Source organism: Acanthopagrus latus, chromosome 24 (assembly GCF_904848185.1).
Source record: "Acanthopagrus latus isolate v.2019 chromosome 24, fAcaLat1.1, whole genome shotgun sequence".
Lineage (NCBI taxonomy): Eukaryota > Metazoa > Chordata > Actinopteri > Spariformes > Sparidae > Acanthopagrus > Acanthopagrus latus.
The window spans coordinates 3725386-3948349 of NC_051062.1; the positions used below are offsets into that span (position 1 = coordinate 3725386).

The window sequence follows — 222964 nt, forward strand, 5'->3', positions numbered from 1 at the left end:
TTTCCCTCCTCTGTGAAGAGAATCCTGCATCAAAAAACTCGGAAAACTTCTGCCTTTGTTTTCGCTCCGTGTCTCCCCTCAGGCCGCCACTCTGTAGCGAACAATCGCCTCAAGAAAACGAGCTGGAGGTGGAATCCAGAGGCACGAACTGGTCGAGATGCACACACACACACACACACACACACACACACACACACTTGTGGAGAGGCTGGAACAAGACAAGCACAAGGAAGCAAGTTTCACTGCAGAGAGCTTCTCAATTAGCCACTAATTGCCTCGCCTTAACGAGCAGGACATTTTTTAACACTAATGAAGCTGGTGGCAGGCAGGGAGAGAGAGAGAGTGTGTGTGTGTGTGCATGTGTGTGTGTGTGTTTGAATCCCAGCTACAGTGTGAGGTGTGTGTGTTTGAAAGCGGAGAGACAGAGCGGAGATCTAATGGAGTCGGGGTCCACAGCTCATTTTCAGCGAGCTGTTTGGCATTCTCTGGAAGGAATGCGTGGATGGATTACACTGCTTGGCTGCTACAGTGACTTTCCAATGAGGCTCCACTTTGTCTTCACCCTTATCTAATCCACGCTGGAATGGCCGTCTCTGCAAAATGAAAATGAGGCCGGAAATCAAATGACCCGCCTGTTTGTTGCCGTTACAGGGGCGGACATGTGATTCGAGAAATTAAACTCCACTTGGTCCGAGCAGGAACTTGCCAGAGAGAGCGATTTTCCAGGGTATCCACACAGTGTCCAAATATGTTCATAAAACATATGTTCGACACGAACGGATGCAATGCAACAGAGAACAGAGCGGAGGCAAACATATTGTGCGCATGAATTATGCAGGCACTTCAAATGCATCATCCTCTCAGATTTCATCAAAACAGTGATAAATCAGCAGCAGCGCTGGAGCACACGAGCAGACCCAGAGCCGGCTCCGTCACACGCAGCATTTTTGTAAACATGGAGGACATTAAAGGGCAAATCTGCAGATTTTAGTCGTTAAAGTTGATTAATTTTGGTCACAACAACAGGCAGCAACCGATGCTTTGATACCATCGGTGTAGCCGGAGGATATTCAGATAATGGATATTGGACCTCAGGCTCTCTCCTGCTCATCTGACTTGATTGGTCAGCACCATTTGGACTGTAATCAAGCTCCAAATGGACTACAAATGGACGCCACAGCGTCAACGAAAGATGCCATCACATTGCTTTATAGGACTATACCAGAGACTAAAAGTCTGGCTAGCACCACCTCTGTTCCATGGAATTACACTAATCTGCTTTAGATGTCGTTCACAAGTTCCCCAACTCAGTAGAGGTGAACATTTAAATCACTGGAGGAGCATTTACTGCTGAAATCTTCAAGGAAATGCACGACACTACCTGTAGTCTAAGCTAAGATAACTGTCAAGCTCTTTCTTTTGTAAAGACGAAACAATCAAGACCTAATGTGTTAATAGGTGAGCTTTAGAGTCGGTGGTAGGGTGATCTTGTTACCTTTAGACATAGCCAGGCCAGCTGTTTTGCCATTTTTCTAGTCTTTATACAAATCTAAGCTAAAAGGCTGCCACTAATAGCTTCACATTCATCTTACGGGTGTGTAAGCTGCGTCGATTTCTAGTCTGACTCAAACAAAGTAAACAGGCACGTTCGCAAAATGTTAAAATGAATTCCCGAGCTTAACTAAGCCAAAAACATACATCAACTTCATCGCTAGTGACACATAACGATGCATGCAAACAGGTCAAAAACACCCAAAGAAATCTTGACCTTTGACCTTTTGACCCATGTGGCCATACAGTGCCACTGTGCTGCGATATAAGAGAGGGAAGTTTGTTTGTATTTTGCATCAAGCTTATCTGATTTTTGCTTATTTGTGCATTCTTTGTAGAATATACAGTCTCACATCGACGCTTAATAGATGAATGTTGATGGCTCAGACCTCACGAGTTTCAGCGGTGTCGGGAAAATCCCCCGAAATACCCGCGGACGATATATCAAACGGCATTTCCAAGCTCATGCGGAAACTAAGCGGTCTCTAATTCCTCCTGGGCCCGGCGGCGCTCGATCTTAGCCAAGCGGCCCGGGCTAACCGGGACGCGCGACATATTACCCCATCCTTTCCCTGCCGTTCACAGCAACCCAACACTCCTGACACAGGCTCACCCCCAGCAAGCCCCCCCACCCCGCCCCCCCGACTGCCAAGCAAAACACCTGGCATCTGCATGAGAAGGGCGCCAATTTCACAGCGGCTGCCAGGCGGTCAGCTGAGCCACTCCGCCACACACATATTGAACATGTGTGTGAGGGGGCAGAGCGTCGCGGTGTGTGTCTGTGAAGACAGCTCGTGTGAGTCTGAGCGGTGGGCAGGTGTGTGAGAGACGGCAGCGGAATTAAACGAAAAGCATGTTAGAATTAGTGTGCGCGCATGACGGACAGCTCAGTCTGGACGCACACACACATAAAAAACCTGGGTTTGGCAGCGAAACGTTCATGACTATCTGTCCGCACGCACAAGAGCACCGATGTGTGTCGGCTCACATTTGCGCCGCGTGCATGTCAAGTGTTGGACAAAGTGCTTCGCGTATAATTTTATATGGTTCTAGTGTCTGTCTGACATTGATGCATTTCCCTGTTGCGTGCCTCCATTCCTTGGCTGGAGTCTTGTGTGTGTCAGAGGCCAGGGCTGGTGCTGAAAGCCTGATGGATGGGGTCCAGGGGTCACGGACTTCAGCTGTTGTTGGCCACATCGCAGCCCGGCGAAACCGCACTCGCTCGCCTTGGGTTTGCACCAGAGTGCACGGTGCTTTTTGTTGTGTTTCTTTCTTTTTTTTTTTTTTATTGTCGGAGCGATAGGAAAGCAGAGAGGGCCGGGGGGAGATATATAAAGAGGAGACTCGGGAGGGTTGGGATGCCCGGGCTGGTGGGGGTGTGAGAGGGTGCAGAGGCAGGGGGTCTGAGCCTCCTTCACACAGGAAGCAAATAAACAATGCGATCCCGTCATGCTGGGAGTATCGTGTTGCTGTCCCATTCAGGTTTGGAGCCTCCGAACAGTTCGGTGGTCTCACGCTGGTGCTGCGTTCACTGGTCTGAAGGGGAAATTTGTAAGATACGACCAGGACTGACCACCAAGAATGAACGAACCCTATGAAGAGAACGTGAAGGAACCAAAGGTGTGATGTTGTAAAGATGTCTACTGAAGCAAGCATGCTAAAGTGCATCATCAGGCGATAGCGCTGGAGCTGCAATCAGTTTATGTCCATTTCAGACAAATTACGCCTTTAAAAAAAAAAGACAGCATCTCAAAAAAGCTCCGCAAATTCTTCGGGAGAAAACGCTCCCCAGCTCATTGAATGAATGTTTGTGTTCCTGCCGAGTGGAGCTTTCACCTTCATTCTCCCGACATATTACTTAGCACCAGTGTTGGAGCAAAGCATGATGGGATTGTAGCTGCATCTGACGAAGGATTTCACAGCGTACGAGGGGCACACACACACTGGGGCACACGGACCTTTCATTGTTGCCACGACGATGTCATCAGCTCCGAAAAAAGGGGGCTGCTCTGCCAGGTGCGGCGGCCCCGTTGCCATGGCGACAGCTGGTGTAAAACATGGTGGTTGGTGGCTCGCCTCTGGTGTGTGTGTGTGTGTGTGTGTGTGTGTGTGTGTGTGTGTGTGTGTGTGTGGGCAAAAACGAGAGGCACCCAGCGAGCCAGCATTGCTTTTAGGTTAAATACGATCTAAATGAACGCCGCAACTGCCGCATCGACTCGGCGAAAGGAGAGGAAGGGGAAGAGAGAGAGACAGAGAGAGAAAAAAAAGACATTAAGTAAAAATGGATGTCTTAAACACAGCACAAGGTGAAACCAAGCAAGAATATTGCACAGGATATGAAATTATTTCCAATATCAGCCCAACTGTGGAAATTCAATTTCACAGCTCATGAACAATATCAAACAAACATGCTGGCTGAAAGAGCACACTCCAACTTGAGTGATACTGTATCAAAAGGCTACACGGCAGACATAAAAGCAAATGGGGTGGGTGAAGGGCAGGCTAACGGCTAACGGTAATCCATAACTGGACCAATTTCCATATTCAGGCCGTTTAAACTGCACATTAGCCACCAGCTATTCCCATGGCCGGCCGCAGACCCGGGAGGAGGGGGCGGGCCGGCTTTCTAATGAACTGCATAATTAAATGAGATGCTCCGCTCTGACCGCTCTCGATTCCGAGACCAACGATGCCTTAACGAGGGCTGGATTGAAATGAATGGCAGCAGGTGAAGGACAGAGGGACGGCGGGCTAATGCGGTAGAATGTGCCTTTAATGAAGAGGATGTAAAGGTGGGGTGCTGGGGGGGCGAGAGCAGGCCGAGGTCACAGCGGGCGCTCACCCGTACCTCCGCTCAGCAGTGCGAGGGCGCACAGTCCTCATACACACACTCTATCTACCGTATACACCCACCTCCATCTCTTCCCGTCTATCTCTCCCCGCTCTGTCTTTTTTGGAAGCTGTGTGGGAGAGAGATAACTGCTTCAGCTCTCCACTTTGCCCTCCCCAGAGCAGGCCTTTTGATTGACACATGCTAACAAGCCAAGGTGTTCGACAGGGGCGCCGGCAGAATAGGTAATGCTAAGAGAACATAACCAGGGAATTCTCCCGCAACCCGCGGTTCATGACAATCGGCTGGGGAACAGCGTGCGCTCCCGCATCCTTTTCTTTTCTCTTTTTTTTCGGGGAACGGCAACGAGAACGTGGGCTTCTGAGGCGTCAAATTAATTTGCGCGAAAAAATGTAAGCGACTTTTTTTTTAAACGCCCCCCCCAAAAAAAAGAGCCTCGAAGAATCGTCAAGGAAGTTCCAAAGGAAAAAGGAGAGCGGGTGGGAGAGAATAGACAAACAGATTTAAGGAAGGGGAACGGCCTTCCTTGAAATCAGAGGTCATGCTTTTCGGGGAAAAGAGTGTGTGAGCTGATACGAGGCGTGAAAACGCGTCTGTCGGTGCATCAGCGGCCGTGACCGCGTCCAGCCTGAGAGTGCGTGTGTCATTCCTCCGGTGTCATGTGAGTAAACTTAAGAATCCATGAACCGAGACACACACACACACACCGTAAACTCTTTACATGAGAAGCGGATTAAAGATCAATTTCAGTCGGATGTGTGTTACGGCCCGACGCTCCCGACAGCGATTTCAAAGCTTTTGTTTAATGGATGTAATTAATTCTCAGATGTTCGCTTGCTTTTGTTTATCGTCGCTGGCAGCAGGCTGACCACAAGGCACTTGAAGGAGGCCGTTTACTGCGCAGTCACTCTTTAAAGTACAGTGAACAGCTGGCTGTAAGTGCTGTCTGATATTTTCCCCTCAGCGAGAACGACGGACCTACACATAGAATCTTTTATTGGTGGAAATTAAAGATATAAGATGCAAAGTTTCCTGCATTGAAATGACAAGATCTTTGGCTGCACGTCGCTTTGACTCCCGGAAGAAAATCTTGAATACGTTTCCTCCGTGAACATCTTCATCTGCAGTTGGGGGTGTTTAACGGGGAAGACAACAACTCCCATGATCCCACACTACTTCACAAGTTGCTCAGTTGTCACGGTGAAAGCACTTTTTGTGATTGTGTGACCGTAAGCGCCGTGGAAAAAAGGCAGTAAGTGAACCTTTAGTTAAGCTTTTTTTTTTTTTGTTGCTGTTGTGAGGAGGACAAACACCTTCCTGTTGTTGAGTTCAAGTGACCTCTTGTCTTCTCGATTTTATTGTCTTACAAAACAGCCCGTAAATGCAACCTTTTCATCAGCTGACACTCAAGAGTCAGGATGCTGAAGCGTCTTTGTGTCCAGACACACTAAACTGACAAGAAAAAAGACAGACTGTTGAGTCGCCTTCACGTCACCTGTGTCTCAGCCAAAAAGCTGCACTTGAACACACCGCTATGACTACAGCCAAGGCCCAAAACAGCTTGTATGTTTCCCTACTTGTGCACTGATTCGCTGATTCAGCTGACCAGCCAATCAGAGGGATTTCTCTGTCCGACAGGCTCCCCTGCAGATTCAACATCCACACCACATGGGTTACAGGTAACCATCAGCCCGGCACACCAGAAGGAGCTTATACTAAACTGTCCAACTGCATTACCATCACACAGCACTGTTACCACACCATTATCATGACGGCGAGTTTAATAAAATAGTGGGTGCAAAACATCTTTAAATAAGCGTGAAACACGACAGAAATGTTTGCGTCTATAGGCAACAGATGCAAAACCACAGAATTTATAGTGCGGTGGCCTATTTTTGCAGAGAAATAGAAAAAAAAATGAATATCTTTTTGTCGTGTTTTCATTCAGTATCTGATTCTTTGCATGTGCTTCAGTTATAAGCGAGATATTTTCCACTTATTTATTTATCTATCTTTTTTTTTTTTTTTTATCACAGGATGGTCAGCAGACGGCCGCTGTGCCTCTTCCCGTTATTATTTTTCCGGCTTTCATCTATTCTGGTTTGCGATGCATTGTAATGCTATTTTGAAAAGCACACGGTGAATAGAAACACGTTATAATAATCCTTTGTGCCATACTGCCACTCGCTCGGGTAGCTTTTGCTTCATCTGCTGTGGCTTAGGGATCAGCGATATGTGCCCTGATTATCTGGGAAAGAGTTAACTTGTTAAAAACTGGTTAAACACTGAATGAATCGAATGATTATCCTCCATGTATCAGCCTGTGGCATCTAGTTTTAAAGGTCTATTCCAGCTCAGACAGAGAGGGTCAAAGCAGTGCCGAGACGAGACAGATCAGCAGAGGCCCGGTCCCTGTTGGCCTTGATGCTAATTAAACACTAACTGATAGAAAAAGCCTTCTCCACACTCTAATTATTCCCCATTTCAAGTCTAATTTCACCAATCAGTGCCATCTTTATTTCTGAGAGCAAATTGGGCAGTAATCATTTTCTAGTGGAGATTTCCCTGCCTCTAATTGTTGAAGATGATTTAGTCATTATCAGAACGCCGGCTACTCTTATCAGTCATCTCACAGGGCAAATTTATCTGGAGATTGTGCTCCGAGAAATTAAGCTGAACACTGTAATGAATTTTTTAAAGTGATGATTCATCCCGTTGTCATAGTTTGACTGAATAATTTAAGTACGGAGGGTCCGAAAATGAGTTTTGTGCCGCAGAGAGAGAGAGAGGTTCAAAATATTTAATGCAAAATATTTGCATTTTTAAAAAAAACATTTAATTTGACAGCACACATTTCAGTTTTCAGTGCAGTGAAGTTCAGCAAGATGTTTAATCAGGGTTTCTTTAATTCACTGCACATGGCTAACTTCTCTAGTCTGTTGCTCGTGTGTGGATCAAGACGTATACATTTTATTAGAAAAGCGCAAAAATGTCAGAAATAAATCACTCATTTCATTTATACGTTTAACCAATGTACAATAAATCTGACAGACGTGTCCACATTCAAATCACCGAAGACAAAAACACGATTAAAAAAACAAAACAAAAGGCGTTAGCAGGATGTAGAGGAAGTCAGGCCGACAAGACATCAAGGACAAGAAGATACTTTGAAGGGGTTACTTCCTTCTTCCTGTTTGTCGACTGCAGCTTCCTGTGTGTCGTCTGATACAGCGGTTTGGCTGGTCAAGGTGATCCCTCTTTATTTCCCTTCAGCTCGTGCAAAAAAAACAAGTCAGCACTGAGTTCATTTCCTAATAAGAGTTGATTCTATAGAAACACCGAGTTTACTCTCTATATACCTATGTACTTAATTTAATTGTCCTCAATTTCAATTCTACATCATAAAACATCTATGTCAAAATTATATTCTGGTTTTATAAACATTGGCACACTGCAGATATCTATGTATACTGTATGTACACACACACACACACACACACACACACGCACACACACACGCACACATATATAGAGTCCTCAAAGCTTGTTAAATCTGTCTTGGCCTGTGCAGACAGTTATGACCAGATGGTTCTGAAAATAAGCCTTATTTTAGCCTCTCAGCTTGTCACTTATTGCTTTCAGGTTTCCTGATCAGATAAATTAATAGAGTAAAATCTCACTCATCCACACCGGCAGCCTGGGAGACTGCTGATATTATGTTTCACAAATCTGGAAACACATGCACTTAAAGTTATTTATATCCTTTGGACGACTGACTCAACTTCACCACACTTTCAGGGGTCAGGTGAGAGGAGTCTGTTACTTGAGAAAGCCGCTTTACACCGCACCTATCATGGGGTTCTTCCGTCTTGGGTCAGGCTGTCTTTCATCTCCGTAGTCGTAGCGCTCGGGGCTGGCGTAGCGCTCCCTGGTGGCCGGGCGCCTCTCTGGGCTGGTGTAGCGGCCGGGGCTGGCCTGCCGATAGGCGTCCACCCGCCCCCCAGCGGCTTCATAGTACTGCCGCCCTCTGCGACCTGCCGTGGGCGAGGGGGGAACGTCCTGCCTCATCGGTGCACGGTGCTGCTGTCCTACATGGGGAGAAGATGGGTGGTAGCGCTGGTTGCTGGGCGCCTGATGGGACTGTGCACCTGCCTGAGGGAGCGGCATGCGGCTGGAGACTGGAGGGTCATAGTAGTGGCCTGGGTGGGGGGCTGGCTCTCTCAGCACATGTCTGGATTGGGTGGGGTAATCATAAGGATCCCTCCTGAAAGAGAAACAGTGTTGCTTGTAAGAAATTAGAGACTAGTGGCTGACACCCTTAGAATAGATCCACATGCACACAATCACATGCATGAATACAGCATGTACACTTGAGGGTGCAAAGGAAGACACTATCCAAAGGTCCAGCAAGTAGATTTCCATGTCTTGCCTGTATTATAACGCCACTCTAAGAGCTATTAAGTACTATCAAAGCTCAATCCACACAGCACCTCTTTAGAAACTGTGTCTTTAAACGAACATTCAGGATATCTGTAAGGTTGTGATGTCACAGCTTTACAGTCACCACCCTTGGCAAGGCCCCCAGCAGAGCTGTGGCTGCAGAAACAGCAGCAGATCTCATGCAAAAACACGGCTGGTATGCTCATGCCTTTGAGAGCTGACCAATCAGAGACGTGACACAGGCACAAAAACAGACTGAAGGTATACAGAAGTGCTGCAAAAAAGTTTTTTTTTTTTTTAACATTTAAGCATGTTTACATTTTCCAGTTGACACCCAAAAAGAAAGTTGAGCATGATCTGGGACCTTTGATACCAGTTTAAACTGGCTTGGAGCAGAGGACTTGCCAGAGATTTGGCCCTTCCTTGCGGTAAGCCTCCTCCTGTTATTCAGTTTACGTGGCGAGGCAGTGGCCTTGGCAGGATCGAGTTGTGGGGGAGACGTGGATGGAGAGATGCCAAGAGATAACAGCAAATGCCTTGGTAAGCATATATGAGGTTGTGTGTGTGTGTGTGTTTAGCTTGTGTGTGTAGGAATGTGTGTGTGTGTGTGTGTGTGTGTCCCAGGGGTCTGCAGTAACGAGGCAGCCAGCTGGAAGTCTCCGGTTCCCTCCCACTAGCTGTGGGTGATTAGAGGCTAAACCCCTGGGTAAGGCGACACGCGGGCCTCGGGGAGACGGAAGGGGAGAGAGAGGCTGAGGAAGAGAGGGGACTGGAGAGAAAGTGAGATAAAGAGAGAGGGGAGAAAATAAAAGGGAGGGCTGCTCACCTTTCACAGGCCCATTCAAATGTTTTCCATCTTATGTGCTGTTTCCAGTGCTGAGTGACACACATGTCTAGCTGGAGCGAGTATGCAAATCTAAAAGTCAGGCCTTCACTGGCCTAGCTGTGAGGGAAACTCTCCTATTTTTAAAAGTAGTTATCTGCAACTGCCCTGTAAACATCATTTATAACTTCTGGAATTACATGTGTATCTTCATAGAGTTGTTTAATGTCTCTTAGTAGTTGTTTTGCATCTTCATATAGTTGTTTAACGACTCTTAGTAGCTGTTTTGCATCTTCATAGAGTTGTCTAATGTCTCTTAGTAGCTGTTTTGCATCTTCATAGAGTTGTCTAATGTCTCTTAGTAGTTGTTTTGCATCTTCATATAGTTGTTTAACGACTCTTAGTAGTTGTTTTGCATCTTCATACAGTTGTTTAATGTCTCTTAGTAGTTGTTTTGTGTCTTCATACAGTTGTTTAATGTCTCTTTGTAGTTGTTTTGTATCTTCATACAGTTGTTTAATGTCTCTTAGTAGTTGTTTTGTATCTTTATACAGTTGTTTAATGTCTCTTTGTAGTTGTTTTGTATTTTTTTATAGTTGCTTTGTCTGTTGTTGCTTTGTATCTTCATTGTTTGATGTCTCTCTGTAGTTGTTTTGTGTTTTATTTCACAGTTCTTTTATGACTGTGGCAGTTTTGTTTCTCTATGCGTTTGGTCTCTTTCCATCTCTTTGATGTAGTTGCAGGGCCTGTGCCCAGTAGGTCCATTCAGTAATCCATCCATGCTTATAAAGGCTACTTGGTGTCAGTTTCAGTTCAAGTCAGACGATCACATATGTACATGTGAATAGTAGCTTTGGTACATGTATACATGGCCAAAAAACTTTTGCAGTTTTTTTTTCTTTTCCCTGGGATACATCTGGCTGGGCAAAAGTTGGGTATCTCTAATCCTCTTACCCCATTACAGAAACCATTTCCGTGTATACATAATGCTGACGAAATTGATTTACTGCAGAGCCGACAGTAAGTAAGTGCATGTAAAGGCACATTTTTGATAAAGTGCTATTGTTGGTCTGGACATTGCCCCGATAGCAAATGTTAAAGCTTTCATTAGCTGGCTACAGCTCAAATCGCTATCATACTTTATCAATCGGCAACACAGCAGCAAAACAGATTTAGACATTTACTTCCCACCCTTCAACAATGGCTCCCACTGTAGTTATTATACAGAAGCCTTGAGCTTAGCCTCTCCCTTGTTCTGCAATCGTATCCCTGCATCTCCTCTGTCCAGTCCCTGGAGTCGAGCTCAGCACCTGTTGACTGGCCAATTAGAATGACTCACTCACCACAGATTAGGTCGCACACAGCTTGGTTGTGTGTGTGTGTGTGTCCGTGCTTGTGCATAAGCAGACTTCCCTTGAGGATATTCACAAACTGTGTAGAGGTGGATTTCAATGAGTGTGTGTGTGTGTGTGTGTGTGTGTGTGTGTGTGTGTGTATCCTGGATTTCTGTGTTTTCTGTGGACTGGGAGGCCTGACCACCCAAACAGAGTGGTGGGACAGGATACACAGGTGGTCCAGAGAATGAACAGCACTGCCTTGTCAGTCAGCAGAGCAGGAAAGACGCTGCCGCACATGCACACAGATAGACATACGACACATGCATTGCCAAGGCTTGAGATACGACAGGAAAGAGAAATGGGGGGAGGAAGCATAGCACACCAAAAAGGAAGGAATCTGATAGGCAAAGAGAGAACAGAGAAAGAGAGATTTCATCTGAAATGAAGATGTGAGGAGACGTGTGTGGGGGGAAAAACGATGCATTTCTCCATGAAATGCTCGGCGAGGGGGCCGTGAGGCAGGACTGGAAAGAGCTCGGGAGAGAAAGAGAGGCGAAGGTCAACCTCCTCATTAATCCAGATTAAATGGTGAAGGCCACCAGGGGAGGCAAAGAGAAGGGAAGAAAGAAGGATGGAGTGATATGGGGATGGAGGGAACACCTGGGTTCTCAGCCCGTCTCAGGGCCACCCAAACAGACAGGAACCACGGCCGGATTCCCCTTTTCCCTTTCTCATCATTCTCCTTATTCCCCCCCCGCCGGTCCTTAATTTCCACATCGTTTCCACTTGAATATTCATTTTCCCTACTTCTCCGTCCCCTCTGCACCCGCTCCCCTTCGTACCTGTTCATCGCCTCCTTAAGCACTCTGTTATTAAAATGCCTCTGTCGTCTTTCCACCTCTTCTTTTCCTTCTCTCGTCCACAGTACACGGCTATTTTCAGCTCCTCCGAGCTATTAGTCAGACCGAAGCAGTCATATGAGCAAGAGTAAATTAATGTGTTGAGTAGGTCTGGGTAATGTATTGGTATCATATTGTTTTTCCAATATATGCCATTAAATTGTGGCGTAAGTGTCTACTGTACTTGTTATAAAAATATCACCCAGCTTGTTGTTGAATAATCATTTGAAAATATATTATCCCGTGCAGAAAAATGAAGACTTATGGATCCTAATTGTTAATCATTTAGGGTTGAAAGCACCCTTGAATGCCTTCTTTGTCCACTTTTCTAGGTGACAAAGTAATAAATGAATTCCTACAATGCTGTGATACATAGGTCTGATGACATTTGACCCTGGAATGACATAGCGTAGTAGCCGAGCATGGGTTTGCCTTTTGTCTGCTCACATGGGAGTATTTATGTCCCTTCAGGGAGGTGGGCGTCTGACAGATTAAACGGATGTGCAGCGGGAGCTGAGGGGAAGTGAGTATGGTCACCAGCATCGAGTTTTTGCATCTGCTAGTGTTACTTGTGGTAATTTTGTGTCTTTTTGTGATTGCATCATGTCCCTTTCTGGTATTTTTGTGTCTCCTTGTGGTAGTTTTGCTTCTCTTTTTGGTAGTTTTACTTCTCTTTGTGGTAGCCCCTGGGCGTGTGCCCAGCAGGCCTGTTCAGTAATCCATCCATGCTTATAGGGGCTACTAGAAGTCAGGTTCAGTTTCAGTAGAGTTGTCTTTTGTCAGTTCATATTGGAATATTTATGTTCTTTCAGACGGGTGGGTGGGTGTCTGACTGATTAAATGTGTGCGCAGGAGGAGGTGTCTGATTTAAACTAATTTAAAAATGTATAATATCTGATATTGTAAAAACATTATATGAAAGCAAACATAGGGAGAGTTCTGAGATATTGTAGTTGATAGCATGAGAGTATGCATTTGTATGTGTGTGTGTGTGTGTGTGTGTGTGTCCGCCCAAGCAGCTGGGGGATTAGGGGGTCCACGGGCCCCAGTGACCCACGGGGAGTTCCTCATCCCGGGGTCACACAGCTGGCTTCAGCCTGGCTGGGAGATGGGGGCATGTGAATGTGTTTTGGTGTTTGTGTTCCTGCAGACCTGAAATGCCCTGACACCATGTTTGAATTCTACATAAATTTTGATTTAATTTACTAAAACATTCCCAGCAAGTGCGGCCTCTGCGAGTAAGAGCGCGAGCCAGGGAGAGAGTGCTTTGTTGCGTTTGTATATTCTAAGTGTCAGAATGAGATCTCCTGTTTACTTGTTAGCTTACGTAACTTCATCAGTAAGTTTATGTGCGGCGTCCAACAGAGAAGAGGGAGCTGGAGATGGAAACACAAGCACGTAGACGGAACAAAATGTCTACAAACGGGTAACTTAATCAAGGTAAAACGGAAAGACCAACCAGAGGCCATAGAAGAAACATGCACTGTAGTTCCCTCTGACGATAAACATGCATGTAAACGATTAAGTTGTGTACCGATTTATCCACCTGCCACTGAAAACAAAAGTGAGTAGGGGACAGGGATGAAATTTCTTCTAAAGCTGTTGCTTTTGACTAACAAAAAAACGTGCCAAACGTGGCAGATCCCTGCCGGAATAAAACTGTTGGTATGACAATTAAAGCGGCTCTGCCAGCGCCGCTAATCTAGCTTGAAAAGAGCTTAATGACAACAAGACACATGCAGACAGTAGGTGTGTATTCAATCAGCTGTCGAGTGAGTTTTAAGCACACGCTTGAAACATCAAAATGAAAAAAATATATATATATAAATAAATAAAAAAACTCTCATGCAAATGAGATGTTTCCACGAGGGACGTTGGAATAAATAAATAGGTTTGAATTAATGCCAAAAAGGAAAATGAAAAGACTTTGAAGAATTAATTTGCACTCCATAAATTATTTTTTTCCCCTCTCTGTTATTATTCGAGGTATGAGTGATACTGTAACACATCTTTTATTGTTGAAGCTACTATTTACTGTGATGTCGACACAGACACGAGAGTGGCAGTATGACATTATAGGAGGTAATATACAGATAACGTCTCACCGAGCACAAAGCCAGTTCTGATGTGTTTTGCATTGAAACTGAACCATTCCCCCACATCATTATTCACAGGAAACGCATTTCCATCCCTATTTATCATGACATTTCCTTCCATTTTTCCCCATTTGAGCAAATGTAAAAGTCCTTTTTAGACATACTGGTAACCGTGATTGAATTTTCCTGTTTTCCACTTGCTCTTTAAACCAGATGCATTTTTTGATTTGCAATAAAAAAAAAAGAAAAGAAAAGAAAATGGAGACAGTGTTAAGACAGAAAGAGCCAGACAGAAAAAAAAACAGGAGCTCCTGTGCTGAAGAAGATAAGCCAGGCTGAGCAGCAGACAGGCAGAGAGACAGATGCAGACACTCGTCTGTCCCCTCTGAGGTCTATATAGAGCAGCAGCGCAGGGTGTGATGTGAACCACAGGGACCAACTAGAGTGGAAAGCTGTAATGACACGCCGTGTAATACATCTGACTCACACTTCCAGAACATCAGCACCATATACCACACTCCCAACCACCCTGTGAGAGAGAGAGAGTGTGTGTGTGTGGTGGGACCAAATGACAGACTGAATATTACATCCATATTTATATGCATGTGAATGTGTGCTGGGAGTGTATATGATTACATACTCGCCAGTGAAAGAAAAAAATGTGTGTGTGCAGGACCATCTGGGAGTGTGAGTGTGTGTGCTGCCATTTAGGCACACAGCTCCCTCCCTATGACAGTGAAGAATTTGTGTGTGCGGTGGTAGCATGGGGACGGTGGGGGTGAGGGTTATTCTGCACCTGCCCCTAGGAAACGGAAGGAGGAAATTAGTAACCCCCCACCCGCCCCTCTCTAAACTCCCAGTTACTTATTAGACCCCCGCACTCACCAGCTTGGTCCCCCATATACCCCCGGTCCTAAACAGCTGGAAAACAACCATGTGTCTTTGTCAGACTTGCGCACGAACACACATGCGACCAAACATGATTAAACTTGGACAAACAGTTCCCTTGTCTCGGCTGTGACATTCAGACTTTAGATTTCAAACCTTTTAACTTTGTTAGATAAAGGTAAATTCAATATTTTGCCTATAGTTTTGAATACATTTGGTATAAGGTACAGACAAACAGGCCTGACTTCAGGATAGCTTTACATCATTTAAATTAAAGATGTAATGTGATATTTCCATGTGTAAAAAGGACGACATTGTTATATTTTTGGTTGTACTGACATTCTCCCAGATCTTTCTAACACTGCTCAAACACTGCTTAGATAAATCCATATTTTTCATTCAACATCTACTACATACTACTACTACATCTTTGTTTCCATTCTTTTGACTGGGTGACCCCTAAGTTTTGAACAGCATGCGTTGGAGTATAAAGCAATTAATACATTTTTCTAGTCACTTATATCATCCTATTTTAGTCTGTGGGGATGTGATGCAACTCATATATGCGATACATCTTTGAAAGTGTTCTTCATTCCTGTTCCTGTGGGCCCCCTGCTCTGCATCTTTGACACGTCCCCCTGCCCCAACACAGGGAAACGCTTCACACTGCACGCTCACAATCACACACTGCATGTTTATACTTCTTGAAGATCAAATATGCTACGGTGCTGTATATTTGTACTTTTATCTTATTGTTTTTATTGTTTCTTCCAACATTCCTTTATACTTTCCTTGTATTTTTAACGTATACCTTGTGCTTTGTATTACAACAGCAGTCAGAGTGGAAGGCAAAGGAAGAAATTTCATTGTGTAGGCAAACCTTAACTGTGCATATGACAATAAACGCTCTGACTTGACTTGATCAAGCTCTATAAAGACCCATTCACTTGAATCAGGTGTGTTGGGGCAGGGGAATATCTACAACACGCAGGGCAATACATATTACAAAGAAGAGCGAGAAGAACTTAACAGAAAGTGGATTCAAGGAAACTGTTGATAAATTCAAGGTACAGTTGTGTTTACTTGATGAAAAGAGACAGAAACAGATGGATGGATATCTGCAGTGATGGTTGAGTTATGATTGTGTTTAAAGTAAGTTAATTTGAGCACCCATGCACTATGTTAAAGTTTTGTTCAAGTTATAACTTTTCTATAATGCTTTTTTTCTTTTTGCAGGAGGAGTTTTTCAAAACTCTTCGATGGAGAAAAAATAAACACGCACCAGTTTGGAGCTTTGGATGCAGCTAATTACATCCTGCCATATATATTATTCTCTGCTTACTACTTATCTGCTGTGCCTTCTGCTTAAAGTCTAAGTATGAGCAAACGTTCATCTTCTTTTGTTCACTCACATACACGCATGCATAAATAATAAGCTCAGACATTCAACTGCACTCACCGTAATTACATTTGCACATTTAACTTGTTAATTTTTCCGATTGCAAAGATGAAGAGGAACATACAGATGCATATGTAAGCACATCTGCCAGCGATGTGCTCACCTGTTAGTCAACTGACGGGGAGCAGACTTGTGTTGCATGCAAAATGCATTAATTGCTCGGCGGAAAAAAAAACAAAAAAAACAAAAAAAAACAGCTGCCGCACCTCACTGCCAAACACTCCCACGCACAGACATTCATATGCATGCTCACACTTTTCTGGGTAAAACATTTTTGTGTCATAATTTGCAGAGGAATCGGTGGTAGAGAAAAAGGAGCTTGAAATGAAGACATTCACCCTATTAAATCTGCGGTTAAAGGAAGTGTAACGCTGTCCGTGGGTTTCTAGATGATAAGTTATAGCTTAAGCCAAAGAAAATCCTCTGGTTGGAGGAGAGTGTGGCCATCAATTACTGTAAAAATTGTTTATTTAAAAGATGTAATACAGTATATTTAGCAATTTGACATGCTCATTAGTGTTTGATACATTCTCCAGATTCTCCAAATTCATCCTTGTCCAAACCCTGCACACACACGCAAGCGCGCACACACGGGCACGCACACACTAAGTCACGGCATTAATGGCACTGTGCTAGCTGAGTGCTACAGACACAGAGCAGACCTGGCTGGCTCCACAGCAGAGGAAACCATTAGCCACTCTCGCCCTGGCTGTCCAGGCAGCTCCGCTAATCAACCCAGGCTATGACAACAACAGCGGTGGAAATTGGCTCTCACCTAGACGCACGTGCCTCATCTAAATGGGCTCGTGTTTACACTCTCTGCTACTATATACTGAGCAATGACAAGGAGTGTGCACAGTATCAGTGGCAGGTAGCAGTCGGCCTGTGGTAGAGCGCTCAGTCAGAAATGAGAAGGTGAGGAGAGATGGGAGGCACCAGGGCGAACGGCCCGCGTCTCTCACGGAGCTCATTTAATGACTCATACATCATTTTAGTGATGTCACGCCTAAGACGACTATCAATAACCATTCATTTTTACAAAAATTCTGTTTCATTTCATTGCGATGATTTGCAGCACATTTGAAGCATTAAAAGCTGGGGCTGGTGAGAGTGCAGAAACCAGCAAGAGTAAGATAAATATTTTGAAAGTATCCAACTGAACAAATCCCAGCCCCTCTCTTCTTGCCTCCCATCAGAGCCACTTCTCCAAAACACAAGAAGGTGCTCTGCCTGACTACACTGACTGCGCCGTAGTGCTTGCTGGCCAGCGGTGACGTGTTTTACCAGCTAGTTTGCTATGATCCACAGGTTCTCCTGACATTTTTGGTCTAATAAACACTACATTTAATAGCCATCAGAAGGTACCTCTGTCTGAAAAGGTTACCCGGCTCTACAGTTACTCCTTACTACTCACGGTGTGTCCTTTGCTTTTGCAGCAGCTCATTCTTTGGTTCAGGGGCTGTGTGCTTTGTGCTAAAGAGTTAGCTGCTGAACAGTGGGCCCAGGGACTGTTACCATATTGCGCTACCTCATGTTTTATTCACAGTAGAGGTCGACCGATAGTGGATTTTTAAATCCAGGGCGAATGAAATGATTAGCTTTTTACCGGCCTGTGACCAGCCCCAAGAGAGCGTTTGATTTACTGAAGGTTGTAAAGATGTGATGTGATTTTCAAATATATATACAAATATATCAGGGTCTATTCAGGGTAGGTAACGATGACTGCAGAGTAAAGGAAGAAAATGACCTCCCTGGGCAGCCAGAAATACATGCAGCCATGACAAAGGAGGTTAAAGGTCCAATACTCCATGAGGGACAGCAGTCATGTAATAGAGACGTGCTGGGCAAAAGCAGTAAAGTAGCAGTTAATGACAGAAACAGATGCGATTTCTTTTTCACTAAATGAGGGAACTTTTTAGGCTGACCGCGACTCGTATTTGATTTCAGATTCTTCTCAGTTCAAACTAGGTTCACTGCATGCCTATTCTGCTGCGCTCTGTTCTATTCTGTGCAAAGAAGAGGACATTTGGATTCAGGGTGACTCCTGCATCTCCTCCACAGTGCCACCCGTCCATCCGTATTTGTGGGCCGAATGTCATGCCGACTTGTACATGACAGTCTTTGTATTTCTCACCAAGCTCATGGGGAGCGCCAAGGCCTCGGAGTGTGTACCTCTTGTTTTATTTATAACGCCATGATTTTCGTTTTCCCATCCGCAGACCTGAGGAGGCTGTGGGAGGGAGGGAGGGAGGGAGGGATGGAGGGATGGAGGCGAGGGGCAAGACAGCGAAGGAGACGAGACACAAAGAGACGTGTGAGAGATGTAAACAGAAGCTGCACAAAAAAAAAAAAAAAAAAGCAGACAAAGGGATTGATGGAATCAAGGAAAGGCGCAGAGAAGGGAAAAAGAATAGTTATTGTAAACAGGTAGAGCCACTGGCACCCCCAGCTGTGTGTGCGACAGAGCTGGCTAAAGCCCCTTCCATTTCCTACCGCTGATTCCATTACATTTCCCAAACACTGTTAGCTGGACAAACACTGCTGCCTCTGTGAACCAACGGGGCCCTTTCCTTCATAAAGGGCCCGCAAATAAGAGAAGGGTCAGGACACCTCTCGGGAAATCAAACAAAATAATCCGCACAGTGCTTCAGATGCTCTACGGTTGCTTACCTAACAGTAAAAGAGGGGGTCACATCACCTTTTAAACCAATCAGGCAGGGCCCCGGAAAGACATCAGCAGCTGTTCTGGGGCAAATGTAGAAAAACTGCCGTGAGGAAAGACACGCTCCGAGCTCTCCAGGAACCGAGAAATTAAATGAGTTACGGAGACAATAACTCTAACCGAGTTGGGTGAGTTTAAAGTGAGTCATTCGACAGCTGGACGGCAGCGGGTGGGGAAAACAGTTGATCACTTATGAAACTGTGAGAAGCGGGATTGGGTTTTAATAAAGACGGGGCGAGTGCAGCGAAAATATGATTTCTCAGCTGACCTTGAAAAAGCCATTCGAATTCACAGAGAGCTCTAGACTACTACAGGCCACAACAATATCACTGTGCTAAAATAATAACAGACCTGTCCCATACAACCACCCAACCGTGCAAGGTAGGAGTGAAAATTAGGGAACCTTTTTCCATTTCCAGTTGTAATATTCCTCTTATCTTTTCTTATTTATTCATCCTGTTCTAGTCAGATTGCATTTATTTTTTTCTATTCTGTGTTGCTAGGTGTGTCCAGGCTGGACGTGGCTCATTAGGGCCCGAGCTGACACAGGCAGGGTGAAAAGGTTCATGTGCTGGGACATGGTGGAGAAAACCAAGTGGCTTCAAGTCTGGGAAGTGCATGCGAGCGTGGGCACTTTTCAAGAAGGTCAGACGAGAGTCCTTAAGGGACACTTTCCCACATGCCAGAGGATACTCAACATGCTGAGGACAATCAAGATGTTGCCCTCTGTTTTTTAAGGAGGGGCAGAGGGCACTTAGTGTGAGCGCTGAGCATTCAGCCTCTCCTCAAAACGCTGAACCTGAGAGGCTCCTCGGAATGACTGACTGCAAACGCATGTGCAAAAAGATGTGTCCCTCAGACGTCTTTTCCTAAAGACCACAATTTTGCGTGATATCAAATACGATTTGTGAAAAAAGAAACCGAAAATGGTTATATTCTGAAGAAGGGCCCAAACAAAAAAACCGACAACATAAATTAGCTGTGATTAAGGCAGACTGTTACATTGTCTCATGTTGCCTGAGTCTCAGAGAAAGAGCTGCAACACATGAATATATTTCACTGTGAGTAGAAATAACTCACTGTACCACCAGGTAGCGGTAGGCTGTATTAGTCATTCAATAGAGGAAAACAGAACATTGCAGATATGCAAACTGTTCTTATGATAAAGGAGCATTTTCCTCCACCTCTCCTGCTAATACTGCCATCTCTAATAAGGATGATGGGAATGTTTTTAATCTTGTAGGGATGGACAAATTAGTATTTTGACATGATTAATGATATAAGAAGAAGAATTACAAGAATAACATTACAAGAAATGTACTGTACCAAATTTCATGTGAAACCATTAATAGTTTTTGAGAATGTTCCTGGAAAAACTACAAAGATCAACCTCATAACCTAACCTCAAGAGCACTTTGCTTGAAGTGGTCTTGAACCATGGATATTAAAATCTCAAGAGAGTCATGCAAAAATGAGAATCATCCAATGTACAATGTTTTTAGGGAGCAGCAGTGAGTTTCTAAGGAACGCTGTCACTGCCAGTCACTGTTAACAGTCACCATCATCATTAATAATGATGATGTAATGTTGACCAGGACTGTGATCAGACTTGTATAATGGTTTGATGATGATGTCATTCATAATCACCAACATATACTAATCCAGTCATATCAATGTTTACACAATGTATTCATTATGGTGCTGTGTTCTTTCCATATTCTGTAGTGCCTTGAGATGTGTATGACTATTTGTATTGTCTCACATGATGTCTGTCTTTTGTGTACAGTCGCACCCAGTTTCCCCCCTGGGTGCTTAATAATGTATTTCACTTGCGCCAACACTTGCAGAACTGCACGGTATAACAAGAAGTTTTTCTCGAGCTTCACAGTTCATGCTCTCCATCTTGTATCAGAAAACACAAGTAACCACATCAACTTAAGTGATCCGCTGTCCAACAGTAGACATGTTGGACTGAATATAATTTGGAACTGATTGGAATTGCAAAGACCTCTACCAGTCAAGCGCACACGCACACACACACACACACACACACACACACACACACACACACACACACACACACACACACACCTTGTGTCCGTCTCTGTGGACCAGCTCTATTGTCCAGATGTGACCGGAGCTTCATGAGGCCGGTATGGTCCCTCGGTTGGAACTCTGCGCTCTTTGACTCACTGGCCATCGGCTGCACATTAATCAGCCAATTATCATCCGTGGCCAGCAACGTTGCCGCGCCAATCCGGCCCCCTAATCCAATCACGTTGGGGGAGTGGGTCAGGGGGTGCTCTGATTGGATAACCTGGGGCTGGGTCGCCGCGCCCATGACCTGCTGCTTTGAATTGGTAATGATGTTAATATTCTCCATATGGCTGTGTGTGTGCTTGTAATTGTGTGTATCCCCCATCACTGAGCCTATCCGCAGGCTGAGCTGCACCCCAGCGTTAATGGCCAACGGAGAGGGAGGTAAGAGCCAAAGTAGCACTATCACCCCCCCTGGGGCAAACCTCTCGACGCTGCCACTTCCAGCCCTCCATCCAAATCCTCTTTTCCCAGACTTCAGCCTCTCTTGTTGGCTGCAATGCAGCAGCCCTCAGCGCTCAGTCCCAGGCTGAGGTCCACTTCCTTTCCATCAGCCCTGCAACTTTGGCATTCAGTCTTCTTCAGGTCCGAAGAAAAATGATTTGAGAGGTGGGCAGGTAGCCAGACAGATCTCAGTATAATGAAACCACAGTTTGGGCTGCGGGACTGTGATGAGAAATGCTTTGCGATGCGATGAAGAAAGAAAGTAGGTGGGTAGGGTAAACTCTGACTTGCTCCCATGTGTTTTGTTTGACTGTGAGAGAAGTGGAATATGCTGTATTTCTTAAAGCTATAAAAAGTGAAAAAGACTTGAACCTATGGTAGAAAAAAAAGCAGGATGAAACAGAAACACCTCCAATATTTCGAAAATCCCACATTTAAAAGATCATACCAAGGTTCTTTCATTGGGAGAACTATAATATGCAGACAACTAGATGCCAAATTTAAGCAACACAACAGTGAAAGTAAAATATTTAAATATCTCCCTGAACAGCTTGATTCTACCTCCATTTCATCCCTGTCAGTCTGACTCTTACCTCTCCTTCTACTCTCTCCCCATATGCTCCCATCTGTGAGCTGCTTTGCTACATCTCCCGTACTATCCAAACACACACACACACACACACACACACACACAAACACACACAAACACACACACACAAACACACACATGCCGCACACACACACACACTCTCAATCATGCACACTCACCTCCTTCACTCCCACCCCTCCAGCTGCAGCCCCAGCCGGCTCCACACAAAGGCAGGCCAAATGTATGCTAATGAGAGCCAGGCCAATGGTGGAGCCGCACTCATTTTGAGAGGAAATGGCTTTCAATAATGGCGGCCCCCGGGGGGATTTTGCACAAAGTTCAGCTCCACTTTGAAAAATGCATTCAATTCACTGCTGTGTCTGCTCTCTCTTTCTCTCCTATTTTTTTTTTTCCCCCTCAATGAAAAAAAAGAAAAAAGAAAAAGGAAAAAACATTCCCGGGATATATTTGCGTCTCCTCCTCCTCTCGCCTCTGTATTTATGTTGAGAGGAGTTTGGGGGAGTTTGGGGGACTGAGGAGTCATGATTTATCTTTACAGAAACATCAGAAAAAAAAGAACACAACCGTGTGCGTTTGAATAGTGTTCATACTCTACTGCACTTTCCCTTAGCCTTTTGTTGCTCTTCGCTTTATGCTCTTCTGCTGAGGAAGATGTCCCCAGCAGCATGTTAACTGTACCATATGCATTTCAAACGGATGGTATCCTTTGGGTCTTGGGTCTAAAAATACTTCAAAGAGGAGATGAACAATAGTTAAATAACAATGAGAATATTTCTTGAGGTAATGAACATATTTTGAACCTGACTTATCTTTATGCCTAATTATATGAGCCGGAGAACACGATGACTGCGACCGCTTTATCACTTCAATATAAAACATTTGAGGGGTCATTGGATATAATATAGTCCGACATTTCGGCTGACATTCTGCGCAGTTTGCAGATTCATGTTTCTCATTTGAAATCCTGTTTGTTTATCTGACTGGACAGCCGTGATAATGACACCACAGAATGTCTGGCACTTTTGCTTGATGAGTTAATTAAATGATAACTCAATTAATCGTTTTGACAGTAATGTGCAGAAAAAAGAAGGCAAAAGGAAAAAATAATGGCCATCACAACAGTATTAATCAGCAAACCCTCCCATTTCGTTTCAAGGCCTGGTCCACACATACATGGGTATTTTTGAAAATGGGGTTTCGGAATAAGAACAATCTATTTTTTCAATGTTAAAATGTTTAAATATAGACGATACAGTGTATGGACACAAATGCTCCAAGTTCTTATTTGCCAATGAGGGCAATGTTAGAAGAGGATGTGGGTGCCTGCGTCATCTTTACAGAAATCTGTTTCTGCCTGTCCAGAATTAAGAACTTAAAATAATTCATAAACACATAAAAGGCTGTTTATGTGTGTACCAAAGACCAAAATGCAAAGAGGGTTAAAAACTTTAAGAAATACCGGTGTAGACATGGAAAGAGCCCAAGATTCAAATGAAAGACTGGAACAGAGAATGTTTGGCAATTCTGCTTAAAAAAAAATTAACAAAATGATTAATGGTTGATCGGAATTGTTGCCAACTGGACAGGAAGCTAGACCCCGTATCTGTGATGAGGACTGGCATGATATCACGTAAAGCAAAGAAAAGTATCTCGCTTAAATGGAACCAGTAAAGATAGCCAACATTTAATTTGTTCAAATAAATTGTGAAAACAGGAACAGGACACTGACATTTAAAAAAAAAAAAACAGGGCTGTATCTTTCTGAGAACGCAGAAACCTCTTAAAGATTTCAGACCATCCGCCCAGCACGGCAAGATGTGCTTTGATTTAATGTCAAAAAAAAAGCGACAATTTTTTTTCCGAATTATTTTGTATTTTACTTCACTTTAGTCGCTTTTACAATCATTTTATCCTCCATTATTTTCTTTGTACGCAGTACTGTAAAAATTCTAAAGAAATAATTGAAAGAATTCATTTCGGCAATAAAATGTAGAATTCAGCTTTCATTTCTGCCCGTCTGAATGGCTGGGAAGGTTTTCAATTTTCCAGACTGGCTTCAATTTACAGAGAAAGTTTCAATAAGTGGATGTCTTGAACTCTAGTCTTCTCTCTTCTGTGTTACTGTACATAAGTATAGTTTGGACTGAGCTGTCAAAGCTCCTCCAGGTCTCCCTCAGCCTGTCTGTCTCCATTTGGGTCGTCTCCACAGTTACAGTTGGTCAATCTTTCTGTCCCTTCTGCTGGTGGCTCATGTCCCTCCTTCTCTTTCCAAGATTCTCAGTGTGTCTCGTCCCCTCTGAGCCAGCGCTGATGTCTGCGCTCCCTGGTGCCTGTCATATCAGGAGGGGCAATAACCCGTGAAATGACTGTTCTCTTTTTCTCACTCTCCTCCTCTCTATCCCGGTGTCCCCTCTATTTCCTCATTCTCCTCCTCTAACTTTCCCTCGCTCCGCACCACTCCACACTCCACTTAGCCGTTGGGCCGCGAATATCACAATGATGGCGTTTGCTCAGCATGTGCATATATACACACACACACACACAGACACTTATGAGTTGGGCTATAATTCCAGTGTGGTTGGACTTATGCGTGTGTGCAGGGAAACACTTAATATGGAGAACGGACGAGGTGTGTGTGCCTAATTCGACAAGAGGACGTTTAAAGAAACGGGAGGAACATGTGCAGTTCCATTAGACCCACACTAGAGGTTATACATTCTTCATAAGAGCAAACCATCCTCTGTGCGTGCGTGTGTGTGATCCTCCTGCCTGTTCCCTGCTCTCTGGAGAGCTGAACACTCCTATTCCTGGGATGAGTAGACACTCCCAAGGCAAACACTCCAGATTTAATTATAAGCTCCAAAGAGGATTAGTCTGTGCCGTGTGCGTGCGTGCGTGCGTGTGTGTGTGTGTGTGTGTGTGTGTGACTGGGGGAGACACAAAGGGAGGGAGGGGCGAGACGTTATCCCTTAATTTCCCACAACGAGGAAAGGAAGAGTGGTCTCACCTGGGCTGTGTGGGGTACTGTCGCTCCTTGTCTTCGTAGCGGGGCACGGGTCGCGAGTCTCTGGGCGTCATCTGAGGGGAGACACGGGACAAGAATTTAAGTACGTAAGACTTAAAAAGTTCCAAAGTTCAGTCTCTCAAAAGTCAAAATATCCTTGAGCAACACATTGAAGTCAAACCTGCCTTATAGGAAGTCACTCAGGTGGTGATTTGATGAAAAAACAGTTATTAGCTATTCTAGCACCAGTAAAGCAGCCATGTGGTAGAACCCATATGTGCCCTCAGGCTACATGTTTAACCTCAGTAATATTTAATTTAATTTGCTACTGAAATTTAACTCTCTTCATGTACATAAAATATGCAAAGCATGTATGTGTTCCTGTGCAGCCTTGTGGTTTTCAGAGGAAACAAAAAACACGAGAGGAAGAAATCATGGACTGCCACACATGTGGTACCATAAACACATGGAACCACATGGAAGCGCCGTGCCCCTCCGATGAACATGTGTGTGTAGGGTTCATGCAAACACACCAGTCATGAAACAAACAAAAAAAAAAAAAAAAAAAGAAAATACATTGGCCCAGTCAGTTGTTCAGGCACACCAGGAAGTGATTTATTAAAGTGCATGCTCAGGCAGATAAATCTGGACGTGCTGTTTATTCAATAGCATTTTCAGGTCCTTCTCCAGCCGCAGCTGCATCTCTTCTTCATTCTCTTTCCGCCGGCGAGCAACTGTGGATTAAAGGCATCATGTGGTAGTGGAGTAGTACAAAAAACTCTTCTGTCACCTCCTGCTCTATATGATCACTTACAGACAGGGGGACAAATTAAAAGGAACAAACTTGATGAATGAGTGGAGGGACATAACAAACGTGGATGTTTCCATACAGGCACGAGGGCTCCCTGAAAGGTGTAATGAGCATGAAAACGGTATGGAGAAACTTGCTAGCGCTCTTCATCCGCATCATCAAAACACCTAACGAGGGATTTTGTTTGCATACCTGCCAATATTAATGCAGGTATGCTATCAACCTATTTGCTGTGAAAACCATCGACTTAGTATGGATCAAAAGCTAACAGTGAGCGAAAAAAAAAAAGATGTGGTGGCGGACTGGGTTGCGCAAGTGTGGACACGTAGTGAGGCTGCAACAATAGAAGGGGGGTTTGAACAAGCCAGCCCTGAAGGCAGAGCAGACAGAGAGCATACAGTTTCAATTATGTGTAATCTAGGTTCTGGGCTCTGAGTTTTTCACGTACAAACACAGGCTGTTTATTCAAAGGACATTTCATCGGTCAAACACACCATAACACGCACGCGCTGGCATGTCGGTCGAACACACAATAGCAGCCATCATACAGTAAATGACATGCACATGTGTACACAGCCGGGCGATCGCAGCTTTGGCAGACGCACACATGGAAACCTAAAGAGGCAAACAGTGATGCGTTTGATCCCGGCTATCAAAGTGATACAACGGCACACACGCAGAATGCATTATCACCAACATGCACTATAAAGATTCTAAATGACTCCGCGGAGGACGAGTCTATTGCTGCCTTTTGCATGTACGCATCAGTTCAAACTCATTCTGCATGTCAATGCAGCGGCGGCGCATTACCAGATATCATTAGCATGTCTCTGTATTATAGGGAGCTCTAATGTCTCTGAATGGGATCCAGGAAGTGAAAGCACATCAGAGCCAATGCTGGAGCAAGGCTCTATAAACTGAAGTGGCTTTGTGTCTGCATGTGTGTATATGTGTATGTTAATATTGTGGTGGGAGGTGGGGGGGGCATGTGCATCTTTGTGTGCGGGTTTAATATGATGTCGGGAAAGTGAACGCTCCATCTTTGGATGGCAGTGTGTGTGTGTGTGTGTGTGTGTATTCGGTTGGGGGCATTATGCAAAGAGATGCATAATATGAGGTAAAGGGAGCATTAGTCTCAGCAAGAAGCTGGGACTCAGGTGGACAACCTTCTGTGTGTGTGTGGCGATGTGTGTGTGCTGAACAAGGCCCAATACATCTTCTGAGTGAAAAGAAGAGAAGGTAACAGGAAGAGGAAGAGAACGATGGGGACGGAAGGAAATGCAGATAAAATTAGTGAAATTCTTTGCCCATTGATTGTATTAACATAATAGCCTGCAGCCAAAGGTCTGGAGGACTAACACACACACACACACACACATATTATGGATGTCTGTCATATGGATTGCTCATGTGGAAGCCCATTTCCCCAAATTAGACAGCGTGCTTTAGTGCCAGATGATGTTCCTTGAAATACTGGTGTTGTACTCACACACACACATGCGCGCACACACACACACACACACACACGCACGCACAAGTAAACAAACACACAAAACAAGTCTCAGTCTCACCATGGCAACTGGTAAAATGGCAAAATGAAATTCATCCAGGTTTGTGTGAAAATGTAGCAGGCAGACTTCTGAGACGGCGGTCGGTGAGCAAAGACCCGCGTCTCCGGAGATGGTGAACGATAATTATTCCCCGCAAGTTCACGTCCTCGCCCTGAACCTGGTGACATCATACTGTATATAGTACTGCGCGTATCCGCGGTGAATGCAAGTGTGCTGCTTCTAAGTGGATATCAGTGGAAAAAGTTGACGTCTTGTGCAGACGGTAGCTGACAGGAAGCCAGATTCTCTCTGAGCTCTATGCCAGACCACAATACATGCACACACATACACACACACACACACACGTCCATATTTCTCACGAGTGTCATGTGGTAAAACTGTAAAGCTAGAAGACTTTGTTAATCTTGGAGTTCACTGTTTTGTGTGTGTGTGTGTAAACCCAAACCAAATCCAATCAGCAGATCTTCAGACTGCTTTTAATACTTTCTCATCAGGGAGAGCAAATGGGCTTAAACGTATCGGAACAATCTTTCTTATAAAGTGCATAATTGTGTCGAGTCATCGCGCCCCGCCGCAATTCACCAGCTGACAAACGCTCTGACAGAATGGTTGGCGCGTGTGCGAGTGTGAATGAGCGGAAAGTCACTTTTCCATTTTTCCAAATTAGAAAGCCATGCCTTGACAGTGCCAGATGATACACATTGGAACACACACACACACACACACACACACACACACACACACACACACACACACACACACACACACACACACCAATCAACTCTAGCAGCACAGCTGTCGCATTCATCTGAAAGTATTGCCGGAGCTCAGGAAATGAATTTCTTGGAGCACTTTTGGCTTTGCTGTAAATTTCTGATGCTCATATATACAATAAGCCTCAAATGAGAGTCCAAGTGCTTTGTCACAATGCCTGAGCAGCGCTTTCATCCTGGGACTGAGATGCTCAGATTTTTTTCTTTTTTCCAAACCGCTTTCCTCCGCCATCTCTTTTCAAACGGCATAATTAGCCTCCTGTACTGCCATCTATTCCTCCTTCCATCCATCCATCCCTTTCTTCCTCCTCCATCCATCGTGGATGCTAATTAAGCATGTGTCTCAGCGCAGAGTCTCCGCCTGGCACCCCATGCCCACCTCCTGTTGGCAATCTCACCCCCACGCCCTCCATCCGACTGGCACAACTGACGCGGAACCCACCCGCTATTCATCGCCCAATCCCCCCCCCGCCCCACCAAAAAAAACAAAACAAAATCACTGTGATGACATTCTGCTGACTCCCCATGGGAGGATGGAGAGGGAAAAGAAAAACAGGGAGGGAGAGAACTGAGCCAGCACGGGAGGGAAAACTGGAGAAGATGTTAAAGATGTGTGCGGAGGTGGACACAGAACAAAACAGAGTCCAACTACTGCAGCCACAAGTTGTTAACAATTAAGTGTGAACTTAACCACATACATAAGAAATGCACTTACATATACACAGACACTCATTCCCATACATGTCTGTTAATACACATACTGTAACATGATATATAAGCACCCCCAGAATTACTACAGCTCTGTGGGAGGCTTTTAATTTAATCTCTTTGAAAGTTTGTTTGGAGGGAAACAGTTGATTTACACCACTGCCCAATTGCTGTAATGCATTCAAGGACAAAATATAGCGTATACAGAGGATGACGAGAGCGCAGGTCACGCTGGAACACAGCTGTTGCTTGCAAAGATGAAGCCTGCAACACTGCGACGCATCCAAACAGCGTTCAGTGGTTTTCATAAAAAAACAACGGCGAGTTGGAGTGTATCATCATGAGGATGGCTAAATTTGAAAATGCACTTTTTTTTCGCTCTGAGTTTGCATACCCAAGGGGAGCTGGATAGTTCTGAAAATGCTAAAAGTAAAGGCAACTCTTTTCTGAGTCTCTTTCGGTGGATATTCATTATAAATGGCAATTTCGCACTGAGTTTTGTAATTACATGTACATTTTGCATTTAATTCTATTATTTAAGTTCATTCCAAAGTGACACAATCAACACAAACTAACTGATAACTAATCACCAGTGGGTGATTGGTGAGTCTCATAACCAGGTTGTCAAACATCAGATAATTGTACGGAACAGTACAAAGCATCCTGATAAAGTTAGGACACCGTTATCACATTTAACCTGCACCTTCAGATTGAACAGGTGGATGTCTAACAGCAGCACAAAAACAGGATTTTAGTAACTACATGTTTTCTTATTTTTCATTCCTTTGTGTTCGTCAGGGGGCCACTGGCCAGACCGAGTGTCTTCTCTAATTAAATAATAAATGTGTAATATTGTTGTGAAATGGCTCGTTGGCATAGTTACCAACTAATAACCGGCTAAAACTCAAAAAAGGTCAAAGCACCTCTTTCATGCAAGTTAAGTCTTGCCCGTTGGCACACGCAATTATGCTGTATTAAACGGCTATGTGTGGGTGTGCGTGTGTGTGTGTGTTTGCGTATCTCAAACAGGAGACTCACTTGCCCCCCAGTGTACGCTAAACACTCCCACACCTGGACCCTGCTCACTCTGAGCTCGTTAGCAGCAGATGGTACACACACACACGCACACACCCACACACACAGGGACCAAAGGTTACACACACTCAGACTGGAATGCAGTCTATTTTGGTAATAGGCCAATCTGCTGGTAATTGTCTTCATTGTTAGTGTTTGTTTAGGCCTCAACTCTTGACCTTAGAATGGCTTTTTACATTTACATACAGTTGGGTTCAGACTCGGACTGGACGTATGTGTGTGTGTGTGTGTCTGTGTTTTAATCTTCCCATATGAGGATGTAACAGGTAGTGTGAAAACAATGTCAGTTCATTAGCTGCATTACAAATAGAAGAATTCACTGTGCTTTTTTTACTTCCATCTTTTTTTAAGAACGGCTCCATGAAGAATACATTATTTGTTCGGATCAAGTTCCTCTGATTTAAAGTTTTAAACGGTTTACACAAACTCTAAATACATTCCGTGTGTGTTTACTGGCAACTGAGCACGCACACATTCAAAAGGACGTTTGACAGTCTCCGGGAAATGTACTGATGTCACCGGCTCCAAGTGGACAAACATACTGAGGAACATACTGCAACCCAAGAGAGTATTTGATTGGTTGAAGTGGCTATAAGTCACAAACATTTTGTAACTGGACTCTTCAGCAAGACACAACATGGGCTGGGCTGGGCTGGTCAATTTCATCTGGTTATGTAAAGCACTCGTATTGCTGTTGGGTTATGCTGAGTGCAAATAGAATGTAAAGTTGAAAGTTAATTAAACTGATAATCAAGGGCCACCGAACCAAATCTTTGACTGTTTAAACTTTTTAAATTGCCTTTGTCGTTAGAGGGGGAGCCTACACGTGTGTCCACTTTGTTACCACATGAAGCTGCAATCAACATGTAAACCTGTTCCATGTGTGTGTCAGGGTGAGTGTGTGTGGCCATGGCAGTGGCCATGGGGTGTTGTTTATTTACAGGGACTGTGTCCCTGTTCCTCTCCCCATCTGTGGGCTTGTTTGCTTCCCCACTGTTCACTGAAATAACATCCAAATACCCCTGTGAGCGTGTGTGGATGTATGTGTGTGTGTGTGTGTGTGTGTGTGTGTGGTTAGTTTGATTTTTTTCTCTCCAGGTTATACCCTGGAAGGTATGTCATAGGGCGTGTGACGAAGAGAGAGACAGTTTTTGGGTTTACTTTTTACTCGGCTGCGACAGAACAGCGCAACACAGAGTGTGTTTATGTGCATACACCTGGGCATGGCACTGATGTCTGAACTATTGTCTTGCACATACACACACACTGCACACACGCGCTGCAAAAATCAGTAACATATCTTCAAACAGCTCCCCCTCCGGTTCTGTCAAGTCATGTGTCTGTGTTCTGTGACGGCACCATCTCCACAGCACAGGTTTCAACAGTCTTCTGCCTCCTTACAGTCACAGATTTGTGGATGTGGGGGTTGACACCACCACCAGTGACGGAGGCTTTGATGAGTGAATCCGGCTCCTCATGGCCTCCAATGGCCTGCTGCAAATGTCGTGAGGTTGATGCGTCTGACCTTCAGATACTTTGATGCAACTCCTGCCAACTCCCAAACCACTGACAGAGCGTCATCGGTTTTAAGAGTCAGTTTGCCCAAACTTCATTCTGCTGTGGTGCGCTTATCTGAAGCACAGAGTACAGCTTATGTTTACAGAATGGTTTAGTACAGAATGGTCTTTATTTTTCACCTTTTATTACGTGTTGGTGAAACTGTTACAATGCAACAATGGCGCCTGTGTGGGCAAGGTCCAATGTCTGGGCCACTGATGAGCGTCTGGGCCTTAGTTCTGGTGGTAAGTCCAGCACCGTTGGCAGTGGTTGGTCGTTGTCAGTGTCTTTTTGGACGACTAAGCGTTTTAAATCTGCAGCAGAGCCCTTTAGTCACTTGGGCTGGCTGTTCAGCTAAATGAGTCATGCAAAGGAACAGAAACCGCAAATAAGATGAAAGCCCCTCTGACCAGTTGAGTATCCATGAATTAGCCCATTTAGCATGGTTTCTCCTGATTTTTCATCTCAGCCTCTTCAGCAGTGCAATTATCATAACAACGGTTTGTATATCCGCAGCCCTGAGTCCTCTGGTTTTGATTTTTGAATGAACAATACAGACTTCTGCTGCCTGGAGGTATGGAAAGCTATTTCCTCTCACACAGGCGTAGAACTGTCGTCCCTCCAGTGTTTTCAAGAGCAGCTTTTTGGCCTAGACAAAGGCGACATGTGCCAACACAACGGTTGTCCTTTGTTGCTGCTAATTCTTTGATGTCAGTTTAGGGTGCCCGGGCCCTAAGACTGCTCAGTCCTGTGACTGCGCTGATAGCGTTCCAAAGTCCTCTTGCAGTGCAGCAATCGTACTTCAGCAAAGAGACACACACACACTCATAGGCGACCCCAGTGAACCTCCGCTTCTTAAATTCAAACACAGAGTGGTGACGAGCTTTGAAGTGAGAGCGGGCGCAAGTGAGGAGGAGAATGGGAGATTTCTATCAACTTGCAGACAGATCACACTCTGCAGTTTGCCTGTAGGCCAGAGACAAGCTGTAGGGATAAAGACAGGCACCAAATAAGTCCCTGTAGGCCTTTGTTGGCCCTGATGGGGAGGGGGGAGAGGAGTTGGCAAAAAAAAAATAAAAAAAATCCTCACCAGGCTGCTGTGCAGCATTGGAATGAAGTGACTTAAAACAAAAACGAAAAGAGGGGGAGAGAAGTGTGTTGAGCCTCAGGGATGAGACAAGGACAGAGAGGAGGTGTCCGTGGACGGAATCACTCATTGTGACTTTGTAAAGAAGAGAGGGAGAAAGGTGCAATACGTGTGTGTGAAATCTCCCGATAGGAGTGGGTGGAAACATAATGCTTGAATGAGAATGTTCACTCTTGTCTTTGTGTCCCATGAGTGTGAGCAAGAGTTCAGCCTGTGCCTGAGTCTATGTATGTATGTGTTTGAGAAAATACTCCTGTGTGCACAAATCAAACCACGATACGAAAGCCAACAGATGATAAAAAAAAAACAATTAAAAGTGATTAAAAAGTGTGAAATTATGTAAGAATCATGAAAATAAATGAACATGCCCTGTCTTTGTCTTTCTCTCTCTAAAAGCTTTTGTGGTACAGTATCAAAGTTAGAACCAGCGTTATCAGTGACTCTTTTGAAAGGAACCATTGATCTTTGAATGTTATTCTGTAATGCAGAAGTTCAGAAAAGTGTTCTGTGTGTCACAAGGGGGGACTGACAGCTGACTGACAGGCATGACTAGTGGTTAGGAGGCTGTGGCTCAGGGGTAAAGCCATGTTGTTATCGGAAGGTTCAATTCTTCTGGTCTGCCTGTTGTAGTGTCCTTGGGCAAGTTACTGAACGCTGAACTGCTCCTGATGTGCTGGTTGGCACCTTGCATGGCAGACACCACCACCAGTGTGAATGTATGTATGAATTACTGTATATTGATTTGGACAAAAGCATCTGCTAAATGCCCCTAAAATGTAAATGAAAACAAAAGCTCTGCAATACCACACATGATCCATTTCAAGTAGCAAACACTCATGAAGGCTTGAAAGGACAAGGCTAGGGTTTAGCAATGTCTACCAAATGCCCACACTGAAATATGGAAACCAATGACTACTTGTTGATGGAGATCAGTGGTTATGGTCAGATTTGGTTAGCTCAAGACAATTCTACCCAGAAATACAAGGTATCGACCAACTGTGCAAACACTTAGAAAAAGCAATGGCAACAATGTCAATGTCTTTTTTGGAGGGTTTTAATGTACTGGCGCAATAAAGCACTAAATATGTATTCGAAAACATGGAGTCATCTCAGCTCACCTACAACGATCTTACAGACTGAATACTGGACTAAATGGCTTGTTAAAAAGAACTATCTTTGCAGCACTACTTTCGTTTCATAATTATCACCTCAGCCCCAACATCAACAGAGAACTGGCTCCTGTAAGCTCCTTCCTCATTTCTCCTCTATGATTTTCAATCGGTTCGGCTGCTTTTCCAGTAGCTCGTCACAGTAGCTTGTTCATAGTAATTCTGGGGTGTATGATCCAAACACTAACTTGTGGTGGGGCATGTGCAATTACACGGGCCAGAATAGCACAGAACCCGGTCCAGAGAGTCAGGACCAACGCACAGCCTTTAATCAGCGCAAGCCTCGGCTGCTGCATGAGGCATGATGGGCAAATGAGTGTGTTTGACAGAAAGTCTAGGGTGTGTGTTTTGCTTTCGAGTGGTGAGCAAGGGTGATCTCAGAGGGGGTCATGAGGTAACCAGGATCAAGAGACTGCATTTCGTGTAATTACTGAATTATGGGATTTTCCTTAAAAAAAAAGTTTTGAGCGTGTGTGAGCTGCCAGGATGGAGTTGGCTGGCACCGCCTACAGAGAAATGAACTCTGAAAACAGCTTCAGTTTGGCCAAATCTGAGGTTTGCAGCCCTTTGATGGTGACGGAGCGTGTGCGCGCGCCTGTGTGTATGCTGCCTTTCCACGGAGTGTATGTGTTTTTTATGTGTTTGCGGTGTGTTACCTCTTAAAAGTCTGTTATAAAGTATGTGAGCTGGTATTTATGCACACGAATGTCAGTTGGTGCGCTTGCGTTCGCGCTCATTTACATGCACTGTGTGTGCATGTGTGGTAAATGAGTGTGTGTGTGTGTGTTAAATCGATCCAGAATAGACTACGCTTCTAAACTCGCGAGCATGTTTGTGAAAAATAGAAAGCAGGACTTGATCCAACTTACTCGGTGCTCTCCAAGTGCGTCAAATGCGGCTTTTCCCATGGGAATTGGGAGTGTGTAAAAGTGTGTGTGCACACGTGTGGGAGTGCCTAAGACGGAGAGAAAGTGAGACGGGCAGAAAGAGAGAGATGTTGAGTGACGGTGTGTGTTATAGCCCTCTCCGTTTCTTCATTAATATAAAGCAGGTGCCTCAGTAAAAACCTCAACCATCAACACACACACACATACACACACACAGGGCATATGCTAACCTGATTAACACTAACATTAGACCAACATTAGTGTAGCCTCCTTCAGAGAAACACCCCCGGACCAGCTGCTCCCTCTCTCTTCCCTCCATATGCACAAACAACTAGCATCTCGGCCTCCCACACTCTCGCTCCAATTTGTCTTCTTTTATGAATCTAGGGTTTTTAACAAATTATTTGAAAAAGTTTTTAATTAATTGGACAGCACAGAGTGGGGTTGTGGTTGGGGGTACGCGAGATGGAAAGCCTGTCAAAGGGAAATAATTCCAACAGCCTCATCTGTTACATAGTCAGTCCCTCGCTCTGTCGAGTACCGAAGACTTGCCTCGCCATGAATTCATTACTCTTTCTCAGTTTTTTCTTTTTTTCAGTTCATCTTTGATTTCCAATGAGCGTTATCAACGGGCGCAGACGAAAGTGTCTCTGAACGCAATTGGATAGGCCTGCGACAAACTGCAGCAACAAAATGTATGATGTAGCATTTAACGCCAATGCAAGTTGGTGCTGGGTATGTTTCAAAAATGGTCTGAATGGTCCAGCTGCTGAAAACATCCAGAGTAAATCCAGTTATAGAACCTTGAGCAGCACTGCCTAAGATCCACAGTCTGATCTGACTTTTGAGAACCTGGATGAACCTGCAGACTGGACGCTATTGGACAGGCTTTCAACCAGTCACAACAGAGAACCGTGTGACACGTGTCAAATCTGGACCGGTTATATTCGTCTGTTAATTACAGTATCAAAAATGCTACAATGCTATCAGATAAATGGCCTTTACTGGCCCATCACAAACCAGGACAGCGGAAAATGTGTCTGAATTACCAAACGTGTCTGCCGGAGGAAATCAAACATGAGCCGGCAGATTCATCTGGCTCCCTGGAAATCAATAGAGCCATCCCCCTTTTACAGTAAAAATAATGTCCAACTGGTTGTTTAATCGATTAATATTTCAGTTCTTAGCCAGGGTCACCATCAGCAAATGACAGGACAGTGATAGTAACAGCTTCATCCCGAATGACATGTTGCAATTGATTAAAAGACGAAAAAAAAGTGGATTTATTGTCATTCCCGCTTCTCAACCTAATAGAGGCAGTGACTTGATCAACCTAACATTACAGAGAGGGTAAAAGGAGAGAGAGAGCCACGAGTCTCTGGTGAGTGCTGAGGTCAGTGAGAATACATAAGAATGGTCGAGTCGGCTTTAGACATTTTCGATACATAAATCTTACATGTTGTATCTTTAAGATCACGTTTGAGGACATCCCAGCAGGGTGAATGCTTGCTTCAGTCTCGCCACCTGAGCTGCTTTCTTCCACCTGGAGCCAAACCCGATCTTTCTCTCCCGCCCCCGCTCCATTCCTTCAGTCGTTTATGTCAGTGCCTCCATGTGTCTGTCAGTTCATCCGTCCCATCTGTCTCATCCGTGTGCCAATCCAGCTCCCCCTGTTAGACGTGCTATTTCTCATCCCACCCATCTTCCCCCTAAGGCGTCTCTCAAAGCCTTATTTGCTCCGACTCCGCTCTGTTGCTTAGTCATGTTCTCTCTCCTTGTCCTCCCTTTCTCACAAACAGACTTCTCTCTTTCCCCTCTCGCGTTCTGTTCTTCCTGACTGGCTGCGTCGATTGCCACTCCCCTATGCTGTTTCCCCATTCCCCTCGCATTCTCTCCCTGGTTTGCTCCCTCATCCCTCTCCCTTGGATCCCCCTCCTCCCCACTTGTCTTTATAAGCAGCTTTCTGCTGGGCTACACCATTTTTGTGGCGGCTTCCCTCAGCAGCGTGAGCGCAGCGGGACGAGCCTGCCAGCACATCCATTACACCTGCGCTCTGCTGCGAGTGTGTGTCTTCAGCGAGTGAGACGGAGTCAGCCTGAATTGTTCACAGCGGAAGGTGTGTGGTAAGAGGAGGCACGTGTCAGGTGAAAGCAGTGATGGCCAGTCACTGGGGCACAGCGGGAGCCAACCAATCTCACCAGTAAGCAAAACTCAATATCAATATCCAACCACGTCTGGCCCGCAGGCACATTTCTGAAGTGTGTTACCTCCACATTTGGAAATCTGCTGCTGATAATAACTTTCTGACTTTCTCACACTTTTTTTTTTTTGTTGTTGTTTTTCCAAGTGAGCTTTTAGATCAGCGCAAGTTCACAGATGAATATGTGCACATTCATTAGGACTGTGGGCGCAAAACCCGTCGGGGGGTTTTTGCCTGTGGGCACGAAGCACCCCGCACAGATCACCCGTGCCTGTATGTGTGTGTGTGTGTGTGTGTGTGTGCGCGTCTATGAGTGTGTGTAGGCCATCTATCACCGTGACAGGCTGGTGCGTGTTTACTTAATGATGTGGGGGTTTATTTATGAAGTGATGGCCGACGTGTGGGAGGGAGAGGAAAAAAAGTGAGAGAGAGTGGGGGAGAGATTGAGACAGCCCGAGGATGTGACATTAAAATATCATCAAGGTGATGGATGTCCGCACGCACAACATTAGAGAGAAGTACAAAAAACAGCTGCGCAACGGATGACAAGTCGTATCTGGACTTGTGTGAGCGTTTCTCTGTGTGTGTTGTATAATGACTCCGAGTGTGCGGTTGCGCGTGTGGTTTTTTTCCAGGGACTTCTGTGTTCATTAAGGTGTCACATGTGCCGCCACTGTTGTTTATGACTCGCGGGGTAATGAGTTGAAGATAAGATGCATGGCTTCATGTGCGTGCGTGTGTGTGTTCCTCCTGTGCTGTGGGCTGTGTGTCTTTACTACAGAGGGCGAACAAGACTCTGGATCACTGAGGCATCACTCATTTTAGCTGGCCATGTTATGATTGGTCAGCTGAAACACAAATATATTACATTTACATCCTAATAAACATGCAATGAGGACTGAAGTAAACGCAGTGTGCTTGATGTGAAGCTTCCTGGATGTGCAGCTGAGGTACAGTGGAGGGAAACTAGTGAGTCTGGGCAGGGACGTCAGCTGCAGACATGATTGGATGTCCAATAATGACCACTAGGGGGCGTATAGGCCAACAGTGAAATATCAGTTGGATAATTTCTCTAAAATGAAGTAGTTCCCTTTAGGATTAAAAATAAATAAATAACCACTCTTAAGAAACTATCAGAAACACATAATAGAAAAATCTAAATGAAATGGGTGAACTACTTTTGAGACATTCATGTACATATCTTTCTAAGAGGCCTGAGAAAGTAAGAAATGTCATTCTATTAGGCAGATAATGTACATTTTGAACTGAAAATAATTTCAAAAGGGAGCTCCAATTTTCCACATGAAGATCAGTCACGAGGAGTAGCACTCAGCCTGTGAAATTAGTTACACAATGGCTTCTGTTGCTAATGGAGGGGCTCTGTAGAGGAGGATCTGGACATGACCCATAGAAGACTACAAGGGACCAGAAGACTAACAGATCCGCTTTAAATTCACCACAGAACACCAATCCAAAATTGCTGTCGACCTGATCAGATACTAACTGACAGAGAGAGAGAGACATGAACACCAACAAATTAACAAACAGCCACTGTCAAACAGAGAAGTGATGCATATCATTTTTCAAAAAAACACATTTTGCTCATGTGATGTTTCATCTCACCACATGATCAGAGCTGAGGGTCAATCTGCTGGATATTCTCAGCAGATTTACACATAAACCCAAGACCCCATTCCAATAGAACCCTACCCGACCTGTTTAGCCTGAATGTAGTTTGGATTTAGCCTGATTCATGGCCAGGTCGGTTTCTCAGGTAATAGGAAATAAGTAGACATCTCCTTTTGTCTGATTTGGGGTAACACATGTATTCCATAATGGTTATAAACTAGGGTATGCAGTTAAAAACACATGGGCAGGGAGGATCTGCTGGACTGATGCTATTGGTTGCACTATGGGAAATGTAGGATCAAGCATTTATAGAGCTTTGCCAATACTAGGGATTAGGACACAACAATTGTTGCCTCTTTTGCAATGTGATGATGCTTGCTAGTTAAGGATGTCAGCGTGTGAATAGTTTTTGATCCATCTCCTCAAGCAGCAACCAAACATCGTTCAGTAGGCGTTGAGTTTGAAAGGAGGAATGAAAGAAGAGATGTAGAAAAGTAACTGCAGCTACATTATCACCGGCCTCTGTGTTACTTGTTTTTTTTGGCATATTTGTAATTTCGAATATGACATACTGTATTTACAAAAAAATGTTAGAAATTTGGAAAGGAGTCAATTACCTATTTATGTGGGTTTACCCATGTTTCCAAAACCTGCACTAATGTTGGTGTAAAAATGGTACAAAATAATGCCAACCTCATGGAAGTATGTGTCCCTTCAAAAAGGTGTCTCTGAATAATTCAGCCATGCAGCCAGTTAGAAACTACATCAACATCAGTCTCTGTGACAACAACTTGGTGTCATCCTGACAGATCTTATAGAACAAAGAAGTCTATAAAAAGAAACCGCTCATGTACTTTTGTGGCTTAATTGGCCATCAAGACATTAGAGAGAGCCTGTCATTAGCATATAGAGAAAATAGAAGGAGAGAGGGGGACAGTGTGATTGTCATAATTACAAGTGTGACCTATCCACAGACGGGGGAACATGGGAGGAGGGTCAAATTAGAGACAGACAGACAGACAGACAGACAGCGACACAGATGGAGAGAGAGGGGTCGGAGGAGAGAAATGAGGATGGGACATCAAGTCCTGTCTGAAGACCAGATTCATCTGCATGCACTCACACACACACACACACAGTGACACAGACACTCACTTAAAGCAGTGACACACACACACACACACACACACACACACACACACACACACACACACACACACACACACAACTCCACCTTTAGATCATGTAGACAGACGACCACTGAAAGAATAAACAGAGACATGAATAGGTATCGTAACCACAGCCTTTTATCCCGGCTTTTGTTTATGTCAGCTTAGGTTAGTGTGTTACCCAGGATCCTCTAGCCCGAGAGAGCAAATGGAGACACACACACACACATACACAAACACTCATCTTTTAAAATCACACATAAACCACTCAGAGAGGGAGAAAGGTGCTCCTGGCCTTGTGTGGAGAGCTGGAAAAAAAAAAAAGCTTTTTAACCATTCATGGCTACGGAAAAATGGCTGAGCATAAAAGAGCAGCGTGGCTTGCTGCTGCTGCTGCTGGTGATGGAGGTGGCAGCTAAAAGGCTGATCACACAAGGCCAAAGCTGGTGAGCGAGCGCTGTGCTCAAGTGGTCTACATTTATGCTCTTCTCAAACCATACAGAGGGAGAAAATAGGTAAATGTGAAGGTGAAACTCCGCTGTCAGCACCTGACTGCGAGAACCAATGAACATGAACACAACTGCACTCAATAACTGTGTCACACAAATGTTTTTTGTTTTTATCTTAATTAGACTAAACTTACAAATTAAAAGGTGATTCTTTACGAGGTAGTTCATGGAGGTTTGCCTTCCACTATGATGTATATGTGAAACTAAGAGGCATGAATGTGTGTTATGTGTCCATCTCGTCTGTAGAAAACGAGCAGTCTGGGTAACACACCAACCTGAACTGACACAAACAAAGACGGCGACCAAAGCTCAGACTGCGGTAAGAAAATCTATTCGCGTCTCTGCTTATTCTTTTGGCGGTCATCTCTCTTATAGTGTCTGGAAGTGTGTGTATGTGTGTGTAGACGTCATCCATTGCTTAAGAAGCGCCGATAACATCTTCAGCTTGTGTTTTGGGGAAAGGGGATAAAGTATTTTGATTCGCTGTTGTAAATGTCATTTTATGACCACAACTTTTTTCAGCTTTGATCAAAGATAAGATAAGACAGTGAAAGGACAAAAAGGTAAAAAAGTAAAGATGCTTCAAGTCTGCCTCAGTAAACCAAATGTGGGTTTAATGTTTCGATTAGAGCTTGACTGATTTTTTTTGGGCTGATGCCAATACAGTTTTCTGACATAACTACAATTCTCCTTTATTTTCAGTGGTTCTATTCAAATTTTCTTTCACTGTCATTTTTCAGCCACCCTGTTGCGCTCCAATACAACATGCCATTATCATCTTTTCTCTCTCATTGTACCCTACATAACTTCCCAGATTTTCTACTGTTTTAGTGTTTCTATTCTCACTATGTATGTGCTTGAGTGTGTGATTGTGTGGGGTGTTTCATTATCGGGCTCCTCAGGGGATGGGCCCACTGCTGGTTTTTCGCTGTGGACATCGCTGTCAATTTTAGGGTGAAAAACAACAACCGGATCGGAGGTTGCGCCTCATGCTCGCTGCGCTTTAATTGCATCAGAGTTGTCGGCGCCGACTGAGTCACGGCGAACCAAGACACAAACACATGCCGCACTGGGATGTGTAATGAGTGACGAAGCCCGTTGGGCCACGAAGGCAGCAGCCGCGGTGTGTGCCTGAGAGCGCCTAATGAAGACTGGTTCGCAGGGCTTCATTGCTCAATAAACAGAGACTACAATGAGCGAGGAAGCGGACACAGCAGGAGGCAGGTTGTGTCAGGCGATTGGGGTATCGGTGATGCTGCCAGTAAATCCATATTTCCCAGATGCCTCTGCTCCTCTCTGTGCTCAGTTGTTGTCATTTAATGACAAAGAAATCTAGCTCTGAGGAAATGCCTTCACAAATTGCTGCGGCCAGATTCAGTGATTCGGATTCGGATCAAAGTGTGATTTTCTGCATCCTTGGGCTCGCTATTAAAAAAATCCTATTTCAAAATGGTTGATAAATGGCTATTGATTTCCATGGCGAGTATGCTGACTTCAGGAGTGTACGGAGGTAAATGAAATGATTCCTCAGGCTGGATCGATGCAGGTTCAGGGACATTTAGCGATGCAGCTTGGTTAGGGGAGGCAACTACAGTGAGAGATTTCGGGTCATTGTGTTTCTGCCAAAAATAAGAAAGCAAACGAAGAGAGAAGGAGGTAGAGGGGATGGCAATATCAGAGAGGGAAGAGGAAAAAGTAATAGGGTACGAGGGAAAGAAAGCGAGAAGGTGGTGGTGTGGAGCTAAAAGAAAGGGTGGATGGAAATGTCACTGGTCTAATAGATCTCTCCATAAACTAAATGAGGAGAGGAGCGGGCGCCGCCTCGGTGCCACACAGCGCCTCAAAATGTTAACAAGAGAGCTGAAAATAGCCCGAGAATGGCACAGGGGAGAACAGGCTGAGCTCACAGGAACACTGGAGAGCTCCAGAGACACGTACGCAACATATTTCCTTCGTTTAACACTTTTAAACTTGTGTCCACTGTGTTCCTGCTGTCATTTCATAGCGGTCTGCATGGATTTTTAGGGCAAGAAACAAGCAAACTCTCGCTGTGGACTTATTTCCCTAGCTGCCATTTCTAGGCCGCACACTCACCCGGTTTGGGTCGTGCTCCAGGACTCTTCGTCGTGCGGTGTCGAGTTCCTCGTAGACCGGAGCGACTCGGGCCTGCTGGTGCTCCCTGCGCAACCCCTGGAGACGCTGATCACTGCAGAGAGACACAGAGGGAGGCGTAAATAATGCTGGAGAGAAGCTGCTATCCAACGATTTAGGCGGGTCGGCTTCCCATCGTGGCCTCGAATCTTAATTACATAACTATTCCATGATCTAAAGAAGCTGCTTGTTCGTATTAAGAGGGGCTCTCTGGAACTTCTGTGCTGTGATAGAAGTGGATACCATTTGTCCACAGGCTTGCAGAGGCAAACAGAGGGTCTCATTTATCATGTCACCTTACAATCCACTTTAAAAAAGTGATTAATAAATGTAAATTACTACAAATAGTTACATACAGCACCTTTAAGTGATACACAGTCTACTTTTTACCACAGCTAGGAAATAAAAAAAATGAAGAAAAAGTGAAGTAAAAAACACTGTGCATTCAGTTTCACCCTTTGTTAAATCCACTGATATTCTTTTGCTTTGCAGCGACAACCCCTGACAGGGCAGGGAGACTGACAGGCAGGCGGATAATATCCACAAAGTACTGCCTCTGAGAAGACATCAGTGTCTGAACTGAACTTTCTACATCTGTCAGAGAAAAAGGTGGGGGGAAAAAAAAAATCCGAACAACAACCTGTACAAAAAAAAACATTTGACGGATGTTCCTTTTCATTTCACACGGACCATAACAGCGCCCCCCCCCCCCCAATTCAAACTACACGCGGATGCACTGGCGAGGCAACACCCAAATGATCCTGCTGAAGCTGACCTTTTCAGAAAAACTGACCCCAAAAAGGTGAGAAGAGAATACCTCAGCGGCAAAAATATGAAGAAGAAAAGGAAAAAAAAAAAAGTGGCTGCGACTGTCAGTGAAGAGATAAGAACTCAGGACAGAATGGGGACAAAACTTAAAGAGAAACATCATCATGCTCACTGGACCTTAATGTTAGATAAGCTACACACACCTGAGAGTACAGAGCTGAGCACACATAAACAAGGCTGCAGGTAACACATGTGCACACACACACACACACACAGCGGCAACAGGCAAAAATGGCGCGTCTGAGTGAGCATAATCCTTCAGGATGTGCTACCGGAGTACGACACAGTGCTGCTGTTTATCTGTGTTTACTGGCTGCAATGGAAAGGGGTATCTAATATTGACACTGATATGCTGTTCGTTTGCCATTTCGTCTTTTGGTAGATACACGCTATATAAAAATATTCAAACAGAGGGCGGGGGGGGGGGGGGAGAGAAGTAATACAAGGAGGAATAAAAAAAAAAAAAAGCAAACTTTCCACCCTTCCTCTAACTCAAATGCACCCGAATGACTACACACAAGGAAGGCCTTTGTCCCACCGCATAAACACCCACGCGCAGCCTTCATCAAACAGGCGTTGTGCCTCACATTCTAATGGGCTGACCTCCGGGCAGATATTGACCCGAACCGAGCGGAGCAGGGAGAGAGAGCGGCCGAGAGGCGGCGAGCAGATAGAGAGGTTCATTAGTGGAGTACATAGCTTACATGTTTAAGTCTCTCCTGCGACCCTGCCTTTAATTAGAAAATCTGGCTGAGGCTCCGAGTGTGTGTTGGCGTGTGCAGACAACGCCAGGAATGCATGAAAAGTGTGCGTTTCCGTGTGCGGATAGTTAATCCTTGTAATTTGCTATGTGGGACACACTGTGTAGATACGTATTCTGATTTAATGCAGCCTGCCTTTTATCCAAGTCAGCGGGGACAGAAGGCTGAGTCATACACACTTAAGCGCCATTATGTTCATAAACCAACTGTCGCTATTATTCTACAGAAATGTGTGTGTGCACTTCACTGCGGAATCCCTGTTGATGTTCAGATGCTGCCATGAGGACGGAACTTTGCAAAGGTTTCTGTTCTGCTGTGAGTCTCCAGTGTAGATGCCTCTGTTTTATATAGATAGATATCTGAGGCGGCCTCGTGCCCAGTACGGCGCTAATTGTTGCTTCTTGAGATCGGTTTAATGGCTAATCAATACTAATCTGTCCCCCCATCACGCAGACAACCTTGCGGTGAAGTTATTCACACTTAATCTCTTGTATTATTTATTTATTCACTTATTACTTGGTTTTTTATTACTCTAACTTACCCTCTGCCGCCCAGCAGTCCCACTACTCGCTCACACATACACACAAACAAACAAACAAACAAACAAACAAACAGACCCTCAGAGAACGGATGCACGGAGCCAAGTTGAGTTTTTTTTTTGTTTTGTTTTTTTCACGCCACCCCTCTTCTACCGAAGCCATTAGCCAATCCCTGGGCCCGTAATTAGGGCTGCCATTTTGATTGAGCGTGCGTGTCGCTCTCCAAATGAAACAACACTGTAATTATCTCATTATGCCGCGGCCTCCATCACTGACAACGCCAAATATTATCATATTAATGGCTGAAGACTGAGGCTGATTCTGGATAAAACACGGGCTGGGGGGCTGGGGGGGGGGGCTGTTGAGTAGCTGTTTGATGGGTTGACAATTCAGCAGGCTGCTTTCCAAACTGTGACAGAGGAGGGAGGGAGGGAGGAGGGAGGGGGGGATACATGGGTGTGTGTTCTGCATGTCCTATCCTATATACACATATGTGTGTATGTGTTTGTGTGTCTAGAGGGAGACAGGTAGGCTCCCCTGTTGTCATCAGCTGCTAATAACTACTGTCTGCAGGCCCGAGGCCAGCTGTGTAGACATATGACATGTAAGCTTTAGCGATGTACATTTTTCTCACTAGAGCAGTGTGATGTAAATAAAGTCTGACACTTGATGATTGTGTGTTATATTCAGGAAATAACTTTTCTAAAACACACTTTAAGTCGTTTTAAATCAGCATCCTCGTGACACGTAACCTGGGAGGAGCATCGTACACCTCACAGAGTCATCAGTTAATAAGCATCAGGGAGCAATTTCAATTTGGATCACATGACGGAAAGTGAACGGTTTTATTTTACAGGTCAACGTATTGTGATCTGACTCAAAATATCTCTTTTAACAGACTTTCAGATCTAGATTCCAAAAGCCCTTTTTTTTGGCTCTGACACAATGAGAACTTGGAACACGATGACATCAACACAGGAAGGCAGATGGGGCGAGTGAGAAATCATGAGACAATCAGACATGGTGTGAACAAAACCCACGGCTTCACGTGTTTTGGAAGAGAAAACCGAGACAATACGGTAAAATTATTACCCAAACGTTCCAAGCCTACAGACCGACTACCTGCAACCAACTTTGACCGTGCCCCCCAAAGTATGTTGGTGTGTAATGAGGATGTTCGCTTACCCCCACCACACCACAGACAGGAGGAAATTATATGATTCTGCCAGAAATCTGGACAAAAAAATGTATAAGCAACAAAAGGATTATTTGCGGTAGCCATCTCAAACTGCCGCAGTCTGTATATACTGCATTTTATTCTCTCTCCCTGTCCCCTCCCTTCAAACAATTATGTTCGGATCTCGCCCGTCCTCATCCACTTTCAACATGCATCACTACATATAATCTCCGGGGATTTTCTGTATTTTTCAATACGCCAATGTCCCTACACGAGACGCATGGAGGTCTTGTGAGTGTCTGACATGTAAATAGACTGCAACTAATCAATACATCAATAAATTCTTATTTTGCAAGGTCAGCTAAACTACCGCAACAGATACCACTTAAGTCTAATGCGTTTTACCTTCAACTAGCATGTCTCATGCATATGTCAGTGTATCTGACTATGCAGGCTGATTTGAAGGTGCACTGAGAGAAGGAAAAAAAAAAAAAAAAAAAAACCCGGAGGAGGACAGAGACTGACGGAAGACAGGAGAAAGATGAGACACCGGAGCAGGAAATGAAAGACGCATCAGAAGACAGAATGAGAGCAAAAACCAAACAGCAACAAAAAGACAGAGATGGGACCTTGGAAAAGAGTGAAAGAACGAGCGAGGGGATTGGAGCGAGAACAAAACCGTCTGCTATATAAAAAGCGAGCTGGAGAGAGTGTGCGAGGAAAGCAACTATCCCGTGGCGTTAGCCAGTGTGGGGGCAGACTAATTAGGAAGTGTGCGCCGCCGCCGGCTGGTTTGGCGACTTCTTCTTGCTGTGGCCAGCTGATTTAAACACAACACACTGGGGGGAAAAAGCTCAGGCAGGCAGTTTTTTTTCTATGCTGCCTGCGTGCTGGAGGTAAGCACACATCAAAGTGCACGGTCAATGTTCGGTCTCCTGGTGGAGAATTGGGAATAGAGTCAGACAGAATGTTGGTGGAGCTCTGAACTGGAACGGATGGTAAAACAAAGAGGTTTTTACTGTCCCCAACAACAAAAAATATATAAGGAGATGCACCGCTTTAAACTCAGTGTGAGCTCTAGTCTGTTATCAGTTAATTTGAGTCTTACTGAAGCCTATAACTCTTGGTCTCGCATGACTATAGGAGGGGCTTGTAGTTCTTCTAAGAAATGACAATGGCAAAGTAGCCTGAAGCTGTTATGAGGAAATGATACCAGAGGAGGACTGAAGACGGATTATTCTGATTTAAAGAGGGAGTTCAGCAAGTTGGTTTTACATTTCAATCATAGTGTACTAACAGAAGATGGATAAATAAAAACAGTCTAAAGCAAAGACACAGGATACTACACTTCCCATAATGCAACTCCACATCTTTCAAACTAAAAAAGCTTTGAAACATCCTCACAACTCTTGCCCATGACTAGCAAACTGATCTCCGTGCATAAAACTGGTGTAATGCCCTCGCAAAGCAGCCACGGCTGTGCTTCAATTTATAGCTGGTGTATCACGGTTGCATGGAATAAAAGGAATTTGGTTTGCAAGCAGACAACTGAGTCACACATTAGTTACAAACAACACAAAATCATTTTTCTGTTTTTGGAAATAGTTTACGCTTTTGCTCATAAAATTCAGACACTCGAGAGGCTGGGAAGCATTGCCTCACTGATCACAGTGCCCCCCAGCATCTGTATAGCAGAAACAATACTCACCACATATCTGTTTTCTGTTAGGAGGCAAGACATAAAAAACAAACTTGATTAACTCACAATCTAACTCTAGCTTCCAGTTACAGTCTGCTTTCTTTGTGAAAGTGACCATGAACAAAAGGAAAACTGGAAGCTGCTCAAATGCAAAAGGAAACATTTTAATTGCTCAGAGCACCGAGAGAAAAAAAATTGCTTTAAGGGCACAGAAGACAAAAAATGACTTAATGTGCAGTCTCCACTAATGATGTGTTGCTTTCAAGAGAAGAACATATCTTTTTTTCTCTTTGAGCTCTTCCTCAGGCAGGTGCTGCCTGACAACTAAACCCACAACAGAAAACAAGAGGGTGTATTTTTGCTGTTTGCATACACAATACAGAAGAAGCAGATTTCTGCATCTGCCTTAATGGGAAGCCTCCTTATATAATGTCAGCTTTTGCACATCTTTCATGCTGTTTGCTTCCAGATTCTTTTTTTTTTTTTTTTTTTTGTCTATAGGGGAATAAAACTGTGTCGCACCGAAATGGTGGAGATAAGAAGGAATCAGGGAGAAAACCAGCACCACTCCGGGCTTATACAGGGAAACAGCAAATCTACATCCAAAAGACCTTGTAGCCTCTTTTTAAAACTGTTTCAACAATTAGTCAAGCTTGTCTGGAGTGATTTGAGAGTTGGACTTTGTCACTGTGTCGGGCAAACTCAGAGGCACATATTCTTCGTGCCACAGCTTGAACCGTGGTAGAAACGCGGGAGCACGCTCACTGATGTGTCATTTACTTGTCTTAGCTTACAAGCTCACCTTCATCTTCCTTTTTCTTAGCACAATGGCGTGTTTTTACAACACACCTCTCTCGACTCTTCACATCTCTCTGCTCCGGCCTCTCTCGTTCTCTCACTCCTCTTTCATCTCATCTCCCCCGTTTCTTGCTCCAGCTACAAAGACTGCCTCCTGGCTAATAAAATTTGACAAGCATAACTAACCTTTTTTCTCCACAGGTCAGCCTCTAGCATAGCTCTAATCAAATGTGACGCCCATCACGGCACACACCTGCCATTGAAGGCGTAATGAAAATGTCCGACAGTAAATTAGGGAGACAGTGCCGGGAGTCCACTATTGAAGGCCTTGACAGGAAGAGATGGGGAAGGGGGGTGGTGGTGCAGTGGCATGTCTCAGTTGGTAGAACTATGCAAACACACACGGATCATGCATGGACGCAGAGGCATGCACACTTACTTTAAAAAAAACAACAACATTTGGATGAAGCTTGATTAGCATTAGGAATTCAAACACACAACATCCCCCGTGTATAATGAGCACATTTCTTCCTCAGCATTATTAAAACCATGTGATCTGAAAGATGAAAGAAAACAGATATGTTGTTCCCTTGGAAACAATAAAAAATCCACATCCTACAGCTCTCAAGAGCTGCTTCATAGGCACATAAGGTACTCTGAAACTGCAGAAGTGAACAGTAGGCTTATTTGCACTTCAACTTTATATATAGACACTGTATACACACACACACACACACACACACACACACACACACACACACACAGTATGTATGCTAACGCCTATGATTTTTGTGTGGTGCTACGAAACTCGCCGGACCACACACACAGCATTGTTGCTAGGTTACGTGGGGCTTCCTCGCAGAAATATTACACGTGTGTGGCTGCGTGTGTCTATTTCGGACCATGTGTGTATATATCTGTGTGAATGAAAGGCGCGGGGGTCCCGACCTAATGGCTGGCAGCGCGTGTTTTAACAGATGCACCGACTTTGTGAATGAGTGCCCCTCGTCCAAGCCGCAGGTGGTGAATGGAAACGCCCGGCGACCAGGGAGCATGTGTGAGCGTGCACGCGTGAGGTGAATGGGTGCGACTATGGAATATATTTGAGGGCCTTCAAGCAGCAAAAACAATATATTACGCACTGTAAAAACTGTAAAACTTTCATTTGGTTCTTATTTTCATGGTCTTAGGTTCATTTGATTTAATTATGATAAAATTGTACAAATCAAAGTAATTGCTGACATCTAATAGCCATGGCAAATTCACTATAAAGAGCAGTCAGAGAAAAAAATGGGCTGTAAAGACGCCAACAGTTTAGCCTGGTTATCTTGACGTCTTCATTTAGAAGTAAGACTGAAAATGAGGGCAGCTGAGAAGTCATTAAACAAATCTTATTGCACAGGAAAACCACAGCAAGCATGGTAAATCAAAGTTGTGCCTGGAAAGTCTGTCTGTGAACTGTGATTGGAGTTAACAAAAGACACTTCTGGTAAAAATTTGACTTGTTCACCTTTGTTTTCTCATTTAAATATATTTTTCTATGGAGAGTTTAACCAAAACTCGAATGGAATACACTAGCAGAGCATCACAGTACATAAAATAAAGCAGCAGAAACATCAGCAAGGTCAAACCACCATGTCTAACTATGTAACTTCTAGCGTCACAGCTGATGACAGAAATAAAGTTTCTCCGCGATGCAGCTCAGTGGCTCGTTGTCTGCCCAGAAGTTAGTGTGACATCACGGTGATCCGGTCAGTAGTTTAACTTTAACATCTGGGCACTCTAGTTTTAACCAAACATTACTCAAACAGGCGTAAATACTGCATTGCATTTGTCAGGGTTCTCATCTGCGGATCAATATGCATATAGTGCGTTTGTGACTATTTCCATCAGGGTGGCAAGTGTGTGATCCTACAGGCCCAAGGGTCTGAGGCACCGACTATGTTGCAGCATTACAAGTAGAGCATCCTCGGTTCAACTCCAGTCGGGAAACCTTTGTTGCACGTAGTACCCCCCCCCGTTCTTCTCCCTTTACTTCCTGTCACTTTCACTATCTGTCACCATCTGTCAGATAAATGCCTGGAATAAAGAAAACAATGGCGCTCTGTTGCAAAGAAAAATAAGCTATCTCTGGCTCTGGCTCCACAGTCAGTACTTATTATGAGAATATGTTCATTGTTGGGTTTTCGTCTTTTGATGGGATTTTTAGACAATAACAAAAAACAAAACAAAACTGAGCTTTGTCCTTTAATATCTACTAAGAGGTTATGCCAATTAATAGCTCAGTGTGGTAGGTTAACAGCGAAAATAATGAAGGCACCGTTTTTGATGGCCACTGTTAATTACTTGAGTTTTAAAAAAAAAACCAACATGTGCAGTACGACCGTCGTACAACAACATTATTAGACATTTATTTCTGTCGTGCTTCGTCCCCGGAGACTCCCTCACATGAGTTAACAAGCCAGGGAGGGCTCCTCATCCATCATGCTAATGCTAAAGACTATCTAATATACATTATGAGCAAAACAGGGTACGGAGAATGGACAAGTGACACACCGAGAGAGTTGGAGAGGCAGAGACGGAGAGAAAGCGAGGGAGGAAGGGAGAAGAGGGAGAAAACAGGCTGGTAATGAAGTACCCACCACTAGTGGATGAGAGCTAAAGTGGTCTAACAGATCTGTCAGGCTGCTAGACTGTGGCTAATTATCCCTCCTCCTCTTTTGTCTGAATTTTCTCCTCTGTCACTTCTTCCCTCTTGAATTTACTTTGCCTATCTAATGCGCTTTCTCTCCCTCCATTTTGGCTCCCTCTTTCTCTGCACTCCTTTCCTGCTTTCTCTTTTTTCTCTCTGTAAACCCCCCCCTCCACGTCTGTCACTCCCTTCCATTCCCATCTGTCTCCCTTCCATGTCCAACCACTCCCTCTGTCTCTCCGTATCCTCTCTTTCTCCGGATGAGATTGGGTGTCTGGGGCTTAGGTTTTTGATTTGCAAGTCAATAGTAATTTCTGTCAGACAGTTTAAGTTGAGGGAAGTTTTAATGTGCCCTGTATTATTTCATACGGGAAATGATAAATTTGCATTAGAATCCTCTCTAGATGTTCTTCCATTTTCCTCTCTCACATACAAAACTGTCTGAAAGTTAAACTCAGAAAACGTCGGCAGAAATAATATATGATGTCGAAGGACTGACAGCATTGATAAGCAAGCAGTAACCCCCTCTCCTACCCTCAGATATTAAGTTTTACTCAAGCATATTTTGTTATTGTATTCCCTTAAAGGGACAGGTCACCTCAAAACTGAAAATTCATAGTTTTCCTCTTACCCATCTATATTGTTTTGGTGTGAACTAAGTTTTGGAAGCATGAGCTGTAGACATGTCTGCCTTCTCTCAAACTCAACACCAATGTCTCTTTCAAGAAGTCTTGATCCGGTTACTCGAGATTATCCAAGAATAAATAAAAATGTTCAAATCAATGGGCTCTCAGGGCTGCTGGAGACTTCTAACGTGCTGGAAAAACTTGATGGGGCTATTTTATTTTCAGCTATCCCCATCTACTTCAGCTGTGAAGCTCCAGAAATAACACCTACATTTCCTTGGGGCGAGCAGATAATGACGGACTTTCAGTTTTGAGTTTAAAGCCTCTAAATTAAAGCCAAGCTAGAACTTCCAAACCTTATAGTCCTTTCTTTCATTTTAAAACTAATGTGTACAGAGCAAACACCTAAAATATGTCACGGCACAAGCTCCTTTAAACTTCACTGTGTAGCATTCATATGTTTTATTCATTGCGTGGTCTCCACAGACACCCCGGATCGTGTTGAGTATTTCCAGCCGAATTTATTTCGTGTTTATATCCGTATCAGGAACAAGGCCACCGATGGTTGCATCTGCTTAGAGCACCTTATAGTGCCAGGTGTGAACAGACAAGGATACAGCTGGTGGCCTAAGAAGTATTGTGTCTTGAAATTTAAACAGCATTAAATAGGAGGGAGCGCTGAGCAGAGGAAACCTTGTGCTTGATGGGATGTGTTCTGCTGCACCTGGACCCTGTATATATTTGTGTGTGCATGTAAGCAGGGGTGTGGGAAAGAGAATGAGATGCAGGAAAAGAGGATGAGGAACATCCAATAATCCTATAGTTGGAGTGGGACTCCTAACTGAGTTCTCTTCTTAAAAGGAAGAAAAAACATGAAAAAAGTATTTTTCCATATTTAACGCTTGGTGGTGAGCATAACCCCAAACATTTTTTGTGCATTTCACTTCCTAGCTATGAACAGTGTTAAAAAATATAATTATCAAATTAAGACGATCACTGTGTTTTGAGAGATTTTTAAAGATTTACAAAGGTCAAAATGATTGCAAACACAACAGAAGAGTTACATAAATCATTCATGACATTACTGTATAAGTGTGTGTGTGTGGGGGTGTGTGTGTGTGTGTGCATATATGAGTGTGTAACTACAGTGTAAGTATGCACTCATGTTTTATGCATTTTCCCTGGCTTGGCAGACCATGAATGTAGATATGTGCAAATACTCCCTCACTCATGCCGGTCAAGCCACGGCCCGTGACCTTGTGCGTGCACACCTACACACAGTTGTGTGTACCTGAACAGAACTTCAGATGCAAATGCTGCACACGCATTTGAAAAAAAAAAAAATGATGCATATGCATGACAATACAATACAAAATCAAGAAAGAACCAGTTAATGTTGGTGCCTCGTCTGAGTTTTAAAGCGATGAAACGCCTCCCTCGCCTCGCTCACCTGTCTGCCTGTATCTGATGCTGGGTCTGTAGAGCAGGCGGGGGTCTGGACTTGTTGACCTTGGCATAGAGCCCGTCCAGCTCATCCGAGTAGGTCTGCGGCTGGTTGGACCCTGCTGCAGGGGCTGCAGGGGAGGGCGTGCGACTGATGAACGTCTGGGGCGAAGGTGGCTGGCGGAAGTTGTTGATGCGGGCGTAGTTGGGGTCGTTATCGTCGTCTTCCACGTCGGGGAGGGAGGCCTGGTCAGGGGTGGCGTGGCCCGAGTTGATTTCGGCATAATATGGATCGTGTCTGTCACACAGGAGGGGAGGAGGTGTTACACACAGAGACATTACAAATACACGGGTCATTCACCTCGGTCCTCACCATGTCACTGAATCATCATTTCTTCTAAATTCATCGGACCTTGCAAAATCCCACAAGTGTCCTCCGAATGCTTTTTTGCATATTTTGCATATTTTTTTTGATTCCTTGTATTGTATCTTAAGCTTCAACAATTGCTTATTCTTCACTGTACATAATGTGCAAAATATATTCATTTCAGTGCTGTTGCAGAACATTTAAAGTAATTGAATTAATAACAATTAAACAATTTGTTCCTTAACAAAGAATGGCTAGCAAATTCTGAATAGTTTTATCACATCTAGATATTTGGTCCTGCAAAAACAATAAGTGCCACAGATCTTGCTAAATATAAGTGAAAAGCTACTTTTTTGCACCATTTGATGGATGAATTTCAGTGAATTGAGCTTTGTCGAACAAATGTACTACTTACAAACAAGCAAAGCAGGTTTAAAACGATGGAAAACATGGTTTGAATTAAATCAACTTCATTATTAGAATCCAACTAATACTGTTCTGGATGGATTATTGCGAAATGGATCGTCGCAAGTCTTTCGCTTTAGCTAATCATCCTGAAGAATAACTGGTGGAATAACTGTGGAAACACTGCAAAAGAAAAAGAACATCGGCGATGGAGGAGGCATGGGAGGCAAGGAGGAAACAGTAGCTGGACTGTTAGCGGTAGCCACGTTGCCAACACTGCCTTTGCAACAGCGGTGCCAACAGAGACACTACAGTGAAACGCTCCAGGGGGGGTGAAAGCTGTAAAGTTGTCTTTTTCAGCTTTAAAGAAATAAGATAATGAAAGCAGTTTAATGTGATAGTTAGATAATCTAATGTGGCCTAGGGTGGAAAAAAGGCCTCGGAGAACTAGTGTCACAAGACACATGCATTCCTCACTCGTGGGTCTGGCAGTACGATGGAGAGCTCTGCTACACATCTAACTGAGCAGTTGTTTTGGAGGAGGATGTGGGTGCTTACTGATGCATCTGGATGATTCACAATTTAAGTAAGCTGTCAATTAAAGCACTTTACTACACTGACAAAATGCTCTTCTAATGATTGTGGGAACTTCCTGGCTCCTTCAGCACTTCTCCGTGTTGTAAATCCCTCTCTTTTGACACTCTAAACTGTGAAAAAAAAAAAAAAAAAAACAGCACAAAGAGACGTATTCCGCCCACGTCTGATTCATACCCGTCTCTGTTGTCAGGGATCCTGTCCAGCTCCTCTTCACTTAAGGCCTCCAGTTTGCTTTTGGAGGCTTTGGCAGCCTCTTTACTCTTGTCATCTTTCTTTTTACCAAACCTGGCAACACAAGAAAAGGGACACAGATGCAACAAGGTGAGATTCAAACGCACTAGAGCTCGCTTAATCAAAACAATGGAAACAAAAGAGACGAGTTTGAGGACGCCGTGAAGTGGCGTGGGATCACTGCAGTTGTTGTCTCCATTGTTTAACAACCGCCGTTGCCAGTGAAACTGTGTCTGAAACAATCTGACGTTACGCAGGCAAAAAAATGTTAGTATTACAGTTTTATGTTACTTTTAATTGCATTTCCCTGGAAGTTATATCAACATGTTACCAAATGAAACAACATCAACCCGATAGTTTAAGTAAAATTTCAAATTTCTCTATGGCTGAACATTACTGGAAACATTTGACAACACAATAAAATACAGGGCAAAAGTTTTGTTGTTTTTTGGCATTTAATGTAGAAATGTTAGACATTATATCTTTAACTGACCTGAAGTTATCCCTGCAACTACCTGTTTATCTTATAATCCTGAAACTTTAGATATAACTGCATGCAGCCATATACACTTTTATTTTGAAGGGCAGGGTTAATAGGATCTTTCTGGAGACTTTTATGATGAAACAGTAAAGTTCACTCGGGCAATATTACTCGCACGAGTTGATGAATGAGGCTCTTTAACTCACACAACACGTAAATGCAACACACACACTCCACCTTGCGTCACATTCTCGAAATGTTGATGCACACATGCACACTTCTCCCACCGCTAGACAAACTCATTCTCTCTCCTGTGCGTTCATTAGCGGCTTTGGCTGGAAAAAGACTGCTTAATGATAGATATGGTTATAATGTCACAGCAGGCACTGGCAATCTACAGCGTGAGTATATCGGCGCGCGCGTGTGTGTAGGCACATGAAAAAGGGTTACAGTCGTCACGCAGCATATGGAGCATGAATATTTCAACATTTGGTCCAATAAAATAGCTGTTACGCCACACTGTGTGATGTTTTTCTTATCAACTTTGCCATTACGACCATCATGATCATTATCGCTCTGCGGCGCTCGTTCTCTCGTTTTACGGGCAAAATACACTTGTCACCTCTGCACGAGTTGTAATGAAGCTCCACTTCACACTCTCAAGGAACTAACCAAGCCTTTTCCCGTAAATATTTCATATTCCTCCAATCTCTTCATCACATCATCTTTCTCACCATGCCCACCACCCTCACTCATCTCCTTTCTCTCTCTTTCTCTCTCTCTCTCGCCTCCCCCGTCTCACCCGCCAACCAGCATTCTCTTTTTCCTCTCGCCCTCGTCGCTCCTCCGAGCTCCTGCTGAGCCAATCTAATGTCTGTGTTTATCTCATTAACGCCGAGGCACTTCTCATTACTGCTACAGGCGGATACGTGGCCTGAATGGTAACCCGCCGGCCTGGCCAAGAGAGGCGCGCTGCATCAGAGCCGCGGTGGAACCTGGACAGGGATGCGGCGGTGGCCTGGCACCTCCCCGCAAAGCAATTAGTGTTGTTTTTAGCTAATCTACCCACTTCACTTACACCTGTGTGTGTTAGCTGTGCCAACAGTACGGCTATGGCTTATGTTTTGCTGTGAACAAGGCACAGAAAGAAAATATTTTGAAGTATTTTTAAAGTAATATTTTTGTCCAGTTACTTTATGTTTGTATGTGTTCAGGAGTTTCTCTCGCCCCATGGAAGCAGACTACATACTAAGAAATAATTATGTTCCACCCACACAATATTTCACCTAATATTGGCTGATTAGACCTCCTCTCATGTGTAGACTGTGCTTTGAGTGACATCTCTGTCATGTTCCTGCTCCAGTTTTGTTGCACCTGTTAAGGTGACCCAACATCTGCATGACATTCAACAAAACACCCACCGGAGCACATTCTGCCTACACCATAATTGCTTCTTGAATCTGTATGATGCCTCCAGGTTGACCTACAGGTGTCATTTAATGTGTGTTAAATGAAGCTGCAGGTGTCTGTTGCACTTGATATGTATGTTGACTTGACATCATTTTCAATTTCTAACACCCTGTACGCCACAGGTGCTTTTAGTTATCTCAACTGATTACACAATTGCAGTATTCGATTTGGCAACAACATGTAAAGGAGTACGACATGGAATTAGCATTGCTTTTCCATGAATTTAGGTTAAAAAAATAAAAACAACTTTTGTACTACTGCAAAGGACAAGATATCCCAATTTTAACTTACTAGTATGGATCCTGCTCTAAAAATTAGACACTACAAGTCCGTAAATGCAATTGTGTATTTTTGACGGATCCCTCCAGTTTGTAGACCTGATTTTCCTGCTCTCCCATAGTAGAACTTCCCAAGGAACCAGATGAATCAGGCAGATGTGTCTGGCCCTCTCTTGTTCAAACAAACCGGTTTGTAAAAATTCACCTAATCCATTTTAGCAGTCCACCAAAATCGGTTTATAAACAAATCTGAGGCACGAAAAAGGCAAAACCAGTTGCTGAATATTCACTCATATTAGATCTACAATGCCTAATTAAATGGTTTGTTCTGACTTTCCTTAGGCAACTGAACTGCCTGTAGCTAGCTTGCTACTGTTAATTTGAAGAAAATATAACCGCACCAATACAAACAAAGCAGAAAGGTAAGGATAAAGGAACTACCTCTTACTTTATTAAGATCGTGAGATAGATGTTTTATGACATTTTTGTTAATTTCTCAGGGAATAATGTATGGTATATTAGACAATATACTGGGCCTTGAGCCTTGGCAGAGGTATGCGCTCTACTGGCTGCCATTCTAGTTATTGTTATTAGTACAAGGATTCAGGTGCCCTTACATAACTCCAGCTCAGCTCTATTCATTGTCTACCTGAGCTGGAATAGCTGAAAAAAACCACTTCACATAGTTCCTCTAGACCTACAGGAGGCATTATCACAGGCTGAGCAACACTAACAACACCATCACTTGTGAACTGGTCCTGATATGTAGAATTAGTGAAGTGCCCCTTTGAGCAATAGTGGAATCCATTAGTTTCATCCTGATCCTGGTCTAAATCTGTCATCTGCAACATTCCCGTTTCATCTTTATTTCTCCTTCAGGTGATGTCACTGGTACTAAGCCACTGATGCTGTAATGTCTCTTCACCTCGCTTCCGAGAGATTCCTTGCCACGGAAACAGTGTGGGCGCCGCCGCAGTGTCGTTTTTTTTTTTTTTCCTTGGAACTATTTTGATTTCTTATGTACTCCCACATTATGCCGGAGCCAAAAGCAGACTACCAATTACCTCAGTGATAACCATATAGAATCCAGTATTGTAAGAAGAGGGGCTATCAGAGCTGTTAATCTTAGTATGCATCAGTAGACATATAATTATATTACACATAAATATACGATTATCCAAAATCCCAGGTTTATATGCCTGAGCTGCCTGGCAAGATAAGCCCCGCCATCACACTCACACATCCGGAGACACACACACCCAGAGTGCCTTAATCAACATTCTGAGGGGGCAGAGGTCCACAGTTGGACCGATCATTATATCTGCATTAATTAGGAAAGCCTCTTTTTCTCACTGCATTGTCTGAGAAGAGATGGAAGGGAAAGGAAGCGGGGGGAGATGCAGAAAGGGAGTGGGAATCCCAATTAGAGACATGTACCTGCCATGAGGGAGGTGGATGCTTATCCCCCCCTCTCCCATTATCTTATCCCTTCTTCCTCGCCGAAAGTCCCATCTTCTCCCACTGCGGTGAGCAGACTGTTAACGACGTCTCATTGCTTTCCTTTGTCTGCCTACTTTTTTTTTTTATTACTCTCTGTTCTTTGTTTCGTTTATTAATTCCGTCTTTTCTAAGGACGGTTTCTGCTCCGTCACTCTCTCAAAATCTGACAGTTAATTTCCTGTTGAATGCTACGCGGCTTGCTGGATGAAAAAATAAACGGCTATACTGAGCCATACTGTAGGCGCAAACAGAGGTAAGTACATGCACGGACACACACACACACACACACACACACTCACACACACACAAAAACAAAACAACTCTATAAAGTAAGAAACTCAGATGCACAAAGAGTAATCTAGAAACCAATATATTTCAGGTGAGCAGCCACACACATACACACACACACACTCAAGGAGACAGCTATATACATCAACACTGGCGACGCACACACAGCAACTCCGTGGGGAACTGCAAACAGTCTCATGGAATAGGACATCTCATTAACTTAGCATTATCTACCTACACAACCACTCCATCAAACTCTCATTAGGGGGAAGTAGGGGGTCCGGGTGAGTTGGGCTGCTATGGTGTCCCATTTAACACACTCCCCACTGTCACAGGAGCTACTGGGAACCATTATTAGCGTGTCCCTGTCATCATTAACCCTGCACTCCTGCCGTCGCCTTGGCGTCACCTGTGCAGGCCTTGGATCCTGAGAGGAGATGCCATTGGACCGCTGAAGTCTTGGTATAAAAGTTCTTGCTAATATATTTCACTATGTCACTATGCATTAACAGTGATATGGCTTTCTTAAGGCCTTTTCTCTTTTGGTTAACTTGAAGAATACTTAAAATCCACAAGGATTTTTTAAGAAAGACGTTTGAACCGAACGTTTTCATCTACTTCTTTGAGAGCCAACGGCCTCTCATTCTCTTCTTTTCCTACTTTCCGTTAGTCTGGATCTCCTGATGCAAATCCAGTCGGCCATCACAGACAATGAGTACTCCACTTTGCAAAATCAACACACTGATTTGGACAAACTCAGCCAGTCGCTCTGGAAATTCACTTGGGCTGCTTAAAAACTGGACTGACTATAATTACTCTGGCTACTGTCATTCTCATTACTGTAGGGGAAGGGAGGGATGAGGGGGGGAGGCGTGCATGCGCTCGGTTAGCCGTGCTCTAATGAGGCTCTATATGTAACATGGAGATCACAGCTAGCCAGCGTGGTGATGTCACCAACCTGACCTGTGCAATTAGCCCTCCAGGGAGGGAGGGGAGAGGGCCGGGGAGGTAAAAGAGCTCACTCTATTAGACTAACTTCACTTTCAAGCATTATCTCTGAACAAACTGCATCTCAGCACTCGACACGTCATTCTGTCAGGGGTTACAGCAGCATTCTCTCCGGAAATCTTCCCAGAAGTCATTTCTTCGCTTCCGCTCTCGGCATTAGGGGTGCTTTGTTTTCTGCAATTGTGACAACAACTCTGACGGTGTGTGGTGTGAGTTGAGTGAGTGTAGTCTTAATAAGCTTTCCTATTTGGTGCAGTGGGGAGTCAGTGGGTGGCTGGTTATCGCCAGCCATAACGAGGGATGTGAGAACGCTGTCTAGCACTGAGGATGTATTTGTGTGTGTGTGTGTGTGTGTGTGTGTGTGTGTGTGTGTGTGTGTGTGTGTGTGTGGCTGTTTTCAGGACAAGGATTTAATTGACGTGTGTGTACGTGTACATTATGTGTGTGAGCTCACACTCGCGCAGACTTGATGAAACTTGCGAACACCTTGCCATACAGTGTTTGAGATGAGGTGTACGCACGCACGCACACACACACACACACACACACACACACACACACACACACACACACACATACAGATAAGGCTCCACACAAACTGAAAGACACAACGGCACAGCGGCTCATATCAGGTTTAGCATCCTGTCTACTTTGAAAAGAGAGGAGAGGAGAAATGGAGCAAGGATGACGGCAGACTAATAAGAGGATGTGGAAATGAAGGAAGGATGCGTATAATAAAGTGCTTTAAAAAAAGAAAATGAAAAAGCATGAGGAATCAAAAAACATGTTGATTAACGGGAATAGAATGTTTTGGCAGCTGGATATGCAGGATCACGTGATCTTGACAAATCCATCTCTCCTTGCCGTGTGCTTGTGGCGGGACATCGCACCGATCTATGAGGAACTAGTGGCAGCTAGAGATGGAAGCTACAAGTGTGGTTTATGTTTGATGACCAGCGAGAGAAGCAACAGTGAGACATTAGCGTAGATGCTCCATAGCATCAGTTATATTAGAACCGGGAGTCTATCTCATTAAAAGAAGAGCGAAGAACGTCACTCAAAGCTTTCCTCCATGATGGGAAAAAGATGTTTTCGTTCTCACATCGACTGGCATCGGCAAAAATCTGATTTACCTTACGGGCTCCGCCGGTGCTCCACTTGATTTGATTTGGTTTTAGTTAGCCCATGATAGACAGCGATGGTTCACCCAGTCACCTGCCAAGTGTCCTTTTGAACGTGCCAGCCCTTTTTCCAAACAGTTTGGCTCCTTTCCTGATGGTTCTGTTTAACAAACCATCTGGCATATCAGTGTGCATCTGAAGGAAAAAACGAATGCTACCTCTCTGCAAGACGCAGTATGCGAAGCAAAGTCAGCAGCAGGCTTTGAGCAAACGACGACAACAATGGCAGGAAGTTTTGAAGAGAAGCATAACTTTTTCCACCAATGATCAAAATCAGAAGTTCTTCAAATATACCGGTGTTAAGCAGGGATGTTTCAGCCCTGAGCTGCTGCCTCGTTGCTATATTTCAGTCTTCCAAGAACACAGGGTAGTATTTGAAAAGATAAAGTTTAAAATCTTGTATTTTTCGAAACATTCGATGGTGATAAAACCATGATTCGACAAGTCTCACGGTATGATGCTCAAAACTTAAGTTACTAGAAAACACAGGGATTACGTGCCCGGCTCGATTTGTTCTACGGAAGAAGAAGAAGGCGGCAAATAGCTCAGAGCGAGTGAGAGAACTGGCAAAATATCCTGTTTGCCTTGGAGAATGAATGAGAGCGAGATAGAGAGCTGAAAAAAAGGAGAGTGGGAGCAGGAGGAAAAAAAAAACAGAAAAAAAACAAGAGAAAGGCAGAATAAAGAATGAGTAAGTAAGAAGAAAAGAATTAAATGAGCCAGCCAGAAAAAGTAAGAGCTGGCTAAATAGCCTATCGGCCTTGGAGAATAAAGGAGAGACACTCAGAATAAGAAACAGCCGGAGAAGAAAGAGAGAAAGGGGGGAAAAAAGTGAGAGAAAAGAAGAGCGATGGATGGGTGAGCCAAAGCTCCCGTGAAAGTGCGGCTCGGCTGGGGAGGAATAAGGAGCTTAGGAATATATAGAAGCAATGCTGCTGCGTTCAGAGGCACAGGGAGAACAGTTAATCAGCCAAGCAGAAATGTTATCGCAGTAATTAGATTGCTCTGTATGTATTTGGAGAGGGGCGCACACATCCCGGTGGAGTCTGCAAGTAAAGAGAGAAAAGAGGGAGACAGATAGAGGGAGCCGTGAAAGGGGAACAAACGGAGTAGAAGACCGAGAGAGTAATGGGAGGCACGGAGAGAGAGATTAACACTGCAGAGAGTTGTGATGTAACACGGCGCCTCCTTCTCCTGTTCTGGCAACGCGGCGCTGCTTCGCGGTGAGACAAGTCGGAAAATATTCCAGGCTTGAAATAGACAGAATAACATTCGCGGCAGAAAATAGACAACAAGCGCTCTTTAAAATTGGTGCGGTTTCCTGGTGGAACTGAGGATCAGGCTACAAGTGGACTGTCACCCAACAACAAGGTCAAGCCAGGCCACTGATATCCCTTTGCCGTGATCGACGGCGCCACCAGCCAATCCGGGGCCTCTCTGCAGGAATCCCCGCCTCCGTTCGATAATGAAAACAGCCAGCAGGTCCCGAGTTTTCCCCACTGGGCATAATTAAATCTATTTATCTGACTTCCTCTCCATATGCCCTGTGCCGCATACCAGCAATTTGGCCCAAATCGGCTTCCATTAATGGCTGATATTAGCAGTGATAGGGCTGGAAAAAAAAGCAGGGGAGAGTGTGAGAGATAAAAGCGCCGCTGAGGAAGAACCACCCGATGCTAATCAGAGTTAAAACAGCTTCACTTAGAGCATATTAATAATGTAGGGAGGACGATGCGGGCGGACGATTCATCTGTTGGTTCTTATTTTGATATGTAATTCTTGAGACTACATTAAGTCAGTTTCACGGGGGGGATGAAAAAAAAAAAAAAGGATAGAAGGAGACGGCAAAAGATACGAAGTCAACAGATGTTATTACTAGCATTTGCAAACCAATTCCGGAGAAGATGGAGTGACTTCTGCATGAGAAAACAGGCTCGTTGCCTGTCTAGTAAACAACCTTGCTGCGAATACTTAATGGTCAAATTGGGAAAGAATCAGTTTAATTTCCTTTTTAAATGACTCTAATTTAACACCTGGCGGAGGCAAGATGGAGGCAGACAGACAGGTATGAATGCACAGCAGGTTGTTCTCAGGGGAACGGAGAGCGGATATGGAAAGCTTTCCTTAATCAACGCCTGGCCAGTCCCCCCCGAGTACTGATGCTTCAGTCAGACAAAAGAAAGAGCGACAGAGGGAAGGGAGGAAAAAGGGGAGGGGAGGAGGAAAGAAGGGACCACGGAAGGATACAGGAAAAGGTAGGAAAAAAGAAGAGGAGACAAAGAGAGGAAGGAGGAAAGAGGAGTGTTGTGGGGCTTCATGACAGACAGCAAGGGAAGTTAAGGGGGGTAATGGAAGAAGATGAAAGGATGAGGGGATGGAGGGAGGAAAGATCAAGATCAAGGGATGGAAAGCAATACGTGACGAAGAAGAAGGTACGGAAAAAGGAAAAAAAAGAGTAAGGGAAGTAAAAAGAAACAAAGTGCCAGGAAAAGGACAACATGGAGAGAGGGAAGAAAACAGGGAGTGATGAAGGGAGGCAAGAAAAGTAAAGGAGGCGGATAAACGTGGAAGAAGAGGTTTTTCCGACAGTGGGGAGTGCTGCGCTGTCCGGGGGCCGCCTGCTGAAATATGGGCTTCCCTTTAATTGTTTTGCATCCTGATATGGGGCATATTTTAGCAATTCCACAGAAAATCTGTCGCCCCCGGCAATTTGTCTTGTCTTTTCTCTTCCTGTTCCCCCCACACTTCTGTCAGGGAAACCATTAATATTAAACGAGACCAGTGGGCTACACGCCTCAGTCTCACACGCTGCCGCTGTGGAGGGCTGTTTGTATGTTGTATCTTTGTTTGTGTGTGTGTGTGTATTAAGTACACAACTCTTCCATCCTACTGTCCTACATGTTCATAGATTCAAAGTCATTTTGGGAGAAGTATGCAGATCTCACACTATGGAAAAACTTCAAGTCTTGAATTCAAAAATGTACCAAAAAGAAGTCATTTACTTACTCCAGTTTACACGATATGGCGCTTAGAATTACCATGACTGAGAACCTTCATCAACACAAATGGGGACTTGTGTTTTGTTAACAAACAAACTAAACATAAAATGGCTCCATACATCCAGTCCGGAAATATTCCAAGTCTCTGAAAGTTCTCAGATCCTAAATTGATTTGAAAAGCAGTTGTGTACAGCCTTCTGAAATGGGAAATCTTCAAGTGTTAGCACTCACTCCACATCTGAGGTGGGTGTAGAAACAGACTGCGTGTCAAGAGTGTAAATAATGTATTTTCAAAGGGCTTTCAGAGATCTGTGTTACACCAGGAAATCTGTCAATAGATTATTTTTTCAATGTCTTGCTGTAATTTTTGACAGGGAAGTTAATTGTCAAACTGTGAGACACCCTAACTTATTTACATAGAGTATCTTTGAGGTCGACATTGATGTTTAAAGCATATTGGCCGATATGTCAATATTGGAATTTGGAAGATTACTCCCTCATAGGGATCAGGCACAAAAATAAGTCGGCCTCTAAACACAACCACCCTATCTGCATGGCACTAATGAAAAGCTATCCTTGCTCAAAATGTACAGCCTCTTCTCTTTAAAACACAGTGCATGTTAATGCTTCAAAAATATATGTGCATACATGCATTTTAATGCATGGTTGATAATTTCGGATCCTGTGACATTAGAGGATTTAATGCGAGTGAAAAAGTGATGTTTTGATACCCTGAGCCGCCATCATGTTTACTGCTGAAAACCATCTGTGATTGCGTCTTCTTAACATTTTCTCAGCTGCAGGCCGGGGAAAAGTTTAGGTCACCATGGCTGCAGATGAGAGCCACTGGCAGACTGGGAAAGGTTAAACTCTTGGCTCCTGCGGCCCTCCACACATCCTCAGACAAGAAACAATTAACCTTCTCCGTCTGGAAAGCAGAGGTCACATACCGCGTGTGTTTTAGCGGGAGATGCATGAGGGCGCGAGGAAAGACCCAAGTAGGGATGCATTCTTGCATGTGGGCGACATTAGTGGACCTTAAATGACACAGGAAGTCCATCCATCACTCACGGCATGAAGACGACTGGATGGGACACGACTGACATTGGAGGTGTAATCGCTTCCTGGCGCCCGGGTGCTTTGGGTGTATGTGCGTGCACGGGTACGTAAGATCAAATGCTAATAGGTCGTGACTGTTTCCTGTGGCCACATGAATACCTTTAATTGGCCGGTGAGTGATGTGCAGTCGGCTGCCGAAATGCCGCTGAGCTGTCTGGCCATTACGAATGTGTCTGCACTTCAAACCGTCCGTCCCTCGGGGTCAATCCGAATGTCATAACTCGATAGGAATTGATGGATCGTGAAACTGATCAACACAAATGGAAGTCTCGGCTCACTGTCTCATTTGATAATTACCTTATGGGCAATAACTCCTTGTACAAATGTGGGTATCATGTTCCTTGGTTGGATGAGTCACAGACGTTACCGGTAGAAATAAAAATAAAGAGTTTCATGGCTTAATGAGATCTGTGCCATTTGAAATAACTTGCAAAACTCTAGAGAGCATTATCAAGTGATTTCGCTTCCTGATGATTGCTCCTTACATAACAGTGGATGTAAATCAGCACTGAACATTAAGCCGGATAAAAAATAATAATTACTCGATCATCTGGCTGACTCAAGAGGAGTGTGTAGCTTTAAAGTATGGCCCATGTAACCCCAACACCTCCGTGGGAACTCGAGGAAAAGAAGGGTAAACAAGCCCATGAATAAAGCAATTAATTCTTCAACTGCTCCGGTGGAGTTACTTCACGGTGAAACTGCGGCAGGAGGAGTGAGTCGGCATCTGCGCCTCACCCCTCCCCTCCCTGCTGAACGTGGAGCTGCAAATAAGGCAGAGCTGGAAGCCAAACGGCGTGGTTGAAGAAGAGGACGTGAGGCAGGTGTCGCCACGGCATGAAAGACAAGGAACATAAAAGCCTTTCGTGTGAGAAGAGAGGGGGGATTTCAAGGCGGAGGCACGTGCAATGTAGAGAGTGAGAGCGACAGAATAGGAGAGGGAGGGAAGGGCGGGGAGGGAAGGCGGAGGCCTGTTGTGACTGCCCCTTTATCAGCTGATATATATGCATGAGGATTTCCTCATCATCTCCACTGTCAATTCCCCGTCCCTCTGATATTTGACTGACAGCTCACATCAACACCAATAAACCCGCACATCATTTCAGGAAAGCTGCCCATCGCGCTGGATGGAGGGTAGAAATGGAGGGAAAAAAGTTAATTTGTTTTTCCGGCGGCTGCCGTCGGTGATAGCGCCCGTGTCTGTTTGCCTCCATGGCAAAGTTGCAAATTAGAATTGTGCCTCAATAGCGGGTACAGGGAGCGAAAGCTCATTTTCAACGACTAGAAAAATACTTGGCAGCTTCTTATATTTAGAATGGCGGGAGTCTTGCGGGGTGCAAATTGCACACAAATCGGAATTATGACAAGGAAAAAGAAATAGCTGTCATTTTAAGACTACTTTTCCTCTCTGAGAGGTGATTCACTGTTTGCTGTTAACAGTATTTTCATTGTTACGCCACATTTCGGGGTTTGAGGGGTTTGAGGGGTTTGGTGGGAAAACAACATTCGGCACTGTAATGGCAGATAGGCTTGAGAGTCATAATGGCTTCAAAAGACAAGGACTGACTTGAACTGAGAAAATGTACGTAGAACATACAGTACGCAGACATTCATTCACACTGTGATTCACAGTGACATCGACCAGCCGCAACATTAGGGGGTGTACTTGGTCTGTAACGGTGTTTAGGTGGGTGGTGTGTGTCAAGTGGCATTCATGTGAATGCCAGAACCCGAGGTTTCCTCGCAGAAGAACTGCATTGTAACAAGATGATGAGTGTTAATCACTTCATCTGCCAGTTCTTTTAATGGTGCGGTGTATGTTCACACACGTGCACACAAATAACAAGACTATGCTCCTCTAACTGAGGGTTAACACCAACAGCAGATGAGAGACAGTAGTGTGATATTAACCCTCGGCGGGATTTGCATGATTGCCGTCTCCACTTCAATCATTCCAACCTTTGGCCAACAGGAACACTTGCAGACTGCGAATACAGTTTGCAAGGCTATACGATCCCCGGGCACATGTATTTGAGGCAGCCGTGATTAGTAAGCCGCAGCGGTGTGTTCCATACATGTCAAGTGTTGCAAAGAAAGTGATTTGCGGTTGCATATATTATTTATGGAAAGATAAAGAGATGAATCGAGATGAAGAGAGAGCGTGATAATGCTTATCCGCAAGAGATAGCTTGGTCCCATGTGCAAAATATACGGCCTTATGCATATTTTACAAAAGAGAATACTAACATTATTAAATACTCTCTTGGAGGCTCTGCTCCATAGCAGTGCGGCTAATAGCCCTTAAATGCCAGATGAGATGGTGGATCAAAGAAATCCACCTGCAGTGCATTAACCAACGGTGGGATTAGGTAATACACCTCCAATGTACCGCTGTCACAGCTTAGAGTCACCGCTGAGACACCCACACAAACATGTCAGAGGGATTCTGGCATGCCTACCAACACTTGTGACAACCAGGGCCCATTCAAATAGCTGTGTGCACCTATCCTTCCTTCCTTCATTTCCTTTACTTCCTGTTTTTGCTGGTCTTATGCGTTTATAGTCCCAATCCATGACACTGTTGGGGTCTGTTTTGGCACCTCATATTGACAACAAGAAGGTTTTCATTGTTACAGGCAGCTAAAGCTTCTATATTTGCTGTTCATCTTCCCCTGGGTTATTCTCTAACGCACAGGAAATGATTTAATGGGTGGTTGCTGTATCGCAAGCAGCTGTGCAAACTGAGAAAAGAGCAATAATAACAGAAATGTCACAGAGACAAAATCTAAGCTCGAGCAGCAGGTCTGTGGGAGCTCATATTAGCACACTTGATTGCAGAAAATTACGAACTTGTGTGAATTCAAGCGGGACATTTTGCTTGAAGTGGTCTCGTTATATCAACAGTTCATTCAAGGAGGTGGACAGATGAACTGGGAAAGGAGCGCCTAAGTCTATATAGAGGGCTGAGTGGAGAGCTGACAAGGCAGCAGCAGGAACCTGCGTGGGACAAAAACGAAGGGGCGCAATTGAGGTCCTGACGAGAGTAAATAAATACATCTGAGGACAGCCAGAAGAGAGGAGGCTCATCGTGAAACTAAAAAGAGGAAGGGAGCAAGGACTGATTGTAAGGGAGTGAAGAGGCGGCGCGCACAATAACAGCCGTAATCCAACAGAAATCATCTTGCAGCAGGGCCCCTCCAGTTTGACAACAAGGCTTTGGCTCTGTAGAGCACAGCCCACCAGTGACTACCTTTCAACCCTGCACATCCTGCTGCTCCGCGATAGGATGAGAGCGGAACGGACGGCGCTAATTGGCTTGCTTCCCTGTCGGATTTCTTCAGCGCTGCAAACAGAGAAGTGGGGGAGAGGATATATCATGTAGTATGTGGATTTGTAAACAGCGGATCAAAACCCTCGGCTTTCATGTCCCTTACACTGGCGGAGGGGTGTTGGTGCACTGTCACAGCGGGACGCCCGCTGATAGCGGCGGCTAAACGTTGATCCTGACTGACTGAGTGACGGACGGGACGCGGGGACAGACGGGATGTGTCAGTGCCCGGCAGGGCTGTCGGGGCAGTTGAGCAATGATGCACCCAATGATTGGTGACACGCGCTAAAGCACACGGAGCCACACACGAACACACAGCCTCGAAAGTGCACACAGTCAAATGTCACCTGGGAGCAACACTTGCTCGGTGACACAAGCAGAGGATGTTAGTCACAAACTATATCCTTCAAACCCTGACCTCCCAATTAAGTCATGTTGGATCAAACCATAATATGTCTAATCCTTGAACGAAAACAAGTATGAGCTCAAGGATAAGCTGTGCACACTGGAATTAGTGCCAAGATCAACTTCCCAAGGATGGAAAACTTGTAAAAATATCACCTTATAGCACAAGGAACTTTTACTTTTTGGAAAAACACTGTCGTTGGCAAAGCTTTTGTGAAAAATCAGAGTGCAATGTAAATATCCTTGTGTGATGAAGACATCTGAAACCCCTGACCAGGTTATCCTCTTTGTTCTACAGGAGTATGCGGATGTGGCAGCAGTACTGAGAGAAAGCAGCAGAGCAGCCTGACTTCCAGTGTTAGTCTTTCCGCGGTCTGTCAGCGGCGCGGCCCCCGAGGCTACGTTCCGGGCAAAGATTTCACTCCTGTCTGCTGAATACAGACAAGACAGGCAGTCAACCTCTACTGAGTGAAGGTCTGAAGGGCACCGCCATTTGTCTTGGCTTATTTAGCAATCAGGGAGACGGGATGAGAACGGCGCTTTGAGGGCCCGGTGATGAAAAAGAGGAGATGCCACATCTGAGGCCATCACACTCCAGAGTGACAGGAACACGAGCGGAGGGAGAGAACAGCACAGCTAAGCCAACACTTGACTAATCATTCCCAAATGAAATACTCAACATCAGCTCTTACACAATTGCTCACTTGCCGGCAGCTAAAATACTGAAAAAGTTACATCTACATGCACACGTGCATTAGTATCCTGTTTATGTGTATTTGACCATATTTGAGATGTGGTGTGATATCTGCTTCTGACTGTATGCCTGCAGGCGAGTCCTGATCTCTCACAATCTATATCGTCATCATGGTGTGAGACGATATTGTCAAAGGCTTTGAATGTCATTATGTTCTGATAGGGCATAAGTGAAACATTGGAGCTAAAAGGACCCATCAGCTTCTTACAAATCAGCTGGAAAGTTTGGAGCGCGAGTGGTGGATCGAATGAGGACAGTGTGCCGTGTGTGTGCGCTGTCTAACATTTGTATGCGAGTGGAAAACATGTCGAACTTGCCAAAGTACTATATATCAGACAGCATCCTCCAAGTGTGTCAAACAACGGAGGCAATAAAGTCCAACAACTTATCCGCACTGTTGTTAAGCAGCCTTTAGATGTAAAAGCAGACAGGGACAAACCACCAGATAAAAATCACAATGTGGGATATGTACACAAAATTACACTTTGCAAAAAAGTCCTAGTTTATTTTCCATTTATGTTCACTGCAATGCACTCTTATCTACTACCACAATAATAAAATATCATCATATCTTGATACAGTTAATATTGAACAATCCCTCAGCTCTACTTCAAGTCACAGCTGAATTATAATTACTTTTGACTGGGCCAATGACGGATAAGTGAAGCAAGTCTGACACCAACTGGACTGTATGTGTGTGTCTGGTCATTTCATCATTCATAAACATACATCATCCATTAATTCAAATACAGCCAGCAGGTGTAATAATGTACCATACTGAAACAGTCTCCACAATGCTTTGACATCAGACTGGCTGTGCCGAGATAAGACGTCCTGTCTGCAGAGTTAGGAAATGATGGTCTTCATATAAAGAGGATCGCAAATGGATTTAGCGAAGAACAAATGTTCCCACAATAAATATGTGATCTCCAGAGGTCACCTTATACCCAGCTGTTCGCCACATACTGCTGCCAAAACCAACTTGTTCTTCAAATACTGGCGCAGCTAAACTAAATATTTATGGCCGCTGAAAGGACAGGGCTGACTTCCAACATTTGTTGTGCTAGCTGCTGTTGCGCACACTTTCATTGCAGAGGTAAATTGAGGTCATATGTTTATAATTTGCCCTTTTCCTAATGCTGCCATTGGAGTAAAATAACATTTGAGAGCTGCAATTAGATTGAGCAGCGCAATACTCCAGCTAATTAAGTCATATTTCAAGTTCAATAACGATCAAGCCGGCTAGATAAAGGCCAGAGAGAGAAAGGCGAGTGTGTGGAGCAACAATCTGGAAGCCTTTTACAAGGCTTACTTCTATTGTTGAGTTAGAAAAGCACTCAGCATCTGTGCCTGGATGAACAGTGGGCTGGTTTTGAGTGTCTCTGACTATTGTTGCCAATTCAAAAGGTTTGCAGTGAGAAAGACGAGAAGCTGTGTGTCCGTCTGTGGGTAATTACAAGCATGTGCCAACAATCACATTTATGTCCAAAAGCTCACAGAGGCAAGCACGGAATAAAGAATCTGATCAGATTTTCCCAGGTCAACGCTGAGCTGTCCGAGCAGGAGGCTTTTTCATTTTAAGCTCCATACAGTGCCAACATAAAAAGTCTCACATTTTACCAGCAGGACTCATACTTGACTGTCATCTAACATAATCACATGTGATGTGAAAACTTTAGATTTCCACTTAGTCGAAGAATTGTACATGTGCATTTCATGAACAAACCCTTAAGAGACTGTAGAGAGTCTCCTCTACGTGGCCCTCTTTTCCCATTTCCATCAAAGTTAAGTTTACAATGAGGTCATTTTCATGAAATGGCACTTCAGCAATTCATTGATGTACTGTTCAGTTTTCAACTATTAAATTAACAATTTTGATAATTGTTAAATTGTGTTGATATCCTCTGATTTCAGCTTCTTAATACTCCCCAGTTTCTTTAATATCCCCTGTGACAGGGAAACACTGATCACCATTTTTCACAATTTCTCTAAGATGTTATGGACCACAACCTGATAGATTAATCAAGAAAATAATCATTAGATTAATTGACAAAGACAAAACACCAGTGCCGGTAATCACAAGCTTGCTGCATATCGGCCCCGATAATTTGTCAGGTTGATTATCGGTCAGTCGCCAGGCAAGAGAGGATAAAAAGAAGGACAACTTCAACTTAAACACATAGAAATGCAAACTCTATGCTTGTGGACTACAGATGCAGATATTTCTTCCCAAACATATAAACACAATCTGTCACACAGCTGGCAGTGTCAGCTTCTACATATTTGCCTCTTTCGGCTGCAGAGACACAGCAGAAGCGTGATGTGTGCGGTAAATGGAACTCTATAGGATGCCACAGGGCTGAAAGCAAGTACATTTTATTGGAGAATTCAACTAAACAACCACCTTTCTGATTGCTGGGTGGAACTCCGCTTCTCTGTGCATGTCCTTCATCTTGCCCTTCTCGTCCCTGCCCTACTCTCTCCACCGCCGGCCTAACCATGTGAACATCTCTTCCATTACTGCCCTTGACACTGTGGCCGATTGGATTCTTATCTGCCATCTGTAGGCCAACGCTCAGCCTGCGCTATCTCTCGCCACAGCCTAATTGAATCTCAAGTGTTGGAAGTGCAGTGATACACTGGCCACACCGTGTCACCGCCAATAGATAAGGATTGCTGTTGGAGGATTGGACCACCACAATCACGATGGGGACACGTTGATAAAGGGGTGACAAGCGGTTTGGGTTGGTACTGTGTCGCTGGGACTTTACTTGGATTGAGAGATAATGGATACCCTCCATTACTGAGAAGGTTGTGTTCATATCCAATAATCCTATAGCCTATAATCCTGCTGTGCTCAGTGGGTGATTTGTTGAAACCTAACCAAGGAAAAAGTAGGGCAGGGTGCTGCTGTTTTCCATCAATTTCTACATAAAACCCACATTTTCCTGTTTGCAGAGGGGATGTATCTCATGTTACAAAACTGCTTGTGTGGTTTTAAATGTGATCTTAAACCACCTCAATCTGCAGAGAAGACAGACATAATAAAAGTTAGATGACCAATAGTACCAGTCCTCCTCTGGATATCAGTTCAGTGTGATCACAGTAATCACAGTTTTGCTGATGCTCCAGAGAGACCTTGGGGGTTTTGGAGTCATGATGAACCTCAAGCCTCATTACCTCCTTTGTTTTAGCTCACATTTGTCTCGTTAGGCAGGTGACCTTTTCAATTTAGAGAATCAAGGCAGTGGCGTGGCAGTCTTTGAAGCTGCTTTGCCTAATTTATCCTCGGCTAATCAATCACACAGAGACACCTTGATGCAAGAAAGTTTGAACAAAAGAAAACCCACAAGCATCATAAGGGTGTCTGAAGTTAAAAAACAACTGCGGACTCATGACTGATGACTTTTTAGGGAAGTTAAAGTGCTGAAGGACTTCATGTTTCCTACCTTAAGAGGCCAAATCCTTTCTTTTTGGTCTTCTTCTCCGGATCCTCCACAGAATCATCTGCTTTCTTCTTCCCTTTGGTCTTTTTCTCTTTCTTCTTCCCTTTGTTTTTCTTCTTCTTCTTCCCGTCCTCTGCGTCCAGGCCCTGGCGCGAGGAGCTGCTGACGGGCGTTTCGTGGCCGGAGCTCTGCTCTGACATGTCGTCGTCTGAGGAGGATGAACAGTTCACGCGGTTAGACGCGGAGGTGTGGGTGGGCAGGGGTTGTAGTCGATGCAGAGACACAGCTGGGATACGTACTCATAAATGCAGCTGCGTGTGTTACATTATCACTTCATTCAATATGCATTTCACTGTGCTGTTGAGACATCTGCTCAGTAAGCTAGTTAGACTCCTATTAAGCAGCCTTTCTCCCAGTGCACGTGGCTGGCCAGAGGCAAGTCTCTACACCTGAATAACTTCTACCAGCAGTCATATCCTCTATCCTAAGTTGAACTGACTCTTACATGCAAAAAAAAAAAAAAAAACAGCCCAAGAGAAAGCAGGGTCTAACAGCTGTTAAAATTATTCTAATTTTTGGAATGATAACTGTATCATTTGTGATGACATGAAAACTGGAGCATCACACTGTAGAAACAGTGATACTCCAGCTGTATTGGCAAAATGGATATTGGTGGCCTGTTACTGTTCTATGTTCAGCAGAGAAATCAAATCAAATCAATTGTATTTGTATAGCCCGATATACATTGTCTACAGATATCCACAGACATCCTCTGTCCTTGGCCCTTGATTAGAGTAGGAAAACCTTCTCAGAATATGGATATGGAAATGGGTTCATGAAATTCTGAAAAGATGAGAGGAGCGACAAGTATCCATTAAGCATCATTGTCTTTCAAAGACTAATTTTATTAATACTTTTATATTGGTAAAAATAAATGATTCTGGCGATTGATGGAAATGTATATCAGTCTCCACCAGCAACTGAAGATACAATTTGATAGATTTTTGTTGCCTGTCAATATTTCTACTATCAGTTATCATTCCTATTGTGAAAGGCCCTCACATGCACATTTTTGTCACTGGTAACATAATCGATTGTATTATCAAAAAGTGATGAATCTAATTTCAATACTTGTGTATTACTTCTGTACAACTGTATTATTTCAAACGTTGACAATATTGCACCCGGAAAAAAAAATCGTTGGGTTGTGGACAACACAAGACATCTGAGGATGTCATCTCTGGGCTTTGGCAAAGACTAATTGATAAATTATAGGAGAAAAATCAACAGATTAATTGACAATGAAAATAATTGTCGGTCGCAACCCTACTTGTATGACTGTCATTCAGCTGCGAACGCTGACAAAGTCTGACTCCTCATCTAATAGAACTGCAGATGGGTGATTTTTCACACTCCAGATTTTCTGTAAACATCGTTACCGAACTCACTCATTTCAGCAAACATGGAGGATCATTTCCTCGGTAATCACACACTCAACACTCAACATGTCTGTGGGTTCGCTAGGTAGAGCAATAAAAATATGCTGCTGTAAGATATAAAGTTGCTCCACAGAAATTGCTGAGTGGATAAAATCATGTAGCATTTCATTAAGGTACTTAGGCTAAGCGCTGTCCCTTGGCAGGCCTCCGGCTCTTCTTGAGTGCCAGTGTGTTATAAAGCCTAAGGGATGTGCATTGGCAGTGTGGTGGCTCATTTAAAATGGATACAATGTCGAGGAACGAATCCTATATTACAGCAGCAGTGACAGTTGTACATTAAAAGGAACATTCTTTAAAGTGGACTCTTTTGGCAGAGCAGTTCTACAGCGTACGTCTCTTCTAAAACTGTCTGAAAATGCCAATGAGAAGTCTTACCATCCTCAGAGGGTCCGTCGTAGGACTTGTCGATTGCGATGCGGAAACTCTGGTTGCATCCCCGCCCCCGGACCATGTGCGGTCGCGGGCGGTGAAAGGGCACTTGGGCTTTTACGCGGCTCTGCTTGGCCTCAGACACGGCCGTCTGGAGGCTCTCCAGGGAGCTGGACTTCCAGAGGCCCAGGGTCGGGCCAAGAGCTCCGCCGGCCGAAGGCTCTGAGAGATAAAAGAGACAAGAGAGAGGATGGGAGGGCCTGTGAGCGACGAGGTGGACCCATGTTAAACAGAGGATGAGAGGGAGAAGGGAGGGCAGGGAAGACAAACAAGCCTGGTTGATGGAAGAGGAGGGAATCTCGCTCTAAAATGAGATATGCTGCCTCTGATAAAAACACACAGAAAGAGTTTTAGACCTAAAATGACGCCGGGTATTGAGATCATAAGCTTTTAGCTAAATTTACCCCACAAAACGATACACATCTCCCACAGTCATATTTCCTTATTTAAAGGGCATCTGCATTAAACTTCCTGAAGTATTAATGCTTCCTGAGATTAAGATCAGTTTATAAAAAGAATTGCAGAAAAAGAAGGAGCCTGGACAAAACGTTGCACATGAGTTATGGGAGGGTGCACTGGAATGAGTCCATACTTGGTCCGTTTGCGCCAGATTAGACCTTATCAAGTGTGTAGTGGTGCGATGTGTCCACTGGACCAAATCAAGGCTGTCCAAATTTAACCAAAAAGTAACGCAGAAGAAGATGTTGTATGTTGGAGACAAATTTGTGATATTGGGCTAAACAACTAAAATTGGCTTGACTTGATGCATCAGTCCCTGGGAATTCTTTCACACGTGTCTTCATAACACATATCTCTAGAGAACTATTGGGGTTTTTTTTAAAACACGCTTTATGTATGAGACATAAATTAAGCTCAGTGTTCTCATTGCAAAACTTGGGATTTCCTTGAACATGACTCATTACTTTAAAATTAGATGCTTCAGTTTTTCTGACTTTTCTGCTGGACAGGCATTTGATTGTGATTATGTGTGATCTGTATACAATGTAATTCCCCATAACTGCAAAAACATACTAATAAATAATGCATATTTGTATATGATTATCCCACCTAAAGGGTTTGTCTTTCATTCTATTAGTGGCTAAATTTAACATTCTTTTAATTTGTTAGTCTTCTGTGCCTTGAGCTCCATAAACTTAAGGGGAAAACAGCAATGAATAGTGCAAATTAAAGTTCTGAATTCATAATTGCACATTAAGTGAGCAAGCAAACATACATTTTAAGGCATACAGTCAAACTATGTTTATTAAATCAGGATTAAGGATTAAAGACAGGGTATCAGTTTGTTTCAGGGTTCTACTTGCTTTGTACAACTGCATCATAGCTTCACCAAAACTAAAAACAAGTACTTACAGAAATACAGAAAAATACATAAATTCATAATTTAGTTTACAATGTATCAATAAAGGAAAGCTATTGATATCCAAAGACTTGAAGTTTCGAAAGGCTGGGATTTAGAGTGACTCAGAATTTTATACAGTATAAGATCACCTGATTTTAACATGAGCAATCAGCATCGGCTCACACACTTTCTGCATAATGGATATGACTTTTCGGAGTTAAAGCTATGAAGATGAAATGTTGAGAGAGAGAGAGAGGAAAGCAGAGGAGATCGGATGAAATAACAGGCTTGACAGAAATTGGGAGAAACTCAGAGTCCTATAGGAGCAACATAAAGGAGGGGGGAAAGAAACGATGAATGAGGTGAAGTAGTACAGGGACAGGTGAGGAGCGGCACTATGGGAACTGACAGGCTCATGCATAAGCAAGAGAGAGGGGGAATAAATGAACTGCCATCATACTGTACTCAGGTATGGCCTCCAACTTGAGAGAGGAAGAAAGGGGAGACGGAGGAGCAGGAGAGCGATGAAGGCCACAGCTGATTCAGCAGGGGAGGGTGAGGAGAGGGAGGAGGAGGAGGAGGAGGAGGAGGCGGCGGCGGCGGCACTGGGAGATTCGAGGAAAAGCAGAGCTGTAAGAACGATGGGGGGGAAAAAAATGAGACAAAAGAGAAAAGAGAACAGATACTTGACCTACACGCTGTGAGAAATCGAAGGACGGGTGGCCAAGAGCGGTAAAGGAATAACACACCAACCACCGCCACTTGTGTATCGCAATGAAACAGTGACGCGTGCTCTTCAAAGAAGTTAAAGACAGGTTGCAAGCAGCATTTCTTTTTTTTTTTTCGTTCTGAAACTTTCCTGTAGGGATGACTTTCTCGCATCATGGCACTCACTGCTTAAGACGTTGTTCGTTTTCTTTTTTTTCTTTCTTTTTTTTTTTTTTTGTCATTTCAGAGGCTTCAAAGCTCCGAAGTGGAGCGGGCAAAAAGGGGGAAGTGAAACTGAAGCGGCGATAGAGTCGAAGGAGGGAGGGGGGGGGAAGTAAGCGGAGCGTTGCTGCCTTTTAAGTCCTAAATTGACTTTCTGTGAGGAAGTGGGATTTATGGGGAATAAGGGGTTATAAATAGAGAGGGGGGAGCGCTCAGGAATAAAACGCTCAATTTGAGAGGCAGGATTTGTGTCACAAATGTAATTACGGCTGTCCAGCTCGCAGCCTGATAGAATTAAGCTCCTTGCCAGCGCACTGCTGTACTATACACAGAGACACTGTGTGTGTCTAAGTGCGTGGGCATGTGTGTGCTACAAAATGGGAGAATTTTGGTCCAAAAAGAAAAAAAAAAAAAAGTTTAAGTCATGATACTGCCTGTTTGAGATAGCGGTGTGTGTCCTTGACCGCCTCGGATGAAATAGAGGGGGAAATATGGGCACAATTCACTTTTGCTGGCGTGTGTGTTTGCGGGGCTGCGAGTGCACTCATTCCATGCATGTCAGGCGGTTGAGGCTGGAGGTAAATGAATAATGAGGGTTTAATAGGATGGATGAGCGGGGGAGAGGTGGCTATCATCGCCAGCTCGATCCAATGGAGGGTGAAATCAGCGTTTATCACATATCGCTGCCCGCTGTGCCAGCAGATGCTCTCGCGGATCCGTTCGCATCATGTCTGCCTGATTGCCACTGATTCAAGCTGGTGCACATATTTGACAAACAGCCTAACAGCCAAACAGGCCAGGACGATGGCAAATGCCCTTCACAGCTGTAACACCCCTCCATCCAAGATGAAGCAATAATGTCACGCCTTAACTGTCTGCTTTGCCTCTTCTCATCTTGCGCCAGTCGGGAGTGGCGAAGTGTGAGGAGATACTTTGGGTGTCAAGGTTTCTGAAGTTTCTGCAAAGGCAACGTTAAGTGATGGCAGTTGGCACTCAAGCATGGAGGGAAAAAAAAACTGTACAAGCCAGTGTTTATACAGTTCATACCTCTGACAAAAAAGCAAAATTCACAGTGCAAATATTTTGCCCCTTGGTGTCTACATCAGATCAATGAAAACAAAAAAATTTGATGACATTGTGTAGCGTGGGATCATGGGAGTCATGATACTCAGTTTCTGTTAATATACATCACATTCCAGGACTTAAAGGTCTGTTGGCTGAAGCTAAAGATTATCGATAATACATTCAGCATTTTTGACCCTGTTCAGTTTTGGATTATAAGTGAATATCTGATGCATTCTTCTGCTGCTGTTTGGTGTTTTGTTCCCAACTGCAACAATAAAGTCTCCAGCTCTTTTCCACAGCAACAGCAGCTGACGCCTCCTAATTCGCCTCTTGTAATATACATACTCAGCTCTGCAGCTATTTTCCCTCGTTGCCACTATGCAGGCACATGACAAAGTAGTTATTTCCCCTAGCAATAAGTTTACATGCATCATTTTTTTCTTATTCAAGTCCCAGCAGCTTGTTTGAGCAATACTGCAGAGAACTGGGAAGTCGCTGTCCATGACTATCAGCCTTTCCCACTTTATCTGAAGTTGTTTTAGGTAGTTCAGTGGAGGAGAGAATAATTTTGTACTTTGTTTTTTGCAAAGGAATCAAACAAGAACCACTGGTTGTTGCTAGAGGACATTTGTATCAAATAGAAACTTTCTAAACATCTCCCTTGCTGTGCTGTTGGGAGGTGTTTGAGCCCTTGAGTTGCAGTGGCAGCACTACAGCCTGCTTCTTGGGGTTCATCTCATAGTGAATGGCATCTAGTGCGACGACAGTGTTTGTATGTGTAAAGGGAGCATTTTGCATGGTACTTTGAGCAAGGAAAACTGTGATATGATAAGCACTGAGTTCTCTCCCCAGACAGCTCAACAACCATTCACACCTGGGCTCACCTAGCCTTAACAACCCACATGAATGTCTCAGAGAAACTGAAACACATCCAGTTGCCTATGATCCAGCACGTATATTTACCATGACCTGGATGACTGAGAACCTTCATCAACATTCAGGATATTATTGAAAAAACATACTATAAAACACTAAGTTTTGATAGACAGGTGACTTCTGTGAAATGCAGCGCAAATACATTCTTCATGCCGAACAATGTTGCTGCATTGATTGTATTTCAAACAGGTATATTGTAGATGCATGCACAGCCACGTGCACATGCCTGCACACATGCCTAACCCGCGAAGACTTAAAGTGATATGTATATCGTGACTTTAGTCAAGGTTGACTGCTGTCGTGTCTGTACTGAGCAGACAGCAGTCAAGTCTTTGCCTGGAACGTAGCCTTGGGGTCCTGTGGTGCTGACAGTCCCTGCAAGGAGTACCACCGCGCCATGACGCTGCTTTGTACCTTAAAAGTGTCGACTCAAAAGTGAGTGTTACGCACCTGCCACTTGTAACTGAAGCAAACTCAGGCAAACTGATGCAACTCGCTATGTAGTTTTCTGTCAGGGGGGTTAAAGCATTATCAATAATGACATTTTGGGTGAATAAAAAAAGAAGATTGCAGTCTAACTCTAAAGTGTCCATGTGTTTTTTTTTTTTCTCAGCTGGCACAAATGATCAATTCCGAATAAAAGCTGTTTGCACACAACTCGCTCATTATTTCGCCCAATGAACACAAGAATAAATGAACTAAAAAATGTCCAAATTACAGGCTTTGTCATACAAACTGTGTGTGCAGTAGAAATGTAATACCCCACTCAGAACTGTGCACATAAACACACTGCTAAGCTCTGCTACCCCGTCTCACCAATTACAATATCCTATCAACTGGGGGGGGGGGGGGGTTAACACAAGACTGTTAAACAGAATATTGTCTTATTTATAGAAAATTTGAGATTGTTGTTCCAGTCACAACATACAAGCAAGCGAGCGCATACACGCCAATATCGTGTAAACCCCTGGCACACTGCTGAACCCTCCCACGGAGTCTCAGCACGGTCTTAACACTTACCTATCAACTGGACTACAATGTGCTCCACAGCAAGCAGCTTTGCAGCAGACTGGTTGAAAGGTTGCCACGGTTACAAGAAAGGGCCCCCTCCATCAAAACGGCTGGGGGTGGCGGTGGTGGTACGGATAAGTGTATATGTGTTCGTGTGTGCGAGGGGTGACGCTGAGTTGCCAAGGAGACACTCTGGCCAACAGTGAAAAGGGGCTGGTTGCTCCTGGCCATAGCTCTTTAAATTGGACCGTGCACACACACACACACACACACACACACACACACACACACACACACACACACACACACACACACACACACACACACACACACACACACACACACACACACACACACACACACAAGACTCACAACCCTGATGACATCTATGCTTATAGAAACCCACATGTAAACACAAATCCGCACTCGCACTTTTCCATCTGATATCCAATCTCAGCACCGACCAATAAACCCTGGAGCCGTGTTTTCTGGAGACCAGTAAAACGGGCCCTGACCCGCGCTCCTCTATAAACACACACGACACACACACACACACACACACACACACACACACACCTGTAAAAGACAACCTGCTCTCAGCACCACCCTTCTCAATAAAGGTTATTCAATTTAATCCGACAGAACTATTAAATAAACCATTACACGGGTCAGAATGTCCAGCTCCTGTGTTACACCATTGCAATAAAAGTGATCTAATTCAACAGGGAAAGTCTTGAATTATGATACACGTGAGCAATTTCATCTCAATAAATGTTTATGAATGGATTTAAGTTCTTTAAACTATACAAAGAAATGGACAGAATGTAAAAAGGTCTCTCATGACATGGATCTTAATTGCCTCACCTTAGATTGAAAGGCTTTTAAACCTTTTATTGGAGAAAATCTATGACATCAGTCTATGATGTGTGAGGTCTAATAAGCAAATAGCATGAGTGGCATGAGGCACATGTCTGCCAATATTCTATATCTTTTCTCTTCTTGACAAAAATCCCATGCAAAGACAAAAAACGCGTTGGTCTGAATTATAAGAACGGGCCAGAGATTTATATTCAAATATTATAATAATATAGGAAATTTGATAAAACAGATGGGCAGTGCAGTTCTTAAAAAACACTACAAGGAATATTTTCACATGTAGATTAATACACTATTGAGTATTTACAGCGCAGCAATGGTGAATGTGGGATTGACTATAAAGTTGCTTACACATATTGGCAGTCCCATGTTGTGTTTTTTGGGCTTGTTTCAGTGTGGTTGCTTAGCTGGGCTTGCTCCCTATATGTCTGTTCACTCTCTATAAATGTCTAGGTAAGTTTGTTGAACACATGACAGTCGGTTCTGCTGCAAGATCCGTCCACAACACCATTCCCCCCCGCCCCTCGTCTTTCCCCATGCACGCGGCTGACCACCAGGGAGTGAGACGCTTAAGAGGAAAATCACAAGATTAGTCTCTTCGGCTACTTTGCATCAATGTCAGGGGCTAAAACTGTCATACGCGCCTTGGTAAAAGTTCGAAGCAACACATTAATCGAACACAAGAAATTATAGGCAGATCAACTCGTTCCCTAATGATGGGCCAGTGATATTATAAGCCTATTAATTGAACGCATTAACACAGTCTGGGATTTCTTTCTCAGCTGGCCTTTCTTACATTTGGCAGCTGCGTGTTTTCAGCCTGGATTATGACTTTAACTTTCCTTCTTCTATTTGTCGAATCTCATTTGTTTGCGCTTCTTTATGAAATATGCAACTGCGTATTTGAACAACATTAGCGCTCTTCGGCACAGAGGAAGTAGATACCAGGCTAGTAGGATTACTTCATTGGTTTTGCAGATTTCAAAGCATTTATTGATGATACAGACTATTACCAGCCTCGTCCTTTAAAAAATGAAGAATGTTTCAGGACAGCAGTGGGAGGACAAAATGTCATTAATGTTCTGTACTCATAATGCAACTACTTTTCTTCTCATATGAAAAACCTGACTCTAACACAAATGACTGTCTAGCCAGTAAAAGCAAATCCAATTCGTGTTAAGCCCAATTAAAACTCCATTTCAGTTTAAGACCTGTCCAATCATTAAGCGTCCCTCCGTCACTTTTTGAATGCACGCTGCTTTATCTGAGGCGGAGGATGGAGCTGGACGGAGGCGCTATAGCCTGGCAGTAATTGGGTTTATCTGTTTAGATATATGAGGGAATGGGAACATATGGGCCGTATGTATTTAGCCTCCGACTAGATGAATGGCTTTAATAACCAGAGGGGACTTAAAAGGCCATTTCATAATTACTGCTTACCTCTACTGGATTACAGCAGCGCAGGGGGTTGGCAGAGTATGGATGAGGGTTGGAGAGAACTGTGCGGAGCGGGACATGTGCCATTTGTAAAAGCGCGGCAGATAAAAAGCGCCTGTGCATTCAGGGAGAACTGAAGAGCGCATAAATTCAGACACACACACATACCTGCATAATGTCATGCTGTAACTACACGAATCAGAATGCATGACGTTGACGTTAAGATGGTAACTGCTGTCAATCTACAGGTAGACCCCCGACTAATCTTAGCTTCCAGCGTTTTCACAACCTGCATGACATGCAAAGGGTAGAAAGCGTGTTGTAGGTATCCAGGCAAAAACGCTAGTCGTACCTGTCATTTGACATTTTAAATTCAAGTTTTTATGGGTACATTTATCTAGGGATACAAGGAAATGTATCCAAAATGACCAATCCTTGAAAGACCAGAGGATTTTAAGACAACTTACAGCTCACACCTGGTTGCCCTGACATCTAGTTATCTAATAAATACTAAAATGCACCACAACACACTATGCCATACCATGTGATTGGAGCTGATAATGACTCCATCATATGTTCTGATTCACAGACTGGGGAACAGAGGCAGAATTATTCTTCAAAATCTGAGTTCAGTGGTCACCAGGACACTTTGCGCAGGATGTCAGTCAACTACGGGCTTCTGCTACCATTTTTGCATCTTAGCAATATAATAAGTGTTTGCTTTTGGCTCATGGCCCAACATTTCTTTATTTATCTATTTAATGTTTATTTGTATAGGGACAAGTAAGTATCGTGCCACACACCACCGCATTTACAGCCTCAGCTAATTTAAAAACGCCCATCCCTTGATGGGCTTTTAAAAAAGGCATAAAACTCAGCAACAGATACGCGAGAGACACAACAAACACAAACTCAACAATAAATATATACAAGAAAAAATATAGACAGAACAATGTAAAACACAAACAGAGAGCGCCGTAAAAACAAGAAGCACCAGATTCAGGACTACATGACTGATCTCTCTTCAAAAACGCTCTGATCCTCTGAACAGAGAAAAAGTCATCCAAGTGTGGATTTACGTAAAGGCACCTCACCACCTCTAATTCTCAACTTCTAAATAAAACAGAATGTGAGGTTTTCATCCATCTCTTTATCCATGTACGCAGAATTGGACCTTCTAAGAATAGAGATACAAGAAAAACACACACAGATGGCCCTCACAGAATAATGAATCAATTTAAATTGACGCAACATGGCGACTTTCAACTTAAATCAGCAACGACACGCTGGATGCAAAGAATGGAGGGGGGGGAAGAGAGAGAGAGAGAGAGAGAGAGAGGAATACAGAGTGAGGTACGGAGCAACAGTGAGAGGCAGAGCTACACAGCATCCAAACAAAGAGTGTAAAACAAAGCAGAGGCTTCAGCGCTGGCAGGACGCCGGCTGGATTTAAAGTCTTATTGTGCAGAGGAGAAACAACAGGGCTCTAATGGGGAGACAGAGAGATGGCACCGGTGGCTATGCTGCAGGGTTAGCTGTTAGCTAGGCAGGACAACAACAGATGAGTCCACACTGCTTTTAAATAATCGGCAGAAGACTAACATGGGCACAAGACATGCGAATGACTGAAAACACATACAGCAAAATGAGATAACAACATGGAGAGGTAGACATGTATGAGACGTCGTAATGCAGCAGAACCCTCTGGACAGCCCCGGTGAAGTGTGTGTGTGCATATACTGTGTGAGTGTGTGTGTGTGTGTGTGTGTGTGTGTGTGTGTGTGTGTGTGTGTGTGTGTGTGTGTTTGTGTGCTGGATGAGCTCCCAGGTGTGTTGTAAGAGGGCTGCTTGCTGCCAAGGGAGATGTTAGACTCTAAGGGAGAGGAATGGAGGGATGAATGAAGGGATATCTGTCCATTACTCTGGCTGTCTGCAGGGTGTTCACACACACATGCAAAACACACACACACACACACACACACACACACACACACACACACACACGCACGCACACACACACACACACACACACACACACACACACATACAGGCACTGGGAGATGCTGGGCTGGGTCTGGCTGAGCAGAGGAAGCTCTGAGACTCGAGCATGTTCACCATAATCACATAAGGCTGGAACAGATACAGCTGCAGAGGATAGGGAGGGAAAGAAAGAGGGATGGAGAGAGAGAGAGAGAGAGAAGGAGAGAGAGAGAGAGAGAGAGAGGACGGAAGATAACAGAGAGAGAGAGACCGAACAAAAAAGGATCAGCCCGAGAGAAAGAGAATAAAAGTGATCATAAAGACAGAATTGGATGTAGGGGAGTAGGAGGGAGGGAGAAAAGAGGGGAGAGAGATGAAGGTTTGGGGATTGAGAGGATACTAAAAACGGGTGGATGAGCCTGGCGACAAAGAGAAGGAGACGGAGAATAATCAAGAGAAAAGCGATTGGGAAGGAGCGGGAAAGAACGAGAGTGGTGGCAAAGATGAAAGCGGAAAAAAGAGGGGGGGGGACTAAAAGCTCTATTGAAGATGGAGACTCCTAAGACTGGAGAATCAAGAGAGGAGAAGAGAGAGAGAGCAAGACAGAGAGAAAGAGAGATGGATAGAGAGGAAAAAGAGGGAGAGTTAGAGGAGTGAGGCGCTCCTCACAGCGGCTCTAGCCAGAGAGAAAAAGGGTTTTAGCCAGATTAAAGAAGCCAGGCGGGCCTCTTAAGACCATCCGCCTAATGAAATATGTCAAAGCCCATAAAGAAACACTGAGGCCATTTAGGAGGGAGGCTGGGGCGTGTGTGTGTCGTGGGGGGTATAGCGCAGGAAACTAGGCAAATACACTGTGTCAGCAAAAAAATGAAACACACGCAAAAGCCCTGTCAATACGCATTAGCCTATACGTCAACAGGAGAGCGGATAAAATAAATAAATAAATAAAAACCAACAAGACGAAAGCAGTGCTGCAGCGGAGAAATGGCATCGCTTTATTTATCACGGGCCATAAGGGTTATGGGGGCTGATCAGAAATTCCAGGAAAATCATAGCGAGGGGAGGAGAGGGGAGGAGAGGGGAGGAGAGGGGAGGAATCAGTCAGAGGAGGGCGGAGGCGAAGCCACTTGTGGGAATGCTGAGTGTGGGGGATTTGAGGTCAGCGGCGGTGCTCGGGTCATTTGTATTCATCCGGCAACAGGCTTAGTTGGCTGTTGCAGGTGGATTTAAGAGATCGGTGTACGTGCGCGCGTGTTTGTGTGCGCGCGCAACAGACGCTCGAGCCAGAAAGGGAGCCGGGCCCGCCTCCCCAACATCAGAACTAAAAAAAAAAGCCGGTCTTGATTCTTTCCTTAAACGAGCCTCGTTGCCTTATTAAAATACAGCGGGCGTTTCTAAATGAGATGAAATGTGTCTGCGGTACGCTGCTGAACTCCACTAACAAAATCATGACTTCTGCAGCCTAACTAGAGATGATCAACTGAGCATGCACGCTCCCTGTCAGCAGCACTCTGATTAATATTCATACTGGAGATGCCCAGAACAACCACATACAGTATTCCAGCCAATGCTGGAGCAGCTTTATCTGACTCAGTGGAAATTCACTGCTGCCCTATCACAGCACGAACTGTCCCTGCATTCAGCAGTCAGGCCTGGTGCTGGTGTGTACAAGCCAAGAAACTTTGCAAACAATGTTTTCGGTTTTTATCTTTACTGCTGCCAGCAGTGCTCGGTTACATTTCTGTCTATTTCTTTTCCTCGAAGCCAACCCCTCAACACAGGCTTTGCTGTGGTCCATTACATCTCAAATGTGATGATATATGAATATTATTTCCTTTGGATCAGGTCACACACGATAAAGCTTTCTGAAGTTTGAGTTTAGGAGGGGGGGAGAGACACACTTTAAAGCTTTTTCCAGACACAAAAGTGCTGACGCTGTAATCAATCTGTTTTGGCTTTTCTCTTGTTTAGACATTCGTTACATAACTATTCACTACATCTTTATTTAGAAAAAGATGTTTCCGATTATAACGCGCAATGCCTGCTCTGGTTCCTGGCTCACCTGACGGAGTGCTGTGGGAGAACAGTGATGAGTTAAAACAACACTGTTGTCCACATCAACAGCTTCAACATCGATTCAGTGATACAGTGACTTCTAATAGGGTGAATGGTGTCTCTGCCTCTGCCACACTGGACCCCTATGGCTTGTTTCTGCACTATGTACCTTCAGTGAGCAGGATGGATCAGAGCTCTCAACACTTTGGACAGGATAACCACTATTAGAGGAGTTCCCTCTGATGTCCTCTGGCCGCTCTGCCTTAACTCTGTGATTTACAGAGTTTCTTGAAAGCAACCTCTAGCTGCTGTGTACTGTAGCAGCTAGATAGTTCACCTATTCACACACACATTCATACACTGACAGAGGCTACCATGCAAGGTGCCACCTGCCCATCAGGAGCGATAACCTATTCATACACAAGCAAACATTGATGGAAGAGCCACCTGGAGCACCCGGTGGACCACCAGGAGGAGTTTTTTAGGTGCAGGACGAAAAAGGGTGAGAAATCAGGGCTCAGCAGCCTCTCTGGACGCAAAGAGACTAAAGAGACTGGCTTTTAGTTGTTGATGACAGCTTCAGTAAATAAACAGCTGCACAACAGACGGAGAACTGGACTTGTTGCTGTTGAATATAATTAACATTAGCTGGCTTGCTTAGTTAAATGTCTCGGGTTGTTGCACTTGCTTGATGGTTGGCTGCATCAGCGAATTTGTCAAAAATCGCTAGCTGTGCATCGCTCGTGTGAACTTTGAAAGTATGCACGATTACCTCAAGACATAAGTCTTCGACATTGTTTTTACATGTCAAGTTTTGATTGTAGTTAGCATGAAACATAACTTTACATCACTGAAACTCTAACACATACCTGGGATTTGGATTAACGACAGCTGTGTTACGCCTTAACAACCACCAAATCACGACAAAATGTTTTTTTTAGCAGTACTGACATCATGGAAGAACAGTGTTCACACAGGCTGCTTAATCACTGATCATTGTGCATGTGAAAAAATCTCAGCTCAGTCCCTGTGTTTTGTGGTTTATTGAACTGACTTCATTACGGTGCTCTTCATAAGGCTGGGTCTGAGTTTTACAAAGATGTTACTTGGTCCAATCAAGTCAGACTGCCATCAGGAGTTTTGTGCAGAAGTGACTCGATACATGAGAGCGGCGTGTTAAATAGCTTTTAGATTTGCGTAACGAGGTCTCAAAGTGTCTTTAGTCAGAGACGCCTCCAAATGAACAGCTGCTCCTGCCGACAGAAATGTAAAGTGCTTGCTGCAGTTTGAACCACCACTGTGTGTAACGTCACTCAGTAAAAAAAAGACAAACAGTAAAACTGACTTTATATTCTACCTTTATCCAGACTTTCCTCATATAAAGCAAGGTGGAAGTGAGCGCGGGGAACAGCCGAGGCAGAGGCCATTGTAATGCAATGCGGTGGCTGTCAGCTGAGTGAGGATTGAGCACTGTGGTCCTGTTGACCTGGATGGCTATAAAGCAGCGAGAGCTCAGACACTAAGTGCTTCACAACTCAACTTTGTCAGCCAGCTAGCTGGAGGGAGGGGGAGGCGAAGGAGGGATAACGAAAATGTTTGGGAACGGAGGAGAAAGAAGGAAATGAGACTTCTTCACGCAGAAGTTGAATTTATATTGGTGTGTGTGTGTGTGGGTGGATGGACTTTGTTTAGATGATATCAAGCACTTACCATTCCTCTGCCCGACCAGTGAACCCATGTTGCTCTCATCAGCCACTAAAACACACAAAAAGAAAAGGCTAAATCATGCAGTCAATAGCTTACAGTGTTACATAAAACATGGAGCGGCTTCATAAATGGTTAGAATGGTATCTGCCAGTGGTGACACACGCTGTAAATGACTCCCTGCAGAACTATGAGACGGAGGGGGACGAGGAGTGAGGGACAAAATGAGACAGATCGAGGGAGGAAATGAAAAAGGAGCAGAAATATAAGACAACCAGAGGAAAGAGGGATATTGTGCGAGAAAAGGACAACAGATCGAGGTGAGACAATGAGAGAAATAATAAAGGGAGGAACAAGAAAACAAGAAGAAACACCCCACCCACCCCCCACCTAATCTAACTAAACAGGATTGCGGTCGGCCAGCAGCAGCCGCCACGGGTGGCGCACCATGGGATACAATAATAGGTTTTCATTACGCTGCTACTTCTCTTAAATAATCCTTTTCATTTTTTATGAGGTCAATTTTCCCAGCGGACAGATGGGTTAGGGGGGAAGAGAAAAAGAGAGGAGGCGAGAATATTGAGGGCACCGAGAGTGGACCGAAAAAGTGATAAACAGCAGGGAGAGGGAGCAAGAGGAGACAGATGCAGGGTGATAGGGTGTGTCAGACAAACACGGGTTATAAGAAAACACAATCAATGAGGGCAAAACTAGAAATCAAAAAGGTTGCTTCATAAAACCCGGCAGAGACACATCTGTCGCGACCATGACAAAGAAATAGAAGTACCTGTTCATGAAATGAAAATCCAATAGTTTCATAGTTTCGGGGGAAAAATGAACTTCTCCAAGCGACATGACCCTGCCTGATTATGAAAAGCTTACTTTTCTGTCATAGAAAGATAAAAGTCTGCATGGCCGACAGCCAAATGTGTCTCCTCATGCCACAGTGGAAGGCTGAAAAGTCCCCTTATCTTACAGGTTTATGCATGTGTCCTCTAACTCTGGATATCATCACTACGCAATGTAAGTGCATTTATACAAACCTTCAGAAGCATAATGCTACTGTGTACTGCTTGGAATTTCATGTATTTAGCAGTAGGGCAGGGCAGGACAGAGCAAAAAGGATCTTAACTCACAGGGAGAGAGAGCAGAAGAGACTGAAAGAAGGGGGAGCATGCACGACAAAAACAAGAATAAGTGAAGGGAGGGCAAGGGACGGAGGAAAGATGTAAGGAAGTTGAGGACAATAATAACACAAGAGCTGCACAGACACAGGGTGGATAAAGAGAGGTTAGAGACGTGGCGAGACAGAGTCAGTCGAGCTGTGTGAGGAGCTGTTGGATTTGTTTTCATGAGTTTTACAGATTTGACCTTTTGGCCTGACAGTGTGGACGTCTATGTGCTTCAGAAGCTGTTGGGCTCCGTCTCCATTTGCTCTTTTATGGATCCATACCGCACATCAATATCACACATTACACTTATGACACTGCTGGGTGGATTGTTTCACAACCTGGCGTAATTCTGTTGGCTATGTAAACAGTCCAGTGTGCAGGATTTAGTGGCTTTGAGTGATGTGATGCATATTGCAACCAACTGAATATCCCTCGGCACACCCCCAACCAAAACCATGAAAAACGTACAAGCCCTCTCTAGAGTCATTGTTCAGTTTGTCTGTTCTGGGCAACTGTAGAAACACAGTGGACCCTGTGGAGGAGGACACACTCCCTCTGTAGCTATGAAAGGCTCATTCTGAGGTAACAAAAACACAATGATTCCCGATTGTAACGGATATAGATCACCAATGAGATGTTTCAATCAATTTCTGCAAATAGATTGTCCTAAATCCCCTGAGATCTTACACACCGCACTTATAAACTAGATCTAATTGTTTTAATTTTGCCTTTCATTCCCCTTTTTCATTATTTTTCTTTGTTTTACAGCACTTGGCATTTAAATTCTTATGAAATCAGCCCCCATTATTTGCACTGTTTATTGACAGTTAATTTTCTGAATAGCAAAAAAAGCTATTGATTGTATTTGAATGAAAGTACACCACTCCTGCAGATTTGGATGCCTTCTAAAGCATGAGGGGTGCACAGTATATTTTGTGTTATGTATATGGTATAATGTGTATACATACACCATGTTTATTTTTACCATTTTCTTGTCATCTTACCAGCTACAAGCTAGTTTAAAGGGCATTTCACTGCATATTGTATCATAGGCAGTCAAATTAGCTGCTCATCAGGTGTTGTACTTTGAGCATATTAAATCTAATCTATACAGAACATTTTCCAAAGCACACAATATTTTTTTAGACTGAAAAATGACTTGCTTTCCAGTTTTTGTTCCTTGAGACTTGTTTTATTTTTTGCTTTACCTCTGTCAAAGCTATGTTATGAGTTATGCAAATGAGAGCGACACCTTTGATATCTTTCTTTCAGGGACGAAAAATGATTAATCATTCTGCACAGCATCAACATCAATTCAGCGCAGCTATAGTGTCAGCAACTCGACTATTCAGCTCGGCATTGGCAGGCAGCACGTGTGAGGACTTCTGTGTGTAAGTAAAAGCTCAAAGTCAACAGACTATCTGCTACGGCATCCGGGGTCAATAAAAGAAGCTCACCTCTTCCTGTCAAGTGGTGTTTAATAAAAGCTAACCTGCCCTGCGGAGCGACTAAAGCTCAGATATCTGTGACCGTAAAGACTGACATGTGGGAAACTCTCCAGAGGGGAGAGAAGGAAAGGAAGGAAAGAAAAAAAAAACATTTGGCCCTTTAAATACAAAAACGTGTAAACAGGGTCAGCATCTGAGCTCCTGCCATCTTTTACAAATGTACACACTCGCAGACACACACACGGAGCTCTGCTAACTACCTTGTTCCAGCCCTGAGCACTTTGGAGAGGGAAGGGATGAATAGAAGCAGAGTGATAACACAAAAAAAAAAAAAAAAAAAAAAAGCAGATTGAAATGGAGGATAGCCAGAGATGGAGATAGGAGCCAGAGAGGGGAGACAGATAGCGGTGAGTATTGGAGTGGGTCCTCAACGGGATCGAGCAGAGAGTGTGTGTGTGTGTGTGTCTGAGTGTGTGCGGCCGCGTGCTGCAGACCACCCTTGTCCATAATGAAAGCCAATCAGCTTGGGTGGCAGAGGCGTGTGCTGCAGGAAGAAAGCCAATCCACTGAACCTAATGAACCGCGATTGGAAATCAGAGCGAGGCAGAGGAGAAAGAGAGATAGATAGAAGGGGAGCAAGAGCAATGAACTCATCGGCTTTCGGGCTGAGAAAAGAAGAAATGGAGATAAACAAAGACGGAGGGAACGCTGAGAATTGGAAAGAAGTGTGGGGAAGAAAAAGCAGACTATGTCCCAATGACAAGAAAATTGAAGAAAAGTATCAGAAAGAGAAAAAAAAGAGAGATAAGGAAAGACGAGAAGATTGCAGAGACAGACAGAAAACGAGGAGAGGAGGGAAGGAGGGGTCAGCTAGGGTTAATACGAGGAAATAAGCCCCTTTTTTCTCGACGTCCACAGTCACTCACTCACACACACACACACACACACACACACACACACACACACACACACAGCAAGCCGTGAGATTGGAAACCTCACGCCTTTCATTCACGCACAAATAGAAAGGACACACACTGACGTAAACACACACCACACGGCTTGTTCATCCAGTCCGTTGGAAAGCCCCTGGGTTTATGAGTTCAGGAGGTCAAATCCCCTCAGGCCAGGGATAATAGGGAGAGGGCTACGTATCACAACAAAGAAATGTACTGATAAGAGCATGTGATCGCTGTCGCGGTTGTGTGTGCATAGTCTGGGTTTCATGATTGGACTCCTATGTTTGGCTGGTTTGCAATGGTTGAGACAACATTATGGTTTGTACGTTTTTCGCCCCTGGAAAATGCATCCAATCGTTCAGACAACAACGGCCTCATTCCCCGATGAAGGGATGCGTGTGTGTTTGTGTGTGAGCGTGCACTCACCCAAGTCCATGCTCTTAGATGCTCTGTTGCGAGGTTTGTTGTCCTTGTCATCATAGAACGCTGCAGCCATGTGGGGCAGGCTCTGGAACTCTCTGCAAAAACAACAGTCACAATTACTTTGTGTCAATCAATCCACTGATCGATATTTATTCTTGAACCGGAGCAGCAAGGAGTAAAAAAAAAAAAAGTCTTTCAGTGGTTACATCACCCAAACAAGTATGAGAAAATGAAATTCACAAACCGATCATTCAATTTCCTCTATTCCAGATGGCCTGATTCAGTAAAACAACAGCGTGTACTGTCTCCATTAAACTCAGAGGGAAACTAGTATATTGATGCCAGGTTCAGACTGTGGCCACATGATGTTCTGCTCACTCACAATGCAGATTTTTAAACTATTCTCACGCAGAAAACAGTTTGCAGGGTCTTACGAAACCTTTATGGCCTTCTAATGAACTCATTCACCAGGCCCTAATTGTTTCAGTCAGTAGATTAACTCAATTTGAATAGGATGTTTTAAAAGTTCAGATGATGACTGTTCAGAGCCAACTTCCTACAACACCGGGGCCAGTATACTCCATCTAAACAGCTTGCTGAATGCAATGCATTGTTGTTTGACAGACTTGAGAATGAGACTCAAAAGTCACTGGCCTGCCCAGCTTTTCCGCTTCTCTCTTCCATGTATGTCTGCTCTGTTGACTGTCTTTGTCAGCAACACCACTCATGTTTGGCTGTTTTCACGACGACAGGGGGGGCCGCGTGTGAAGAAAGCTGTTGTTAATCATGTAGCCTATTGGAACCAGCGTGGTGCCAAATGCCATTGCAGCAACCTGGTGCGAAAATGCTTCAATGGGTTGCCAAATATACCACAGCCATTAATAAACCTGAGCCACCTCGCCAAGTAAAGTCTATGTGTGGGAAACACTGATGTCGGATTAGGAGAGCTGTGTCCAACCACATTTTATAAACATAAAACATCAAATCAGCTGTTTCATAGTTACTCCACTAATTCAAGAAGTTAGTGAAGGACCATGTCTGATCATAGCATCCATATTTTCTTAACACACACTCCTAATGAATATGAAATATGAAACTCATGTTTCACACATTGTCTGCTGTGTAAATACAACTGGCTGGCTGTACAGCAGGATATTGACAGTATAAGTATGATAGCTCTTTCTAAGCCTTCAAACTTCAAATCCTCTACAGAACTTGCTCTATTATGCCATCACCATAATTACTTATGCATAATGCAAATAGGCTACTGCAATTAGTGCCGCAAATTCTAAATAATGCACGAGTGTGTTGTAATATTTAGTGTAATGGCTCTTCTTTATCTCATAACACAGCGGCCCATATTAAGAGTGTCATTAGAATATAATAACTCTGGACCTTTGTGTGGTGTAATAGAGTGCTGATGATGCTTGTGTACTGAATGTAATGTGTATATGTGTCTATGTGTGTGTGTGTGTGTGAGGGGGAGGACATCAGCATCCTCAATCTGAGTCCGTCCCACATCCTGGATTACTTGATCATGTCACAGGTGTTTTTGCCTCCCATCAGGTTATCTAATGAAATTTCTCACATCACATACTGAATGTAATGCCACTGGACTCACAGAGGAGAGGAGATACATTGTTTGTTGTATATTTGTGATTGAGAGACTCTGAGGCCTGAGCCTGAGGACTCCATCACTGCCTGGCACCATTTTCATGCGAGTAGATCGGAGATGAGAAGAAAATGAGATGGCTCACTTCTTAGCTACATCAATCATCTGCATCTGCTGTATTTTTTTATTTTACCCTTTGCCCAGTGGGGCAAGTCAGCTGCTTGATACTTGTGCCCAACAGCCTATGATATCCATTGACAATGGGGATGGCTACGAGTGATCCACACACTGCCTCAGGAGATTCTCTGGGCTGACGTGCTGGCTCTGCCTGTCACTGCTCCGCCACCTGTCCTGTTTCCTATGGATACCAGCCTAGAGACACTGCAACTGTGACAGTCAAAGTGCTCGGCGCAAACGCTGCCCGAGTGTTTTTTTACCTTTGGTGCGGGGGGGTTAGTGGCAAGTCTCTATTCATTTCCTCCATGGCGCCAGGGGAAGGCGGCAGGGGAAAGCCTTGCTCCGACTCCTCTTCTTCGTTGCCGTAGCGTCCATAGCCTCCGTTGTCAGGAGGAGCTGAGAAGAAACACAACAACCAGACGACACAGATTTCTTTATCAGGGTGAAATTTAGGTCACTCTTTAGAACAACCATCATTAACAAAAGGTGATTTTACACTTCAGTTAATAGTTTTTTCACTGCAAACAACAAAATGTTTCCAAAACCTTGTATAATTACCTATAAAAACCTCGTAATTGTGGAACTTGGAGAGCCTAATATTTTCTAAGGTGGTACAAGGAAAACTGATTTTAGTGGTTACTTTATCAATAGGAAAGCTAAATAAATACGAAAAGATAAATGTCCCTAAATCTGTGTTCAAAATATTACTTTTTTTTATAAATAAATCAGTTGTGATAAGACACAAAGAGATTTTTAGATACAGACATCTGACCAAATGTAACCCTTATGTCTTTAAGATGAGGATCAGTGATGTCGGTACAGAAAACAAAACATAAGCTTTACAGAAAGAAAAACGGAACACGTTCTGGTAAATAAACACCCCGTACACAATGCACATTCATACAAAAGTAAAACACGTTCATACAAAAGCCTCATTCTAACTTCCTCGCAATTCTTCCAACAACATTTACATAAACTCTAAACCCAGACAACGCCACATTCCCCCACTGTAAAGCCTTTGTGTTAAAATCCCCCCCCTTCATCCCGTCCTGTACAAAAAGACTGTAACTGTACTGCCGCTCCAGTCTGATGGAGAGCTGACAGCATCTCAGCCAGAAGAGCATCTCCAGCTCCCTGCATCCCAGGGGGTGAGGGAGGGGGGAGACGATGGAGAGAGATAAAGAATGAATTTAAAACAGTTTTGTCAGTCTTATTTTTTTTTTTTCTTTCTTAAACTGCACGCACAGCGAACAATACCCTGTATGCAAATCTGGCCCACTTAGAAGCCGTTTCATCAGCGTAATGATTCCAAGGTCAGATCTTTTGCACATGAAAAGCGAGCATCTCATTTGGAAAAAAACATAGTTAACGACTTCCTTCTCTCCCGCTATAAATATGCGGCGAGAGCGAAAAGAGATGTAAAGACGGAGCATGGACAATTTGGTAATGCAGCGCTATAAGATACTCAGGGTGGCTGGTATAGTGACCTCAAAAGGAAAAAAAAAAAGAAAAGAACAATGTCAGGAGCATTGGCTGGGTGTCAAACACACACATGCATGTATAGTATGTAAGCGTGCACACACACACGCAGGCCGACAAACATACTGTGTGTACACACTCAGTCGCAGATTACGGGAGTACACAAACACTCCAAGCCTAATGTTGACTATCTGACAGTTCAAATGGACAAATATTGTGCAGAGTGTGATTTTGTCAAGTGTGTGCTCACCACTTCTAGAGTTGCCAGATGCGTAGCTGTTGGCCGCCGCTGGAGTGTGACTGACACCATTCACGGTGGGCTCCGTGTTCAGAGGTCTTGGAGGTCCTGAAGGCCCCTGGTATGCATTGTGGCCCTGAGGCTCCTGTCAACAAAGACAGAGATGAAGAGAGATGATGGAAATGGTTATTAAGGGCTCATATGCAAAAAATATGTGCCCAATCCGAGCGAGAGATGCCATCTATGAAATATTAATGACGTTGCCACACACATCAGAAGATTACAGCCCTTTCTTTTATTACCCAGTAGGGTTTGGACGAAAGCCTTTTATGTCTTTTGTTTATCGCATTTCAGCCAACGTTGTCCGCTGCTGGTCCACGCAGAATTTGTATAATGTTTGGCATCAAAGACAAGACATCAGTAATTTGTGTTAATCCAATACGGCCATCATATGTCTGATGTCCACACAAGTGCAAATTCACAATAGCTGTGACCAGGTATTCCCAGGCATTCGTGTGGCCATGCAGTGAAATGCACTAAACTTGACAAACTCTGCAAAATTATGTGAAAGTCTTTCGACAAAGTTGGGCCTTTTTGTTACAGGCCTCTGCCACTGCCACACAGCCTTTATGCCATTAGGCTCAAACAGTTAGTCAGCTGTCCTTTGACACATTGCCATGCTTCCTTTGACCAGCTGGAACATATGCAAATATATACCTTTAAACATAGATACATACACGCTTGACCACCATGCTAACTGTCAGCCATCTAGGGGAATTGTTGCATCCAAACTGGCTTTAATACAATACATGGTAGGCGTGTGCATGCAAACACCACTTGAGATTGGCAGGTGCTGCACCAATAAAAAGTGATAACAGCATTTTTAAAAAAGTCTGAACACTGTAGCACCTTTAAATGCAATTTAGTAGCACATGGAACGTGACTTCTTCGTGACTTATAGATACAGACATCTTTAAATTCAAGAGCTCTGGTGAAGATGATCAAACTCGAAACAAACGGAGAGCTGTAAAAAGGAAATCATGTGAATCATTCATCCTGCATCATCAGACCTTCAACCAATAGCCATGTGTGTGGTGGACCTTTAAAACGGACTACAACAGCAAACTGAGTTCCCTGTCCCTCATATCCTGCACAACATGGACCTGGAGGAAAATCATGCTGGACTTTGCTGCACATGAAGAAAGATCAGCGTATAGAGTATAAGCATTAATGATTAGAATGGACAATCAGGATGAAAAAGGAGGACGTGGTTACTGTGTGGTTGATATATTCTTTGTAACTGAGGATTACTTTCTGGATCAGCAGACAAATTAAAAAGTAGTTTAGAATTCATGCTGAAGTTAAATATCTGCTATCACACAATTCTGAGGCGACAGATAGATCACGCTGGAGTCTCCCTGGAAGTGGACCAAAACAAATCCACCTTTAAGGTGTCCTCTGTGCGATTGCTTGGTCTGCACAAGAGATTGACTGACAGCTTTCCCACCCTCATAAATAAATCAAACCAATGAAGCATACGCACAAGAGCCTGTTTAAACAGCGCTAAACAGGCCAGGGGTGAAACAGGCATTTTTCTGTGTGAATGAAACCCTACGAATCTAAACTACTGTGCTAGCCACTGCCAACGATTTTTATCATCTTGCCGGGCTCGATTCTGCATTAGTATTACAGGTAGATTAACTGCTAATGAAAGTTTTAAAAAAATTCATGGGATATAATTATTGCAGTTTAGTCCAACAAGGATTTTACATTAAATTTGTCGTAGTACAGTCACATCTGGCAACCAGGCAATTATGATTCACCTCAGATGGTGATACGGGAACAGAGCTTTGAGGAAATAGGAGCAGATTTAGAACAATCCCCTGAGGATTTCGACGAGATGCGCAGCGTGGGTGACGCTCAAGATGTCACAAAATAGTCGAGTTGATTTTAATTGAGACAGAAACTTGTCATCGATTCAGACAAAAAGGTTCCCTTTGCTTAATGTCGGCTAGACGTTTAGTTGGAGAATGCTCCTACAGAAACAAGTTCACAAGCGAGCTGTCGTTCATACAGCGCCTTAACTTAATATCATTTTGTTACATTTGGAGGGAAAGGGGTTTTCAACCGTTGCTATTTGACAACAATTAAAATATATTCAATCAAAATCTTTTGTAAAGAAAAGGCAAAGTGTTATTTCACAGTGTGAAATGATTACTCCAGGAGCGTAAATAAATAAATATATTAATACGCCTTTGGGAATGCCTTTGAAAACTGGTTTTCCAACACTGTGCATCGTCAAAAGGAATGGTGATTCTCTTCATGCGCACAATTGGAAACACAGTAATTAAGATAATCCTGAGAGCACTGACAGGCATGTTATCGAACAGCCATCCAGCACTACAAAGGACCCCCGTCTCACAGATGGAGATAGGGACTGGAAGTGCTGGTGGTGGAGGATGAAAGGAGTCTTTTCTGGTCAAAGAGATGGGAGCTACAGCTGTCACACACACACACAAACACACACACACACACACACACACCTATACGGTGATAAAAAAAAATAATCCTTTGACACAGTGGACAATAATGAAAGGTGTTCAAATCATATCAAAGCGCTGAGTGGGGTGTATTCGCAATGTCGTGGAGTCCCTGGGGTATCATTAGTGCCGACCACACATGTTAATGTGTCACCAATTCGGAGCTGTCAATCACTTTGGGCTCATATATGTGGCTCGGGTGCATTTTCATGCAAAGCTCTGACAGCTCATGTGCCATTGTCACATAAATCACATCATAGTCCTTTGTCTATGTATGCATCCATCTATCCATCCATCCATCCATCCATCCATCCATGCATCCACCCGTCATCTGTCCTTTAGCCTCTACAAACTGAGGACTTGCCCGAGGCTTTTGAAGCAGCCTGGCAGACAGGCAGTCAGATATCTTAATCCCACAACAATAAGTAAACAGTGGGGGGATCCATCTATCCAGCCGGCCCCAACCTACAGCTGCATACAATAGGCTTCTGAGAGAGAGGCTTAGCCCTGCCTCACCCTACACTGTCACGCAACCCACTCACATATCATTCGGCTCGGGCGAGGAAGGAACTAAAACACAAAATTGTTGTTTTTTTTCTCTTCGTCTTTGATTTTAACACCAATTCTGATATATATTTTCAATCTGTATATTTTTAGTTTTGGTGTCCATTGTTTTTCATTATTTAAGGTATATGAGTTTGTCAGTCATCTGTTCGGAAATTCAACTGCACAAGGTGACTTGACTGATAAACAATGGAACATTTCACTTTAGCTCGATCATGTTTTGTTAGGGATGATGTTGTGGCAGTCGAAGATGTTCCAGTCCGACTACGAGTGAGAACAGAAGGGAGAAAGACAAAAACACACAGGCTGTCATAATTTAAAAGTCTGTGAAAAATGTTTCAAAGGTTTGCCAAAATTAAAGTGTGACTTTCCATCACGTGTGGGAGGAAATAAAAGGCCTTCTTGTCTGTGAAAAGAAAATCAAAGCACATCTATCAAAAAAGGAATCATTCTTTTAAGAATTAATTAATACTGGGAAATTTGTTCATAGTCTTAAATCTTTAGTGTCAGCTAATGATAGCCATATTTTGTGCTCTGTTATGTGGACAGCAGTTTAAAAACCTTTAGCTTGGAATTAGGCCACGATCCCAGGAAATCAACAGTGGCAAATATTCTTCTCGTGTTCACTTCATGCAAGCGAAGGGCCAAAACAATATTCACATCCAGTGGCATGCGGGCCATGATACTGATTGGATCTGACTGAGAACCTGCGGACAAACTGGTATCAACTTGTCAATCACAAGGCAGCCCCTGGCCTAAATAATACACTGCATTAGCATCCATTGTACTCCAAGTGTGACCATAGTGTACAAAATGAACATCATGATGTATGTAAGAAGAATTGAACCTCGCAATTTAGACCATACAATCATTAGGAAACTGTTTGCTGGGGTAATAAATCAAGTAGGAAGTAGGGTCATTTTCTCATAAGCTTATATACAATCAGACTTGTATTTAAAATCAGTGGAGTCGCCGCCTGCTGGCCAGTAGAAAGAAGCTTTAATGTTTTCCATCCTTCAGAAGCCTCATGCACTATTTACACTTTCTACGAGCTCTATGAAGGCACAGCTGCACTTTGAGGCTGAACAGGCTAGCGTGCAGATGTTTTGCATATATAATACTTACTGTCACTTCAGCTAATTTCAGCAAGCACAAGCTGAGGACAAAGGATTATGTCAGATTTTTTTGACATCAACACAAGTATTGGTTGTCTGGTGCAAGATGAAGGAAAAAGTTTTATCACTTTTTCTCCTGAGGGGAGTGAGAAATGTCTGAGGACCATGCACGTCTGTGCCAGATTTCATGGCAATCCACCCGTGACATTTCAGTCAGGGGCAAAGTGGTCTGATGGACTGACACTGCCATCCCTAGGGCCAAAACAAGAGAGGCAATATACTGTGATGCACAGACGTATTTAAAGAAAGAGAACTTTGTTACATGTAGCACAGCAAATTAGCGATTATGATTTAAGATCATTATCACTCAGCTCTAACGTAAAGCTCCAGACAGACAGACAGACGGAGAGGAGGGACGCTGAGGGGCTTCTGCTTTGGGGAGCGTTTGTTTTTATCGCACTGCCCCATGGAGTCACCAGACTGGCTGTTTGGTGATGACAGGAGAAGGACTATGCAGATAAATACTGAACTCTGAACTGGGTTTGATAGCATTTATCCACCGGCTCAAACACGCACATACTAATGGGAGCATGGCGTGGATGAGATGTAAATGCCACAATGGGCGGGTCAACGGCAGTCGACCCATAAACCCTAGCAGAGGCATCTGCTTTAACTGCTGTGAAACATCTTTATTAGCTTTTGAAATAGTCGGTCATGGTTCAATACGGAGCTGAAAAGACGGACTTAACAAAGAAACCGTTTTTTTTTTCACCCTCCGTCATGCCTGATATCTTCATCTGCCCCGTCCCATCCAGGAATTTGTGCTGCTTTTCAAGCGTTTGTTGGACACAGTTTCTTGTGTGATTGATTCTAATGTCGCTCACGCGTTCACCACCAGGGAATAAAGAAACTGCCAAATGTGAGGATTCTTTTTTTTCTTTTTTTAAAGAAGTTCATGTGAACCTTTTCTGTAAAAAACAGCATTTCAGCAGACAAAAGAGAAGTAGGTAAAAATAAGCAAAGGTTAACACGTTCCATGCAGTCTGATTTTTAACACATTTATCACATCTGAAAAGGGAGTGTGTTCACAGCTTTCACGAATACTGACACTACTCTTGTGTCAGCTTTCATTAGATACTCCTGAAATATGCTCATTATAACCTATATGGCTGCGAATGTGTGACTATTGTGTGACTATTTCATTGCAGTTTTGGTACGCTTCGGTTCAAAGACTGAATCATGGCAATGTTTTTCTAGTGGGAGTTTTCTGTTGTTTTACTTTCATAGAGCATAATCCGGTGTCTGCTTGGAAGCGGTACCAAAGGATAAAGGAAAGGCAGGAAAGAAAAGAGACATTTCTGAGGGACAAAACGGAGGGAGAAGGGACCCAAATATTATTAACCCTAAAAAAAAAAGAGAGAGAGGAGCAATGGAGAGGACAGCTGCAGAAAAAACCCCAGCCGAGAAACAAACAGACAGGCATGCAGGAGGCTTCAGATTAGCTTTATTCAGCAGAGGAGAATCAGGCAGGTGAGACAGAAAAGCGTAAATACAGTTAAAAAATAAAAACAAAAACTGAAATTAAAAAGGAAAATTTAATAAAAACATTATACAAATAGACAAAACAGGAAAGGAGCACATAAAGCGTTTACAGTGAGTAGACAACCCAGCGGTTTGAAGAAGAAGAAAAAAAAAAAAGGAAGTGATACAGCTAATTTAAGTGGGTTAAAACCAGTGTGACAGAAAGGAGGCCGTACACAGTGAAGAATTTAGTATTGTGCTGAGTTTATGGGTAATAATTTTAAAAGAGCGCTAAAAGTTAATGCTGCGACAGTTAGTGGCGCTGGCAAAGGGAAAAGCTTTCAGCCGGATTAATGCGCCTCCGCACCATCGATCACTGAACTCTTACTGTATTTACACATGAGAGATTTGGTGCGAAAGAGGAAAAGTGACATCTTCTTATCATCGGAGGAGCCATTGAGGCACTGATGCATTCTCAGTAATTCATTTTTAATTTCATGATTATGGATGTGTTCTTTGAATCACCTGTGAGAGCTCGATTGCACCTTATTTTGTGACTTGGCCTACATATACACAGTCGACACACACACACACACACACACACACACACACACACACACACACACACACACACACATATAGGGTCAGAGTCCACCAGAGAGCCGGAGGTGGTGGTGTCTGGTGAGGGCCCGATTGTGTGCATAGTTGTGCGTGTGCGCGTCCACGTATCTGTCTGCGGATCTGTGCCTGTTTCGGTTCTGCTCTGACCTGATCCCGCCGTGTGGGGGTGGATCTCCGTACATCTGCCCAGCCATCGCTCGGATGTTTTCAGTGTAAGTGTTGCTCTGATGTTTGTCTTGTGTGTGGATGGCGTCCAGTGTGCGGCTGCGCGCGTGCCGGGACCTGTGGCCCTGCGCGCCGCCCTGAGCGTCGCGGAGTGTGTGATTGTAAGTGTTGTTGAGCGTGGTGTGGCCCTGCATGTCTACAGGCGTTCTGCTACGTGCATGTTCATGTGTGTATCCGTAATTGTGGCTTTCCCTGTTTAAATTTCCCTCTGATGGTCTGCTGAGGCTGCTCAGTGTCTGGCTATGACCAACGTAACCAAACTCGTACCTCGAAGCTGGGCTGTACACATTATTTTGCGCTTCATCATCGCTGTACTCTAGATCCTTCTGCGTGAAGCCAAATATGTACCCGCTACGTCTCTCCCTTTGGTTAAAACCGTAGGTGTATCTGGTGTGTGTTTCCCCCGGCCTTTGTGCGTAACGCTGCCTGAGGCTGTGTGGCAGCGGCTCTGACGCTCGCCTCCTCAGCATGGGGAGGAGGGAGGAGGAGCGGCGAGGTGGAGGCGGCTGCTGCTGTTGCTGCTGTTGCTGCTGCTGGTGGCGGAAGGCGTCGCCCACTCGTACCTGATTGCTGGAGCCCGATTGGGCGTTGGGTTGATAGGCGGCGGATCCATTTGTAGCTGCGCTCGGTGCAAGGTCGGGGCTGCTCATCTGCAGGAAAGAAAGATGTTTGGAAGTCATTTGGAGAAAAACATGAAAAACAATTTCTATGCAGACCCTATATATAATCTACATTTTATCTTGGGGGCATTCAAAGTGAATAACAATGCTTGAACAATGACTATCCTCACAAACACTCAAAACTCTTCATGATGCATTATACTAAAAGTCATAAAACACTGTAGACATGACAGTTGAAGTTCAAGGGTCTTATGGATGCTCTTGACAGTACACTCAATAACTTATTTTCTTACTCATAATAAATCATATGTTTCATAGATTAAATGTCATTATCTCTCATCCACACACGGCTGACTTGCTTTAAAAAGTAACATAAAAAAAAGCTCAAAGGAATTAGACAGTCAATCATTTGAACTCCTAATTACTTACAAATCACATCTATACTGTTTTATGACTGTCTACATGGAGCATCAGAAGAAACTGCACATTATAATATGCCAAGCGCACTACAAGTGTGGTCTTCGTAGAGAGTGTTGGAGGACAAGGTAAATAAAGAGCCATTGTTGTGTCAGTTTACAGCCACATGATTTATCAAAGGGCTCCTGAATAAGAAACTGAACCGCCGACTGCTCCCCCCTTGATAAAGTGCCAAGTGAATCTTACAACTGTTAAATCACATCCACTTTGTTTGTCGCGAGAAAAGCTGACAGAGAATACAGATTTGGCAAAAAGCTATAAATTTAACACTCAAGCAAATTACACAGCACGACAGTCACTGTCACAAAGTGAGCTTTTATTTGGACGCTTTCATTATTTTCATCTAACTGTGTTTACATTGTGGCAGCGCTACAACAATCTTCACTGCAATTACTGAGCTGAGGTGTCTTTCAATACTATGAATAGTAAAAGAAGACCATCTGGATCACTCTAAAGTCAGTTAAAATGTGTTTGTGAGGAGATTATGAAGTGCCTGGCGATGATTTCATTTCAGCGAGATGCATGTAGGTCAGCTGCTGACAGTATGTACAGCCTCTTTACTGCCAGCCTCAGACAATCGGAACTGGGAAGAGACACGATCCTAATGGGGACGATGTGTCATTGATTTTGCTGTCAAAACTCTGGCGGCTACTTATGAATAATCATTGAACGTATCAGACTGCGTGGATGGTTTCATAATGCATAAGTGTTCCTAAATGTTTCATGTAACCAAATGCATCCAACCAACCTCTGGCAGTCTGAAATCTTTCTCATGTTGCCCCACATCCACCAAAGCTTCAAGAGGAATTATTGACATGAGTCACTGACTGACTTAATCTTTATGAAAAATAAAAAAACATGAAGACAACAGAGAGCTGCGGTCATGTATACTGGAGTATGAAGTTTAAACATTTCATTATGATAACACCAACAAGATTTTTTAAAATTCTCTCAGTAGACTACTGAAGAACTGTACTGTAAGAAGATTGAGCCACCATCATTCCTGCCAACCCGCTGATGTAAACCTCGCTGCCTTTTTTCCAAGAATTTCCAAAATGAAGCTTGAGCACTTCCCATGACCTCAAAATGTCATTCACTTCTGATAACGTCTTGGTTTTTTTTCCCCCCATCAAGCGAGACTCTGGTTTCCAATCCAGCTGGGTTCAGATCGTGTAACAAAATACATGGCACGTTGTAAAATACACCGTGATCTTCCAGAAATGTTTTTTACTTCCATCTGCTGTACCTGTCTGGGTGCTCGGAGCACGACGAGCTGGATGGTGCCCCTGGAGTTTCCCTCCGACGACATGGAGCGTCTCAGCGTCTCCATGGCAGCGTGGTTGGAGCGTCCTATCAGCGACTCGCCGTTCACTGCTATCAACTGGTCGTTGACACTCAGGCGACCATCCTGTTGGCAGAGGAAGGAACCTAAAGTCAGTTTTAACCAACTGGCATGAAGTGAATAAGCAGTAAAACATTCAGTTTATCTTACTGGGCCATTTCATTTTATCTTAATAAGCTGCAGTAACAGTCACAGGAAATGCAGCAATAACAGGTGGGAGGGTTGACTTCTTACTCGTTCATGTCTCAAAAAATAGTGCTTTATGTTAAAATACTGGGTTTGGGAAAAGGAGCAAAAAAGGCCAAATCTTCCACAAAGTTAGACACACAAGGCTGATCACTAATAAAGTTTTAAGAGAAGAGAATAAAGAAGAAGAGAAATTAGGAGAGTTGTAAAGTGTGTGTGTGTGAGAGGGAGAGTGTGACAGAGAGCGAAAGTCGACTAGAAAATGGTAGAAGGGGGAAGGCAAGAAAATTGTAGAGTTAGCAATCTACTGAGAGTGGGAGAGCCATGATAAATACATAGAGCAGCTAATGGAATAGCCTCCGTGGGCACTAAATCACTTCTAAGTGTTTTAAATAGCAGCCTCTCATAGAGAGGCAACACAGAATAGTGCCCTGGAGGGAGAGAGGGAGTGAGTGAGGGAGGATGAGAGAGCAAGAGAGGGAGAGGAAAGAGAGGATCAAATGAGGAGAGCAATGCAGAGGGCAAAACGAAAAAAAGAGAGGACGATAAAGATGAAGACCATTTGAGAAACACTATAGACTCTCTTTGTGTGTGTGTGTGTGTGTGTGTGTGTGTGTGTGTGTGTGTGTGTGTGTGTGTGTGTGTGTGTGTGGTCATGATCGGTCCATTATGGTCAGCACTGCCCTTTGACCTCATCTCATTAACAAGGCACCGCCTGGGCTGACCCCGAATGCAGACTTGGATAGCACCACACACAAAGAGACACAGACACAGACACAGACACACACACACACACACACACACACACACACACACACACACACACACACACACACACACACACACACACACACACACGCGCGTCTGCGTCAGATCCAAGGATGCCATCAAAAATTGATGCTTATGCCGGAATCGGCGAGTGTCTCTGATATTCCCTATTAATATCTTCATTCTCCATGTAAGCAGCGGCAGCACGCTACATGTAATTTTAATTTGTTTTCTTTGGCACACTCTTTGAAATGATGGTATGACAGGATCGGGGATAAAGTCAAAGAACATTTTTTTTAATGTAATTGAGGCCCCGGGCCCTGACAGCAGCCAAAACTCTTTAATGGAAATAGGTTAGATCTCTCCATGACTCTTCCTCATCTCCTCCCTTTCTTGCCTGCTGCGTGACTGTGTGTGAGTGTGTGTGTGTGTGTGTGTGTGTGTCAGTCAGACTCAGGGGACGACTGGGTTCCCTCCTCTGTACCGGCCTGGCACTGCAATGTCTCATCAGGCCCTCTTAGCTGCTTTTCATTAGCATGCATCAACATCGAGGAGTCTCTCTCTCTCTCTCTCGCTCTCTCTCTCTCTCTCTCTCTCTCTCTCACACACACTCTCTCACACACACACACACACACACACACACTCTAGACATGTTCCTGCTGAGTGTCTCCACTTTTCAATTTTCTTTTTCTCCTCTGATTCTGCCTTTTTCCCATCTCTCTATTGTTCGATATTGCTCATTTCTTCTCTCAGATTCCCTCCCTTCTCGCACTCGTTCACCCGCTGTCATCTTTCAATGGGCCTCCTCCCTCCCCTCGCAACTGTCCGTCTCTCCTCCTCAATGTCTTTCTTCCTCTTATGTGGTATCTTGTCCCAGAAACCTGTTTCGCAGCCAGCCGGAGATCTTACTGGGCCATTCTGTCGGAGCACTATCCACATCGGCAGCTGTCGGGAAACTACTTCTGAAGTCACTTCGGGGAGCCACCGTCTGGCCGCCCCGATCCCAAACCAGCCGTTTATCTACAATGCCACACTCGTCTCTGTGCCTCCTCGCCGTTCGCCGCAGATCTGGGAGCGGCGACGAGGGGTTGCGACATGTGACAGGGGCCAGATATCGAAGCCAAGTGGAGGAATCTCCAAAGTGCTGAAACGGGATGTTGTTTTTTTGTTTTTTTTTTCCTGATGCACTTAGAATTGAAGTGAGGAACTGAGTGATATAGATAAGACTGCCGCACCGCTGATGTGACGAGGCCACTCAGGGTCAATGGGCGTCAAGGGTCGAGGGAAGGCGAGGACAGGAAATGAGACAGAGAGATGAGGGGTGCGAAGGAAGAGGAGGTAAGAGCGTGGACACATTCAACAGGGTGGGAAAAAAAGAGGACAAAAAAAGATCACAGAGGAACAATATCCCCTCTCTTCTGCCAAGACAGCACACAAAAACTGCTCCTGGTTGGAGTTGCTGTACTGGATAAATCAATAATTCAAAGAACACCTGATTAGATTAAGGTACAAGAAAGTCATCTGGATACAGAAAACAGTTCTCAAAATGTTCCTGCGATGCCTCTCATTTCTCATGTTTGATGTAGTTTTTAAGAGCTCTTTAATGGACAAAAGAAGGTTCTATAATGGTAAAAGCCTAATGAGGCATTTAGGGACAGTAAAGTCATCTTCATATTAAAGGTTCAAAGAATCCATCTGCAAGATTCTGTTAATATTTTGTTTTTTGTTTTGTGTCCTCTTCAAGTAAGTTAGCAGAAGAACAGAAAAAACAACTGAAGTGACTGTGAAATGGTGCAAAAGGCCTCCAGAAAGTGGCTTCTAAAGGACCAGCGAGGGTCCTCTACCTTGTACGCGGCCCCTCCGTGGATGATGGACTTGATGAAGATGCCCAGGTCTTCCCCGGTCTCCCTGGACTTGTTGCCCTTCAGGCTGACCCCCAGGCCGGCCGAGCCCGTTTCGTTGAGGGGGATCTCGTACATCAGCTGCTCCCTGCCGTCCTCCAAAAACAGACTGCCAGCCTCTTCACCTTTCTGAAAAAAAAAAACAGAAAAAAAAACAGGGGTGAAGAAAGGCCGAGTGCAGAGGACTTTCACCTGAGTTCAGATTTTTCTTGAAATGTTATGTAAAAAAGCCACTATTCTAGACAGGAAAGCCTTTTCATACACACACCTAATACCTGATTTACATAATAACTGTTGGCTATGATCGCTGACGATTGAGGTAGGAGCACCATGCCTAATGCACCGACTGATAATGCATGCTCCTACACCATACTGATTATACTCAACAGCAAAAACCAGAGGGAGGAAAAGAAATGAGAGGGAAGGAGAACAGAAACGGATTAAAGCGATAGATGGAAGAAGGCTGCGGGGAAGGGACGAGGAAAAAAAAGGACGGTAAGAGAAAGGAGGAGAGGAGGAAGAGAGGAGCAGGTGTTGTGTACCGGAAAGAGAGATGAAGGCGCGGTGAGAAAAAGAAGAAAGCTAGTGTAGAGAGGTTATTCCATTTGGACATGAAAGGCGCAGACGGAGAGCGAGCCATTTCTAAAGGAAACATAATAACCTTTTCATACCTCCTTCTGGAGCACAGTGGGGGAGGAAGGGGGAGGAAAGACGAGGCGGAGGAGGAGGAGGAGGCGGAGGAGGAGAGAAGGGGAGAGAGGCGCAGAGGAGCATTTAAAAGTAATAACCCATCCCTGAGGTACACCGGCACCTCTCGTTCACACTCCCCCCACTCACTCTTTACATTTCACCCTAATCTCTCAATCTTACTGTACATCTCTCCCCTCTCCCCCTCTTTTCTCAATTTCGCTTCCTCCCCTGACTCCCCATCCACCTCCACTTTCTACACGTCTCTCCCGACATCTTCCACCCACCCACCGCACCTCGCCCACTGCCGTTTAATGTGAAGAAAATGACCACGGCGGCAGCGCCGGCAAAAATAAGATGGAGGAGAGAGGGGGGAGACAAAAGGAAAATGTCTGTCATTAGAGGATGGCAAAATGGAGAGCAAGAAAGAGGGAGGGAGGGAGGGAGTGCCAGGTTCAGTCACCCAGGGAAAAGAGGGCCTTGCAGAGGGGAGGTGCCACAACACCACTTCACTCCGGAGCCTTGTTTTCATTCAGAGGGGAGGGATGGAAGGTTAAGCGGAGGTGTGAGTCTGTGTTCACTCATAGTTTTTCCCACTCTTCTTACGTTCAAAGCGCATCAGAGATTCAGTCGGTTCTGGAGATACAATACAGACAACAGCCACAGGAAACTCCATCCTGAGTCAAAGTGAGGAAACGTCAAAGTGAATTCTGCTGGAATATGCTTATATACATTATACAGACATACAGACTGTCACCGCTTTAAAGATCTGAGTCCCCCACACCAGGATTGCTGAGCCTTACATCAGGCTCCTCGCCCGCCCGCCGAATCAGAATCCATGTTCACGTTTCCTCTCTCATCACGCCGCAGTGTTGAAGGGTGTAGGAGTCAAATGTGTCCCCCAGTACAATTTTGTAAAATTCATGACCGCGGGAGCTCACTCTCAACCTTCGCTGTGATGCTGCGGTCCCCGCGTCATGTCTCCCCCCGCCGTCAGCACTACTCGTCTAGGTGCTTAATTAAAACAACAGCCCGCTAAAGCCTGCGGGCCAGGAGGGGCGTGCACGTCAGTGCTCTCAACCCAGTAAAGGTAGAGGAGCTGAAGCTGTAAGGTCGTCTTGTGTCAGAGTTAAGAAGAAGGGGTGCTGTGAAACACTGATCCAACACAGTGCCTTTACTCGCTGCTTTCACTTTGAATCTAAAATAGATGACAGCTCGGCGCCTGCTAATTGGAGCACAACAGAAACTAGTTGCGGGGATCTCAGTAGCAGTGCAAAACACACACACACGCACGCACAACCTTTAAATAAAGCACTCAAATGTTTGTTTCGGATCATTCGCGACTGTGATTAAGGTTTAACAAGTTTTATGGAGAAAATCTGAGTCGTCAAGCTTTTAAAAAAAAAAAAAACAATCAACTTTTTGTTAATTCTAGACAAAAGATTCACCGCTGTGTCTCTCTCTCCCCTCGTTTCCTGCCGTCGCTCTACTGGTAAATGCTCTAACTTGTGTCTGCTATGTTGCTGGCCATAACAAAGTTTCATTTTCTGATCAAAATGTCTTAGAGGGACATCGTCTCCTATGAATATACAAATATCATCCATATGAAAACTCTGTCTGCGGCACTGCAGGTTTCAAGTTTCCACATCAAAGTGTTAAAAAAGCGATAAAATAAGCGATAAAATCATCTGAGCGATAAAATAATATTGTGATATTTTGGTGCTAAAACGTGATAAACGATACGTTTTTTTTTAGGACAATATACAGTCTTGTATCACAATATCATTGCATTACAGATATGCTACCCAGCAGAACATGTAGGTTTTATATTGGAGATGTAAGTGGAGCTAAGAGAATCTGCTCCGCTTCAACAGTTGATGTGAAAACAGGCTGCCAGTGTCAAAGATCCAAGTGAATAAAAACAAGACATTTCTGAATGGGGGTCAAAAATAATAATATAATTATAATAATACACAATATCTGTACATTTGTGATAACCTTATATTGCCTCGACTCATAATCTCCTTTCAGGCTCATTTTCAGTTCCTTGATATGATGGTTACAAGATTAAACAAGCAAAAATGCTGCCTTCAAAAGTCATGAATTCTATTTTCTATTTCAGTATTACACAAGACTTCCAGTCAAGGCTTATTTTTATCAACAAGGCATTTCAGAGCGCTGTTACTCAAAACCAGAGGAATTACAAAGGCAATCCGCCACTTCCTGCTCGAGAGACACTTGAGAAGACTCACATGGCAACCTGGGAGGTTTTAAATACCTCTGTGATCTCGCTGCAATAACGCACGAGGTGAAGGTGGACAAATATCAGAGCGCAGCAGGTTCTGAAGGGGAGAAATCACAGATATCAGAAAGTTATGAAAATGTGAAGTTTGCACAAACGGGACGTGTTTATCTACAGTATCTCGCCGCTGATTTGAATCTATTTACATAACCGACTGAATCTCAGTGGTGGTCCCAGCACAAGGCACACACACTCCAATATCCCCTCTAATGCCCTTTGCTTGGGGGTGAATTGTGTCCCTAGGGTGGCTGAGACCCCTTGGCTAAGCTCTGCGACCCCCCCCCGCTCACTCAATCGGTAGCCCTCAGCAATGGCTCCTTAACAAGCTTTTAGCCAGGAGAGAGACCACCCTCTTCAACACCCAAATGAGGAGACAAAAAGGAGCCTTTTCTTACCCCAGGGTGGGTGGCGAGGAGGGGCCGATACACAGCGATTACACACAGAGCCTTTTGTCGCTGAGGATTTCTAAATGGGGGGTTTCAAAGCGGTGGGATTAGCGGTGAGAGCGACATTCAATTAAGATGAGATCTCGCCGCGCTCGGCGCCGACGATGGAGCTGCCAATTAATCGCCTTAATGTCTGCCTCTTCGCCGCTTTACACCTTTACCTCACAACGGAAGAGAAAGGAAAGTAAAATGACTGATTGAGGGATAATTCTGTGGGGTTGGGGGGGGGTAATGAAAGGGGAAGGAGTGAAAGAGGAGTTTCAGAGTGACAGGACGGGAGAAAAAAGGTGGAGAGGTTTGCGAAACAAATAAAAAGAGGACGGGGGGGAAAATCTGCAAGACAGCAAAGTCACTTTCAGCCTGATGACCCCCTTTTCCTGTCAACTGGCCTAGGCTTTGCTGGCAACTGAGGGTCAACCATGTGCAGAGCGACCCCTCCATCCTGTCCTTGGCAAACTCATAACTCTGCTCCTAACACACACACACACAACAAACACACACATCGCGCTCCCGCCCAAACCCACAAAACGGAGAAAGAAAAAAAAAAAACCCCTCCACATCAAAAAAGCGTCTCTCTAATCTCCGCCCTGAAACAAAACGAGGCCCCGTGAAATAATGAGAGCGCCGAGCGTCGGAGAGGCAGAAATGCTGACAGGAATGAAACTGTGATTAGAAGTTATCACTTTTTAATTACTTAGAGAGTGTGTGAGAGTACAGGAGATGGGGTAGAAAAATCGTCCTCCTTTTGTATCCTAATAATGAGGCTAATTCGCGGGCTTTATTGTTATTCTTCTGACTGAAAGGGACCAGTATGCCTCACAGCGCTGCCGAGTGCTTTCACAGAACTGCACGCTGCTCATGAAACATCAATACCCCCTCTATTGAAACTAATCAATCAGCAGTTCAGCTAGTTCCTCTAAAAGTCTACTTTACTTGTACAAGGGAGATAAAAAATGACTTTATGAGGGCTGAGGCGGAGAATATAAATCTGGCAGATTGGCAGGGTGACGGTGCAGCGGGAACAGAAACCAGCCTTTTAACCAGATGACATGGTTCCAAACTGCTGCATCAGCAAGGGTCCGCTGCAGTCGCAGTGAAACACTGACTCCTGACCAGCTCCTTACAGTAAACCCTGGCTGTTGTTCATCTGAGCTGCCCCTCTAACCTCCCTGCATCCTTCAGTCATCTCTACATGGTATCACTCGGCACATGTAGGTTCCCTCCTCCGTCACCTATTTATAGCCAAGCTAGCTACAGAACTCCGGGGACGGCAGTGCTGGCTCGCCAGCCGTCTCCCCCGCTTTGGTGCAGACCGAAATAGTTAGATCAATTTTGGATGGATGGCTGTGAAGTTTGGGCGCAGACATTCATGTGGGCCCCCTCAGGATGAATCACTTTCTAACTTTTTATAATCCTCAGCAGGTCAGAAATTCGGTTGTCCAGTTTATGGCGAATATCAGGGGTAGGAACTTACCTTAAAATATGTACTTTTACTTGACTTTCGTAGGTACATTTTCTGCTTTTTTTTTTAAATTTCTACTCTATTAACATTCAAAGGCAAATATTTGACTTTTCACTACATTACATTTAACTAACAACTTAAGTCATAATCAAATATCAAGACAAAACGTTATTGATCCCACAAGATGAAATTGGCAAGCTACTCAGCAGATAAACTGTGTAAAGTAGTTAAACGACCTCCAGACTTACATAATGAGATGACTAGTGGCATCAAATCGCTCTTAATTAGCAACTGCTGAGTGTTCAGATCAGAATGTGTTTTGAAGTTGAGTTTTGTGTTTGAAGTTCTTTTACAAAGATTTACCCCCCTATCAACTGCTATGATTTGGATAAGGCATATATTGAGTGATGTAAGATGCTGTAGCCTCCAGAGGTTCTTCCCTTTTTTCCTGCCTGCTGGAGTGAGAGAGCAGGGTCAGTAGAGAGCACACACCTTCCCCTTGCAGTGTAAGTATTTTTGAATTTTACAGATGGATGTATTTGTCTTAGTGTAGTCAGATGGACCTGGTTTCTGGTATTCCCTAATCTGCGTACGAGTTTGCAGATTGCAAATGATAAGAATGAAACTAGTGCATTTAAACACACATTTTGTAGGTGGTCAAACTAATCAGAATTTAGAAAAAAAGCTGGGCGGGTGAGGATTAAACCACGGAGCAGAGGCAAGGGGGTCTTTCCTACTGCACCACCTGCAGGCACAGTCAGGAATAAAGTGAATTCCAACAAGTAAACAAACCACGACTTCACTTCATATCATCAAAATGTGTCAGAACTGGTCTCATATATTTAGCAAAATAAACTCAATCATTTAGTATCATGTGAATGTCTTCAGCTGGACACAACGTTCCTGTAGAACATCAAATTAAACCTTCATATATGCAATAAGCTGATGCTGTACAGTCATTATAGGTTATGGACAGATTGAATTGTACTTCAGCCAATTAATCTCAGCAGCGACGGAATGTGAAACTGCGATAATTAACTGCTGATTTGCATATGATAGTTATTTTTAACAAATATGAAGCTTAAAACTTCTTTTTTTTACAGGATATTACAGCCTCTAAAAACATGAATAAATATTCATGGGCGCCCACGCACACTGACAAGCAGACAGACACCTCCGCACAAACATTTTCATACGCCCCGGCGGAGGCAGATGGCCGCGTCGACTTAATGCGTCTCCATCATCATTACATCTTTTGTGCGACCAAATCGTTGCGAGCCGCTCCTTGCTAGCGCTCCACATAAATTTCCACTACAATTTACTACTTGAGAGCAGCGGGAGAAAGAGTCGGGCAATTAAAACAGGCAAGGGAGGAGAAAATGGGAAGGTGAAGAAAGAGAAAATGATTTCTCGGTGTGTGTTTTGCAGTAGGGTGTAGATTTTTTGGGAAAGAGGTGGGGATGTGTTTGAAGCAGTCGTGCTGCCGTATCTGTCCTGTTAAGGTTTCTTCCTTCAGTTTCGTGCTCGTGTGTGTGTGTGTTTACATGTCCTCATTTGGCTACTTTTAATGATGGACTTTCTCTCTGTGCTGGTTTCTGTGTATTTATGTAATCTTTTCGCTTTTTTTGAGGGTCAAATCATCTAAATTCAATGACGCAGGCCCTCAAGAGTGTCTGCGTGTTGTGCGCGCGTGTGTCTGTAAATATGCCAGCGTGTGTGTGTGTGTGTGTGTGTGTGTGTGTGTGTGTACGCGTGTGCGCTTAGGGGACATCAAACTGACTTTGAGGTGGAGGACTGTGCTGGAGATAAGGGCCAGATCTCACGGGGCACCAACAACTTTCAACAGCCTCGATAGAGACAGGAGTGAAGGCTCTCTCTCACTCTGCCTCACCACTCGCCCCCCGTCCTCACACATCCCCCCCCCTCTCTTTAAGTCTCTAATGCACAAATACAAGCAAGTGTTAGATGAAGACTGTAGAGGCTCTTCAAAGTGCACTTGTTATGCCAAGACTGCTGGGCCATTAATGAGGGCAAACTATTTTCGGAAGCAGTAACTTGGCTGTTTAAAGATTGCGCGATGTGCTCGCCGACCAACGTGTGTGTGTGTGCGTGTGTGCGTGAGACGGAGCAGTGGCATGCAAGTTTCTTCTTTTTTTATCAAGGACTAGGTGTTTAGGAGTTTGTGCGCATAAAGTGTGTGCGCAGACTCTCTAGGTGTGAATATGCATCAGTCACTACAAAGCCCCGCGTGTCTTTCTCGAGAGCTCTTTGAAGTAGCAGAAAAGGAATAATCAGAATAACCACAGAGGACAGAGGGGAGAGAATAGAAGCTCACGGGTAAAAACATCGTTTACAGAGAGCGGGTGACGTTCATGGGGCCACCTGGCTGCGTGTATATGTGTTTAAGAGTGTGTGTTTATTGAAAAAAAAAATGTCCCCCAGCGAGGCGCAGCCAAACCGTGTCAGCTTCACAGCGCCCCGACCGCTGACCTCCGACCCCCGTCGGCCGCTGCAGGTAAATGGTCACTTAACACCCACGGCGGGTTCGACATGCGCGGACACGATCGCACGCTTCCTGCGGGGCCGCTGTGGCTTGTGTGCGACTTCCTGTAGCATCGCTGTGTCAACAAACCCGAGTGGGACAGGAAGGCCGGAGCGTGCCCTGGGTGTGTTTCGTGTGTGTGGTGTTTATAGGCACAAGGGCATCAACGTAAAGAGGTTTGCTCCTCTGGGAGCGAAAAAGGAAAAACTCACACAATGTGGAGGAAACGTATGAAAAAACAAGAGAGCGGGATGAAGAAGAGGAGGCAGAAAATGAGTGAAGACCACCACGCAAAACACAAATGATGAACAGAAGCGGCAGAAATGACTGACAGACCAAAGAAGAAGAGAGACGGGACACTGTGTGAGGACGTGGGATGCTGCAGGTTTGTGTTGTGTGTGTTCACACTCTCTTACCAGTTCCCGAGGCAGGAAGATGTCCTCCTGCCGTGCCACCACCACAGACACACTCTCTCCCTGCCTGGTGCTGCGCAGCATGGCCACGAGTTCCTCCTGGCTACGGCCTGTCATGTCTACTCCGTTCACCTACACACACACGCAATGAAAGAGGAAACACACACATCGGGGTAGATTACAAAGCATATAGATGGTACTGTGTTTTAAGGCACATCCTAACCCTAACCCTGAGAGAGAAAAACATATTTTTCAAACATACCATTACTGATCGATTGATTTTTTTAACAATTTATAATAACTATCATTAATAAACACAACATTTATAGTTAATTAAACTTTTTTTTAAACTAGCTAATAGTTATTTAATTGTTAACAAACAATGAAATGCTTTATGAACCATTTATTAAGCAACTGTTCATTGATAAGTTGCAACTGATGTCGAAATGCTTAAGATCTAAACATCATCAGGATGATTATTATAAAGTTCATTTTAATAATCTGTTTTCAGATTTAATCGCTGAGATTTCTGCCTCCTCCACTACTCTCATTTTTAAAGTGCAACCACTCCGTCCAACCAGCAGGAGTGCCACGGTGCTCAATTTCCTGCTGCTAATGATGATGTTGTTGCTAACAGAGGCTGGTGATCCCCCACAGGGTGGAAAACCAACAGGGCTGAGGTCTGTCATACCTCCAGAATGCAGTCTCCAGGCTGCAGGCGGCCATCTTTGACTGCTGCGCCACGCTGCAGGATATTCTTCACCAGGATTGGCCCTGGCCCGTGGACCGAGGAGTCCCTGGTCACCACAGTGAAGCCCAGGCCCTCTGCGCCTGGGGGAACAAAGCAGCCTGCGTCACGGTGTGCGTTAGGGACATCAGTCCCGCCGAACTTTATGTTTCTAATTTAGTTTTGAATTCAATTTCCCCTCTCATCTCTCCATCGTGTCACTTTTCTCTTTTATTTCTCCTTCGCTCGCCATAAAGTTTTCCCTCCCTCCTCTTCCTCCTCCTCTCCTGCCCTGCTGAACCTGGTCTGCAGTTTTAGCATCTTCCTCCACATTAACTGATGCTTAAGTGCCTGTTTTCCTCTCGGGGTTTGTTGCCTGGCACAGCCTCTGAGCCGCCGGGAGAAGGCTTCTCTCCTTGCCGGATTAGACAGACTCTGCCTTTAATTTCACGTGTGAGCAGGCCGAACGGTGGCTGATGAAGGGAGGTAGAGGGAGAAGATGGGAGGAAGGTGGGGGGCGGATGAGAGAGAGAGACAGAAAGAGAGGGAGAGAGGGAGAAGAACCTGAGACATATTATTCCTGTCTCTAGCTTCCCTCCCTGGGGATGCAACGTGATTTCCACAAAGATTTTCCTTGTGGGTGTGAGCCTACGTTTATCTGTGTGTATACATTTACAAGTGTGTATGTATGTGTGTGTGTGTGTGTGTGTGGCCTCAGACACACACATGCACACACACACACGAGCCATCAACCCCCCAGAGCCTCCACCCTCTCCCTTTTTCACGGCCTCACAAGCCCCAAGCCATGAGTGAAATATGCCATGCTCGGTGTCTGTCTGTGTGTGTGTGTGTGTGTGTGCATGTGTGTGCGCGTGCAGGGAGAGCAAAGCCAGCGTGGCATACTAAAGGCGGTGAGCGATGCTATCTGGTCTCCAAGCTAAGCCTCTGCCTGCCCTACATTAGCGCACCTAAACCTCAGCGCCTGTCAATCACGGAGAGAAAGAGCCTGTTGCCAAGGGAGAGGGTGTTAGAGACCCCATAATATCCTCTGCTCTGATCTTGCATCAAGTAAAAGGGATAGAGGGAGATGGGGGGGGGAGGAAAAAAAAGCATACAAAAGAGGGATGGAGGGGAAAAGGTGGGGAAAATGGGAGGGATGAAAAGGTGTGGGGAAAAGAGAGCAACTAACAATAAAACAGTGGTGAATGGGGCTTTGAGCTGGAGCTGGAGAGTGTGGGGCCCAATTTCTTCTCTCCTTTTATCTAGGTGTCTTCTTGCCTTTCTCTGGGTACCTTTAGCAAGGTGTTTGTGTGCGTGGTTGTGCGCATGTAGCCCAATTACAGCTATCCTTTCAATGCCCTGTAACACTACAGGTTGCTAGAACAGAGCCCATTCACAGTCCTACAAACCTATTTCAGTGCTATCAACACATCAGCGCTCCAGCACTGATGTGTTTTTAGAGGGATAAGAGATAAGGTTGCTGGGAAGCCAGACTGAATCAGTCTGGGGTAAAATCTACAAGCAAAACATCCCGACAGAATGTTAGGTTATCCCCGCAAGATAAGGAAAGAAAAATATCTTCACAGGGGGAAGTTACTTTTTATAAAAATGCTTTCAGTGGTCTAAAGCTTTTATATGGGACTGTTTCTTAGCCTGAAGCTGAAGAAAAAAAAATTCAAATCCTTACATCTAGGACTTCCAAATCAGCTGCTCAACAGCCTCACCTGTTATTACATCAGAAAAACAAACCTGGGGCTAAAGGCTATAAATAAGCATGGATGTGCTCAAAGGGACCGCGTGGATTATCTTGATAACGCTGCTGTAGCGAGCGAGAGGAGGACAAGAAAGGGATGATGTAAGAGCACCTATAGCAGAAATATACCTCTTCCGATATATATTGTTGTTCAGTTGAAACTTTTGAGACTCAAAGTGCATAATTTCTTGTCACATATTTCACAGGTGACAGGAGATAAATTGAGACACACAAATTTGTCCTTGAACTTTTTTTTTTTAAACCAAGATCAGGAATCAGTGATACAGAAAATGACAGGGGTGTTCAGCTGCAGTTACCTTTCTTCAGGTCAATTTTTATCCTCTTGCCGCCCTTCTTGCTGGTAAGGTTGGCCAAGCTGGGCAGCGCAGGGCTCTTGCTGGCCAGGGGGCTCTGGCTGCCGGTCCTCGGTGTCGGGGAGGATCTCGCCGCCCCAGCTGCCGGTGCAGGAGAGACCCTCTCCAGGGAACCATGCCCAGGCTGGAGCTCCGCTGGTGGAGGCGTGTTGGCAACAGATGTCTCTGGGGTCTTGGCACGTGTGTCTGGTCGCTTGGCGTTCAGTTTGGTGTCTTGTTTGGGTTCCGGCTGGAGGTCGGTTTTAGCCCGCACCACCATCGGACTCTTTCCTTTTGCAGGGGACTCTTTGCCATCGCCAGTAAAAAGCTGGCCTATCAGGCTCTTCTCGTAGCGTGGCTTGTTGGCCATGGGGAGGACCTCCAGGCGCACAGAAGAGTTGGTCATGGCATTGCGGAACACTTCCTGTGACCTAAAGAAAGAAAAGGAAAATCAAGTCATTTTGCGACGTTCCATTTTTGCCTTTTTAATTTGTGATTGTATAAAGTGGGAGTTCCTGTTTTTTTCCAGGTGCTATATAAATACTGTGAAAATATCATGATGCAGGCAGAGGTGATTAGGAAACATGGTGATGGGGTGTCTGCTCAGGCATGTGGGACTTGACCAGTGAGACTGAGCTTTTCAGGAGGGGGGCAGAGGGAGGGGGTGCCGCAACATTAGAAAGCATGAGAAACATTGTGTGTATTTTAAATAATAAAGCATGTAAACATATTCTAGTAGAAATACCAAATTACCAAATACCAAAGTGGGCACTGGGAAAAAAAACAGATAATATGGGACCTTTAAGTGGAAATGACATCTGCATCACTCTAACCTCTGAGCCATTTTGCCTTTTTGGAACGCTACAAAGCTGTTAAACAGCAAAAAAGACCAAGAGAGTCAAGCAGAACACAGAAGGAGGACACAAACTGTTGGAAAGCGCAAAATGAGGAGGGGTGAATGCAGCTTGCACGTTGTTAATGGAGCTGTATTTCAATTTGGATCAAGCACGGAGTTACTCTTCCAGCTGGTTTGGGACACCGTGGTCCCTGTCAGATGGGGGGGACCTTACAGCAGGCTTCTATTGCAGATCTAATAGACCACTATCTGCTAAACATTCACACAACACCGAAAACACAGTGGGATGCAGTTAAATGGACCTATTCAGCTCCACCACAGAGAGGGCAGAGGAAACAGAAAGAAAAGGGGATGGGGGGTGTAGGTGTGTGTGGCAGACAGAGGAATACATTTTGGAACGGACAGAGAGGAATAAACACAAATAGTCTTCTGTGAGAGTAGATGTGGTGGTGAGATAGGAAAGGTAGAGAATTAGTGAGATGTGTCTCTGGTTGATAAAGGAAGCAAGATGAGTGACGAGTGAGGTGTCTCTGTAAAGTGAGAGCACACACACACATAAACAAGGGGGATGTTATTCGTCTGCTTTTTGGGGCTGTTTTTAGCTCCTAATCACAGCCCTGACACACAAAAACATACAGGCATTGTCTAGGATTGGTTTCCACAGCCAGCTCCATTATGAGTTGGCAAATCAGAATGGTGCTCGTGTTTTGCAGGCTTCTAATTTTTAACAACTGAACAGCATTGATTAGTGATGTTTTCACCTCATGTCTGTCTGTCAACTGAAGGTGGCCATGGTCCAAGCATTGACCAGGATTAGGGTTGGGGTGGCTCCTCCACACTTTACACCTTCGTTTTGACCAATCACGTCCAAGCAGGCTTTGCTTACATGCACGTAAACAAAAAGGCACATTGTCTTGACAGTGTGACCAAAGTCTCTCGTCTGACCACGATTTACTTTTTTATTGGCATTTTAAAATGTATTCGCAGAGGCAGTAAAAGTCGTCTCTCAACTTCAACATTCTTGTACCCCAGGTTGGTCATGGGACTGTGAACAATGACCGGCACACAGAAGCCCAAAAGCCCCGAAGCGCTTATACCCTCAGAGGCAAAACTGTTACGAGACTGGGGCAATAGTTAGGTTAGGGAATCATTCTTAGTTATCACCACTGAGGTGCCCTTGAGCAAGGCACTCACACTCATTGTCCAGTAGGTTTTACTGGGCTGCTTTCAGGAAACCCCTCATTCAGCAGAAGATGACCAGCTCTCAGCTGAAGCGCTGAGCTTTAGTTATTTACAACTTTAATACCCACAAGTTTTGGAAGATAACTGGACGACATTAGCCCGAGCCCTTTAATGAGGGATTCCAAAGGATTTAGATTTGACAAGCAGATTGGTAAAATGCTATCAAACCCCCATTTGTCTCTGATCAGATGTTTCCTTGTTTTTAATACACACATACAAACAGACACCCTCCAGCTCATCCGCACCCCATCATACTCACTGTGCAAAGGTCTTGTCCTGGAGTGGTGTGTCGTTGATTTGGACGATACACTCGTCCTGCTCAAAGAGATTCTCCCTCTTGGCGCGACTGCTTTCCTCGATGCCTTTAATGTGGAGGCCCAGGGCCCTTGCAACACACACACACACACACGGTGTAGAGTGAAAATCAATTCATGGAGATAAACACATATATGATTACATGCCAGCACTCGAATTCTAGATGCATTTCTATGAGTCAACATAGCCATCTGCCTTTCCATACGAACGTCTGATTGATTACAAGTGGATGCGGTGGGAGGACAGTGTGTGTTTACACAATATCTCTGCATCTAAGTGTGGGTGTGTGCTCACCGTCCGCTGAGAGAGGAGCAGTAGGGGACCACATGGATACCCAGGGGCCCCCAGTCACCTGGAAATTCCACGGTCCTCGTCAGGGTGCTGCCAAGATAATAGACACTGTCGAATTAATACACAGACATCCTTAGAGATAATGAAAATGAGGATGTATGTAACATACTGCACACAATCAGTACAGTTAGACGCTCTCTCACACACACACACACACACACACACATTCCCAGCTTTACTATGTGCAAGCTCTTGAAAATCTATTTGCATTTTCCTCCAGGCTACAAAGACAGGGATACAAATTAGCTTATAGGTAGTCCTGCCAAACATCAGACAAACATGCATGTGTGCGTCTGTGTGTGCGTGCGCGCGTGTGTGTGTGTGTGTGTGTGTGTGCGTGTGTGTGGAACGCAGGTGGCTCCTTCACCCTTTATCTACCTGCTTCTCAAACACCCAATCTAGCCGCTGGACAAAAGACGAGGGCAGGAGATAAAAGCGAAAGACAGATAGAGGCTGATAGAGATGAAACAGAATGAGCTTCTCTAATAATCTCTGTGGAGCCCTGAACTGTGGCTTTTAACAGCAGATAAACAAGGAGAATACTACTGAAGATAAAGAGGAAGAGGAAGAGGGCTGCTTTTGATAGCGGTTGGCTAGGAGAGGGGACCTGCATGATGGAGGCATGGTAGAGGAAGATCACAGGAGTCGCCAATCTCTGCCCGTATACTGACAATCATTTCTTCATCACCGAAGAAGTATTGTATTATATTGATTGCAGGCCATGTTTTAAATTTCAAACTTTTGGTTGAAGAGTTGAGTGAGAAGTCTGACATTACTTTGAATTCAACGTCACGTTAGAAGTTTTTTTTGTTTTTTTTCTTGGCACTGGGTTTTGCAATTTTACAAGTGATATATAACGCAGCAATCATTTTTATCCATCACAAAGCCAGTCAAGTGTGCTTCATCATTTTCCTCGTCTCGTCTGGGGGTAAAGCTGCAACTACTTTAATTAAATTTTTTAAAACAGCTATTCAGCATTTTTCATTATTTCAGGATTGGCCAGGAAATGTGAGGTTGGTGGGTTGATCCCCAGCTGCCTCTGTCTACACATTAGAGTGCCCTTGAGCAAGACAGTGAAACCCTAATTTCGCCTGATGCAAAATGTTAGGCCCCTGTGGTCAAAAGCATCTCCCAGATAGATGTAATCAGATTTTTTTTTTAATACAGGAATAAGCTGCCATTCATAATTGTACATATTTGATTTTTGGCCTAATTTTCAGCAACATGACCAATAAATAGCATTTAATTCAAGGTGACTCTTGCTTTTACTCGTGTCACTACCCATTCTCACTTCACAGGGGTCAAAGGTCAAAGCAGTGGATTATAAATGGTAAACATAATAGAAAGAATGAATTCCATTCAACCTAAAAAGAAACAAGAAACATCAGGACAAATTAGCATCCCTTGCGAACAATCAGGACAGATAAGACCTTTGATCAAGATGAGCTATAACAGGCTATCAGAGTAGGCAAAGGGGATTGTGGGTAGGTCTGCCCTGCGAGTTAGCATCACAGTCTGAAACCAGATGTGAGCTGCAACAGGCAGCCGGGGTAGTGAATGGAGAAGCAGGGTGTGCAAACATGGGCAGAACACCAGACAGGCCGTATTCTGGACTTGATACAGAGGTCTGGTGGCAGCACAGGGGGGTCCTGAGAGATGTGTAGTAGTCCAGGTGGCAGAAGACAAGCCCCTAGGCCAACTCCCTGGGAAACAATGGAAATAGAATGCTTTGCAGTAGCTGAGCAGAATTCCAGTGCTCTAAATCACAACCAGCCTCTTCATCCTGAGACAAGTTGAGAAAAAGTCCTCAGTGTCCTCAGAAGAATAACTCCTTTTCCTGCATTTTCAGATCTCATCCAAGACATTCTCGGCGTCGTCATCTGCTTCTCTCCTTCAGCCTCTGAACTGCATGTGTGCAGGTGATGAATGATAGTCCACGAGGAGCAGTCTCAGGTGGAGGCCAGGAACATGAAGGTACTGCCCGCCCCCCCACAGTTTCCCCTGCATAGCGTTTACAAAGCTGAAAAGACAAGCAAGTCTTAGAACAAAGGCAGAGAAAGTTCAAGCTTTGTGTGCCTCGTACACGTACACAAGCCCAAGGACTAGCTGGGATCATTATAACAAACTCCTCCGTCACTGTCACCCCTCTCTCGTTAACCTCTGCCAGGGTCACACACGTACTGTACACACAAATCCACACGCGCACGCAAACACACATCCAATTTGCATTCTTATTGCCACATCTATTGCATGCTCACAAACACCATCAGTCACATTCCCCTAAATTGAATTCACAGATACACACATGCATCAAATTTACATCCATTAGAGAACACAGTTACATCTAAATTACACACGTGCGCAGGCCATGAATTGCTCACACACACACACACACTCTCGCAGACACACACTCTTTAAATTTACTTTCAGTGATGGTAAACAATGACACTAGGGCGGGATACACACCCTCCTGCGCGCAGGTACAAAGCTGATCCTGAATGATGTATATGTATTCACACAGTGTGTGTGGCACAAACAAACACACAGCTTCAGCCCATTTACATTCATATAAAAAACAAACGGCGGCACAAACAAGCTCATCAGAGGCAGCCGTAGCTTGTTAGCGCTGCACGCTAATATGCAGAATAGCTCCGCTCACCCATTTCAGCGTCCCACTGACACAAACACAAACACAGTCATTCCACTGGGGGGGGAGACAGAGGGAGGGAAAGGGAGGCGAGGGACAGTGGGACGGATGAAAAGAGCAACGAAGAGTGAGACAGATGGAGCTCCCACTCTTGGTTGACTTCCTCTACATCAACGGAGGCTGAGTGCCTAACAAACTTGCGGCCGGGACTTGCTGAAAATGTGCCCTCGCTCGCTCACCGTGGCTTCCTCAACCGCCGACCATCTGTTACCATGGCAAACTATCCGTGAGAGCCGTGCCTCCATTGTATCACAGCGCTGTCAAGACACCACTGCACTGTAAAACGCTGAAAACTCACCATCTGTCACTCCAGCCAAGTCTTTTCCTGAGCACCCGTGATTCTCTCCGGTGCTATTTTTTTGTTTTTTTTTTTCAAATCTGCGAATCGGTCGGCTGCAGAAGAAGTCGCGAAATGATCTTTCACTTTCTGCGTGAGACAGGTGAGAGCTTCTGATGGAGGGGATAATTGTTGCCATAGTTACTGTGCGACTGACAGCCTGGAGGAACGAAGACAGAAGTCCCATCGTGTCAGAGGTCGGTGAGGGATGTGCCCAAAAAGTGAAAATAAAAAATGCGGTTGCCACGGTGACAGGTGCACACCAACGCACAGTACACCTGTACACACACACACACACACACCACACTCTCTCTCTCTGAAGTGATTGAGTTAGTCAATTAAGTAGTTGACTGATAAAAAAAAAAGCATTGATTAAACAGATGCAGCTAGTCTTGCAGTCATTACAAAAACATTGCATTATATATACATTATATTACATATATTTTGTAAATCTCACATCTAACCGCTGTGAAAGTTTATCACTAGTTCCCAACTCACATGCATTGCTCATTTTCTTTTTAGGCTTGACTGGCTAATCTGGGAAATGTTTTGGTTTAAAATTCCATCAACATGATGATGATGAACAGCATTTTATTCTATGGAACTGATTCTTGGGTCAATAGTCATTACAGTGAACGCCAATCAATAACAACTGCAACCAAATGATAGAGACAGGTAGCTACAATAACAATCGAGGATTCTTTACGACCTCTTCCCCGCTACAGAAGAGTGAGACAGAACTAAACTACATGCAGAAGCAGTAGCTGGAGCACTCACTGCCCCAGTGGGACTGAAAGTCTGATTCAAATTAAGATATTAATAAATATTCAATATTCATGTTTTAAGTGCAGCCCAACTACTTCACATGTTAATGTCATTATCCTTGCTTCATCTCCACCAAAATAATAGCTGTACACACCTGCCTTACACTGAATTTTGGGTTGTTTTCAAATACTTCAAAACCCTTTTACTCATCTAAGTAATGGGTTCCAAGAGTTTTCCCTACCACTGAACAGCTAAGGTGCAGTACCCATGCCATTTTGCCCATAATGGCATGGGTGCTTAAATCTGAAATCCAATGAATGTTAAATCAGTGTGGAGAGCATAAAAACTAAATTTCCTCTTCCAGATTTAACTGATAAAGCTAGTCTCCGGCAGCCTTCTTTAGACAGTTTTGGGGCTTTCTGCTTAAGTGCTGGTTAGGGTTAGTGTTTTTTTTTTATCATCTTGCATGCATATCATTACAAAAACGGTCGATAAAGATGAAACTGCATATAATTCTATTGAAAAACGGAACATTTTCTTGACCCACCACCGTAGATGTGCACCTAAGGCTTACATAATCCCAGGGAAAACACTGGATTCTATTGTTTTAGTCTGCAGTTGTTATGGTAAAGCATTTTCAATATTGTGTATAAAATCTGGGTTCTAATAAACTGCCCGAACGTCATGTAAACAGCTTTCACAACAATAAGAATAAACTGCACTCATAATGTCAGAGGAGTGAAAGGAGTGGAGGGACCGCCCTCTGACTCCAGTTCAAACCTCACCTCTGCTCCCGCACAGGCAGACTGTCACACAGACACATGAGACTGTTTAATCCGGTCAGAGTGTCAGGGTGTCAAACAAAAGACTGGAGTGTTAATCCTAGTCTCCAACACTGCTGCTGTACCCAGCGACGGTATGATCTGTCTGCTGCATGAACACACACAAACACACCTGCACACACTCGTACCTGAAGTTAACTCGGCTCATACTGGCAGGGGGGTCGTCTGTGCGCAGTCGGTCCAAAGCTCCTCTCAGTACATTGCTGATTTCCTGTAAAAGAAAAAAACAACAACACACAAACAGTCTTTCAGTCAACATGATGATAATAGCTGCAGTGACAAATTCACAGCGTGTACATCAACAGACACACACAGAACAAAACAGTGGCCACTGCGAACGCGAGGAGGCCTGCCGCCAATTAGCGGAACAATCTAATGCCGCCATCAATCACCTTTGCAGACGGCGAAGAGAGAGCGACCGCCGGACACCGAGTCCCTACCACGCGCCGCCGTCCTTCCTTCACTCTATGTACACATCTAGCCGTCTACCTCTCCCTCCCCCTCCCTCCATCCCTGCCCCGTGTCAAGCAAGGCTCTATTTTTAAGTCGACAAAATCAACAACCCTGGGGGGGGGAGACACGAATAAAAAGGAAGAAGGAGCGAGAAGCGTGGTGAGGGAGGAAGAAAACGACGACGTCAAACTGTTGCGAGGTACTCAAACGCGCTCGAGGAGTAGGAGGGAGAAATTGCCCCAAATCGCTAAAGACAAGAGGGGTGCAATTAGGTCCTTCTGCCTTGTCACTTTCATTGTGTCACCAGCATTAATGGCTAAAAAGCTCCCGCCCACCAGCCCGCTTCTTAGCAACCTCCCCCCCTCCCCTCCACCACACCCAACTCCCCGGCGGACCCTCTGTCAGTAAATATATGCTTTATAACGCGCACACACCCTCATGCATAAATTTCCTGCAAATTTTACCTACACATATCGGCTCCGGCAGAGATGCAAACATAAAAACAGTCTATTTCTGAACACATACACACACGTTTGCTGCCTGTACAAATAGTGACCCACTTATCTGGGCAGTGTGAGATTACCCCACAATAGAGCGCGTGTTTGTGCGGGGGCAGAAAGACGAGCTGGAGGCTCCATTGTTGCTGTGCATCTTCCCGCAACGCCATTAGCCAACACACACACACACACACACACACACACACACACTTCTCCTCCCAGAGTACACACACACAGACATACACACAGTCTCATCACACAGGGTAAGGTACTGACACACAGCCTTCGGGAGTGGAAGGCTGGCAGGAGAGCAGGTGAACACGTGTACACTCATCATAAACACATTTGCACTTGTTGTACATCCAGTTTTACAGGAATTGCACCGTGAAGCTGAAGTACTACTCACACATGCTACAATAACAATAAACCCTTGTGTGTCTGCTTTACTACAAGTCTGCTCCATGTATTATATAAGAATTGGCATGTGAGGGTGAACCACACGTACTCAAACCTGCTTTCCTTTAATGCTCTAAAATTAAGGGATCACGACATAATGCCCAGTGTGAATCTAATCCCTGATTGAGAGCGCTCCCATTTATCTAGACATAAAAACAACAGCTTTCCTCTTTCGGCACCCCGCTGGTGCTCAGCCAATCAGCTCGCCCCGCTTACTGCTCCTATCTCAACACACAAAGAAGAAGCATTAGAGCAATCCCCATCACTCAAAGTATGTCATATTACAGCCCTCATGTCTGTAATGGTGAAATCTTGACTATAAAATGATCACACAGATGTGATTACACAACACAAAACACACTTGTACATGGTTTAATTCAGGTCACTACTAGCAATACATGGCTGCCTGTGTTACTAGTACTACTAGTAGTAGTAGCAGTGTAGCTACCACTACAGATGACCAATTGAAGAGCTATGATGCAATTATCAAATAGTTAGCACTGCAGCTTGATATATATATATATATTTTTTTTAATTTCTAGGACTACCAGATGCTCCGGTTTGTTACTCAAAACCATCTGGGAGGACACTCCTTGAAAATAGCTTGCAAGAAGACAGGCACTTTCAAAAAACACTTGACAAGTGACTGGACAAAGCATCAGTCTTTCACCGCACATCATAGGCTAACTTAAACCAATCAGATCAACAGCGGCAGACGCCAGTTGGTAAATCAGTAGATCATTCCTCAACCACTACTGTTTGGCCACAAGCAAATATTTTGTAGCCTCATAAGTGAAGCTATTATTACTTTAAACTTGTTATTTTCAGGACATAGCATCTGTAATGATCCATTATTTGTTTAGTTCAACACAATAAATGGGTAGAGGGTTCACATGATTTGGTAAGTAAAGAGTTAGAATAGTTTGCAACTAAACTGTTTGACTGAAAACTAATTTAAAAAAATACTGACTGTGAGACAAGGGAACAAGAAGGGAGCCAGAAGTGAAAAAAATACTAACTTCCAGTTTTCGGGACTCATTAAAAACAGCACTCTGGACAGTCCGATGTTGAGTTAAACCCACGCGCTCATGCGAAGGCATTCATCGATCAAGCTAGGATGCAGATTATGTCACAAATCAACTGCAGAGGAAGGCGAGGGAATAAAAGTAAGTCTTGAGGCACTTTTCAGTGGAGAAAAGGGATTCTGCTGTTCTAATGTGAAAAGGAAGGCTATTCCAAAGACTTGGTGAAAAGATTAGATAGTTAATAGGCCTTTATCTGATGATCTGAGGGGCCAAGCTGTGGTGCATGGGAATACAAGTTCTGTAATGTAGCTCGGGGAGAGGCCATGAGGAGCATTTAATACAAACAGAAGAATCTTGCAGTGGGTTCGATATCGAATGGGGAGCCAGTGCAAAGACACTAATAAGGGTGCACAGAGTTCCTTATTCATTATAACATCATACTGTTCTAAGGTTTTTTACATGGGGTCTTATGTGATTGGATAGTTAGTTGAATGGGTGGGCAGTTTAACTGAATTGTGGAAAGTTGTTAGCCATCCACCCCTTGATACCCTCCTGGTGTTTAGCAATTATAGTGGGTCCAGCTTGATCACTGGGTTGACTGGGGAGGTATAGCTGGGTGTTGCCTGCATAACAGTGAAGGTTCTGAATTATTTCACCAAGTGGAAGCATACTGATTGAAAACAGGAGGGGACAGAGGACTGAGCCTTAAGGGACTCCACACGAGAGATATGCAGAAGTAGGGAATGACTTGTTGACCGCGACAGAGAAGGCCCTATGTGTTATGTAAGACTGAAACCAATTGAGGGCTGTTCCAGAGACCCTAACCTCGTGATGCAGATGGTCAATCAGTATCGCATGGTTTACTGTGTCGAAGGCTGCGCTGAGATCAAAGAGGACCCAAACTGAGGATGGGCCACCACTGCATTGGCCTTAGTGTAGTGAAATGCCATTCCAGTACTCAGCTGTACAAGCAAGGCTGCTGATACTGATGCACCTGACACTTGGACTCCCATCTGACACACATCAGTTGACACTTCAACTCACGCTTGAGCTGACACCAGCTTCTTTCAGCACTTACAATTCCACCAACACTTTAATCTCCTGTTAGCACTCCCATTTAATTGACATTTTCAAGAGTGATCCACGCTTACTCTTTGGATTTACACTTTACCTCCCAGCTTCACTTCACATTCAGCTGCAACATTAAAATGATTTCAGTGCTTCAACTTAAACAATGACTCCCATGAAAACTAAACAAGCAGATGAAAAGAATCTAAATTGTGAGCTATTTAAGCAGTTGAAAAGGGAGAAATTTTCTTTAGAAGTAACAGTAATCTGTTTCTTTTGTGGTCCCAGGATTAACACTCACAAAAATCTTTTGAAACAAGTCTGAGAACCTGTCTTAGAACAACTAACAGGTTGCCTGCTCTGTTATTGTGTTGCACACTGCCATCCACATTTTCTTTTTTTCGTGTTTTGGGTGCTGTTTGTAGTCTGAGGTGTGTGTGAGTGACGGGGTGGTGTGCAGACATACGAGAGATGAGGTGTTTGTGTGTGTGTGTGTGTGTATGTGGCTGTTGTCAGACAGATGAGTAATGAGGTGTGTGTTTCTTTGGTGCACTTCCTCTGACTGCTGCAGTCATCTGCTACATGTCAGGCGGTTGAAAAATAGTGTGTGTGTGTGAGAAAGAAAGAGTGTTTGTATGTATATACACTGCAGGATCACAGCTTCGGTGTACTCGCCAGTGCTCCTTGACCCTCATCATATCCATCACATCAACTGACTGCCGTGGCCACATCCTGTCACCTACGTTCCTTAAGAAAAACCCAAACTCGCACACGCAAATGAGGTAAAATCCTCATGGGATGGACATACAGACACACACTGCATCCAGCTGCTAGCATGAGAACCAGACACCTTCAGACAGTCACCGAAAAACAGCAGAATTTAGCCTAGGTGTCAGCTTTTTCCATCGCGGCTGAGGGAGCATCGGACGAAGTGTAACATATTAAAGTCAGACTTTCTGCTGTGTTAACATGAATTGCATCACTGCGCCCCCGAGGTGTTGAAAATCAGCCAAAAATGTGGGAGGCAGAGCGAGGGAGCAGGACAGACAGAGAGGCTGCAGAAACATAACGAGGATTAGGAGGAGGAGGGTGATGGAGGTAAGAAGAGAGAAAGGAAAGGAATTCAGCAGTTACCGCCTGTTAGGGGGTAACATTAAATGTCTCGTTTATTAGCCACGTACATGGCAGGAAGTCCAAATCAATTAAAGGGCCGGCTGCGTGTTTAGCACTACTCAGCCTTTTGCCAGTTTCATTAACTCCTCTGACAAAGAGAGAAAGACTAAAAGGACTCTGTGCAGAGACTACATGTGAATCAAAGACGGAGAGAAGTGGGCCAACCTTGGCCTTCACCAGAGCAGGCAGTAAAATCAATTAAAGGGGCAGGGCGCATATTTATCACTGTATCAGCCTTAATTACACTTTATCTAGCTTTCAATACCTCCTCCAAGACAAAAAGGGACACAAGTGGGTGTGTGTGCGTGGTTCTTGTAAGTGTTTAAGTGCATGTGTATATGAGTGAGTGAGTGTGTAGAGATAAGGGAGCAGAAGAGTGGTACAGTGGATGACTGAGGATGAAGTGATAGTGTATTGATCTATCGAAGTCCATCAGTCCTACGACTCAATATGCCCAACAGCTGTGACGGCCTTCAAGACTTTACACACACACACACACACACACACACACACACACACACACACACACACACACACACACACACACACGCATGAGCGCACAATCACACACTTGGCGGTAACAAATAGTCTTTGTTCTCCTCTGGGTGCCTCAGTCATACATGGATTATACACTCTGAATCCCAAGTCTTGATCAGATTGCTCAATCTGCAGATTACTGTACATGTAAATAAGAGTTCAGGTTCTTAGTGTTATGCTCAAAAGCACTTTGGCATACTGCTGCTGTGTAAACGTCGCCTGCCTGATCGCGGGAGGTAACTCAGCTCCATCGTGGCTCCACAGACATGGACATTAGCAGTAATCAAGATGCCTGTATGCGCATCATCATATTGACTTACTGTGTGTAAAAGTCATCATTTCTGTCTGTGTCAGGGTACCAACACTTTCTTGAATGCCAGGTTAACACAATGCCCTTTCATGCTCCAGATCAAACATCAATCTAGAAAGCTGGAAAAAAAACATTTATGACTGTAAAATCAATGAAAGAGCCTGATGTCCAATTACATGTACTACATACAACTCACTTTATTAAAGTTAACAAGAATACGGCCATGCTAGCAGCTCTGTAAGGCTGCATTTAGGCACAGTCATGATCAGCGCTAAATGCTAATGCCAGCATGCCATTATGCTTACAATGACAATGCTAACATGCATGCAGATGTTTTGGTGTGTGCACCCCATTTACTTTCTTAGTTTAGCATGTTAGCATTTGTTGTTTAACACTTAATACAGAGTAAAGCTGAGGCCGATGGGAATGTCATCAGTTATTTCAGCATTTGGTTAGACAAATACAAAATTTAAACCGATGATGGTGCAACGATCCATCCTGATAGAACCATGAATGTCCTCTACCCATCCGATGGTCCGGGGATTTCGCAGTAAGAGCCGCATTTGTCAACCACTGAAATGAATCAGATCACCAAAGGTAGCAGGATATCCTCTTAGAACCAACTTTTATGTTTATCCATCTTGTATTCACTGAAATATTTCTTTTTAAGTAAAGACTTACGATATTGCCATCCATAGAGCTGTACCAGCAATGTAACTCTATGGCAAAGCAACACAGAGAATCATTTCTAAATATTTAAATGAAAGTCATATGAATATATATATCTTGCAACCTCTCTATCTTTGATGTGAATCAATGTAGCACTAGATCAACAAACCTCATGATGGCAAACCATATGATAAAGCCGATTTGCATTTAAAACATTGCATGCAGACAAAAACAATAAGATACCATCATCTACCAGTGATCTTAAGAGCATCTGTCTGGGTTTAAATGAGGCTGCTGAGGTTTAAAGCAGCCAGCATAGAGATGTAGTCTGTATAGACGGAGAACAGCTGTAAGTTATTTTAAACCATCTATAATGAGCCTGTCCACTGTGGCACGGCCATGCTGTTTGAAAGAGACGAGGCCTGACGTGTTTTGGAGAGCAAATATGGGCTTTGTCATTGTGTTTACTCAACGCCCGCTGATGCCTGAGTTCTGCTTAGTCACTGCTGTGTTGAGCACGGCGGGGGGAAACAACAAGACTCCCCTCTCTCCCCTGCCTCTCTTTACCTGAGTTCCCCTAACACACACACATTAGTGTTGAGTCTGACCTCAAAACAGCCTCTGTCTTGCACACTACAACACACATGCAATCACCCACAGAGGGGACGAGACACGGCAGCAAACAGAGTCCTCCTTGATGGCGGTCCTGTTGGAAAAAGATGGAGCGCACTTGAAAAGCCGACCCTTTCAAAGTACAGCCCGGGGCGCGGAGCTTGACCACGAGAGGAATATTCACTGGGTCCCTCTGTCTGCTATGAGGGACAGGCACACAGCAGACGCGTAATGGGAAATGTAATAGGTCTGTCTCTCCGATATTAATTTAACATTGACATTTTTCATTTTTCCTTTCCATTGTCTCTTGCTTTGGTTAAAACATTTTGCCCCATTTAAAAACGACTAATTTGAACTGTGGGAGGTTCAAAATTGAACGCTTTGTCCAATTTTTGCGGGAACACCATGCCTACTTCTCTGTTCTTCCCCTCTCTGAAAAAAGCAATTAAAGTATGGAGGAAATCAGTTTCTTCAAATAACAGACAGGAATAGAATTCGGCTTCTAGTTTACCTAAAAGCGGCCAATATACGTTCAGTTTTTAAGTTGCTTTTTTCGTACTTCTGCACATGTCAAACGCTGTCATTTTCAGCAGTGCGCTCACCTGTTCAGAAGAAGTGTTGCTGTGGTCATCAGGTGGGGGCGTGGCTGTCGTTGGGTGGGACGGCGCCAAAGCCGAGTCGCTGCTGCTCCTCACCAACAGAGGTGTGTCTGTGTAGAGGAAGAGGGGATGCTGTAGGTCAGTCTGTCTTTCACTTGAATCGTGATACTAGCCCAATGTGGCAGGCCAGGGCCATACTGCTGAAAAGTCTATCACGATAGTCAAGTTTCCTATCATTTTCAATAACCTGTTGTATTTCTATCTATTTTCAGTGTCAGATTTTTACCTCTTTATTTTGAATAAACCTCTTCACCCACGCACATGGGTTAGAATCACAATGAAAAACACAAATAAATAATAATACCGGTGCACCAGCGAGTTGACCTGTCCATTTTTGTTAACAATTTCCTCTCTGTCGGCACTGATTTTTCTCACTCTGTTGGTAATGGGCTGTGCTTGTGTTGTACAACACTTGGCCAGGAGCGGAGCCGGTGCAGCAGATTGTGAGCCATAGTTGCCACGGCGTTCAATGCCAACCCTTCAGGCTGTCGCAGCTGCAGTGTCTCAGCGGCCGGCGAGGCTGCGGTTCGCGGGTCGCGGTATCAGATCGCGAGTCAAGCAGACATTACCAGAGCTATTGTGTGAGTTAACAGTTAACAGGCGGAGCATGGCCATAACTGTGGTGGGATCCACAATATAGCGTCTCAGTCACATGGTGCGTGGTGCAACCAAACTACACACTTGTTATTATCATTAAGGGATATGACAGGCTGTTTATGAGCCTCTTGAGTATTTCATCAAACTACTTTCTTTCTTTACTCTTTTCAAATGTAACATTTCATAACGTCAAACCATTGTCCCATCTCGCTGTAGCACTCTTTCTACACAGATGTTGATTCAGTGCTGTTCTACCTTCTCTGCCAGTGCAACAGTCCATCCCTCTAACAGGTTGTGTAAAATGCGCTATAGTAACCTGCCTTTTGCAGAAATCATATTATTTGTTTTCTCAAAATCCAAAAGCACAGAGGATAATCTGAGGAGTTGGAGAGTCTTTTGGCAACTCTTGCGCTAAGCAGCCGGCCTGCATCTTGTTTAAATGAGCATTAGGGAGGCTCAGAGGGTTAGAAATATCACTCAGGCTCTCTGAGCTTTTCAAATTCATTTGACACCAAAGTACTCCAAAAGAATTTTAATGTAGGGCATCTGTTGTCACATGAAGATGAGGCTAAAAGACAAGTGAATGGAAACTAACTGGGAAAAATTAGGGATATGTAGTGTTTATTCTATGTATTTAATACTAACAAATCAGTCCCTCTGTTTTGAAAAATAATAATTCAATAATTCATTTGAAGATGACTCGCAAATGGTCAAAGAGTGGACTGACAACCACCCAACCATTACGCCAAAGTCTCACACCCACCGTGTGCATTTTCATGTGACCAGCTGTTGCCTCCATGCCCCCTAAACACACACATAATCATATGCACACACACTTACTGCAACCCTTCCCCGCAGCCCAAAGGAGCTGAGAGAGGGAGAGGTAACATGGGCAGGTCTGAATCAACAATAAAACAATTCAAAAGAATCTAATTTGGACCTTTGTGCCGCCTCTCGCTTTTAATATCCAGCCCAAAGAGAGCAGGCTGGTATTTGTGGATGTAAAACCCGTAGCTCGGTGTTTTCAGATTTAACTCGACAGAGGAGAAAATAAAGACAGGGGGGGCGAAAAAAAGGGGAGAGCGTGAGATAAACAAAGGGGAAAGAGAGAGCCAGGGCCGATAGTGACAGCACGGAGGGAGGGAGAAAACCTAGAAAACTGAGAGACAGCGAGCGCGAAGGCAAACAAAATTCTCCTCTTTCCTGTAATCAATCTCTCTTTGGAGGGTCAGTGACAGGGTCCTGGTCTAACGTGGTCAGAATAGAGAGAGCAGCGGACAAGAACAAGCGGGAGGGGAAAAAGAAGTGGCAGGGGTCTCGGTGTGCGTGAGTGTGCGTGGTTTGTGATTGCAGACAGATGAAAAAAATTTCCAGCCACTCCAGGCACACATGCAACGATCATTTACGGCTCAAATAATCTCCACATGTTCGCTCATCTGATGTTGCGTTCAGGTTCATCTAATCATCGGTTAGTCTCGCCCTCCATCTGTCTGTGCTTCACGTCTTTTTCACTTCTACCAACAGTAAAAAGTTTAAAGACAAAGTGCCGACTCACTGTCACTGATGTGAAAGCACAAAAAGCTTTAAAACGTTCTTTTAATTACAGCTGCCTGGCTCCCAGTTTCAGATTCTTTGCTTTCGTGAGGGAAATCAACAGACTTCACGCAGAATCGTGAGGCAGAAACTACACAGAAAACAACATGATTTGAAATAACGAAATGTGCTTTGATTTGATACAGAAACATCTGCGGGAAAAGGGAAAAAAAAAACAACAAAAAAACAGGTATCTTCTCGGAGCTGGCATCAAAAGGCATCAGAAAAAACACATCAGACAGTGCACCAACATATCAGTGGCTTCTGCTCTCTCCATCTGATTATCTATTAATCTTGTGTGCATCTAAAATAGGTCAAACACAGCAGATACTTTTCAATGGTATTAAATGAGTCTTTTGTCAAGGTATTTTCAGAGCGAGCACAAAGTGAATTTTAGACATGGCATGCTTGCATTTTCAGCCCAAAGTCGAAGCTGCAAGCATCCACAGACTCGCTCTAGGTGGCAGAAGTCCAAGAGAAACTCATTTATAATATTTAAATCCGAGGGACAAATGTGTGTTTTTAAGTCCAATTCATGAGTGCACAGAGACCAGAGTAAATCAGAAAGAAATGGGAGTTCACGGTCAGCTCTGAGATCAGTCAGAAGGCCGAGGTTGAGCTGGGAACACAAGCAGATGCGCGCCACCCACACGGGGTCGACGTGTTAACTCGCTTGCAGCTAAAGACGATAGCATTGGTACATACGGAGTTCGAGGCAAATGAAGACGGACCGTACAAACAATTTACAGAAATTACAGAGGGACCTGCTTTGCATTTGCATTGATAATGAGCAGCAAATTCTTTAGACAAGTAACTCTGCTTTGACAACTGCAGGGCGAATGTCAGTAGAGTTTACTTATTTAACTATGTTCTGTGATAAAAAAACAAACTTTGAGAAAAATGTGGATTGTGTTGCTTCTTACTAAAAGGTGCAGTATGAAATGATTTTAGCCCAAAACACAAAATTTGATTAAAAATTATCAACAGAATGTGAAAAAATATTATGTTAAGGAGACAGAAGTGAGCATGATAACCAGCTGAAGGGGGAGATTTTTACACTCGACTATACAAGCAGGATATTAATTTGAGTCAGAGTATAGAGCTGAAGAAATCCAGCTGAGAGTCCGGGCTGCAGCTGAATTAGCAGATACGGTTGGCGAGACAAGACCAAGATCCAGACCTGAAGATGGCAAACAGCAACTGTTGGGGAATTTTCCCCCAGGCTTGCGTGGACATGTGCTAGGGACCTCAGTCAGGATCCCAAAGATAAACCGGAAAAAATAGACCAGCAGGACCGAGAGGAAAGACGGCCACCGAGTGAATATTTTGTCTATCTATGTTAGCTCAACGAGGCATATTCCTGTCTGCTACATTAAAAACAGAAACAACATTTGCAATATTTAATATTTCTTTAGGGCAGAACAATTTTACATATTTAAATGAAGTGTGGGATGAACCGGGACCGTGGTTTCCTTGTTCACCAAAGGTGTTTTTGTCAGTAAAGATCACATTTAAGATATTTGAAACTCCAATCCAATCACCAGAGAACAAAGAGCTGTGTATTAAATATATACTGTAGTCTCAAATTAGCTACTTGTTAGCAATGTCATTTTTCAGATGTATATTTACATTAGTGCTGCCTTCATATTTGATTCATAACATATTCATGCTAAAGATGTTAATGTAATATCTATAGACATGTGAAAACAAAAGCACTAGGGTTCAAATCTATCTTTAATTTGTTTACTGTGTGGGTGCTCTCACTGTAAATCATCATCAAAATACAAGTGTAAGGAGCTGGAGAGGGAGTCTCTAACTATAATTATTTAAAAAAAAAAAAAAAAAGTGTACAAAAAGAACAATTACTAACAAATACCGAAAAGGCAACCAGATGAACTCATTAAGAAAAGATGCACAAGGCTGAACATCTTATTATATCCAGACCATATTATCATATGCACATCATTAACACAATATCAGTGTCAGTTTTTAATATCAGTTATCGAGAAAACTGAGAAACTGTGACACCCCTAAATTGAATCTTTCATATTAACTTATTCACGCTGTCCACCTGAATCTTTACATCCATATTTAAAACACATCCATCCTCTTATCCATTTTTATGACCTGATTATCTGGATTCAGGTTGTGGTGAGCATGTGAGCCATTAAACTGATTTAGAAGACTCCTCATCCAAAATTAAATAACTTAAAACATCACTAAAATGTATCTAATGGCTTCATTATATATATGGAAAACACATCATTTACAGATGCAGTCTTGATGAATTATAAGCGATTAATGGCTGTAAGCATACTTTGTATAGGTGTGACGATTAGAGCTGCATAGACCCGGAGCTAGCAGGCTGTCCTTAGCTTGTGTACACACTTATGTAATTGGAGCAAGTACAAATAATTTGTTACTGTGCATTTTTCAGGTAACTTTATTTCACTGGAGTATTTATTTTTCTGACAACGTTTCACTTTTACTCCATTTTGACACAAATATATATCTAATCTAATCTTTCTCTGCCGTCTTTCCCTCTTCCTCCTGTTACCACCTGTCTTGTATTTAAAGTGTATGCAGATAAAAATACACAGGGCGGCGAGCACATATTAGGATTTTAAAAAGGAAAAACACATACACTCGCATATTTGTTGTGAGCCAAGTCTGCTGTGGAAATATTAAAGAATTCCCCACCATATGGAAAAAAGTTCCACACAGTGATGATCTGCACAACATTAAATGAAACCTCAAGGACACGAGGTACATTAAGTATCAAAATACCTTGAATATTGCAAGGCCAGCTGGACCACATTATAGAACCTGTTAAAACTGGATCCCGTGGATTTTAAAAAAGATACTGAGTGATGAAGTGTAGGAAACAGCTTATTTCCAAAGTGGCTATAATTGATTTTCAAAATGAGCCCCACAAATACAGACTTATACATCACCGCGATGTCGATGATGCGACTTTGTTAAGTGACCAAGGCCACTCCATGGTCACAGTCAGGGTCCATTACCCAGCGGTCAGCCCCATAAATCCTCCTCCATTTATCCATCGGAGTCAAATCTGCCTCCATCAATCCTCCCACCACTTAGAGCCCCGGAGCCCAGCCCAGCCATGTGAAGGAACCTGAGGGTCACTGGCTCTGACCTCTGACCTCCATTGACCTTAGGGGGGTCAAGTGGTGTCACAGGGGGTCAGAGATATTGATGAGAGTGACAGTTTTAACTCTCTTATGGTCAGCCACCGTTTGGACACTGATAAACAAGACTGCCACAGAGTCATTGGTAATCAAAGGTGACTGGGCAGGAGGAAACAGGTTTCAGCATGGGTTAGTACTTTAACGGAATAAACCATTCAGTTGTTTACATGCCTGGATAATTGTACCATGTATCAATAAGCAACTCTGACTAATTGAGCTAGGATCATATGGATGTAGTGACCTGATGAGCGATCCCTGCCACACTTGAAGAATAATCCAACTGTTTTTGTGACAGTGTATAATCAGTTTGCAACAGTTACTTCCGCCAAGGAGGTTACATTTTCACCCCTGTCTGTTTGTTCAGAGGTTGGTTTGTCAGCAGGATTACACAAAAAACTACTGAACGGATTTCCACAAAACTAAGATGGAGGATGGGTCTCGGCCAAAAATAGACCCCTGTAACCTCTGGTGATAAAGGGATGGATCAAAATTTTGCACATTTTTGTTTCTCGGGGAATAACACACGGATCTTGAGGGAAAAAATCAGGGGGATTTACATGGCTGATGATAAGTGAAAATGAAAACGTACGAAGTGAAATAAACCAACAAACGTTTTCTGATGCCATCGTGCTGACCTTTTTTTCAGTATTCAACTTTTATATTAGTTGCTTCCCCTATCATTATTGCTGATTGGAGCCATTTCGCTTTTCAGCCTATAAAAAGGGAGGCTTGACAACTATTGCAATAGAAGAAAAAGGTGTAATGACAGAAATTAGGAGAGCCCAGGTCTGAAGTGTTAGATTGCCACCACCTTTTCGTCTCTTCAGTGGAGGCTTGAATTAATTTGAAATCACATGCTTCATGTATGTAGTGATTCATTTGTGCAAAGTATGGCAATAATTCACCACTCAAGTTTTTTCAATGCACAAATTGAAAACAAAAAAAAAAAGATCACATGGATGTTGTCAAAACTCAAATATAAAACATGTCTAGACATCTACAGTGAAGATATAACTAACTTTAAATGCTAAATTATGGAATCTAAGCACTATTTGAACATGTTTTTATCTGATCTAAAACAGGCCTTGCCATTTGATCGAGAAATAAAACTGAAAAGCTTTTAAGGAAGTTATGAAGAGAGGCTAAAAGTTCATCTTAAAGCAGCAGCGTGGCATCTGTAGCCCTCAGGAGCTGCACATCATGATTGCCCTCTGTGCAAAGTGAGCACAACTTTCATTTATTTTAAGATCACAGGCATTTGCTGACTTTAACAGGCAGTCTCCTGCCAAAAGGGTGGAGAGGAGGTGGAAGTGCTAAATTATGAGATGTATTTTAGGTTGGCTAATTTGACAGAACTGTATAGCCACAACCACAAGGTGCCCTGCGACTTTAAATAGACCTCGCCAACCAAACTCATCTCAGTCGCCACTTCAAGGCCAGAAAAAAACCAAACAACAACGCATTCAAACGCACCCATGTTATGTACCTCCCTTATCTCTCTGTTGAGATTTGCGTAATTGGAGAGACCTGAAGACGCCCTGTGATGCCAGTTTTGTGTTTATCTGCTTCCTATTCTCCATCTGCAGCTCGACGCCAAACTAGGCTGCTTATGCAATCCTGGGAACACAGAGGTTTATTTTAAGAATTTCCTCTTGTTTTCAGCTCCGTGGAAGTTCTGTAAGGCTACAGTGCTAGTTCACTGCCAGGGCAGGATGAAAACAAGGATGCATCATGTTTCTGTCTGGCTGTGTGTGACTGTGTGTGACCGTGTGTGGGTCTGGGTACACACGGTAATCAGTATTTGTGCTTTTGTTTGCCTTTGAGTTTGCATGTGCAAGCATGCGTGTGGTGTGTGTGTGTGAGTACATTTATCGAAAATAGCAACTGTGCCTCTGTATGTATGTATGTGTGTGTGTGTGTGTGTGTGTGTGTGTGTGTGTGTGTGTGTGTGTGTGTGTGTGTGTGTGTGTGTGTGTGTGTTCATGCCACAGGCCAGGGTGGTCTTGTTTCTTTCTCAATCGATAGTGCAACCTGGCTCAGGCTGCACATGGGATGATGCGATAAGGACTCTCTTCCTATGTGTGTGTGTGTGTGTGTGTGTGTCATGGCCATGTAGCAGCAGATCAATGCAGGTCTAATCATCCCACTGGGGCAGTGTGAAGTCCAATCACCTTGTTCAAACAAACAGCCCAACCTGACAGACAAACACTTTGATGGCTGACTGATTACTGAATTGCTCTCCAGCCTGTCCACCACCACTCAGTGCGATTACATGCACACAATAACCAGATTATTGTGAATAATCGGATTAAGGTAACAGTGAGATTCAAGCATTCTCGTGGTTTGGGGTGACCTGATTCGCCCAGTTACCCCAGTTCACATGATCTGTTGATTAATAGGGTTAATGTCTCGATTGAAGGGTGAGTCGTAGCCTGTGTGACACATCTTATTATCCCACAGCTGTTAGCCTCACTGCAGGTAGATAACAATGATGTTTCCTGGAACCTGAGCCGAATAAAGCTATTAAATGTCACAGTTATACAGCCACCAGGTTATATTTACTCCATCGTTGGCTTTAATTCGACTAAGACAACACACATGACATCTGCAGTACAATATTCTGCCAGCCCGTATTGCTATTATCTTGCTTAACCCTTTGAACGGTTTTATTCCCTTTATTTAGAAGCTTATGGAATATTTACTACATGTCATAGCTTGACATGACATATATTCATTCAGTCAAATGCAGGATAAGTAGGGCTCCTTTGAAATGTCATTATTTGGCATGTCAGTGTTTTTGTGGGGGGAAAAAATGTTTTACATAATTTGAAATGTGTGAATGAATCAATCATTTCCTCCCTGTATCACGCCAACCGATCCTCGTCGAATGCCAGATGTGTGATGCACTCGAGTGTGCCAGGGACACTGATGGAACGGTCCAAATCTTACGACAGGAGCCTGTATTGCTCTCAGGTTTTGAGGCCAATGCCAAAGCCGACATTAGGGGGTAAAACAAATTCAGATATCGATATATCAGCCAATGATTGCTCAAATGTGGCCATCCAACACTTGTGACAGAGATATGTCATGTTACGGAGGCAGGATATTTTATATTTTATATTTAAAGACTTTCTTGTTCAAAATGACATCAGTATACTGAAACAAACTACACTGGGAATTTAGTAATTACAGTAACAACTGTTAGGAAAAACAGATATTGAGAGTGTAAAACAAAACAGTAAATATTCATAAATCTCATAATTTCTATTCTTTTTTTTTTGTTGTTTAAATTCCATTTGTGAAGAATGGGTTTAATAGGGATAGCTAATCCAGTTATAGGGGAAACATTAGCATTTGTGATTGCTTATCAGTTAAAGAGAACAGTTTGGCCGTTTGTAAAGAATACTGTTTATAGATACAACTTCAAATTTCTACTCTAAAAAGAAACTTGAAATCTGCCTGACTGTCTGAAATGATGTCATTACAAACAATCCACAGACTAGAAGTGATGTAACACCCATTTTGTTAGAGCAAACGGGAGAACCAACACACACATATACACACTCCCTTAAGACCTTCCCAGCAGTGGATGGGTGACCACTTTTGGGTTGTTTAACTTGCATGCTGGGATTGTTTTGTCGAACTGTGCCTGTGTCTATGTGCGTGCGTGCATGTCTGAGTGACAAAAGCTGCTTTAATGCACGAGCCTGGCTCTGTGTGAGGGGCGTCACGGGGTCAAATCCTAACTAAGTTAGTCAGGGTTCAACAGGGCAGGTTGAGGGGGTAGAGGCAGGAAGGGGTCCCACTGGGTAAAAGACAGGGTGGTGGGGGGATGAAATTAGTCCATTCACGCTCTGCTGGACCCTGGGCATGCTAACTGGCTACAGCGCTAATCTAGTTAGCGCTGGAAGCCATGCAGAGAAGGTATCAGGTGGAGGGGTGATGGGTCGGGGGGTCTAGAGGAGCCGGGTGGTGAGCTGGATGGCAGGTGGTTGAGGCTGAATAGTAGAGTAGGCAAGACATGAGTGGAGAGGGGGCAGATAACAGGGCAGAGGGCAAAAGCGGGCAGAGGGAAAGGGGTGGCAAAGGGCAGGTGTGTGTATATGTGTGTATGGGCGGGGTCACACTGTTTTTCTAAAGCCGACAGATGGAGGGGGAAAAAATAAAAGGGGGTGACGGGGTGGCCCAGTGATTAGACAGACTCTTGTTAAATCACATCCAGGCTCATTTAATCCTTTATCTTTCATGTTGTGTCTGTCATTCAAGACTGGATGAATACAAGACACTGAAAAAACAGAAAGAAGAAAACTGAACAGATAAAAACCATGCTCTAGATTATTTACAGTAAAATGTATCTTTAGCCTGAACAGACTGTGGGCCCAGACGGAGCATATATTTCCCCCGAGGCCCCCCGAGGCGTCTGACTGACTAGTCTTGTGATGTTTTTCCCACTGGAGATGCACCATGACCCAGTAACTTTATTTCCTAACTGCAGGAAAAAAAAAGCCATTCCATGCACATTTGACCTAAAAAAAAAAAAGCAGCATTTTTCTATCATCATCTGCACATATACTTTTTGTGTTTTTTAGTACTGTATCTGCCCTGTGGAGCTGACCTTGATCGAGTCACTGAACTGCTAACAGCCTCAGAAGTGATTTGTTTTTCAGCTGACCCTAACCTCTGACTTCACAAGCAAACACAGAATTTCCCAGCAGGAGCTAAGGCCGAGAAGATAAAAATGTAATTTATCACTGCAACACTTCTCTATAAAAACACGACCAGTTAAAGGAAAGCGAAACATTTGTTATATTTATTCCGTCATTTCGATATGATTCTACACACACACTTAAGGCTGCTTGACTTTGGAGTTTTAAGCTTTTGTGCTGCTGCACTTGCAGATAAAATCACGAAGATAAGAGCAGCAGCTAAATACCAAGAGGGGCAAAGAATCAGAGGATAGCAAACAAAATAGAAAACAAGAGCTGAGAGGGGAGAGATGCAGGGAGCGGGAGAATGATGCAGAGCAGCAGGATAAAGGTGTGTATCCTGGTTAAGATGAGAGGTTTTGGAGTATCCTGGTTGTGTTTTGTGCATATCAGCAGTTGCATGCAGTTTCAGAAACCTGGATAAGACTTTATCCCAGCTTTGGGAAACCCACCAGGAGCACTCAAATAGAAACCGGGATACAGCGGTTAGCCAACATACACCAGGTTTCTGAACTGTCTCATGTTGGCTGAGATGGTGAGAAATCAAGACACACTTGCAGGCAGATGATCAGAATACTTATACTGCTATGATCATATACAGAGGGATATGAATAACCAGGGTTTTTTATGTTCCATGTAAACGCCATATCTGCACTTTAATGCTCAAAAACATAAAGCTGATCCACATATAAACACAACCATTGTTGGATTTCTTGCAGCGTTAACAGACTTTCTTTAGGGCTTGACAATCATAACAATGACTTAAAGTATCTGCCACAGGTCCTTTACTAAATGGAGCGTGCTGTCATCTTTGAGCAAGGTCAACTGTTGTAATTTTTTAACAAGTTCATTCATCATCGCTCACTTCCTCAACCTTTCTGTTTGCTGTCTTACCCCAGGTCTCCATTCGCTCTACATCACAGAGACTGTGATCGGCTGCACAGCGCTACATTAAATCTGGCAAAGAACATGATTGATCAGCAACAACACTAAACAGGTGAAGTGAATATCATTGATCATCTTGTTAAAATGCAATGATCTGCTGGGAGACCTTGGGTGCGGGAATTCACGTGGATGCTCGGTGTCATAAATCACCCACCCAAACACTGATGTAGAGGTCCCCCCCCACCCAGCTTGACAATGCTCCCTATCCATGCTACAAAAAAAATGTTAAGGAATCAAACTGGCCTCCAAATTCCCAATGTAATCAAGCATCTGTTGCCTAAGTCTGATCCACAGAGGCCTCATCTCCCTGCCATTGGGGAATGCTGTCACGAGGAGGTGTAAATGCTCTGCAACTGTGTTTGGGTGAGAGGTGTGTATGAAGTGGCATCCACCTGGAAGCTTCCTTTCAAAACACTGCATTGTAACAAGATGCTCCATGTTATGCACTTCACCATGTGGCTGATCGGCATACATGGTATACAACAGGAGAATACAGAATACTGTAAGTGTGAGTGTAGTTATATGAGAGTCAGCCCTGGGAAGGCAAAGCATTAGTTAGTTAAGCATTAATTCATCAAGATATTTGGTATTTCAGAGGCGGATTTGGAGTATATCCATCACCTTAATGGCGCACAGATGGAAGCTTTTGTCACTAGAAGGATAGATAAAGATGTGACGAAGACAAAATGAAGGAGCAGAATGGCTCTCATTAATATCATGTTCGTCACATTGTACAGTCAAATGCATTAACAGACTTCAATGAGACCAAAATGTAATAGAATATAAAACAGTGGTTGGACAGAGGTGAGAAGCCGTATGTGGTTGAGGTATAAATGATCCGACATCCATAAATAAGTAGGCGGAAGCAAAATTTAGGCGATTTCCTGCTATATTTTAGTGAAAGGCTTTATCTTCAACAGTCAGTATAAAAAGACGTACACAGATTTCGTGGCTCACAGTCAGATGAATGTGTGAAAACAAGAACAAACTCAGTGAAGAGCCTGAAGTGAGGCCAACGCTGCGTCAACACTGCATCTGTTTTCACACGCTATCACGTCACAGTAGCTTCAGCTTACAGCTGTTCCATAAATGTACTCTCTGACTTATTCTCTCACACTCACACACACCTGCCCTTACACACACACACACCTCCCACTGTCTCGCCGCGATACATTTTTTCACATGCACAAAAAAAAAATTATGAAAGTGTTGATTGAGCATTGCTGAGATGTTTTGTGAGACTTTCTCAGAAACTTCTCTTACATTCACAACCGCGCCCAGAATATGAACGACGAATTGTAATCATGCAAAATCTGCTCTGATTGAATGATACAAGCTGCCATCTTTGTCTGAAAATGAAAAAAAAGATTTCAAAAAACGCACAAGAAGTCAAACAGCAGATGTGACATACTTGCTTTGAGGCTGGCCTCGTTGACTTCAATCTCCCCTCTGATTGGCTCAGTGTACTGCAGGTGGGGGAAGTAGTGGAAGGGTTCTGGGCTGGGGGCGGCACTGGAGTAGCCGTTGGACATGGTCTCCCTGGGACTGTCCGTCCTCCCACGCTGGACCTCATCGTACACAGCCACCAGCTGGAAGAGACAAACACACAGAGACTCAAACTGCGCCCTGAATATTCGAAAATATTAAACATCGTTTGCAAGCGATCTAAAATGAACAAGCTTTCCTCAAGATAAGCATGACAGTCTAAACAATGAGGTGCCTGGCATATGAACAAGCCGGAAGCCAGGTTATATATCGTCCCCACTGTGCCATGATCACAGTGAGGCTTTTATGTGATTTATCTTGCCAACAGTGGGGATGCAACGTGCCTCAATCTGCCAAGTGTGCAGATGTGTGAGTGTGCGTGTCAGAGTGTGGGTGTGTGTGTGTCTGGAGGCGAGCAAACTGGATTCACAGCTCATTTGCTCTCAAACCTCTTACACAACTCGCACAACACTCCGGCGAATGCCACTTCAGCAACGCAACTTTCTTTATCTTTGAACAAACGGGGGAGAAAAAAATAAAATAAAAATCTGACCGGTGATTCCGCAGAGGCCGCTTCAGAGGAGTTAACACACGGGCGACGGGGTGAGGTGAGGTGTGTACGTATGAAATTAACAGTGGAATGAGATCTGACATGAGAATGAGAAGCTGTCAAACACAATGACACGGCTGCCACAATGAGACGTCGGGAGGAGATGGGGGCGGCCAAATGAACAGGGGATGGAGGGCAGAGGAACGACAAACAATCCTAATTGAGACAGGGACATGATGGCAGATAGAGCAAAGTGGAATGCGTGTGTGTGTGTTAGTGTGTGTGTGACTTGGCGGGGCTATGCATTGTGGCTACAAGGTTTGATAAATGGGTGCGTGGCGGCGTGACGCTCTCATTAGACGGTGCAGGCGAAGGAAATGACCACTTAATGAAAAGCAATAACCGCAATGGAACGAGGGATGGAAATAAAACAACAGATGAGTGCAGGACGTCAATTAACAACGAAGGAGCACGGAGGCTGTTTGTGTGGTTGTGTGTGTGTGTGTCTGTGTAAGTGTTTACGTGTGTGTAAACAATAAGCGCGGCGGAGGCGGGCGAAATATGCATCATCCATCACGCTGTGATGCCGCCTCTCACCTCAACCTCCCGTGATTCAATATCCTCATGACACCTGGCCGCCGCCTTGCAAAGGAGATTCGTCGACTGCATGCATATGTGTGTGTGTGTGTGAGAGAGAGAGCATTAGAGAGAGTGAGTGAAAGAAAAGATGAGGAATTGAGGGACTGGCAGATGCAGAGAAGAAGAAAAGAAAAGACCGAACGCCAGGAAAACAATCTGATTGCACCGCTTGATGGATGCTTCTTGAGCTCTTTCTCTCACTTCTTTATCTGCTTTCCTCTTTCTCTCCTTATCTCCCTCCCTCCCGAGCCTCCGTCTCTTTCTCCAAACTCGCTGACAGCATCAATCAAAGCAGAAGTCTCGGAGCGTAATGTGATGTGTGCGTGCGCGACACACACACACACACAAACACGAACCGGTAGGCACGTACGGAAACACAGCGACGAGCTCCCCTCAAAAACGATTTATTCGTTTTGAACAACAACGACTTGTTTTAATGCGTGGAGCGGTGATGATGATTTGCTTTCTCCAGAGTTTATTTTTCTATGGCTGACACAGGCAGGGAGTGATGCTGATGAAGGCCGCCCTGCTGCTTCCACTCATCACTCAATCAAACACAAAGCGTCAACAAAATGAATCATGTATTTCTTTATTTGGAACAAGCTGAAGTATGGAGAGCAGGACCTTTTGCGGCGTCAAATTTCAGCCTCAATGAGGACTTTCCATTGATCACATGCTCTGAAACCAATAAGTGTCCAAACATCTTCCAAACCAAAGATGTGATGAATAAAAAAAACACTATTTACTTAACACAACAGATTCTTCAAATGTCAAATTATTTTAATGTTAATTATTGAATGGCCCCAGATCGATGCAGGCTAGCAGGGTGCCAACAAAGCTGACAGCTGATGGGTGCTGAGCAGGGTCAAACTGAGGTGAGAATGAGAGTGTGTCAGAATGTTAAAATGCTGATGGCAAATCTTCACTGATTCCATTATGTGAGCAAACAGTCACTTCTAACAAGATGCAGTTTGAATCCAAAGCAGCTACCACTGAAGAAAAAAAGCAGTGGTTGGGGATAAAAGTTTCTTAAAGCTTAACAAACTAAAACAAAATCTATCTGTAGGTGTTGGGGGCTGGCGATCTGATGAGGTCTACTTTTGAGACAAATTGTTGAGACTCTGGTATCAAATGACCTCCTGCTGTTGCCAAACATCACGTAACCTAATTATCTTGGAGATCTGCGCCACATAAACCCAAGCCTGTCAATACAGTGATGTAAACGAGCCTAGTTGGCTTTTTCTTGGTTGATAAATTAGAGGAAAAAAAATGCAGCATGGGCAATGTGGGGCCTGTGGCAAAAATAAGAATAACCTTTAATTGGATATGGTGATTTAATGGTGAAATTCGACAGGCCAAGGGAGTGGTGAAAATTGCATATAGCATTAAAAGTAAGACATAAACTGCTTTGCTTCTTCCCTAATTTGAGTGAACTTATCCTTTAATATGCCAAGCTTTGTCTGCCGTTGCTGCTTAATAGCTTTACTTATTGTAAAAGTCCTCCCACCAAACAAAGATGTCATTGTCCATTGTGATGTTTCTTATCATACGGCAATTCAGTGGACATCGTCCAACCCTTAGATGTATTACTGGGGAAGCTCTCTCAGGGCGTCTTGTTACAGACTGTATTCAAGCCATCAGTCAGCTGTTCCAGATGGAACTTCAAACATTAATATTACGAAATGCTCCAAGAGGAAACTTGGGAAAAGCTCATTTTTCCAAAAGCACACAGCAGTAGAAAATTCAGTCCTTCAAGTGCAGCACCAACATGCTCTTTCGGAGGGCCCTGTGCCCCAGGATAAAGAACACCACCTTGAATAGTTCACAGCATGTTTACTTAACACACAGGTTCCCTCTCAGTCCCTCCTGACTGCGATTAGTATTCTAGGAAACAAATCGCCTTATTTTTCCTGCTGCGTCTGTGGGGGGATATTGATATGGACCTGGGGAGCCGGCATGTCAACTACTGCTGAATAATGTGACCCCTTTGTCTCATTTCCATAGCACACACAAACACGTGCACACCCACAAACACACACTGATACCCGTGGCAAATACAAATGGCTGAAGCCTTTATATTGTCGTGTTATGATCGTCTGTAAATCAAGCCGCGGCGTGTGTATCCAACGTGACCAGACTGGCTGGGAAGACTGTGTGTGTGTGTGTGTGTGTGTGTGTGTGTGTGTGTGTGTGTGTGTGTGTGTGCGCGCGCTGCAGAGTCAAAGCGATTATCATGACATACATGAAAGCCATATACAATACCATGCGTGAAGCAGAGAGGGAGATAAACACTGTGTGTCTGTGTGGATTCTCACACCGACTGCCCGCGAGCCAGAGTTATAAAATGTTGCAATATACGTGGCCTACGGCTGACAAATACACACTTATTTACTTGATTTCATAGAGAGGCATGCATACACCCACCCACACATAACCCATAATACTTTAACATATTGTTATTTGGCCTTATTTAAAAAAAATAAATAATTAAAAACACTGCTCTTTTTCAGATCAAGTATTAACAATAAAGTTATTTTTGCTTGACCTACTTTCCGTCAAATGACTTTGCCAGAGGACTTTTAAATGACTTCTGCTCTACATTTCCAAGAATGCATCAACAGCCATTTGAGAATGACCGTAAACTTGATGGAGTCAGCGCATGTAGGCTGAGAGATCAATAACAAGTAGAGGAATAAAATCTGGAAAGCAAGACTTTTTGTGGTGAGTTGTGATGCGAACAGAAAAATGCTTGGGGTGTCATGTGGCTGCATCATATTCTGGCCCACTGATGCTGATGTTGGCCTCATACATGATGGATTGTTCCCAGAAGAGTGTCGGGGCCAAATGATGTCACGAAAAAAAAGTGAAGAATACCCACCGACAGAAAAAACACATCTGATGGTGTTTAGCTTAACTTTTTGAGGTTGTTACTTGTCATAGCAGATAAATGCAGGTGTAATCAGTGACAATGATAGCTCGCTTCCATTAAGCATCCCAGTTAGACATGGCAGTTAACCAAAGCCCTGAAACTGGTTAACCTAAACAGCATGCAGCCAACATAAATGGTAGACAAATGAGTTTTGCACCATTAGTCGCACTATGAATGACATTTTAGAGGGTGGGACCACATTTTGTTTGCCTCATTCATGTATCAGTAGAGCAGGAAACACAAAGGTGTAATTGATACCATTACCACCAACTGCATTCCATTAAGGTGAGCTAGCTACAGGCTGCTGGTATTGTGCAAACTATCTCACTGGGACACTTGATGGACAACTCAGAATGTCTGCTGCGAAGAAGGTTGTGTTTATCTTGATGGGGGGAAAAACATGGGGAGACATGAGACGTAGTTCAAACTCCAAAAGCTGGTAAGTGGACCTCTAGTAAAGTTTTTGGTTTTTTTGGTTAATGAACTTTTGTGCTCTCTTTACAACAGCACCAGCGTTTAACAGTGTAGGGTCTATGACTTGACTGAAACCTCAACAGAAATATAATATCAAGTCACTGTTTACGCGTGCACTTTATATCAAAAGCAGATTTTATCCCTATGGTAAAATCAAGCTATTCGAATTATTAAAATGGCTCCTCACAAGCCGCAGGGTGGTGTAAAATCATACAGAAACCCTCAACCCTGCTGAAGTGACCTTGTGCAGGACACCGACTCCCTACCAGCTTCTGACCTTTGACCTCTCTGTCACGAGGGGGTGAGAGAAAACTGGATTTCTTTACTGTCATCAATAAGACTCACGCGTTATAATGATCGCATTTTTCTGAGATTGCATTCTCGCAGGCTGTTGGAGCCAACAGTCAATCAGATGCACAGTTCGCATGCGTTGCGCTCGTCATTATTGAATTCTTAACAGCCGGGATATGAAATTATCTCAGCCGCTGTGAACAGTGGATGGTGTTTACATGTTGCGACTCACAGATGGAGCAGTTCAGTGTTTTTAATAATTGATGTTCTTGCTAAGAATTAATTAGCCAAATGCAGCACGTCCTGTATGAGACACACAGGGGGGGAGAAAATAGTATGTTCAGCATGGACACACACACACACACACACACACACACGCACATAGAGTGTATATGCAATCATAGATGTTCATGCACTGTATAATGCCATCATTTAAAAACATACACCACAAAAGCACAAATGGTTTTCGAAAAATATGTGGATCTCAGGCACACACACACACACACATACACACACACACACACACACACACTTTCCACAGTTAGAGGATGAACAGTGCCACCTTGCTTTAGTCAGACACTACTGCATGCTGGTACCACTCCAGCCTCCAGCCTTTACATAAGCATCAGCAACACACACGCTCGCACACAACCTCACAACCAAACACACACTTCCCTATTTCATTCGTTGGTAGTAATCAACCCATTTCTCTTCTCCTCTCTCATCGCTGTCTGCCACTGCTGTGTGTGTGTGTGTGTGTGTGTGCGGCACAGAGCATTGAGATGCTTTTTTTGCTGTTGTCATTTATCTTTCAACTGCCCCCCTCTTCTACGTTTTCTCCCTCTCACACTATTCTTCATCCATTCTTTGAACGAGAGATGCATAATTCAGAGGGAAAGCTCAGCATCCTGACAGTAGTATGGTAACCCAATCATCTCACACACACACACACACACACACACACACCCAGGCACCCATATATACAGTACACACACATACAAAGCTTCTGACTCACACCGACACACACGCTCTCTTCGCTAAAGCACAGGTTTACAAAGACAATTTTAGACGTCTGCTTTTTCGAGCGCTAAAATGTGAATCACAGGGAATAAACCTCCCACTCACAGTCGCTCGACTTGACTGCAGAAAATGAAGGCCTTCGCTACCTGATGATCTGAACTGGCGCGCATGTTTTTTTTGGCGGCACCATAGCTGCAAGCACTCAAGCTGCAGTTCACAGTCAACTGGCATAAAACCGCGCACGGAAAACAAACACTCTCTCCATTCGGTACGGCTCCTCCTCGCTGTGCATTTCGAGCATCTGGTGTTGTTTTTCATTCTCGGAATTTGCGAGCGGATAAGGTGCGAAGAGAGCCGGGCGCTCGCAGACAGTTGCAAAAACGTCCTATCCGTGTATGAATTAGGCGCTGTTCAACAAAGAGCAGCCACGATGTGTAGAGAATGGGTTTCTCCATGGTTGTAATAAAGCGTGATGAATATTGACAGTGCACAGGTACAGAGGGGTGGAGCGTCTCACCCTGAAATTTAGCCCCTGATATCCATGGCATCATGGGAGAAATGACAGAAAGAAAGGATAACCAATTCGACACAAAGGCATAGACCATTATTTGCCATTTTAAAAATAGAGAGGACATTATCTCAGTCCTTCATTAGTACATGTAGCTACGGCTCTGGCTGGTTTTCCGTCAGGGAACTGACTTTTGTGTCGAGGTGGGACTGACCTGAACCGCTACACGTCTCTTATACTTCTGAACTCATGTATAGAAATCTACCTACTTATTCATTGCTGTGCAACTCAAGTTTGTAAAACACTACGAGATACCATAACATGATGCACTTCACTTACAGCTCAATTAATTGCTTTGGAATACATTTCATTTTAAACACTTTCTTGCATATTAATTGCTGCATGGTTTACTATAGGCTTATGTAGCCATATAATAGCAACAAATCAATAATAAAAATCGTAATAATAATAAAAATGGAGGAAAGGGAAGAGGAAGGAGATGACTCATGAAAACAGAGCTCTGCTATCAGTAGCAGTATTGGCCGCTATCCAATGAGGGATAAGTCTCTGTACTTGCAAGTGCATTCTGGTCCATCGCATGGGGAAAAAAGCTCAGATACTGGTCCTTTAATTGTCTTAGTGAGGACTATTCCTGACATACTCCATTAGAGCTGTTTGGATTCATCTGTCTTGGATTTGTAACAGAATAACAAAACCACACCACCGACCAAATGATGTGTATTTACTATGTAATATATGAACTGCTTGTTTAGTGTTTGGAGTGATTTAGTGTATATTCTCCCTTCAACATTACACAATACACCTACACAGTACACTCGACTGCATGGAAACACCACAAATAAAGATACTTACATGCACTCTAGCAGTTACCAAAAACGAATCCATTTTCAAGGGCACAAACTGTATACTCCACCAACACACACACACACACACACACACACACACACACACACACACACTCACACACACCTTTTCAGGGCACCACAGGGGCCATCAGAGGAATGTTTGGCCTGTGTTATTTAAACAAGTAGAAAATTGGTTGTATTACCGGTGAGAGCAGGGCTAATCCCGCTTCTATTCCAGCCTGAATCTATACAGCACACTACCAGATGTGGGGGGGATTACCTCTCAGGAACACACACACCTGGCTCCGGGCCTGCACACACACACACACACACACATACACATAGTCACCCAAATGACTGCACACACAGGCAGTGTGTAAGATTAAAGAAGCAACCACAAAGACACAAAGACACAAAGATGAGTGAAGAGACGCACAAGGACTCCCACTCGCAAACTGAAGCGCACAATCCGACTTGTCAAGCCTGTGGTAAGGGACTCTCTCAAAATAATGAATCATACGCAGACACATTACTACTTGAACCTCTAAATGTTTCCTTCTTTTTGTTTGAAGACATGCCAGCAGTTCCAGATAGTAGCTGGTGCTTCCACATTGAACACAACGTCTCTTTGATGCCTCTGACACACTGATCTAAACGCTAAATTCCTCAGTCTGTTGGTGCGGCAGTCGGAGCATTTGCATTCATGCAAATTTCGCAAATGATGACCCAGATCTAACACGAGTTCCACAAAAGTAAAAATGGTGACTGGAGGAATCAATGTCGGATAAAATTGAAGCTTTTGCCTCGTGACAGGGAGTCGACTCGACTCTGCCCTCATTTCTGAGGCTGTTGTGTTGGGGTGCGTTATTTTACAAGGTTTCAATATGTAATGGATACCAAATTAAAGTAAAATAATAAGGGAAGAAAACATATTTCAAACTTCCTTTATGACATTATGACGTTGCATAATAGAAATGTGGATCCTGCGACCTCTTGAGATTTCTCACCATAAGAGAAAAATATCTTTTATAAAACCAAGGTTTATAGCATATATGTTAACATCTGTGGGTCCACACGCCGTTTACAATCCAGCTGTGTGGCAAAATACTGCATGCAGGATTTCTACTTCCTCTATACAATATGTGGAATAGACTGCAAATCCAGTTAAGCCAGTTAGGTGGCTTAATAAAGACAATGCAAATCAATAACTGACTGCTTCGGGGGGGTTTTGTTGTTTTTCTGTTTTGTTTTAGACAGTCAGTTCCTTCAGTTGATTTAAGACAGGATAAGTTTTTGCTTCAGCTGCACTAAAGAAGGTGAAAATGACTGAAAAAGAGCAAAAACTGGACCTACTCTATAATGTTTAACTAGTCACAAAGATAGAGCCCAACCAGTATTATGCAATATTATGATATTGGCCCATCACATAATGGTATCTGTGTCTGATTGTCTGATCTGTGCCGATGTTAAAACTTTATCTTTTAGTGATTATAATGCAGTAAAAAAAAAGCTAAAAGAAAGAAGTTTTTTGTTAAACTGTAAAATGATATGCTGTGGCTTCTTTCTTGTGACAAATGTACTTATTGTAAGTCGCTTTGGACCAAAGCGTCTGCTAAATGCCCTAAATGTAAATGTAAGTGTAAATGTAATACACTGGTAATTCTCGCTGAAGCTTCGAAGCCTAAAAGATGGCCTCTGGGACAGCACTGCTATAGACTCTGTTTGAAATCTAACTTTATTTATGGTGAGAAACCACTTTTTTCCCCAGCAAAAGAGATTTACTCAGAGGCCTGGTCCACCTACACATAAATATAACTACACACACAGATAGATAAAACTTAGTCAAAGGTTTTCAAGAAAAGAAAATATCGTCATCCTGCATTACTTACAGCTTATTGTTCAGGCACACAGCCAAAAAGGTAAAAAGTTATCATTCTCTCTGCCTCTCGCTCTCTGTGCATCCACACACTCACATCTGTCGAATGAGTCAGAGTGATGAAGCATGCGTGCACCAACTGAGAGTATACACACACATAAAAACACACACACACACACACATCCACCAACTGAGCCACCAGCTGAGGTACTGCAGTGCCGGCTATGCGCTGTGACAAGTCACATTATTATTTATGCACACTCATAAAGGGAGAGGGTAAACTCTTCATAAATCACACATGCCCGAGAGGCCGAGAGAGGAGGAGGAGGAGGAGGAGGAGGAGGAGGGAGAGATGGGGAGATGAGGGGAGAGAGGGAGTGAAGGAGCGAGGGATGTGGGTGACAGGGGAGCTCCAGGACTCATATTTCTCCGGCCGGCAACACAAATATCAAACCAGCTCGTTCATCATTCCCGCAGTGCAAACACATCAGGGGTGGTTACACTGGTCCTGTTCCACATCTGTGGACATGACACACTGACACACACATTCACACGTCGCCTCGCAAACGATCGCAGGAACGTGCGCTCCCACGGCGCCCGGAGAAGTCATAACCTCCTCCTCATGAATGTGTATCAGCACGCGCAAACGCACACTGAACCCGCGCGTCCCCCGTACACACAGTGTCATCACACACATGTTCCGGCTGGAGTCCTCAGAAGTCGGAGCCGGAGCCTAATAATCAGCTTTCTTTTCCCTGTGGCCGTCGCAAGGCCAGCTGCTCCCCTCCAACCCCTTCCTCCCTCCTCCCTCTTCCCTCCCTCCCCTCCCTTCCTCCCTCCCGGGATCTGACAGAGAAATAGAAGGAGTGATTAACTCGGAGCTGGGAGGCTGGCGCCCTCTCACCTGTGGCTCTCTCCTCCACAGGCAGCCCCTCCCACCTCCTCCTCCTCCGCCTCCTCTTCTCTCCGTCTGCCCTCCCTTGACATTAGACTTTCATACTATACGTCACCTCTTTTTTTTCCAGCCTGTCCTTTTCCTCTTTGTGCGGACAGGGCTTTGAAGTGATGTTATGGATGGTTTAAAGGGGAAATGTGTACTTTTCCTTGTTATTATTCGTTAAATTATTAATAATTTACTGGTTTTCCGCTGTGGCCACAATGTTAATCATTTCTTGCGTTTTAATTTCTGGGTCAGAGTGATTCCACGACCTAAAAGTGCTATTCCTCAATGAATTGTTGTGATTTTCCAGCTCAGATTGCTTCTTCAGGGGTAAACATCCCCGGTTTGCCCCCCACAGTTAGACTCGCTGATCTATACGTGAGCTATACATTACTGACATTCAGTACTCGCTGTTGCCATGGAGAGCCAACATCCCTCACAGCCTGGAGGTGTTTAGGGGAAGGAAAAAAAAAAAAAAAGAGCCTCACCTGCAGATTTTTCTTACACCCATCAACATATGTGTTCCTACAAACACGCCTTATTAGATAGTTATTGACTCGACGTCAAAGCCTGGAGGGGAAATGCGGGATTTGCGCTGCGCTGCAAGACTCATCGGTACAAAACACCACCTGACGGCACCATCTATCCATGTGACGGAGCTCATTTAACGGAAAAAAAGCACCATGTAAGTATATAATGTGTGCAGCAGGACTACTCACACACACACACACACACACACACACTACTGCATAATCTTAGAGTAATTTAATGAAGGACACTCAGCTCATTAACTATATAATACATTAGCTTCTAATTAACAATAAATCCAAACTAGAAACTCATGCAGTGCTGAAACTATTACTATAATAGCTTTTACTACAGATTACAAAGCATAACCTATCATTTAAAACCTTGAAACTACAAATTCTGCAATACAAATACCAACAAAACACAACTAAATTACAAAATAAAAATAGAATACAACCACACTAACTGATTTTTCTTCCCTATGGATGACCGTTTCAATAAAGTAGCCAAAATAACAATGAAAAAATCTTAAAATTATAAATTTATAGCACACAAACATTAAATAATTAACCACACTCCTAATACTGATCCATTATTGCATTAATTTAGCTGCAACGATTAGCTGATTCAGTGTTTAGTCAGTTGAAGGGAAATTAATTGTTAACTATTTTGCATCGATTAATCATATCAGACACTTTTTTCGAGCCACAATGTCAAACATTTGTTTTTTGTTTTTTTGATTTTGGACTGTTGGTTGGACAAAAGCAAAACAGAAGACTTTCATTTGGACTCTGGGGAACTGAGATGAGCATTTTTAACATCTTTTTTACAGTTTAAAGATGAAATGATTCATCGTGAAAATATTCAACAGGTTAAACAATGATGACAATAATCATTTACATCCTGCAATTAACAGGTCACAATCTTCAAGTCCAATCTGATTCCTTTCCACTGTATGATTCACTTTTACCACCTTAAAAAGCATCTACAGCAAACTGATGGTCGGTGGTGCAAAAAACTTCCTATTTCAGCCAAGCAAAGAAATCAAATCATCACAGTTTGGTTATTAAATTCAGAATCAAGATCAGAGCACCTCAGGGGTAGCTCTTCTATTCTGTAGTTTAATATACTGAACAACTGTTTTTTAAAAGCTGTGTTTTGGTTTTCTTGTCTCTGTGTTTCAAAGTACTACCATTCATTTTTGAATACAAACTCTACTTATGTGCGTAAAGCGACCGCTCGACCTTTCCATACGTCCCTCCCACGTCAGACACAGGCTGGCTAATGATTCGAGAGGCCTATTCAGACACATTACCGTCCGCAGAGCTCCATTCATTAGGCCAATCAGTCAGGTGATGAGGACGAGAGGCAGCAAAAATGAATAATAACAATAATAGTGAGTGTGTTTGTGCATGCAAGCAAGCGTGTGTGCACAGCAGTGGTCACAGATGTGGTTTCAGCTGTGTAATTGCAGCACAAATCATTAAATACTCAACCTAAATGAGTTGGATTCAGTATCAGAAGCGTTTATCCTCTAGTTGCTGCGAAAGCACACACTGCCACACATGCACGCGCGCGCACACACACACGCACACACGTTTGGGAGTGTGACTTTCTGCTGATTTGAGTTATTAGCAGTTGGAGTGAGCCGAGACTCTGTGAGCGGAGGGAGAACACACCAGGCTTCCACACACCCTCAGACAACAAACACACATATGCACTAGTCCGGGGCAATGTCATGTAGGAAAAACAGATGGCGTGAGGCTGGTTAGGTCAGAGAGTAGATTTGCTGTAAACAAGTTGATCTATAATAGATCATTAGCTGGATGTGATTAGCTCCTCTGCAGGCTGTTGTGCCAAAATAACTGCGAAAAGCTAATACTGACAACATTCACAACACAAGCTGTGGCTTCACAATAACATTAACAGAGGGAGATTTAAAGTGACTGTTTTTTTTGTTTTTATTTAATTAAATAGTTAAATTTCTTAGCAGTGGGGTGTGGCACTGGACTGCACACGTAATTTGAAACATAGACCATGACACACGCCACAGTGATCACCAGAAAGTCAGTCCACGGAGCGCGGTGCCCCTCTGGCCTCGGCACGGCTCCCCTTCAGGTTCCTCCCGCCAGATCACAGCGGGCGCAGGCGGGTCAGGTTACAGCCTGACCGTCTCACTCCATTAGGAGCTAATGGCTGGTGTGATGGTGACACGGAGGGCAACACGGAGTCATGTGTGATTAACACAAGAGGCACCAAAGGACAAGATCTGAGAGCGTGATGACCTGAGTCGCACACACCTACCTAGAGAAAACAGAAAATGGGCTTTATCCTAGCTGAATCCTGGCCCGTTGCTTCAATGAACTGACAAATCACTTTGGAGAGGTGCCATCATTCAAAGTCGAAAGGTAGAGCGACGAATCTTCTGAAGGAATTAAAATTCCGAAGTGCAACTTTGTGAGAAAAGTCGACGTGCTTGCGGTTAAATGAAAAGCACGCGGGCACAGCAAGAATTTGTTCTCCTTAAGCCTTCCTTGAGTTCTCTCATCGTAATTACAATCAAATGGGGTTTGGTTAGTGTGTGTGTCTATGTGTGTGTGACTGTTTGTGAGTGAGTGGGTGTGTGTATGTGTGTGTGTGTGTGTGTGCGGGGGGTATTGTTAATTGAATATAATCAGATGAAGAGCTGTCGTGGTGCTCAGATGGGTGGATGGAGGGGGGGCTGAAATCAAGGTCGAGCCTGATGAGATATGATCAAATCAGCTCAAGTGACCGAATCCCGCCGGGCATAACGTTCAACCGCTTTGGCCTGATGTGATCTGATCTGCGCTCTAACAGAGATAATCTGACTTCATTCAATACACTGTGTGTTTACCGGAGATTCGAATATACGAACGCGTCGATGAAGTTCAAGAGATTGCACAGGAAATACAAAGTGTGGACAAAGCAACAGACACACCTCCTCCTTCTGTCCAAGAGCCCTGCACTATTTAGCTAAATAAAAGAGGACAGACAGCTGGGTACTGAGAACGCAGCCATCCATCTATCAATTTGACGAAACTCACCTATGAAAGTAATTGATTTGCAAGTCCTGAACTTCACTTTCAAAGTCACAAAGAAGTCATCAAGTCAGAGGGCAGCATCACCAACAAGTTGAAGAAACTTTGTAGTTAGCTTTGTTGCGACTTTCTGGTAAGCACAACCCTGTAAAGTCATCGGTTCATGAGGCTTAGCTCCACAACATTTAAAATACCCATTTTCCATTATGCAATTTGGTTTCAGACAATCAAATCTAGAATGCTCGACATGTTTGGAGCCTCCAGGCCTCGACGGTGATGGCAACCTTTGAGAAACAAATCCTCTTTTTGGGAATGAGGGCACGACTAAAATCAATTATGCAGACAACGGTGGGAAGGTAATGAGTGGCTACAGGTGAACTACAGCCAATTCATTTTATACACACTGGGCATGTTCAGAAGATGCAAGATTTCTAATTAATATTCAAATGTGTCAGAAAGACATGGTGTGGGGCGTACTCCACCACTGCAGGCAAGGATGTATGGATGTTGATGAGAAGGTAAAGATGGTATTCTATAGATGTGATTAGGCTGGCAAGCGTGAGATACATATGGAAATCTCTCTGTGGGCTGCAACTAACATTATTGATTAACCTGGCAATTATTTTCATCATTTCAATAAATGGATGGATCGTTTAGTCTATCAAATTGTAAATTGAAAAGTTGTGAACAAAAAGAAAAGAGCATTGCCATTTTCCTGCGACGTCCTCACATTGCTTCTTTTGTCGAATGAACACCCTAGACGATTTACAATCACAACTGGTTCCAATAAAAACAGATTTCTCACATGGAATGAGCAAATATTTGATGTTTTTGCTTTAAAAATAATTTGACGGACTCAACAACTTTCAAAATAGTAGCTGCTGTGTAGCACAGAACTTGAACAAACTTCCAGATGATAATAACTTGCATCAGCTTTGAATCCAGGTTAAAAACTTGGATGTTCTGCACTCCTTCGAAGGAGCCCTCAATACTCATTATGAACAATCATATGTCTCTGTTCCACTTTTTACATTTCCTTTGTGTTTTCTCTCATGTTTTAATGCATTGCTGTATGTAAAGCACTTTGAGTAGCCGTAGTGTTTGACATGTGCCAAAAAAATAAACCTTTCCATGACATTTCCTAATCAGTGCACTTGAACCTCATGCTCCCACTCATCACCGGCCATTCAGACGGTGTGCCGAGTTATTTGACTATTCAGATGCCAATCAAACGCGACTCGCCGCAGCCGTGAAAGAGGGGAATGGAGGTGAGGGAGCGAGATGTCACGGAGCGTCAAAGGCTAATCAGTACGTCTGCACCTCGCAATCATGTCCCATTCACTAAACTTTTTCTCCAGCGGCTTAGCACGTTTTAAGTAATGCCTTATTGTCGCCTGTCAGAGGGGCTGACACCTGACATGTAATAAACGACTTCAGGCAAATCAGCCGACACAAGTCACGGGAGAGTTATCCTGGAACTGAACGTACAGCAGCATCATTTAATATCAGAGTTTTCAGATGTAACATTGTGGACATCACAATGTTACATTTAATCTGTTAATGGCACTTACGTACAGTTGATTACATTTCCTATAAAATGCTCTTGCAACATAGTATTTGTTTGTCTGTTATTTGCAGTTATGTTCAGATTTTGTGTTTCCTTTCAATATCATCAGCCAATATATACCAATATGACATTTTTAGCAATGATCCCACAAAAGTGGTTATCAAAAATCTTTGACAAAGATGGAGGCAGGAACAACAAACTCTTACATGGTATGATATCAATTCACTGAAACAGTGATCTTCACTGGAGATGTAATAATTGTAAATTACAGCGAGCATTTTTTTCCAGCATTATACTCTGAAAAGTGTTTTCTTATCGCCGCATATCAGACACATTATACGCTGATACCAGTATGTGATTGGACAATATCAAACTCTACTGTGCAGATGCATTTACTTTCTTCTTTAGTATGAATAGTTTTTTTTTCTTTTTGTTTCATTATTCTGAGAGATATTTGAATGTTTTTTAATTCAGTTATCAAAAATACAAAATATCCAATTAAATCTGATGAAAAATAAATAGAAGTGTGTGAGTAATGGCAAGAACTAGAAACGATACAGGCAGCACTATCAAAAACTTTGATTAAGATTTCCAACCCAGACATGAGTTATTCACAGAATATCTCAAAGATTACAGCGTTAATAACCAAATTCAAGGTTTCCCCATTCACAAAAACAAAAAAAAAAAATCAGATTTTTGTAACATTCATATATTGATGTCCTAAGTATTCTGGCCATGCTGTCTAAAGATGTGGTGAGTACTATGAAGGAATACAGCTCATCTAACTGGTGAAAACAATAGGTGTTCATTATTGAACATGTATGTAAGAAAGACAAGACTTCCATGCACATCAGTTTAATTTACAAAGTGAAGAGTAAGTGAAGTGTAAGGTTTCCTTACATTATGATGGCCAGCTACCAAAGGTCATGCTCAAGGAGTTGTCATTCTCTTAACACGATATGAGGGATGCTCCTGACCACAGCCCTACTTTAAATATCATCACACATTTCCAAGTGACCGACTTGTTTTTTCAGCACTGTGTCATCCACTGTGACGTGCAAGCAGAGCAGATGGATGACGGGAGATTGCCTCGCAATCAAGCACTGACATTTCAGAGGGAGATCAGCTGGGATATGCACCCCTTACCATTTACATTCCAGCGACCAAAGACTGCACAGGAGGTTCACGGATGCCTTGTAGGCTCAGTGATTAAAAAGGGCTAATTAAAGAGAGATGGAGGAAATCATTCCATTTTTTTTTCCATTCCCATGGAATTACATTTCTCATTTGGCTGCATGGGATGGAAGGTTGAGGGGTTTTTTTTGATTTTTTTTTTTTCTCCCCTCGAAAAACAAGCAGTGTGTATGTGTGTCTGTGCACACGGAATGAGGAGTGACAGTCCACTTATGAGGCGACGTTATGCTCCCTGAGTTTAATTCCCATTCATGAGGAGATCGGCGTGACAAGAGAGGACACTCACACATGTTGAACATTCAAATTTCAGCTGCCTATGAGTGAAGGGGGGTGGCGGATGAGAAGGCCATCTCATCGAGAAGCATCTACATGGCGTTTCATTTATGTCGCAGCCACGAGCGTTCTGAACCAAGCAATCTCTCCACAGGAACACACGAAACATCAGCAGTCACATACACGGTATATGGGAGGGCTCACTGGCTGAAACCTGGCGTACAGCTTGTACGTTAATGGCATGCTGGCATTGGACAGGCTGCCTGACAGCTCCTGTGTACCGTGTAGTCGCATACGAGTAATGACCGACGCTAATGCAGGACCCCAAAGGACTGTGAATGGGAGAGAATGACAGTTCTGGTAGCAGTAAATTGGCAAATGTGTAGAGGTAAAGCACTATATCTGTTAATAGCAAGGCATGGGTGAAATCAGGAAATAAGGAGGAAAGGAAAGGAGGGTGAAGGTAAAACAAGAGATGGAAATGTCTCATTTTGGCAGAATTTATAGATAAAAAAGCAAAAAAGAAAACCCAAATTCCCAATATTGCCAATGACAGTTGTGTTATCAGGACTGGGCAACATAATCTAAAATAATACTGCAACATTACGTTACACAATATCACAATCAGTATTCTTTTATTGTCCCACAAATGGGCAAATTTGTTTGCCACCGCAGCAAAAGGACACTAGTATTCAAAAAAAACAATGACAATAGTAAAAATGTAACAATATAATTAAAAGGTAAGAAATAGAATAGGATAGAATAAACTCTTATATACATATGAACATAATATCACAATATTTTTGACAAGAGCTGCAACAATAAATCAATTAAATAATAGACTAAATACCCTGATATCAATATTGTATTAATGACTATTGGTACTTTAATAAGATACTATAATCAAATAAATAATCAACATTAAAGTGGATATAATGATTGAGGTGGAGGCATTAGTACAAGTAGAATAGTTGGTTAGTTGAGACACTAAATCACTTTACTGTGATGCAGCCTTTTAAAGAAGGAAATGAAAAACACTTATGTCATATTAAGATATTACCATATCCAAAATCTGAGACAATAAATAGTCTGATGTCAGGACAAGCCCAGCCCTAAGTATTATCTTATCTTACTGATCCTACAGCCATGATGTCCATGATGAGGGTGAGTGAATACATGACTGAATAAGATAAGGCAGAGATGGACTGATAGAGGCGAAAGCTGGTTAACTCGCCCCTAAACTACGGTGATCTGCCCGAAGCAGCGTGACAAAACACGAGGAGATGGAAAAGCTGTTATTGTCGGACCGGCTCTCCTCGACATTAACAAAGTCGTGGGGTATCTGACAGGTCAATGACTCCAACCGCCAGGCCTCCAACTGTCATGAGAGAGCTACAGGGCACACACCCACAGTGAAGGGTCAGCGAAGAGCGGCGCTTCATAGACTATAATTGACTGAACCGTGACCTGCAGTGCTCTCTTTATACTGCGCTCTTTTGTGTCTGTGAGTGTGTACTGTGTATATGCGGTCACACCTCAGCCAACACCCCACGGTCTCCTTCACATTCATCAGATTGGTATTAATATTCATAAGGAGGCTGGTGGCCGGCGTCTCGAGATGGGGTGCTAATGAACGGCGCGTGCATTTGCACCGGTGTGTGCGTGCGTGTGCATGTCGCAGATGCAGGGGGCAGAACTGTAATCAAATCACAGCCGCCCCCTCATCTCCGCCCTCATCAACCACCAGTGGCGCTCCTTTCCGTACACACTAACGCTAACATGCTACACTACACGCCTGCCTGTGGTTCGGCGCAGGCGGCAGGGACAGCAGATGTGTATGTGTGAGTGTTTGCGCGAGCATGTTGAATAATGGTCAGGGCCTGGCCGAGATAAAGAGGTCTGCACTCGCGGCTAGGCTAACCACTAGGCGTACAAATAGCTAACCATTATCTCTCATTAGCATCCGCGGCTAACACGGGGCCCATGCTGTGCGGTGGAGGGCCCTCACAATGGGAGCACTCCTGTATGATTGATGGTGAAACAGCGGCCAGCCACAATAACAGAACAAAAAAAAAAAAAAGAAAAGCACTAAAGATAGAATCTGTCAGCTGCAGCGAGGTAATAAAAACGTAGACAAACAAAAGGAAGTCAGACTAATCAAGAATGCCAGGCACAGCTCATTAATCTATGAGAGCTGACGCTGTTTGGAAGCCTGGAGATAAGTCGGATGACTGGCACGCTACGGAGACCACGTGCGCTCGTCCTATTCCGCCTGCTATCTTTTCATCAGCAGCGAAAAACAAAAGGATAAAATGAGAAGCGAGATGAAAGCGGGGAGGGCGTTCAGAGAATTGGGTGAAAGCTGAAAGAGTAAAGAAACAAAGGTAAATAGGACAGTTCCTGCACGGTGCAGGTTCTGCCGAAGCGTGTGCTCAGCAGAGCCCCGCCATCACACGCGGCACCGCAGCGAGGAGGAGAGAGCCGACGTCAGGGTAACTTGTTAGTGGAGGAATTTGATCAAATGCCGGAGCGGGATTTGATCCGTGACACTTCATCGTCACTCTGAGGAACGCCGAGAGAAAATGAGTCATTAAAATCTATGACTCACCCTCTTATGCACAAATAAGACGCAGATCTTGTGATTATAATTCCATCATCCCGGAAAATGAAGCTTCTGTTCTCTGTGATTGCAAAAGAAAAAAAAAAACTTTTTTTTTCCCCTCCGTTGATGATTCCCTCTGAGTTTACACATCTATTATTCAGTTGTGTCCCCTTTTTCACAAAGAGTATTTTGCCAAACTTGCAGTCCTACATGCACACGACACACATGCACGCACACACTCCATTGTTCGTGCGGCTTAAAACACCAATTGTTAGTGCGCGGTACAGGGCCGGCTGAATATTCCATTTCCATTTCATTTGGCCTTCTTGCTGACTAAGAGTTGATAATTCATCATTCGTCTGGGCCCGGAGCTTATGAATATGGATTTCGGGCAGTTTATTAGCACATCTTAGGAATGCATTAAGGGAAATTAGCAAGAGGAATGAAATTTGCTCTTATAGAAATTGGGCCACTGTCTGTGTGTGTATGTGTGTGAAAACGCAGTGAACTTCAACTCCCAGTTCTAAGTTACATCACTGCCGTTTCCGAGAGCTTCCCCTCTGCTCGTGGCTGATTTGTTTTTAAATCTAAAATGGTGTCCTTTCATGTGCCTCGTCAAAAATGAACATGACAGTGAAATCACAGAGCCCTCCTACTCCTTCATTTTCTGGGGAACAGGAGAGGAGGAGGTCTGGGGAGAGGAGAAAATAAGTTCATTGCCTTACCAAGCACCAAGTATGAGGCCAATTAGGATGCAAAATAATCCAATCAGAGTCGGCTCTGTTTGGTCCAAAACAGTGGAAAAACTCAACTTGTTATTTGGTGTTCTGCTGGTTTAGACACTTAACAACCACTGACAAGCTAACCAAGGTTTGGATTTACAAATAACTTGTTTATTGGACACCCTGTCATCCTGCCAGGCTGGAGACTTTGCAAGTGGAGTCAAAATAAATCCGCAGCCAGACTCCAGGCATGGCTGAGAATGACGGATTCTCTGCTGTAATTCGCTGTGCCTCATACCAGGTAAGAACAATCGAGAAGTAGCGCGCCAGCCGCATCGCAGCTCGTTTTGTTATGCTAAGCTGTCCAACCATGAGGAACTGCTGTCTATCACATGTCTACGTGTTGAAGGGCGGATGAGAACAGGGATGGGACAAAACCGCGGGAGCCCACGTGAACCAAATATAAGAAAACTTCCTCTTTGCGATTTCAGTCAAAGAAAAACAGCGAACACGAGGCGCAGCACGCCACGGATCCTGTCCATCGGTTCATCCTCACCTTGTCCTTGTCCTCCACCAGATCACTCAGCAGGTCGTCCACGTCCAGGATCCCTCCGTCAACGTACTCCAAGTGGTGGGTCTTCACTGCGCTCTCACCATGCTGGACACAAAACACACCAGTTAGCAAATTAGTTGAAATGACCAGAATATTTGATTTGTGGAATTCATTAGAACAAACAACAGAACTGAACACACCATCATAATGTGACAAAAGAAAAAATACAAAATGACCAAAATCCTTGCTAATTACCAATGAAAAGACATTTTTCCAATGCCAGGCCCTGTGGGGGCTAGAGAGGAGTCACTGTAGAGCAACACTTGTTTCACACACACCATGCCAACTACTAAACCTTCCACCCACAGGAAGCACATACACAGCTTTAATGACATACAATGGCTATATTTATAATAAATGTCTCAGTGGTGACTTGCCAAATAAAGAAAACTTCCTACTTATGTGTTCCTGGTACAGTAACAAGTTCCATCCTGACAAAGGCTGTGCAATAAAGATTTGTAAAGGGGAAGTTTGGCAGCATTTCCCCCAGTGGTAAATACATAATCTTAGCTGTTTTATGGCTGAATATACAGAACAGTAAGGAACAGGTTATTTGCAAAAGTAAAAAAAAATGCGTCAGGTATCAGAAAATATTGCCGGATTGATTATACTGAGGTGTCCGTCACTTAGTGGCAGTGAGCATCCTTTGCTTCCTTTCAGTTGAGTAGGAATTTGTTGCAACAGCCCAAAAACAGATTCAGTTCTACTATATTTACATATGTATCATGTTTTCTGTGTTATATGTTTTGGGGGGGTTGGGGAGGGATGAATAAGAAAATCAAATGCGAAATTTCTAGTTTTGTTTGTTTAAATCAACTACACTTTGGAATATCAAGAACACTAAATAAAGCCATGAAGGTCTAATTACTTCGTAAATTAACGAACCAAACAAAAGTAAATAAATAAAGCTTTTCTTGCAAGCAGTCTATATATGAATCACTGACCACAGCAAAACGTATATTAAAAAAAAAAAAAATGGATGTGAATGGAACCAGACACAATGTTTGCAATTTCAAACAGTCCCTGAATGCAACATGTATTGCGAAAGTTTTGAAGACAGGATCGTTCCTAATCACAATATATCTCAATGTAAAACTATACATAGTTATGTTGAAGGTTATCTATATTTCCTGATCTATGCTACATCATTCACACCTTCAAACAACTCTGCTTTTCACAGACCTATGTAAAGAATTACAGTCACTGTCTCGAAAATAATTTTACCCCACAAGAAATGTTATGTTTACAAATGTGGCACAATAGTGACAGTCAGTCAACATAATAAACACGTTTTTATCCAGACACAACCGCGTGCTCCCCTGTTTGTTTGGCAGGTACAGTAAGAGCACATGACCTACATTACGCTGTGCATGCACGACGCAGAGTTTACAAAGTCTGAACAGACGTATGTGAGAGTAAGGAGGGGGAGGACAGGAACTTTTTTTTCCGGTTCTGCCGGTCTGTGGGGAATGCTGGTGGGCACATTCCAGGCCGGTTTCATCGTCACCATGAAGACGGAGGTCAGGGTGAACACACCCCACAGAGCAGGAACCACACCGAGCCTGGCACTCCATTCACTGACAAAGAGAACAAGGATTTCTGACTAAGCTGCAATCTGTAATCTGCGTGCTATTTACACATCAAAATCAACAGAGAAGTACACCAACAATGGCCTCTTCCCCTTTTTGTGACCCAGTGTACACACAGCCTATTGTGGCGGTGCAGATCTCCAAGAGATAGTGCATCTGTGGACAATTTATGATGAGGCTGATGATAAATAAAGAATAAAGTATACAAAGTGAAAGAGGAAAATGATTCCAACCTAGCGAATGGGTTAAATTTAGCCTTGCGAGATATATATATGCTATATTTTTTCGCAACAGTTTCTATTAAAAGCTATTTCTGGACTGAAATAAGAAATCTTTGACGAGCCTTATCGTTTCTAACAATGTGTGCAGTAGAAAATGGCCCATTAGGAACTGCCCATACCAATAAGCAATCTGTCAAGAGCAACACAAGACTACATTACCAGCTAAATTAACAGCTATAGGCTATAAGCCTCGGAGGCTGGAATGAGTTTGGCTGAGACCCAGCCGCCGGCTTCTGCCGTATCACTGAGCCCTGTCGGTGAATGGGCTCGTTCTTGCTCCGCTGCATCCGAATGTGAATTACAGGGCACAAAAAAAAAAAAACGGGGGGTGTCTGCCTTTCACAATGGGCCAAGTCCATTCTTTTAAAACAAATGGTTGGGAGAGTCTGGGATTTCAATCACAGGAATAAAGCCAGAAACCTCCCTTTCTTCAGAAGTGCCCATAATACCAGAGCCAGGGCTGAGAGAGATGGAGCGGGGAGAGTAATCTGCAACTACAACTAGCGAACAAAAAACACACTGCAGTTTTTCACACAATGCAAAGGCAAACAGGCAGGCAATCCAGTGATCCAGAGCACAGAGATGCCTATCGCTGAATTAAATCGCAGTTGTATCAACAGCACATCATGAGTGAGGCCTTACAGAGAATGACTATAGATCTTTAATATGAGCATTTAAATTTCATTGTAGATCTTGGAAATAGTGACTCCAGGTCCACTTACTGGTTTTTTACAAGGAGTGGAGAGAGAGACCTTCACAATCCATCATACGTTTTCACAAATTCAGAAAAGAAGTATATTTGGAGGATTTAAACTCAAATAAAGCATGCTGGGAAATATTCTACCAAGATGACAATGATAATGTTGCAATGTCTCTGGAGTGTCATTTGAAGGCCAGGTCTTTCGGGTTTACACCTGGTAAGAGCTGCAACGCTATTTTGGTGACTGATTTATCTTTAAATCCATCTTTCAAGCAAAAATTTTTTACATTTGCTCTCTCCAGCTTCTTAAATAAAAGGATCTGATGCTTTTCTCTGTCACGTAGGATGGTAAGTGGAGAGTTTTTGCATTTAAGACGAAAGAAGCAAGTTGATGATGTCGCTTTAGGCTCTGGAAAATTCTGATGAACCTTTTTTTTTTTTAAAGTCAGACCACACAATTAATGAATTAATCGCAAAAGTATCTAGCAGATTAATCCATAATTAAAATCATATTTCAGTTGCAGCCCTGTAACTAGTATGGTTCTTCAGATCTCTATCCAGTATGATCATTAAACTCTCTTGCAACTCTCACACTTGAAAGCCTGAGATCCATGAGCAAGGTGGGGGAGTCACACATTTTTCCTCATTTCAATCAATAATCCAGATACAGATGTTGATACCAGGTATAAAATGGGGATTATTTTTGCAAGACTTAAACTCATGATCGCATGATCTTAAAGGGAGTCGAACTGTCGACAAATTGCAAAGAAAGGCGTTAATGAAAACAGATTTTTCAAAATTAGATTCACTGTGAGATTTAACAGCGCTGGAACACACATACATTGTGTATTTCTTGATCGTTCGCAGAGTCTCATTCAAAACGTTTACTATGGGGCAGCCCGTGTGGGACAGAGATGTTGAAACCAGCCGGGTATCCAGCTGGAGGCGAGGCGTGAGGGCAAAGCATCTACACCAGAAAAACCGGCCCAGCCTGAACAACTGCCAGCATTCTGCGGCCTCTCTGGCGATGTGTGAGAGCGTGCGCCTACGACGGCAACAGCCAAAGGAGGGAAGGGTGGTAATTGGCCCACTTCTGCGATGACGTCACATGACCAGCACCGCGACGCGAACCTTCATGAAATAACAGGCGTTTGTGTGATTTTTTTTCCAGGAGGCGAAGGATTAGATCACAACAAAGCCCGGGTGTTAATTAGCATCACCTCTACTAGGCAGCGTTTAAACACACTTGGCATTCTCGTGCATCCGATCCCTTTTGCCAGAACTCACAAGACCCGAGAAAACACACTTTCCACGTAGTGATGAAAAGGGATGAATGTATGACACTTCAGAGGGAAAGTAATCTATAGAGAGGAGGGAATGAAAAGGAAAAAAAAAAAAACTCTTCTGAAGTCCCTCGTTGTCAATCCCTGGTAATTCCCCTTTGTATCCTGAAGTCTTCCCATGAAATAAAAAAACAAAAGGAGTCAGGAGTCAGTCAGTCAACAGCGGAGGAGAATTACCGTGACAGTTAGAAGAGTAAATTCCCTGCAAATTACACCATTAAGCCCCCCCGCCCCAACCATTCAAACCGGTATCTCTCCTTCTTCTCCCTCCCTCCCTCGCCCCTTCTTTGGTGAGCAAACATGACACCACTCGAGAACGGTGAAGCGTCGGGGCGATTAGCCGAGCTAAATTCGGCGGGGCTGCGGCGGTGGTGGCGGTGCCATTTCACACTTTGATCCTCAGAAGAATGTGTAATTACACAGCTGCAGGAGGACGGTGTGGATTTAGCCGTGACGAGGGGGGGAAAAAAAGGCTTTAATGAACATGTCGATGAGGAGCTGTCTTGGATCCATCGGTGCGAGTGAGAGCGCAGAGAGAAAGTTAAACTGTGGAGAGTTTACTCTCTCTGAGGGAAGACGACAGCCAGAGATGGAGACATCCTGACCTTGGCCTACATTCTGCAATCAGCGCTTAAATGACTCTTTAACACAACAGAGATATATCAGTTAAGGATGAAACAATCCAATATGCCTCATTAAGAATCGGCAAGATCGTGACTTCTGTCATCAGTCACATTCATTCATTCATTCAGTCAGATAATCCATGGCCTCACATACAAAAAAATCCCACAGACGTCCACACACAGAGGTGTACAGATGTTACGTCTGGGGAAAAGAGAGAACTACTGGTACACAATATCAACAGATATCCTGAGTTAAGGCATTGGAAACACATAAGTAAATATTTAACGCATGGTTAATATTGAGACCAATGGGAACACTTTAATTCAGCCCACAGTAATCAGCATTCAGAAACAGCAAACAAATAAATAGAAGTGTGTACGAGTGTTAATGTGTTGGAGCAAAGGTGTTCAGCTGTTCGCCTGCTGCTGCGGTTTCAGTTTGGAACCAGTTCTGAATTGTGCCTCAAAGCGAGACAGTTGCATTACAAAAACAACAATGTCAGACTTCTGCGTCTAAACTTGTAACAAGAGTGAGACGTGGCAGGGACGAGGAAACGGTCCAAAGAGTGGCTCAATTTCACGCTGAAAGATGACAGTTGTATTGTCTGTAAAATTATCATTTTAAAACATCTCTTCTAGGAAATCCATGTATTTGACCCTCTACACAAGAGTGATACTGCTTCCCAACAGGGCAGTATGTCGGTAACCAAGGCTGAATACATATGTTATAATAACATTAGTACCACACATGCAGGCTTAGCAGATGTTTTTAAGTAAATTAAGATGAAAACTAATGCTGAACGATTATTCACTCATATAAAAATGTTCCTAGACGATGTTGCTAGATGTTTCTAAAATCCAAAACTGCAATAGAAATCACTCTTCATGCTGTTTTATGCTCTTTAATTAATAATTGCTATTCATAATCTGAGCACAGCAGGCAAGGTGACACTGCAGGAAGTCAATCAGTAAGGGAACTTGAGATCCTGGCACCATTTTGCACCTTAACAATACATTTGGTGGTTAATTTTTGCCAGCGGCTCAACATTAAGTTTCAGTTTGTGCTCGAATTGGGAAAAGATTTGGGCACCCCTGTTTTAGATGACGACAGACAGAAGCTCTCAGGCTACAGCCACTCTTTTGTCTACTCTGTTTCTACACTGTGTTCAGACTCAGAGATAATAAAAACGGATGCACTGATTGTTAAAATCTGTGAGGCCTACTTTTTGTTTTTCATACAGATAACGTATCAGGAATCTAAGAGGACGAAGAATCTGACCAATAATGACATTATTATCAATAAAATCTTCTTAATTCCTATCATTACTTGCAATAGAAAATAGGAAGTGCCTTAAGATGATTTACAAATCAGATTTTTTTTTTTCGCTAGACAAGTTGCACAGCGACACAAAACACCGAAATCAGCCAGGGTGGCATTTAAAAAACAGATTGTTGTTCTTTCACATCTCTCTGACTGAGAACTGATAAAGATGCACATCTGCTTTTAAATGTCAAGATGCCCGAGTTTCAAAGTCGCACGCCAGCGGGCATCTGTCCTGCAGCGCCCGTCGGCTAAACAGTGAACAACCTTCCAGCCTCACTATGCTGCTCCATCGCTGCACTGTTGTTTGAAGTGGAGGTGTATTTTCCTTCAGGGATCAATGGAGTTACCTAATATAAATTCATAATACGCATTACACTGGTTTGATGAATGCAGTCTTTTTCCCTGAACGCATCTGACAGCCAGTCAGCAGCACCCTAACAAAGAGAAACAGCAGGTTTAGCAGTTACATTAAACTTTTAAAAACACTTTCTGCATAGCCGAGTTCTGACGCACACACACACCAACCCACGGCGGACAACTCCTCTCACGCCGACATACATGAGAAGAGATCGGCTTGTTCAGGTGTCAGCACGGTGTTGAAATACGGGCTGTAATCTGAACTGAGCCTACACAGGCACTCCATGAGACGGAGGGAGACAGCTACAGTACCTGGCTGGTTCCCTTGAGAACGCACAACACTCGCAGTCTACATGCTGGTCCCTCAGGCGATGGTATACTAATATAGTTAGAGAGTAAAACAGGCGAGTCAGTGTCGAGACTCTTCACTACAGGAGCTGTCAACTTTCTGCGTGACAGATCCAAACAGAGGGCTGAAATGATGAGTCAAAATTCATCCAAAACAACTCTGACAGCTGATCATTGACGGCATTTACAAAGCAAGAAATTCAAACTGTTTTTGGTCTCGGTGTCTCAAATGTGAGACCTTGCTTATATCTTAGTATCTCTGTGTAGGGTGCAACCAACAATTAATCAAAATGTTGACTAAACTGTTGATCTTTTTCACAACTGATTGATTAGTTGGTCAGAAAATGGTAAAACATGTCGATGAGTGTTTCTCAAAACACAAGACGGCATCCTCAGATTACTTTTTAGCTCCGAAACCCGAAGATATTCAGTTCACTGTCACAGAGGAGGAAAGAAAACAGAAAATATTCATATTTAAGAGGGGGAACTTTGACTGAAACTACCCAAAGTGATAAATCATTTATCAAAATGAGTCATTTATGTAGCAAAAAATGCAAAACAATTGTTGGTTTCAGTGTCTGCAGTGTGAGAAGTTGCTGCTTGCAATCTTTGTAAATATATCTAAGTGTGTTAGTCGGACAAAAAAAAATCAGATGGGAATTATGATGAGCAGGCTGACAATTCTTTGGCATTTTCAAAATAAAATATATATAAATATATAACATATAAAGAGTAAGGAGCTGTAGTCATAGAAAGACACCCATTTTTGAAATAGACAATCATTTTCCAATTCAGGTTCAAAGGGTATATGGTTGACAGATGGAAGCAAGTTAAGATTGTATCTTATATCTTATAACAACTTTGTCTTCAACGACATATAAATCCTAACACCTGAGGTGCAAATCTTTACACAACTCCCACTTTCTTCATCACATGCCACAAAAGCAGTGATTGAATAATGTGTGGAAACTGCATGAGGAACATTTTTTTATCACCCCCATGATCACACGCACTCACATTTAACAAATCCCCCGGTATAATGAGCAGTGTTTTTTTTCCTTGCATGCAGTTAGTTGGAGGCTTTGTCGGTTAACACAAGTGCTTTCACTACAGCCGAGATGAAAGCAGAGGAACACGTACGGAGTCACAGCTCGGATCACATTAAAATAAACTGCTAATTAAGAAGGTCTACATGCCATTGCTGCAGTGAGGCTGTGCAGAATCCTCTTCACCCTGAACATACACACAAACACACACACACACACACACCCAGTGATTAAAACCAGGTTTTTGACACTGTCCCTGCTGTCAGTGGTGAGGCCGGAGCGGTGGTGAAATGTGCGGTTAATGCAGGCGCTAAGTGGATTCTGCTGGCAGGAGCAGCCGCCACATCCGGTCAGATCTACTCGGTCCTCTCTGGCAGCTCTGGAGCTGGACTGTCCACATGATGGTCTGCCTCTATTAGGAGAGGGGAATAAGACTGCCGAGTCAGCGTCGAGCAACGGCTCCCTAATTAACATGCCCAATGAAAAGCAATCAAGGGCCCGGTGCATTCTAATCACACACTGGGGTTTAGCCGACTTCAGCCTGTGCACGGCAGCGTGTCGTTGTTGAAAATCAACAGGGACCCGCTGGGCAGAGTGGGCATGCCTGTGGTTGTCGGTGAAGCAGAGACGTGACAGCTCAGGGGACACCAAGCAAGATGAGTTCCTCTCCGTGTGTGTGTGTGTGCATGTGTGGCCCTCTAGGTGTTTGTGTGCTCGCCCTCACTGAGTGGAAGCAATCCATCGAGCCATCCAGGCACCCAATCGTTCTTTCCATCCCTGCTTCCAGGGGCCTTCTCTCGCATCTCCGCGAGCCAGCCTCTCGCCTCGCCGAGGGGGGAGGACGCGTGGGCGGGCTGAGTCGGGGGGGGCAGCCAACCGATAAAACCAGGGCCTGTCATCAATCCTAATCCCTAATCACTCACAGGACAAAGCCTCCTGTCCGCGGCACACGTCCCCGGCTGCGGCCACATTGAGGACATCAAACAGTAAACTTCCACCTGCCCGCTGAGATACCAGGGCTTTAACAGGGGGGTATTGTACAGGTAGACAGCCAGGGCTGCAGCCAAGCGCCACTCACCTCCTCGCGGAGACGAGGCACACATCAGCACCCTATCACGCTACGACAGCACGCACATACAATGCCGCTGATTAATAAAAGGTCAGTTCGGCAGAATGATTTATGTTCAAGTGATTGCAACATCAGGGAGCAGAGAGATGGGGGGGGGGCTCATATCTGCGGGTGTATGTGAGGCATTCAAAACAACACAAGTCACAGGGAAAAACAACGCTCGGTACCAGCGGTTCCATAAGTCTTGTTTGTCTTGGGATGCTCGGTGCATGCCAGGGGATGCTGTGTGATGATGTGTTCAAATCAAATCAAATCAATCTTTATTTATATGGCGCTTTTCATACAGAAAAAAGTACCTCAAAGTGCCTCACAGAAATAAATAAACAACAGCAGAAAAATAGAAACAGCAAAATAAAAAAAGGAGAAGATAGTTAAAAGAACCCAAACCCTCCCACCCCTTCAGACATGGACAGAGACATACACAGTCATACACACACTCACACATATGCACGCGGACACACACACTAATACACACCCATACAGTAGCTGTCACTAAAGAGACATGGCTGGGCAGCGAGACCTGGTGCATGGAGAAAGCTACCTTTCAGGAGCCAGCCACACCGGGAGAGATGTCGGGCCAAGGCCGCAGGGAGCACCGCCACAGAGACCACCCCAACCCGGGCAGACAGGAGGCCCCACACCAAGGTGCAGAGCCCTCTGGTCACCCAGGCCGGAGCCGTCCATGGGACAGCACCCCCCGCGGCCAGACCAGAGACCACCCCCAGCCCGGCAGGCCCCCAGGAGGAAACACTGGAGATTAAGAACTGACAAACTAAAACAGTAAAATAAAGCAAAAAGCATAGAAGCTGAAAACACGAGGGACTAAAACATAAAAGTATAAAGGCTAAAAGCACGAGGGACTAAAGGGTAAAATATGAGAGATTAAAACAGTAAAAGAAAAAATAAATAAATAGATAAATACAATCAAATCAAATCAAATAAAAAGGATTTAAATGAATAAATAAATAAAAGAATAAATAAGTAAATAAATAAAAAGTGCTCTGATTAGTACGGCATAAAGGAATTAAGAAGAATTTGAATTTCAATTAAAAGCCTGGTTAAAAAGGTGGGTCTTGAGCCTCTTTTCTCTGCGACCCTGAGGCTCTCCGGCAGGCTGTTCCACAGTCGGGGCCCATAACAACAGAAAGCCGCCTCCCTGTGCTTTTTTGAACTAACCTGTGGTATGGTTAAAAGGCCGGTGCCGGAGGACCTCAGTTGGGTTCAAATTTATGAGGGATGCAATATCTGACGTCACACAACAATGGTGAGTGTTTATATTAGGCCAGTGAATGGGATATAAGATACATTTCCATGTATAAATGTGCTGTATGGCGTCTGTTACCTCATGGGTAAATTTCCCTCCTCTATTATGTTTATATACTCAGCCGAGGGCTCGACAGTGAGTACTCTTGCCAGAAAAAAAAAAAACAGAATTTTGTCACAGTCAGCAAAATTTTTTATTAACTTTTGGCACTGTGAGACTGGAGGTCAGAAGTAAAAGGAAATTTCACGAGGGAAATTCCCGCCTCGGACTGGAATTCAGCATCGGCGCATCTAGACGTGTTGAGCACGGAGGCATTGGGCAACCAGAGTGGAACTGGTCTCTGTCTGGCATGTCTGGCAGCTTCGCATCGTTGTCTTTGGAGGCGAATTGGTCACAGCCTTTGAAATAATTTCTTACCATGTGATTCTTTTTGTTCAGCGCTTGTTTATAAAGGTGATATAGAGAGACAGGTGTCATTCCCAGAAGAGAACTGATCGTAAGCGAAATGAGAGATAGACAGTAGGGCTGTCAAAGTTAAGATACAAACTTTCTTGAGCAGAAATGGATAAAGAAGAGGGTCTTTTGAGTGGAAAGTTCAGCTTCAAAGCCCTGCTAGATGGCTCTCTGGACAAGAACAAAGTTATCACAAGAGTACATCCGCACCCCAATACCACTTACTGGCCGAGCACACAAGCTGATGCAGAGAATCACCCTCATGTTTGCTGACAACAGCTTTCAGGCCGATGAACATTGTTCAGTTAACCTTTACGTGTAAAGTGTAAAGTTGGACGCTACATTGTGTTTGTCTTGCAAAGGAATGTTACATTCAGGTCAGCATGCCCATCTGCTGTTGCTTGCTGGCCTTGAGTTTGCTGTGTTTTGCTTTGACCATATTGCCTGAGCATGCAGTGTCACTTGAGGTTATTCTGAGGGTCTTAGGACAGAGGATGTCATTCACTGCACAGCTTGTAAAGCCCACTGAGGCAATGTGATTTTGATTTGGGGGCTCAAATAAACATTGATTTGATCTGATTTGATCCTGGAGTGTATTCTGGACGATGTTTGTCATGGTTCTGGAGTTTTGCATATAATAATAATAATAATAATAATAATAATAATAATAATAACAATATAATAAACATACATTTTCATAAAGCAAGCACATTTGTCCACTTTAATGTTGATAACAGTATTAAAAACTTGAGAAATATCCCTTTAAGGTACATTTAGAACAGGTTTTTAAAAAAAGTGCAATTCATTTATGATTAATGGCAATTGAATATTGCAATAGAATGAAAGGCCAGATAGATAGATAGATAGATAGATAGATAGATAGATAGATAGATAGATAATGTTTTTTTATTTCTTTATTTTTACGGTTTCTGTTTTGCCACTAACTTATAGCAGGGGATGCATACAGACCTTATCATGAGAAGTTGCCTCTTCAGACCTCTAAATAAAAACTCTGTACCAAGGAGTCTTGTGCTTGCACGACATGTAAAAGTTTACAGAACCAAACTCTACTCAGTTTTAGCCACATTATAAAGCCTCACGTCAACGCAGGGCCATGACATGTCGTGCTGTTTTGCATTTGAAGCTAGCAGCTAGCTCTGCTAACATGAGCGTCACAGCCGCAGACCTGTCACGTGACCCTCACCTCTGCCAACTTAATGGGCGCAAACTCGCTGCCGCACAATGTTAAGAATGGCAGGAATTACTAAACTTTATCCGAAGCCACAGTAACGTTGACCATGGCGTTGGGAAGTCATAAAATCAAACATGTCTGCTGTGAGAGTGTTTACCTGCTCCACTATCCGGCGGTGCCTCCGCGTGGCTTGCTCGATCAGATCCCGGACCGTCCAGTCAGCTTTACAGGGAACCACCACTGCGGTGTCCCCGAAAGTCACAGTGACTTTCATCACCAGCTGCTAGTCCTAACGTTCTCGACAGAAGTTCGGGAATAAGTCCAAGTTTCGGGGCGTCTGTCGACCCGGAGCTGCTGCCTGTCTCGAAAGAATAGAGGCACCTGTCCGTCGAAACTGGCGCAACAGGTGTCTCAGGTCGGGATGAAATCACGGTGGAGCCGCTTCACCGAGCTAAACTGCCGTGTGGAGCCTTAGCAGCACATCTTTATGTTCAGCCGAGCCGTCACGTAAAAGTTGTAGGGGAAAAAAACAAAAAAAAAAAACAACAAAGCGGTGACTACAGCCGCAGAGTGTGAGTTTCTGTCATGCCGAGCTGCCCTGCCTGATACACCCAAACAAAACAAACCGAGAGAGACGAACCCGGAAGAAATCACAGCGAGGACGGCACTCCAGGAAATCCCACGGCCACAGACACTGCACCAGGGAGCCGGGAGATCAGCGCGCCTGTGTGTGTGTGTGTGTGTGTGTGTGTGTGTGTGTGTGTGTGTGTGTGTGTGTGTGTGTGTGTGTGTGTGTGTGTGTGTGATGGGATCCTCATCATCTTTGAAAGTTGTATATGTTTTAATACAGACAGATGTTCAGCAGTGATCATAACACTTTGTTCATTAAACCCAACGAATAATCAGACACCTAACCTTTTTTCTCTGCACCTGCTTTATCCATTATTTCCCAAGTCAGCTTATGTTTTCATGTAAACATAATAGAATGGACTTTTTTTTTTAGTATAGGGGAAAAAGAAAAAAAAATGAGTGACAGAGAGCGGATATAGAGTGAGTATGAAGTATTTAATGTATACGTTGACCATGAGATCACAGTTTGGCAGTGGTGGAGGAAATATTCAGATCAGATCAGTTTCATAACCACACTTTAAAAACACCCCTGCATGATTAAGCTCAGTAAGATAAGTGCAGAAGTGTAGGAAGAGCAATGTATCTAAAGTGGACCTTTCAAAGTAAAAGCACTTGTTGTTCCAGAGGGCCACCAGGTGAATCTGAAGGGGTTGTGGAATGATCAGTGGGAGAGGGAAGAAGGGAAAGATAAACGTTCTGATTCATGAGTTTGTTTATATATATTTTTTTATTCTCTAATCTTCTCTGATGAAGTGTCGGATGTTTTTTCCCAGTTTGAGCCTTTAACACTTCAAGTTCAGAAGAAAAGCGCCAAATACGAACGCCTTGCAGCCATCCGAGGTGTAACAAGTGGCCCCCAACGACATAAGGTTTTTATGCAAAAGGTCACAAGGTGTGCCATAAAGTTTGGAAACCACAAGTTTAATCTTTTGAATTTTATAGACTTATTATTATTTTATTTTTTCACGTAACTCTGTAGTATCCAACTGTATGGGCACCAGTTCACCTGCTGGGAACTGCTGAGTCGCCTTTGAGCAAGGCAGGGCACCAGATTACGGGGCAGCTGCCTCACTCTGACACCTCGCTACATATAAACGTGTGTATACAGGTCCTTTTTTTGTGCATGTGTGTGTATTCCAGGAGTGAAAAAATTCTGAGGGGACAAATATTAGCCATTAGTCCTTCTCTTGCTCTAATCCCCCCTGCACACACACACACACCTCAACACACACACACACATCGCCACACACTAATTACCTCGGCGTTATTGTCTGTCATTTTATGTCATTAGGTGTGTTGTGAAATTGCCTTTATGGATATTAATGGCCGCTGACATGCTCCCGCGCCTTATTCCCGGGCATTGTTTGGTGTTGCTCTCGGGAATCCCCCCCCCCATTAAATCGGAGAGCCACCACGGCAGATGGATTCATAATTGGGACACGCAATTATTATTTCCACTGCCGCTGTAATTCATCCGAAATGGAAGGGAACGGAACAATGAAGGGCTGACAGCTCACTCCTCTCATCCCCAATAAACAAGGTGAGAACGTGTGTGTGTGTGTGTGTGTGTGTGTGTGTGTGTGGGGTGAGGGAGTGGGGTTTGAGGGCAGAAAGCAAATAAAGACGTGGGAACAAACGGAGGCGATCCCTAATTAGCAAATTTCTACAGTGACTGCCTCTTTCGTCTATAATCCCTGGGCTCTGATTTTTAAGAGAGAGCATAATTTCATACCTGGTTCAACACTGTGTTCGCAGAGCCACTGAGAGTATATGATGCTGGTTATGTCCCCCCCTCCTCCCCCAATGGGATGATGGCAGCTGCTGACTCATCAGACGCTGCAACTTTTGTTGTTGCCAGCACTTGGCTGCGGTCACACTGCAGTCAGCAGCGGAACGTGTGCGTGTTTCCATGCAACGCCGCTTAAAACCCCGTGAGCTGGGAAAGTGACAGATAACGCTGCGTGGCCTTGGTGTTTTTGTCGGACCCACAAAGCCACATCCCTCCTGGTTTATATACGTTTTTCTCAGGATGACACCCCGCTTCACACAGACGTGGCAGGGACTCGCCTGCAGTCGGCCCACGGTTGAGCCTCCTGCTCAGCTGCGTTTGCTGGAAGCGTTATTTTGGGGGCATTTTGCCTTTATTTGACTGTAAGAGATGACAGAAATTGCAAGAAGACGGTTCCAAAACTGTTATATGGTATGCATCTCAACATCTAGACCAGCAGACCAGACCTAAAATAAATAAAAATCAGTAAAATCCAGTAAAAATCCATTTAAACTGGAGTACCGTGTCAAGAACACCAAGTGGCTGACTCCGAAATCCACGTCTGCAGTTCCTGCGACTTAAAAAGACATCCATCTACTCAAATGGATATGATGATCCAAAGTGTATCTCCTGCCTATTTAGATTCTGCCATATTTTGTATATTTTATTTATAATTATGATCTAGTTCACGATTGAATAGTTTTATTAAAAAGTAATATTGGTCTTCAGTTTTTTTTATCAAAATAGGTTAAAGATGCAGAATGTTCCATTTGGTGCATAACTTCCTCCTGAGCGCACAGATGTTTGTGTGTGATGATTCAAATGCGGATGAAAGTATTTTAACACTCAATTACGTTGAAAAATATTTGTTTTTTACCTTTCTGTTTTTCTAACAACAAACGGATTTAGTAGTAATTCCCAAGTCAGCCTTAAAGACTTTGAAATCCTTCAAAATAACATAGACTGTAAATGATGCACTTCATTTTATTTCACAGAAACAAACACACATGGAGAAATGGAGATGTGTAAAGACATGTGCCCCAAACTTATAATTAAAATAAATATTCTACAAAATTGCACACTTAGATGTTACTTTACATAATACTTGTATTTGTTGTCCCAAACAGGCTTGTACGTGAACCTTGAGTTTTGAATATTTTGCCACATAAATGTATCAAAGTGCCTCTATTGCAAAGAACTTGCACATATTGTGCAACACAGCAAATACGCACGCCGACATACCAGCGCCAGTGCATTTCACAGCTGTGGCACTGATGCACAGAGTAGCTCTTGTGTTTGTTAAAGGTGGCTCCCCCCTGCAGTCCCCATTTGTGTCAGAGGAGAACAATGGAGCGCGTGTCGGAGGCATCGTAACGTGTTGAAAGAACGGAGTGATAAGACGTCGGGTGTCAGGAGCCTCGGGTTCAGTGTTTGCACGACGCTACCGCTGTCGCTTGTCGACTCGGTTAAAGGAGCAGTACGCTCTTCAACCGCGCCCTCAGCTGCGGTGGCGAGAGCTGGGAGCTCGGGTTTACAGTCGCCTCCGCGCTGAGTCGCAAAGCGCGTACTGTATGAGCTGGAGCGGTCCATCAAGCCCTTTTCAATCTTGTCCTCATCTGGAAGTGAGGCGTGCCAGCCAAAGTGTTGGCCGTCAATACAAGCCCCGAGATGGTTTTTGTTGTTTTGTTCGTCTCCCTGAGTGCAATTTACGGGGTTGGCTTGTCTGGGTCGATAGCCCGTGTTGATTTGCTTTCAGTCTTCAAGCAGTGCCCCTTTTCTAAAGAGCAAAATTGACATGTTCTCAGCGGCAGTGCCACCACCCCTGTGTTTTAGCTCAGTGTGAGACTGGGGCTGGTCAATAGCTGAGACTTGCTTCACTTCCTGCTGCGCTGCTTACAATTACAGGGCCCCCCCGAATCAGTAGCGAGGATTACTCATAAAAACCTGCCCGTCGCTCTCGCTGTGATTGTGTGTGTGCGTGTGTGTGTAGCTGCGCAAGTAGAGCAGGAAGATAGCGCTCGCAATCACAAAATATGACTTTCATTCAGCGTGAGGATTGCATTTCAGACCTTAGGTATAATATTCATGCTGCAAAATTGCATTTCTTTTGTGCGGCGGGCCGCCGGGAAAAAAAAAAAAAAGCTCAGATCGAACGGCCGGAGGCGCTCGTCTGTGAATTACAAGCGTCACCCAAGTTGCCTGAATTGTTGTCTGGAACAATCGCAGTTATTCAGAGCAAAATCGGCTATCATCGTGGGCGCCATGATCTATGGACACACGCGTATTTGCACTTCTGGAGCTTACTGCGCTGCAGCTTGGAAGGGCCCTTTTGTGGAGCGCTGCCGGCAGTCCACTTCCTTATAGATTTTCTCGTCTAGACTTCAGGTGTGGCATGAGGAGAAGTGTGCAGGGTTGTAAAGGAAGGAAGAAAGACTCTTGAAACCAACCTGGTGGAAAAGAATACTTGTTTATGGTTTGCCGTTGCAACACTGCCACAGGTTTTGAAGACGACGCAGACAGACTCACACAGTGTAATCACTCCTGTCCTCGCTGTCGGTGGAGTTTTATTTTTCTATTTCTTTCCGTCTGGAGCGAGCTGGAAGCGATCCCTCTAACCCCTTTCATGCTGGACGAGTGACCCGGGAAATACTCAGCTCTGGGGATCAGCGCTCGGGTCAAGCTCTGTTCAGCTGTCTGGAGCGACCTGCTGCGCGCCATGTTTTAACAGAGCACAAGTGTGAGGGCTGCGAAAGGAAAACTCTTGTTGTTCATCCCCAGTGACCGTGCCTGAAGGATTTCCCACTTGCTTGTGTGTAACTTCCTGTGCTGTGTGGGTGCCGTATTATATCTTTTATATGTTTTACGTGGCATTTGTTCCACTTGATTTGTGTAACATGCATTGGCTCCGACAGAACCTGCAGTGGAAAATATCACAGCTCATCAGTGAAAGTCTTCCAAGCTTATTCTGCATCGACCTGAAAACGTCCAGCTGGATTTCCGCCTTTTATTCAGAAAAGCAGATAGAGGCGAGACAATTGCGAAACACTTACCAGGGTTTTGTCTCGTGGGGTGCAGTCGGAGGTGAGATGTTTGGGAAAAGTCCGCAGAAGGACAGGAACCTAACATAATGTTGCATTGTGGGTCACACTTTGTCTTTCGCAACGCATTCTTTTGATTCTTCGGAATGCTGTTAGACCAGGAAGTCCTGTTCAACTGTTGCAAACATTGAAAGTCCTTCAAAATAAGAGCTGGGTGCGGTCCCAGTGTCCCCCCCTGAGGCCTTAAGCCCTGAACCCTCATGGGCTTAAAAAACAAGACTGAAAACAAAATGACATCAATTGTGGACATGGGACTTTTTATTTTACATTATTTTTTTTTTTACTTTCCTAACAGCCAAGTCAGTGAAGCAGTCGACAGCCTGATTGAAGCATCTTCCAGGCCCTTGTCCTCCATAATAAACAAGAGGCAATTACCATGTAATTAGTTTACTTGTCATATATACACAGACTTCAGCATATTCAGTCAGAGGTAGTGTCCGATGTTTAAAAAGTGCTTGATGTAAGAGAGATCTTTTCTGTTTTTTAAGTTTAAGGAAATGATTATTATCAAAACCTCCCCCTGGCTTCTGACAGTGGGACGGCCCTGAAGGCTTTACACACCGGTGATGCTCGGAAATGGACACATACTCACCTGCACTCATTTTGCATCAAAACTATTTGCACCCCCTGGCCATGCAAATTTGCTACATGAAAACGCTTGGAGCAACGTGGAGCAACTGGGGTTACTCATCCAAAGTCGTCTATTGTCAAGTCGTCTTTATAATTTTGCACCATCGTCAACACCCCTGATGCGTGAAGTCCTTCAGCGCAGACTTAAAGGAGTAATACACAATACAAATAAAGATTCAGTTGCTATCTACTCATCTTAGTGCTTACAGAAAGCAGCGTGCCATTTAATGATCCTCAAAACATGTCTGGACTTTCGCAGAGTGGTTTGAAAAGATGTTAATTACACCCTTTTATAAAGGTGAAATCTTCACTGTAGCATTTAAGTGCATCCCTGGGCATTAACGTCTTTTAAAATCATTTTGGGATCTCGGCTCTTCTGAAGACTTGGATTGCTTCTGAAGAGCTAAATGGAGCAGTTTTTTGTTTTTTTTTCTCTAGTATTTTTTAGTCCCCACCTTCTTCAGTCCTCCAACTGCAGGAAATGTTTTGTGGACTATGAAAACTTCCTCCAGCTTTCCACAAGTGTGATGAGATAAGGACCGAATTTGCATTTTTGGCCGAACTTACCCTATAACCGGGAGAACGCACCTCGGAGTTTGCGACACCGCGCGTGTGGACGTTGGATGCCGGATTTCCAAAAATGCAAAGCGCACACTTGCAGCAGGAACAGGCTGTCCAGGTTCGGCTGCTCGTCTCCATCCCCTCCAAACGTCGCCAGAAAACATCTGCGATCCGACTGCTGGTGTGTCTGTGTGTGCATGAGTGATATTTTTCGCAGCGAGCTGTTAAATGCCACACATCTATTTCGAGAAACGCATGTTTTTTCTTTGAACCAACGCTCCAGGAAAGCTGCCGACGTGCCAGAGAAGCAGCCTGAATGTACGCTGTTATGCAAGCGGATGAGTAAGGTTTCCTGTTAATGATTTACTTCTGGAGCGGCGCCGCTGCAAAGAGAGCCAGGACTGCGTGATTACATCATCAGCAGACGAGCAGGTGAAGAGGGAGGCAGTCAGGCTACAGGACGCGAGTTTGACGATTACATCAACGCACCCGCGCATATTTTCGCACTCCTCTACGAGGGAGAAAAACATATTCTCGCACTTCCCTCCGCGAGGAAGCCACAAAGGGAGAAGTCGCTCCATATTTGACTGTTGCACGCGCCTAATTAGACTAATTAGATTTTTCTCGGCTGAAGCCCGGAGTTTAACAAGACGCGACTCTCGCCCTTTTGCACCACACTCCTTGATGGGTGAGAACGGGACTTTATATTCACCAGGCGGGTAGCACATCACACACTCTCTTCCCTCACACACACTTCCCTTAATGGATCAAATTAGCGCTCTGGCACATAAACCCTGTTTTCCACCCGTTCTTTTCACCCCCCCTCGCTTGTTCTCTCCCCCGCTTCCCCCTCCCCTCTCTTTCTCCCCCGTTTCCCTCCCCGTCAGAGACAGTCGCCGGGTAATTAAAATCTACATCGAGACAAAAGTTGCTTTAATTTAAGTTCATTACACCGTGTCAGTCTCGGGCTTCGCGGGAGATCTTTTTTCGAAAATCCGCTGCCTCGAAGCCATGGCAACTGCCGCGTAACCTCATTTCCCACCTAATCGCAGCGAGGGAGACTGCTAAACATTGATTTGGACAATTACGGGGCTACATCTGCAACAAAAGCAAAACAAGGCAGTGGCAGCGGTTGGGAAAAGGTGACGCAGGGAGGGGGGCCCACGGAGACTTAAGTGCTTAGAGGGGAAATGAAAGAGGGCGCAGAGGAGAGAGGGCAGCGCGGTGAGGCTACATACATAGATAGCTTAATGGCTCGAAAATGGCACCTTTTTCCTCCGTCTGCAGCTCGTAAATGTCCCCGGTGATGTCATCCGTCTCAATCCAGCCGACACCCATGCGGCTCGGCTGACGCGACTCCGCCTCGTGAACTTCACTTGTGCTCACACAACCCCTGTAATTTGTCCGAGAGCGCAGTTTTCTATTTACAGGCAAGGCACCAGAACAATCTCATCTGTCATTACCACGGTGCACTGCTGCAGAACCAGAATTACATATTGTAGCTTTTGTGTTCCTGCCTCTTGAAGGGTCTGTTCCTCATCTGTCGCGGTTAAGATGCGTCAGCACTTCACTGGAACATATTTGGGGAAACTTTTCTCAAACTGGCAATACACAGGTTTTTGGTTTTTTTTGCTCTAACTTATCATTATGAAGTAAATGCTGATTGCACGATGTAATGGCTGCAGAATGATGCCACCAGCTGCGTTTAGACTGGTCCTCTATAAGCAGGAATGAGGCTGGAAATATAGTGCCTCATTTCTATGTGCTTACAAGTCTTCATTATGGACTGGTTGAATGAAAAAAAAAAAAAACGCTTTTGTTTTGTTGGTGTTGTTGGTATGAGCGATTCCGGGTGGTTTTACTGTTGGCGCCGCTGTCACGAAGACAACTGGAACGCTTACAGCGAGAAACTTGCATGTGTTATTGAAGCAAGTGAGGCAAGTGTTTTTGAGTACTGGCACCTTTTTAATTTAAATCCATCCACTGATAAAAAAGTAGTTTTAACCAAACATGTCTTCTGTGGGTGTTTCATCTGAACGTTTCAATACTTTGAGCACCAGAAATGAAATTCTAAGACCCAAAGACAGATGTCGGATTTGCAATCAGAATAGAAGCGATAAAAGCTAAAGTAAACATGCGTTTTTGTGATTTTGGGTGACTTGATCCTTTAAACCCTAGCCAGTTCTGTCCACAACAGAGGCCTCTGGCTGGTGACACCCCTTGTGCAAACTGCCTGGATTTTATTACGAGCAAGAGGGTCTGCCTGATTGGCTGTGGCCTCAGAGGTCAAAGGTCAAAGAGTCACAAAGTTGAGAGGGCTTTACTGTAATAACACCACCTCATCACGGGGTATCATTACCTTCCCTGCAGGGTCGGACATTTGTTTTGACTGACATGGCTTCAAAGGGTTTGAGTTCTGTTGCGCAACCCCTGACTCAAATTGTGGGGATTCTGGGTAATGGCCATTATGACCGGGCTCACATAGAGGAGAGCACAGTGAGGTTAGGTAAGCAAGGAGGGGAGAGAAAGAAGGAAGGATGAAAGTGAGACGCGCCGAGCTGCTGCCGTCATCGCCGCCGTCACGCCTCTCCCCCTGCATGTGCCGCCGTCGATTGGGAGAGCTAATGACAATCCATCGACCAAACACACTCAATTAAGTTATGCAAATGCACCAATTGCTAATGCATAGCAGGCCTGCCTCATCACTTAACCTGCGGTAACCTGTTTAAAGGTTTCAATACCGGCTTACAGTTAGGCGCACAAGATGGATTTATCTTTGGCATTCAATGGTGGATGAATAGAGGGTGGGTTTGAAGAGTGTGTGGGAAGGGAGGAGGAGGGTGTGTGTGTGTGTGTGTGTGTGTGTTGCCGCATGTACATGCGCAGGGGGCAAAGAAGAAAAGAGAGATCAAAATTGCCCCTCTGCCAATCAAAAAACCCAATTATCATCCTCAATCAGCGCCGGAGAGACACAAAGAGCCACTCTCATAGAATGGATCAGCGGTCTAGACCAGGACAATTACTGCATAATTAGTTCATCAGACGATCCCAGATTGATCCAGCCCGGATTTGCATGCAGAATCGGGTCGGAGGAGGAAAACGCCCGTCTGTGAGCGCGGCGTTCCCGTCGGCGCCGGCCGAGGATCACTCTGCGCCTGGTGACTGAGAAATGGGTATAAGTGTCCCAGGGAAGAACGGTTCAACAAGCCAAAAATGACAGGAGGGGGTGGAGAAAAAAACGCCTGTCGTAAAAAAATTGAGCTCCATCACCCTGTAAAACACGTTATTAGAACTTCTGCACTGCCTTGTACTTCTGGGAAAAGATGAAGGATTAGGGAGTGCAGAAAATGACTTTTATATCCCTTCAGCTAGCACAGTATGGAGCAATGAGGCTCTCTTTCAACCTAACTGCCCTTAATTTGAATCTTTCTCCATGAGCCGAGATTTCGGTGATGGGGGGGGTGTCTTTATGCCGTCATTACAAGGAGCCGAGTCGCCGCGGTGTGTGATTGCGAAGACAGAGGGTGTTATTCACTTGACCAGCCCGGAAACCTGATTCCACGGCAGCGAGGCGCTCGGTGTGGTGGAAAAAAAAAAAAAAAAAAAATTGGAGCCCCGATCAATGACAGGGAGGAGGCGGAAGGAGGAGAAAGTGGTCTGAACTTGTCACGGAGGGGGGAGAGAAAGTGTCACGCTGCGTTTCTTTCACAGTCCAGACTCGATCACTTTCCTGGAGAGAAAAGGCGCCCCGCTCTCGGCAGACTGTGAATAGACTGTGATTGCCCGCGATACAAAGGGACGAGGGTGCAGGTAATGACTGTGTGCTTTTGACAGACACCACCCAGCAGCGGCTACGTCGCTAGCTGCTCCACCATTTGATTTTTTTGGAGGGGGGGGCAACCGTTGCTATGGTGACAGAGCCAGTTGATTGCCGCCCTGCTTTTTTTTTTTTATCTTTGGGCGGTGGGAGGTTTACATACTGCATTTCCCAGGTTCTGGGGGAAGCGCTTAATATACACACTGAACCTTTAATGGAGAAGCGAATCCAAAATGGACATGTTGATTCAGTAACGAGCAAATTTGTAATGAATCAATCAATCGGCGGGTTCGTTTAATGTCTTGAGACGTTGTTTGATTTGCAAATAATCTCATCATGGACCTTCTCTTCAGAGGTTAAACTACCGATGAGGATACTGGGGTTAGGTCCTCTCAAGGAAGAAGAATACATCTGTTGATATGTGGCAGGGTCCGCCACATATCAACAGATTCCTTTAAGGTCAGTTTATTTATCAACTGGCTCAACTGTGTTAATATCCCAACTACAGTAACTGTGCCAGTGCCACGCAACAAGTATTTAATTGCCGAGCTCGGCTATTAGAAGTTAACCTTATACAAGGGCATGATTCCCACTGGGGACCCACTTTTTGTCCCTTACTTGTGTTGCTCCCTTCAAATTCGGCGCTGAAATCTCTGTGATCATCATCGTTTGACTGTCTGGCTACCGGACGAGGGAATACGATGCCTGATGCAGGGTGGGCAGGCCGCAGGAGGGGGGGGGGGCTTTAATAACCAGACAACAAAGAGAAGGCTGAAAATACACCGAGAGCAAAAACTGTTTCAAATATCAATAAACACTAAAGGATTCAGTGTCTTTGCACGGGAATTTCATTTGCAGCAGCGTGAATCAGTATTTGGACATTTACGGAAATCAAAATACAAAGCTGAATAAATAAAATGTGAGAACTCCAACGGATTTTTTTTCTTTCTTTTTTTTTTAATTGCTAAGGGTGGAGGGCCTAAATATAGCCCTGCCTCCTTTCCTCCAGCCAAGGCCATACGTTACCTCATGACTGTCAATTTCCTCTAATCCCAGGCCCGTGTATCCACACTAATTCAATAACATAATGTATCGTACCTTCTTTTTTTTTCTCATCCCTGCTAAATCCGAGCCGCACTTTCCCAGGAACGATATAAATATGGATCGAGCAAAGAAAAAAAAAAGCGGGGCCCGAGCATGGAAACACACTCCCGGGCTCTCTCTCTCTCTCTCTCCTGGCTCTCAGGTCGATGGCGAGGTTAAGTCCAGGCTTACAGCTGCTTCATCCAGACTACGCCGAGGCTGGGGATGAAAGGAAGGAGCTATTTCTGTCCGGCTTCTCCCTTTGTAATTAGAGAGGAATCCATACGGCGAAGTTTCTCAACCAAGTCTACAATTCCGCCAAACCATAATTCACTTAATTACTCCGAGACGCCTCTTTGATTCAGTCGATATCAAAAAGAGCTTTTCAGGAGGATGAGGTAGGGAATGATAGTAATTTTCGAGGGGGGCTGTTTGGCTCCCGTTCGCCGCTTTGCAAGGAGCACTGACTTTTTTTTTTCCTCTCTCTCTCTTTTTCTTCCTTGTGAGCAATAAACTGATTATGGATGAGAGGCTGTCAGATACGTCTGTTGTGCTTTTTTTCAGCCGGCGACAGCGATTTTTTTAAAAGCGAGGCCTTCGGCGAAAAAAGTACACTTAGAGTCTCGTAATAGTCGGGGGGAAAAAAAAAAAGAAGCTAATATTGATCCCATCTTTCTGTCTGCTTAATGTCCCTCAGCCATTGTGTGGACCTGAGATGGGCGCGATTGCCTTTAAATTCATCTGACTCAACGGCTAAAGTGGAAACATAATTTGTTTTTTTTGTTTTTTTTTTCACGGAGCGCCATAATGCCTCGACAGAAAAACGCATCGAGCTCTCCTGAAGATCTGAAGAAAGCGAGCATGAGTCGAAAGCGAATCCCACCCTCCACACACACACACACACACACACACACACACACACAAAATCCCACAAAACCACCGGACTCAGGTGAACTTGGGGGATTTGTAAGACCTCTCCATGGGATCCTTGAGGCGACGGCAGGTGGGGTGCCACTTACCTGCGAGTGTTTCCCCCCCCCCCCCGCTCCTTCTTACCGGAGAGGGAAAAAAACGCCAGGCCTTACTTGAAAGCCTCTCTCTCTGCAGGGCTGAGATTAGAGGACATTCCTCTCTGTTTCCACTCGTGTAGGGAGCGCGTCAGTGGTCACCGCGGCCGCCCCCCTCCATCTTGTAACAGGCGGTCTCCCGGGCGTCTTTGAAGTGGGCCGGGTAAGTCGGGCCTCGGACGCGGGGCGAGTTCAAAAGAGTCCACGGAGGGATTTTGAAACAGAGGGAAGGAATCCGGCTCGTCCTCAGATCGTTTCCAGCCTCATTTCCCACCGTGTTAGGGAAGAAGAAGGAAAAAAAAGAAGAAGAAGAAGAAGAAAAATCCTGGAAGGTTTGTAGGCGACCGAGTGACTCAGACGTTTGGGTGGCTTCATGCTGGGAGGGGGGAGTCAGATCTCTGAGCGGTGTTGCAGAAGGTGCTGACAGTCAAAGACCTGAGGTGGGGTGACCAGGCCCAAAGAGGACAAGCTCTGACCATGACCTCATGAGTATCCAGCCGTGATTCCAGGGCCAAACTCCCTTGCCGGGGTCTGGACTAGCTCCGAACTGAAAGCCGTCTGCAGTTTTCCCATCAAAGTTGGAGAGAAACACATTCTGTCGGCGCCGCATATCCCGTGAAGATTAGTGAAATGTTAAAACCCGGGAGACTTACGCGCACATGGCCGCGAAGACGGAAAAAATGCAACATGTCATGTGTATCGCTGCCTGCACGTTCAGCTGTAATTCAGCCTGACATGTTCGGTGTCTTTGGAAACTTCGGGATCTTGACTGGAATTCAAAGTGAAGTTCAGTGGGTTTGAACAAAGCTTGGCAGCGCACCCCGTGCCTGAACGGCCGACGCACCGGTGGATCCGCGGGGGCTGGCGAGGGGGTTTCAAAACCACAGCCACGCAAGCGATCCCTCTCAGCTGGGAAAAAAAAGTTACAATAATTACACAAGTGTTGTTTTTGGGAACGTTTAGGTGCAAGGACAGGGATTTTTTTTTTATTTGGGATGAAGAATCGGCTTGTGCCAAACACGAAAGCATTTTTTTTATTCAAAGGGGCAGTCTGCTTTAAAATGAAACTGGGACACACATCTCCAGTAGCTGCCAATCACCTCTAACCACTCAGATAGTTTTAGGTACTTCAGTCCTTGCGAGCACCAGCAACCAAAGCCGTCTGCTGGCCTGGTGTCAGTGCTCATCCCCCCCCCAAAAAAATGTTTTGGCACGGACCGGTCCAGCGTCTTAACTTTTTCTCCGCTTAAGTACACCCCATGAGTCAAACACGGTAATTACTGTCAAATTAGCCCAATTCGCTCTAATTAGGTCGACATCATAACTCGGGTGGAACATGAATTCTGAAGCGCCATGTGGAAAAGTTTTGGCAGGCCGGCCGGAGCTGGAAGAGCTCTTCAGATCTCTAGGTCTGGGTTTCTCAGTGTCCCAGTGACGCTCTCGGCTGACAGGAAGCTGAATTAAGATTGACAGGCATATTAGCGGGATGCTGAGACGTCAGTGAGGTCCGCTGAAGTCTGAACCCAGACCGTGATCTAACCCGGAACCCTGACAGCTTGTTTGAAGGCACTATGGGCTGTGTGGACTGGAGTGTTATTGATTGCACCTCAAACCCATCCATCCATCCATCCATCCATTATCTGTACATTATATGTACGCCGCTTAATCCTCTGCAGGGTCGCAGGGGGGCTGGAGCCTATCCCAGCTGACTTAGGGCGAAGGCAGGGGACACCCTGGACAGGTCGCCAGTCTATCACAGGGCGCACCTCAAACCGCTTCATAATAAAAAAAAATAAAAGAAACGGAATCCTCAATTTTTACAATGTGGAACCAGTGTCAGATATTTCAAGTACATGACAAAATCGCATCCTTTTTTGCAATTTGGGGGAAATGACCCTTTAAAACAAATACGCTTCCTACTCTTTGATATCAGTGTTGGTCAGTTGTTACAGCGTGCTGAATGTGAGCGCCTGCAGCTGACATTCAGACACTGAGAGGAGCCCTGCAGAAGTGAAATGCTTTGCAACACAGAACAAACCAAGCCTTGGGGGGGTGGGAGGAAGCAGAAGTGACTGACGTTAGGTTCCCGTCGCTGCTTTTACCCTTTTTTTTTTTTGGCGCCGCTGCGGCCGTCAAAGTTGCAAATCTGAGCCGCCCTGAGCCGGCTCACTCTGAAGTGAAAACCTGCACCAGGTGGGGTCTGATCCCCTCGGCGAGTGTGTGCGTGTCGCTCAAACGCTTACCACACCACACACACACACACACACACACACACACACACACACACACACTGACCACCTGCACCAGTGGAGCCAGTGCATTTTGATACAGCATATATTTCCCCTCCTCTCCACAGCCTCTCTGTGCCTCTCTTCACTGGCCTGTCAAATTGCCTGTTGGAGGAAAAGATGGTTGAGCCCGGGCTTTTTTTTTTTTTTTTTTCCTTTTTTAAATCACAGACAAAAAAGAAACCACAGGTTGTCTGTCCATGTCTAAGTGACAGGTGTCCGAGACAGGGAGTGTGTGTGCATGTGTGTGTGTGTGTGTGTGTGTGTGTGTGTCTGGTCAGACGACAGATCCTGCTAATCCCGTCCGTCCCAGAGGACAGGCAGTGTGACTGGGTAATTGGCCACTGACTGAGCAAGACCACTCTGGAGGCGCTGCTTATTGAACCACTGTCAGGGAGAGAGAGCGAGAGGAGGTGGAGGCATAACGAGACTGGAGAGGAGCGGAGGAGAGGAGAGGAGAGGACGAGAAAAAAAAAAAATCAAGGGAGAGGAGAGGGGTACCAAGAGCGAGGGGTGGGGGGGGTGGGGGGTGGGGGGGTGAAGAGGTGGCAGAGGTGGAGGGAGGAGAAGAGGGGAGAATAAAAGTGAGAGTGAAGAGTGGAGGATTTTTAGAGTGACCCCGGAGCCACCATTCCCTCCTCTCTCGGCTGAAATGTGACACTTTCATGATTACACCGGACCCCCCCTTTTTTTTTTTCTTTTTTTTTTCCGTGGGGGGGGGGGCGGCTTAATCTTAAAAAAGGATGAGCGGGAGAGGGGGGGCGAAGCAGGAGATGGGGAGGAGTGGGAGGAGAGGAAGGGGAGGCATGGTAATGGAAGTCTAGGTTAATACTTCCCTCCTCCAGCCGGCCACCTAACAAATTGCCTTGTAAAAGCAGAAGCGATGGATAAATAAAGAATGGAATAAAAAAAAAGTATATCCCTCCAGCAAATTGGCTGTCATTGGATTATCCCCTATAAAGAAGGATTTGTGTGTGTGTGTGTTTTGCGGGGGGGGGTATGTGTGTGACCACCTTCTTGCATCACGTCGAGTGTGTGTGTTTGTGTGTGTGCGGGATGAGGGCCGCTGTGACAGGCTGATTTACAGGCCATTGGTGTGTTTAATGGAGCCGATGAAGCAATGATCGCTCATCCAATCCGCTCTCGCCCTCTACCCTTTCTGCCCGGGCCTGATACTGGCAGCCATCTCCTAAAACACACTTGCACTCTCACACACACACGCTGATATAAAAATGTTCATCAGTGCAACCTTAAAGGTCTATAGAATAGTTTTTAAGGGTGATTTAGGGGCCAAAATGAAGCGCCATATTACCCAGGAAAAGAATAGAATATTTGCATGTGTTTTTTAGTCCCCTGAAATGAAATGAATCATTAATCACTTTGCTACCTTAGAATTAGCCTGTTTTAGAGGGAGCAGGTCATCTTTCATGCACTTGGCCATGTTGCACTGCCACGTTTGTTCAGTAGCCCTGAATGGACAAACCAAACGCTGAGTCAGGAGAGGGGCTTTTTCGTGTTTTGCAAGACCACAACTGGGGAAGGTCCTGGCTGCTATCTACCAAACCCCATCTGAGACACAAAACCCTCATTTCAACAAGAGCAGCTTTATCTGACCGTGTATGCCTGGAACTTAGGCTTAGGCATTGGCAGTCGTTCGGGGTGTATCGGTATCCTCCACTGGGCAGCAGGAGGGAACACACAGTCCCGCAAATATGCATTTAATTATAGGTCAGAGTTCAGAGCGTCACACGGGCTCCAGTGGAACAGCGAGTGTACTCCCTGATTACCTCAGCAGTGCGGCTGCCCTCCAGGTGATCCTTGATTCAACACACTGCTGGTGCCGTGGACTGAATCAGCAGCTTTTTACTGTTATCTGATATCCTCCCTAACTCCGGCAGTCACGCCTCGAGAGAGAGAGAGAGAGAGAGGGAGGGAGGGAGCGCAACTGCAGAAATCAAAGACTTGTCATGTCTGGGAAAGTTAAGTGTGGAAACAGAGGAAGGAGAGGTTGGCGGAAAACATTAAAAGATAAGAGACGGCTCAAGAAAAAAAGATGAGTGTGGAAGGTCGCAGAGTGGCCGGAGGAGGAACATCTTGTCCGGGAAGAAAAAAAAATTTAAAAAATCAATAAGTGCCCGAGAGTCAACAGCGCGTGGGTGGTCAACGGCATGATTCAGGCTCATTAGCACAGCGTTTGACTCGAGAGTTTGACCTTACGCCCGGCCAGTTCCACTCTCACAGGTCTCACCCTGCACGGCAGAATCTTTGACGGATAACGAGCGATGCACAAGTCGCTCAGCTGAGAGGACTCATCTGCTAATTAAGGCAGTTTTTGGCACGTTCGGCTCGACGGTATCGCAAATCAAACCTGACAAGGCTTTCGGAGGGAGAAAAAAAAAAAAAAAACGGAAAAAACAAACGTTATTGTCATTACATTACGGCGAGCCAAGCAAAATTGAAGCCCCCTCCTCATTACTCGGGTTTTTATTCAGCGCTGCTGCAGGGAGGAAATCTCCCTTTGTTTTTTCGGCGGCTTGCCTCCAATATGCCGCGGATGAAAAGCAATATACTGTCAAACAAAGAAATGTGCCAGTCAGTTTTCCATCCTTCCTTACAGTCATTCAAAATTAAATTAAAATGACTGATGGCGACCAATCAATGGTGGTAATTTCAGCAAATGATGCAGCACTGTTTCAAACTGTAGTAAAGTATTGATTCAGCTGCAGCCTGCAGTACGTCATTTATCTTCCATTAAAAACAATCTCTTGTAATTACCTTAAACTGCTTTTTAGTATCATGGAAGGGAGAAATTAGCCGGCGCTACTGTGTGCGGCAAATTACATGCCATTAAAATGAAATATATTAATGTATGCAGTCATCTTCCAGCTCCTGGAGGTTTTGAATAAAATGCAGTAATGTATGCGCTCATTTCGAATTCCCCGAGGTTCTTCTTGATCGCTGCAATCATCAAGATCAGCTTTTACAGTTGGGCCGCGGCACGTCTTAGTTACAGCCCCAGCACTCAAACTTCAGCAGGAGTCTGGCCACGCTGAAGTGTCCGTCCGCCCATCCGGCATCCGTCCATTAGGAAGGATGCGGGAGGGCCGGAGGTGATCCCCTCTTATGTTGGGCGAGAGTAAAACTCACGTCGGACAAGGTCGCCAGCTCGTCACGGGGGCTGACACGTGGAGAGACAAATAACCAGTCATGCTCAAATTCACACCTACGGGCAATTTAACCTGCATGTCTCATGAGAGGAGGCTGGAGCACCCGGAGGAAACCTACACAGAGACTAAAAGATCGACCAAGACACCAGACACATCCAAGTACGATCTATACTTGTAATCCTGATATTTTACGCCTGTGTATAAAAGTTTGTACCTGCTGTTCTTAGAGTTTGTATATTCAGGTCTTTCAGAGCATGCTGATGTTCATAAGTGAGCACACTGTGAACTGACCTGCAGACCGGTAAAATAAAAAGGTAAAAAAAAAATGTGTCAAATGTGTTGACAAATACACTTTTAACATACCGGGGCAGCCCACCCAAGTAAAGTCTATGTGTGGGAAACACTGAAATATGAACACTTCCGGTGCAAGAAAAAAGAAAAAAGAGGGCCTTCAAAGTAACTTCTGCAAGATTTTCAAAAAGCCTATATGATCTATTTTAACTTGAGCTAATTAACCAATGTTAGCATGCCAGCACACTAAACTAAGATGGTGAAAATGGTGAACATTATACCAGCCAAATAGCATGTTAACATGTCGGTGTTAGCATTTAGCTCAGCTGTAAAGCCTCACAGAGCTGCTCATATCGACGGTTTCAGTTTTGTAAGAACACTTTGATATCCGTCATACAAATCTGTTTAATGGATATCAGCATTATGTGTTGTGCTATATTTTTTAGCCACAGTTACACAACTTAAGTTCATGCCGAAGAAGGTAAGTCATGTCCGCGAGCACACAGATATCCCCTCGTGTAATTTGCGCTTTTTACGCCCACGACCACACACCTGACTTTCTAACCAGGTACAAACTTGCGCTGCAGAAACTTACAGAATATATAAAACTCTATTTCCAAGCTGTGGCTGATTTAATGTCCCCTACTTGTTCTGTTCCAGGGTGGCGAAGATGTGTCCTTCGTCCCCGGTCCGACCTCTTGATGCCATCAGAAACGGCGGCCGTCTGGCTCTCAGATAAACTCGCCCAGTTCAATTTAGCTCAGCTCGGCTCGAGACGTTGCGCAACGGGGCCGCTTGGTTCGCTTTGAAGACAGATTTGCAGTGAAAACCCATAATCAAAGTGTATGCCAAATCAACACAACATAAAACGACTGCTGATAAGACCACACATGTGGGGGGGGGGATGATTGCGTAACGGTTCATCGTGTCAATATAAAGGTCTTATATAAGCATAACAAATCCCATTTTGGTGTTGCAGTAATGAGTCCCTTGTTGTTTACAGTATCAAAACGGCCTTTAAAGTGGTTGACCTGTGCGGATGAGGAAGCCATCTGTCTTCCGTTGCAAAGATTTCAGGTTGCCGTTCCCGTCTCGCCGCGGCAACGTCGCCGCTGCTGCATCGATTGAGCTGTCCGACATCCTCAGACTAACATGTGAATTATGCTTAAGGCTGGATTTTTTTTTTTTTTTTGCTTTGATTTGTTAAAAAAATCACATGCTCTCTGATAACCACCGAGGACACCCCCGGCCAGTTTGAGGTAGCAGGCGAGGTCTTTTGACAAGGTTAACAGATGATCAGTAAAGAGCGGCTCCCCGTGGCCCCCCGCTCCTTCCTTCCTTCCTTCCTTCCTTCCCCCTCTGTATCAATCAATACCTGTTAACAAAAGCTCCGCGGGGCTCCTCTCACTCTCTGCACTCTTATTCATATTTCAGGGTGTTATTAGAGCACGCGGCGAAATGTCAAGATCTTTACAAGGTAAATATCTCTCCGAATGTCACAGGGAGAGTCGAGGCGGGGGTGAAACTACTTTTCCTCTCCTCTCTTGTTTTTCACTGTCAGAACTGTGAGCCGCCGACATTAGGGCGAGAATGATTTCTCTGCCGGCGGCTATTTCGCAGAGTCGTTTGTTTCTGCCGCGTTTTCAATGATCACGTTGGCGTGGGTGTTTGCATTTTAATGGCCGGCTGCAGAGGGGGAACCGCTCGTTTTTTGTTTTTTTTTAATGCCTAAGGAACCTGAAAGCTAAATAAAAGGAATATCAGGCTGGTCAGACAGTGGGGGGGGGGAGATGTGTAACTGTGTGAAACGTTGCTTCTGCACATGACCACTACACTCGCCTGAGGACAACTTCCTCTTTGCGGCGCCTTTGTTGCCACAGCAGCAGAAATCAAGCAACAATCGGGCGAGGCAAGTACGTGGCCTTTTTACTATCCACAACACACCGTCATACCTGGGCGACTGAACAGGTTGATGCCAGTGACTCCAAAAACATCAGCTTTAAGATCTTTGTATGTCATCTTGACTGCGTTACAAACGTACCTCTCAAAGCTGGCCCTTCTGCTCGTTACACAGCTCACCTGACTTCCTCCTTTGCTGCCGTAGCCGTCACCGCAGCCCCTAGAGGCCGTCGCTTATCGTCAAACGTCAGCACGGGTCAGCGTAGGTTTGCTTTCACGGCCTCCCCTGTGCGGTCGATGTCTCAGCGAGGTGTGGGCTGCTTCTTCCCTGCATGCGTTTTTTTTTCCCTCATCTCTCCGGCCGCTAAATCGAGAGGATGACGGCCGTGTCTGGGAAAATATAGATCTGATCAATCGCAGGAGGCAGCCGTGGCGGGGTTCGGAGGCTGAGTTAAGAGCTCATTTCAAGCCGTGTGGGGTGGGCGCAGCTGGGGCCTGTTGATCAGAGAAGAACGAGAGTCTGACTCCGGCGAGAGACGAGCCTCCATCTCCTCTCTCCTCTTCAGTGTTTTACACATCGGCAGTGACAACAACAACACTCTCACCCAGGACATGAAATGTGTATTTCTACCGGGGATCATGTCTATTTTTGAGCTGTTTACTCACCCCCCCCTTACTGAACATCTGTGTGATGTTCCCGAGCGACAGCTTCGCCTGCCTGATCAGCGAGGCGGAAAGACGGGGAGGAGAAAAGGCGGGAGACGGAGGGAGAGTGAGAGAGAGAAATGGTGGCGTTTCAGGTGATGATAACGCCGTCGTCAACCTCTGGGATTGTGGGTAATGAGGCTCTCGCGGGAAGGCTGTCGCCAGCCCGCCGATGTCACGGTGCCAAGATGAACAAGCACAATCAAAGATTCATTTGACAGGAAGCAAGGGGAGTTTTCGCAGCACTATCCTGCCTCCCTCCTTCTTCATCGGTGGCGACGCGAGGGGCGACGGCTCCTAACTGACCTCGTTCGTTGTCGCCTCAGCGCGGTAGACGCCTCGCCTCTCCGTGTCTGACAACCTCTCGTCTTCATTTTCACGTTTACCAGTCGTGCCATCGCGTGCCATCTGGGTAATTACGAGGTACGGCTGACAAAGCTACCCCTTCTCTTTTTTGTTTACCACTCAGCTTGTCGACAGCACAGACAAGTTCTGTCCGTGGATCTACAGTACAGTTGACACTTTCACGGATGACTGCGCCCGTGCATAATCTCCCTCTTGCACCGTCGCTGCTCTCGTTCCACCTAAAGCACCTGGCGAGGCGAAGGCTGCAATTGTCCAAGATAATTGCAAGAGCCTCTGCGAGAAACTGCCAGAGCAAAATCTCCCAATTATTCTGTCCATTTAACACCTTACCTCAGATCCTCAATTGATCCTGTTGGCATCTTCATTTTGCAAGGCTGCCGTTGTTGTTGTTGGGAGTAAAAACCGGGCCACGCCGTCTCCTCTGGCTCCGCGCTGACGAGCGCTGATCGGGGGATGAAGCCGAACTTCAAGAACCAGAACAGTGCACCCCGGTTCACCCTGCACTTGTGATTCTGTGCTTGTGGTTTGTTCTTCAGAGCGGCTGCGAGCAGCGTGCAGGCGGCGCACTTTTGGTCCCACAGTGCCACCTACTGACGGAAAGGAGCCCAAGAATTTTGACACTCTGATGTGCAGTGGGGTCATCTCAGCCCCAGCGCTGTGTGTGTTTCTCAGGCATTTGTGAGCCAAATGAGCGCTGTTAATATTTTATACGTTGCTGCGCAAAGTTAATTCTGACTTTATTTCCTGTTTGGAGGCAGGGAAAGACAATTAAACCCCCAAAACAAAGAAAAACACGGTGTTTGATCCCCTCTTTAAATCTGTCCCAGTTTGCAATAAACTGGCAGTATTAAGTTATTCAGCCCATTTTAAACAGAAGACCGGCCGATTCACGTGTGATGAACATGTCCACGTTTTGACGAGGTCACCGGAGGGGTACCTCGCAGGAGGTGGGGCGGGAAAAAAAAAGAGAGTTTGGGGACGGGCACAAAGCAGAACAAAACTATTAAATCTTTCATCATTTCCCACTCTCCTGTAACCTTGTTGCGCTGGTGGAGCTGAGGTCTAGACATTGTGGAAAGGCAATAGCCATCCATCATGTCCGATTATGCCGTTTAGATGTAATTGCAAACCCTTAAGGATCGCTCCCTCCATCCCCATCCCTGCGCAAACAGACACAGATGCCCGGGCGCACATGCGCGCCACATGCCACGCACAAACACACACCTGCAGGGGGGGTGGAAGAAAGGGTAGAATATCACTGTTGCTTCTGCAGACGGAGGGAGGGAGAGAGAAAGAGAGAGGGAGGGAGAGCAGGCAGCCACCTCCATACACATTTCACAGACAATCAAATTAGAGCGGGCGTTCAATACATCACTGACAAATTGTTTATTAAACAAAAGGCTTGGATTGCAGCGTAACTGGGAAAGATTCGAGCGGCGGGGAAGGAGTGGGAGACTCTGACGCGCGGCCGTGCGACTGCATGCAGTGTTGTGTGGCCATGTAAGGAAGACATGCTACCTCCGCTCGCGCAAACACACCATTTTATGCCCTTTAATAGCAGCCGGAGCCGCTGCTATATTTAAAAAGAAAAAAAGAAAGAAAAGAAAAAAAGCCCTGTGAGGACATAAACGCTGGAATGAAACAATGTCGACGAGGTCGGGAGTGGAGCGTGGCACCAGCACTGTTAGCACTGACTCCCGACGGGGGCCCACCCACGCTCAAATGGCGCGGTAAAGCACTTTGGTGGCCAGCGTCCACCATATGGTATGTTAATGTGCTCAGATCATTTGTTTCCTGTCATCGGGCGCATTTAACAGCGAGGAACCCTAAAGGTCACGGAGAGGCATGATTCATGTGTTTTGCTCCTGTAGGAGGCATTTTCAAGTGACAGCGCGGTTCCAAGTGGGATAGAAGAGGCAGATGCGCGTGGCCATTATACATTTATATTTTCATAGATTCCCTTCTCTGAAAGTGCATTATAATGGGATGGGTGTTTCAAGGGGAACGCTGAGAAATGTGTTTTGAAAGCTTTCTCTTTCACATATATTGGCAGAGGCGGTGATCGCTTGGCGGCAGGAGAGGTCCGGGAAGTTTCCGTGGCTCTGGACCTCTATTGAAAGTGAAAGCTTTCCATGCAATCCATGCTCATACGTACTCGCACTGTTAAACTGAGATACAAGCTGAGTGCAAAGAAACAGGTGCACGTAAAAATCAGCCTTCTCGTATCAAACTCTGCACACGCATCATTCAAATTATAGATTTGAGGAGTTTGAAGTGGGCAACCTTCCAAACAGGAGCATCTGCACAAAAAAGTTTGGAGTATCTGTATGTAGCGTGGCTGTGTGTGCACACCTGAGGTTTATCAGATAGGACACAGCGCCAACGAACTAAATATCATCAGATTGGCTGTTTCCGGCGGATCAGATCACATGAAAAATGAAAAGTCGCTCCCCCTGGGATAAAACTTTGTGGCCCATAACGCAGGGCGGGACAGGAGGTTAAAGGTCAGCTCCTGATTCTCAACAGGGGGCGATGACACCTGTCAATCAACCTTCACGCCGGGACAAATGCTGCTCCTGGGCTATTGAGGGAGACGGCGATCCCTCCATGAGAAAATGTCACGGGTGTCGAGATAAAAATGAGGTCAGCGCGACGCGGGAGTGTGTTTGTGTCGCCGCGGCCTCGCCGTGTCACTGCGGCGCTCCTGCTAAATGATACATCAGCTGTTATTTCAGTGCTGGGAGATCGTTATCCCCCAACTGGAGTGTGTGGAGGCAGCGTGCAGATGTGCGTGTGGCTGTGTGTGTGTGTGTGGTCGGTCGGTGACGTGGTGTGATGCATGTTTTTAATAACAGCCCATTAGCTCTCTGCCTGTGCGTGCGTGCACCTTTGTATATGGGCTGCTGCCTGCATGCTTGCGTGCACTGTGCATGATCCTGTCCTTGTGGGGAGACGTGTTGGAAATGGCCGCTGATGGCCCGTGAATCAGAGCCCGGCGTGCTGTTATTTCGTGCCGCTCCCGCCGGGACGGGCCGTGCACCAGCAGGGCTGTTGTCTGTTATCTCTCACCCCGAGGTTCACTGACCTCAGCCATATTTTTCTTCTTTCCCCCGCCTTTGTGTTCACTTTCCCCTTCCCTCCCCCTCCTCACATGACTTCTCCCCTCTTTTGGGCTGTCTTACTTTCTATTCTCACACTCTTGGCCCACGTATTTCAGGGCCGTAAACGAACCTTGTGGTCATACTACATTGTCTTCCACTTTTTAATCCAAAACAGAGACGGTACAGTGTGTGATATTCACTGTACCCACAGTACAGGAGCAGCAGCTTCTGCAGAGGTATGGCAATACCTTTTGGACAGGACACATGCAGAACAGCACACTACAACACTACAACTGTTAGTGATAATAAAGGCAATTTATAAAGTTAAGTTCATGTTGTGTTTATACTTGCTATTGATTATTTCAGATGATGACATGAGAGACAAGTGTTAACCGTTTTCTCACATCATCGGACATCAAGAAACACAAACTTTTACTTTTTCTTTTCTTATATAACTTGTATTTTTACAAATGATCTATGCACTCCATGGATTTCACTTGTTTTCTTCTGATTCCTAACTAAAGATTTGGATCCGTCCGCTAGCTCGATGCTAATACACAACAGCAATTACCATTTACGTGGAAATGTAAATTAGCACTGAAATTGCAACTATGCACACTCTTGACAAACAATTAATTTTATCCCACATTCTTGACATGAAACTTGATTGGTCATACTTGCAGGAAAATATGTTGTATGTGCTGCGAAAAAAAAAAATAGTATTTCTAAATTATTTTTTGCCTTAAGTAAATGGCGCTTAGCCCTCTAGCCTGATGCGAACACATAATCATCATTCTAATGGGAATTAGCAATGTGAGCATGATATAACAAATCTAGATTTACTCTACACATCAGCATTACATTAAATAACAGAAATTCACAAGACAGATACAACACCTGACTGCTCCTATCTTAATTTTGCACACTGACTATACAAAAAATCCAAGTTTTCATCCATCTCATTATATCAGTATATTTGGTGGAGACCATTTATAGCCTTATCTGATCAGTGGGGGGGATGTGTCCCCAATATTTATTACAAACACGGCCCACTTCCATCTTTGACTTCACCCCCCATGACAGATCCACATGTTTGCTCCCTTTTAAAAACTGCCAACATACCAAGATATTTTTAAGCGGTGGCACTGGAACTGATGCCAGTGCCTAAAAACACATGCCAGCGCATGTTGGAAGGCGAAATCTCCCTCAGAAAATATCTCCCTGTCCCACGCAAATCCGTCCGCTGACAAAACGCATAGAAATCCGCTGATCTCGAAACGCTGCTCGCCCACCACAACAGCAGGCTATAACTAATCCATCTCCCACTACATGTTTTTAATGAGCCTCCATAACCGTTATCCGTATGGTGCAGTGCAGCGCCGGCCAAATCGAGCTGTTTCGATGACTTTGTGCTGTCAGCAAAATGCGGGGAGGGACGCGAGTGTGCGCGCGCGGGTGTGTTTGTTACTGTCACCGAGCATCTGCGGCGTCGGTGAGCCATCCTGGTTGACGATTTTCCATCTGGTGGATGGATGTTGTGTGTTTTTTATTGTCTAAACATAGGACGGGCCCATTTTACCTGCATCATCCTGTCCTTGTCTCAAAATGAAGCAGGCTTATTGGAAACAGAAGCTGACGGGTGTGGCAGCAGTGTGTGTGTGTGTGTGTGTGTGTGTGTGTGCGCGGTAGAGGCTGCCAGGCCCCTTTTCAGAAGCCCCCACGGGGGCCACATTAGGGCCCTCCGGGGGCCAAATTAGAGGCAGCTAACCAAGTTAGGGATTGGCAGCAGAGGGGGCCTGACTGGCAGGGGCGGACTGATTTCACTCCAGCCCACTGAAGTAACACACACACACACACACACACACACACACACACAAACCACACACAACTCCTCTCTTTGTTTTGCCGCTGATCAGCACAAGATAAAAGCCAGTTCCTGACAATAGCAGCCGCTCTGTTGGGGAGTCTGCAGGGAGATCCTGACAGAGAGGATGAGCTGTAATGTATTCCTGCAGGTCAGCCTGGATTAGTATGTCTGTATCAAGAGGAAGTGGTTTAAACCAATTTTGCCCTCAGAACAGGAGTTTCTTTAAATGGAACCTTGTTATGGATTTTATCTACATGTTCTTACCGGAACAAGTTCCACAAGTAGGTCTGCCGATGACGAGAAAGGTACACACTTTTGTGGGTTTGAGAGTGTGTTTGCATTGGATCGTAAACGGTAACATCACCATTATGAGTTGTGCAGGAAACATATATTATTTCAATACTGACAGCTTTCTTTTATTCTATTATTCAGCTTTATTTTAAGTGGAATGCAGCCAGTAATAAATCTTATCATCAACCATTCCTGTGGAAAGTTCAACCAGCAACACGGCCAAAAAGCAAACATTTAAGGCGACATTGCGCAACTATTTTACTATATTAGTTTGCACGTGAAGTTAGATTAAACACATCGCACAGCCGTTGTGTGAATTTCTACATAATGGGGCTTTAATATGTCCTAATGACAACTATTGGCGATCATATTGTTTCTGCACTTTTTTGTTTTGTGTCTTACGTATCCAAGAAAATGCCATAAATCCTCGCTTTGTCACCCGAAAGCACCATACGCGGTAACGTCAGTGCCGGAGCACGCCCATTCAGAACTTAACCTGCTTTTTTCTAAATTTAAAGAAACTTAAGTGGAATTTTGTGAGGGGGTGGAGTTCAACACGTCCTAAATCACGCTGCGCAGCCACTCATGACCGTCTCACCTGAGAGAGATTTACGGCATGTCAGTGCGTGATTGACACCTCTGCTGGCACAGGTTCAAGTCGAGCCCCCGTCACACACACACACACACACACACGCATATACATTTCGTGGCAGTGACATTTGTGAAGTCTTGCCGAGGATGATCATAAATCTCAGTTTTATGAGTGACCCCGCTGACCTCTGCAGACTGCTGGCCGCGTCGCCGTGACATTCAAGAAAACCCCGGGGTTTCCGGCTCCCTGAGTGCGTTGATTGATTCTCCTCACGAGGGCAGTGAAAGCCACTCGCTGCTAGGGTCAGGCTTGTTTCTGTTCATAAAAGTCTGCGTTCATTAACGTCAGGACAAGTGGAGATTTGGCAGACGGCGGCCGTTTTGCCTTTTCAAACATTTAAGGAATTTTCAACTCTTTTGGGGGTTTTCCATACTAGGAAATGTGTGCATGTGTATTTAAATTCAAGCATGAGTTAAAGGTGAAATAGGTCTCTCATCCAATCTGCAGTGGGTGAGAAGAAAGAAGGGAAAGGACAGTGAATCCTACACCTGGAATCCAATCAAGCTATTAGGAGTAGGTGTGGCCTGAGCTGAGTTCCCACAACCTGGTCAAGAGACAAAAGTGCTCTCTGAAAACAGCTGAAACTGAGGTTTTATGGGTGATAAGTTGTAATGGGGCTCAGTGAGGCTGTTCTGTTAGGGTTTGTGTTTCTCCTCTCAGGTGGGAATCTTTGCGCTGCCGCTTTTAACTCCAGCACTAACGAGAGTCTGAGCCAAATCCCGCAAGAGCGAGCGACAACGAGCTTACAGCTGCCCAGATCGCCTCAAACGGCGGACCATCAGTCAAACCGGACGCGCCACGGCGATCCGGCCCCGTCGCCCGTCAGCTACCGGCTCCGCAGCTTCCAGCTCAGGAACCCAGCTGTCGGCAAACAAAAGCCGCTCCGGCCTCTCGTGGAGATGAGGCTGACGATTCAGAGCCCGCAGAGGGTGGAGGCCGGAAAGCTGACCCCGGAGCAGCTGGAGCCAAGGGAAGCCGTCCAAGCTCAAGAGCTGTTACAGTTTCTGGTTAAAGGTCCAGTTCTGAACCCACCTGTCAAGCAGGAATCAAAGGTACTTTTTTTAAATGATCTTTTATGGACTTCTGCAGCCTTTTTTTGATTTTCTGCTTCACTGTGATTAAATCTGAATGACTGTCTAGGTGCTGGTGAGGTTTGAGCAGCGGCAGCCTGTGCCAGCTGTCAGCGTGGCAGCACGCTGTGGTGAGGGAGAGGTCACCGTAGAGGTCAGACAGAACTTCTTAGGTAATGGCTGCCACTTTCTGGTTTGAATTGATCTCTTGTGGTGTTTTTTTTTGTTGTTGTTGTTGTCCAAGTTCCACTTAGCGTGGCTTCTTCTCCGCTGCCTGAAAAAGGGAGGGGTCAGGTTAGAGGGCGCCTGAATTGGAGAAATTGAATGGAACGGTGAAGATGGGACACTCAGCGCTGATTACTGCGAGTGGCACAGACTTATGGACCGGGCGATCAATATTATGTTTCCTCTTATTTCTTCACTCAGAGAAAGGAGCATTCTGCACAGGGGGGGCTCGAAGCGCTGACTTTACAGCGATGCATTAAGAAACCTTTTTTTTATTTGTCCTGTGGCTGAACTTCTACTTGCTCGTGAGTGTTATTGACTGGACCAGGAGGAGAAATGGCCTCGGGTAATGGGCCTTATTTAAGCTGCGCCTCTTTTTTTTTTCTTTTCTCTCTCTCTCACTCTTTTGTTCTTAGGGAACGGTCAGTTGATCCGTCCAAGCGATCTGACCTTAGGAGGCTGCGCTGCGCGAGACGCCGCCGACCACATCCTGCTGTTCCAGACAGAGCTGCAGGGCTGCGGCAGCACGCTGACGGTGTGCAGCTCACTGCTTTCCCTCCGGCCGTCTTACCTTTTTTTGTGTGTGTGTGTGTGTATTTGAAGTAACTGCTTTGTGTGTTTTTTCTTCTCCCAGATGACCGAAGAATCCCTCATCTACTCCTTTTCTCTGAAGTACTCTCCAACACCCATTGGCAACACAGTCATTTTAAAGACCAACCCCGCTGAGGTGGTAATTGAATGTCACTATCAAAGGTAAAGCCCCCCTTTTTGGCCTGCCGAGTCCAATCCTAGCCCCGCTGTTGGGGCTGATAATTCGGGGTATCTGCAGGTCCTGGAAAGTCTTAAAGCTTTGAATGTAGTTTCCTCAACAAAAGGCCTCACGAGGTCTTAAATACTTTTTTCTTGCCTGCTGTATGGAGAAACGTCACTACTTATATGTTTGGTTATGGGATTGCAGCCTGTGTACCACTAGTCCTACTGTGATGTTTACACGGCTTATAAAAATGTATATTTCACTAATACTCCCATTTGCATGCAAATGCAAGGGTCGCTGCACGGTCCGATGACCACCCACAGCCCACTTTATTGAAAAGGTCAGCATTGTGATATTTGTGCACATTCGAAAAACCTGTTGCTATCCAAGTCTAAGACCATGATGTTCAGAAGTAGGTGTGTCTCTCCTTCGTTAAGCGGGCAAGTGCTGCGAAAACCCCAACAGCATACATGTGCAAAGAATACTCCTGAAATGATGACGGTGCTAAATTCTGATTTTGTTTTTTTTACATGGTAGAATAATGGTGTGCATATGAATGTCATCACTCTCAACACTGCTAGCAACAGGAGCAGGCTCAGTTATCTCTTATGGATAAGAGCCAAAGAGTACAATTATGCTAGCTGCTTATACTGTGTTCTATGGAGGACTAGTTGTGCCATTCAAAAAAAAAAAGACTGGACATTAATGTAAACCTTAATTTGAAAAAAAAATATGACATTTATTTATTTTTTTGAAATTGCTTCTTGATTTATTTATGTATGTACTGTTCTATCTATATTTTATTTATTCCGCTTTTATCAACTTTCCCATTTCATTTTTCTTTTTATCTGTAGCAAGTCATTTTCACATGTATTCTGTAAAACCACACATGTAGATATACACGTAAAGAAAAATCCATTAAAAAATCCATTAAATGGATTAAATTATAGTAATAAGTAATTTTATAAATTAATGAACACCTGCATGTTCAGTCAGTTTATTGGTGCATTAAATGGCGTATGTTCTTAACTACTGAGCCATTTGTGAACGTCTTTGTTTGATTTTGGGGGATTTATTATTGGTTTGATATTCAGCAGTTTTGTGATTATTGGAATCCGTTTTGTGTATGTTAATCTGACTGTAGAGAGATTAAATTGACTTAAACGTGTGATCATTTGGGTCTGATGTAACATGTAACCAGCTGACCAATTTGATTCAATGGTATTAAACCGTCTTAAGGCTTGACTTTAACTGTGTTATTGTCATATAAACCTGTCTTCCTGCGTCGTGTATCCTCTCTTCACTCCTCTCCTTCCCCTCCTGAGTGAAGTCCTCCTCCTCTTCCTCGATGAGCCTCCCTCTAGTGAAAAGCCTGTCCTTCCCTTCTTTTCTCTTTCTCCCTTTTTTTTTTTAAATTGTCCTCACAGGAGGCATTATGTGAGCAGCAGCGCCGTGAGGCCTACCTGGAAGCCATTCGCCTCCAACACGTTGGCGGAACAGCAGCTGCACTTCTCCCTGCGTCTCATGACAGGTGGGGACTCGTCAAGGAAGGAGGGGGAAAAAAAAAAAAGAAAGCCACAAACTTCGAGCCGACGTTGTGCAGTTTTTTTTTTTAAAAACTTTGATTTGCGCCAGACGGTTTGGCTAATTTCCCCTGCGACGGCCTTAATTGCAATCACTCAAGGCCTCGCAGACTTAGCCGTGGCTGTTTAACATGCTAAACGGCGGCTTGATAAACAGGAGGGAAACTTTTGATGCATGGTGATGAGCCGAAATTGCACGCCTCGTAGGCTGCGGCTGACCCGGCGGGGTCACTCACACAATAAAGCGATCAATAAACGGCTGATTATGTTTTCTAATTAATTCCGAGCTGACGCGACGCAAATGGCGAGCGCGCCAGCTTGTTGCTCGTCTGAAAAGTTGGCCCGCGGCGGAACTTTTTTTCCGAACCACCTCCTGTGATTTGCTTGATGTAAAATAAGTGTGGGGCTGTAGGAGGCTATGAGGGGAATTATGGAAGTTTTAAAGTAGTTTTTGCAGGCACAGGCCCCCCCAATCCTTATCCACATTAATGACGAAGCCACATCTGTAATTCATTTACTGCTTCTTTAAAGTACTTTCCTCTTATTGTCACAGTACCTACATCCCATTCACCGACCTCCTCCTCCTCCTCCCCCCCTACAGGCATCATTTCAGTTGCATCTAATCCGATTAATGGCCCCGGCATTACTCTTCCGCTTATTATTTATTTATTTATTTATGTATTTTTTGTTGTCTGGATTTGATTAGAGGACTGGCAGGAACCGAGGCAGTCTAGTGTTTACTTCCTGAGCGACGTGATGCACATCGAGGCGGCGGTCGCCCAGGGTCACCATGTGCCGCTGAGGGTCTACGTGGACAGCTGCGTGGCCACCGTGACCCCCGACCCCGACTCCCGACCCAGATACCCCTTCATCCACGACCACGGGTGAGAGGCCGCTTGGCCGTAACGGCGCCAGAGTACCACATGTAAACATTTGGAGAGGGAGGGTTCAGCTAGTCATAATAATGAAGATTTAAGTGTGCTGCGTGTCCTTCTCTGTGTTTATGAATATGAATCCTGCGGCCTGTGTTTTGTTTTGGTTTTTTTTTTCCTTCCATATAAGGTGTTTAAGTGACGCTAAGCTGATGGGAGCCAAGTCTTACTTCATGCAGAGGAGCCAGGAGGATAAACTCAATTTCCAGCTGAAAGCCTTCAGGTTCCACCAAGATCACAGGAATTCAGTAAGTGCAGTTGGTAGGAAATGTGTGTGTGTGTGTGTGTGTGTGTGTGTGTGTGTGTGTATGCAGTTCAGAACTACTGATGGTGTATCATACAGACGTTCTACGAGTCGGGCATTTTTTTCTTCTTCAGTTTTTTCCATTAAAGCTCCCTGATCATCACTTTCGAGGTGTGTCTTGACGCGTCCAGCTCGCCCGCAGCCAGCCGAGGTGTTACTTTAACGCTTTGTTTCAGCCGCTCTGTTAGTCTCTCATGCGCTAAGTTGGCACTCTAGTATGTGTTGTTTGAAGTCCGTATTACCTTTTTTTTTTTTTTTTTTAGGCTGCTATCTGCGATTACTTCAGATATTTTCCAGCTGAGGAAATGGACGGCCTCTCAGGTAGCATTAAGGCTGATGAGGTACAATGCGGGGGCGAGGGAGCCAGAATGGAGCGGCGCCGTAAGCGTGAGCCAGCATCCACTCAAAAAAACCTTGTGTGCCTCCGTGCGCAATCGGCCTCTGGATGAGTCTTGGCATTAAATTAACTTTGATTGTTTTTGCCAAATAGGAAATTCACTCCCGAATGCAAAATCACGCTTTATAATAAGGGGGAAATCTCCCTTTATTGAGGTTTTGGCAAAACATCATGGTTACACAAGAATACTTGAAGAGATATATCGTGATAATATGTAATACTGTTCTGTAATCGGTTGCCAGGTTGAGTAATTTAAGCTTGAATATCTTTAATTTAATAATGCATCTTTCAACAGTACTGCTGCATGTCTGCCGGTTTGGGTCCACCTGAACCCGATCCACCAAAGTGAATGACAGTGTCGCTTGACGTGCTTTTTAACTTCCTCGTAGATCTACATCACGTGTCACCTGACGGCGACGAGAGTCTCCGTTCCTGTCAACTCGCGACACAAAGCGTGCTCATACCTGACGGAAGCCAACAGGTTTGTTCCCGCAAATATATAACTCACTCAAACCTTAACAGATGCTCACCTGACAGTCGTTGAGTTATTTTATTTTCCTGTTCCCGTGTCTTTAAAATTATGTCACCCCCAATCCTGTAACAAGCAAGTCTTCTTCAGGTGTTTTCAGGCTCTGATGCCGTAAAAAGATGCATTCAGCGTCTGTAACAGAACACATTTGTTGGGCTCTGGACAGATGGGTGGCATCAGGTGGAGACAATAAGGTGTGTAGCTGCTGTGAGACCAGCTGCAGCGAGCGGAGACGGAAAAGAGGGCTGGCGGCAGATGCTGGTACAGTTTACACGAGCAACGCTACATCACGCCTGGGGATGAATCTTCAACACTTAATGCTGACACGGGGGAGACATTTTACACATCTTCTGTGATTGAAAAATGACCAAAGATTTCACAAAAAGGGTATTTTTTACATCTGTGTTACTGGCTTGAAACAGTCTGAGCGGTTCTGAGGGAGCAAACGTGACCTAATCATAGAGAGAATTAACCCAAATGATTCCTAACAACAAGGAGTTAAATATAATCAGCCACAGAATAACAATCGAGCCGAGGTTTCAGCCATATTTAGTCAAGCTAACTTGCCTTCATTTGGCACACAGGCTGTTTATGCACCAGGATTGATTTTTCTTTTTTCTTTTCTTTTTTTTTTGAAGCTGATCCCTTTTTAATTGTCCAACCAACCAGTCGGTCGTGTCGTAAATGGTTGAATCACCTGCCTAAATGCGCTTAATTCTTTCCCTCCCTCCGTCCTCGCAATGTTGAGCCTGCAGTGCTTCTTCCAGATCTGCAGCGGGAGGGCACGGCTGCTCTGGGCCCCATCCTGCTGGAGGGGGACATCGGGGAAGAGGAGCCGACTGAGCCGCCTTCTCTGCTCTAGATGCATGAAGTGACTCGGGCAGGTGAGGCGGCGCTGGTCGTTCTCACACGCGGGTCAATGCCAGCTTTCAAGTGTGCTTTTTTCTGCTAACAAACGTTGTCTTCTGCTCTCTTCAGACTCCTATTCATATAGTTTGTGGAGTGGGTGCAGCAGTGGCTGTGTCGTGCTAGTTTCCAGGGGCCATCATTTGCAGGCGACTACACAAGACAACTAGACACACTGTTAGTACTTGATTTAAGACAATAAAACCTTGATAGTCAAGCCTTATTGTTCCTTTATTCCTCTTAAGCAGAGCTAATTAAAGACCCTGTCGCTTTGTTTTATCTCAATCTGGTGACATAATTCTACTTCAAGTTGCACTGTGTTTGATATGGCCAGATTTTTAGTTTCAAACATTCAAGGAACTCATTCTGGAGAATATGAAGTAACAACAGTGTCGACATTACATCAAAGACCTCTAGTGTTAGCATGCTAACCAGCCTGTCCTGTCTCGTAATACTACTTACAAGACAGGACCCCTGACAACTTCGGAGCTACCTCAGAACTTGAAACGATCAGTAATTCTGTGCAGTGCATGGCTGCGTGTGTGGAGTGTATTGCTCAGGTGCAGTGTATTTCTGTATAGGCTAAGTGTTTATAGGCTTGCCCGGGTTAAAAGGGGTTGAGCTGTAGTGTCCAGCCTTGCAGAAAATGACCCGGCCATAAAATGTATGCCGTGTGCACAAAGCGGCACGGCATATTGCTCTATCAATCATCTTGCTCTAATACCAGGCAGGGTTTTGCTCTGTTTGAGGCCTAATGTGAGATAAAAACAGCTTACAGAGTATGATGAAGGATTTTTATTTATTTATTTTTAATGTGCATGGGTGTGTCTGGAATATCTTAAACATGGGGGGTCAGATGAGGGAGCAGGAGGTGGCCAGCGAATGACCTTTTTTCTACATATTAGTGTGAATATACATGCACTAGACAAGAGAGGCAAGTGCACAAAGTATGAAATGAGCCAAAGTGAGCTGGCCTTTATGCTGAATTCATGCATGGATGATTTGTATGGTTATTTTAGGGAGCCTGCAGCTGGTCCAGCCCACTGCCCTGATCGCGGGGTAATAATTTAATTCCCACCATTACGACTGAGCTGCCATGTAATTCACCTTAGCTGCGTGAGATTTTTTTTTTTTTTTCCCCCTTTTGTACCAGTCCACATCTAAAACAAAGAAAAACCCCTCAAAGAATGGAGTTGAAAGCAGCGCCATTGGCTCCATGCTGCGAGGTAAAACATAAAGTACCATCCCAGTAACAATAGTCATATTTTAGCTTCGGGCAATTTTCGCCTTTTTTTCTTTCTTTTTTTTTCTTTTTCTTTTTTTTAATTCACCCCCTCCAGCTTTTCTGCCATTGGCGGAGTATTCGCGAAATGGGGCTCATCATGAACTGTTGCTCACAAGCCCGGGAAGACGAATAGACATAATTAAAAAGCCCATAAAGGCGAGAGCAGGGGCTTTTATTACAGTAATATGTGAAGGCCATGGTTTAATGGGGTGTTTGTTCCCATGTGTGGGGCTGACGGCTGTGCTAGTTTACTGCCGGTGTGATGCTGACCCCCCCACACACACACACACACACACAACTCTCAACACACCAGAGGCTAATAAAAAGCCATACCTAACGATGCACCAGCAGGAAGCATGACAGCGACAAGCAATGCACACTCAGAGGCACGGTGATGGACTCGAAACATAACCCTCGCCCCGAAGAGAAACATCGAGGGTGTGGGGACCGCTGTGTGCATTTCAAATAGAGAAGAAAGGGAGCTGATTTGCTACAAGGAGCTGTCCAAATACTTTTCTCCTGCAGAACGGGAAAGCAAGACTTTGATTATTACTATTGATTGTTTTGGCCACCTGGGTGTGGCAGAACAAGCTACGGTCACCTCATGAAGTTAACATGGCGAATGGATTGGCGAGCAAATGCCTATTTACACAGCAGCCGACAGAGAGCAACATTAGCATTTGTTTCGAGTCCTGTTTCCCCCGGCCACCTGATGAATGCAGGTCCAATATTGGCTTTATTTTTTAAGCTCCATTTTGCTCTCCACCAACTCCTGGGGGAGAGATAACTTTTTTTAAAATGCTAAATCCTCCACTGTGTTCACCAGGTGGGTAACATTACAGCTGCAGGTGGCGAAAATTCAAAACAATAAACTGAAAGACGCTAAAACGCACTTCTGAGGTCATAATTCTCGATTCTCGCCATGACAGAAATGTTAAAACTCCAAACTGAGTCTCCACAGGCACAGAAATATTGAAACTCCAAACCGAGTCTAGAAATGTTTGGTTCCCTCAACTACTTTTCGTTTCCCCTGTAGTCCAAACACCCAAGAACACATGGCAAATGAGACTGCTGACGTATGAACTTCTCGGACCTTGTGTCCATCTGGCATGTAATTGCATCTGTAACTTCGTGGTGATGTGTCAAAGCACAACTCACAATAAAAAGAACCGGTTTGCGGCTGCAGATTTTGAAAAACTGGGGCTGAGATAAAATCCTCCGCCTTTTGGGAGGCATTTATTCCTCACGTAAAGGACAGCAAGGGAGAACAGAAGTACCACTTCACTGTCAGTGCTGTAGGAAAGGAGGTGAACATGGCCACCTGTGGTTCCCCCGCAGAAACCCTCGTTACACTGCTGCCTAAAACATTTCCTGCACAATTTAATTTTTGCTAATGTGGCACGCTGCCATGTTTCGTTTTAGGAGCTGTGATATGCTCGTTTCCATTACATCCTGATTTTGGGATGTGTGCTGCTAAGTGCGTTTTTTTTTTGTTTTTTTTCATTTGTGCATGCAAAACTTGCCTGCAGCTTTGAGAGGAGTCAACAGAGTGTAAAAGGTGTTAATGTCTTCATATGGCCGCAGAGGATCATCATCATCATCATCATCATCATCATCATAGCAGAGATGCTTTCCCGCCCACAGATGTCTAACGGTTACGGCGGCACCGACCCAAGTTGACAAGCAAAATGGCAGAGAGTCCTGAATCAGCCATTTTCCTCAACAGGATGCGTGACCCTGAGGGCACACACACACACACACACACACACAGAGCAGACTCATGCACAGACACACACACACACGGGCCATCAAAAGTAATGGTGTGTGTCCAGTGGCAGGCAGGGAGAGTCCTCTCATGTCTGCCAGCCATAACGATATTATTGCTTCAGATGGAGCGTGCTGGGGAATATTGTTCCACGCCATTGGTATGCTGCAGATGTCCACTCGTACCGCACACCGGTGGCGATGACAGGAGTCGGCGTCAACACCGGACTCGTTTGGGTTTTCGGCTTCTGACGAGGAACCCGCGGCATAGTGGATTCCTCCTTCCGAGACGTGAAAACGGCAGTTATTTCCAGCAGTGGAGTAGATTTGTCTCAACAAAGATGGACGCAGGTGACCATTATCAGGGACTATCCGGCAGACAGCTCTATCATTTATTAGAGAAACGTGCGATCCAACTTCAAATATTCACTCCCTCCATTATTGAATAAATATCAGAGGCTGTTTAATTTCAGCCATGAATGCTCATTGTGTTATTATGCGCCTCTGATACAGATTGCAATATTACATCTGGGTCTGCCCTCGAGACTGCGGGTGCACGCGACCAAACGCGCACGCGACCTCCGTCCAGGCCCATAATTAACCCTCTTAATTAAGGGAGAGAAAAAAAAGTTGCTAACGAAGGAAATGGATTTAATTAGCCCGGCCTTGGCCCAGGCGCATGTGCGCGCCATAAAACACGCGCACGTGCGCACACAAAACAATTAAGCCTCTTTCATCCCGGCTAATGGCTTCAGTGACTCAGAGCCTTTCTCATTAAGACTATCAATAATATGCTGATTACATGCATCCACCGGTCTGCTCTATCGGGGCACAAAGGGACGAGCGTGTGTCTCCGAGGTTTCAGGGGTGGGGCAGTCTGTCTGCGAGACCTTATCTGCTGAAATAGACGTTTGAATTCTTTGGCTTGGGGGAGCTAAAAAAAAAAAAGAAGAAGAAGAAGAAAAAAAAGAGGCCTGGCTCTTTATTTTCCGCAGTTTATCTTATCACGGGGGCCACGCGTGTCTTTCACAGGGAGGAAATGGCTATGAAGTTGTGCTGCTGAGGGCTTTATTGGGGTCAGATAATAGACTGAGGAGTGACTGTCGGGCCGCAGATCTATCCGCTCGTCCGACTGTGCGCCACCAACCCCTGCTGGCTTTCAGTCAAATGAGTTCCTGCCGCTCCGCCATCTGCGTTTCCATATTATATTTAATCACATTTAAGCACATGTTTACACACATACAGCTCACATTTAACACTGACGGTAAAATATCTAAATTCACAGGCAATCCTGTTGGTTAAACAGCCTGGTAATAAATAAAATTGTGATTATTTAGCCATACTGGCAGGACGACAGGCTCATTCTGTCATTTAATCCCAAAGTGAAATACTGTATCGATTAAGTCAAACCTCTATCTACAGTATATAACACTGTCTTCTGACGTGTCTGTCCACTTGGATGTCTTTTTGGGCCCCATATGCCGAGGTGTATGAGTGTGTGTTTAGACGGAGATAGCAAACTGGGATAGACAGGCGTCTGTCACACGGGCAGGAAGACAATAGGCCTGTGCTTTGACCTTCAGTCTCTTCCTGTTGTAACAGACACTGGGTTCCCCTCCCAGAGGACGCGAGAGGAAAGCGGGGCGGTTTGACCCGCTGAGTCACACCTTAACCCCCCACTCTATACGCGGCATCCCTAAACACCCCTGATGGGAGGAGGCCCGCTGCCTCTGATCTCCGCTGTTTTCCATTTGATGCTATTGTGAGATTTGTTTTTCATTCGAGTTCTGAGGGTCCCCCGTGGCCACCTATGGAGCGGACAGACGGAGCTTTGTTTGGTTCCCAGCCTCCTTTGTTTTGTTTTTTTTAAATCATCATTGTGTAAAAGTTGAGATTTAAGCAGAGCATGGCAGACAGTGGCGGATGACTCAGAAGAAACTAGAAAAAAAAGTTGCTGGGAATTATTATGCTGGTCTATGTGGTAAAGTCAACGTGGGTAATGTTGTCCAGTAATTCAGTATTTATCATTCACAATAACATTATTCACTTATCAAACGTATTGTGATGATTTGACCCAAATTCCTCTATTACAAGATAGCGTTTAGTTTCATTTGATGCATATTAATGGTGAGCAGTTAATTGGATTAAATAGTCACTTTTCCTTTTATCAGCTTTTTCTTGGGCTTTCAACTGCATCTCCCAGTTTACATCAGCAGGCTGAGTTTGCCCCAGGATGTTTAAATAAAAAATCTATTTCCAAGGTCGGGAATGAGCTTTTACACTTTTACACAATATCCTCATTAAAAGCGCAATCCAGTCATTTTTTAATACTGAACCTACATAAAGTTGTTCGATGTAGAAGATACAGATTAATACAGAGATAAACAGACTCAGCCTACATTTCCCATAATGCAACCAAAGTCACAACCATGAAAGTTCACCCTTGGAAATGAAACGGTCAACTTGCTATCTTTTTTATGAAAATTAGTCAAACTCTATACATTACAGACTACCACTTTGAAGCCTTGACTTTAGCATTACGTCACCTTGTCATTCATTTTACTCTAAATGTAACCATGATGTACAAAATGACCATCATGCTGTGTTGCAGAAAACCTGAGCTCATTAACTCGTTTGGGAACTGCATGTAAGGAAATAAATCAAGTGTGAAGTGGGGTCATTTTTTTCACAAGCTTCCATAGAATCTGATTTCAGGCATGAAATGAGCCATCCAAAGAAATGCAGAGTATAAAGGAGGGGCAGCTTATGTCTAAACTGTATGTTTTGATAAAGTGTGCTTCTTGGTGGTGTTCGCATCAGAAAGGAAACCAAATCGGAGCCGCGCTTCGTGAAAAGAAAGAGGCAGAAAAGGAAAGTCTGTGAGCCACTGATTTGTTTCAATAAGCGAGGGTTCAGATCTTTGTTACTTTTGATTCAAAACAACGCCGCGGCCTACGTGCAGATCCTGAGATGACAATGCCGCACCTCTGGACGACCTCTCGGCGCTGAGGGCTGCAAAACAGCCGGGGCTCAGGAGGGATTGATACGCTGAAACGCTTTTCTTAAAGTTTCCTTTCTCACAAGTTCTGTGAGAGCAAAACAGCATTCTTCCATGTGCCGCAGGAGCCAAGTGCAACAGCTCCCGAGATGAAGATAAAGTGTGTCTTGGAGGCCCGTGTTCTCCCATGGCTCCCCCGTCAGCTGTGCCAACAGCACCGTCCAGAACCTCTCCGGCCCAGACGCCCACCGTACCAGATAAATAAATCACCACGCTGGGAAGCATCTGCACCAGGGAAGTTAACACGGATATGACTTACTGCGGAGCAGATGTCTTCTCTGACTGAAATAACATGGGATCCATGCTATAGTGAACCCAACACCTTCCTTTAAACCACCAGGAGGATAACCACAACAAAAGGCCTCCCTTCCGTTTATTCCGCCGCTTCAGATGTGGGTTTTGTCGGTCGACAATGGATGAAAAATATTCTGTCCCGCGTGTTTTGATGTGGGCTTTTTTTTTTGTCTTCTTTGTCCTTTAATGTGAGTGCGCTTGCACGGCGTTTGATCGCGGCTATCAGGCGCACATAAGGAGGAACAAGGCCCCAGACAAAGGGGATGAGGGCGACGTGAAGACACTCGCGCCTCTCATTTGCGGATTCTAATACACACATATTCGTCCTATAGACCACGACCTTTAATCCTGATTGGCACGCTGAGAGTGGGTGAACACACAAGCGCGGCAAACACACTCCTTTTATCATTCAAAGTGCGCCGGAGCTATCAACCTGAATAAATAAATCCCCCCCCCCTCCTTCCCCACTCTTATCTCGCAACGCAAAACTGGATAAGCGCTCCCACCGGGGTCTGGATGGGAGGAAGCTGTCAGCACCTCTATTTTGAGTTTTTCTGCCTCATACAGAGACGGAATCCTGTTTTTTTTCCTCTCCGATCCGTCCTCCTGGTTTTCAATCCCCCGGAGAGTCGTTTCCCTCCACCCCCCATCTCCACGTGCATGAGACGTATGCGTCCCCCCCCTCCTTCCACGCCACACCATCCATACATGATCCCTCTTTCCGGCTTATCTGCGGCGCCGGGTGCCGTATCTTTCAGCGGCCGATAAATCCGCAACGCTGCAGAAAAAAACTTCCAGGTTAGGAGGGAAGGAAACAGGATTTTACGCGTTGTCAGCCTTTAAAGCTGTTTGCGAGATATATTTGCCATTAGCAGTCTCTACGCCATCGCCTTCCTATATCACACCCATGTGCCCCCCTTTTTTTTTTCCTCCTGTGTTTTGACACCTGTAGCTGCCGGGAACAGAGAAACCCAGCTCTACATGTCGCGCCTTGATCTTTTCTATGATTTTGGACTGTTTTCTTTTTTGTGTGTGTAGTGCTGAGCCTTAGATTTACTTCGTTTTATCTGTAGATGACCAAGATACAGTGGAGAATAAGAAATCCAGGCAGCACATCGTGCAAAACTCCCAACGTTCCAAAATCCTCTCCCGACCGCTGCAACTACATGAATTCTATGCAAATCACATTTGTCAAGAATAATCACTGTTCGCCTTTGATGCCTCAATAAAGTCTCTATTCTACAGGTTCTCTCCCCCCCATTCATCCACAGAACAAAAGAAAAACCAAATAAAGCCCATAAAAGGGAGAGACTGTACAGTATGGTGCAGGGGCCGCCTCGGCAGAGCAACATTGCCACCTGCAGCCGACAGAGGCCACAAACTGAAAGGGAACCTCCTCACATGTCTTATCGGGCGCGTGCTCAATCAAACCCAGATAAGGTCTTCTGAAGGAGGTGAAGCGGTTGTTTTTCACCGTCTCGTCTTTTAAGTGACGGCGGTTTCCCGCCTTGTTGGCCCGTGACGCGCTTTGAGCCGGACTCCTTCTGTTTGTTTCACTTGGAGGGATCGTCTTAATCTTAATGCAAAGGTCAAACCCTTTTCACCCCTGAGCATTCCAGGCCCCGCGTCCCCACGGAGTGAACTTGACTGTTTGGACCAGTTGAGCAGGAAGCCATCCCCTTTGTTATGCTGCTCTCGTGTGGCAGACAGAGGTAGCTCGCCTTATCAGAAGGATGGAGCGTGTGGGTTGGGGAGGGGGGCTCATATCGTTTAATACATGGCGTTGTGCTTGTGTTAGCGCTGTTTTTATGTGTTCCCGTTTTTTATGACGAGGTTTATTTTAAAGTCGTGGGCCCCAGACACCCAGGGGCCCCACAGAAAGCCCAGGCTTCATTAAAACAGCAGACGGAGGCTTTTGTGAGAGTTCTTTTTTTTTTTGCAAAGTAATGAAAGCCATGATGCAGGATGCAGGACAGCCTCTTAAAGGGACACTACGAGGAGTACTACTTAGCTTCTTAGACAGCTGTGTAATGTCTTCTGCGGCTCTAGAGGGAGCTTTTGCAAAGTTTGAGAAAAGAAACCAGTGTCTTGTGAGAGAGACAAAGAAGTGAAGATATAGAGTCGTAAACTGACTATCACTCCTTTAGCCGAGACTGTTTCTACTTTTCTAGTTTTGCTGTGTATTTGTTAGTCGTTTTTTGTGATACGGCATATAGTAAAAACTGTGTTGATAACAGTCTTCCCGTTTTAGAGAGCAATTTGTTGAATCTAAAGGTTAACATCTGGGCATTAAAAAGAAAAAAAAAATGCTTGATGCATTCTGTTCTTCCAGTATAATAGACCCTAGAGCCTGATTGTTCCTTTTGGTGACATTCACACTTGTCAGGTATCTCAGCGCGAGTGGTTAAAAGGTCACGAGGCAGCTTTTTCAGCTGCGCAATGTTGCGAGAAAAGTATGATTTGTTCTGAGCCGAGCATGAAACGGTCCTGCGACTGAGCAGGTGCAGTTTTTTTCCCTGGTTCTTGGAGCGGGGCCAGATGGCAGAGGCGGTTCCGTTTTGAAGAAAAGGCGCTGGGTGACTTGGGCGATCAGCAAAGAGCGATCTGGGGCTGGATCCACGCCACATGCGGACCAGCTTCCCTCTGGTTCCCTTTAGAATCTTGCTCGTGTGAAACATTTGTCACATGACTTAAGCACAGTGTTTTGTATCAATTGTGATATACTTGATAAGCAAGTATTTTGTCATTTGTGAGTATTTTAAATCTCTCAATGTGGGTTAGCACATTTTAAATTCTTATTAGTGATTGATCGATTAATGATTAACAATTAACACCTCTAATTTAAGTCTTATAAGGTGGATTGCCAGTCAACCTTCCTCTCTTCCTGGTGACTGTGTGCTCAGTGGCAGACACAACTGTGTAGTGATCACGAGGTTTATAGGGAACAAATGTAAATGCGGATGGTTACATTATTCTGTATACACTGTATTGTGCAATCAGCCTTTACTTCACCATGACACTGAGGCAGAAAACCTGTCTGTTGCCAGTTTAATTAATCATCTTAATGGCTGGGAAATAATTTTCTGTTTTGGACAGGGAGGACCTGAGCTTTCATTCAGTTTGTATCGATTGTATTGTATCTGTTTCTGATGGGGGGAAAAAAAGGAACATATCAATGAATACATTGTTTCAAAAATGTTTGATTGACCAACCCTTCAAAATCCTGTCTCTGTACTGATATGCTAAAATGAAAAAGTCTGACTTTTCAACCATGAAAAGAGTATAACAGAAGTATGATTGGAGATTGCAACATGTCAACTGCTCATCAGAAGCATTTTGGGGTTCAGTCTCTTGCTCAAGGGCACTTTGACATCCCAGTTACTAGATGACCTGCTCTACTTCCTGAGCTACCACCACCCCAATATTAATTCAAATTTAATTAAGATTTTTCCCAATATGTCATAACCATGCGTCAATGTCTTGTGTTGCAGAGATGTCTACTAAGGTCATCATGCTAACCAACTAGCCCCTATAGCCGTACCTCAAGAGGTGATGTGTCCAGTCCAGGCAGAGCAGCTAGCCGAGCTAACTAGCAGTTAGCTGTTGCTCTGGTTGCATGCTGCTACTTATTGATGGCCATTTCTTATATATTGCACCTTAAGATGGACCAGCTGTTATCATGTGAGTGACATTTCTCATACTTTTTTGTTGGAAACACTGCACAAATATATTTATGTTGTGTTATATTTAATATATGTACATGTTTTGGTATAATAATCAGTATTTATATCTTTCTATCTTATTGTATCAATATTGAAATTTCAAGCATGGTGATGAGACTAACATACAGTGGCCACTGACAAAATGTGGGAACATGGCGGTCAACATGGCGGACTTTGTGGGAGAGGGTCTGCTCTTTCTCTCAATATTAAAGGCTCAACAAAAACACAACATTTCTTAGTTTCAGGTGTTTACAGGCCAATGAATGACAGAGCATGAACACAAATATGAATCTCATACTCTGCTTCTGCCAATAGATCCTGCAGCGTAGGTTATCATGCCTGCAGGCGTTGAAAAACTGGACTTGAATGTTGTGTCTCATTGTGACCACTAGATGGAGCCCTCAAACCATTATTGGTGCTCGGGCCTCTAATGCTCTAAGCTTTTATGTCACTGATACAGAACATTTAACATGATAAAAGCAGACAAGTTGGCAGAATATTGACATCTGAGCATTTTTGACATCCCTCTTTTTTGCTTTAATAACGCAGAGATGCTTTATCAGAAAAGACGGAACGAACCTTTAATTTTTAAAATATCTACAAATAGTAATCATATAATCATTTTGCAGAATGTTGGATGTTCGGCAAGGCACAGGCAGGTGTATGATTGTAGTTTCACATTCTTATTATACCCAGAATCTTGCCTACAGCGCAAAGGTCAAGCCGCACAGGCGTGTGTGAGTGTGTTGGCAACATATTTAATTGATTTAGCCACTCAGCAC

The 222964-nt window shown here is 44.4% G+C and overlaps 2 protein-coding genes across 6 annotated transcripts; one reads left to right on the forward strand and one right to left on the reverse strand.

The window, feature by feature from the left end:
- Positions 1-7184: 7184 nt before the first annotated feature.
- pard3ba (par-3 family cell polarity regulator beta a) lies at positions 7185-179008 on the reverse strand. 2 transcript variants are annotated; one of them, XM_037091436.1, is made up of 24 exons: positions 178236-179008; positions 166373-166474; positions 145705-145882; positions 133187-133293; positions 125913-125995; positions 121077-121163; positions 120727-120852; positions 118334-118800; positions 116228-116367; positions 115540-115668; positions 107628-107813; positions 104734-104895; positions 102954-103040; positions 95817-95949; positions 94348-94483; positions 92302-92393; positions 88306-88350; positions 74892-75107; positions 73021-73225; positions 54704-54814; positions 53168-53458; positions 42541-42652; positions 25225-25295; positions 7185-8666 (listed from the first exon to the last, which is right to left on the reverse strand). In XM_037091436.1, exons 1-24 carry the CDS (start codon positions 178350-178352, stop codon positions 8240-8242), a joined length of 3810 nt encoding a protein of 1269 aa, XP_036947331.1. In that variant the 5' UTR covers positions 178353-179008; the 3' UTR covers positions 7185-8239. The 2 variants fall into 2 exon arrangements, with proteins under 2 accessions (XP_036947331.1, XP_036947332.1); XM_037091437.1 differs by lacking the exon at positions 7185-8666 and adding an exon at positions 23989-24547.
- Positions 179009-205821: 26813 nt separating this feature from the next.
- LOC119015650 (zona pellucida sperm-binding protein 3-like) lies at positions 205822-212276 on the forward strand. Of its 4 annotated transcripts, none has more exons than XM_037091866.1 (11): positions 205822-206411; positions 206500-206602; positions 207071-207189; positions 207289-207407; positions 208836-208939; positions 209698-209875; positions 210054-210171; positions 211014-211105; positions 211320-211414; positions 211902-212037; positions 212132-212276. In XM_037091866.1, exons 1-10 carry the CDS (start codon positions 205971-205973, stop codon positions 211994-211996), a joined length of 1464 nt encoding a protein of 487 aa, XP_036947761.1. In that variant the 5' UTR covers positions 205822-205970; the 3' UTR covers positions 211997-212037; positions 212132-212276. The 4 variants fall into 4 exon arrangements, with proteins under 4 accessions (XP_036947761.1, XP_036947759.1, XP_036947763.1 ...); XM_037091864.1 differs by having other exon boundaries at positions 211909-212037; XM_037091865.1 differs by having other exon boundaries at positions 205826-206411; positions 211921-212037.
- The last annotated feature ends 10688 nt before the right edge of the window (positions 212277-222964 follow it).

Bases quoted from the DNA above. Each gene is read 5' to 3' on its own strand.
- LOC119015650 (XM_037091864.1), top strand. From the start codon at position 205,971: ATGGGGCTCAGTGAGGCTGTTCTGTTAGGGTTTGTGTTTCTCCTCTCA. The intron at 207,408-208,835 runs GTAAAGCCCCCC...TTGTCCTCACAG, and splicing joins ATTGAATGTCACTATCAAAG to GAGGCATTATGTGAGCAGCA. The intron at 208,940-209,697 runs GTGGGGACTCGT...GGATTTGATTAG, and splicing joins CTCCCTGCGTCTCATGACAG to AGGACTGGCAGGAACCGAGG.
- pard3ba (XM_037091436.1), bottom strand. From the start codon at position 178,352: ATGAAAGTCACTGTGACTTTCGGGGACACCGCAGTGGTGGTTCCCTGT. The intron at 145,883-166,372 runs GTGAGGATGAAC...TGTCTCTTCCAG, and splicing joins TGGTGGAGGACAAGGACAAG to CTGGTGGCTGTGTACGATGA. The intron at 120,853-121,076 runs GTGAGCACACAC...GTGTGTTGCAAG, and splicing joins TGCTCCTCTCTCAGCGGACG to GGCCCTGGGCCTCCACATTA.